This window comes from Adiantum capillus-veneris, chromosome 14, assembly GCF_014529385.1.
Source record: "Adiantum capillus-veneris isolate H3 chromosome 14, ASM1452938v2, whole genome shotgun sequence".
Classification (NCBI taxonomy): Eukaryota; Viridiplantae; Streptophyta; class Polypodiopsida; order Polypodiales; family Pteridaceae; genus Adiantum; species Adiantum capillus-veneris.
Window position 1 is genome coordinate 3419044 of NC_140944.1, and position 279018 is coordinate 3698061.

The 279018-nt window shown below is 43.3% G+C and overlaps 6 protein-coding genes across 7 annotated transcripts; 2 read left to right on the top strand and 4 right to left on the bottom strand.

The window, feature by feature from the left end:
• Positions 1 to 26988: 26988 nt before the first annotated feature.
• LOC147441814 (GDSL esterase/lipase At3g09930-like) lies at positions 26989 to 30883 on the bottom strand. The gene is made up of 8 exons (XM_086529519.1): positions 30498 to 30883; positions 30147 to 30404; positions 29991 to 30042; positions 28788 to 28821; positions 28457 to 28666; positions 28065 to 28369; positions 27657 to 27945; positions 26989 to 27400 (listed from the first exon to the last, which is right to left on the bottom strand). Exons 1-8 carry the CDS (start codon positions 30881 to 30883, stop codon positions 27207 to 27209), a joined length of 1728 nt encoding a protein of 575 aa, XP_086385645.1. The 3' UTR covers positions 26989 to 27206.
• A 19445-nt stretch (positions 30884 to 50328) lies between these two features.
• On the top strand, positions 50329 to 173434 carry OVA2 (tRNA synthetase class I (I, L, M and V) family protein). Its single transcript, XM_086528210.1, has 22 exons — positions 50329 to 50523; positions 50597 to 50807; positions 74040 to 74194; positions 74285 to 74386; positions 74938 to 75007; positions 75174 to 75286; positions 102227 to 102295; positions 102768 to 102875; positions 102971 to 103121; positions 103201 to 103447; positions 103552 to 103838; positions 104145 to 104281; positions 108243 to 108390; positions 108559 to 108690; positions 170948 to 171076; positions 171162 to 171289; positions 171384 to 171548; positions 171654 to 171782; positions 171869 to 171942; positions 172014 to 172263; positions 172479 to 172652; positions 172741 to 173434. The coding sequence occupies exons 1-22, from the start codon at positions 50437 to 50439 to the stop codon at positions 172996 to 172998; spliced, it is 3324 nt and encodes a 1107-aa protein (XP_086384336.1). The 5' UTR covers positions 50329 to 50436; the 3' UTR covers positions 172999 to 173434.
• LOC147441816 (uncharacterized) lies at positions 53631 to 54604 on the bottom strand. Its single transcript, XM_086529520.1, has 2 exons — positions 54383 to 54604; positions 53631 to 54262 (listed from the first exon to the last, which is right to left on the bottom strand). The coding sequence occupies exons 1-2, from the start codon at positions 54419 to 54421 to the stop codon at positions 53795 to 53797; spliced, it is 507 nt and encodes a 168-aa protein (XP_086385646.1). The 5' UTR covers positions 54422 to 54604; the 3' UTR covers positions 53631 to 53794.
• On the bottom strand, positions 54596 to 56791 carry LOC147441817 (uncharacterized). The gene is made up of 2 exons (XM_086529514.1): positions 55861 to 56791; positions 54596 to 55708 (listed from the first exon to the last, which is right to left on the bottom strand). Exons 1-2 carry the CDS (start codon positions 56710 to 56712, stop codon positions 54596 to 54598), a joined length of 1965 nt encoding a protein of 654 aa, XP_086385640.1. The 5' UTR covers positions 56713 to 56791.
• Positions 131190 to 135155, top strand: LOC147441818 (uncharacterized). Of its 2 annotated transcripts, none has more exons than XM_086529521.1 (4): positions 131190 to 132677; positions 132830 to 133903; positions 133994 to 134155; positions 134276 to 135155. In XM_086529521.1, exons 1-4 carry the CDS (start codon positions 131826 to 131828, stop codon positions 134741 to 134743), a joined length of 2556 nt encoding a protein of 851 aa, XP_086385647.1. In that variant the 5' UTR covers positions 131190 to 131825; the 3' UTR covers positions 134744 to 135155. The 2 variants fall into 2 exon arrangements, with proteins under 2 accessions (XP_086385647.1, XP_086385648.1); XM_086529522.1 differs by lacking the exon at positions 131190 to 132677 and having other exon boundaries at positions 132751 to 133437; positions 133537 to 133903; positions 134276 to 135145.
• Positions 173435 to 177994: 4560 nt separating the features above from the next.
• LOC147441819 (uncharacterized) lies at positions 177995 to 235457 on the bottom strand. The gene is made up of 2 exons (XM_086528211.1): positions 234541 to 235457; positions 177995 to 179234 (listed from the first exon to the last, which is right to left on the bottom strand). The coding sequence occupies exons 1-2, from the start codon at positions 235220 to 235222 to the stop codon at positions 178297 to 178299; spliced, it is 1620 nt and encodes a 539-aa protein (XP_086384337.1). The 5' UTR covers positions 235223 to 235457; the 3' UTR covers positions 177995 to 178296.
• Between the last annotated feature and the right edge of the window lie 43561 nt (positions 235458 to 279018).

Below are 279018 nucleotides of genomic sequence, written 5' to 3' on the forward strand. Positions count from 1 at the left end.
GTCCATTTTTGGTGGTCTTGCTTGTACTTCACACAAAATTCAGCCCACGTCATAGGCTTCTTTGTCATGTCGAGCCACGAGGTAAGCGCCTTACTGTGCAGGTAGAGAGGAATCATCTGAATGCTCCATTCATCATGCTCCCCATGGAGATCAAAATACATGGTCCAGTGATGAAACTAGTTATTTACAGTCAGCTCCGTACACTCATTCTCTTCTCCTAAGAAATTGACAAAATTGTGGCAGTAGGACCACCCTATGAGCGCCCAAAAGCAGCAATCTACGTCCGCAATTGTTGGAGATGGCTATGTTTTTCAAAAATGCGCACAGTCGTCGAATGAGTCGTATTTTTGAGAGTGATAAGACGGGTATTAAACTCCTACACGATGCCATCAAGAGAGGAAAAAGTGAATGATCGTCTGAACGTTCACGTTTCCAAAGCAGATATATGCTAGTCGAGAGGATTTGGAAAGTGCCTGTGATCCATGTGTACAGAGCATGCATGAACATAATTTGAATGTTACTTAGTGCGTCATCACTCTCTACATCCGAGCTGGAGGAATCCACAACAAAATTCAATGAAATACTAGAAATTTCACGCAAGAACCAGCCTTTTCTACACTTTTTTGTAGCAAAAAGTTGAACTCTGAGGAGTTCTACGTGTCGGCGTGAGCATCTGGAGGCAAGCAGGTGATGGTGGGAGCACGTGAGCATGAGCAAACGGGAGAGAGGAGCATCGGGAGAAAAGCAGGGAGCTCAGAGAGTGAAGCTCTGTGGATTTTTCACTATCTGTAAGAGGTTTTTTAAAATAACATGCAAGTTTTAGACTTTATTTAAAAAATGTCCCGGCCACTTCAAAAATAAAGGGCAACTCATAACTTAATAAGGAGAAGACCTTGGGGTATGGTCCTGCTCATGCCTGGCATGCAAAAAAGCCATGCTGGCTCCAATCTGCCCTCCAGGTCAGTGTTCTTCCCCCCCCCCCCTCCCCCCCCCCTTCTCTTCGATTCTTTCTTGCGTAGGAGTTCATGCTACAGAGAGGGAGGTAGTTCTCTCTCTCTCTCTCTCTCTCTCTCTCTCTCTCTCTCTCTCTCTCTCTCTCTCTCTCTCTCTCTCTCAATTGTACTTTTAGCACCAAAGTGTTTGATAAGCACGATCTTCTCTGTTTTCCTGGGAAGATCAATGGTCACAACGTTGATTGTACTCTTTGATAATGGAAGCTCACACAATTTTGTGGATGCAAAATTGGTGCAGAAACTGCACTTGCAGACGCGGGTTAGTGACCATGAGTATCGCGTGAAGATGGCTCGTGGTGAGGATACGAATGTATGGGATCATATGGTTCCTGATTTATTGCTCGAGCTAGCTAATTATAAAGAGAACTTGGATTTTCACATTATGCACCGGGACATAGCAAATGTTATTCTAGGAACTCCATGGTTTCATGATAAACAAGACACATTGTATATAGACTATGCACATCACTCTCTTGTTTTTGTTAAATAGGACATGCCTCATGTATCTGATTTGCTTTGTAATAAGATTTCTGTAAATAATGGTTTTGCAATACCCAATTGGTATTGCTTTGGAAATGTACAAAAGTATTTTGATGTTGACTTTATCAATGTGTACCATCTGCTTGGTTTGATTCATTAGTGCTTGGTACTCTTGTCACTGAATTTTGTAAAAATGTCTCATGTTCTTCTGTTGAACTTTGGGTTTCTGATGAACCCATCCTTATCCAAGAAATTATGAATAATTTCAAGGATGTTTTTCTTGACAATATACCTCCTCGCTTGCCGCCTTCAAAAGGAGTAGATCATGCCATTGAGTTGGTGGCTAGTAGTAAGCCTTTTTTAGAGCAACCCTATTGATTTAGTAAAACCCAGGAGGACGAGATTTAATGATAGTTGGAAGATTATCTCGACAAGGGTTTGGTTCGGTCGAGTAAATCCCCGTGGGGAGTGCCAGTGTTACTTTCTCAAAATAAGGATAACACCATGAGCTTTTGCGTGGATTACAAGGGGTTGAATAAAGTCACTGTCAAGAATAAGTATCCGCTCCCGCGTATGGACAATTTGACAGATTGACTCCATGGAGTGTTGTATATTACGAAGATAGATCTGCAATCAAGCTATCATCACATACAAATCAAACTAGAAGATGTTCCTAAAACATGTTTCCATACGTGTGATGGTCACTATGATTTTTTGTTCTTTTTGTCTGAGCATTTGGAAAATATATGCACTGTTCTCAAGGTACTCAGAACTGAGGAGCTTTATGCTAAGGCTTCTAAGTGTGAATTCTTCAAGAAAGAGATTCTATATTTGGGTCATATTATTACTCGCGATGGAATTTGCATCGATCCTAAAAAGTTGGATAAAGTGCAAAATTGGCCCTTTCTGAAGAATGTGCGCAAAGTAAAGTCCTTTTTAGGCTTTACAGGATTCTTTCACAAATTTATCAAAGATTACTCTAATTGCTACTTCGATTACGCAACCTCTAAAAGGAGGGATGAAAGGACCGAAGACTTCAGGTCCTCATCGTAAAGGTAATCCCCCTGTTCTTTGGAATGAGCGTCGCAATGAAAGCTTTTGGACACTAAAGCACTCGGTGACTACCGCACCAGTATTGCACATTGTGGATCCTAGCAAACCATTTGTGGTTGAAACGGATGCTAGTGATTATGTAATTGGTGCGGCATTATATCAAGATGGACACCTTGTTGTGTTTGAAAGTAAGAAATTTTTTGACACTAAAATGCGTTATCCAACCTATAAGAAGGAGATTTATGCCATAGTCCATGCCTTGAGGAAGTGGCTGCACTACTTGTATGGCTCTACGTTTGTTGCATGGACAAATCATTACTCCTTGCGCTATGTCTGTGATCAGGGAGACCTCAGAGGCCGGAAGGCTAGATGGGTTGAACTTATGCAAGAGTTTGACTTTGAGATCCGTTATAGAAAAGGATCCAACAATCGAGTTCCTAACACACTCAGTTGGATTCTTGAGGTTAATGCCTTGTCTATGGTTGAAACCTTGATGAATCCCTATCTTTCTCTCCAAGGGCTATGTTGTTTCGATAACTATTTTGGCAAGATATGGAATGAGGTCAAAGGAAGGCATGACTTATGTACACGCTTGGGTGGTCCAGAGACCCAAGTGAGTCGTGTTGGAGAAACGAGACAACGACAATACTCCATTAGAGGTGGACTATTGTTTAAAAATGGAAATGCCACAATGTTCCTAGCGCTGGGCACCCAGGCATCCAAAGAACTTTGACTTTGGTCAAACGACATTTCTATTGGCCAAGGATGCGCTCTTACATAGAGAGCTATGTGAAGAGATGCACTCAAGGTCAATAAGGCAGAGCACCTTAGGAAAGCTAGCCTGCTACATCCATTGGAAATCCCAGATGCCAAGTGACAGAGTATTTCTATGGATTTCATCGTTGTTTTGTTTGGGTTGTGGTCGATAGACTTACAAAAATGGCAAAATTTATACCAACAAAGTCGACAGTAGAAAGCCATGAGTTGACGGTTTTATTTTTCGATCAGCTTTACAAGTTGTATGGTCGACTAGAGAATATCATCAAAGATCAAGATAACAAGTTCATTGGGCTTTGGCAAGATGTGTTTGCTCACCTTCAGAAGCTGAGTATGTCGTCCTTTGATCATCCTGAGTCCGATGGACAGACTGAGAGGATGCATTAGACATTGGAGGACATGTTGAGAGCTTACGTCTCTCATAGACAATGTGATTGGGAAAAAATCTTCTACGATTAGAGTTTGCCTACAATAGCAACAAGTATTCTACTACTAGATTTAGTCCATTCATGTTGATGTATAGATTTGAGCATAAATCCCCGATTTCTATTGGCTTAGAGAAAGTCAAGGATTGCCAAGCTCATGATTTCTTACATGGCATGCAAGAGTGCTCAAATTGAGTAAGGATAGTATAAGGACGGCTCATGATCGCGTTATTGCTTATGCTAATCAAAAGACATCTCCAAGGACTCTAGAGGTGGGACAATGGGTCTATCTGAAGATACACAAGAATTTCAAGACTATGCAAACTGGAAGGCATTATAAGGTTTCATCTAGATTTTTGTGGTCCATTCTTGATCATAAGAAAATTGGTAAAGTTGCCTATAAACTGGCTCTTCCTTCGGATGTTAATGTACATCCAGTGTTTCATGTCAGCTTCCCTAAAGAAAAACTAGGTGAAGCCGACATTGTTGTGCCTATCGAGGAAAATGTGTGGCAAGATATACAAACTGAGTAATATTCTTGAGAGCCAAAGGTTGTTTTAGGTCATCGTACCCCTTATGACGAGTACTTAATTAAATGGAAGGGTCAGTCTGAAAGGTTCGCTACTTGGGAATCAGTTAGATCTTTATAAGCTTAGTATCCCCACTCCATTGATAAGGACATCAATGGTTCTTAAGGGTGGAAGTATGTTATGTCCCACTCATAGGAAAGGGGATCCGATCTAAGACACCATCGAGATGGGTGTCCAATGTCCGGGCAGACATAGTGTGAACCTAGCAGTGTGGCCGACCATTATTATAAAAGGGAGACCAAAGCGTCATTTGTAGTTATCGACCCCTATTGGCAAAGTGCCAGTGGCTAGCCCATGAGGCTAGGGGTGCGCGAGGTCACCTCAAGGAGGTGAGGCCGGGTAGTATGGGATGATTGGTCTTACAGGTACACGCCTATGTCCTCAGACGATGGTCCCAACACACGGAGGTGCTACCGGATGGTGGCTATGGTCTAATGGTTCGTTCGACGTGTGTATGTAGGCAGTCTGTATAGCTGTGAGATCCTCTCTACATGTTCATTTCACCTTCCTTTGACATAGCACCACCCGTTTCTTTGACTTCTTTTGCTTCTTCATATTCAACAAGCTCTCTCTTTATTGCTTGCCGAAAGTCCCTTCGCAAACTTCTCATCTACCAACTGTCTGATGCTTTTAAAAAAGAATCTATAGTCGCTTCTAAATTGCCTTCTAAAGCTGTGAAACGGCGTAAGAACCGCCCTTTGAACTTTTTTTCCAAGTTTTTTTATAAAAAGAAAATGCTGCCTGTCGTTAATGCCACTCGAGTAGACAGTTCCTGCTGTTGTCGACGCGTTGCTCTGCCAGCTCATCCTCTGCTCTCCCTTCACGTCTACGGCCTCCACACATCAACTTTGTTTCTAGTTGCATGCAAGCCAAGGCTTGTCCTCTATTTGTGCCACCTCAACCCTCAGCTTCCTGCTCCATGCCTTGCAGCTTCTTTTTTCCTGCAGCTACATCCCTCCTCACGAGTGGCGCTTTTTCTTCAGGCACTGAGGACGAGTTGGAAAAGAGCGAAGGGGCCGTGCAAGCTGGTGCTTTGTACGTTGACCAATGCAAGGGGGAAGTTTTCTGCAGGGAAGAAAAACGCCGCTCGTCGGCTCTTGCCCAACTATGTCTGTAGTTCGAAACCTCTTTGATGGCCTCTACAGCCGAAGCTTTTCCCCTCTTTCTCCTTTGCAAAAGCCCTTGCCAGCGTCGACCTTGTCTCTGCCGACCTCTTATGCTGCTCCTCCTTTCTGCGCCCCCTCCCTGCCTTTTATCTTCCTCGGCTTTTGTATCTGGACTTTGCTTTTCCTCTATATTATTGCAGTTCGCAAATGCTAAAAAATTACCCTTCAAAATTAGCTTTTTAAATCCTGGATCTGTTCACGCGCTGAGCATTAGCCTTCAAGGTGCAAGCATAGGTGTAAACAATGTGGAGAAAAGGCCTTCCCTTCAGCGGCAAAATAATCTCCTCATGAACTTTGTGTGCTTTCACAAGAGCACTACATTTGAATTTCATGTCGGCCAAAGCTTCTCCAACTACAATACTCGACACACATATCTACCAAAGCATTGGTGACCAAATTAAGTTTTTCCCTAATGTAAATAACATGATGGACTACTACTAGCTCCTCTCACGATTTATTCATTACTTACCGAGATTCTTCCACCCCCAGCAGCCTTTACTCCCTGCCTTCTTTGGAAGCTTTTCACCTTCTAAAAGTGAAGGCTAGCATGAGGTTCGACCTCATCGCCTACAGAGCATTAACTACTCCGCTAACAACGTAAACCACTTTGGCAACATGAACTCGGTGCTTGACGATGGACTCACTTTTGTGATAAAAAAACAACGCATGCCCTCCCCCCCTTTCACCCCCCGGGGGACGCGCGCAATTTGCTGTGAGCTCCATCGCGTGTGTGCTCTCTCTCAGCAATAATTTGCTGCCAGCTCCATCGCCTGTGTGCGCTCTCTCAGCAATAGACTCGGCCCTCTTTCGCGCATGCAGCCGAACCACCTTGGAAATGGCGAAAGCATTTTTCAAGATTCTCGTTATTTTTCGATTTTGTTTCAGCTAGTACCCCCTACTTGCATCCATCGTACAAAAAAATAATAGTCCTCCATCAAAAGTTAACAAAACCTTACTATTTGTTTGTTGTTCTCCCAGTAGACATGGAGCATTACGACAACGAGGGGACTTAGTGTTGTTGTACCAGTCTAATCTCGGGCAGGTCACTATATATAAAGTGTGTATATCGCGTGCGTTCAAGGACTATTTCTAAAACTCCTTATCAATGAATATTTGACAACTAAAATACACCCTTTTTCTATTCAATCTGTAAATTTATTTCCAGTTCCATTTATGGTACCCTTCTGTATGCGAAAATGTGAGAATGAAAGAAATTTAATAACCCCTTTTGCTACACTCACGTGATAGTCACATAATTATTATGTGACCCCCTCGAGAGTCTAAGTTGGGCCCCAAGAAACCCAATCTCAAAATATATTGGTCAGGTCCTTACGAGGTTGATCGGTTCTTCTCAAGATATAGGGATTTATTATAATTACTATTGCATGGAGTCTACAATGGTGCTAATGTCAAATTGTATTACACCAGGTAATGCAACATCGTCATCAAAGATCAATATCAACTCTCAGGAAGAACCTCTGAAGTTGTTTCAAATTGTCAAATATCACCCATTGAAAATTTTGGAAATATTCCAAAATTCAAAGAAAGGGGGAAGGAATTCCAATGACACTGAGATGACCACCATTGAAGAGTCGAAGACTACCTCTAGCTCCAATTCCTCTGATAGTGACTCAGATGATGAAGCTAAGAGCAAAAAGAAGGGGTCCTAGACGAAGAAGTGAGATATTCAAGCAAATTGCTGATATGGCAAAAACTCAACCTTTAGTGAGTAAACTAAAAACTTGGTGTTCACCTTACATATCTAGAGATCTCCGGTCTGATGAATGTTCTCAACGCACGTATTGTAAAGCTTATGGGCATGTATGGAACAATTGAGGAATAAGGATTCATCACTTCAAAAAAGGGAAGGACTTATCTATGATTGCATTGACAAATCTAGAACCAATGAAGGCAGACAAAGCAAGTGGCTCAAGGGAGAATGAGACCAACATGCGTGCTGGAGGTGGCAGAGGTAGGTACCAAGGGGGTATTGGTCGAGACAGAGGAAGAGCATACTTTGGGAAAAGGTGTAAATTGCTATATTTGCGGTAAATATGGCCATTTTGCAGTTCAATGTCCAAATGCTACCACACCAAAGGAGTCTGAACAAAAAACACTCGAACCAATGCCATTAAGGACAATGACCAGAAGTAGGGGTGTAATGGAAGGTAAAGAAGCAGGAGCACTTTGTTTGGGTGGATAATAGAGCAGCCAACTCAATTTCCTTATTTTATTTTATATAAAGAATAAGGGGTGAGTGGTTAGTGAGTCAGTGGGTGGATGAACATCGGACGTTTAGCTTGGGACAAGGCACATTGCCTTTACCCCAACAATCTCTCACTTAAAGGCGAATGCGCTAATAATTGGGTCCTACTAGCTACCCACTGGTATATACAAAAGAAATATAGTCAAGAGACTGTCTCATCCTATGTCCATTGGCTCACTCAATCAATCTGTATGTAGTTGTATTGGCTCTAGTGATAGACAAACATGTGAATCCACAATAGAGCCTCCATGTCAATCTCTGAAGACATCTCTGTATGGTCTGCATGGCTCCACTAAGCATCAGTCATTGTTCCAACATGGCCCATTGTCTGATCTCATCCAACTGTAATAACTTATCCAACCTATGTTTCATTTGTGATTGAAATCCATCCCATGTTCTATTGCCAATCTAATGCTGGGAATGACAAACTCCATGGGGACTACTGCCTTTGGATCATATACCAACTTAAAGGGTGTCATTCCATTAGTGACATTATAGGTAGCTCGATAGGCCCATAACACCGTCTAGAGCTTTGTATACCATTGGTGTGGTTCTTTCTGAACTATTTTTGTGAGAATGGTCTTGATTGTCTTGTTGCTGCTTTCTACCTGACCATTGCATTTTGGGTAATATGCCATTGATTTCCTTTGCTCCACCGAGAATAGATCCATTAGTATCTCCATAGTATCATTAATAAAATGAGCACCCTAATCTAAAATTATCTCGATAGGACAACCACATCTGCACATGAAGTTCTCATATATTAATATAGCAGTTGATATGGCACTGTTGTTTGGAAGCGCTTTTGCCTCTACCCACTTTCCCACATAATAATAGCCATAATGATATATCTATTGTTTTTGGGATGGACCCATGAAGTCTAGTCCCCATTTCCTAAATACTCCCAGTGGTTGTACTGGAGTCAAGGGTGTCATAACTACTGTTGTAGGCCTCTCCATTCTTTGACAGATATCACAAGTTTTATAGAAGTTCCTCACACCAAGCATCATAGTCTACCATCAATAGCTTGCTTGTAAAATCTTCTTATAAGTGATGTTAGTGGAGAAATGTCCTCCAACATCTGCACAATGAAACTCGGCCAACGACTGCTTAATAAAGAGACTTTCCCAAATATTGACTAGAATTAAGTTATAGAATGCAAGAAAAATCAAGCCATGTGAGGCTGTGAAATGAAACGTGAAATAAAAAGAACTCATTAATATGTGTGTGTGTGTGTGTGTGTGTGTGTGTGTGTGTACAATTTTCTAGAATTATGCAAGGTGAAGCTTCATTTTAATATTCTAAAACAATAGAATGCAAGAAAGTCAAGACATGTCGGGATGTGGAATGAAAGGTGAAATAAAAAGATCAATCTACTATTTTAAAACTAAAATAACATTTAAGGCAAGTCTCAATCATCACTGAAAACATTGAAAGTATGCCTAACCCAACTCTCCTCTAAGGCTTCTTTTAGAAAGCCAAAAATTTCTTTTTGGAGGAAAAGATAGACTCTTGTGGACTGGAACGACAAGTCTTTTTTATTAAATCTCCATGACCAACATTAACATTGTCACTAAAATTGACACAATTTAAAAAACCCTTTGTCTTTGTTTTCTTCTTTGAAAAATATTCACACACCCAATGAGCATGCCTCCTGTTATTTTTTGGACTACATAAGTAGTCCTTAGTAAAGGGTTGGATTTTTTGGGTGCATCTCTGGACCATTGGATAAAGCTTACGGATCAGTGCCACATGGAAAGATAATGATAGTAAACTTTCTTGTATTATTTCTTTTAGGTCCTTGTGAGAGGGTGTTGATATCTGTGTACCGCTTTCTTTAAAGAGGGGCATTGAGTATTGTGTCAAACATTATTTTTTATGCTTTTGGAATATATTGTAGTCTAAATATTTCATTGTCACATTTTTATTTGAAAAAAAATAATATTTTATTGTGATATCACATGTTTTAAAATACTAATGTCGCTTTCTATTTTTCTCTTTCACAAAGAAGTCTCTTATTATGAAATTCTTCTCAATAGCCTTCTATGGGCCATAGTGAATTTTCACCTTGTTTTTGCCAATGGAGGAGACAAATGTACATTGATGTGTCTCATGGGCTGAATTCAACCTTTAGAAGCTAGTAATACTCTCTCTCTCTCTCTCTCTCTCTCTCTCTCTCTCTCTCTCTCTCTCTCTCCAAGCTCCAAGTGTGGTAGATTCTTGTAGATCATTTCATCAGGAGGCCGCTTCTCAAACCATCTCTTTCTCTGAAGGGGTTGGCTCTCAAGGATGAGTAAAACTTTTTCTTTGGTTACTGCCACTCCCTCGTACTCTCCATGTGAATTTGGCTCTAAAGAAGGAAGCAGTTTCTTTTCCCATAGGATAGCTTCATGTTTCATTTAGTGGCAATACTAGCATGTTGGATGAAATTCTTGGTCTGCTCATCAGTTTGGATCATCAATAAGGCTGCACACTCTAAAATTTTGAGCTCATACTCCATATTTTCCTTTTGTACACCATCTAGAATTTTTTCTATCCACTGCTTTAGCTTATCTCGAGCACCTACTTCTGGTATGTCTTCACCTAGGCCTTGAATACCCACCATAGTTGATGTACTGGGTAGCTCTGACAATCGAATCTGTTTAACTCTCTCAAATTCAATGTGTGTGGTTTTGACTAGTGGCATATGTTCAGGTACTTGAGAGGTGCCACCCAAGTCTATAGCTTTTGCATTTAGCTCTCAAGCATGCATATATGACTGTGTTGTCAAATTTGCTTTTGCCTTTTCAAGTTGGTCTTGCAACTCTTTAACCTATTGCTCATGGAGTGCATTTTTTGTGAGCATTCCTATCATCAGTAGTTGTCTTTGCATCTTCTCTTGTTCTAGTTTTGCTTGGAGTGCTTTGACCTCATCTAAATTTGTAGTAGAAGGAAGAAAAGTCGATATCACTAGTGCATTCACTGCTAGATCTGCATCATGGTTAGCAAGTAGAGTGAAAAGAGTATGCTTTATAGCATCATATGAATCACATATTTTTGATTATTTCTTTGTATTCTTTTCCAGATTCTCTTCAAGGGTATCATGCTCCACTTGAAAATGGCTATTTGCATCAATCTCCCTTTCAAGATCTATATAGATATCTTTAGCATCTCTTTTTTCTTTCTCTAGCTCTGTCTGCAACTATTGCTTTTCCTTTTGTAGACCTTCCACTTGTTGCTTGAGTTCTGCCACTTCTTGATTTGCTTTAGTTGTGGTTTCCATGGCCTATTTTGTATGTTTAGCCCCCCTGGTCATGAGTTTATGATAGTTAAATTCAAGATAAAGCATGTGGAGGGTCTCTTGGAGATTAAACTTTAACACAATTCTCATTGCCACCTTTTCATATGTGGGCTGCAATGGAGGGATATCTCTCTCCCATATGTCCTCTTTTTTTGTGAAGGATCAACATACCATTTAGAATGTGGAGGAGATCATGTCAGCAACTTCTTGGTGTTCAAGGTGTTTCTCTTTAGCATGTAGCGATTCTGTATATGGTTGATCAAGCATCACTTTTGTCATGTTCTTTGGTTTGTGGTTCCAAATTGTGTTGCTCTTGTAACTTCCCTTGTGCAGCATTGGTAGTAGCTTGAGAAAGAGGCTATTATGAGGCTTGTTCTCTTTTTTTATGTTAGTAGGTAGTGGAGAAGGTGGTTTGGAAGATGTGGTCTCCATAGGTCCCTCTATGATGGTTGCAGTAGTTGCAATATCTAGAGAAGTTTCTTCATGAGGTGTAGCTAGACACGGAGGGGAATCCAAGATGGAGTCAAGCTCTTTAGTCCTTTGCCTCTTGGATTTTGCAACGCTCTATTCAGTTCTACGCTTTAGCTCCTTTTGGATTCTTTGTCTTTGTGCATCAGTCAGTTTGAGACTGTCTCTCATCGTTTGTCATCTTTCCTCGTTAAGCTTTTGCAATCTAGCATCCAACCCTGAATCATCTGTGTCAGAGGAAGACAAAAAGTTTGATCACATGCGAGACAAACTAGGTGTGGACCTCTCCTTCCTTGCATTTGGCCTCTAGCTTGTGATTGTTATGATCAGAACATTGACATGGCTAGACTCACAACCAAACATGGTACCAATGCTATCAAAAATTGTACTAGAAGAATAAAACATGGTACTAACACTTCCAAGCATGGTACCGATAATACTAAACATAAAAGGAGAATCACCAAGTGTGGTACCCACAAAAGATAGACCCCAAATCACGCAAGTGCATCTTCATTGGATTGGTGTAGACGGAGAGATGGGATATCGTCTCTGGCAACCGAAATCTAAGAAGGTCGTAGGTAGCTCACATGTGATATTCAATGAGGCTAAGATTCATAAAAAGCCAGTGAAAGACATTGAGTATCACATATACGATTTGAGGATGTCTCCTCACGCCAGTTACACTCAATGTTGGGCGTGCTAGTGATGCACCTTCCACTAGTACACACACACACACATGTTACTCCAGAGAGAGTGGAATCCAGCAATCGGGCACTTCGAAGATCTACTTGTACATCTCGTGCACCTGAGTGTTTTGAGCCAGGATTAGACTACTTGCTAGTCACACTGATTGCGGTGAACCCACTTGCTACAAAGAACCCATTCAAATGGATGATAGCGTGAAGTGGGAAGAGGCTATGCAATCTGAGTATAGCTCAATTTCAGCAAATGAAACATGGGAATTGACAAAGTTACCTGTGGGTAAACATGCATTGCCATGCAAATGGGTGTACAAGAAGAAGTATATCACAGATGATCTGGAGCCTTAGTATAAGGCAAGATTGGTTGCAAAATGGTTCAAGCAAACGAAAGGTGTGGATTTCGATGAAATCTTTTCTCCAGTGGTCAAGATGACTACATTGCATCTTATGCTTGGTTTAGTAGCCATCAAGGACTTGGAATTGGTCAAAATGGATGTGAAGACAGCATTTCTTCATGGGTATCTTCAAGAGGATGTTTACATGAAACAACTAAAAGGTTTTGCGATAAAGCCCGAGAAGCCAAGAAGAACTGCTGTGTAGACTCAAGAAAGCTTTGTATCGATTAAAGCAAGGCTCACGACAATGGTACATCAAGTTTGATAAGTACATTCAATCCCAGGGTTACATACGGAGCGAAGAGGATCACTGCTTGTACACAAAGAGGTTGAACGATGGTTCTGTAATCATTCTAATTTTGTACATGGATGACATGCTCATAGCCAGGAAGTCAAAAGATGAGATTGCACTTCTCAAGGATGCCTTAAGCAAGCGGTTTGCTATGAAAGATTTGGGTGATGCACATCATTTTCTTGGTATGCGTATCAAGAGAGATCGCAAACGTGGTATACTTGAACTTTCACAAGAAGAGTATTCTTGCAACATTTTAATATGCAAGGGGGGAAAGCATTGAGTACCCCAATGGATGCATAACAAAAGCTTAGCAAGCATGATTGTCCCAAACCGGATGCTGAAAAGGCAAAGATGGCAAAAGTGTCGTATTCTTTGGCAGTTGGAAGTCTTATGTTCGCCATGGTTAGCACGGCTAGACATTGCATATGCAGTGGGAGTGGTCAGCAGGTTTATGGAAAATCCAGGCAGAAAGTATTGGGAAGCAATGAAGCACATCTTGAGATACATCAAGGGCTCAGCTGGCAAGTGCTTACGCTTTGGGAACATTGATGCATCCATAGTTGGATACACTGATTCACATTGTGCGAGTTGTGTGGACACTAGGCGATCCACATTTGGCTACATTTTCTTGTTTGCTGGAGCTGCAATTTTTAGGAGGTCATGTATTTAGAATTGCACTTTGTCTTCCACCACTGAGGCAAAGTACGTTGCAGCTTCTAGTTCTAGTAAGGAAGATGTGTTGTTATTCGTCTAGTGGGAGATTTTGGTATACACCAGACTCCAGTGTTGCATTGACAGTTAGAATGCAAATAACCCCGTGTTTCACTCCCAAGTCAAAACACATAGAGGTCAGGTATCATGTGGTACAAAATATCTTGGGTAGCAAACGCATTGAGCTAGTCAAAGTTCACACGGATGAAAACCCAGCAAATGCTATAACAAAGAGCCTAGCCTCAGAGCGGTTGGCACATTGCATAGAGATGATGGGTGTAGGGTGAATCTACAGTCATGCTTCACGATTTTGTACATTTGTACATATTAGCCCCTACATTCTTTAGCCACTTGGTCCATGTTGGCCTTCAAGTGGGAGATTGTTGGCTTTTTAGGCCAAGTGGTTGGTGGCCATGGCCAGGCGCCCATTACATCTATTCTTTGGTCATAAAGGAAATAAGGAGTTAAGAGGATTACTCTCTCATGCTCCACCCATAGGATTCTCTGCATCCCTTTCCCCATTCTCTCCTTCTCTCTCTTGCACACTCTGCCTCCGCTCCATCATCTGAGTCGATAGTGACAATTTGTGAGAGACAATGGTCTCACTCTTGTGGATACATGTGTTGTTGGCATTATGGTCACATAGGGCACATTAGACATTGTTGTTTTAGGTGCATGAGGTAGTAATGGAGATGTATGTGTGACACAAAGATGTTTTTGACACAAACTAGAGAGGTGGTTTCATATGCTAGTGATGTCTACCTCTAGTTTTCCACTTGCTTTTATGTCTGATGATAGAGACAACACTTGCTCTTGAATGAATGTGCACGTTTCCACATCACATCATGCCATGAGTGGTTTAACACTTTTTCTAGTGGGAGCCTTGGTCATGTGCATCTAGTTGATGGATCAAGAGATGTATGCTTGTCATTACCCAGTGGTGCATCTTATATACTACAACATGTGTGTTATGTTTCAAAGATTGTGGAGAGCGTGATCTCAGTGAGATGCTTGCGAGATAAATATTGTCATGTATTGCTTCAAGATAAGTCTTTACAGATGCATTCTAGATTGCTTGTGATTGCGAGAGGAGCTAGGTATGGCTTCTCTGCTCCATTGGACATGTGCTTTACTACTGCAAATGGTAGTTTTTTCACACTCGTTGATGCACTTTATGTACCTAGGATCAAGAAGCTCTAGTATTCTCATGAGATACATCATGTAGGAGGTTGTCCAACAAAGGAGGAAACACTGGCATGACAACAAAATTAAGGTTAGGGAGTTCAAGAAAGGTGATTTGGTGTTGTTATATCAATCAAGTTGGGACCCAAGAAACCTAACTTGAGGATAGCATGATCTCCCTACGAGTTTGACTAAATAATCTCTAATGGCATGGTTAGATTGCAAGATTTATCAGGACTAATGTCTCCTAGAGTTTACAATGAGGCTAAGATCAAACTATACTATGCTAGATAAGAAGAAATCGGGGTAGCACCAGAATCAACCAGTCAATTAGACTCTAACAATGAACCACTGAACTTGTTCCACATTAGACCAATGGGGGAAATTTTTTTGATAGTTTAGAAACCGCTGGAAGAGTCACAACACCCTCCAGATGTTCAGATAAGAGAAGCACGAATAGGACTACTTTAGTAGAACAATAATCAGTGCCACATAAATGCAACAACTATTAAGGGAATCTTGTTAGTAATAATGAACAAACTCGACCAATGCATGAACGACACATCATAAACAATGCAAACAAAACCAAGATAGAAAAGATTCATGGGGTGTGTACATATAACAATGAGAGAAGTGCGCACTTTTTCACTATACCCACAAAAACTTGTGTTACTCGTGTTGTGCCCTACAGAGCTTCCGCTGTCCTCCATGACTTCATGGCCGCAGCAGAAAACCTTGGGACCACTTACACCTGCTCCATCCACAATAACTGTTGCTCTATCAAAAACTCCTCAGTGTTCTTACTTTGACTCTCGTACATCTACAAGTGAGTACTCTCTACACACAGGATTGCTCACCTCGATTTTGCATGGGCAAGAAGAAAATGTCTGAGAAGACAAAGGACACCATGAAAGAAATGACTGCAGCATGTTGCTTCTTTCTCGATTATGATATGCATGAACTATTGAGCATGAAAAAAAACCACTCGTGGACACTCATGTGTCATAACAACCAACCCAATCTGAGTCCAAAAAAGCATGTAATGTAGCGACAATGATCCCCCCTTGGGATAAAACAACCCAGGATGTAAAGTGCCACTCACGTAGCAAAAGATCTCATGGGGGTCACTATATGTAAAACCTATATATCACGTGCGTTCAAGGACTATTTATAAAAACCCTTTACTATGAAATTTTCACCAATAAAAGAAACCCTTTCTCTATTCAATTTGCAAGTCTTTTTTCGAGATCATAGTGACACTCCGGAGTGAAAGATCCGCTTGTAATGGAAATGGAGTATAAACATTGAGAAAAGAGGAATTAAGGAAACTGTAGTGAGCATTTTTTTTAGAATACTTTGAGAAAATAGAGTGTGAACTTGATTAGAGGTAGAAACATAACCATTTTACTTAATTAGCTTGGCATGAACAATACTTTGCAAGAGAGATAATTAGAGAACTTGACAATAGTTGAGGATCAAATTTATGTGGAGCCGGTCTCCCCTCCAAAAGACTTTTGTATTATAGTTTCTCCCATAAAGAGAAACTTGGTACATTACAAGCTTTGTGTTCCTTGAGACCTTGATGGTGCAATGAAGATAGAGAGCTTCATGCACCACAATTATGCCCGTAACTTAGCTAAATGAAAGCATTAACTTGTCCTCGGTCTCAGTCCCAAGACCTCAAACACCTTCGAAGGTGGAGAGAGCTAGCAGGGAATGATGGTAGGGAAGAGGAAGAAGAAGTATTCTTACGAGAAAGAAGTAGCGTTCTCTCATACCATTACTCATAGAGCTTAGAATAGCATAGTAGCATAGTAATGGAGATGAAGAAGATGGCTAGCATAGCATTCAAACATGGCTCTTGGTTGGATTTGCATTCCATAGCCAAGAGTTGTTGGAGTAAGCTCTCAACTTCTCAAGCTTGGAGAAGGAGATGGTGTTCTTGCACAACACACTATGAGAATGAGAGTGTGTGTGAGTGAATGAGAGAGGGTATATGGTCAAGCACACCCCCTCCTTGCTTGAGTCAACCCCCTCTTCTAGCTCTAGCTTGGAGACGATTGGACCTTCTCAAGCCTAGACAATCACAAGCTTTCTGTATAACAAGCAACAAGGGTAGCATTAGAACAAGTGTCCTCCTTAACCCTTTGGGAGAGAGGACTTGAATAAAGATTAAACAATTGATTAATTCAACTAAATTCTCATTGGACCTCTCTCAAAGGAATCCAATAGGCTTCAAGCACACTATGGGGGCAATCTAGCTAGGGCCTTGACATGTGTCATATTTGCCTCTTTGATCAAGGGGTGTCCCTTGGGTGAGGGAAAGACCATTCAACCCCACCCCCTACTCTTGGGCCTCGTCCCCCTCCTTTGTAGGCCTTGCTTTGACTTCAAGTACTTCGGGCATCTTGGCCCCCAAGTACCTTAAGCACCTTAGTCATAAAGTATGACAAGCATCTCAAGCACCTTAGTCAGCAAGCATGACAAGAACCTCAAGCACCTTAGTCAGCAAGCATGACAAGCACCTCAAGCTTGGGCCATGTTCCCACCTCAAGCTTAGCTCTAGCTTGCCTAAGGTCCTAGGTCTAAGTACTTTTAACACTAACCTTTAGAGGTATTTAATGAAGCTAGCCCTAAGGTCTTTCAAGCTCTATTAGCTACCATTGCTCTTTGACAAACAATCTCTCCATTGATTTTGGTTTTGTGCTGAGATAGATCCATAAGCACATGTCTATTTCTAACTCTTGTTCCCGTTTTTCTCCCACACTAAATGATCGGTTTAATATGATAAAATCATTTGGTTTAGTTAGGTATTAGACTTTATGACATTACCTCAACCTTCAAATCATAGTCATCCTCGACTATGAGGTAGAGGAGATCAAGCCTTAGTCATTAGTCTATGTTTCTTAGTGGGTAGAGGATCCCTTTTTACCCTAACATCATTCCAAGGTGGATGACTAATCCATTTGGGGCTTGGGAGACTTAGCTGCCGTAAGCATGTCTGCTCTTGAGTTCATTTCATTCTCCCAAAGTAGAGTGACAAATTCTACTTGGTGTTTGAGAGACGTCATCATCACAAACATGATTCTAAGCATGCATACTACTTAAATTTGTGCACAATAAAAAGAGAGCTACTCTTATAAGACAAAAACATTGATCATTTAAAAGAAACATTTACATTTCCTTACTCTAATGTAGCATTGTAAGCATTGGCAAGGTTCATACTATCCTTAAGTTATAATCCTTGCATCCATCTAGCATCTTCAAAAAGATAATTTTTGAACTTAATAAGATACCGTCGAATAATCTTACCATGTCTTAGTACCTTGTCTTCATGTCGAAGAATCGGTTTGGGCTGAAGCACCTCTTCTTGATCTTCGATCTTGGGTGGGTGCGGGTCCTCAATGATTGGTTCTTGTGGTGGATCTCCTTTGTAAGGCTTAAGTTAAGTAGGCTCACATGGAAAGCGTTGTGAATGTGCCAATGGTTGGGCAACTTGAGTTGATAGGCCATCTAATTAATTGGTTTTAGAATTTGAAAAGGACCATAGTATCTTTTTACTAATTTAGCATAATACTTTTGGTGGCCCTAAGGATTTTTACCCGTAGTCTGCTTCAATCGAGCCTAGGAAAATTTGAGTAGGACCCAATCATTTTACTTGAAAGCTAAGGCCCTTCTGTGCTTATTAGGAGTAGCCTTTTGCCTTTGTTGCGAGATAGATATAGCCTCCTTAATCCTTTGGAAAGATTCTTGTAGATCTCGGCTACACTCATCGGCATCGAACATCTTCCCATGTACCTTAAGTAGCAAGGGACTTTTAGGTCTTCCTTCAATGCTTTCAAAACGTGCCTTGTTTGTAGTAGTATGGACAGTGTTATTGTACGCATACCCTACAAGTGGTAGATACTTCTCCCATTGTGAGCGTTGGTCTACTTCTGTAATATAAGTCTTTAGTAGATCGAGAATCGTAAGGTTAGCTATCGCACTTTGGCCATCCCTTTGTGGGTGATTGGCCGAAGAGAAATTCAACCTTGTACCTATTTTTTAAAAGAGACCTTTCTAGAAATTACTGGTCATTCTAAGATCTCTATCTGACACGATGGATGTTGGTAATCCATGGTGTTTGAAAATCTAAGATATGAAGAGGGTTGCCATTTGGTGTGCCTCAATAATCTTTTTGACAGGAATAAGTGTGCTTGCTTGCTAAACCTGTCAACTATTGTCCATATTCCCGTATTCCCATGGATAGACAATCTAAAGATAAAATCCATGGATATACTCTCCCATGGCAAATTAGGGATTGGTAATGGTTGGAGTAACCCAGATTGTTTCCCTTTATCATACTTGGTCTTTTGGCATACCACACATTTGAAAACATACTCTTGTATGCCCACTTTCATGGTGGGCCAAAAAAAAAAAGTCTCTACTCCTTGAAGAGTAGGTTGAATCCTTCTATGCCCTGCACAGGGAGGAGCATAGGATTCATACGTCACTTTTTCACAAAGAGAGTGAGTAACACATAGCCTGTTTCCATGGAGAAGATAACCATCCTACAAGGTGAATGGTTCCTCTTTCTTCCCTAATCCAAGGGCTGACATTATGTCTTTAAAATCAGGGTTAGTGGCGTACTCATCTAGTATGGAAGATAGATCATTGTGAGTTTCTATAGATACCACATTTTTCCTCATTCATCATGATAGTGCATCGGCCACTTGATTATGCTTACCAACAATATGAGCAATATGAAAATTGAATTGTGAAAGAAAATTTGCCCACCTCATTTGTTTGTTATAGAGCTTGGTTTGCGTCATGAAGTACTTGAGACTTTGGTGGTCCATTCGTGACATAAATGGAGTCCCCAATAGATATTGCTTCCAAGTATCGAGGACATGTAGGATAGCTAGTAGCTCCTTTTTGTAGATACCCAATACTCTCTCGTTGGAATTGAGTCTTCGACTCTCATATTCTATGACATGCCCTTCTTGAAGCAAAACTTCTCCAAGGCAATCTCCACAGATATCACATTGGACCTCAAATGGTTTTGAGATATCTGGTAGTGTATGCACCGGTTGAGAAGTAAGATTTTCTTTAAGTTTTTGAAAACCACTTTTCTCTTTAGCATTCCATATGTACTTAACATTTTTCTTAGTCGAGTCATGTAGTGGTCTTGCTATTTGGGAGAATTTAGCTATGAAGCGTCTATAGTATGCACACATACCAATAAAGCTTTGTAGATCATGTAGATCCTTGAATTAGGCCATACTTTTATTACCTCAAGCTTGGTTGGATCCATACGGATACCATCTTGAGAGATAATATGACTTAAGTATTGAATCTCTTGGAGAAAAAAATCACTCTTCTTTTGGTTAATGAAAAGTTTATTCTCCCTTATAGCTTGAAAAACTACTTGGAGATTTTGCATATGCTCCTCCAAAGATTTGGAGTAGACGATAATGTCATCAAAGAATACTCCAGTGAACTTGCGGTAGGGTCTAAAGATTTTTTCCATTAGGCGGTTGAACATGGCTGGAGCATTTGTCAAACCAAAAGGCATGACAAGATATTCATAAAAATAAATTTTTGTACGAAACACGGTCTTCATGATATCTTCCTTCATTATCCTTATTTGATGATAGCCACTTTTAAGGTCTATCGTTCTGAAGTAGGTCAAACCTTGTAGCTTATCAAACAGGTCTTCTACCCACGGTACGGGAAATCTATTTTTGATAGTGATACAATTTAGTGCTCGATAGTCCACACACATGTGGTATGTGCCATATTTTTTTTGCACTTAAAGGACTGGAGAACTAAAGGGAGAGGAGCTAGGCCTCACCATCCCTTTGTCTACCAGCTCATGCACTTGCCTCATAATCTCCTCCCGTTGAGCTTGAGAAACTCTATAAGGAGGTTTATTAGGCGGTGAGATCCCGGGGAGAAGCTCTATCATATGGTCATCATCCCCTCGTTTTGGAAGTAACTCCATAGGGATGTCATCAATGAATACATCTTGGAATCCATTTAGAAAATTAGACAAGTCTAATTCTTCTTGATTCTTACCACTTTGTTTTGTTAAAACATTAGCATCATTTAGAGACTCTTTGACAAAAATCATGTACGAGGAAACCGAGCTTTTCATTGACTTATCAAAAGCAGGTGAATTTACAAGTGGTATAGTACGGCCGGACGCATTAGCATCTATATACAGGCTCTTTTCCCTGTAGGTAAAGTAAATTCTCCTTTCAGGGAACTTCATGTTGGCATCCATGCGGTTGAACCATGGTGCCCCTAGGATAACAGCCTCATGTTGGAGAGGAGAGATAAAAAAGTCTTCTTTGTCGACGTAGCTTTGGACATGAAGCCTCAACTTCCCAATCAAGGGAGTAATGGAGGCTTGGTGTCCCTTGAAAGCCCCATTGGCAGTTACAGTATCTCCTATCTTGAAAGCTTGTATGCCTAGCTTTGTGGCCAACTCCGTTGATATGAAGTTGTGAGTAGAACCAGGATCAAATAGGATGACGGCATCATGCTCCCTCACCTTCCCCCAAGCATATGAAAGGGATGATCCTTTGCAATTGGCATCCTCTTTTGAAGTTTCGACCATGAAAGCTCTAGGAGTCTCATTGCAGGCATTTCTTTTGGGAAAAGAACGGTAGCCATGTCCTTGCTCCCCACACTTAAGCATTTGTGATCTTTACAAAAAGCCTCTAGCTCTTCAGGAGAGTTTTTGTTTTTACCTTTGTAAACTCCTTTCTCATTTGTCTTGTTAATGTTGTTGTTGTTGTTATTGTTGTTGTTGTTGGAATTGCCTTGGGAAGAACTTTGAACATTGTCCTTTCCCTTTGCATCATTTCGATCTTTGTTTTCCATGGGCTTGGCTTTTCTTTTAGTCCCTTGATGGAAATTGATACGAGATGCAACCATAGTGTGGTGGATGACTTCGATGATAGAACCGGGCCGTTGGGAGTTGACATACTCAACCATTTCTTCAGGTAATCCCGCACAAATTTGTTGCTTTTGCTCAACAAAGCCTATCTTTTGAAAGATTGTAGCTTTGAGATGTAAATCCCAAAAATTGTCTACATATTTATGGATAGACTCGTGGGAGAGTAGCTTCAAGCTTCTCCATTCAGTAAGCACTTTGTCCTTGGCATCGCAAGGAATTGCTTCATAATGGAAACTCGTAGAGTTTTCCATGTCCTTGGGGCTTCGCCATTCTCGCGGAGACTAGCCCACCATTGACAAGTAGATTTTTGAAAGTGCATAGCTATATGGCATAGCTTGGAGGACTCTGCGAAGCCCTCGTCTCCAAAGGCCGCATTGAATTGATGGATGAAGGCCAATACTTTGTCCGTAGCACCAAAGGTGCCATCATAGGTGAGAAAAGAGATACTCTTTCCTCCCTCTTTGAACTTCTTAAGCTTGTGGGACCTTTTCCAAGCAGGGTAGGATTTGTGATGTCCTCTCCTCTTGTATTCTCTGGGAGAATAACCGTTGCTTTTATCAGAAGAGGAGGAAGGCGAAGAAGAAGGAGAAGAGGGTGATCTCTTTCTTGCCTTTTTTTTCCCCTTTGTTTCCTCTCTTCCCTTTTGAAGTGACGAGGAGAAGGAGTATAGGATGATTTTTTTCCTCTTGGGAAGGAGATGGTGTTCTTGCACAACACACTATGAGAATGAGAGAGTGTGTGTGAGTGAATGAAAGAGGGTATATGGTCAAGCACACACCATCCTTGCTTGGGTCAACCCCATCTTCTAGCTCTAGCTTGGAGATGATTGGACCTTCTCAAGCTTGTCCAATCACAAGCTTTGTGTATAACAAGCAACAAGGGTAGCATTAGGACAAGTGTCCTCCTTAACCCTTTGGGAGAGAGGACTTGAATAAAGATTAAACAATTGATTAACTCAACTAAATTCTCATTGGACCTCTCTCAAAGGCATCCAATAGGCTTCAAGCACACTATGGGGGCAACCTAGCTAGGGCCTTGACATGTGTCCTATTTGCCTCTTTGAGCAAGGGGTGTCCCTTGGGTGAGGGAAAGACCATTCAACCCCACCCCCTACTCTTGGGGCTCACCCCGCTCCTTTGTAGGCCTTTCTTTGACTTCAAGTACCTCAAGCATCTTGGGCCCCAAGTACCTTAAGCACCTTAGTCATAAAGTATGACAATCACCTCAAACACCTTACTCAACAAGCATGACAAGGACCTCAAGCTTGGGCCGGGTTCCCACCTCAAGCTCAGCCCTAGCTTGCCTAAGGTCCTAGGTCTAAGGACTTTTAACACTAACCTTTGGAGGTCTTTAATGAAGCTAACCCTAAGGCCTTTCAAGCTCCATTAGCTAGCATTGCTCTTTGACATGCCATCTTTCATTTGGACCCATTGATTTTGGTCCCGTGCTGAGATAGATCCATAAGCACATGTCTATATTCTAACTCTTGTTCCCGTTTATTGTCCCACATTCTATGATCAATTTAATATAAGAAAATCATTTGGGTTAGTTAGATATTAGATTTTATGACATCTGCTTGACAGCCTGTCGATGCTTAGATCCTAGGCTATGCATAAATTTTCTAACGAGATTGGAACCTGAATATCTAGCCTCGTATTGCATACATAAATAAGGCATCCAACAACAGTTTGGTAAAAAGTGACATCTGTAGGATCACGAGCATCATGAAGACTCAACTTTAAACATGTTTCCATGGGAGTAACACACTTTATCCTCTTGTCCTTTCTTGACAAAATCGCGAGGGTGCATTACATAAACTTCCTCAAATATGTCACCATTCAAGAAAGTTGTAACAATTTTTTATTGATGTACATCCCGATGAAAATGAGTTGCCAATGCACATAGAAAATGCGCATTAGTCATACGACAAGTGGGAGCAAAAGTCTCTTCATAATCTATGCCTTTTTGTTGTGCATAACCCTTTGCAACAAGTCGAGGCTTATAGCGATAGTCTCACCATCCGGCTTGTGTTTCAACTTGTAAACCCACTTCGTACCAATGGCCTTTTGCCAGGAGGCAAATCACATAAAGTCCATGTGTCATTTTCTATAAGTGCATTATATTTCGATTGCATGGTAGCCATCCAATTTTTTGAATTTTCTGCTTCATCAAAAGACAGAGGTTCCTCTGCATCACATAGGCTAGAAATAATCAAAGCGTAACAATTTGATGCATAAGATGAATGGCGATAACCTAAACGAGTACAACTAGACAAAGGTGCATTCACTTTATTGTCACGCAAAGGATGCACCAGACATTTTGGCATACCTCTAGCCTGCTCATTCTCAGCCCTTTCCACATAAAGTACATCATAGAAATTTGCATCAGCAATAGGTTGATCCGCAACATTTTTTGAAACCCCCATAGGCTATACATTTGCCTCATTTGAATTTACGTTTAAGTTTCCACCACTGAAAAGAGGCAACAAACTATCATAAATGTTTTGTGAGCTTACATTATTGTCTCTAGTAATTGACAACAAAGGCTACACAGAATCTTCCACAAACACAACATCACGTGAAACCAAGATACGCTTCGTTTGCAAAGGGTAGAAACAATAACCTTTGCTCTCAGTATTGTAACCAATAAGAATGCATTTGACAGCCTTATCATCTAATTTTTTGTGTTGCGTTTGTGGCACCAAATCATAAGCAAAACAACCAAAAACATGCATGTGATCGGTAAAAGGCTTTATATCATGCCATGCTTCATATAGAGTCATAGAGTGCAAATCTTTTGTAGGGACCTTGTTAAGTACATAGGTAGCACACATGATGGCCTCAAGCCAAACCAAATGTGGCAAACCTTGACTCTTGACCATACCTCATGCCATCTTCGTAAGCAACCTGTTTTTCCTTTCAGTAACACCAATTTGCTGAGGTGTATACAACACTGTACCTTGGTGTTTTATCCCACGACTAGCCAAAAATGCAATAAACTTATGAGACATATACTTCCCCCCTCGATCTAAGCGGAGGGTGCCCATAGTACATCTAGAGACATTTTCAACCATAGCCAAAATTTCTTGAAGCATATGAATACTTTGGACTTAGCTTTAAGCGGATACGCCCATGCATGCCTAGAGTAATCATCAATAAAAGTCACAAAGTAGAGGTAATTTCCCAAGGACGGAGTTTGCATGGGTCCACAAACATCACTATGCACAAGCTGTAACTTGCATGTAGCCCTAATTGAACCATTTTTGGGAAACTTCGAATGTTGCATCTTACCCAAAATATAGCATTCACAAACATGTTTGACAGGTGCTTCAAGAGGCAGCAAAAAAGAAACCATATCAGATTTTTGCAAACGCAACAAGTTGGCCAAATTCAGATGCCCAAAATGTGCATGCCAAAGTTTTGCATCTGAAACAGCCTTTGAATCTATAATTGCATTTGTAAAATTTTGCCCACACTTGTCATACAAAATGAGCTCATATAGCCCATGACACAAAATGCCTGATGCAACAATTTCATCACCAAAACTGAGATCATATATTGTACATCTATCATCCAGAAGGCTCTAGATAAGAAGAAGTGGGTCCAATGGACTAACAATGTTTGACAAAATCCAGACCTTCTGAAAATTTGGTATTCACCAAAATTAAAGAAAAGGGGGAATGAATGTAGACGGTGGAAAAAACTGCTTAGTGTGAAGATTGGACTGGTAATTTCTAGGTAAAGTTACTATGGTAACTGGTACAATGTGCAGTTGGTCAGAGGTCCATTCGAGAAGCTATAAATAGGGCTCACTACTTCATTTTCGGAATCCCTACACATTCTACACCTAGACATTCCTAATATTCTGACATCCTTAGTATATGAATACCCCTAAGTGATTGTATTGGCTAAAGCTTTGTATCTTATATCTCGGAGCTCTTTACGCTCTTGTATTCTAATTGAGCTTAGAGCATACTTGACTCACTATTATACTAGTACATGCTAATATGAATATACATTCCAGTTTTAGTTCCTAGTTCAAGTATTCATTCTTATTTTCAATCCTACTATTCAGTTTCATTCATTTCCATTTCTAGTCTGATGTTTTATTTCCAATGATTGTCTGATCTGACATCTCATATTGATCCAAACTAACTCTAACTACCAACCTGGAATAGTTGTCTTAGAGTGTTCAACTCATTCCATTGGCTCTTGGAGTGCGTTGATTGTAGGACTATTTTGACCATATGCGTAAGTACTATGCACTACCATTTTTTAATCATTGAGAACGCAGTGAATGAACGTGCTAAAAATCGCATGCTACCGTGGGAATATGTCAATCTGGGGAGGATTGTGTAAACTATCCTATGCATAAAGCTTGCATGTGTTTTGTTGAAACATAAAAATGAAATCACAAAGGATTATTAGTATTGACATTTTGTAAGATTACAAATATTGAGCCTGACAAAACTCTTAGCCGTTCTTGTGGTTTTTGCGAGGTACACCTTTGATACACGATAGTCATCTATCAGTGAAAAAATCATACACGCTTTATGAAATTTCTCTCATCGCTTTGTTTTGATGTGTCTCTTGTCCGCCTTTTTTTTCTCCCCTAGTTAATTAATAATAATTATTGATCTTTTTTCATTTGACAAGTGTTGAATGACACATACAGTTTATACTAGTATTAAAAGCTATTCCTAATCTTAAACATAACAAATTGCATCAATTAATAAAAATTATCGATCTTTTTTTATCTAACAAGTGTTGAAATGGCACATAGAGTTTATACTAACATTAAAAGGTATTCCTAATGGCATCAAAAAAATTAAAACGTATTTCTAATGGCTTCAAAAAAATTAAAAGATATTTTTAATTCAAAGATTCCCTCAACCACAACAAAAATGATGCGTTAGGTTATAGCATGTAGCAATGGACAATGACGAAGCACGTAGATTTGCAACTATATTAGCTAAGAAGGACAGATACAACATTGAGAGAGAGAGAGAGAGAGAGAGAGAGAGAGAGGTGAGACTTCAAAGAGAAAAGAAAAATGTTAAAGGAAAAACGTTAAAGAGCCTATAGCGCGTAACAATGACAATGACGAAGCATGTAGATTTGCAATAGTATTATCTAAGAAGGACGGATACAACATTGCGAGAGAGAGAGAGAGAGAGAGAGAGAGAGAGAGAGAGAGAAGGGGGGAGCAATGTAAAAAGAAATAAAAAACATTAAAAGAAAAAGAAAAGAGAAGAGAAACACCTTTTTATATGGACGCAAAAAGTCTTTTGACTTTCCACCTTCAAGTGTCTTTTCAATTCGTGAACTCACCCTTCACTTATGCATTTAATATGTTTTGAAAGAATTTTTATTTCTCTGAGATTGAGGAGATATGATGTACAATGCAATTGAAAATTTGTAATTGTCGTTGCTGCCAGGTTCAGGAATGGAATGATTTGGGCTCACGCGGAGGAGAAAAGCGCTTTGAAGATGGCTTTCCAGCCTGCATTGGTGGGGTGTGAGCTATCCCAAAAGAGCATCTCATTCGGGGAAGTGCACAAGCTGTACAACTCCCTGCCGCTCACCTTCTCCACATCCCCACAGCTCCGCCCTTCTCCAATGCCATCACAACATGGCCTTAACGAAAGCCTTGCATCTGTAAAATTCCTCACATTTGAGAATTAAACCCACAAGAAGTACATGTTGCAAAGACATCATGAACTGCTGCGAGGGAGGGACCACATGCCTAGCTAGGTGTGGTTGGGGGCACTATAAGAAAAGAGATGGAGAAAAGAGCTTCTTTCCCACATGGAAAAATATCAAAAACTTCTTGTAAATTATGTTAAGACGTGTGAGTGTGACTCTGTGTGTGTGTGTGTGGGGAGAGGGGGGGGAGAGAGAGAGAGAGATACCTGAGATAACCGTCTCAAAAGCTGAATGCAAATCTAGTATGGAAAAACGAGAGCTGGGGTGCCTGGCCTGAAGAGAGAAAATGGAGGATGTCAGAAGAGAGTTGTGGATAGCACCCCACTCATTGAAAACCAGGTTGCATGCGGTGTAGTTGTTGAGGAAGGTGACCCCTGGCAAGCACCCCACCGGTGCAAGGTTCGTCACCGCTATCCTTCTAAATCCCATGTCATGCAGCGCCTGCAATGATACCCCCATCTCCTCCACTACTTTGGGAATGAACTCTACTAGTCCCTGCCACATCAAACACACATACATGCAGATTTAGAACCCTGTCCCAAAAGATGGCCTCTTCTGTGTCATTTGTAAAGTCTCATCATATGTATGTAAGGCAGACGGAATTCTTGCTTCACCTGATAGTCCGGATGTCGCTCATTATAAACTGTGTAATCGTTTCCAGCGATGACAAGAAGTACCAGGGATGCTTTTACCAGCTTCTTGGACACCAACCCTCTTAGCATCAAGTCTCTGAGCTCGTCAATCTGCGCACTTATGTTGGGATAATCCCCACCAAACGTGGGGAAGACACCACTCCCCCCATATGCAAAATTAACCCCCCTCTTATGCCTTGGATGAGCATGATGACGCATCGGGCTACTCTTCATTGTAAGGTTGAACAAGCGGTAAGGAAGCGGCTTCCTCACATCTAGAAAAGAAGCTGCATCCATTGCATATATACATACACAGAGTGAATTCAAACCATGTCCGTGGTGCATGACAGGCAGTTCAATGGGAAAACAAATACCAAACAAATCAGTGAAGACCCTTCCATCAGAGAACCTGCCAGAAGGCTGCTGGGGCCATGTGCTGCCATAGGGATTCCTCCATGGAGTCGCCAATGCTGGGTCCGCCGGGTTATGATTTCCCGTGTCCGCATAGGAGTCCCCAAACACAAACAGTGCTTTCGCACCTCCATGCCGGACTTGATCGGCTCCCACACCCAATTCATCATCATCTGGCTCAGCAGTTGGAAACACCACCCACCCAAAAAAGGCGAGTAAGAAGGAGACGATCGTTGTCCTGCTTCTCTGCCGAACTCTCAAGCACAAACAAAATACAGAAAAGCGCACATTTACCATTCCACAGTGTTAGGAGGACTCCCGGGACACTCTAGATGAACACCTTCACTAAGAGGCTAAGAGGCTAAGGGCCCGCAACTTAGAGCTCACATGTTAGGAGGCTCGCATCCAGTGACTTGAGTCCCCTTGGTGGCTCGTTGATGGGTTCGTTCAAAAAACGATCCGAGATCACGTTTAGCTTGACGCGCGCGAGAGCCTTGATGGCACCGCGCGGAGTTGAAGTTTAGTTGAGTGCGGAAACGTCTTTATGTTCAAGTTGAGCGAACGAGGCTATTCGGTCCTCGAGCGCATATCTGGGAGATCCCTTTGGAACTTTCTCAGGCCACTTTGAGCTATCTTGGAAAATTGCCGAAATGGGCCCCGGACCGCCTCTGGTCGGGGTGGGCTGAATCTGCCAGCAGCCCGTCGGTTGAGAACGAGGAGCGCCACGGGCGTGCGTTCATGAGTGTGCATAGCTGATCTCGAAGAGGAAGCCGAGGTCTCCGCGTGGAGTGCCTAAACGTCCAAATCGAACATACCGTCCGTGCGTAGCGCCAAGCCGACGCTCGTCGAAATGAACTGACTACGAATCTGTCGCAGCCTTCGTCTGCGAACGAGGAGCGCCTCGGACGCGCGTTCGTGAATGTGCATAGATGAGCTTGTAGAGGAAGTCAAGACCTCCGCGTGGAGTACTTGAACGTCCAAAACGGATCACCTGTCCGCATGAGGCACCTTGCCGACGCTCGCCGAAGAGACTCGCTGACTATGAGCCGACGGCCCCGAAACTGGGTCATGGAGTCCCCGTGCATGGAGGACTCCCCCGATTACCTCCACGTGATGAAGTGGAGGGGGACACTCCCGTTACCGGGCGCTCTCAAACCCCCATACCCGTCCGTAGAACCTAGACGGTGTGGTGAGGAGAAAATGTAGGTCAGGACTATGTCCCATCGTCCGTCGTCCCCAACCGGGTCCATCGCGCGTCCCCGCGGCCCGTGCCACGGCTAGCCGAGATCGGGTGGTCACCGTCCCACCGTCACCCCAGGAGCTCCGAATCAACCGGAGCCCAACATACACCCCCCCCCCCCCCCCCCCCCCCCCCTTAGAGAGCTCTCGTCCCGAGAGTAGCATTGTTAGGGCTGGAATTTCCCTGGTTAATGCTTTGGAGGGTGTAGAGCTACGTGCATCTACGAAATCCAAAATGGGCTGCATGAGCGGTCTTACCGACGAGGCAATGTCTATCTCAAACAGCCGTGCTTGCTGAATGCAGAAAAAGCTGTGGGTACCAAGTCCGCTTGGCACTTTTGCTGGGGCTTGAATGATAGATGTATGTACATTGGGGGCATAGATCAAGTGGCTGCGTGATCCATGCCGAGGAACCTGTCTGTTCCGGATGTTTTACCTGTAGCTGCAGTGACGATGCAGCTCTCGTCTTTTTGTGTGAGAATCAAGTCGCGTTGATCCCCACTGCTTCTTGGAAGCTGATTTGTTTGACTTTGTGTTGATTCCTTCCTGGATGGCGACGAAGGTGAGCTTACCTGCTTGATGAAGTAAGGTACGTTGCAGAAGGTACCTTTTAGGCTTATTGAGCACCGGTCCGTCCCTTGACCAAAAAGATGAAGCCTAACTGATAACTTCCTTGGCATACAAACCAAGGTTTTCCTGAGACTGCCGGAGGGTCAATCCCATTGATACCTTGAAGCTTTGGCATAGTTCAGGACTCGTTTGAACCTGAAAGTTCGGATGTGAGTCTTGCAAACTTGAGGGCAAGACTTGAAGTAGGTAACTCGTAGAGAAGAAGATTGGTCGATCCGCTTCTGTTCCTTGTTACTTGCTTGAAGTTTGTCGCTTGATTGAGCCTGAGTGCTCACATATATCTGTGTAGTTCTGGAAGAACTTCGACTTGTTCTTAACAAACCTGCCTTCGTTGGCCGACGAAAACAAACTTGAGAATCACTCATCTTGGGTCTTCGTTTTTTTCCTTGTTTAGATCCGCTGCGATCTGGATAAAGGGTTGACGCTCGATTGAAAGAAAGAGGGTTGATGGTGGGGCTCTTCCTCTTGAACCCGATGTGGTCGCACCACGTTCCTTTTGTGTGTGCCCTTTGAGGCTCCATCCTGAGCCAAATGTTGGGCTTGGTTGCTTGTTTACCTATTGAGGCTCCTGTCTGAGCTGAATGTAGGTGTACTCTTCATGGTACCTCTATGGCTCCTTGTGAGCCTGATGTAGGCGTATTCGCTGTCTTTACCTTGGATGGGCTCCTGTCTAAGCCCGGATGTAGGTGTCTTCGCTTAAGGGTCTATGCCACCGTCGGGGTGGACATAGCCTTGATTGCCTTCTTCTGCTGAAGATGTGCCCACTCTGATTGGGCTGATGTTGGCTTGTGTGTATGAGCAGTGCTATCTCGTAGACCGTCACTGCGGGAGGCATCACTCAACCTCCGGCCTTCTTGAGAGGGGGCGTTCCTCATGTGGCTCTTGCGTTGAGCCGTCTTTGTGGGGGGCTATCCCCGAATCTGTGTGCCCGCCTGAATGCAGGCCTCCAGCTTCGTTGTGGTGCTCAGTCCACCACTTCAGGGTCATCCGGCTTCAAAGGTTCGGTTGTGCTCGGTCCACCCAAGTCGAGTTGGGTCCCCGGCTTTGCTGTTTGGGTTGGTGCTCGGTCTGCCCACTGCGGGTACCCGGCTTCGCTGGTTGGTTGGTGCACGGTCCACCCGAGTCAAAATCGGGTCCCCGGCTTTGCTGATGCTAACTGGCTCTTACATAGCCTGATGGTCTGCAGGCACATGTCCTGGTTGTGAAGATCTTGTCTTTGTGTGTTGTTTGGGCTCTTATGGTAGCCTGATAGTCCGCAGGCACTCGGTCCCGCTTTTGATGATCTGTTTGTTGGTTGCTGCTTGCGTCTGATTGAGTTTGGGATTGTTGCCTTGCTTGGCTCACCCGCTGATGATTGGGGCTAGGATCCGGTCTTCTTGCCTTCACCTGCCGATTGAATTCTCCTCAAGAGGTACTCTCGAACTCACGCTGATTTAGCGCAGCCTTTCCCTGCCGACTTGTCTTTGCCTTTGATGAGGAGGGCCTTCCTTGTCTCCTACCTCGCTGTTGCTGTTGCTGCTGGTTGGAGGGGGCTGTCTAGCCTAACCTCGAGAGAGTCCCACTGGACTACATGCTAGGGCTGACATCTCATTGTCCCCTCACGGTGAAGAAGCCTTGGCTCTACTCCTTTGCTCCATGATGCTGGGTTTGCATGTTCTGAACGAGGGACAGCCTGTCACGCTGCCCGTGACCCTGCCACAGGGGTCTATGTGCATATGCTGCATTCTGAAGTTGAGCCACTGCCACTGTGACTCTGAGCCTGTGCCACGCGGCTTGAAGTGCCAATGCTAAGTCACCTCGCTGCCCTTGTTGACCCCTGAGGCTGTATCTGAATGAGTCGGTCCCTTACCTTGGGCCGCTCTGCTAAGCCTTACCAATACCAGGTTGAAGCTCGATGGATGATAGCCACGATTGACTCCGGGTCCGCTTACCTCTTCACAAGGTGCTTGTCAACTCCTGACGAGCCTGACTGATGAGAAATTGCATATCTTGAGGGCCGATCCAACCGGAGGCCGATTGTAGGTGAATGCTGAGGGGGTACACTTAGCATTGTGTCCCCGCGGCTGCCCAATGACTGGCCGCTGCTTTGTTCTTGATTGCTGCTTGGTTAGCATGGAGGGTCTCTTCACCTAGAGCCCCCGTCGAAGAAAATTTGGAGCCGACGTATCCTGACGACTCGAAGTACCCCTGCTGGGCATGTCTTCCGTGTATTCCTTGAGCCACGGTTGGGCATCTGCCGCCGGGCTTCCCACATTCCATTGGAGTCACTTTACTTTGCAACCCCGGTCACATCCCTGGTGACCCAGTGCGTTTGCATCGCTGGCTCGCACATCTGTGATCTTCTTGGCAGTAGATTTTGCGTACTTTGCTTTGTTGTCCCGCCATTGGAATTCGCGGTTTTAGCTATGATACCAAGTGTTACGGGGACTCCCGGGACACTCAAGATGAACACCTTCACCAAGAGGCCAAGGGCCCGCAACTTAGAGCTCACATGCTAGGAGGCTCGCATCCATTGACTTGAGTCCCCTTGGTGGCTCGTTGATGGGCTCGTCCAGAAAACGACCCGAGATCACGTTTAGCTTGACGCGCGCGGGAGCCTTGGTGGCACCGCGCGGAGTTGAAGTTTAGTTGAGTGCGGAAGCGTCTTTATGTTCAAGTTGAGCGAATGAGGCTATTCGGGCCTCGAGCGCATATCTGGGAGATCCCTTTGGAACTCTCTCAGGCCACTTTGGGCTATCTTGGAAAATTGCCGAAATGGGCCTCGGACCGCCTCGGGTCGGGGTGGGCTGAACCTGCCAGCAGCCCGTCGGTTGAGAACGAGGAGCGCCACGAGCGTGTGTTCATGAGTGTGCATAGCTGATCTCGAAGAGGAAGCCGAGGTCTCCGCGTGGAGCACCTAAACGTCCAAATCGGACATACTGTCCACGCGTAGTGCCAAGCCGACGCTCGCCGAAATGAACCTACTACGAATCTGCCGCAGCCTTCGTCTGCGAACGAGGAGCGCCTCGGATGCGCGTTCGTGAATGTGCATAGATGAGCTTGTAGAGGAAGTCAAGACCTCTGCGTGGAGTACTTGAACGTCCAAAACGGATCACCTGTCCGCCTGAGGCACCTTGCCGACGCTCGTGGAAGAGACCCGCCGACTACGAGCCGACGGCCCCGAAACTGGGTCATGGAGTCCCCGTGCGTGGTGGACTCCCCCGATTACCTCCACGTGATGAAGTGGAGGGGGACACTCCCATTACCGGGCGCTCTCAAACCCCCATACGCGTTCGTAGAACCTAGACGGTGTGGTGAGGAGAAAATGTAGGTCAGGACTATGTCCCATCGTCCGTCGTCCCCAACCGGGTCCATCGTGCCTTCGTCTGCAAATGAGGAGCGCCTCGGGCGCGCGTTCGTGAATGTGCATAGATGAGCTTGTAGAGGAAGTCAAGACCTCCGCGTGGAGTACTTGAACGTCCAAAACGGATCACCTGTCCGCCTGAGGCACCTTGCCGACGCTCGTCGAAGAGACCCGCCGACTACGAGCCGACGGCCCCGAAACTGGGTCATGGAGTCCCCGTGCGTGGCGGACTCCCCCGATTACCTCCACGTGATGAAGTGGAGGGGGACACTCCCGTTACCGGGCGCTCTCAAACCCCCATACGCGTTCGTAGAACCTAGACGGTGTGGTGAGGAGAAAATGTAGGTCATGACTATGTCCCATCGTCCGTCGTCCCCAACCGGGTCCATCGCGCATCCCCGTGGCCCGTGCCACGGCTAGCCGAGATCGGGTGGTCACCGTCCCACCGTCACCTCGGGAGCTCCGAATCAATCGAAGCCCAACACACAATACCTACCTAGCGAAAAGCAAGATTAGCGCCACAAGGACGAGGCGGCTACTCTTGGCCATCCACAAAGAGAGCAAGAAATTGACGGTTCGTTGAGGAGAGATCATAGATGGATTTATCGCGATTCACTGCTGCGACCGAGTGTAGCTTAAGGTCGGTTGTTGAACGCTGGTGTGAAAGCTTGCTTGACTGTGCTGGTGCAGTCATTCATTGACCCGAGCTTTAAAATCCTACTAGGCTAGTGCTAACTCCTCCTAATTACAACAACATCTAAATCTAAACTAACATAATATGGCGGAAGGGGGAGCCCTTTACACTTGTCGAAATTTGCAATATGAAGGCTAAACTCAAGAAGCCTCTATGCATGCAATAAAGAGGGAGGGAGAGAGAAAGAGAGAGAGTGGCCGCCGGCCGCACTAGTAGAATAGAATGTTTACATGTGTTCCCTTGTACTACTAAGGTCCCATTGTTGAGACAAAAGTTGGGAAAGAGACGGGTGTGTTCAATTGATGGTCACTTTTTTGGGGGGGGATGCTTTCACTGTGATTTGTGTAGCAAAATGCATCGAGTGCCAATAGATCACATGGTACCTAGTGGCAAAACAAAAAAAATTGCCCTTTTGTTGAAATGGCAATTGTAGCCTTTGCTTGTCTACCATGTAAAAAGCGGCCTCCATTGTTGAATGGGTGCCTTTTTCAAATGTGATATTGTCTAGGTGAACACACTTACATTGGTGACACACTCAACATAAGCCCATGTGGACGATAAAACGAAAGAAAAAAGAGGCTCCCAAAGGATTGGACAGACCCCTAACCCCATCCAAAAGTTTAGGAGACATCCATGGGTTTTAAACCTAGGCTACATAGCCCCTCGTTACCTACACCCGTTTCTTTTTGTATAACCTTTTTATAAGAATTTAACTTATGTGGAGCGCCCATGTGTAAGTGCCCCTAGGCAAGCTTGGAACATAGTGTTTGAAAACCTTTTACCTTTTTTTTTTTTCAAAACTCGCAATAATAATCATGATATATTAAAGAAAACCAAAAATTTACAAAGTCAAGCCATGCTATAGATCTAACCATGGCATCCCAACCCATATAGACATAAGAGACAAAAGTCATACCGAGAGAGACATTGGTTGAACAGGGTGCCACCTTCAACATAGACAAAGCATCATACCGTCAAAGAAGGGACGGGGCCCATAGTCCCCATCACCCACACAAAACACCGAGGTGCCACCCTAACAATTTGCGTGCAAATCAGTAACACTTGGCTTTTCATCCCCATCCCTCCAAAGATCAAGCTGTTCTTCCAGGTCTTTGGTACCCATTTCCATGTCTTCCCCGTCAGCCACTTACAGTTGGGCACTCCTTAAAACGGTGAGCGAGGTCCTCACTAGCCATTTTGCAGCCCGAACATCTATCGAATCCAATCCCTCTGACAGTGATCTTCACTCCTAACAACAAGGCCCCCCATAACACTTTCCCAAGAAAGATCTTCATTGTCAAAGGCCATTGTATATTTTAAATGCTATTTGTTACCACCATCCACCTAGCCTCTGGTTATTGCTTTCCCCATAGCTTGTTTAGGGAATAGAACCAATCAAACGAGACCTTAAGATAGAGGTTGATGTCTTTGGTCTTTGGTTTTCATAAATGTCTATCCTTGGGCCACCACCAAGCCTTCCATTCGAACACAGACTCACATATTGGCATGCAGTAATTGCCCTGCCCATCCAAAACTCTGTCGGCTAGTAGTCTTTTGCTCCTGCTGAGGTGAAATGGGGTAGCCAGGTGGTCTGCACCTTTCCATCTCATGTTAAGGTTGTCCCAAAAATGGCCCAAGTATCTGAGTCCTTTATTGTTTATCTTTCTGGCTATTTCTCTCCAGAAGGGGTTAAGCTGGATGCTTCCCACTTTGGAGAGCCAAGGGGACCAATGAGTAATGGAGTTTTGGAAGTACCTTGCCATCTTTCCCCGTTCCAATGCCTCCAAAGCTCTAGTACACTTTTCGTATGATCTCGCCTATTGTGCCTCATAGTCTTAAGCTCGACCACCGAGGGGCGAGCAGCTTGGCATGTACCTATAATTTGTTCCACTAACCACCGTTACGAGTAAGTTTTGCCTTGTAAATCAAGTCCTTCGCCATGATGGCCCATGTCTGGACATGTAGAGTGATTGACGTTAAGAACTTGGCACATTGGGCCTCTACATGAAGAGCAAGGGTTATATTAACCCTCATAGACACCCTATCACCTTCGAGGGACGCCTTATTATATATTTGATTGAGTCATGGACCGGGCTTGTCAGTCCAATAAGTGTGTAGGTGATCGCCGATGAGAGGCGCACCACTTATTCCATTTTTACATGATTTTTACTATGATCGGCCACTGTGGGTGCCCATGTGTGAATGGGTCAGACTCTTATAAAAGGTCTATTTTGACCTAAAATCCTCATTCTTTTAGGTGCAAGCTAAGAAGTCTCTTGCTCTACCTCTGTCTTCTCCTCCTTCGTGTGATCACGTGTGTATGTGTGTGTGTATATGCTTGAGAGAGAGAGAGAGAGAGAGAGAGAGAGAGAGAGAGTGATCGAACATTGCGACGGCATCGACGGTGGCGAGGTGGTTGAGCACGGCGGCGACGGTGGCTCCCGGCTCCTTCTTCTTCGCGGCACATGATCCTTTACGACAGAAGCATTGAGCGGTGAGTGAAACACCATTGCCCCTTTGAGCTTGCTAGGACTGTTTAGTTGTGTGTTTGCAGCCATTCGTGGCTCGCACACAGTGTTTTGGCAAGTTCCCTGTAACATTTAGTGCACTAGTAACTTGTGTGTAGTAGAAATTGACAAAATAGTGAGCATTTCATTAAGAAGAAGTTCCTAATGAGCATAGAGAGAGTACTTAATTTCAGAAAGCAACATAGCAATTTACACCTAGCTAATGTGGCATTGACAATACTTGAAAAGAGAGAGAAATAGAACAATTGACAACAGTTGAGGACCGGATTTACATGGAGCCGGTCCCCCCTCCATAAAGCTTTGTATTATAGCTTCTCCCATCAAAGGAGACTTTTTTACAATACAATCTTTGTGTTCCTTGACAAAACTAGTTGGTGCAATGAAGATGGAAGCTTCATGCACCAAATTATGCTTGAAAAACACACCTAGTGTCCCTAGCCTCAGTCCCAAGACCTGACACACCTTCAAAAATGTTGAGAGCTAGCCGGGAATGAGGATAGATTGAGAGGAAGAAGATGTATCTTACGAGAAAGAAGTATTCTCCTCACATAATCACTCTTAGAGCAGAGCTTAGCTTAGTAGTTAGCATGGTAGAGGAGATGAGCATGCCATTGAAGCTTGGCTCTTGGTTGGATTTGCATTCCATAGCCAAGAGTTGTTGGTGTAGGCCTCAACTTCCCAATGCTTGGAGAAGGAGATGGAGTTCTTCTTGCACACATGAGTTGTGTGTGTGTGTGTGTGTGTGTGTGTGTGTGTGTGTGTACGCGCGCGCGCGTGGCAAAGTGTTAGTCTAAAATGCAGCCCTCTCTCTCTCTCTTCTTGGTCGACCCCTCTTACTAATTACTCTTCTTGGCTTCCCATTGGCCCTTGCAAAGCTTAGCCAATCACATATTATAATCATATTTGATAGCCTTGTGACATGTGTCCCCCTTTTCCCTTTTGTGAGAGCTTTAGGTAATTAAAATGTTTTATTAAACTCTCATTGGACCTTTTCGTCTTCTGGCCAATAGGAATCAGGCAAGCCATTGGGTTGCTAGATGCTCATTGGACCCCTTGATAGACTGTCCAATAGTCTTCTAGGGAGCTTAATTTCTATTGGTTCTTTTATCAATTAGACTAATTTTACTCTAGCCTAATTCTCATTGGTCCACCTCTATGGCCATCTAATAGGATTTGAGGGGAAATTGGGGGCAACTGACCTAGGAGCCTACCATGTGTCCATTCTTCCCTTTGGGGAGAGCTTGAGAGAGAGAGAGAGAGAGAGAGAGAGAGAGAGAGAGAGAGAGAGAGAGAGAGAGAAAGAGAGAGAGAGAGAGTGTTTCTCTCTCATCCCCTACGATTAGGACTCACCCCCTCCTTCCTAGGGATGTGGGAAGACTTTTTAATCTTCCCATGACCATCCAATTTTTCCCTACTTTGGCCTTTGAACACTTGGATTAAATTTAGGAACTTTAGGCTCTGGAAATCTTAATGGAGCTGAACCTTAGGTATTTTAAGCCCCATTGAAGCACATTGCTCTTTTGCAGACTGTCCCCCTTTGGATCCCTACAGAGACCGGTCTAGCAGCCTTACCAATATTCTATCTTTTACTCCCCTGGTACTTCCCCATATTAAATGATCATTTTAACATGAGAACATCATTTGGGAGAATTAGTTATTGGTTTTTATGACATTACCTCTCTCTTGAAATCATAGTCGTCCTCAACTATGAGTTAGAGAAGATAAAGCCTAGTCATTAGTCCGTTTGCTAGCGGGTAGAGGATCCCTATTTTACCCTACGACACCATTCCAGATGGATGACTAGTCCATTTGGTGCTTGAGAGCCTTAGCTGCCACAAGCATGTCTGCACATTAATATGTATCAATCTTCCATAGTAGAGCGACAAACTCTACTTGGTATTTGGGAGACGTCGTCTCCACAAACATGATCCTAAGCATGCATACTTATTAACATTTATGCACAATAAAGAAAAAAAGAGTCTTATAAGAGAAAAACTTCGTTCATTTAAACATATTTACATTTGCTTCATGGATGCAAGGCATACAATTAAGGGATAACCTAAACCTTGTCAATGCTTACAATGATTCCCCAGATTAAGCATCGACGGTGGCGAGGTGGTTGAGCACGGCGGCGACGGTGGCTCCCGGCTCCTTCTTCTTCGCGGCACATGATCCTTTACGACAGAAGCATTGAGCGGTGAGTGAAACACCATTGCCCCTTTGAGCTTGCTAGGACTGTTTAGTTGTGTGTTTGCAGCCATTCGTGGCTCGCACACAGTGTTTTGGCAAGTTCCCTGTAACATTTAGTGCACTAGTAACTTGTGTGTAGTAGAAATTGACAAAATAGTGAGCATTTCATTAAGAAGAAGTTCCTAATGAGCATAGAGAGAGTACTTAATTTCAGAAAGCAACATAGCAATTTACACCTAGCTAATGTGGCATTGACAATACTTGAAAAGAGAGAGAAATAGAACAATTGACAACAGTTGAGGACCGGATTTACATGGAGCCGGTCCCCCCTCCATAAAGCTTTGTATTATAGCTTCTCCCATCAAAGGAGACTTTTTTACAATACAATCTTTGTGTTCCTTGACAAAACTAGTTGGTGCAATGAAGATGGAAGCTTCATGCACCAAATTATGCTTGAAAAACACACCTAGTGTCCCTAGCCTCAGTCCCAAGACCTGACACACCTTCAAAAATGTTGAGAGCTAGCCGGGAATGAGGATAGATTGAGAGGAAGAAGATGTATCTTACGAGAAAGAAGTATTCTCCTCACATAATCACTCTTAGAGCAGAGCTTAGCTTAGTAGTTAGCATGGTAGAGGAGATGAGCATGCCATTGAAGCTTGGCTCTTGGTTGGATTTGCATTCCATAGCCAAGAGTTGTTGGTGTAGGCCTCAACTTCCCAATGCTTGGAGAAGGAGATGGAGTTCTTCTTGCACACATGAGTTGTGTGTGTGTGTGTGTGTGTGTGTGTGTGTGTGTGTGTACGCGCGCGCGCGTGGCAAAGTGTTAGTCTAAAATGCAGCCCTCTCTCTCTCTCTCTTCTTGGTCGACCCCTCTTACTAATTACTCTTCTTGGCTTCCCATTGGCCCTTGCAAAGCTTAGCCAATCACATATTATAATCATATTTGATAGCCTTGTGACATGTGTCCCCCTTTTCCCTTTTGTGAGAGCTTTAGGTAATTAAAATGTTTTATTAAACTCTCATTGGACCTTTTCGTCTTCTGGCCAATAGGAATCAGGCAAGCCATTGGGTTGCTAGATGCTCATTGGACCCCTTGATAGACTGTCCAATAGTCTTCTAGGGAGCTTAATTTCTATTGGTTCTTTTATCAATTAGACTAATTTTACTCTAGCCTAATTCTCATTGGTCCACCTCTATGGCCATCTAATAGGATTTGAGGGGAAATTGGGGGCAACTGACCTAGGAGCCTACCATGTGTCCATTCTTCCCTTTGGGGAGAGCTTGAGAGAGAGAGAGAGAGAGAGAGAGAGAGAGAGAGAGAGAGAGAGAGAGAGAGAGAGAAAGAGAGAGAGAGAGAGTGTTTCTCTCTCATCCCCTACGATTAGGACTCACCCCCTCCTTCCTAGGGATGTGGGAAGACTTTTTAATCTTCCCATGACCATCCAATTTTTCCCTACTTTGGCCTTTGAACACTTGGATTAAATTTAGGAACTTTAGGCTCTGGAAATCTTAATGGAGCTGAACCTTAGGTATTTTAAGCCCCATTGAAGCACATTGCTCTTTTGCAGACTGTCCCCCTTTGGATCCCTACAGAGACCGGTCTAGCAGCCTTACCAATATTCTATCTTTTACTCCCCTGGTACTTCCCCATATTAAATGATCATTTTAACATGAGAACATCATTTGGGAGAATTAGTTATTGGTTTTTATGACATTACCTCTCTCTTGAAATCATAGTCGTCCTCAACTATGAGTTAGAGAAGATAAAGCCTAGTCATTAGTCCGTTTGCTAGCGGGTAGAGGATCCCTATTTTACCCTACGACACCATTCCAGATGGATGACTAGTCCATTTGGTGCTTGAGAGCCTTAGCTGCCACAAGCATGTCTGCACATTAATATGTATCAATCTTCCATAGTAGAGCGACAAACTCTACTTGGTATTTGGGAGACGTCGTCTCCACAAACATGATCCTAAGCATGCATACTTATTAACATTTATGCACAATAAAGAAAAAAAGAGTCTTATAAGAGAAAAACTTCGTTCATTTAAACATATTTACATTTGCTTAATCTGGGGAATCATTGTAAGCATTGACAAGGTTTAGGTTATCCCTTAATTGTATGCCTTGCATCCATGAAGCATCTTCAAAAGGATAATTTTTTAACTTGATAAGATATCGCCGGATAGTCTTACCACCTCGTAATACCTTGTCTTCGTGTCAGAGAATGGACTCGAGCTACAACACCTCTTCTTGGTCCTCAATCTCCGGTGGGTCTTCAATCGTTGCTTCTTGATGTGGCTCTCCTTTGTAAGGCTTTAGTAGGCTCACGTGAAAAGCATTGTGTATGAGCCAATGGTTGGGCAACTTGAGTTGATAGGTCATCTCATTGATTGGCCTAAGAATCTGAAAGTAGCTTTTGGCTAACTTACCATAGTACTTTTGATGTCCTGTAGGATTCTTGCACCTAGTGTGCTTTAATCGAGCCTTGGGAAACTTAAGCAAGATCCAATCATTTTGTTTAAAAGCTAGAACTCTTCTATGCTTATCAGCAATACCCTTTTGCCTTTGCTAAGAGATGGATATAGCATCCTTAATCTTTTAAAAAGATCCTTGATCTCGACTATATTCATCTGCAACGAAGATCTTCCCATGTACTTTGAGTAGTAGGGGACTTTTTTATCTTCCCTCCATCACCTCAAAAGGTTCTTTCCCATTGGAAGTATGTACAGTGTTATTGTAAGCATACTCCACTAAAGGTAAGTACTTCTCCCATTGGGACTTTTGATTACTTCTATGACATAAGCTTTTAGTAGATCAAGAATTGTTAGGTTATCTATTTCACTTTGGCCATCCGTTTGTGGGTGATAAGCTGAAGAGAAGTTTAGCCTTGTACCTAAATTCTCAAAGAGACCCTTCCAGAAATTATTGGTCATTCTAGGATCTCTATCTGACACTATGGACATTGGCAAGCCGTGGTACTTGAAGATTTGTGATATAAAGAGGGTTGCCATTTGATGGGCCTTAATAGTCTTTTTGGCAGATATGAAATGTGCTTCTTTGTTAAACCTGTCTACTATCGTCCACATTCTTGTATTCCCATGGATAGACTTGGGCAATCCAAAGATAAAATCCACGGATATGCTCTCCCATGGTGAATTAGGGATTGGCAAAGGTTGAAGCAATCCAGGTTGCCTCCCTTTATCAAACTTCGTCTTCTGGCATACCATACATTTTCATGGCAGGCCAATAGAAATATGTTTCTATCCCTTTTAGGGTAGACTGAATCCCTCTATGCCCCTCATAAGGAGGAGCATGAGATTCATACATTACTTTCTCACGTAGTGAGTTAGTAATGCATAGTCTATTGCCATAGAGAAGATAACCATCTTGTAGGGTAAATGGTTCTTCCTTCTTCCCTAATGCAAGGGCTGAAATCACATCTCTAAAATCGGGATCGATAGCGTACTCATCTATTATAGAAGATAGATCATTGTGAGTTGCTATAGATACCGCATTCACTCTCGGTCGTCTTGAGAGTGCATCGACCACTTGATTATGCTTTGCAACAATGTGAGCAATATGAAAATGAAATTGCAAAAGGAAATTTGCCCACCTCATTTGTTTGTCGGAGAGCTTGGTCTGCGTCATGAAGTACTTAAGTCTTTGTTGATCCGTTCACAGAATGAAATGAGTCCCCTATAAATAGTGCTTCCACGAGTCTAGAGTATGTAGAACTGCTAAGAGTTCCTTCTCATATATATATCCCTAGATCTTGCTCAACAGGGTTGAGCCTTCGACTTTTGTAGGCTATGGCATTTCCTTCTTAAAGCAAAACAGCTCCAAGGCAATCACCATAGGGGTCACATTGGACCTCAAATGGCTTTGAGAGATCTGGCGGTGTAAGCACATGTTGAGTGATAAGATTTTCAAAAGCATTGTTCTCCTTGGTGGACCATATATACATAACATTTTTCTTTGTTAATTCATGTAATGGTCCCGCGATTTGTGAGAACTTTTCTATGAAGCATCTATAGTATGCACACATACTTATAAAGCTTCTTAGTTCATGCAAATTTCTTGGATTAGGCCATCTTTTTATTACCTCTAACTTTGATGGATCCATTTGGATGCCATCTTGAGAGATAATGCGACCTAAATATTGAATCCCTTGTAAGAAAAGTTCACTTTTCTTTCGATTAACATAAAGTTTATTCTCTCGTAAAACTTGATATATTACCTGGAGGTGTTGCATATGTGGAGGAGAGAGATGATAGAGAGGTAAAGAGGATAGTGGTATAGTAGAGGGTAGGGGTGTGAGCGGTTGGTACAATAAAATTGGGGTTGATGGAAGGGGGGAGAGTTAAGGGGAGTAAGAGATATGGAAAGGGAAAGGTAAATGAATAAAGGAAAATGCCCCCCTTCCACCAACGAGGTCACTAGTGCCCACAATAATATATATATATATATATATATATATATAATATTATTTAGTGTTGCAAAGCATGCTGTCATGAGAAGGGCAATGTTGTTTAGGATAAGGGTGGGAGGAGAGGAGGCCAGTACAACGCGTGCTTGACATAGCCAAAGGTCGATATAGGGCTGGTGTTGTGATGAGAGGATGCAAGGTAGATTGACGGCTTTGTTGATGGAGCTAGTGAGCGCGCAGTAGAGTTGCATGAGGGGAGAGTAGAGTATACTTCATTATAGGGTTATTTTTCAATAAAGCCAATATAAGAGTAGGCTAAATAGGAAAAAAACCATTATTTTGGGTCGTAAAAGTCAGAGGAAAACTAGGCCAAAACCATATCTAGGCAAAGAAGACATTAAACTCTAAAACTGTGAGGAAGTGTTGGGAAACAAGAAAAATTAAATCCAAATAAAAAAGATCAAGGAGATAGCTTCTATATACCCTCGCGAACATGTCTAATAAATTTGGTTACATAAGAAAAATAATAATGATGGATTGCGATCCTTGTACCTCAAAGAAAAAAATGTAAATTTTTGTAGATGATCATAAATCCTAATCACTTGCTAACACCAAATTTCCACAATTTGGATGCAAAAAGAGCTTAAAACCTCATCAAAATCAAGATTATTTTTTAAAAGCCTCAAAATTGCGCTAATTAAACCAAAACACAAGCAAATTTTGAGTTTTTGGTGTATGAATCAAGATTTTGGGACACACTTGCCAATGCCCGCTTTTAAAGGCAATACAAATCTAGAAGCGAAATCCTATAGACGATAGATCAAAATCCAAGTACCTTGGATTGAACTTTGGCCAAAAAAAAACTACTGCACATTGCTAGCATAGAAAAGCATTGCTAGGGGATTTTGCTACAAAGAAACAAGGTAAAATTACCAAAAGTAGACATATGAAACTAAAGAACTTAGGTTTGACCCACCAATAGAAACTCAAATTGGAAAAGGTTGCAGAGACAACCTCTAGACATAGCGTGTGACCAGCTACTCAGATATCAAGTTCATATGTTAACATGGATTGTGATCCATGATTGAAAACATCTTGACAAAAGACCTAGAGGGTAGTCACGTGTCTAAGCCTAGAGGGTAGTCAATTCAAGTCTATCTCTTGATAACATTGGATCATATGATCCATCATTTTTAGCAATTTAAAACAAGGTTTATATCACAAATAGCCCTAGTATCCAGGAACCTATTGGTGCTTTCCAATTTGAATTTGAACTAGTTTAAGTGTAAAAGAGATCCATATTGAACAAAAAACTTGTCAAGGGGATATAACTCATCGTTGTGGACCGTTCTATGTGGTCATATTCTTTATAATTAGAATATGATGGATTGCAATCCATCACATCCTTCATGTTGGGGGTATCTGACGACAAGCATGTAGACATACTTGAGTACATCCCATATTTTAAGCTTGGGGAAAAAATACCGCTTGGAGACCAAGGTACGAGTAATAAAATCACCTATTGCTTGGTTCTGAAGCTGTTTTGAGTGATGTCTCAAGTGCAGCTCACCAAAATTGCCCTAACTTTTGATACACAACTCCAAAATGAGTAAGATACTGGTAGGAAAAAATCTTTTGAGCAATAGAATGCACTAAAATTGATTCAAAACTTTTAGGGTGTTTAGAATATGGGTCATAAAACTAGTCATAAGACCTAAGGGCCACTAGGACCTGGCTTTCTAAAGACTTGACAAGGGGCAAAAGTGACTGTTGCACTAAGCAAAAGTAAGCTAGTCAAGGACTATCTTGCAAGTATTGAGTGAGCCTCAACCATGTCAAACCATCCACCACCAAGGTTTCTGACCCAAATTTGAGATATGCTACATATGCAAACAACAAGAAAATCTCACAATACCTTTAGTGAGGGTTTGAGAGAAAACAAAGTAGTCAAAAAGTGGGAAAAGATGGGAATGAAGGCAAAGGTCAATGAGGAAGCAGAGGAGAAACCTCTTCTGGTCAATAAACCTAATGCGAGATTCATCAACACCATCAAAACAATGAGAGTCTTGATGGGTTACGCTTATATGGGTGCATCTAAAGGTTCATTAATGGGGAACAACATAACTTCTATCAGTGTGAAGAGCCCAATTCTAGGGAGCTAACATAATATAAAAACCTCTATGTATTCATGTACGCACATGCTCAAGGAGTGAAAGTTCTAACGTAGACAAGTATGCACAAGAGTACAATACTATCAATTTGATCGAGTTAGAAAGATACAATTGTATGGGTACTCCAATTTCCATGTACTACATAGAGCCAAGTGTGAGTGCACCAGACATATCAAAAACCAATTCACAAAATTTGACAAAGAAAGGATAGTAGAGTGTGTGCTAGAGAGGATTCCACCAAGATTTCCTCCAAATATGGTGCACCAATAAAATGTTGGAGGCTAGCATTGCGTGGTGGATAACCTCCAAAATGGTCCAAGGTCTTTGTGTATTGATATAGTTTCTCCAATCTTCAGGGAGCCCATCACAAAATTGTTGCTTTTGCTCTGAGAAGTTGATGCGCTTGTGTACCATAGCTTTGAGATGTAAATCCAGAAACTTCTCCATATACTTTTGCATGTTCTCTCCATCATCAAGCTTTAGGCTTTGTTGTAGCATTTATAAATGGGATTTAGCCTTACTTGAAGGCTTGATTGTCAAATGGGTAAACTTTATGTTTCCAATGTAAATACTTTCTATTTACATTGGAAATATAAGGGCAGAATGATACTAAGCCCGGTTTGCAACAAGGTAGAGGGTGGTTTGTTTAAAAAAAGCATTATAGTGAAATTTGGGAACGAAGCAAAAGCTAAAGAGAGGGACTACCCTACAGTGGATATACAAGAGGAACAAATTGTGCCGATCAAACCTTTGGGTGAAAAAAGCAAAGAGACAAATAGGGATAGACCTGAGCCGGTTGATAACTCTACCTTACGACACGAATGTCCAGTGAATCTTGCCAGCCTGAGCCAATTGCAGATGACGCTCAGAATGTAAAAATAGATCTCATCAGCCATATTGTATGAGCTACTTTGGACATGTGGCCTAGCCCAATTTAGAAGAGAAGGACTAGAGTCAAGTTTCTAAAGAAAGAAGGACCGACCTAATCTTAGATTTTAGCTTTTCCCTTTCACTTCATAAAAACCATAAACTCACCCCTTAATTTAACTAGCTTGGGTATAAGACCTTTGCACAAACCTTTGGAGGGTTTATGAAGTTGAACTAGGCTAGAGCCTTGCTTTAGGTGAAGTTAGCAAGTGTTTCTGAGTGTGTGTGTGGTGTGTACACTTGCCGAGACAAGTCCAAGAGAAAGGGGGATGCAAATTTTTCAAGTTTAGGAAGTGAGGAAAAGTGGTTGAGCAATCTTGAGTTGCATTTTTGAGTGTTCACTTCTCATTGGACCAAGTTACAAGCATTTCATTTGAAGACTATTAGCAACTTTACATGAGACAAGGAAAGGGCTCGTTTTGGAACTCTCTCTCTCTCTCTCTCTCTCTCTCTCTCTCTCTCTCTCTCTCGTATTTTCCCCATTGCTCTACGCTTTTGCATCATTCACTTTGACATGATATTATAGCTTATGGCTCGATGAACTTCAGAGAGCGCACAAAGAAGAGAAGCTAGGCAGATAGCAAGTGGAGAAGAGCCCATTGGGCAGTGTTTTGAAATGCAAGTGACAGAGGAGGCAACGCTTTTGTATCACCAAAGCATTGGAACAACCTTTTATAACATGGGTGAGCCCGCAAGTGGTGGCAAACACTTGTGTTTTAAGATGCAGCCGACAATGCTAGGTTCATCACCGTTTTGAGACATCAACAAAGAAGGTGTCTATGCAAAGCATTTTGAAAGGCAAGCGACAACTTTGGCTAGTGGAAACCACACCATTCTTGTATCTTGAGACACCCTCTACTCACCTATGCTTTGGAGCACTCAATAAACTATGTTTTGAGACGCCCGCTAGGGTGTTGACGGCTTATTTTGAGATCTTGCAGGTAGCGTTTAAAATGCTAAGGCTATTTCTTGTTGGCTACAAGTTAGTGTTTTGAAAAGCTTGTGCAAGCACAACTTTGTTGAGGGATGATCAAAGTTAAGTATTTTGAGATGGAGTGGTCTTGAGGCTCCTTGGACAAGAATTTGGGGGTAGTAGCAAGGAAGATCAATTTACCTTGGAGGGAATGCTCTTAGTAGTGTCTTGAGATGCTAGATACTGTGAGACTCATGATGAATCTCCTAAAGGATTGCTCTCACGACGCCTTGGCCCCCCGCAAAGCCTCATCATCAAAGATTAACGAAGACCAACACCAATCATCGGCTATGGATAGTGGATGGGCCAGTGCCAAGGTAGCGGCCTATGGATGATTGAAGTCCTCGAGGAAGCCGTCAGTTTTTTTGGCTTGGGAATGTGAAGCCAAAAGCAAATGTACAAGTTTGCTAGAGGACAGAGGCAAAGGAAATCTTGACAACAAGGACGGCACGATGAGTGCTCAATTAACTGCCTTGGTACCCACGAGGTATGAGAGTTATTGTTATAAATGCAAGAAGATGCTTTGTTTGGCTCGAGAATGTGAAGCCAAACAAAGCGAGAACTCACAAGAGGAAAAAGAAAAAGGCAAGCTTGACAAAGATAGCAAGGATACAAATATGACAGAGGAGATCGGCATGGCACATGTGGTAATGGCCGCAATGGCAACGACTCCAAATTTCTAGCTAGCGGCAGTTGCCACAACTAGCTTTAGCTAGGGAGAGGCTTGTGAGCAGTAGAGAGGGGCAAAAGAAGCTCCCTACAAATGATTTGGACCCATGTGTTGGAGATCAAGTTATCGGTGTTTCAACCTGTGGGTCAGATTCAAGGCACATGCATCTGGCAAGCGACCAACGTGACATATAAAAACACTATGGATATGTGCACAAATTCATTGTTGTTTGGACATGATGTATTTCAAAGTTCATTGTCTAGGAATGTTTGAACATGATGTATTCACAATTCACGAGTGGGGATTCTTGGATGTAGTGTGATTTACAATGCAATTTTTTGTGAGGCAATCGATGCTCAAGATGGCATTCTTCTAAGGTAAAAAGATGGAGGTAGCAAATTCAAGGTGTATCAGTAGGGGCCATTGTTGGAGTGTCCATGGTAGCTTCTTCATCGACTTGGTTTCCTACATGTGTCCACTATGAATTGCAGAGAGGGTGTAAAAGTCATAGCATCTCAAGTGAATGGCCTAATGTGATCCCAATATTTATTTTGCCTTTAAGTATTTATTTTACTTACTTGTCAAAGTCTTGGGTAGGGCAATTTACTGGATGGGGGGTACTTAAGGGCCCCCAAGCTAGTATATAAGCAGCACGTAGCCCCCATTGCATAATCACTAATTCATTGCCCAGTTGGTTGGTTCAATAGTACATCTCTCTCTCTCTCTCATGTATTCTCCCCATTGCTCTATGCTTCTGCATTGCCTACTTTGACACTTATTAAAAGTGTTTGTTTTCTTGCTTATCTTCTTGTATTGTTGATCACTTTTGTTACATGAATGTGTAGTAGTATTTACAGGTCATAATGTTTATTGTGCACATCTAGTTATTGGGACTGATGAAGGCATGTGCTAGTGCAATGGTTCTTGATGTGTTGGACGATTGTGGCCCCACATCTAGCTGAAAAAATTGGCAATTGTTTTTTTGAAATTTCCAAGTGGTTAAACATTTGCTTTCTACTTTGATAGCTCCCGCAGTGCCTTTTCCCTCTAGACACCTTTTTGGCACCGCCAAAGGTAGTTGCTATAGCATTGATTCAATTTTTACTACAAAAGTGTGGCCCATTATCTTGGCCCACTAACAGAAATTTCTTTTATGAGAACTCTTGTATCCATTTTCTTCTTCTTCTCTTCTATCCAAGAGCCCACTCGTTTGGTGTTTTTCCCTTGGACTTCTTGTTTTAATTTTCTCAACTCTTTTTTTTTCATTAGATGCGAAGCATCAACTAATAGTTTTTTCATGATTGCTCCCACACACCCACACGTGCATGTGGTAGGGGTTGTGTCGCGGATGCTTGAGAGTCGGTCTTCTCGAGTTTTCTACAAGAAAGCACTAGAAGATTCTAGAAGGTATTGGAAGATTTTAGAAGAATAGTGTGGGAGATTCTAAAAAATTGAGAAAAGTTTTGGAAGATTGTAGAAAATGGGTTACATCATCGCTTATGTCATTGCCTACATCTTGCTTATGTCATTACCAACATCATCACTAGAACTTTCCTCAATCTTCTAGAATCTTCCACACTATTCTTCTAGAATCTTGCAGTACCTTCTAGAATCTTCTAGTGCTTTCTTGTAGGAAACTCAAGAAGACCGACTTTCAAGCGTTCGTGTGACAGGTTGAACCATAGAGGGCACGCTTAAAGCCCCTCGCCTTTCCTGCTAGGCCAACTTTTATGCGCTCAACTCTAACTGATGCTAAGGATGCATTCAGATTGTGCACCTAGCGCGCTCGTTCAATGCCTTTTCCAGGTTCGTGACATTCACCACGAAAGTTCATCAAGCAAACTAAAAGATTTACGTTGTAACAACAACGAAGCGCCAAAGCTCCTCATTGGCTGTTCAACGATGGGGTCTCGTGCTCACAACGTTGCTCACGCATGGGGGCTTGAGATAGCCCATGGCGAGCGTGGGTCCAGAAACTTCAGCACTCTATTTTAGCCATTACTTTGATGACAACACATCTCCAAGCCTAACTAGTAACAAAGCACTCTTCTGCCCTGCCCGGGTTTGAACTTCGTGCTGATCTCAGCAAAATGAAGCTGGCCACTGTGCGCAAAGATTGGCGCCACTCATTATTATCCAGCCCGGAATGAGAGCTTCTTCGGCTATGGACGCCCGCGTCGCCTCGATATGCTGCAGGAGCTTGTCCTGCTGCGCGTCTCACCAGCCAGTTCAGGTGATTCTTGTTGTCCAGTTGGCAATAGCAATTTTACCTTCTTGCACTAATTGGTTTGGTTATCATGGTTTAGCTTCTTTGGTTAAGTTCTGAGGAACATTTCCGCTCGAGAAACTTGAATTCTCTTCTCGTCTGCAAAGGAAGATCGATCCACTCGCCACTATACAGGAAGTCATTCCAGCACCTACTCTTTGCAAGGTACAGCTCTGAATTCCAGCCCAACGCTGCATCATCCAAGCGCCGAGGGCGTGGTCCTGCTATGCTGGCCATGAAGGGGGACAGAGGTAATACTGTCTATCGCCACACAATGCCTGGGAATGTTTTTCGAATAGGTGTATTGTTTAAACTGATTTGTCTAGATTGAATGCTGACTGGATAACAGGCATGTTTATGCTTGTGTATAACACAATATAGAGTGCTTGCATGCATGTGTCTTTGTGTTTGGTTCAAGGAGTAAAGCAAGCACACGCACCCTTGCACGCACACGCGTGCCCGAGGATGCACACACATACACACACACCCACCCACCAAGAACAAGAACTTCAAGAACACATAATAAGGGAACTATATGTTGCTTAGCATTGGAGCACAAATAGTGTGTGGCTAGGAAGAGATGAAATAGCACTAACTAGGCATATGTCCTTGCAAAAGGGAAAATACTGATGACTAAGCTCACCTGTGAAGTGTATAGGGTATGCTATAACCGGGGGGGGGGGGGGGGGGGGTGGGGGTGGGGTGTGGGTGGGGGGGGGGGGGGTGCGCTTATGGCTGGAACTTATTAGGTTTTTCCAATTTCAAAAAATTAAAAATTGTTTCAAAACATATTAAGTGCATAAGTGAAGAGTGAGATTAGGAAATGAAAAAAAAAAATGAAGATGGAAAGTCAAAAGACATATGAAGGTGGAAAGTCAAAAGACTTTTTGTGTCCATATAAAGAGGTGTTTCTCTTTTTCTTTATTTTTTCTTTAGCGTTTTCTTCTCTTTAAAGTGTCCTTGCTCTCTCTCTCTCTCTCTCTCTCTCTCTCTCTCTCTCGTAATGTTGTATCCATCCTTTCCAGCTAATACTGTTACAAATCTACGTGCTTCGTTATTGCCCATTGCTACATGCTATAGATTAGCGCATCGTTTTTGTTGTTGTTGAGGGAATCTTTGAATTAGGAATACCTTTAATTTTTTCAAAGCCATTAGGAATACTTGTGCTTAGGACTGGAACCTAGTAATAAGCGATATGCTCAAGTATATACAATCGGCACAAGTAGGGCACAGAGAATGGTGAATGAACGGAGGTGTCTTATGGCCATAGGAGACCCCATTACATAATCCATGATACTACCACCCCCCCTGGCACCTCCCTTTTGTAAGTATGTAAGCTCTTGATACGGATCATTGGTCTTTTTCATTGGGGAGATGGTGTGATGCGCCCAAAGAGAGTATGCAGGAGCCACAACCAGTGTTGTATCCCTCTGTGTCAGTCGAGTCTGCCCCATCCCACATCTCCTGTAACAATAGTCTGTAAGCAAACAGGGTGCTAAACTAACGGCTCTATATGTGGGTGGTGAAATTCCTTACAAAGAACACCTCTTCCTTTTTTGCAAACTGAAGAATATCTCTTGATAAGATAAAGCATGGTGACTGTGTGTGTATGTTGTCATCCATCTCCATCTCTCCCTCCATAGTTTCCCCATCCTCCTCTCTATCGTGCTCTCCATCTTCCCCTCTCATGTGGATCCCTTAGAGGGTGTAGATGGAGCTGTTGTAGGGCAAGAAGTTTCAAATACTCCTTTAGTTATAAAGCTTCGAGTACAAGTTGAAGGGTAAGTAGATCAAGAGAATTTCTTCATTTCTACCTTGGAGCACGAAAATGTTTGGTTGGGAGCTCCATGGTTCAATAGAGCGACATAGATAATCTTTGAGTCTGGTAAGCGGATCCTCATCCACATATATCTGGCTACCTCATTCATGCTCACCACTCACCTAGTCTTGTAGTTCTCTTTAAGTAAGATAGCATTCCCAATTGATCATTTGAAGGAGCCATGGCGTCATGTGATCCTCCGATATTGCAACTCGCATTGAAAGCCCAATATCCGTGGGAGACCTCTCTCCTAGCTTAGGTGAGACTCAGACTCTGTCAGACATCATAGTGATGTCTCTGTCTTCCATGACCTCCTCTAGTTGGTGTGGGGGAGCAGGAGAGAGAGCCCACTTGCTATCCTATGCAATGAGAGTGAAGGAGAAGAGGAGAGAGGCGCTGAAGAAGCACACGCAGAGAAGAACGTGATAGAGAGAGAGAGCTCGTAGAAATCTGGGAAAAGTCACGCTAGTCCCAATTTGGGCTTGACCTTTGAGTATATGAGTAAGTGACTAGGGGGCCATTCACACTTGGGCCCCCTCACTTATAAGTCTTTTAACTCATAAGTTAATAAGTACAAGGCACTTAGGCCTTTATTCCCTAACAACCTCCCACCTAAAGGCAATGTACCTTGGGAGATCAAAGAATCAACTAACTATGATACATCAGCTGATCATGCACTTACTCATCCAACACCCATCATCTGTCGGCAATATGCAAACCGCTCTGTTGGAAGACTCTTGGTCAAAAGATCTGCAGGATTGTCATCTGTGTGCACCTTGACAAGTGTAATGCTCTTGTCATCAAGCACACTCCTGATAAAATGATACTTCACCTCTATGTGCTTTGTCTTGGCATGAAAAACAGGATTCCTTGCAAGCATAATAGCACTTTGACTATCACAGTGTAGCACAGGAACCGGTGACTTAATGCCAAGCTCTTCTACCAAACGCATGAGCCACAAAGCTTCTTTGCATCATAGTAGTCTCGTACGGTCCCGTACGTTTTGTACGCGTACGATGATGTGCGGTACTAAACGAACTAAAAAAAATTATGATGTACGATGACGTTATGTACGTTCAAATTTAAAAAAACAAATAATTCTCAAGTCTAAGGGCCTAAGGCTTAGGCCTTAATACTTACTATAGAAACTTGACATTTGTATAGATTACAAGTTAGTAGTTACAATACTACATAGTACATAGTACAATGTAAAGAGTCAAGACGCAAAGACTAAACAGAATGAGCATTACATAAACCAAAATGATCATTGAAATTTGATAAGTAGAGACCAAGTGGCAAGGGCTACAAAGTACTCAAAAAGTGGCAAGGGATACAAAAAAGTGGGGGGACCAAGTGGCAAGGGCTACAAAGTACTCAAAAAGTGACACACCATAATAGAGAGACTAAATAGTAAAGTCACTAGTCACTAGTGCTCTCATCATCTTCCTCATCTTCCTCTTCTGAGCCTTGCTCATCAACATCATCCTCTTCCTCACAAGAGTCGAAGGATGACGGCTCATAATCTCCATCACTAATGAGGTTGCCTTCATCATCATACTCTGGCTCTCGAGGCTCTCTATCCTCCATAGTGATGGCCGCCGCACAAGAGCCGCTTCCGGAGCCTCGCCGCACATAGGTCCTAGGAGCCTCCGTGGGTGTTGTTGATGCTTTGCCTCTACCTCTTGTAGCCCTGGCACCTCTGTCTCTTGTAGCCGATGTAACTCCATGGATGACGACCTTCTTGCGTGATCGTGTGCGAGAAACCCGGCGATCAATCTCCTCAAGCTCCAAGTAGAGCTCACGAAAAATCATTTGCTCCTCAGGGTCTTGCTCTTTATTGACACTCTTTAGAGTGTCAATGGTAAGTGTGAGCTCATCCACGTTGACCTATTTGACATTTACAACATTGGACAATGAAAACATAATTAGTATATTCAAACTAATTAAAGACTAGACTCTAGAGTATAGAAAATGGAGTGAGTAGTGATTATAATTTATAATTTATACCTGTCGAGCCATAGGCATCTCATGCATAGAGCGCAACATGCGTAAATTGGAGCGACAATAGATAAGTCGCTCTAATTGCTTCGTTGAGAGCTTGTTTCGGATTTTGGTGTGGATGAGGGAGTATGCAGACCAATTACGCTCACATGCTCCCGATGAGCAATCCTAAAACACATCAAGAGAGGCATAAGCTATAAGAGACAATAGTTGAAGAGATTAAGCATAAAATGTAAAAGGTTGAGGCTTGTCGCTTACTTGGCCAAGAACCCTCAAAGCAAGTCGTTTGAGAGTAGGCAATTGATAGCCAAAGCTCTCCCACCAAAATAAAGGCTTCACCAAGGATTGCTGCTTCCAACACAAGTTGGAAGTAAATGCGGTGCCTCGTTGGTCGCTATAGTTGATTACCTCTTGGAGAAATGCTCCAATGTCCTCTTCTTTTAGCACCTTAAAGAGGTAATTGTTGCGCTCCTCAATAAGCTCTTGATTTGCAAAGAGTTCGGGCTTCTTGTAAGCCGGATGCAAGAGAGCCGCAAAGTAATGGATAGGTCTCTTCATCCAATCCCACCGCTTTGTGATTAGGAGGAGAATGTCGTCTCTCTTGGGAGAGTCCTCGAGGTAATCACTACAAGAAGAGAGAGGAAATGTACTAAGTAGAGAAACAAGCATGTAGAATTTAAATATATAGAGAATGACATATGTAATAATAAATATGTAGTTATACCGTGTTCCATCGGGAGCCCCATCTAGGATTGTAGACTTCTCAATCTCCTTGTAAGCTTCCTCCATGAAGTGCCATAGAAGCCCAATAGTTGCCCCTTCCATGTCGGTCATGCGGAGAGCCTTGTACAAGGGCAAGATCGCAACGACAAGACCCTTAATTTCTTGCCAAAACTCCTCCCGCAAGCAAAGCCGTTGGATGGCTTTTGCATCTTGTTGGGAAGCGGCGGACTCTCCATTCATCCACTCCTTAAACTCATCGGAGACCATGGTCTTTTGTATTTTGTTTTGCACATCATAGAGCCGCTCTAAAAGTAGCCACATGGCGGCAAAGCGAGTGGCCGATGGCTTCTTCAACTCAAGGTCGGAGTAGGTGCGGTAAATGGCAAGCACCCTCACTTTGCCATTGATGAAATTGATGATGGAGAGTGCTTGGTTGAGGATATCTTTCACCCAACCTAGCTCCCCTATGTCTTCAAAGAGAAGGTCAAGGCAATGAGAGGCACATGGAGTCCATACTATGGATGGAAATTCCTTCTCTAGCCTCTTACTCATTGCCTTGCAATTTGAAGCATTGTCGGTAATCACTTGCACGACATGCTCCGCACCAACCTACACAAGAGGCATTTGTGACAAGAAGAGTTAAAACTTAAAAATTAAAACATAGGACTCATTGGCAATTGCTCAAGACATAAAGGCTCGATTTACGGTTTTACCTCAAGAATGGCTTGGCGAATGTGCTTCCAAATGAATGCCCCGGTCACTTTCTTCCCTCTCGAACCCGCATCCACTGCCCGTAAGAAGTACGTGCCAAGAGGACAAGAAACAAGAATGTTGATGATGCCCCTCTTCTTGCGGTCGCTCCATCCGTCGGAGAGGATAGAGCATCCATACTTTGCCCAACCCGCACGTACGGGCTCAAGTGACTTGTCAATCCTTGCCCTCTCTTCATCAAGCTTCTTTGTTCTCATGTCATGGTATGACACACCCGTCCACCCTTCGCATGGACCAACCGCCGCAATTGCTATGATCATCCTCTTCCATCGCTCCAACCGAAGAATGTTGAAGGAGAGATTGCATTCAATCACCGTGCGGGCAATCTCTATTTCCGCGATTCTTTGTCTCTCCTTGAGGAAAGACAAGGGGCCGGAGCATCCACCCACCGATTTCGCAAGAGAAGTTTGCTTTGCCGTCTTCGGAGGCCGGCCACCATCACTTGAAGACCCCTTGGACTTCTTGGACTTCTTGGAGGAGGCACTACCATCACATGAGGCCGCGGTGGCACCGGTAGCCATGGACATAGTTGGAGAGGCCTCTTCCTCCGAATCGGAGCTATCAACATCCGGCGACACGAACTCATCCGAGGTGACTCTACCCTTGCGTGTCTTCAATGGAAGATACTTTCTCTTGCATTCCGTAAGGATATCTTCGGGGATATTAGGACATGGCCCCGCTTGTCCTCCTATCTTTGTCAAGTGGATGATGAGACGGGTGACGGAAGAGGTCATAGCTTTTGGGCAATATTTGCACCACCACTTGCAAGAGTTTTGCTTGCCCCCCACCCGCTCAAAATATCGGCAATGCTTCTCAAAGGCTTCATGAAGAGGAGGCGGCATTATGTAGTATGTAGCTAGTAGCTACTAGTATGATGTACGATGTATCAATAGATGAGAGAGAGAGAGAGAGAGAGAGAGAGAGAGAGAGAGAGAGAGAGAGAGAGACCCAAGGAAGCTTGAAGGAGAGACCCGTCACGGTGTCACCCAAGGGACCTTGAAGGAGAGAGATGGTAGACCCAATGGAGACTCGAGAGCTTGAGAGCTTGAAGCTTCAATGGAAGCACATGGAGATGAGAGGGTAGAGCATTGAGAGGCTTAGGGCTAAAGCTTGTAGCTTGTAGTTGTAGGTTGTGTTGGATAACAAAGGGGAAGGGTTGCTTAAATAGGAGAGGAAGAGCATGTGAGGCTTGACATTTGAGCAATGGGCATTGGCCCTTGGGCAATAAGCATGGCAATGTGCCAATGGCCCATGGGCAATAAGCATGGCATTTGGCTTCAAAACTGCCTGCAAACGGCTCCAAAAGGCCTATAAACTGGACGTTGCAAAACGGTCAAAATGCTGCCAACGGTCATAAACTGCCGAAAAAACAGGCCGGACGGAACGAACGGAACGCACGGGACGGGACGGGTCCGGCCGGACGGAACGAGAGGTTCCGTTCGACGTACGAAAACTACTTTGCTTTGCATGCCTCAGTGGCAGCCACATACTCAGCCTCAGTGGTAGACAAAGCAACACATTTTTGCAGTCTAGAAATCCAAGAAACTGCACCTCCTGTGAATGTAAACACATATCCAGAGGTAGACTTCCTGCAATCTGGATGTCCAGCAAAATCTGCATCTGTAAAGCCATGCACAGATGTCTCACTCTTCCCAAAACAAATGCACAAGTCTTTAGTGCCTTTCAAGTATCTCAAGATACACTTCACTGCTTCCCAATGCTTTTTGCCAGGATTGCTCATGTACCTGCTTACTACTCCCACCGCAAATGCAATGTCCGGACGTGTAGCAACCATAGCATACATCAAACTGCCAACGGCTGATGCATAAGGAATCTTGGCCATTTCAGCCCGCATATCATCTGTGTTTGGGCAGTCATGTGCAGTCAGTTTTACATATGGAGGCAGCGGAGTACCAAGTGCCTTTCCCCCATGCATATGAAAACGATGTAGCACCTTATTAACATAATCTCGTTGAGATAGATACAGACGCCTGTTGGGTCTATCTCGAGAGATACGCATGCCCAAAATATGATTAGCATCACCAAGATCCTTCATGTCAAAGCGATTCTTTAAGCTTTGCTGTAATGCATCCAACTCCGTGACATTCTTACCCGCAATAAGCATGTCATCAACATACAAAATCAGCAATAGATGAGATCCATCACTTGCCGTTTTGATATACAAACAGTGATCAGAATTACTTCTTTTGTATCCTTGAGACCTCATGAATGTATCAAACTTGTGATACCATGCACGGGGAGACTGTTTCAAACCATACAAGCTCTTCAAGAGTCTACATACTTTCTGCTCTTGCCCCTTTGACACAAAACCTTCTGGCTGCATCATATAGATCATCTCAAGCAAATCGCCATGCAAAAACGCTGTTTTGACATCCATTTGCTTTAACTCCATATCTTCAGAAGCAACCAGGCCTAAAACAAGACGTAATGTGGCAAGCTTTACAACAGGAGAAAAAATCTCATCAAAATCAACACCATGCTTTTGCTTGTACCCTTTAGCAACCAAACGTGCCTTGTACTTAGAAGAAGCATCAGATGTGACCTTGGTCTTGTAAACCCATTTACATGGCAGAGCCTTATGCCCTTTAGGCAAATCAACCAAGTCCCATGTATGGTTTTTCTCCAAAGACTGCATTTCCGAAACCATTGCTTTGAACCATTTCTTACTGTCTTCCCGTTGCATAGCCTCTTTATAGCAAGACGGCTCACCACAATCAGTAAGCATGACATAGTCCAAAGACGGTTCATATCTATCGGGGGGCCTTGTCACCCGAGTAGACCTACGCACCCAATGATCCATAACAGGTGGATTTTCAGCCTGTAAACCATCAAAAACAGCAGGCTGTTCAGCCGGTTGCATCGCAACAACGGGCGGTCTAGGAGCATCAACCTGTTCCCCTACCTGTGGTGCATCAATGGCAACTTGTTGGGGCTGATTTTCAGCAGCTAATGGCTGATTTTCAGCACCATTTTCAGCATGTAAAGGCTGCTGAACATTGGGCCTTCTTGGCTGTCCATATGTAACATCTTCACGAAAAACAACCCGGCGCACTTCCTCGACCTTTGTGGGCTGTTTGTGCATGCAATTCTCATTGAAGATGACATCATTGCTGTGTATGATTTTCCGTAATGCGGGATCCCATAATCTATATCCCATTTCACCATCCTCACCATATCCTAGGAAAATGCATTTATGAGACTTTGGTTCTAGTTTGGTGCGCAGTTCACTCCGGATGTGAACATAGGCCTCACAACCAAACACTCTTAAATGTGCATATGAGGGTGGCTTGCCAGACCACACCTCCTCAGGCACCTTTCCACCCAAAGCCTTGCTAGGTGAGCGATTAATCAAGTGAATAGCTGTTTGCACAGCTTCTGCCCAAAAACCATGAGGTAATGCAGCATGTGACAGCATACTCCGAACTTTCTCTTGGATAGTCCGGTTCAATCTCTCTGCAACTCCATTCTGAGAGGGATTAAAAGGAGCCGTGAGCTCTCTTTTAATACCTTTAGTAGCACAAAAGTCAATAAATGCTTTTGATACATACTCCCCCCCATTGTCTGAGCGCAAAGACCTAAGCTTCTTGTCAGTTTGATTCTCAACAAACGCAAGAAACTTCTTGAAAGTATCCAAAACATCGCTTTTAGCACGTATTGGATACACCCACACCTTACGTGTAGCATCATCGATAAACGAGACAAAATATTTCTTTCCACCTAAGGACAACTGTGGCATTTCACATACATCGGAATGCACTAAGTCTAACCTGTCAGACTTCAAAGAAAGAGACCTTTTGTGCGGTGTTTGACTGTGCTTACCATAAATACAGTGCTCACAATGAGAAAAATCAGCATACCTCAAACACGGCAAATAACCACAACGAGACAGAGTTTCCATTCCTCTTTTACTCATGTGTCCCAACCGGCCATGCCACAAAGAAACACTTGGCTGCTCGGTTACGGCGACAACATGGTCACGCACACTAGATACATGCAAAGGATACAAAGTGTCCGATTTACAACCCTTGGCTACAATCCGGGCCCCTTTACAAATTTTCCACTTGCTATCACCAAAAGTGGTGTGATAGCCTGCATCATCTAGCTGCCCTGTACTAATCAAACTCTTCTTGAGTTGTGGCACATGGCGCACTTTGTGCAAAACAAAAGTCATACCATCAGCAAAGGAAAACTGGACACTGCCAATACCTGCAATGTCACATGCATAGTTGTCTCCCAAATAAACAGTGCCCTGCACCTCACCTGAGTACTGTGTAAACCAATCCCTATGAGGTGTTACATGAAAGGAGGCACCTGAATCAAGAATCCAAGTATGCATGTCCACATCAGAACCCATAGCAAGGGTATGTGCATCCACAGAAGAGGCATTGAGTACATCAGTGCTGCTGTCACTGTCACAACTACTAGCAACATTGATTTCCTCAATCAACACAGTGCTCTTCTTGGCATTTCCCTTGTCCTTTGCATCAGTTTCAGCACCCTTGTTCTTCTCTTTCTTCCACTCATAGCATTCCCGTTTATAATGCCCTTTCTTTCCACAATGATGACACACAACATCTTTCCTACGAGATTTGCTGCGTGCCCTGTCCTTACTGTCAGATTTCTCCCTCTGTTGAGACCTGCCTCTCAAGTGCAATGCATTAGAAGACCCACCTGTGGTGTTCTTCCTGTTCATCTCTTCCATCAAGAGAGAACTCTCTACATCTGCATACTTAAGTGACGCACTTGAGTTACTAAGAGCTGTCCGGAATACATCCCAACTCTCGGGCAATGTGCATAGCAGAAAAGTAGCTTTGAACTCCTCATCAATCGTGAATTTCAGCTCTGTCAGTTGGCTGAAAATAGAATTGAATTCATTGAGGTGCACTGACATGTAGGGAATAAAGGCCTAAGTGCCTTGTACTTATTAACTTATAAGTTAAAAGACTTATAAGTGAGGGGGCCCAAGTGTGAATGGCCCCCTAGTCACTTACTCATATACTCAAAGGTCAAGCCCAAATTGGGACTAGCGTGACTTTTCCCAGATTTGCTGCGTGCCCTGTCCTTACTGTCAGATTTCTCCCTCTGTTGAGACCTGCCTCTCAAGTGCAATGCATTAGAAGACCCACCTGTGGTGTTCTTCCTGTTCATCTCTTCCATCAAGAGAGAACTCTCTACATCTGCATACTTAATTGACGCACTTGAGTTACTAAGAGCTGTCCGGAATACATCCCAACTCTCGGGCAATGTGCATAGCAGAAAAGTAGCTTTGAACTCCTCATCAATCGTGAATTTCAGCTCTGTCAGTTGGCTGAAAATAGAATTGAATTCATTGAGAAGCACTGACATGTGCGTGCCCTCCTTCATGCGGAGATCCATAAGCTTCTTAAGCCAATACACTTTACTGGCAGCACTCTGCTGTGCATACAACTCGTCTAAACGCTTCCACATGCTCCATGCTGTCTGCTCATTCTCTACATTGAAGAGTAAATTGTCAGACACCGAAAGCATGATCGTGGAGCGAGCCAACTCGTCCACTTCTTCCCATTCTTCAACCTCCATATCAACCGGTTTCACACCCTGTAACTTAATAGGTTTTGCCTGTTTCTTCTGCAACATCACATTATAACATTGCTTCTTCCATATAGCAAAGTTATGGGCACCTTCAAGCTTGCGAATGTGCAACAAATTGCCACTTTCACTGCTAGAAGCCATTCTGAGTGATTGCAAACACTGAAACCCTGTTTTGCCGACCTAAACACGCCCAAATGTGCGCAATCGGGCAAAAAACAGCTTGCTGTTACAGAAAAACAGCGAGCAAATTTCACGCGAAATCACCCCAAAACGGCGTACATTCACTGCCAAACCCTTACCAAAGGTTTCCACAAGGTGTATACATCATTTGCTTGCTGAAATTCCCTGTTTTGGGGCAAAAATCAGACCTGTAAACACCTGTTTTGCTGAATTTTCAGAACCTCGTTGGTGGAAACACCTGTAAGATTGACCTATGAGACTTGCCCTAATGAAATTGCATCAAATTGACCCCGAAATTGGTCAATTTCAGCAGAAATAGGCTGCTGTTCGCCAGTTTTTGAAACCCTAATTTTGGGGAAACTGTCACCGGAGGTCGATTCTACACGGTGAGAGGATCCCTTCGCGACAGAGTTGATCGAAAACGGTTGAATATCCTTCCCGCAGCGAGCAAGAACAGAATTCTGATCTGTGTTGCGAAAATGGCTCTCTTGGAAACCCTAAAGCTCTGATACCATGTGTGGGGGAGCAGGAGAGAGAGCCCACTTGCTATCCTATGCAATGAGAGTGAAGGAGAAGAGGAGAGAGGCGCTGAAGAAGCACACGCAGAGAAGAGCGTGACTTTTCCCAGATTTCTACGAGCTCTCTCTCTCTATCACGTTCTTCTCTGCGTGTGCTTCTTCAGCGCCTCTCCCCTCTTCTCCTTCACTCTCATTGCATAGGATAGCAAGTGGGCTCTCTCTCCTGCTCCCCCACAGTTGGTGTGGGTGCGTTCATAGGGAACCATCATAGTTCCAATATTAAGCCCTAGCTCGGTGTATTATTCTCCTTTGTCTCGTAGGTCTCAAACCCCTTGTCTATACATGTCACGTGACACATCCCAACCCTATGTGTCTGTGGACAAGCTACACTACAACAGGGTTCAGTAAGTCCGATCAAGTTAGATTAGCAGTGATCTGGCACTTTTGTGAGTCTATTCGTAGACCGTGCATGCCCAATCACTTAGCATAGATGCATATCCTCCGATTGCACACAGCATGATCATCGGAATTCCCATCAGAATCCATTAGCATCAGTTAAGGGAATTTTCCAGTGCATTTAGCCTATTTTCCTATTTATTGGGATTTTCACTTATTATTTTTAAGTGACTTTCCTACAAAAGTAGGTAGGGCAATTTTGCTAAATTTGTATATAAGCAAACTAGAGCTAGCACTTTCTGGCAGAAGAGGCAGCAGGAGCACCTTGCTCAACAGGCAACTTCTCAGCAAGACCAACCCCCGCGACTACTCTGGCATTTTCTCCACAGAAGACCTAGCGTTTTTGCATTAGATCAGCCTTGGCGATTTGTGCACAGCATATCAGCCCCGGCGTCATCACGACACAGCAGATCAGCCCAGTGTTTTTGCATTTGCAGAACCCGGGCGACAAAAGGACCAATTTCAGCCCTTGGCGTTTTTGGATTTCAGCAGCAAATTAAGACCGGCATCATTCACCTAAAGTGTAGCAGATTCAGCCCGTAAAGACCATCAGTTTTCAGCCCTAAGAAACCTCATTTTTCAGCCAAGAAAACGCAGCCAAAACAGTCATTTTCAGCCACCGAAACAGTCCCGAAATTCAGCGATTAGAAGATCTCAGATTTCAGCCATCGTCGTCGTTGTCGTCGTCGTCGTCGTCATCGTCATCGTCATCGTCATCGCCGTCATCGTCGTCGTCGTCGTTACTGTCGTCATCATCGGCATAGACCAAGTTGCATAGTCCATTGCATACGCATTGTGCACCTTTGTGCAATCAAAGAATAGACCACTCTCGCCGACTAGAGTGGGGCCTTCGGAGGAGGGTTTTACAAACCTCTCGGTGTTGTATCTCTTCTCTTTCCTTCTCTCCGTCTCATTCACTTGCACGCACAATATCCACTCACTTTGTTCGTGACCACAACACTCTACAAGACGGAAAGCTCTCTCTTTCCCTAAGGACTAAAAGGAACCTTGAGGAAATAAAGATCACTAATCTTGAGAAATTACAACATTCATTCCGCTGCACCTAACATTGGTATCAAAGCTTTGGAAGTGTTTTGCATTACTCAAGGAAAGAACCACAAGAACCACAAGAATTTTTTTTGCTTGTTGCGATCGCACGAACCCAAGTTTACTTGGGCGTGGCGATTCCTAATCGTGTTTTGTTGAAGAGTGAGAGAAATCCCAAGAAAGAAGGGCTTGTCCAGCCTCCCCTTGTGTCTCCTTTCACTCATTGAGAGCGGACCGTGCACGGCCGGCTAATCGACGTGAGGTGGGAAAAAGCAACCTTGGTGTGAGCGCAAGGCCGCCAAGGGGTGCGCCCGCAGAAAGGAGTAGAACTCGGGTAAAGAGAAGATCCTTCTCCAGCGCGATTTGCAAGCGAAAGAAAACCCCAAGAACCTCAAGAACCCCAAGAACCCAAGAACCAAGACCCGCAAGAACCCAAGTTCCTCGTGAACTTAAGAATCCAAGTTCCTCGTGAACTTAAGAACCCAAGACCCCCAAGAACCCACAAGAACCCACGACTTGAGAATGGTCATCACTCGAAGCGGAATGGATACTTCGCTTGGAGGTGATGAGCATGAGAGAGGCGAAGGAGAATTTTCCACACCAAGAGGTTTTTCCGACCCTCCCCCTTCACCATCTACGACAAAGATTGCACTAACTCCTATGGAGGAGTTGGAACAAGAAAGAGAAGCAGACAGAAAAGCCTACGAAGAAGACACGGCAGCCATCGAGCGTAAGTACCAAGAAAGAATGGAAGCCATAGCACGCGAGAGCAAAGCAAGACAAGCAGATTTTAATCGCGAGATCAAAGCACAAAAAGAAAAGAGCGACCAACACATGAAAGAGTTCTTGCGACTCTTTTCTATTGTGCAGGCGCAGTTCGCACAAGATAAGGAAAAGGAGACTCTCTCAGTTTCTACTTCTCCAAAGCATGAAACATAGGATTTGCATGATTGTGTGAAGCATGATGATGATTTGATTGACAATGACTTGCATGATGTTTTGATTGACAATGATAAGCACAATGATTTGCATGATGAATTGGATGCCAACGATAAGCATGATGATTTGGATGCCAATGATAAGCATGATGATTTGAATGAGAAAGACAAGCATGATGATTTGCACGATGATCAAGATGTGATTTCTCACAAGCATGATGAGTTGCATGAAGATGATGTGATTGTTCACAAGGATGATGTGATAGTTGATGCTTTTTCTAGCGAAGCTAACCTCGTTGTAGATTCGATCAATCACGAAAAAGCGATCTTGGCTTTAGAGTCGAGGTCCAAAGAACTCTCGAGCCTTGGTCCAAAGAACCATCACAGGAAGTATTGTGTGTTCGCATGATTGATACGCGCGCATTGTTCGAGTGTTTCATTCGTGAAGGTTTCCTGTATTTTAGTCAGCATCATTATGTGATCCCTTTTCCTAGGCATGACATATTGTATGTTGAGCACGTTTCTATCATGGGTGAGCACGAATGTATGCGGATTGTTCATGAAAAGTTGAAAAGTTTGTATGTCAAGAAGTCGCATTACATGCCTCTTCCTTGGCATGACACAGTTTCCGAAAGAGCACATGATAGTATGAGCACCAAGCATGGGCATTTCCATTGTGATTTGCCACAGTTGATTGATTTCGATCAAACAGAAAAGATTCGACCTCATTGTTTGCATGTGTTTGATGAATGAGTTGTCACTCCGTCTATATGTTCATCTACATTGCATACACAGTCTTTAGAGAAGACAAGATTTTTTTTCCTTCACTTTACATGGAATGGGTACATGTTGGAGATGGTTTCAAGAATTTTCAGCCATGGAGATTCTTGAAGACGAAAGAAGCAGATCTCTAGACGAAGTTGAAGCACGAAAGGAGATTCAAAAGACTTTGTGTCGCTTTCGGCGCGGCCCAAAGAAGCAAGCGTTGCAGACCTTTATGAAGTTCAAGTACCGCACGACCCACATAGCAGAGTGGGCCAGTGAAGAGTCCCTTCCAGGATTCCGGATTCTATTGGCGATCTCCCTCGACGCCATACAGTTCGGTACCAGTACCTCACTTTGAAAAGGAGGGGATGTCACGTGACACATCCCAACCCTTTGTGTCCGTAGACAAGCTACACCACAGCAGGGTTCAGTCAGTCCGATCAAGTTAGATTAGCAGTGATCTGGCACTTTTGTGAGTCTTCGTAGACCGTGCATGCCCAGTCACTTAGCATAGATACATATCCTCCGGTTGCACACAGCATGATCATCGGAATTCCCATCAGAATCCATTAGCATCAGTTAGGGGAATTTTCCAGTGCATTTAGCCTATTTTCCTATTTATTGGGATTTTCACTTATTATTTTTAAGTGACTTTCCTACAAAAGTCGGTAGGGCAATTTTGCTAAATTTGTATATAAGCAAACTAGAGCTAGCACTATTTGGCAGAAGAGGCAGCAGGAGCACCTTGCTCAACAGGCAACTTCTCAGCAAGACCAACCCCCGCGACTACTCTGACGTTTTCTCCACAGAAGACCTAGCGTTTTTGCATTAGATCAGCCTTGGCGATTTGTGCATAGCAGATCAGCCCCGGAGTCATCACGACACAGCAGATCAGCCTAGCGTTTTTGCATTTGCAGAACCCCGGTGACAGAAGGACCAATTTCAGCCCCTGGCGTTTTTGGATTTCAGCAGCAAATTAAGACCGGCATCATTCACCTAAAGTGTAGCAGATTCAGCCCGTAAAGACCATCAGTTTTCAGCCCTAAGAAACCTCATTTTTCAGCCAAGAAAACGCAGCCAAAACAGTCATTTTCAGCCACCGAAACAGCCCCGAAATTCAGCGATTAGAAGATCTCAGAGTTTAGCCATCGTCGTCGTCGTCATCGTCGTTGTCGTCGTCATTACCGTCGTCATCATCGGCATAGACCAAGTTGCATAGTCCATTGCATACGCATTGTGCACCTTTGTGCAATCAAAGAATAGACCACTCTCGCCGACGAGAGTGGGGCCTTCGGAGGAGGGTTTTACAAACCTCTCGGTGTCGTATGTCTTCTCTTTCCTTCTCTCCGTCTCATTCACTTGCACGCCCAATATCCACTCACTTTGTTCGTGACCATAGCACTCTACAAGACGGAAAGCTCTCTCTTTCCCTAAGGACTAAAAGGAACCTTGAGGAAATAAAGATCACTGATCTTGAGAAAATACAACATTCATTCTGCTGCACCTAACAATACAAGGCCTTTTTGCCCTCTTTCTGAGATTGCATGATGTGTGGCATGCAAGTCTTTCTTGTTCTATTTGGACCTTTATGAGGCTGTCATCCACATATATGTGGCTGCCTAGAGGCCTCTTAACACCACCCTCACCTCGATTGTTGTCTTGTCTTCTTCACTCTCAAATTGAAGCATAAGACTTGTTATATAGTTTTTAGCCATGTGTCATCTTTGGTGATTTGGCATAATTGACCACATGGACACATGTATGTGACGTGTTAGTTTATGACTGAGATGGGATGTTGAGAGGGTTCCCCATTTTTATGGGTCGTGGGATGTAGTTTTAGGTCATGCATGGTAGGAGGAACAACAAGATTTTTTTCAAGCTCAGGCTGATTGTTTCTCGGAAGGCTTACCAGTAGAGTTACCTACTCCACGATCATTGATTTGATTCCAGGCAGTACACTACCGAACCGACCGCCTTATCGAGTTAGCTGAGCCCAAAATGAAGAAATAATGAATTAGGTAAAAGAACTTATTGAGAAGGGTCTCATCCAGCCTAGTACTTCCCAATTCTGTTCGTCTGTGCTACTGAAAGATGGATCTTGGAGAATGTGCATTGACTATAGAGCTCTCACTAAAATCACCATCAAGAACAAATTCCCTGTCCCAAGGATCGATAATATACTCGACAGACGTCAGGGGTCTACTTGCTTTAGTAGAATCGATCTGAAGAGTGGATATCAGCAGATCCGTATTGCTCTTGGAGACGTTTACAAGCCAACTTTCACGATGACTTTTGATTTGTACGAATATTTGGTGATGCTCTTTGGCCTCACGAATATTTGGTGATGCCCCTTGTCCTCACGAATGCTCCGGCTACATTCAACCGCATCATGGATAGGATTTTAACAAAGTAACGATCATTTATGGACATTTTCTTTGACGACATCATTGTCTTCTCCTAGAGTGAGGCAGAGCAAAGACACCATCAGTTACAGGTTTTCCAGGCACTACGGCAACATAAATTACTTATAAAGAAAAAGAGTGAGTTCTTGCTAGAGATACACATTTTGGGACACATCGTCTCAGTGGAAGGTGTAAAGATGAACCCGCCCAAAGTTGAAACCATTTTGAAGAATGTTCATGAAGTTCGAAGCTTTTTTGGGTTTGTGTGGTTTGCAGAGATAGCTTCTCCTTTGCATGTGCTGACTCAAAAAGGGGTTCCTTTTACTCGGGAACTGTCAGAGATTGCAACCTTTCAGACTCTCAAGGAAAAGTTGACAACGGGACCAGTATTGGCTTTGCCAAACTTGAGAGCAGGATGTTTTCACGTCTTGAGTGGGTTGCACAGATTTACAAGAAAGAGCTTTTGGCAGTTATCCATGCTCTTACACAGTGGCGACATTTTCTACTTGGAGCAGACTTTACCGTCTTCATAGACCATCAGAGTTTATGCTACTTCTTGTCTCAGAATCAGCTTTTGGAAAAGCTCATGAGGTGGGCTAACATTTTGTCCTAGTGAAAACGATGTTGTGTGTTACATAGCCTTTGAGGGAAAAGGTTTTGACAGAGTGCCATTGTCCACCTTTTTTGGGCCACCGCCGCATAGATACCACCTTGAAGGGTGTTGAGCGTTACTTTTACTGGCCGAGGCTCAAAAAGGATGTGGACGAGTTTGTTCGCAGTTGCTTAGTATACCAAAAGGTCAAGTTTGAGAGGCATTAGGCACAAGGACTCCTACAGCCTTTACCCATACCCTCCCGTCCCTAGGAAAGCATTGCCATGGATTTTATTTTTGATCTTCCCAAGACTCGGGCACGATGGCATTTGGACGGTCATGGACAGATTCAGTAAGCAGGCTCACTTCATTCTGGTAAGAAAGATAGCTAAGCCAAGAAGACAATTAAGCCCGGTCATTTGGCGACACTGTTTGTCTCACAGATTTTCCGATTACATGGTATGTGTGAATCCATTGTCTTGGACAGAGAACCCTGATTTACTACTTTGCTCTGGAGGGAAATCTGGGAGATTATAGGTACGCTGTTGCTGTTCTCATCCTCATTCCACCCACAGACGAACGGGCAATCTGAGATGGTCAATTCAGTGGTTTTGGATTTGTTGAAGTGTTATATTTCGGATCAGAAGACTCGATGGGAAAAGTATTTGCCCTTGGTGGAGTTTGCCTACAACAACACAGTTCATTCATCAACGTGGAAGGCGGCTTTTGAGGTAATCGAGGGTGCTAAGAAGGTACCACCATTTCTAAGCTCCAAAGATAAGATTTTTGAAGCGGATTAGTGCACTCGAGATTTGAACACTGCTTTTGCCAAGGTTCGCGAGGCTCTTGAGAAGTCTCAAGCACGACATAAGAAGGCAGTAGACAAGCATTGACGCAACTTGCAGCCAAAGGGAGATGATTGGGTGTTACGGTTTGAGAAAGCACGCCTGAGGAAACGAAAGGGAAAGGAGCGGCTTTTTCCAAAGCTAAGTATGCGCCTTCAGACGGAAGTTGCCAGATACTTGGAAGATTCACAATGCGTTTCAACTTTCATGTGAGTTTGTTGAAACCTTTTAAAGGTGAGGTGCAAGTCGACAAGGAGCCTTAGAAGCAACCTGAAGTGGAAGAGAGCGAGGATATTCTCGTTTTAGAACATATGCTGGCTCACAAGGAAAGGAAAGTGAGGGGTAAAGTGATATGGCGGTTCTTAGTCAAATTCAAGAACTATCCGGCATTGGACACAAAGTGGATGGAGGAGGACCTGGCAAATACTCCTCAGATATTGGAACTTTACCTTGAGGCTTTTGGTCTAGCTTCGACTATTCCAAGAGATCCCGGAGATCAGTAGTGTTGAATCTGGTGCTGACAGGATTGCACAAGAGGGGAATCACTTGGCTCCTTTGTCACCGGGTACTCAGATGGAATAAAGTCATTGATTTCCCTTTGGATTCCAGGGATATTAATGGGCTGATAGTATTCTGCTGAATGAATTTATGAAAGAAGTACTTCGAACTGGGAATCCCTGAAATGAATCTACTATACTTGTGCTCTCTCATGTGACTAGTGTTTAAGTGCATGTTTGAAAGACGAAATGGCTGCAACATTTTGGTCTTGTGATTCCAGAGAGATGAGACGGACATGATAGCAATAAGAATCAATCAATCGAGACATCTGTGGAGATCTGGGATAGATCTAGATGTGATTGCTAAATGCGTTGCCAATGATCACGATCCAATATCTCGATGGACGTAGTTTCGTAATGTGATTTGAATGTTCAATGACTGTCGTCTTTGTGCAAGTGCTGGATATGTGTTGTCTAATGCGTTAGTGCTTAGAGTTAGAGTCTACTGAACCGTTTTTTGGCTTATGTTTGATTTTGCAAGCGTAATTAAGGGCCTTGTGGGTATCTTTAAAGCTAGAAAAAGTATCAAACTTTATTGGCTGCCCACCCTCCTTGAAATCCTTCGGCTTCTTGCCCTTGTCCTCGAGAAAATCATATTGGTTGGCTCTGTAAAAGTACTTCCTCATTGTTGAAAACATCCGCTCATCAGGATCTGAACTATTCGAGGAAGAAGAGTCCTCGTTTGAACCGTCAAAATACTTTCGAGATCTTTTGTGGGGTCGGCTCTTCTTCGCCTTCTTCTTACCTTTGCTATGACTGGGTCTTTCTCCTCTTCTTGCTCTTTCTCTCCTCATCATTGGACTCAGAGATAGAAGAACCGTTCGAGCTGTCAGAAGAGGATGAGAATGGATTGGAGACATCTTCGAACCTCACGTTTCTTTGCCTTCTTGGCATTCTCAAAAGTAGATCTCCGACCCAAGTAGCGTGTATAGTCTGCTACTCAACTCTGTTTCCCTGGTTGCTTCTTGGTCTTCATGAGTCTGTTGACTCGCCGTTCTATTGCTTCATCAATTTCATCCTCTTGAGTACACCTTTTGAGCCGGAGTCCTTGGTGTAGTTGTCTTCTTCGAGGACGACTTCAGAGGTGAGCGGATGGCGGTGCGCCATCTGGAGCGCATCTCGTCAAGCGGGTGCTTGACCAAAAATTTCGCATATTGAGGATCCTTGGAGTACTGAAGCATTTGTTGGGCACAAGTGTCAACCTGCTGTTGACGCAACATCTCCATCCTTTTGTACTTAGTAGGTGGAGATGCCCGTACTCTTCCGAATCTTCCAAAGGTGGACGATGTCTTTTGGAATCTTCATTATTCTCTCCCGAACGAGAGTGGTTGACTCAACAGTTTCCTTGTGGCGAGATTCGTCGACGTAATCCATGTGTGCTGTGAATAAAGGGATTGGATCCTTCATAGAAGAAGAACCCACTGAGCTCTAGTACCACTGGAACAGACTTGGACACTCCAAGCCGAGGATCTACCACAATGGAGTGAGTGTCCACACTCGCCGAAGCCATTATTAGTTACACAATAGAGTTTGTGATGGAGAGCACATGGGAGAATGCCTTCCCTTGTTGTCAGGATGGACGAACATCTTTTTCAGATGTCACTTAGTAGCTCCACTGTTGTAAAGTCCAATCAAGAGCTGAGAGGGTGTCTTAGAGTTTATCTGTTAAGTGTAGCGGAAGTGAATGAGACTTCCTTTTACTTCATGCGAGTCGTACAATAGACTAGAAAGAGAGAGAGAGAATGATACTGTGAGGAAAGGTGCTGTGAGAGAGAGAGAGAGAGAGCGAAAGAAAGAAAGAAAGAAAGTTCTATTAACGTCCTTGTCGAGGCCAAAGCTGGCCTATAGGACAAATCAGACACATCTAAGATTACAATCCACTTCGGGTATCACCAAAAGAAATGTGCATGTGCTAACTATCCTCAAAGCTCTCATGATTCATGAGAGTTAGATATTACAAATGGTAGATCACCACGTGCATAATGTGACTAGATGTGTGTGTATCATATACATGTCTTCTACAAGGGGGTGGGGTCTTGAAATCTTTGATGATGGCTTTTCCTCCTTCGTAGACTGCCCATTTTCCTTGTTTCCTTGTGTGTCTTTGACTTTGTCCAATTCCCTGGCTCCATTCTTTAGTTGTAGGGGTATCAATTCGTCTGAGATCCACATCGACACCAGATGGGGTCCCAAATCCCCCTTTAGGCCCCCCCCCCCCTCTATATCACTAGAGGGGTATTTGCTTTAGATTGCACAAAATGCTGATACAATGGTACTAGATGCTGAGATGCTGATGGGATCTTGCGGTGGATGCTTGGTTCTACGAGGCTAAAGGCCGGAATGCAAGAATGCTAGGGATTCCGGCTTTGATCTGCAATGGTGACGAGGCTATGGGCTGATCTGCTATCACCGATGTCAACGATGGACTGAAAACTGAAAAACGCTGGCTGATGTGAGTGCTCAAGTTTCCTTTTACTTGGCGAAAGGGAGAGCCTTCCTTAGAGTGAGAATGTGCAATGACCAAACAAAGAGAGTGGAAAACTGTGAGTGCAAAGTGCATGAGAGTGCTAAAGAGAGAGAGAGAAGAGACGACACCAGATTGGGTCCCAAACCCCCCTCCAAGGGCCCCCCTCTCTATTGCTAGAGAGGTATTTGCTTTAGATTGCACAAGTTTGGTACAATGGTTCTAAATGCAATGGTACTTGTCGACGACGGTGTCGGTGATGACGATGATTACTATGACGACGACGACGACGGTGTCGACATCGAGGTGGATGCTAAAGGCTGATCTGCTGAAAATAGAAAGCGCTGGGCACTCTGATGGGATTTGGGTCGTGCGGCAAAGCTAGTAGGCTGATTTGTCGCCGAAGAGGTCGAGGACGGCTGAAAACTGAAAAATGCTGGCTGCTTTATGGGCTGAAAACTGAAAACGCTGGTGGATCTGGGATCTACCATGACAGGGTGACCGCGGCAAGGTTTTGCTACGGTAATCGGGTGCGGGTTCTGTGAGGCTATCGCTAAAAACTGAAAATGCTGATGGCTGAAATCGCTGCAGTCCAAAACGCTAAGGTTCTTGCTGAGAAAAACGCCAAGGGCTGCTGGTCATGCGAGCACTGCGGCTGCTACTGGGTTCTGCTGCTCCTGGGTCATCTGCCTTCTATTGGCACTCCCTTGGCCTCCTTAAGGCTTATATAGGTGCGAGATGGTGGGTCGAGCAGTATTTGTTAAGCTCCAAGATTTTGGAATATGATAAGTCACTTATTAATAAATGACTTATAAGAGGTGTTTCACATGGAGTTGGGAAATTAGGTTCACGCGGTGGACTGAGTACTCATGCTAATGATCATGGGTTGTGCAATCAAAGGGTATGCAACTACTCTAAATGCCTGGACATGCAGGTTCTGCGAACAGGCTCACAAAAGTGCTAGAACACTTCCGAGGCTACCTAAACCCTAGAAGTAGGTACAGCTTGTCCACATGCACATAGGGTTAGATGTGCACGTGACAGGTGGCCATTCTAGCTATCTTTAGTTCTGAAAAAGGAAATCGTTTTATACATAAAATACTTGAAGCTCTAGAAAAAGGACACAAAGTCTTTTTCCTACCGAGTTGTGACATGTGACCACTCTCCCTATGTGTTAGGCATAAGGGGGACCACGAGCATTGCTTCTCCCCCCTGACTTGAGGTATGTGCAACTGTAGGTACTGGCATAATGAAGTAGCTCACCATCATGCTCATCCTTCTCCATAATAAGCAATCCCTTTGAAGAGAGCAAGGGGGCAATAAAAGGCAAATACGACTCTCGCAATGGAGCGGGAGTCGCTGGAGAGGGTTGAGGTATGAAGGAGGCAAGGCAATTGTTCTTGAATTCATATGCTTAAGGGAAAAAGCGAGACAAGAAAAACAGTTCAGCAAACTGAGTTGACATTCTATACCAGACGTGAGTTTTTTGACAGAAAAGTGGTCCTTACAGCTTTTGGTTTTTGCTAGGCACTTTACTTCTGATAGCAGGCGCACTTTGTAGTTATCTACTTTCAGCTGCACACGAGAAGGTTTCTATTAAGCTAAACAGAAACACCCCCCCCCCCCCCCCCCCCGCCCTCCCGCTCGCCCCTTGTTTTTGGCGTGTCTTTTATCAGAACTTGTTTTGCTAATAGAGGATAGAATATTTGGCAAGCGTTTATTAGCAACAAGTCTGTTTTCACGCTGACCAGACTCTTGCATGATTATTTTATGAGCATGTTCTGATTCTACTTAGTGTTTGATCTTTATTCAGAAAAAGAGAAAGAGGGTGGACAATACAAAGCTACGGTGGACTTGCCACAGACAAGTTTTTCTCTTAGAGCAAATTCTGTGGTTCGAGAACCAGAGATTCAAAGCCTGTGGGAGGCCAACAAGGTTTTGGAGAGAGTCTCAGAAAAGAACGATGGGGTTCGATCTGTTTTTTCTCTCATTATACAATTGAGTTGTATTTGCACTGTGTTCTATTCTTGAATTAATTTTGATCGTAATTACATGTAGAGCACATTCATCCTTCATGATGGACCTCCTTATGCAAATGGGGATCTTCATATTGGGCATGCCTTGAACAAGATCTTGAAAGATTTTATTAACCGATTTCAGGTTTTGTATATGCTTCTTCTCATTACTTGCAGCTATTCTCTGATTTCATCCCTAAGTTATTCCTCTATCTTGATTACCAATGACGTGCGTTGAGTTAGAAATAGTAAGGAAGCATTATCTTTTGTGTTGCAATAGATGCTAACAGCTTGAGTTGCTAATAGCCTAATTGTATCAACTAATCTCAAGTCAGTTCATTTGTTCTCCTTGCCGGTATCAAGTTTGTCTTGAAGAATTTAGATTCAACTCAGGTCAAAGCCATGCTACAACAAGAAAAACCCAATTTAGGACCAAGAAATAGAACCAGGTTAGCATTAAAAGGTTCTTTCTGTATCTTCTAATTTGCTTAGAACGCGAGCTCATTTTTAGTACATAGAAGGGGCAATGTCTTTGCATTTGCCCTTATGAAACAGTTTTATAAGAAAATCAACCTTGAGGCCTGTGTTTTTAGGATTGCAGTTACACCTTTGAGAGAACAGATTTTTTGGAGAGGACAAGGGGCACCGTATGTTGAAAATTTCTAAACAGAAGTTTACCTGTTTTCGCTGTAACAGTTGTTGCAAGGGCGGAAGGTGGTTTTCGTACCTGGTTGGGACTGTCATGGTCTTCCAATTGAACTGAAGGGTTGGTGTTTGTATATTCTTGTTTTCCTAGTCTCTTTAGTGGCCGTCTCAGTTTGGCTTCTTTTTAGCCCCATCCCAGTATCTTCAGAACTGGTCATCGATCAAATGGAAGTGATAAATGTAACTTTTGCATCAGCAAACCTAATTTTTTGCCCCTTTTTTTTCAGTACTGCAGTCAATGGAGCCAGAGGCAAGGAAGGAGCTGACACCTATCAAGTTGAGGAAGAAAGCTGCTCAATTTGCATTGAAAACAGTTGAGCAGCAGTGCAGATCATTTAAGGTAAAAAGCTAAGGTCTCTCATCTAATTGGTAATAATCCTGGCATTGAAAGGTTGAGCAGGTGGCATATTGCTGTTTCTTGAAAGGTTCAAGGGCATGGATAGCACAAGCAACTCCTGCTGCCTATGGAAATAGTCAAACTTCACACTCTGTCCCCTGTTGTTGTTGTCATTTTGACCCATTGATGAGTCAACTGATCATAGCATGTGGCCCGAAGTGAAGCGTTTACATTACCTCCAAAGGTGGTTCCAAAAGGTGGCACCATCCCACTACCATACATTTCTCGAAATTGTGGCCCAAAAGCCTAAAGAGTAGCCTTGCATATTACGCATCATACCCTCCGTGACTCGGCATAGAGGCCCCAAAAGCCCGTTGCCAACCTGCCATCCCCATAAAAGGAGGGACTCTCCCAATATGCCCAAGGTAATTGGGTATGCCTCTGGCTTCCACTGCTGCTGGAAAAGCTCTTGCTGCTGCATCTGCTGCTTGCTACTGCTTTTGCATCTACTTGTCTCCAAAAAGAATCGGCATCCTTGGTACTCCAGGACTTGCTGCCCTTGACCGAAGCCTTGATCTGGGCATTGTTAGGTGCCTTATGCTGCTTCCACTCCTTGATCACTGTCTTCATGGTGTGATCCTGCATGTGCTCTGCGTATTTGGAGTCTGTGGAATAATCAAGAGAGTATCCATGAGATTCCACATCATTGTTTGGATCGATAGAGTCACGATCCTCTTGATGGTGATCGCCTCCAATTTGTTCTTCACCTGCTTCTCCCTATCTCTTCCTTTACATGGACCTCAAACCTCTTCATACTTTTCCTCGTATTGATTGTTTGAAGGGATTGAAGCCATGATCAAGTCCGCTACTGATAATTGGATCTCATTGCCTATAAAAGAACAACCATCTGAGCTCTAATATCACTGAAATAGAAAGCTAGTTGAAATACAAGCGTAATATGCATCCTTCTGAACAGACTTGCATCTTACAACAGAACTGATAACGATTGGAACCACTCCTGCAGAGAGGCGGGCCCTTTGAGAGATACTCACCCTCTAAACAGGCACCCCTAGTGGTATTCTTTGCCCAGAGCGGTCACGTTTCAAAATGTGTATATCATGTGAGTCAACCCGAGAGGATTATTAATCATCCAAAATGTATACTTTTATGTATACATTAGAGGGAGGTGGGTTTTTAAAAAATAGGCTTGTAGTGTAAATATGGTATGTATATTGAGGTATTATGAATAACCTCTTGAATGCACGTGATATAGGGAGCTTTTGCTAAGTGACTGCCCAAGAGCAAAGGAAACAATAGGTGCACTGACCTTGGTTATGTAGCTCCTCGATTGCCAAAGCAATAACAAAGCTAAAAATAGGTAAAACTATAGCCCCACTAGGGGTTTCTCCGAAGAGTATGTGCTAAATGCTGCCCACGCTGCTTGGCATGTCAGCATTATGCCAGTACGCAGTTGCCACCGTACATATAGTCTGTATGGGGTTGGCATGTTAGCATTCGGTTGCGGGTGAGACTTCAATTTTGTGACATAATCTCTTGTATTCATTGTTTCTGCAATACAAAAGCAAATGTTACTTTGCTATTGGTGTGGGGGGTGCATATTTCCCATGGACACTCTTCTCACTCTTGGAATCGTAATATCTGCTGTTGGAGTAAAACTGTGCACCTTGGGCTTAGAAGAAAGAAAACATAGTGTTTGCAAGGTTGCAGTCACGGTATGCCTGCAAGAGGGTAGCTAATGCCTTTGGTGAAGGCTGTTACCACCCCTTGCATAGTGTTTCTTTGCATAGTTGTTATATTCTGTCCGATGAGGGAACTTCAAGTGCCAATAACCCTTTTTGTCCACAGTGTCCCATGGAATCCACAATGACAATGATGGGAACAATGATGTGCTAAAAGATGCACGCTGATGGGAAGAAGATGTGAAAGTGGTAGCGGAAAAGGTGAATCGGATGACGAACAGGGTTGATAGCGGTGAAGATTGCTGTTTCCAAGTGTGGAAAGCTGCAATCACTTGGGCTACTCGATCCAGATCTTGTCCAAATCTGGTATGACAGCCCATGCCCATGTTGTCGTAGATCTCCACCAAGAGTTGAATGGATAGTCTGTGGAAGGCCTAAACACAGGGTTTTGTTTTTTTTGGGGGGGTGTGTGTGTGAGGGGTGTGTGTGCACAAAAATGCAGCCAAAGGTGATCATCACCAAAGAAATGAAATGTTATACTAATGTCTTCAAAAGGCCAAAATGACCTATGAGACCAAAAGTTACACGGTCTAGAAAGCTATGAAAATAGAAAATAGAAAATGAACAGAGAAAATCTACAATCTAGGTCTGTCATACATTGATGAGTAGATGGGAGGGATAACAGAGTAAACATGGTGAATAGGGTAGGGGAGATGTGTCACGTGCACATCTCCTATGTGCATTTGGACAAGCTGTAACTCATCAAGATTGATAGATGTTTAGTATTAGAGTTTGCAAACTACTGAAACTGGTAAAACCTTGCATACAACTTGTCCAAGTTTTCTTGGGTTTAGGACAACCTAGGAAGTGTTCTGGCACCCTTGTGAGCTTGTACATAGGATGTACGGGCAAAATTTTAAAGAAGTTCCAACCAACTTATGGGACCTTGTCCAATGGGGGCCCAAGTCACTAGAAGTAAAGCAAGACCTGTGAGAGTGCGCATGTGTGGAAGCGTGAGAGAGGAGAGATAGAGAGACAGTAGACCACAAACGCAAGATATGGTGAAGAGAGGGCGATCAGCCCCCCATGACTACCACGAGCAGAAGACCCTCAGTACAATCAGTTTGTGATGGAAGTGGGTACCCCCCCTGGCCCTATAAATAGGTGCCCAAGGGGAGGTAGGGCAAATGCCTGGAAAATACCCCCACGACCCAACAAGAAAATGATATATGGAAATATATGTGGACGCCCCTGGACAAAAGTGGGCGGCCGAAACAGGAGCAACCTAGACTACGGGTGGCCAGCCCGGAGACATACTAGCCGTACAAGTATACCCTAGACCTGTGAAGCAGTAGAGCCGTGTAAGTCTTAACACCCCGTCACGTGACACATCCCAACCCTATGTGTCCGTGGACAAGCTACACCACAAGAGGGTTCAATCAGTTCCGTCAAGTATAGATTAGCAGTGATCTGGCACTTTTGTGAGTCTATTCGTAGACCGTGCATGCCCAATCACTTAGCATAGATGCATATCCTCCGGTTGCACACAACATGACCATCAGAGTTCCCATCAGAATCCATTAGCATCAGTTAGGGGATTTTCACTTATTAATTTTAAGTGACTTTCCAACAAAAGTAGGTAGGGCAATTTTGCTAAGTTAATATATAAGCAAACCCAAGTTAGCACCTACTGGCAAAAGAGGCAGCAGGAGCACCTTGCTCAACAGGCAACTTCTCAACAAGGCCAACCCCCGCGACTACTCTGGCGTTTTCTCCACAGAAGACCTAGCGTTTTTGCATCAGATCAGCCTTGGCGATTTGTGCACAGCATATCAGCCCCGGCGTCATCACGACACAGCAGATCAGCCTAGCGTTTTTGCATTTGCAGAACCCGGGTGACAAAAGGACCAATTTCAGCCCCTGGCGTTTTTGGATTTCAGCAGCAAATCAAGACCGGCATTATTCACCTAAAGTGTAGCAGATTCAGCCCGTAAAGACCATCAGTTTTCAGCCCTAAGAAACCTCATTTTTCAGCCAAGAAAACGCAGCCAAAACAGTCATTTTCAGCCACTGAAACAGTCCCGAAATTCAGCGATTAGAAGATCTCAGATTTCAGCCATCGTCGTCGTCGTCATCATCATCGTCATCGTCGTCGTCGTCGTCATCGGCCTAGACCAAGTTGCATAGTCCATTGCATACGCATTGTACACCTTTGTGCAATCAAAGTAGACCACTCTCGCCGACGAGAGTGGGGCCTTCGGAGGAGGGTTTTACAACCTCTCGGGTGTCGTATCTCTTCTCTCTCCTTCTCTCAGTCTCATTCACTTGCACGCACAATCCACTCACTTTGTTCGTGACCACAGTACTCTACAAGACGGAAGGCTCTCTCTTTCCCTAAGGACTAAAAGGAACCTTGAGCAATAAAGATCACTAATCTTGAGAAAAAACAACATTCATTCCCCTGCACCTAACACCCCCTCTCAACACTGGACCGCATGAGGCTGAAGATGTGAGGCAAATGATGAAGGTCGTGGGGGATTTTTTCCAGGCATTGCCCTACCTCCCCTTGGGCACCTATTTATGGGGGCAGGGGGGTACCCACGTCCATACACATCTGGTTATTGTGTATTGGGTCTTCTGCTCATGGTAGTCATGGGGGGATTGATCTTGCGTTTGTGGTCTCTCTCTCTCTCTCTCTCTCTCTCTCTCTCTCTCTCTTCGGCACACGCGCACTCTCACAGCCTTGTGTATCTTCGAAGACTCTGTGAAGTTTCCTACAGCATAAGCTGCATCGAATTGCTGTATGAAGGTCAAAGCCTTCAGTTGATCCTTAGCTCCTTTGAAAGTCTCAATCTTCACTCCCTGCCCACCTTCCTTGTAATCCTTAGGCTGACTCAGAGGAGTCACATTGTCATAAACAGGTGCCCACAAAAGTGGTGCTCCATGATTTTCCATTCCAGCACTCACATCACCTGTTTTACCGGTCATATCTGCATTTTGGGTATATGAATGGAAAAACAAGCCATACCAAATTGTGTTCAAGGCACTCTAAATTGACCATAGGCACCCTAAAAACTTGGTTGGACACCTATGTTCCCATACATAGGGTTACCCATGCCTGTTTGCATTGTCCCAAACACATTCCCTGGCATATAACTTGTGGAAGGTCCAACCATACCTTGAAACACTGAACCACCTCCAAAATAACCAGGGTATGAAGTAGGTAACGGAAGGGTCTAATGCATAGCCTGCTCATTACTCCCTTGACCATTTACAAACGGTTCTTGTCGAGGTAAAGAAAATTGCCTTGGATCAATGGATACCGTTGGTTGCTCAACCACATGGGCTTTCCCTTGAGCATTGGAAATCTCCTTTTCTTGCAACGGCTCAGTCCTGCCTTGTGTAGGAGCCTGAATTCCTATATAGGAGCCTGTAAGAACTCCTGCATCCTTGGTTTCTTAGCCAATTGCTAAAACATTTCCATGCAGCTACGTAGGTGAGCTCTGAACAACCTGTCCTCTTCTTGAAGAGGTGAAGGAACTTTCTTTGTGCCATGTGAGGAAGATCCCTCTTCAGGTACTTGGTCTCTCTTCTTTGCCATAATGACAAGCTCTGTGTTGCTTTCACCCACAACAATCCACGCTGCACTTTTGAAGAAAAAGTGACTATCCTGCCGATGGAACCATGTAACCGGCTTGTACACCGTAGAGGGCGGTACTAATTCAATTACCTGTTAACTTTACATAGAGCACTGATAAGAAAAGAGAACACAGACATAGTTTTTTTCTCATTTGTGAGGAAAGTCAACCGGGCTTCGTTTTTTCTCACTTGGCAGGGATTTTTACATGTGGGCATTTTTTAACCCCAAATGTGAGCTTGGATCATTATGAGTGAGGGCGCGTGTGAGAATCTGAACTTGCTCACCCGATTGTAGCCATGTGCTCCCTCAACTCCTCTCTTCACCCACGAGCCGCTTCGATCTTGCCTCCCGTTGCGATGCCCTAGACTCTAGTCATTTGGAGTCATTTGAGTTTACATTCTTGTTGGTTTTGGAGGCTCCATATTTTGCCATCTCTTGCTTTGCTCTAGTTATCTATTGACCTTTGTCCTGACTCCCGACTCCTTGTTTCGACTAGTTTCTACACTCTGTGGTTTTATGTTGCTCTCTAGTGTTTTAATTGCAAGTTGTTATATATATAGACTATTTTTTAGGGTGCTGTATGGTATTCCACATATGAATCTTCTGGCGGTCTAAATTGGGCTTATTTCGGGCTTCCATACCCGCTCGAATGAGACGCATGGTTGACGTATGGAAAAACTATGAGCACAGATGCGTCCAACGACTAGAATGTCACTGCACACACGAAGACCGACACCATGCAGGCCCCAAAGAACGGTTCCACTTTCGGTATTTTTTTATTCAATTAAGAACAGACGATCCGAACACATAGATCAAAGTCTCAGAAAGCTGTCCAAACCTGGTGAGGGCTGAAATTGTAGGTTTTTGACCCAATTCGGCAACATAACGACGCCAAATCCCTTGTAGGTCAAAAGTACTTGTCTAGGATGGATTCCCTCACAATTTAGAAGCTTTCTGGTGAGCTGTAACAGAATTTCAGCGTGCTGTAATTCTATGTTTTTCCATCGTCAGGTGCCCAAAGCCTTGTATAAGCATCCCAAGGCCTTCCCGAGGCTCCCTTGGCCTTCTCTTGCAATTTAGGTGTGAAACCCTAAACCTGCAGAAAAATACAGCGGTTGTAATTCTCTGTTTTGCATCGTTATTAGCGGAGCGAACACGTCTACACATGTCCCAAGGGTTCCCGCACGCAATGGGCCAGTCCCCCTATGATTTGGACGAGTTTTCATGCGAGAAAACTCTCCAAATTCGCAATCTTTCGCGATGGAAGTGTGCGTACCTGTGGGGGATTAGCAATTAGCTAATCCGGTTACTGTTCAGAAGGTTCTTGCCTTGGCAAACGCGCATAAACCCCCGAGAACTGTACATAGTCAATTGAGAAGCCCAAGTAGTGGGGCATTACCATATGTGCAAAGGGGATAGAGAGATGCACGAAAGAAAATCATCGCGCTACATGAGACAAAGGAGAAGGCAAGCTTTCCATTAAAGTTGTGAAGGTGTACCCACTACTCACACACACATTGTAGGTTACACTGATAAAAATCAACCATTTCTCCTAGTTTTGGACGCCTTCTCTTGGGATGATAGTCTTGGGAATGGGTCTTGACGTGTAGGTTGCTCTCCTTCTGCCATGTGTCCAATTTGCCCCTTTGGTTTAATTCCCTAGTTCCCACCAACTTACAAAGTTGTAAATGACTTGCCGAGTGGCCTAAATTCTCATATGGTGCACACAGGCTTCTATACTCATCAGAATTCAGTGCTAACTGGCCCGACCCTGACCGACCTGACCCCCGATGTGAGAAACCTGTTCGGCCGCAGCTGTTTCACACTGGCCATGCAATGTCCGCTTGCACCTTTTCAAGGGTTCCGGGGAAAACAAGTAAAAATAAGATAAATGAAAATATGTAGTACATATTTGAAGAAGGCAACAAGAAAAATACACCTCCTAGTGACACTGGCTCACAAGGAAAGCAAAGTGAAAGGTAAGCTGACATGAAGAAATTTAGTCAAGTTCAAAAAGCTACCAATGAATCATCAGGTTAAATCTGGTGCAATGCAGGTTGCACAAGAGGGGAGTCACTCTGCTCCTTTGTCACAGGTTACCTCGATGGGAATAAAGTTACTGATTGCTTTTGAGATTTCACGGATATTGACAAGCTGATAGTATTCTCTTCAATGACTTAATGTAAAGATGTACATTTGAAATGGAATTCCTAGAATGAATATGTGACATGTGGTCTCTCATGTGTATTGTTTGAGTACGTACTGGAAAGATGAAATGAGTGTAGAATTGATTTGATTATCTGAGGGGTGATGCGAATGTTATAGTAATGAGATTTAGTAGATCAAGACATTCGTGAAAACATCAGTGTGGTCTAGATATGATTACTAAATAAGTTACAATGATCATGACTCTCATCTAAGATCTCCATGGGGATAGTGATGTGAATGTGATGTGATTGTAGTCTTTGTGCAAGTGCTGGATAAGTGTAGTCTAGTATGATTGTACTCTGAGAGTGTGTCTACTGAGCTAGTTTTTGTCCTATGGCCGTTTTGCAACCGAAATTTAGGGTGATTACAATTCTTTCAAGAGGGGGAGATGTCACAAAATGATGACGGGGCACGCCCAAACTTGTAGATGTTGGTTGAGAGGACACTTGGGGGTTAGGGATTAAAAACCTAACCCTAAACAACTTGCAGATTATGGCCGTGTGGCCCAAAGAGGGTGAGGTTAAAAAACCTAACCCTACCCAATTGACAGAACCCGGCTGAGGAGCCTAAACCCTTTCAATATAAAAGAGGACCCAATAATTGCGCGGAGCGTGACACGAGGCTGCGCTATATGGATTTCCGTGTTTTGCGTTGAGTGTTAACGTGGCACATCGTACAGATTTCCACGTTTTATGGAGCAACCCTTTTTTTTTCCGAGAAAAAGATCCTTCTATTAGTTAATGAAACTGCCCATAGGGCTACAACCACCTCTTTAAGAGAGGGCTACAACAACCATGATGGGGAGACTCCTAATGAAAAAAAAAGCATATGTACAATGAGGCTAAATCAAGAAATGGTAGGAGGGAAAAGTCACACAGGTGGATGGTAGTGCCATCTGAGCACACCCTGGACCATGGGCCCAGGACGCCAGAGTCCAAGGAAAGCCTCTCTACGCTCCCGCATGCGGTCGGAGCTGCCCTGGAGTCTCTCGAGCTCTCTTCTGAGAGTGTGGATTAGCTCTAGCCAAGGATCGCGAACAGTCTCTGCTGGTGGTACAGGGTGAGCCTCAAAGATGCAGAAGCAGCAGACCCGCGAGATGAACCAGAGTGTGAGGCCACTGATGAGCTTCCAGCACTCCTCTCTCTCACTGCACCACTCCTGTGGAGTAAGCTCTGTGGCAGGTTGGAGTGTAGGTCGCCCCCCCTGCATCACTATCATCCTGCTGGTGGAAGATAGCTCAACTTGAAGTGCCGGGCCCGTGAGAGTGGACCAAGCAGCTGCCCCCCAAGTGTACTGCCAAGCCGTGGAAAGAGCAGGCATCAGCCGAAGAACATGAAGCCACACCTGCTGTGCCAAAGGACAGTCCCAAAGACAGTGACACTGACTTCCACAAGATGGTCACAAGCTGCACATACGGCCGAGAGACCACTATGTACAAGCTAGCTCCCAACTGCTGTAGCTCTGTGCGCGACCAACCACTGAAACAAAGTGACTCGCCTCGGTTGTCTGGAGTCCCACAACCTCTCCCAAAAAGCTGCCAAGAACTCAGCTGTCAGACCCTCCTCCTGCCAATGAAGTGCTGCAGCAGCACGGTGAGCCTCTCTCTGTGCTGCCAGTATGTGACGTCCCAGTCGAACAGTGTACTGAAAGAAAGGGACGCCTGGGTGGTCTGCAGAAGAGAAAGGGTCCCTCCAAAGTTACACTCCAAGATCCCACTGTACTCGTGCCAGTGGACAGCTCTCTTAAGCCCACAGTCTCGAGTGTCAAGTCTCAAGAGCTGCTGGGACAGGATCGATGACACAAGTCCTTCCACAGATGCCCACCACTCGAATCCTCTGAAAACAACACTCTGCCACTTTCAAGGCCTCTACTTCAACTTGCTATAAGCATCCCCCACCCTGTAACTTGAAAAACAGGGAGGGTAGTCTCTGAGCAAGCATGAACTGAGTTGAGAACCTCCAGTCGCGTGAAGGCTCCCATCCATCTGGGCGCTGCTGGCTCGAGAGGTGTGAGCCACTCAACTGGTACTGCCTCTGAGATGTCTTGGCACATGCTTTGCACCCCTCTCATGCACTATAGCTGAAAGCCCTGCAGCTCCTCTGACAAGCTTGAAAACTGTAACCAGTCACCTAAAGAGCGTGCTGGACCTGCTGCCATGGGACCCCAGGAAACATGAGGCAGACTACCAACCAAGTGGCCTTTTTGAGTGCTAATCATGGGGTTCCAAACAAGGGGCTGTCTCAGGCGCTCCTCCGTGCAAGTAGGCTGACGCTGCTCCAGGCCTTGCCGCAAATGCTCCCAAGAGCGAAGCAAACTCACAGCGAAGCGGTCCTCCAGTCTCCTGCTCAAGCCAACTCTGCGCATCTCTGTGAAGATCCATCTGGTCGAAGGTCGCCAGGGGCCTCCAGCTTGAGGCACCCTAGCACGAAGCCGCTGTAGCAAGAGCTCCTTCCAGGGCTCCTCACCTGGAAGAAGTCCTCTGACGATGAAGGACTCTGCTCTGCTGTGCTGGGTCTATGATCCCAAGCCCTCCCTGAGAACAAGGAAGAGTGATGACCTGCCAAGCCACTTTGGCCCGGGCTATCTGAGTGTCACGCCCTGACCAAAGGAAGTTCCTGATCAGCCTCTCTACTTGGCTGATACAAGAACTCGAGAAGATCCAGCAAGAAGTGATTTACCACATAGTAGGCAACAACAACTGGTTGGGCACTATAACTCTGCCTTCGAGAGAGTCTTGCGGAGCTCCAATGTAACAACTTCCTCCTGATAGATAGGAGGAGGGGATCAATCTGCTGCTCGGGAGACAAGTTCAAACCAACCTGACAGCCCAAGTACTGAACTGCAGTCCCTGGGGGAATCCACATGAAACCCTCACTTGGCATCCAATCGGGTGTAGGAGCACTACTAACCGAGAAAGCCACTGTCTTTCTCCAGTTGATCAGTGCGCCAGATGCACAACAGAAGGTCTCTAGAGCCTGCTCACACTTGTGAAGGTTGGCCTCTTGGCCATCCAAGTACAAGGCTGAGTCGTCTGCAAACTCAGCGTCCAGTAGCTCATCTCCCCGAACAGGAAGTGCTAAGCCTCGTAAACCAACCTGCTGTGACACCAAAAACCTGCTCATCGCCTCAGTATAGAACAGAAAGAGGAAGAGGGCAAGATGGCAGCCCTGTCTGACCGAATGTGTGAGCATGAAACGATCACCTCTACCTCGTGACAAAAGTACCTGACTGTGTGCTCGTCTGCACAAAGCTGACACCCCTTTGATCCAAGCATATGAGAAGCCCATCCTGCGTAGAGTGCCCTCCAGAAAGTCCCAGTCAACTCTGTCGTAGGCCTTCTCAAAATCAAGAAGAAGAATCACCAGATCCTCACCACGGATTCGCGCTAGGACAGAAGCCTCCCAAAAAGTAAAGATGTTGTCAAGGATACTCTGCTCCTTGACAAAACTTGTCTGAGTCCCATGTATAAGGCTCTCTAGAGGTGGCTGAATCTTCAAACTCAGAGCCTTGGCAAGAATTTTGTAGGTTGAGTTGAGGATGGTGATGGGGCGCCACTGTCGAATCTCATCCAAGGAGCCACCCTCCTTGGGAATGAGGTAGATCAGGCCCTCATTCATGCTGTCAGGCATCTCTCCTGTGTGCAAGATGTACTGAAAAGCACTACAGAGATCTGGGGCAAGCAAGTCCCAATACTCCAAGAAAAAACTTGGAGTCAAGCCATCCTCACCTGGATAGCCACCCCGGGGGAGTGCACTAAGAACCGTGTGCAACTCCTCAAGCTGAAGTGGTAGCTCAAGCCTTTGAGGCATCTCCTCAGTCACAAGACAAGGCATCTGTGCCCACACCTGCTCCTTGCATGCATCTTGACGCTCTGATCGAGGCTCTGCAGACAGTAACTCACGGTAAAAGTCAGTAGCAACTGCATGCATGCCCTCTGGCTCAGAAGCAACTGACCCGTTGGGCCTCCTCAACTGACTGACCTTGGCATGCGTATGACGAGGTCCCACTGCCTCAAAGAAAGCACCAGTCACTCTGTCACCCACCTGCGTCCACTGAGAAGCCTGTCGATGGAAAGCAAACTCATGGCGCCACTCCTCTGTGCTAACAAGCTCCTGGCGCGCCTGCTGTAACTGCTCCTCCAACCAAGGACTGTCTAGATGCTGCTCCTGCATCCTCTGCAAGGAAGCAACGTCCCGTCGGAGACGCTGCTCCTCCTCTCTCGCTACAGCCAAGCGAGCCAAAGACTCCTATAGAAATAATCGACTAAGCTGAGCTAGTCCTGAGGCCACTTTGTCAGTAGGAGAATCCTGCATGTCTAATCTCTCTGTCCAAAGAGCCTCCACTCGCTCTCTGAGTGTAGAAGACCCTCTCAGGGATGCGAAGCATCGTGCTCCCCCTCCTCTGCCTATTTGCCACTGTGAGGATCACTAGTGCATGGTCCGAGAGGAAGTCCCTGCCAGAATGCCAACTGTCCCAACCAAGTCACAGAAGTGGTCACTAGTGTAGAAGCGATCTATCCGCGATAAAGATTCACTCCTCCCACTCTGCGGTCCGAACGAGAGAAGGCCAGGCTGTCTGGGGGCCTCACAAAGCTAGAGTGCTGCCACACATCCGAAACCCTCAGAGTCATACAAAACCTCTCCCAAGCTGCCAGCTCAACTCCATGCACAGTAGCATGGCTACCACCAATCCTGTTAGAGGGGTCCTCCAACATGTTGAAGTCACCCCCTATGCACCACTGCTTTGCCGCGGCAGAGTCAAAAATTTGTGACCAAAACTCTACTTGTGCACTCGCCACATTGGGCGCATAGATGTTCAGGAAGCCCACAAGGCAACCCTGAACCTGCATAGTGATCCACTGAGCCCTACCTGGCACAATAATCCATTTGCCCACAATGGCCTGTTGCAAAGAATCCGCAATAGTCATACATACCCCACCCTGGATGCCTCCAAGTCCAAAAGCAGCTAACCAGAAAGTATCATATCGTCCACGCAAAAGCTGACCACATCGTCTAATGCGGCTCTCACACAGATGATGCTCTTGTAGCATAAGGAGGTCAATCTCTCCTCCCACAAGTCATCGCTGAAGCTGCTGACGCAGTCGGCCCCTCTGACGCTGAAACTGGGGCCCACCTAATCCCTGCACGTTCCATGAGACGATCCTCATGGGGAGCAAGAGAGAACAGATGCCGCCGCAGCAGCTAAATGTGCTATCTTCGAGGCTGGCTTGAATGGAGAGTAATCCGCATCCGAGCGTCCTCTAGATAGGCGTGACTGCAAAGAGTGCTTGGCCCAAGCCCAAGTAGACCGAGCCGTGCGTAAAGCAACCTCCTCTGTCCAGGAGTCCTCATGAATGTGTACATAGCATGGTGGGCACTGCGTATCAACAAAGAAGTGAACCACAATGTGTCTACATCCTGCTGCATCTGGAGGGGTCACAACAAACTTGGCCAATGGCCAAAGATTCTGAAGCATGTTTGTAACTCCTAGGTCTCCCATGTGGTGAGAGAACTCTAGGGCCTGTGTCTGTAGCCACTCCAACACTGAGTGGAGAGTCCACTTAGTCTGGTCCCTGCCGCAATGAGGAAAAGAGAAGCAAACCGTCGAGTCCAAGGCCTCTATCCCCCTCGCTGGAAGGAACAGAACATGAACCCTGAAGCAGGCTGCCTCAAGGTCTGGTGAGGAGTCGCCGAGAAAGCGTGTAAAGTTGTAGGCAAAGAAGTCCCATCGGCGCTGAATGTCGAAGCTCGTCAGACCACGAGGGACTGCTGCAAAAGGAGATGTCTATACCAGAAGAGGGGTCACAAGAAAGGCTGTCCCTCTCTCGCCAAGCGACTCGCGGCAAAGGCGCTGCCAAGAGATCTCCTAGCAGCCGAGGATGGCCCTGCCCCTGGGTCGACTGTGAGACTAGAGCGGGAGGGGGGGGGGGGGGAGAAGAGGGGCGAGGGGCAAAGGTAGAGGGGCGAAAAGGAGAGGCGGCATGGCGGGGGGGGGGGGGGGGGGGCTCGGGGGGAGGGGCGCTGTTGAGGGTGAAGCTGAGGTGGAGGCTGAAGCAGGGACCTTGTCCTGCTCAAGAGGACCGAATCGGTTCCCCGTGGGAACCCACTGCTGCTGGGCAGGCGCCTGAGGACCACTCTGAGTGCCAGGCTATCGCTGTGGCCCTTGCCGTCGTCAACCACGAACCTACTGCCATCCCTTCTATTTGAAGAATGAAGAGGAGCATAGGCGTCACTTGACCATTGTGTTCGAAGAACTACGTAGTCACAGATTACTTGTCGATCCTAAGAAAAGTGAATTCTTCCTGGAAGAGATCCACTTTCTTGGCCACATAGTGTCAAAGGATGGTGTGAGAATGGATCCTGCAAAGGTCGAAGCTATTAGACATGGCCAAACTTGAAGACTGTGCACGATGTCAGAAGCTTCTTGGGATTGTGTTCCTACTATAGAAGGTTTATCAGGAATTTTGCAGAGATAGCATCACCTCTTCACGCTTTGCAAAAGAAAAAGGTCACTTTTAGATGGATCCAAAAAGAGATTTCAGCTTTTAGTCTCTTAAAGGAAAAGTTGACTTCAGATCCAATAATTGTTTTGCCAGATCTCAGGAAGTCATTTGTGATCCAGTATGATGCGTGTGGCAGTAGCAACGGAGCAGTGCTAATGCAAGATGGACGGGTAGTAGCTTATGAAAGCCGAATTTTGCAAAGGCCAGAGAAGATTTTGCAAGTCTATGAGAAAGAGCTCTTGGCCGTGATTTATGCGCTTTCTAGCTGGAAGCACTACCTCCTAGGTGCTGATTTTGTTGTCCAAACAGACCATTGGACCTTTTGATACTTCTTGACACAATCGAAGTTATCTGAAAAGCATATGCGATGGGCAAAGATTCTTTCTATTTTACATTTCCAGATTATGCATGTGGAAGGCAAGAAGAATGTTGTGGCTGATGCGTTATCAAGGAAGCCACAAATTTCAGCTGTGTCAATTCCTTATCATCATGAGTTGGATGACATGAAGGAACAATATGCTACTGATGAAGATTGTGCAAGGATTTTTGAACAGTTGCAAGACGGGCAACATCATGAGCACTACCTTCTCAGAGATGATTTTATGATGATGCATGGCATACTTTGTGTCCCTAGGCCATTGCGACATAAGGTCACGGTAGAAAGTCATGTCCCACCGTATGCAGGGCATCGTGGTATCGATGCGACAGTCAAAGCGGTAGAGACATTCTTCTATTGGCCTACCTTGAGGAGAGATGTGGATGCCTTTGTGCGAGATTTGCCAAAAGGTCAAGTTTGACAGGCAAAAGGCACCAGGGTTGTTACAACCACTGCCGATTCCGGATAAGCCATGGGAAAGCATTGCTATGGATTTTATCTTTCATCTTCCAAGAACCCCAACAGAGAATGATAGTATATGGACCATTATTTGCAGGTTCAGCAAGCAAGCCCATTTTATCCCTGTCAGGAAGAAGATAAAATCTGATCAGATGGCACGCTTGTTCATGTACAATGTGTTTAAGTACCATGGTATGCCACAATCGATTGTCAGTGATTGTGAACCTCGCATGACAAGTTTGTTTTGGAGAGGATTGTTTGAGAACATGGGCACTACGCTCAAGTTCTCGTCTTCGTTTCATCCACCAACTGATGGACAGTCAAAAGAGGCTAATTCTAGTGTCTTGGATCTGCTAAAATGCTATGTGTCAGATAATAAGGGCAAGTGGAAACAGTATTTGCCTATGCTTGAGTATGAGTACAATAATACGGTGCATTCGTCGACTGGCAAGGCACCTTTTGAGATTGTTGAAGGCGGCAAAAAGGTTCCTCCCATTTTGCATACAAAGGACAAGATCTTTGAGGTAGATCGATATGTTGAGAACATAGATGAAATGTACAAGAAAATTAAAGTTGCCTTGGAGAAGACTTAGGCAAAGCAGAAAAAGGCTGCTGATCGTCAGTGTCGTGAATTGCTGTTGTCACCTGGTGATTGGGTTCTGTTAAGGTTTGAAAAGGCAAGGTTAAAGAAGATGAAGGACAAGGAAAGATTATTTCCGAAGCTCAGCATGTGTTACTATGGGCCTTTTCAAGTGCTTGATAAGATCAAGGATGTGGCTTACAGGCTGAAATCGCATGATACGTGGAAGATTCATAATGTGTTTCATGTGAGTCTTCTAAGACCCTTCGTGGGTGCTGTGCCAGAAGATATGCTAGATGAGGATCAGCTAGAAGTTGAGGAACTTGATGAGATCCTAGTACGTGAGCAAGTTTTAGCACATAAGGACAGAAAAGTTAAAGGATAGGTTGCAAGACGCTACTTGGTGAAGTTCAAGAACTATGCACCTATGGATGCAAAGTGGATGGAAGAGCATGAACTGTCAGAGTCACCAAATGTATTGCAGCTTTATCTTGAAGCCTTTGGGTTACAGCCTACTTATGCCCCAACCCAACGTGTGCAAAGGAGGGGTAATGATAGAGCTAGCAAATCAAATGTATATATGAATTTAGTGTAATAGATGGAAATGACAAAAGTATGAAGGTCTCATTAAGTCATTTATATCCATGTGTTACAACCTTTCTTATGGATATATGCAATGATAAAAGAGTGCTAACAACACAAGATCATCAGTGGCGTGTATTTATGGTATGCAATCGAGGACGTTTGCGATTTCAAGAGGGGGGTATGTCACGAGGACGTGGCAACTGTTAACTATGTCACGAGGACGTGGCAACTCCTAACCTTAGTTGTTGGTTTCTTTCCAATGATTTTTGTTTAATTTTTGAGACTCTCTTTTTGAAGTTGCAAATGGTCGGACATTGTATGGCCAATGTGAACGATAGTTTCATCTGTAGACGGGAAGTTGGTCGGCAGTGAAATTCGTATAGTAAAAGGATTCTAGGCTCAGTTCAAGATCATGTAGGTCCCCCCGTCACACTTAGCAAGTTGGTGAATACTAGGAAGTGAACTCAATAAAGGCACAATGCCAAGGTAGGGTCACCAAAGGAAAATACCCGACAGTTGGGCCACATTGCATTTTTGGATGCGGTCCCAATGGGGATAGATGGTAAGATGATCAGTGGGAGTCCAACGGAAGCATCCCCTAAAATTTAGGAAACTACTATTTTCGACCATAAACTCTGTTCGCGTTGTTACCTCCGGAATGACAAGGGGAACATTTTAGAACTCTGCTGCAAAGTCAATTGGGCAACTAGTCGGGAGATTTTTAAGGGAGAAGCCCAAAACGGAAAATTGCCTGTAAATGTGCCAAGTGGCACTTTCTGGTGCAATTTCCTCATGCAGAAGAAGAGGGCGCTCGATTTCTAGCTGGGAGGGCTCATTTGCAAGCTCTTGCCACAGGTTAAGAGCTATTGACTACAAGCTTTCTCTCTCATGTACAGTGTAGTGCAAGAAGTCATGTCGTGCACACCCTACACTGCTCTCTCTTTCCCCTACCTACAGTAATGTGATGCCCCACAAGAGGGCTCTTCATTTGACTCATGTATAGATGTGTGGTCATATGCGTTTTCTCTGAGGCAAGAGCCTCTCTGAGTAGGAACAGGAGTAGCTAACTGCTACTCCAAAAGCAGATACTGGTGAGGGTGATAATCTCGCCGTACAGGTGCGTTTTCAGCGCTGGTTATGTGCTGAATTTGGACTGTTTTTCGGCCATACAGATGCCAGAACCATTGGGAACAGTGTCCCACTGTTAGAGGAGAGTTCAGGGACTGTTTAGGGCTGAAAACAGGGCAAAAACCAGTAAATACAGCGTGCTGAATTTATTGTTTTTGGGCAGAAATCAAAGGGTTTATGCCAGTGGAAGCGAGTTCCAGTAGGGGAATTGATAGCAGGGGAATTGATTTCGGGCAAGTTTTGGGGTTGTTATGTTGTTGAAATTTTGCCAGAACAGGTGGTATCTAGATGGATACAAGTTAAGAATTCCCAAGACTCTTCTTGTAATTTACCCTCTTAAGTATAAAGAAATATAGAAAGGGGCGCCAATTTTGGGGCCTACAGGTTGTTGGCGCCTGCTCGGAGCTTTCTAGCTTCCGAGCCGTGTGTGTGCTTTAAGTGTTCATTCCCGTCGCAGGTTACCTTTCCAAAGTTATCTCTCTGTGTGAAACCGGCCTGTTCAATCCAAAAAGGGCGGTACACTTTACTTCAAACCTTGATTTAGCTTTCACCCATTATTAGTCGTCTATTTTACCTGCGCTATAGTGACACAAGCGAGGGGAATGGGATACAGATGCTAGAATGCACCTGTATGAGAAGACGGACACCAGATTGGCCCCTAACTTAGGCGCCCCTTTCGGTATTTCTTTATTGTTCAAAAGAGGGAATAAACGCTGTGGTTCCCTACAAGCTGCCCCGCACAAACTCGGCTGAATTTCCACTGTTCCAGCCCGATTTCGGCAGCATAACTGTACTAGAACCCTTCACGGTCAGTATTCCCACGCATTAAATGACTTTCCCGACGCATACGGGCACTTTGCAAAACCTGGCGAGAATCTGCAGCACGCTGAATTCTCTGTTTTCAGCCCTGAAAATGCGCCAGATCACCTGTACAGCGGTCCCCTTGCGTCCCCGAACCTCCTGGGGGTATTAGGGTCCGTTTAGGGCCAAAACCCTAAACCTGCAAAAATACACAGCAGGCTGTAATTTGCTGTTTCGGGCTCCGTTTCGCGTGCCGGTCGCATCCGTAGCAAGTCCTCGAGCTCCCGCACCTGTAGGGCTACTTGCCCTTTGAATCGGACGAGATTTCTGGCTTGAAACCTCTCCGAATTCACCTGTACCTGCGGGGGCATTAGCCGCTAGCTAATCCAGTACCTGTGCAAGAGGCTCTTGCCTAGGCAATCGCGCATGAACCCATACAACTGTACATTGGTCAAATGAAGAGCCCACTAGAGAGGCATAACATACTGCCAAAGGGGAGAGAGAGGGCAGTGCGTAGCGTGCAGGGCATCACTCCTGGCACCGCACTGTGCATAAGAGGGAAAGCAAGCACTCCATAGCTCTTAACCTGTGACAAAAAACTGCAAATGAGCCTCTCCCAGCTTAAAATTCAGCGCCAACTCTCTCTTGCATTAGAAACTGCACTAGAATGTGCCACTTGGCACATTTATAAGCATTTTCCCGTTTCGGGGTTGCCGTCTAAAAATATCCCAACCGGTTGCCCAGTTGACTTCACGGCAGAGTAAGAAAATGTTCCCTTTGTCATTCCGGAGGTAATGACGTCAACACATTTTCAGGTCCCAAAATAGCAGTTCCCTAAATTTTAGGAGATGCTGCCATTGTATCTTTCTAGGTCATCCGACCCTCTTTGTACACTGGGGCCACATCCAGAACTGAAATGTAGCCTCTGTAGCAAAGGATTTCACTTTGGCTAGTCAATGACCCCACTTGGCTAACCATAGTCCTTGTCCAACCTTAGTGCTCTCTTGCCCTCAGGCCTGGACTCCCTCTGGACAGTTCCACACTAGCTATGCAATGCAGGGCAGTTAGATTTCCCGAGGGGTGTTTCCAAAAAGTGGTGTTTCCAAAAAGTGAAAGTAAATAGATAATAAGAAAGAAATAACAAAAAGGATAGATAGTAGTCACACGCTGGTGACACTGTGTGTGTCTAAAGTAAAGAATTTCGGGTGAAAGCCAAAGTCTACCGCCCTACGGGCCGGTTTCAGCAGGCTGTACGGATGATCACAAATTACGCTGACATACTGACGTGACAGGCGTACGGATTTTCGTGATTTGCAATGGTTGCTTTAAGTGCTAGCTTTTGGGACTAGATACTTTGGACTTGAAGCTTTTTATGTAAAATGCTTTTGATGGCCTTTAAATATGACCTTTATGCTCACTCTCTGGCATTCTACTTCTAGGAGATGCAGAGCTGTGCTGCCAGTGTTGTACTGAGTTGAAGCAATATAAAGAAACACTGAAAGGGAGGCGCCACAGTTTGGGGCCAATGCTCTCTTGGGGTGGAAACTGTCACTTCGTGTCTCGTATGTAGTGCATATCTTTCAATTTAGTTATTTTAAAGTGACTTAAGTTTGTTCAGTCTGTTCTTTTCCGTTGGCACATGGTGCCAGTTTGTTACAATCAATACGCCATAGATCGAGATTTTGCAGACGTCTTCGATTGGTTGCAGAGTGGGGAGATAGTTGCGGGCTATGCTCTAAAAGGATGGTTATTAAATGCAAAAGACAATGTTGTGTGTTACTCAGGGTTTGAGGAACAAGGTTTTGACAGTGCCATTGTCCACCTTTTGCTGGGCTTATGGCATTGACACCACCTTGAAAGATATGGAGAAAATCTCAAAAAGGATGTGGACGATTTTGTTCGCAATTGTTTGGTGTGTCAAAAGATCAAGTTTGAATGGCACAAGGCCCTTGGTTTTCTACAACTTCTACCCATTCCTAGCCGACCTTGGGAGAGTATAGTGATGGACTTCGTTTTTTATCTTTTCAAGACTCATAGTGGGCAAGATGGCATTTGGACAGTCATCGACCGATTGAGTAAACATGCCCGCTTTATTCAGGTGAAGAAGATAGTTAAAGCTGGGCATTTGGCTAAGCTGTTTGCCTCACAGATTTTAAGATTACATGGTATTCTTGAATCTATAGTTTCAGATAGAGATCCCCGCTTTGCAAGTTTGTTTAAAGGGAAATCTTGGAGAATATAGGCACACAGCTCGAATACTTGTCTTCGTTTCATCCACAAACAAATGGGCAGTCGGAGGTAGCCAATTCAGTGGTCTTAGATTTGCTCAAGTCATATATTTCTGATTGGAAGACTTAGTGGGAGAAGTTTTTTCCTTGGTGGAGTTTGCGTACAATAACACAATTCATATGTCTACGAGAAGACTTAATTTGAGATTATCGAGGGTCGCAGGAAGGTTCCACCCATTTTGAGCACCAAAGATAAGATTTTTGGAGCAGATCTGTACACAAGATCTCAACATTGCTTTTTCTAAGGTATGGGAGGCTTTGAAGTCTCAAGTACGATATAAGAAGGTAGCAGACAAGCATCAACGTTACTTGCAGTTGGAGGAAGATGATGGGGTGCTACTCCGGTTTAAGAAGGCACGTTTACGAAAATGGAAGGGTAAGGAGAGGCTTTTTCCAAAGCTAAGTATGCGATACTATGGATCTTTCTAGATACAAGAAAAGATCAATGATGTATCCTTCAGACTGAAGTTACCAGATACTTGGAAGATTCACAACACATATCATGTGAGTCTATTGAGGTTGGAAGTGCCAGTGGGCAAGGAGCGAGATGAACATCCTGAACTGGAAGAGACGGAGGAGATCCTCATTCCCGAACAGGTCCTCGTTCACAAGGAAAGGAAAGTGAAAGATAAGCTGACGTTGGTAATTGGTCAAGTTCCGGAATTATCCAGCTCTTGATGCCAAGTGGATGGAGGAGGAGGACTTAGCAGATACTCCTCAGATACTGGAGCTTTAGCTTGAAGCTTTTGGTTTAGCACGGACTATGCCAAGAGTTATCGATGAATCAACAGGTTGAATCTGGTGTGGTGCGGACTGCACAAGATGGGAGGTACTCCGCTCCTTTGTCACATGCTACCTTGATAGAATAAAGTCACTGATTTCTTTAAGATTTCAGGGAACTAGCAGATTGACGGTATTCTGCTGAATGACTTTATGTAAAGAAGTACTTTGAATGGGAATTCTTGAAATGAATCTGGTACATGTGCTCTCTCATGTGTGTATTGTTTGAGTACGCGTCTGAAAGATGAAATGATTGCAGCATTTTATCTCAAGTCACATGAGGGGTGATGTGAATGTGATAGTAACGAGATTTAGTAGATCAAGACATCCGTGAAAATATCAACGCGGTCTAGATGTGGTTGTTAAATAAGTTACCATGATCATGATTCTCACCTAAGATGTCGACGGGGATAGTGATGTGATTGTCGTCTTCGTGCAAGTGTTGGATATGTGTGGTCTAGTACGTCAGTACTTGAGAGTCAGTGTCTAGTGAACTAGTTTTTGTTCATTGTCTGTTTTGTAGACGTAATCGAATACAATTCGTTCAGGAGGGGGGTATGTCACAAAGTGATGACGTGGCATGGCCTAAAGAATAGAGCCCGGATAGAAGGGGCCAACTTAGAGAAGCAGAAGAAGTTTTACCAACTTACAGGTAATGGCCGAGAGACTTAGAAGGGGTTAGGATTAAAAACCTAACCCCTCCCAACTTATGGAGCCCGGCTGAGGGGCCTAAAACCTTGTAAATAAAGCAAGATCCAATTTTTGCGTAAAAAGTGACACATGGCAGGTTGTACGGACACCCACAAATCGCGGTGCGGTTTGCGCTGGGCTGATGACATGGCAGCAATGTACGGACCTGCCCATGGGGCACTTGCTTTTGAGCCTAGAGCTTTTTAATCTATCAGCTTCTGGGGGCGCCTAGCTTTTGGGCCTCCTTGGAAGTTTATAAGCAGAGCAAGGGCCTCCTTTCCTCCTCAGTTTTGCGGGGAAGCGTTGAGAGGAGGACCCTCGGACGTTGTACTCTGAGAAGCATAATAATAAAGAATACCGAGAAGGGGTGCTAGTCTTTGGGCCAGTGCGTCTAGGTGTGGAACTCTGCCATGCCATCTCTCTCTCTCTCTCTCTCTCTCTCTCTCTCTCTCTCTCTCTCTCTCTTTTCAGTTCTGTTGAGTTGTTTCCAGTTTCTCTCACGTGTGTCGTTGTGGATCTTCGGCTTGGAGTGTCCAAGTCTATTAGATTCTCTCTCTCTCTCTCTCTCTCTCTCTCTCTCTCTCTCTCTCTCTCTCTCTGACTTTGTATCAAATCCACCACATTGTAACTTTCGTGTCTCATAGGTCACTGTGGCCTTTTGAAGACGTTAATATAACATTTCATCCCCCCCCGCGCCCCCTCCCTCCCCCCCAAAAAAATAGAAAAAACCAAGTCGGCGTCTGCACCATCTGATTGGTTCTAGCCAACTGTCCCATAAATATTCACCTGAGATGATGTACTTGGGAGTCACCTTTGCCAGCCAACCCGGGAGCTGCACTATGGCAAAGGAGGCTACGGGCAAACTCACAAGAGGATATGTGGCTTTGGCCATGCTAAAAAGGAGATGTCATTAGGCACATTTTAAGGAGCCCCGCACCAAGGGGTAGCTCTTCAACACTTTGGTTACCCCAGCTTTAATGTATTCTGTAAGAGTATGGGCCCCTGGACTATCAGCTACCTCATGGACACAGATTGAGAGACTGCATATATGTATTATATCATACTTGTTCTGCAGCAAGCCCTCAGTACCACACGACATTATTGGAGCAGAATTAGCCACTCCACGCATGCTAATCGAGGCGATTTTCCTGACAGTTTGCCTCATTCAAAGGATGTGGGAGATGCCATCAGATAGACTCACATGCAGAGCCTTTGAGGCCCCCAGATAGATTTCAGAAGGTGAGCAGGAGTTTGGGTACTCGGAGGTGAGAGAGTGGTTCGGAGCACTTGGACTAGATATGGATAGGTGACCACCCTTCTAGTATGACCTAGACTCACTTTTCATCTAGCTCACACAATGAGAGGAACATAATACTCATACACGTTCTATGGCAGCTCTACACTAGAGAGACATGGATCGCATGTAGTCAGCCTTTTCCCTCGAAGATGCTGCATTACAGGGAGCTTTCTTGACCATGCTACACGAGGGGTTCATATAGAGACCACAATACGTGGACACATAGCTCACGAGTGGCAATTGGTCAGCTTTGAGTATCATCACACCGGCTAGAGATAGAGACGGGAAGAGCTCCCCATACCCCCCGAGCTAAGAGGTTTTGCCAGCTTTGAACAGAGAGGGTGATTGAGGACGAGGAGCACTTTTCTTGCAGATGTGGAGCATATGAGAGTCAGATATGAGGCCCCTACTCGCTATATCTTCACGCGGGAGACGGACTCTGTATACATAGACGGGATCTACAGACGATTATGCACTGAGGAACCAGGGCGACCAGTGGAGGAGCTTACTACTATACTGACACAAACATTACATGATGCAGCAGCAGAGGCATACCCACACACCCAGCCTGAGCAAAGACGCCGTTCAGGGAACATGCCTCAGAACAGCTGGTATGATGAGGAGTGCCGCCAGACTAGAGCTAGACTTCAAAGGGAGGTACTTTTGGGGGGCATCACTCACAGACAATCACAGATTGACTTCCGACGCCTGGTGCGGCGGAAGAAGAGGGCATTTTTGGCTCGACTAGAGCAAGATCTGTACCAATTATTCTTGAGTCAGGACTCGCGTGAGGCGTAGCGGCTCTTTCATGAGCAGTCCCCCCCCCCCGCCGTTACCTCTACAGAGACCTGGGGTCAGTACGCATCATCTTTGTACACAACCTCTCCGATCCATGCCCACACACATGTGCTTTTTTCACCGCTGAGATGGTGAAGAAAGCCATTGACAGGATGAGGACTGGGAGAGCATCTGATCATGATGGCCTAGTGGCTGAGTGTTTCATACATGCCAAAGATCTACTAGCAGAGCTTCTAGCACTTATGTTTAACCGTGCCATGTGTGAGGGCTTGCCTGATACTTGGAGCCTATCTACGATTGTACCTATCTTCAAGTCAGGAGACCCTATGGAGCCTAGGAATTATCGCACTATCATGATTGGACACACACTGGCACGGTTGTTTGCATCCATTCTTGAGCAGCAATTGAGTAGATGGGCAGAGAGGGAAGGAATACGTGCAGATGGGCAGGCAGGGTTCAGGAGAGGCTTCTCTACTCTTGACCATATCTTGACACTCCGGGCCATCATCGAGGAGGGCAGATCTCATTGGAGACGGATCTATTGTAGCTTTGTGGACTTCCGCAAAGCCTTTGACACAGTACCCAGAGCTAGATTGATGCGTAGACTACAAGAGATGGGAGTACCCACAGAGCTCATTTGGGGGATCATGGCATTGTACAGATCAGTAGTTGGGCACGTACGCACCCCTGAGGGACTATCTACACCGGTTCACTCCACTGTTGGGGTGAAGCAGGGTTGCCCGCTCTCTCCTACTCTATTCGGTATGTATGTAGATGAGGTTTCTGACTACATTGAGAGCGATGGTGACAGAGGTGCACAGTTGGCAGGGACATGGATCCCACTTTTGTTATATGCTGATGATATTGTGTTGATCTCCGAATCTCCGGAGGGGATGCAACGTCACTTGGATGCTTTGCATAGGTTTGCCCATGAAAGTGGTTTGTCTGTCAACCTTGGTAAAACCAAGGTTATGGTGTTTAATACCACCCCACAGTGGATCAGGAGGTCAGCACCTACATTCACATATGGCCAGGAGACTGTGGAGTACACAGATGCTTACACTTACCTTGGAGTGGTTTTTAGCGGACCGACATTCTCACTCAGGAGAGCAGCAAAGACCAGATTGACTAGAGCCCGTGTAGCATTGGGTAGATTGGAGAGGATGTGTTCACAAGTTCAGTTTCAGGAGCCTAGGACGAAGCTCTGGCTCTTTGACACCTTGGTGGCTTCTGCATTGCTCTATGGAGCTGAGATATGGGGACCTTCATTGGATCATCACTGGGGGTCGGGTCACACTGATGGATGGGGGAGCATGGAGAAACCTTTGATCTCTATGATCTCGCGGCTCATTAGAGCCAAGGCATTAGTACCACATGCCATTATCCGAGCAGAGCTAGCGGCCCCCCCATTAGTGGTTGAGGCGCTCACCAGATCAGTCTCCTTCATACACCGCGTGTGGGAACTTCTTAGAGACAGATATGCTCGCATTGCACTCGAGTCCTCTCGACAGTTAGCCATGCAGGGAGATACAGCATGTTGGTATGGGGAGATGACATCATGGTTTCAGGCGCATGGGTTCAGCATAGAAAGGTTGCCACCCTTCCAGTACTCATTGGATGCACCATCTCTCACTCTTACACAGTCCGAGATCACCAGGCTCATCCGTCAAGACTTGACCCAGCTAGACACCAGGAGGACATGGATACAGCCGGTGCAGGAGCTGGGCACGAAGATGGCTTTCTACAGAGAGCATCTTCTCAAGCTTACGGAAGATGGTTTTGTGACGAGACCCAGATACATGGACACCCACTTGTCTCATGGGATAAGATGTGCTATTGGCCAGTTCCGCACATCTTCTCACCAGCTGCGGATTGAGACTGGGAGATACAGCGGACTACCGGCAGAGGCCAGGACTTGCCCCTTGTGTGACATGGAGCCTGAGACAGAGTTGCACTACACATGCCGCTGCCTCGTCTACTACGAGATACGAGGCCGCTTCCATTGCTTGTTCAGAGAGGGTTTTGGACCACTCTCCACAGTCATGGGATATGAGGATCAGAGATGCTTGGGTTTGTTCTTGCTCGAGCTGCGTAGACACAGAGATAGCCTGATGCGTGGAGAGGCTAGCCAGTCTCAGAGACGGATCACAGATTTCTTTAGAGCAAACACTGGACAGCCGCAGGAGCTACTACCACAGCAGAGGTCACTTTCGTCTCACACCAGAGGCACACTGATCGACCGAGCGAGTGAGCTGGGGAAATCCAGGCGCCCACGACTGCAGAGGACTACACAACATCGACGGAGGCTTCATCAGAAGATTCGGAGCACTTTGGCCAGGCATGCACGACGCCCGGTCAGACTACTGACCATGGAGGAGATTGATGAGATCCGCCAGCGCCCGATGCTAGATCTTCTGTGATTTAGCTATCCGGGCAAGCTGCCCCTTTTGCTTAGTTCACATCGACCAGTCTAGGATCCCATAGTATTTTTTGTTTTGTTTTGTTATGTTGTTAGTTAGTTTGTTACTCTGACTTTGTATCAAATCCACCACATTGTAACTTTGTGGTCTCATAGGTCACTGTGGCCTTTTGAAGACGTTAATATAACATTTCATTCCATTTCTCTCTCTCTCTCTCTCTCTCTCTCTCTCTCTCTCTCTCTCTCTCTCTGTTGCGTGCTTTGCCAACGACTATTATAGCCTGCGAGCCTCTCCCTTGTGAGCTTCCCCGATCCTTTTGCTTCACACTTGTCGAAGTATGAAAACCAGGCTCCCTGATAATCTTCATCTCAAATTGCTGCCCTTTTAGGAATTTGTAGCCTGCGAGCCTCTCCATTGTGAGCTTCCCCGATCCTTCTTCTTCACACTTGTCGAAGTAGGGAAACCAGGCTCCCTGATAATCTTCATCTCAAATTGCTGCCCTTTTAGGAATTTGTAGGCATGAGGTACTGAGCGCAGAAAGGATCTTGATTTTTCTTTGTCAGAGCTTTAATGGAGCGTTCATTTGCATGTATATATTTTTTTAAAGCAGAAAATTTTGTGCATGCTAATCATGATGAGGTTCACCATATTAAGACCTGAGTTAGGCTTTAACATATGGGTTTTCGAACAGAGGTATGGTGTGTGGGCTGACTGGAGCAAACCATATTTGACATTGAATCCAGAATATGAAGCTGCTCAGGTTGGTGGTTCATTTTACCCCTTCAGTTCACATTATCTGTTAATTCTAAAAGCAATTTCGGATTTGTGCCATCAAACGTGTTGCAAAAAATGTGTAGGGTGTACCTTCCAGACTGATCTTGTAATTTGGTACTAGCTTTTGTCATTGTGACCCATTAGCGTACTTTGATGATTTGATTTTTTAAAATAGAAAGGATTTACGGTAAGAGAACGGGTGTACACGGAAGCTGTTTTTCATCTCGCTAATCACATTAGAGAAACACTTGGACTTTGGACTTTCTTGTGAGAAAATTTTGTTGTAGAAGCGTAGACCTTGTGGCATGTTATTTTAGCTAGGCTTATGGGCATGTTATTTTAGTGGTAGCAGACTGTCATATTTAACAGACATAAGTTTCCTGAAAATACCTTTGTTTTATGATTCTCTTATGGTTTTGGTTTTCTCTCTCAGGATAAGGACTTGTTTTCTTTTGTAGATTGGGGTGTTTGGGCAGATGGTTCTGAAAGGCCATATATATCGTGGAAAGAAGCCAGTGCATTGGAGTCCATCTTCCCGCACTGCTTTGGCTGAGGCAGAGCTCGAGGTAATATTCTTGGAATTTTAATATTTAATTTTCAAGTCTTTGCAGTCATTGATTTTTCAAACTGCTGACAGTGAAGGTGCTTTATTTCTTGCCAGTATCCAGATGGCCACACCTCTAGAAGTATTTATTCTGCGTTCAAAATCGTTCATGTTGGCGATAATTTCCCGGAAAGTTTGAAGAATTTTGTTCCAGCTTTAGGAGTAGCAATCTGGACCACCACACCTTGGACAATCCCTGCAAATACCGGTAAATAAACAGTGATTTGTTGAAGGCCTGTGTAGACTCCTATGGCTAAAGGTAAAGGCTGTCTTGGTACAATGTACAGCTGTTTCAGTTAACGATAATCTTCAATACGCGGTTGTTCAAGTACATCACCCATCACAAACAAGTCTTGCGGAAGATGGATCAAGCAAGGTAGGGACAAGAACCAAAAAGATTGGGAATGGGTTGCACAATCCAGACCTCCAGTATTTGGTGGTAGCACTTGACCTGGTAGAAGTTCTGGAATCAAAGTGGAATGTAAAGTTGGAAATAAAGGGGACCTTGCCGGGGTCAGCTCTAGAACACTGCAGGCAAGTTATTCACCAAATATTGTTTTTTAAAGAAAAAAAGTCTTCGTGATTATTTTATTGGGAAGGATGTTAAAAGATTGTTTTGTGTGCCATATGCTGGATAGATATGTTCATCCTCTTTTTCAAAGAGAATCTCCAATTGTAATCGGGGGAAAATATATAACGACTGAATCAGGGACAGGCTTGGTTCATACTGCACCAGGTCATGGCCAAGAGGATTTTGTGACCGGACAGAAATATGATCTTCCAATGCTCTCACCCGTGGATGATGAAGGCAATTTCACCGAAGATGCAGGAGACTTTAAAGGCTTGAGTGTATTGAGTGAGGGTAATGTCGCTGTTGTGGAGGCTCTTGACAAGGCTTCACATCTCTTGATGGAAGAACCTTATGGTATAGTTTTCCTTTCCAAAATCATTCAACAGTATTGCACTGGCTTCTATCATAAGGGGGACACATGCAATGCGGTTGGATTGTGAATTGGTTAATTTCATAGAGAGGCTGAGGCCTTTTAGGTCATTTTCCTTACGTTTGAGGCTGTTTGTTGGTTTTCTCTCTTCTAGCTCGGCTCTTGTTTCCTCATTTTCTTGCATATGCGATCCGTCTGTTAAAGGTTATCATGTAGCCTCAGTTCTTTGGTTATCATTTTGCTGCTCAGATTCTCTTTGTCGTTTTGATATCTGTTTTGAACATTTGCAGCGCACAAATACCCTTATGATTGGCGGACCAAAAAGCCTACCATATTCAGGGCAACAGAGCAGTGGTTTGCTTCAGTGGAAGGTTTCAAGGAAGCTGCTCTAAGTGCCATTGCCAATGTGGAGTGGTTTCCTCCCCAGGCAAGTTCTTACTGTTGTTTTCTATAAATATCTTTTTCAAGTCTTGAACTGTATAGATTTAAGTTTGTTTCTTTAAGAGGTGTTTACAATACGGGGTATGGACACTGGTATCAGAACAACCAATCGAGCAGAAATAGTCACAGGCAAAGTTTCATCAGCCAGGGATGAGGCTGAGGTCATTAGATCATACTGATCACTTGTACCTCTTATATGGGTGCCTCTAATTGCGAGCAGAACCTATGCCACAAAATGAACACAGGAGGGTACCATGGTCGAAGGCAGCCATCAGAATGAAGTTGATATATGTGTCATTGTACTTTCCATTATTTTAAAGTGGGATGGGAGCAAATGAGTTGTGATGAAGGCCCTCTTGCAAGGTGTAACCTCTACTTGACTGGCTTTAGGCGCTATGTAGATACTCTGGCATGGTATTGGAGTGCTTACGATAACTTGCTCAGGAGGGAAATATACAGTGCTGTTATGCTTAGCTTTGATGGAGCTATGTGACCTATTTAGTGAGACATCACCTCCTTTTCCCTATGTCACATTTTTTGACCTCGGCTCGCCAACCAGGATAAGGTCATCTAGACCAGATTTGGTCACTTTGGATATTAAGTGGACTTGATACTGTGCTCCTCACTTTGTGGCTATGAGGCTGATTCTTTACAGGGCCCATTTTTTCTACTTGACCACAGGTATATCTCCACTTGTCTGTAGCACTTGGATACACAGAAATCCATGGGGCCAGGTGTGCTGTTGATCACATTTGATGACGACTCACGAGCTCAGAGGATTGAGAAGGGGCGATATGGACCGGAATGGATTTGCACCTAATGGCACATTCACTAAGTGGAGAGAGAGGGGCATAGCCTAAGCAGATGCTGTGTCCACTACGAGATTAGAGAAATAGCCCACTATCTCTTTCACAAGGGCTTGGGTCCGTTTATTAAACCATGTAGGTCCCTGGCCACAGATACTTGGACTTAACTAATGCAGTTTTATAGGCATAAAAAGTCCATATTGCAAGCCAGATCATAAAGTGGCAGATCATACAAGGCTTGCACCATGTCTAACTCTCTTAGGTCATTCTGGAAATCTGCTGAAGGTGTTTAAAAGTTAAATCGCTTGCCTTTTGTTCAAATGTGTGTCATATTTGCGATGTAATGATCTTAGTACCTCTTTCTCTCTCTCTGACTTAGTAACATAGTATGTGGATGAGATTTTTGACTATATTGAGAGAGGTGGTGATAGAGGTGCACAGCTGGCAGGGACATCGATTCCACTATTGTTATATGCTGATGATATTGTTGACTCTCTGCAGGGGATGCAACGTCACTTGGATGCTTTGCATAGGTTTGCCCATGAAAGTGGTTTGTTTGTCAACCTTGGTAAAACCAAGGTTATGGTGTTTAATACCACCCCACAGTGGATCAAGAGGTCAGTACCTGCATTCACATACGGCCAGGAGACAGTGGAGTATACAGATGCTTACACTTACCTGGGGGTGGTCTTTAGTGGACCAGCATTTTCATTGAGGAGAGCGGCAGAGACTAGACTGACCAGAGCCCATGCAGCATTGGGTAGATTGGAGAGGATGTGTTCACAGGTTCAGTTTCAGGAGCCTCGAAGGAAGCTCTGGCTCTTTGACACTTTGGTGGCTTCCGCATTGCTCTATGGATCTGAGATATGGGGACCTTCAATGGATCATCATGGGAGGTCGGGTGGCACTCATGGATGGGGGACATGGAGAAGCCTTCAGTCTCCATGATCTCGCGGCTTATTAGAGCCAAGGCTTCAGTACCGCGTGACATTATCCGAGCAGAGCTAGCTGCCCCCCCACTAGTGGTTGAGGTGCTCACCAGATCAGTCTCCTTCATACACCGCTAGTGGGAACTTCCCAAAGATAGATATGCCCGTCTAGCACTTGAGTCCTCAGACCTCTCGACAGTTAGCCATGCACGGAGATACAACATGCTGGTATGGGAAGATGACATAATGGTTTCAGGCACATGAGTTCAACATAGACAGATTGCCCCCCTTCCAGTACTCATTGGATGCACCCTCTCTGACTCTTACAGAGTCCGAGATCACTCGGCTTATCCGCCAGGACTTGACTCAGCTAGAGACCAGGGAGGACATGGATACATCTAGCACAGGAGTTGGGCACGAAGATGACTTTCTACAGAGAGCATCTTCTCCACCTTAGGGAGGACGGCTTTGTGACGAGACCCAGATACATGGACACCCATTTGTTTCATGGGATACGATGTGCTATTGGCTAGATACGCACATCTTCACACCAGCCAGGTGGAGACTGGGAGATACAACGGAGTACCAGCAGAGGCCAGGACTTGCCCCCTATGTCACATGGCTCCTGAGACAGAGTTGCACTACACATGCCACTGCCCAGTCTACTATGAGATACGAGGCTGCTTCCTCTGCCTGTTCGGAGAGGGCTTTGGACCACTCTCCAGAGTCATGGGATACGAGAACCAGAGATGCCTGGGTTTGTTTTTGCTCGAGTTGCGTAGACATAAAGAGAGCCTGATGAGAGGAGAGGCTAGCCAGTCTTAGAGATGGATTACAGATTTCGTTAGAGCAGATACTGGACAACTGGAGGAGCGACTACCACAACAAAGCCCACATTCTCCTCGCACTAGAGGCATGCTGATCGACCGAATGACTGAGCTGGGGAGATCCAGACGCCCATGACTGTGGAGGATTACAGAGCATCGACGGAGGTTGCATCAGAGGATTCAAATCACTTTGGCCCGACATGCACGACGCCCGGTCAGACTATTGACCATGGAGAAGATTGATGAGATCCGCCAGCGACCGATGTTGGATTTCCTGTGATTTAGCTCTTTCTGAGGATACACCCTCATTGTGTGTTATTTGCCCCCCATTCGCCTCACCCCCCCACTCATATCCTACACAGTCCCAGCTAGCTGCTTAGTTCACATCTAGCAGCTTAGGATTCCATAGTATTTTTATTTTGTTACTGAGACTTTGTATCAGATCCACCACATTGTAACTTTCTGGTCTCATAGGTCACTTTGGCCTTTTGAAGACGTTAATATAACATTTCATTTCATTTTTTTTGTGTGTGTGTGTGTGTGTGTGTACACCTGCTTTGGGATTGTCGCTTTATCAGGACCTTCCTGGACCGCATATCCGCCTGTATACACCTCCGTTTTCCCTCGGCAATTTTCCACAAATTTTTTTGGCTCTTCGGCATTCTCTCGGATTCCCTTCAACATTTTGTAGTCTTCTTCACTTGGGTCAGGTTTTGGTCGCTATGGTCCTTATGGCTCCAACGCAACGTGTGTTCCATCGAAATGATGTGGATCCTTCCCCGTTGTTTCGGATTTCCCTTGGGCAATCCTTACATTTTGCCCTTGATGTTGGGGAGACATCCTCGGATATCCTATAGCTCTACTATTTGTGCTTTAAACGCCTTCCCCTTTTGGAACACCTCTGTGTTCTTCCTTGCATCTGATCTTTCTAATGGAATTTCCTCATGTTGAGGTTTCCCATCTTTAAATTAATCTAAGATTTACAAAAAAAAAGTGTGTGTGTGTGTGTGCGCGCGCGCGCCTGCCCATGCGTGCGTGCAGATACCCATGAGAGAGTTCATGGAATGATCACCATTGTTCACCTCATTAGCCTTCATGTGATTATACCCCTCCCCATATGTATTGAGATGATGTATTATGTGATGATGAGGATGAGGCTGTAGGGTAGGCTTCTATACCTACCCATTCTAGGTACCATCTTTTATTTTTGATTTTATGTTCTCTAGACATTGTTACTATAGAGTCACACATGGATGTTCTCTTTTGGTCTCATATGTCATTTTGGCCTTTTGAAGACGTTAATATAACATTTTAGTTCATTTCATTCCTCTGTGTGTGTGCGTGCGCGTGCATTGACCTTGCTAATTTGGCTATCTACAATGTAGGGTGAAAATCGAATTACAGCTATGGTTTCCGGACGCTCAGATTGGTGTATCTCAAGGCAAAGAACCTGGGGTGTACCCATTCCAGTGTTTTATAATATCAAGAATGGTGAACCTTTAATGAATCCCAAAACAATTAGCCATGTTCAAGGTTAGCATCAATGAGCTCATTACATGCAATTGAGTGGCATAGCTGGAGTTTCTACACTTTTTATGGATTGCATCGATTATAGGAGGGTTGTGCTTATATGCCCATCAGTGATCGGCATATAGCTCAAGACAATTACAGTGTTTGACAAGCTTGTCACCTTTTGTGCAGAAATTATAAGGCAGAAGGGCAGTGATGCCTGGTGGTACATGGGAGTTGAAGATCTCTTGCCTGAAGATTACAAGCAAGAGGCTGAGCATTACGTGAAAGGGAGTGACACGATGGATGTTTGGTTTGATTCTGGTAAGATGTTTTTTAAGGCGTGACAATTCTTGCTTTGTTGTTGTGTTCTACATTTGCCTCTCGTGTACATGAACTCGAGGATGTAAGTACTTGCATCAACCCATGGAGCGGGATTTTTCCCCTGAAAGATAGAACAAAGCAGCCAAGCATGTGTGGGGTGCTCTCCTCTCCTCGTGTACGAATGTCTTGGCGCCACAGATTTGAGATTTCAGCCAAGGCACCGAAGCTCCCAAGTTTATGGATATACTATGGGAAGGAGGCGCCCCTGCTGCCCTGAAGCCTCTGCAGATATTCAGCCATGAACATGATGTTTTTAATTTTTAGCAATTACTGCTTTTGGGGGCATCCAGCTTTTCGCCAGGGGTTTCACAGTCCCTTGCCTTTTGTGAGCTGCTACAGGAGGTTTTTATAAAGCTTTATATTAGTCAGATATGCAGCACTGGACCTTGTGGTTTTCGCCACATCTCCTAAGGTGGATAGAGCTTTGGGCAGATTTGTTTGGACTCGATCACAATCCAGATAGCTACATTTTACCACCTGATTATAGTATCTTTATCCCTAGCTTTATCCTGTGGTTTGTTTTTGGATTTTTTCCCATGATCTCATTGTATATCTCTCAGGTTTTTTCCCATATTTCTTGTATATGGACCTATGGTCGATCTTATGTTATGCAAAGGGTCAAAGCCCCACTTTTTAGAGAGAGAGAGAGAGAGAGAGAGAGAGAGAGAGAGAGAGAGAGAGAGAGAGAGAGATGGATGATGTGAAATGTTATATTAACGTCTTCAAAAGGCCAAAATGATCAATGAGATCAATCTGTTAGAAAATAGTGAATCTGATACCATGTCTGGGTACAAAAGAAATAGAACAAAAATACTACTACTACTAGAATCCATCCTCATCTGCACTCTGGATGTCGAGAGAGTATGGCTCGAATCCTCTGCTATAGTCTCCGTCGATGCTGTGTAGCCCCTCTCCTCAATCGTGGCCGTCTAGATCTACGTAGCTCCAGTGCTCGGTCGATGAGAGTGCCGGTATATATATATATATATATATATATATATATATATAGAGAGAGAGAGAGAGAGAGAGAGAGAGAGAGAGAGAGAGAGAGAGAGAGAGAGAGAGAGAGAGAGAGAGAGAGAGAGAGAGAGAGAGAGAGAGATGTATTATCGTCCACGGAGGTCAGATATGACCTATGGGACCAAAGACAAAACATTACAAACGTGGGGGGATTGTGGGATACATCTCAGTTAAGGACTGAGGGTCCAAAAAAGATAAGACAAGATGAAGATGAACAAAATCTATGTAGAAGGGGGTGAGGAGGGAACCGGTTTGGGAATTCGAAACTCCTGAATAATAGCTTTACCTCCTCGGTAGACTGCCCATTTCCCTGCTGTACGCGCTTCTCGCATCTTTTGTAGTTCTGCCTTCTTTTGCTTGAGTTGAGCGGGTGTAAGATCTTCTGCAAACCACAATTTGGTGTCCTTGAGAAGCTTTGATTGCTCAAGAAATTTGATTCGGTCCACCTTGGTTTTGAAAGTGTAGATTGCATGATTGGTGCGAGGCTCGTGTGCAAGAGAAGTAATTGTTGCTGGATCACACTGTACCATGGGGATTGCGGATTGGATGCGGCCAAATGACTCGTGAAACTTGAGGTTCCCCTCCCCTCTCCAATCGCTTGGGAGCCCACCAATGCGAACATTGAGGGCGATATCCTCCTGTCGTTGTCGTTCATGCAGCGTGGACGTCACACGGTCCTCGACCCTGCGGGAGATTACCTCTTGTACTTGAGTTTTGACCTCCTTTGTGACGGTCGTCTCTACTTCTTCTTTGGCTTTTGTGAATTTGATTTCCATTTGCTTCAACTCCTCCTCCTTGCGATTCTCTATTGTGGCAAGCCGGGCTTCGAAATCTGAGAGCTTTTGTTTCAACTCGTCATTCTCCTTACGAAGGCTTTCGACTTCGAATTGAAGGCGGGTGATGTTGTCTACCTTTGGAGGTGTTGACACGACTCCGGCAAAACTGAGCTTACCTCGGGACGAGGCCCGAGTGGTCATGAATGCTGAGCTGCTTAGGTCGGAAAGGTCGACCTTCCAATGTCGCAAGGCAAAACCCTTCTCGAAAAACAGGGCCGGCCTGTCGGTGTGGCTCGTTAGCTCGCTAAACAGAGGCCGAATCTGTGTCGAGGACGAGCAATGCGGGCTGAGACAACCCTTTGACTAGGTTCCAAATTGATCCAAAACCCAGCGTGTGTACAGAGGCTACAGAGGCTTAGGCTCGGGGTTGAGGTCGATGTACAGAGATTCGATTAAGCAGCAGTTGAAAGCCGAGGCACTCGGGCTAAAGAGGTTTGATTAAACAGTGACCAATCGAAACGAGGCACAGTCGGGCTGGGTAGTTACCAATGAGGCAATAGTCGGGGCTGCTGGGACAGTCGAAAGCGAAGCTCGGGCTGGGCAGTGATGAAACTGGGCACAGTCGACGATGTTAGGACAGTCGAAGCTGGTGCGACACCACAGATTGAAGCAGAGAGCGACAATGTAGCAGATGACGACATTGTAGCAGATGTCGACACTGTAGCAAGACGTGAGCGGGCAGCGAAGTTTGAGCCTTGCTTGGGCGTGGGCAGTGCTGGTGCAGTAACGCCCCCCCACAAGGCCGCCCTCGCCCAGTGGGAGACACATAGAAGAAAGGGTTAGGGTTTTGAGAGAGAGAGAGAGAGAGAGAGAGAGAGAGAGAGAGAGAGAGAGAGAGAGAGAGAGAGAGAGAGAGAGAGAGAGAGAGAGAGAGAGAGAGAGAGAGAGAAATGAAATGAAATGATATATTAACGTCTACAAAAGGCCAAAATGACCTATGAGACCAACTGATTACAATGATGAGTCTAGTACCAAGTCTGGGTACAAACAAAGAAAACTACAAACAAAGAACTGATAGGAGTGCTACCGACTCCTATGGGTGGCTGGTAAGCTGAGCAATGGTATCATGCCATAAAGGTACAAAGTGGGGATAAGTGTCACCATGATACAATATAGCAGTAGCATGAAGCCTATCCTGATCGACACTCTGGGTGTCGTGCTAGAATCCTGTGGATCCTCTGCCGCAATCTCCGCCGGTGCTGCGTGGCTCCCCTCCTCAGTCGCGGTCGTCTCGATCTCCCTAACTCTATAGCTCGATCAATGAGAGTACCGCTGGTGTGTGTATGGGTGGGAACCGAGCTCTGTGGTGGTGGTGTCCCCTCTGCCTCTGTGGTACTCAGACTGAAGAAATCAGAGAGAGAGAGAGAGAGAGAGAGAGAGAGAGAGAGAGAGAGAGAGAGAGAGAGAGAGAGAGAGAGAGAGAGAGAGAGAGAGAGAGAGAGAGAGAGAGAGAGAGAGAAATGAAATGAAATGTTATATTAACGTCTTCAAAAGGCCAAAATAACCTATGAGACCAATCAGTTACAAAATAGTGAATCTAATACCATGTCTGGGTACAAAAGAACTAGAAAAGAACTAGAAGTGGAACAAAATACTACTACTACTACTACAATCTAAAACTACGTGGGTGTAGCAGCTGATACAATAGGTACCCGGTAAACTGGATGTAACAGTGTGTGAAACAAAGATGGAAGAAATGGTGAGGATCCATCCTCATCTGCACTCTGGATGTCGAGAGAGTATGGCTCGAATCTTCTGTTGTAGTCTCCGTCGATGCTGTGTAGCTCCTCTCCTCAGTCGCGGTCGTCTGTATCTCTGTAGCTCCAATGCTCGGTCGATGAGAGTGCCAGTAGTGGTCGAATGAGTGTGGGACGAGCTCTGCAGTGGTGGCTGCTCCTCTGGCTGTCCCATATCTAGTGAAAAGAAATCTGTAATGTGTCTCTGGGACTGCCTCTCTCTAGCTCTCCCCAGTAAAGTGTCTCTATACCTGTGTAACTCAAGTAGATATAGTCCAAGACATCTCTGATCCTCATAACTCATGACCCTAGATAGAGGACCAAAACCCTCTCTGAATAAGCAGTGGAAACGCCCCCGTATCTCATAGAACACTGTGCAATGACATATGTAGTGCAACTCTGTCTCTGGCTCTCTCTGGCATAATCGGCATATCCTGCTGTCTGCTGGTATCCCTCTGAATCTACCAGTCTCAATCTCGAGCTGATGTGAGGATGTGCGTATCTGACCAATGGCACAACGCAAACCATGAGACATATGTGTGTCCATGTAGCTGGGTCGAATCACAAACCCATCTCCTGTGAGGTGGAGAAGATGCTCTCTATAGAAAGCCATCTTCGTGCTCAACTCCTGAGGCAGCTCTATCCATGTCCTCCTGGTGTCGAGCTGGATCAGGTCCTGACGAATGAGTCTAGTGATCTCCACCCGTGTAAGAGACAGCGAGGGTGCCTGAAGAGAATACTGGAAAGGGGGCAACCTGTCCATGGTGAAGCCATGCGTCTGAAACCATGAAGTCATCTGTGCATACCAGCATGAAGTGTCCCCCTGTAGAGCTAACTGTCTGGAAGACTCAAGGGCCAGTCTAGCATATCTGTCTCTAGTAGTATCCCAAAAGAGAGAGAGAGAGAGAGAGAGAGAGAGAGAGAGAGAGAGAGAGAGAGAGAGAGAGAGAGAGAGAGAGAGAGAGAGAGAGAGAGAGAGAGAGAGAGAGAGAGAGAGAGAGAGAGAGAGATGAAATGAAATGAAATGTTAACATCTTCAAAAGGCCAAAATGACGTATGAGACCAATCTGTTACAAAATAGTGAATTTGATACCATGTCTGGGTACAAAAGAAATAGAAGAAAAGTACTACTACTACTAGAATCCATCCTCATATGCACTCTAGATGTCGAGAGAGTATGGCTCGAATCCTCTGCTGTAGTCTCCGTCGATGCTATGTAGCCCCTCCTCAATCGTGGCCGTCTGGATCTCCGTACCTCCAGTGCGCACTGCACGGTTGATGAGAGTGCCGGTAGTGGTCGAATGAGTGTGGGCCGAGCTCTACAATGATGGCTGCTCCTTTGGCTGTCCCATATCTAGTGAAAAGAAATCTGTAATCTGTCTCTGGGACTGTCTCTCTCTAGCTCGCTCCCTCCCTAGTAAAGTGTCTCTATATCTGTGTAGCTCAAGTAGATATAGCTCAAGACATCTCCGATCCTTATAACTCATAACCCTAAAGAAAGGACCGAAACCCTCTCTGAATAAGCAGTGGAAACGTCCTCGATCTCACAGTACACTGTGCAATGACATATGTAATGTTGCTCTGTCTCTGGCTCTAGCTAGCATAAGCGGCATATCCTGCTGTCTGCTGGTATTTCTCTTAATCTACAAGTCTCAATCTCTAGATGATGTGAGTAATTGCGTATCTGACCAATGGCACTCTGTAAACCATGAGACATATGTGTGTCCATGTAGTTGGGTCGAATCACAAACCCATCTCCTGTGAGGTGGAGAAGATGCTCTGTATAGAAAGCCATTTTCGTGCCCAACTCTTGTGGCGGCTCTATCCATGTCCTCCTGGTATCCAGCTGGATCAAGTCCTGACGAACCACTCTAGTAATCTCCACCCGTGTAAGAGACATCGAGGGTGCTTGAAGAGAGTACTGAAAAGGGGGCAGCCTGTCCATGGTGGAGCCATGCGTTTCCAACCATGATGTCATCGGTGCATACCAGCATGAAGTGTCCCCCTGAAGAGCTAACTGCCTGGAAGACTCAAGGGCCGGTCTAGCATATCTGTCTCTAGTAGTATCTCACAAGCTGTTCACAAAGGAGACTGATCTGGTAAGTGCCTCAATCTCCATAGGAGGGGCAGGTAGCTCTATTCGAATGATAGCGTGGGGTACGGAGGCCTTGGCTCTGATTAGTGGAGAGATCATAGATACCAAGGGCCTCTCAATACGTCTTCAACCATTTTGGCCTACAAAAGGTCCCCATATCTGCACCCCACATAGCTGAGGCTACTAAAGTATCAAAGAGCCATAACTTTGTCCGAGGTTCTTGGAACTGAACCTGCGAACACATCCTCTCCAAGCTTCCCAAGGCCGCATAAGCTCTAGTCAGTCTAGTCTCTGCTGCTCTCCCCAAAGAAAGCCTCGGCCCAATGAAGACAACCCCAAGGTAAGTGCATGCATCTGTATACTCTACAATCTCCTGACCATATGGGAAAGTCGGTGTTGATCTCGTGATCCTTTGTGGTGTGGTATTAAACACCATAACCTTGGTTTTACCAAAGTTTACAGACAATCCACTATCCTTTGCAAAACTGTGTAATGCATCCAGCTGTCGCTGCATATCCTATGGTGTGTCAGAGATCAACACAATATCATCAGCATATAACAACAATGGGGTCCACGTGTAACTATGTTAGACTTTGTAAATAATTAATGTATTTACGAGAAAAGAATTATCTAATTAGTTGTGTGCACATCAGAATAGATCTAGCAGTTTTTGGGGCCTCAGGTGCGCCCAAGTTTCGGCAAGAGCACCTCAGGGAGACCCTAGCAGAAAATACCCTCAAGCCGTAGTGATTGGGAAATCGGGTCTTCAATAAAGGGGTAGATAGTAGCCTTAGATTTCAAGCTCAAAAAATTACGCGTGCTAGTGCAAGCACAAGAATGAGATGGGGTCCTTAGAACAACAGTAATCCTAAGGCCTGAATTATTTTACGGCCTTAGGATAAGTCTTTTAAATTATTTTAAATTGTCTACACTGGACCAAATGACCGGACAAGTGCGAACAGGTAATGCCAGAGTAGTGCGATGAGGAGCAGCTAACATTTTCATTTGTTGCATCTATGTGTGCAGTTGTGCACTTAATTGCACATTTCATTAATTAGTATAGGACTTTTAAAGTCAAAAGTTGAATGGTTTTTAAATTATTAAGTAAGTGTGCCACTTGGCACACTTACCCATGCTCTCTCTCTCTCTCTCTCTCTCTCTCTCTCTCTCCATGCTAGCGCCCCCTCTTCTGGTTGGCTATATGAGAGCAGCCCCTCCCCCTCTTGCCAGGTTGGCAGTGCACTACCCTCCCTAAGTTGAACGTCCTCTACGCAGTGAAGCTCTCCATTGAAGATTGAGAGTAGCACCTTGTGGTGTATGTGGAGCCTCTGAGCACCCATCACCTAGAACAAGGCCTCTCATGGTTGTAGGCAGCTGTGGGAGAAGTTTCATCGTGTAAAGTAGTGGAAAACTCTCTTTCTCTCTTGTCTAGCGGCTGCAAATTCTCTGTTTTCAGCCCCTAATCACCTGTCCTCGGCAGTTTGGATGCGGGGGCACGTCCGTCGGCGCGACGGCGCCGGGTGAATTTCAGCAAAGCTTTAATAGAATCTTATTCCTCTCTACCTACTCTACACATACACAAAGTTTGGAGCGTTTCTGTCGCGAAAAGGACCTCCATTTCGGCATTGGAACGTGCTCAGTTAACAATTTCTGGTTATGTGCAGAAAATTACAGCAAGCGTGTGTGCGTGTGTTTTGCATGTTTCTTTCGTGGTTTGGCTGCAGGAATGATTATGTCCAAAGAGGCATAGTTAGCGGAAGATAGACTCTCATTTATGAGAGCTTCCGATGAGTTTTGTGGAAGGTAGACTCTCGCCTACGAGAGCTTTCCAAAATCTCACAGAAGAGGAAAGATCCTCTCAGTAGTCAGAGAGTAGTTTTTTTACTCTCTTAGTCAGAAGAAGAAAAAGGACAAGAAAGAAAAGAGGACTGGCTTTTTGCCCTGTTCGTGTGCTTGTAAAGATTCTCCCTTAGTAATAAAGATATTCTCTTTATGGGGGGGAACCAGGCCATCTTCTAGTCTCCAATGATGTGTCAAGCTTTCTCTCTTCTCTCCAAAGTCTCTTGAGTATATATAAATTGCATTTAACAGTCAGTTTTCGCTTCCGTATTTTTGTGACACCACGTCTCTGCCAGCTGGGCATCTCTATCACCCTCTCTGTCAATGGAATCAGACACCTCATCAACATACATACCAAATAGAGTAGGAGACAAGGGGCAACCCTGTTTCACCCCATTGGTGGAGTGAACTAAATTTGATATTCCCTCCAGGGTGCGTACATGTCCCATCACTGATCTGTATAGACAATGGGCACCCCCATCTCCTGGATTCTGCGCATCAATCGAGCTCTCGGTACCATGTCAAATGCTTTGCGGAAATCCACAAAGCTACAATAAATCCGTCTCTCGTATGACTGCCCTCCTCAATGATGGCTCTGAGTGTCAGAATATGATCAAGAGTGGAGAAACCCCTCGTGAAACCGGCTTGGCCCTTTGCCCGTACACCCTCACCCTCTCCCCAATTACTCAGTTGCTGCCCAAGAATGGATGCATACAACCGTGCCAATGTGTGCCCAACCATAATAGTGCGGTAATTCCTGGGCTCTTTAGGATCACCTGCCTTGAAGATAGGCACAATAGTAGACAACCTCCAAGTCTCAGGTAATCTCTCACACATGGCACGATTGAACAACACTGCAAGAACCTCTACCAGCATATCTCTAGCACGTATAAAGTGCTCTGCTACTAGACCATCATGATCATATGCCCTGATGGTCCTCATCCTGTCAATCGCTCTCTTTACCATCTCAGTGGTAAAGGTGCTGGTAGGTGGGCATGGCTCTGTAGGATCTGGAAGGGGATCCTGTCCAAGAACCGTATATAACGATGTCGCATATTGGCCCTACACATCAGGAGAAGTAATCATCGGGGGAGGGGAGTGCTCCTGAAAGAGTCGCCATGCCTCTTCCGAGTCTCTACTGAAGAACAACTGGTACAAGTCTCGCTCCATATGGGTCAAGTAAGGTCGTTTCTTCCGTCGCACAAGGCGCCGGGAAGCAATGTGAGATTGTCTGTAAGTGATGACTCCAAAAGAAGACCTCTTCGGAGCTGGGCTCTCATCTCTCTGCAGTCCTCATCATACCAACTATTCTCGGGCATGCTCCCAAAATGTCGTCTCCGACCCGACTGAATGTGTGGGTATGCCTCTGATACTGTACCATGCAGTGTCTCAGTCAGTAAAGTGGTGCACTCCTCCACTGAGAGGTGAGGACCAGCTATGTATAGACAGCTATAGGTCTCCTCTGTATACACCGAGTCAGTCTCGGGTGTAAATGTATAGCGGGTATTTGCCCTGCCTCCTGATGTTTGGGCTGTACAATACTGAAATGAAATAGACAATGTCAAAAGAGCATGATTCACTGCTACGCCCACTGATCCGGCTCCCACTATGAAATCCTGAATACAAGGAATAAAGCTCGGTTGTGCTATAACATAGTCCATTGTACTGGCCCCGTGTCTGTGTGGAAAGCATGTGAAACCGGCTGCTCCAAGAAATCGTTGTAAACCATTAAGTATGGCTAACCCATCTGTGGTCGTCATCTCCATGAGGTATCTCCCATACTTTGTCTGCTCTCTGTCATGTAAGCATCTGTCAAGCTCCAAATCACCCACATCTAGCTCTCTAAGCATCTCATCTGAAGTGTCGTAGAAGATTGTCGTAGAGTTGCCCGTTCAGGCATTGAAGTCCCCTAGGAGGATGATATCACCATCCCTAGAAAACTCCCATATATTATCATCTAGTATAGAGAAAGGCGACTGTCCTCTGGTGCAGCATATACTGACGTACCCGGGGGGGGGGGTTAACATATGGAAATATATAGAAATTGGCCTATGTGAGCTCTCAGACTCACCCACATGTATCTAGCACGATCATGTCTCCGTACAATATGTATGGTTGTAACTCCTCCCTAAATAGCACTTCTACTCCTCTTGAACCTCGACTCCCATGCTCAAATCTCGTGATTGTCTTGCGGGTTGTCTCCCATCTATATCCCACCACATGTTGTCACCAGCGTGTGACTACTATCTATCCTTTTTGTTGATTTCTTTCTTATTATCTATTTACTTTCACTTTTTGGAAACACCCCTCGGGAAATCTAACTGCCCTGCATTGCATAGCTAGTGTGGAACTGTCCAGAGGGAGTCCAGGCCTGAGGGCAAGAGAGCACTAAGGTTGGACAAGGACTATGGTTAGCCAAGTGGGGTCATTGACTAGCCAAAGTGGAATCCTTTGCTACAGAGGCTACATTTCAGTTTTGGATGTGGCCACAGTGTACAAAGAGGGTCGGATGACCTAGAAAGACATAATGGCAGCATCTCCTAAAATTTAGGGAACTGCTATTTTGGGACCTGAAAATGTCTTCGCGTCATTACGTGCAGTTTGACATGGGGATCATTTTGTTACTCTGTGGCCAAGTCAACAGAGGCTGCAGGTGAGATATTTTTAGACCCGAGGGTCTAAAGCGGGAAAATGCACAAATGAGTGACACTTGGCACTCTGAGGCCAGTTTACTACTTATAGAGAAGGCAAAAACGTGATTTATAGCGGGGAGGCTCATTTTGCAAGTCTCTGTCACAGGTTAAGAGCTATGGAGTGCTTGCTTTCCCTCTTATGCACAGTGCGGTGCCAGGAGTGATGCCCTGCACGCTACGCACTGCCCTCTCTCTCCCCTTTGGCAGTATGTTATGCCCCTCTAGTGGGCTCTTCATTTGACCAATGTACAGTTGTGTGGGTTCATGCGCGATTGCCGAGGCAAGAGCCTCTTGCACAGGTACTGGATTAGCTAGCGGCTAATCCCCCCGCAGGTACAGGTGAATTCGGAGAGGTTTCACGCCAGAAATCTCGTCCGATTCAAAGGGCAAGTAGCCCTACAGGTGCGGGAGCTCGAGGACTTGCTAGGGATGCGACCGGCACGCGGAACGGAGCCCGAAACAGTGAATTACAGCCTGCTGTGTATTTTTGCAGGTTTAGGGTTTTGGCCCTAAACGGACCCTAATACCCCCAGGAGGTTCGGGGACGCAAGGGGACCGCTGTACAGGCGATCTGGCGCATTTTCAGGGCTGAAAACAGAGAATTCAGCGTGCTGCAGATTCTCGCCAGGTTTTGCAAAGTGCCCGTATGCGTCGGGAAAGTCGGTCAATGCGTGGGAATACTGACCGTGAAGGGTTCTAGTACAGTTATGCTGCCGAAATCGGGCTGGAACAGTGGAAATTCAGCCGAGTTTGTGCGGGGCAGCTTGTAGGGAACCACAGCGTTTATTCCCTCTTTTGAACAATAAAGAAATACCGAAAGGGGCGCCTAAGTTAGGGGCCAATCTGGTGTCCGTCTACTCATACAGGTGCAATCTAGCAGCCTGTATCCCTCTCCCCTTTGTTGTGTCTTGAAGGTACAGGTAAAATAGACGACTAATAATGGGTGAAAGCTAAATCAAGGTTTAAAGTAAAGTCTACCGCCCTTTTTGGATTGAACAGGCCGGTTTCATGGTATTTTTGCAGGTTTAGGGTTTTGGCCCTAAACGGACCCTAATACCCCCAGGAGGTTCGGGGACGCAAGGGGACCGCTGTACAGGCGATCTGGCGCATTTTCAGGGCTGAAAACAGAGAATTCAGCGTGCTGCAGATTCTCGCCAGGTTTTGCAAAGTGCCCGTATGCGTCGGGAAAGTCGGTCAATGCGTGGGAATACTGACCGTGAAGGGTTCTAGTACAGTTATGCTGCCGAAATCGGGCTGGAACAGTGGAAATTCAGCCGAGTTTGTGCGGGGCAGCTTGTAGGGAACCACAGCGTTTATTCCCTCTTTTGAACAATAAAGAAATACCGAAAGGGGCGCCTAAGTTAGGGGCCAATCTGGTGTCCGTCTACTCATACAGGTGCAATCTAGCAGCCTGTATCCCTCTCCCCTTTGTTGTGTCTTGAAGGTACAGGTAAAATAGACGACTAATAATGGGTGAAAGCTAAATAGATAATAAGAAAGAAATCAACAAAAAGGATAGATAGTAGTCACACGCTGGTGACACATGTGGCATAAGGTGTCCAGGGGCATGAAGAGTCTATGGGAAGAAAACAATGTCCTGTCTTTGAAAGTGTCCTCAAAGGCACCAACGTCGAACCTCATAGATCCATTACAATTCCAAGTAGCCATCTTTAGTGTGGTCCCATAGGTCTAACACCGTCATGTAGAGTGCCGCTCTACAATCACCACCGGACCATCTCTATAAAAGGCTGTCTTTCCCTTCTCCCTTGTCGCCGTAATCTCTGGCATTACCTCTCTCATATGCGCAAGCTGTGAGAGAGTGAGATCATCACCGAGGAAAATACCTGTCTTCTTGCTCTTTTTCAGGAATTTCTTCCTCTCTTCCAACAAGGGGAAGCGTAGTATGAGAGCTCTCTCTTTTAAAGATTCTCCCAGACCATCACTCTTCTTACTCACTCTCCATGACTTTGTTGTGAAGGCTTGTCCACCCCCATCATGCATGTGCGGATTGTGACCTCTTTTTCCACATTGTTTATGTCCTTGAGGCTGGTTACCCTCACATGTAGAGCCCGCATCCTCCTCCTTTGTTCCTCTTTGAGGGTCATGTTAATAAGAATAGGTGTACAAGGAGCTTCCTTACCTTTCCCTTTCTTGGCGACCTCAATCCATTTTTCTGTCTCCTCTACTTTCTTTTGTGTTGCGGAGATGACCGCGGCCCATGACCTTCTCCTCATCTTCCTTGATAACCCGTATTTCTTCTCTCATGGTATTCAAGTCTTCCATCATGGATGGCTGAATTTCGCCTTCTTCGAGCCGCCCACTTTTTGTTGCAAGAAGTTCACCTTGGAGAGTTCGGATTGTGGCTTCTTGTGAAGCCGCTTGCTCTTCGATGCGAGAAATCCTTTTGCATAGGTTTTTCTCCTCTTTTCATTCCTCCATCTTTTGAAGAAAGGTCGCCTCCATCTCTTTCTTCCACTCCTTCACTTCAACCTCAAGTGTTGATATCCGCTTGTTGGTGATTGAGAACTTCATGTTGAGAGGGAGGTGGGCTATAGCCACTAGGGAGGCCATGTGGAAGGGGGTCAATGGGTAGCCCAATGGAGGGCCATGTAATGGGCAGCCCAAAGTACCTAAACCATGGCGTGAAAGCCAGGCAGGTGGCTTGAAGGGGAGAGCTGGCAGAAGTGCGAAGAAAGGGAAGGGGGGGGGGGGGGGGGTGCAAGGCTGGCAGCAGCGCAGAGAGAGAGAGAGAGAGAGAGAGAGAGAGAGAGAGAGAGAGAGAGAGAGAGAGAGAGAGAGATGAAATGAAATGTTATATTAAACGTCTTTAAAAGGCCAAAATGACCTATGTGACCAAATTGATACAATCCTTGTGGATCTAATCCAATGTCTGGGTACAAAATTAAAATGAAGTAAAGAGACTAAAACTAAAAGACTCAAGTCGTCACCTTGAAAATCATCATCATCATCATCCATGCCCGAGGATGCCTGGCATCGGGCGTTGTCCGAGAAAGTATTGCATCGGGCGCTGAGGAGCTTCGTCAATGTCCGCCTCTGTAAATAATCATACTAGGCGTCTCCCATGTCGTGCTAGAATAGTTTAATAGTCCTTATTCCCTGGTGGAGCCTCCGTCGATGTCGTGGTCGCCCCCGTAGACGTGGCGTCTAGCTATCCCGAGCTCAGTGGCTCTATCCACTAATATACCTCTGGTAGAAGTGGGCTTTGAAGTCTGCTGCGAAGCATGCTCATCCGGTTGCTGAGTCCTTGCTCTAGAGAAGTGGGTGATCTCCCTCTGTGAATGTCTCCCACTACTTGGTCTCCTTTAAGAGACTTTCCTTGTGTTTATGCAGCTCTAGCAAAAGACTAAACTAAAAGGCTAAAATCGTCAGACTGAAGTCATCATCATCATCATCAATGCCAGAGGATGTCCGGTATTGAGCATTGTCCGAGAAAGTATTGCATCAATCGCTGAAGAGCTTTGTCAATGTCCGCCTCTGTAAATGTCGTACTAGGCGTCTCTCATATCGTGCTAGAATAATCTTGATCCTATGATGGAGCCTCCGTTGATGTCGTGGTCACCCTGGTAGACGTGAGCGTCTAGCTCTCCCGAGCTCAGTGGCTTTGTCCACCAATATACCTCTGGTATAAGTGGACTCTGAAGTCTGCTGTGAGCATAATCATCTGGCTGCCGAGTCTGTGCTCTAAAGAAGTCAGCGATCTCCCTCTGTGAATGTCTCCCACTACCTGGTCTCCTCAAGAGACTCTCCCTGTGTCTCCGTAGCTCTAGCAAAAACAACCCAAGGCATCTCTAATCCTGATATCTCATGACTCTAGCCAACGGTCCAAAGCCCTCTTTGAATAGACAGTGGAAGTGGCCTCGTATCTGGTAGTATACCGGACAATGACAAATGTGATGCAACTTTGTCGCTGGCTCTATATGACATAACTGGCATATCCTGGCTTCTGCTGGTATTCTCCTAAATCTGCCAGGCTCAATCTCTAGCTGATGCGATGATGTGCGCATCTAATCAATATCACAACATATCCCATAGGATAAATGAGTGTCCATATAGGCCGGTCTGATCACATATCCATCCTCTGTTAGCTGGAGGAGATGCTCTCTATAGAAAGCCATCTTCGTGCCCAACTCTTGTACTGGATGTATCCATGTGCTTCTAGTATCTAGTTGAATCAAATCCTGACGTAGAAGTCGAATGGTCTCCATCCGTGTGAAAGAAAGGGAAGGTGCATCCAAGGAGTACTGGAATGGAGGCAGTCTATCCATGCTGAAGCCATCAAACCATGATGTCATCTGCCCATACCAACATGCTCTGTCCCCTTGTAGTGCTAGCTGTCGGAATGACTCAAGTGCTAGCTGAGCATATGTGTCTCTGGGAAGGTCCCATAAATTATGCATGAAGGAGACTGATTTAGTAAGGGCCTCAACTATGAGAGGAGGGGCAGCTAGCTCAGCCCGAATATTCTAACGTGGCATTGAGGCCTTAGCCCGAATCATCCGAGAGATCATAGAGACTCGAGGCCTCTCGTTATATCTCCATCCATTAGTGCTACCAGATCTGCCCTGGTGGTCCACTGAGGGTCCCCAAATCTGAACCCCATAGAGCATAGCTGAACCTGCGAACACGTCTTCTCCAAACCTCCCAAGGCCGCATAAGCTCTCGTTAATCTAGTCTCTACTGCTCTCCTCAATGAAATGCCGGTCCATTGAAGACTACCCCAAGATAGGTGTATGCATCTGTATACTCCATGGTCTCCTGGCCATATGTAAAAGTAGGTGCTGACCTCCTGACCCACTGTGGTGTGGTGTTGAACATCATAACCTTGGTTTTCCCCAGGTTAACAGTCAATCCACTATCGTGGGCAAATGTGTACAAAGCATCTAATGACGTTGCATCCCCTCCGGGGAGTCGGAAACCAGCACAATATCATCAGCATATAACAATAGTGGGATCCATGTCCCTGCCAACTGTGCTCCTCTATCACCATCCCTCTCGATGTAGTCAGCAACCTCATCCACATACATGCCAAATAGTGTAGGAGATAATGGGCAGCCTTGTTTCACCCCAACAGTGGAGTGAACCAAATCAGAATTCCCCTTTGGAGTGCGTACATGCCCCACTACTGACTTGTATAGAGCCATGATCCTCCAAATCAACTCTTTTGGAACCCCCATCTCTTGCAGTCTGCGCATCAATCTAGCTTTGGGAACTATATGGAAGGCTTTGCGGAAGTCCACAAAGAAACAATAGAGTCATCTTCCATGTGATCTCCCCTCCTCAATAATGGCTCTGAGTGTCAGGATATGATCAAGAGTAGAGAAACCTCTCCTGAAACCCGCTTGTCCTGCTTCCATTACACCCTCTCTCTCTGCCCATCTACTCAACTGCTGCTCAAGGATGGATGCGTACAACTATGCCAATGTGTGTCCGATCATGATAGTGCGGTAGTTCCGAGGCTCCATAGGGTCCCCTGACTTGAAGATAGGTACAATCATGGACAAACTCCAAGTATCAGGTAGGCCCTCGCACATGGCACGGTTGAACATCACTGCTAGAAGCTCTACAAGCAAATCTTTGGCATGCATAAAATGCTTTGCTACCAGGCCATCGTGATCATATGCTCTCCTAGTTTTCATCCTGTCAATGGCTTTCTTTACCATCTCGGGAGTAAAGAAAGCACATGTGTGTGGGCATGGCTCTGGTGGATCTGGAAGAGATGGCTGCCCCGGGACGGTGTAGAGAGATGATGCATATTGACCCCATACCTCCATAGAAGTGATGACCGGTGGGGGAGAGTGCTCATGGAAGAGTCGCCATGCCTCGCTTGAATCCTGGCTCAAAAGCAACTGATATAAATCCTGTTCTAGCCGAGCTAGAAACGCCTTAAAAAGGCAAGAGTGAGCTATGAGACCAGAAAGTTACAATGTGGTGGATCTGATACAAAGTCTGAGTAACAAAATAAAAATAAAAAACTATACTATGGAATCCGAAGCTGCTAGATGTGAACTAAGCAGCTAGCTGGGATTGTGTAGGATCTGATTGGGGGGTGAACTGAAAGGGGGGCTAATACAACACAATGTGGGTGCATCCTCCGAAAGAGCTAAATCACAGGAGATCCAACATCGGTCACTGGTGGATCTCATCAATCTCCTCCATGGTCAGTAGTTTGACCGGGTGTCATGCATGTTGGGGCCAAAGTGATCCGAATCCTCTGACGCAGCCTCCGTCAATGCTCTATAGTCCTCTACAGTCGTGGGCGTCTGGATCTTCCTAGCTTGGTCGCTCGGTCGATCAGCGTGCCTGTGATGCGAGGAGAATGTGGGCTTTGCTGTGGTAGCTCCTCCGACTGTCCAATCTCTGCTCTAAAGAAGTCTGTGATCCATCTCTGACACGGGCTATCCTCTCCTCTCATCAGGCTCTCTGTGTGTCTGCGCAGCTCGAGCAAAAACAAACCGAGGCATCTATGGTACTCGTATCCCATGACTCTGGAGTGTGGTCCAAAGCCCTCTCTAAATAGACAGTGGAAGCGGCCTTGTATCTCGTAATAGACTGGGCAGTGGCATGTGTAGTGCAACTCTGTCTCAGGCTCCGTGTGACACAGGGGGCAAGTCCTGGCCTCTGTTGGTACTCCGTTGTATCTCCCAGTCTGGACCCGAAGCTCGTGTGAAGATGTGCTTATCTAGCCAATAGCACATCGTATCCCATGAGACAAATGGATGTCCATGTATCTGGGTCTTCTGCGTAAGTTGGAGAAGATGCTCTCTGTAGAAAGCTATCTTTGTGCCCGGCTCCTGTGCTGGATGTATCCATGTCCTCTTGGTGTCTAGTTGAGTCAGGTCCTGGTGGATAAGCCAGGTGATCTTGGACTGTGTAAGAGTCAGAGAGAGTGCATCCAATGAGTACTGGAAGGGGGGCAATCTGTCTATGTTGAACTCATGTGCGTGAAACCTTGATGTCATCTTCTCATACAAGCATGTTGTATCTCCGTGCGTGGCTAATTGTCGAGAGGACTCAAGTGCTAGGCGGGCATATTTGTCTTTCGGAAGCTCCCACAGATGGTGTATGATGGAGACTGAGTTGGTGAGCACCTGAACCACTAGTGGGGGGGCAGCTAGCTCTGCTTTGATAATGTCACGCGGTATTGAAGCCTTGGCTGTAATAAGGCGTGAGATCATGGAAATTAGAGGCTTCTCCATGGCCCCCCATCCATGAGTGCGACCCGACCTCCCATGATGATCCATTGAAGTTCCCCATATCTCAGATCCATAGAGCAATGCGGAAGCCACCAAAGTGTCAAAGAGGCAGAGCTTTGTCGGAGGCTCCTGAAACTGAACTTGTGAACACATCCTCTCCAATCTACCCAATGTTGCATGGGCTCTGTTCAGTCTAGTCTCTGCCGCTCTCCTCAATGAAAAAGCTGGTCCACTAAAGACCACCCCAAGGTAAGTGTAAGCATCTGTATACTCCACTGTCTCCTGGCCGTATGTGAATGCGGGTGGTGACCTCCTCATCCACTGTGGGGTGGTATTGAACACCATAACCTTGGTTTTGCCAAGGTTGACAAACAAACTATTTTCATGGGCAAACCTATGCAAAGCATCCAAGTGACGTTGCATCCCCTTCAGAGAGTCGGAGATAACACAATACCATCAACGTATAACAATAGTGGAATCCATGTCCGTGCCAGCTGTGCACCTCTATCACTATCTCTCTCAATATAGTCAGAAACCTCATCCACATATATACCAAATAGAGTAGGAGAGAGCGGGCAGCCCTGCTTCACCCCAATAGTCGAGTGAACCAGTGTAGATAGACCCTCTGAGGTGCGTACATGCCCCACTATTGACCTTTATAATGCCATGATCCCCCAAATGAGCGCTGTGGGTACTCCCATCTCCTATAGTCTGCGCATCAGTCTAGCTTTGGGTACTGTGTCAAAAGTTTTGCGGAAGTCCACAAAGCTACAATAGATCCGGCTCCCATGTGATATGCCCTCCTCAATAATGGATTTGAATGTCATGATGTGGTCAAGAGTAGAAAAACCTCACCTGAACCCTGCCTGCCTGGCTGCACGTATGCCCTCCCTCTCTGCCCACCTACTCAATTGCTGCTTAAGAATGGATGCGTACAACCGTGCCAATGTGTGTCCAATCGTGATGGTGCGATAATTCCCAAGCTCCATAGGGTCTCCTAACTTGAAGATAGGTACAATAGTTGATAAGCTCCAAGTATCAGGCAAACTTTGATCTAGTCTCATCAAATTTTTCAGGCATGGTGACCTTCGGCTCTTTATGTTATTGAGAATCGTTTGATCTTGCAGCTTGTGCTTGATGTGTGCTCGTCTCTTGAAGCTCTTGAATTTGATGTTGAAGATCTTGCAACACTGGTCCCAAGATTAGGGGTTGCCCTGCTTGAAGTTGAGCGTTACTTTCGCAAAGTTCTTGTAACTGAGCTTGGATGTTCTGCAATGCGTTGATGCCACCTTCCATCGTCGGCTCCATGATGGCTTGAGAAGATCAAGAGATGGTAGTCTTGCCAAACTGTTATCAGCGCTTATAGAGCTAGAAGAGAGCAAGAGGAGGCGCTCACAATGTACAAGAACTTGGGACTTGATGATAATCTTAATCTTGATTACAAGACTTAATACTTTATTAAGAGAGCTTGATACGAGACTTGGATTACATGACTCGAGTACAAGACAAGGATTGATTGCAAGGACAAGACTTGAACATAAGACAAGAACTAGAAGAGGGATTTCCTCATAAGAGCCTCACAATTGGTGCTAGCAAGACTGAAGGGCTTGTAGCCCAAGACCCCTATTTATACTAGTGCTTGAGAAGGTTACTTGAGGAGGTTAGAACTTTCTAGGTTCTTCTTGAGGAGGTTAGAATCTTCTAGAACCTTCTTGATCCTTCTAGTTCTTCTAGAACCTTCTAGATCCTTCTTCAGCTGTCTAGGCCTTTCGAGATTCTTCTTCAAACTTCTAGAACCTTCTAGTGATGATACAAGTGATGACATAAGCGATGATGCAGACGATGACATAGGCAACGATGTAGGCGATGATGCACGCGATGACACAGGCGATGATGTAGGCAATGATGCAAGTGATGACACAGGCGATGACATCAGCGATGATGCAGGCGATGATCTCAACGATGATGCAGGCGATGACATCAATGATGATGCAGGTGATGTCAAAATCGATTGATTCTCAAGCATCCATGACAACCAGCTCTTTTGGGGCATGCTCCCAGAGCGCCGTCTCTGCTCAGACTGGGTATGTGGGTACGCTTGTGCAATGTTTGTGTTAGTATAGTGGCAAGCTCCTCCATAGGTTGCCCTCGCTCCTCAGTGCACAGGCGTCTGTAGATCCCATCTATGTATATAGAGCATAGTTACCTGAAACGTGGAACGGGAACGGCGATGGGATCCCCCGTGGAACGGGGGAACGATTAGGGGTCCGGAACGGGATGCATAAAAACACCCAAATAATGCAATTTTAAGCTCTGTGTGATTGAATAATAGTAGTGTCAGAGTCCTTTGACTCTAATACTCACAAAAAACTTGATTTGAAGACCATTCAACCTTACTATGGCCAATGTGTGTCGTATAGACTTGAGAGCTTGAGGGGGGAGGGACGCGGGGGGAGAGAGAGAGAGAGAGAGAGAGAGAGAGAGAGAGAGAGAGAGAGAGAGAGAGAGAGAGAGAGAGAGAGAGAGAGAGAGAGAGAGAGAGAGCTTAAAAGTTGAGAGAGAGGGAGACTCGACTCTCGAGAGATCTTGAGAAAGAAAGAAAAGAAAGAAAGATTTTTAACGTCTATGTCAGGCCGAAATCGGCCTATGAGACAAATCAAATGTACATGGTGTGTATGTCATCCGTCTATCGGAAAGACAAATGAAACAAAACTGAACTGAATGTAGGTAGGTAGGGGAGTATCTGAGGAGGGATGGAGCTCTATCTCTAGGGGTATATGCATGTCTATATGCTCAAGGTAGTACAATCATGAGAATGAGAATGCATCAAGCTATCTAGCTCCATCCTGTACAAATGGGGGGATGTAAGATGTGGTACATGGGCGGGGTTGGTGCCAAGGCTACCCGGATGAAAGCTGTCGGGTCGGCCCTCATCTGAGCTACTCGCTCCTCAGTGGCACGGCGCTCCCGGGCTCGGATCTCCTCGATCTGTCGGTGGTGGGAGCTCGCGCCCCTGTAGCCTGTGACTTGTGAGAGAGAGGGGGAGAGGGAGAGAGCCTTGTGGACTCGAGTCTAGAGTCTAGACTAACGAGGCTAGAGCTTGAGAGTCAAGACTTGAGACTCGAGAGGGTAGAGCTTGAGCTTTGACCCTTGAAAGCTTGTGTGCATTGTGAAGGTAAGGGGTGGGTGGGGGGAAGGGCATTTAAGAAGGGGGAGCCTCACCAGACAAAGCTCAAAAATCTAAAATCTGCCATTCCCAGCCGTTCTGGGCTGGCCGTTTGGTACCAATCCCCCTCCGGAACGTCTGGCCGTTCCGGGCCATGAAAACCCTCCGGAACGCCGTTCCGGCGTTCCCAGCCCACCGGGGGGCGTTCCCTGGTAACTCTGATACAAAGTCCTCCCTCGTGAAGGTGTAGCGAGTAGGAGTTGCTATTCGTGGCCTGTGAACTACACTAAACTGGAAAGAGATGGTAATCGACACAAGGGCATGATCTATTGCCACACCAACAAGTCTGGGTCCAACCGTGAGATTCTGGATACTAGAGATGAAGCTCGGCTGTGCCATAACATAAACCTTTGTGCTGGCTCCGTGTCTGTGTGGAAAGCATGTAAAACCTCCCGCAGCAGGAAATCTCTGTAGGCCATTCAAGATGGCCAATCCATGTGGAGTGCTCATGTCTATCAAGCGTCGTCCATACCCAGTATACTCCACATCCTGTGATAGTCTAGATAGGCCCGTCTCTGCCACATTTAGCTCTCTCAGCATCTTTGTAACAAACTTGGACACTCCAAGTCAAGATTCTACCGCGACACAGCAGAGATTCACTTCAAAATAGTTCACAGGACACAATTGATTCGACATGGCCCAGCGGAGTTCCGTGCCTAGAGATATTGGCCCCAAAGACTGGCGCCCATTTCGATTACTTTTGGTATTAAATCTGTGCTCAAAGTACAAGGGAGTGGGAGGGTTCTCACTCTCAGACTCTGTGTCCAGATGCTCTGCAGAGTGGGAGCCTTGCCTACGCTTATAAAGGTTTACAAGGGATACTAAAAGCAGAGCCCCAAAAGCTTCCAAGTTTTTAAAAGCGTTAAAGCAATTTTTATCAAAATGTCTCTCTTTCTCTTATGCTTTGTGTAGAACTTGCGTAGCCAAAAGCTACCAAAAATCAGCGTAAGATTTTCGTACAGCCAGTCAGTGCTTTTTGCGTCGTGAAATGCGCCGCAAATTGCGGGGGTCCGTATGCTGCTACCACGTGGCAGAGCCAACGCGTTTTTCAAGCTTGTCTGCAAGCTTGGGTGTGTCTGGTCTGCAACCCATTTGTGTGTCTAGGGTTATGCCACGTCACTGGTTTGTGACATACCCCCCTCTCTAAAGCATTGTAATCGCCCTCGATTACGCCTGCAAAACAAACAGAAGCCACAAACTGTCTTAGCAGACACTAACTGCTAGTACCGACGCACTAGGAACACACATCTAGCACATGTACCAATCGACAGTCACATCACAGGACATCACTTGACATCACAGGACACCACTTGACAAATCACATTCAAAATTCATCCGGATCTGAGACCATGATTAATCGGTAATATATTTAACAATCGCATCTAGATCCACTCGGGACCTCATAGATGCCCGATTAACTAATCCTTTTTGCAATGACGTCTATCAAGATCTTTCAGACCGAAATACTGCAGTCATTTCATCTATCAGTTCTTGCACTTAGACAAGTCAAGAACAAATTAGTATCATATTATCGGGAATTCCAATTCATAAAGTCATACAGCAGAATACTTTTAGCTCACAGTATCCCTAAAACTCAAAAGAGACATCAATGACTTTAGTATCAAAAATCGGGGCAATCTGTTGACAAAGGAGTGGAACGACTCCCCTCTTGTGCATATCCACTGCACCAACTTCCGCCCAGCTGAGTTCGGGGTTCAATTTGGAATAGACTATGCTAAACCAAATGCTTCAAGGTAAAGGTTCACAATCTGAGGAGTATCTGCCAGGTCCTTCTCAAAGTAGTTTTCGTACGTCGAACGGAACCTCTCGTTCCGTCCGGCCGGACCCGTCCCGTCCCGTGCGTTCCGTTCGTTCCGTCCGGCCTGTTTTTTCGGCAGTTTATGACCGTTGGCAGCATTTTGACCGTTTTGCAACGTCCAGTTTATAGGCCTTTTGGAGCCGTTTGCAGGCAGTTTTGAAGCCAAATGCCATGCTTATTGCCCATGGGCCATTGGCACATTGCCATGCTTATTGCCCAAGGGCCAATGCCCATTGCTCAAATGTCAAGCCTCACATGCTCTTCCTCTCCTATTTAAGCAACCCTTCCCCTTTGTTATCCAACACAACCTACAACTACAAGCTACAAGCTTTAGCCCTAAGCCTCTCAATGCTCTACCCTCTCATCTCCATGTGCTTCCATTGAAGCTTCAAGCTCTCAAGCTCTCGAGTCTCCATTGGGTCTACCATCTCTCTCCTTCAAGGTCCCTTGGGTGACACCGTGACGGGTCTCTCCTTCAAGCTTCCTTGGGTCTCTCTCTCTCTCTCTCTCTCTCTCTCTCTCTCTCTCTCTCTCTCTCTCTCTCATCTATTGATACATCGTACATCATACTAGTAGCTACTAGCTACATACTACATAATGCCGCCTCCTCTTCATGAAGCCTTTGAGAAGCATTGCCGATATTTTGAGCGGGTGGGGGGCAAGCAAAACTCTTGCAAGTGGTGGTGCAAATATTGCCCAAAAGCTATGACCTCTTCCGTCACCCGTCTCATCATCCACTTGACAAAGATAGGAGGACAAGCGGGGCCATGTCCTAATATCCCCGAAGATATCCTTGCGGAATGCAAGAGAAAGTATCTTCCATTGAAGACACGCAAGGGTAGAGTCACCTCGGATGAGTTCGTGTCGCCGGATGTTGATAGCTCCGATTCGGAGGAAGAGGCCTCTCCAACTATGTCCATGGCTACCGGTGCCACCGCGGCCTCATGTGATGGTAGTGCCTCCTCCAAGAAGTCCAAGAAGTCCAAGGGGTCTTCAAGTGATGGTGGCCGGCCTCCGAAGACGGCAAAGCAAACTTCTCTTGCGAAATCGGTGGGTGGATGCTCCGGCCCCTTGTCTTTCCTCAAGGAGAGACAAAGAATCGCGGAAATAGAGATTGCCCGCACGGTGATTGAATGCAATCTCTCCTTCAACATTCTTCGGTTGGAGCGATGGAAGAGGATGATCATAGCAATTGCGGCGGTTGGTCCATGCGAAGGGTGGACGGGTGTGTCATACCATGACATGAGAACAAAGAAGCTTGATGAAGAGAGGGCAAGGATTGACAAGTCACTTGAGCCCGTACGTGCGGGTTGGGCAAAGTATGGATGCTCTATCCTCTCCGACGGATGGAGCGACCGCAAGAAGAGGGGCATCATCAACATTCTTGTTTCTTGTCCTCTTGGCACGTACTTCTTACGGGCAGTGGATGCGGGTTCGAGAGGGAAGAAAGTGACCGGGGCATTCATTTGGAAGCACATTCGCCAAGCCATTCTTGAGGTAAAACCGTAAATCGAGCCTTTATGTCTTGAGCAATTGCCAATGAGTCCTATGTTTTAATTTTTAAGTTTTAACTCTTCTTGTCACAAATGCCTCTTGTGTAGGTTGGTGCGGAGCATGTCGTGCAAGTGATTACCGACAATGCTTCAAATTGCAAGGCAATGAGTAAGAGGCTAGAGAAGGAATTTCCATCCATAGTATGGACTCCATGTGCCTCTCATTGCCTTGACCTTCTCTTTGAAGACATAGGGGAGCTAGGTTGGGTGAAAGATATCCTCAACCAAGCACTCTCCATCATCAATTTCATCAATGGCAAAGTGAGGGTGCTTGCCATTTACCGCACCTACTCCGACCTTGAGTTGAAGAAGCCATCGGCCACTCGCTTTGCCGCCATGTGGCTACTTTTAGAGCGGCTCTATGATGTGCAAAACAAAATACAAAAGACCATGGTCTCCGATGAGTTTAAGGAGTGGATGAATGGAGAGTCCGCCGCTTCCCAACAAGATGCAAAAGCCATCCAACGGCTTTGCTTGCGGGAGGAGTTTTGGCAAGAAATTAAGGGTCTTGTCGTTGCGATCTTGCCCTTGTACAAGGCTCTCCGCATGACCGACATGGAAGGGGCAACTATTGGGCTTCTATGGCACTTCATGGAGGAAGCTTACAAGGAGATTGAGAAGTCTACAATCCTAGATGGGGCTCCCGATGGAACACGGTATAACTACATATTTATTATTACATATGTCATTCTCTATATATTTAAATTCTACATGCTTGTTTCTCTACTTAGTACATTTCCTCTCTCTTCTTGTAGTGATTACCTCGAGGACTCTCCCAAGAGAGACGACATTCTCCTCCTAATCACAAAGCGGTGGGATTGGATGAAGAGACCTATCCATTACTTTGCGGCTCTCTTGCATCCGGCTTACAAGAAGCCCGAACTCTTTGCAAATCAAGAGCTTATTGAGGAGCGCAACAATTACCTCTTTAAGGTGCTAAAAGAAGAGGACATTGGAGCATTTCTCCAAGAGGTAATCAACTATAGCGACCAACGAGGCACCGCATTTACTTCCAACTTGTGTTGGAAGCGGCAATCCTTGGTGAAGCCTTTATTTTGGTGGGAGAGCTTTGGCTATCAATTGCCTACTCTCAAACGACTTGCTTTGAGGGTTCTTGGCCAAGTAAGCGACAAGCCTCAACCTTTTACATTTTATGCTTAATCTCTTCAACTATTGTCTCTTATAGCTTATGCCTCTCTTGATGTGTTTTAGGATTGCTCATCGGGAGCATGTGAGCGTAATTGGTCTGCATACTCCCTCATCCACACCAAAATCCGAAACAAGCTCTCAACGAAGCAATTAGAGCGACTTATCTATTGTCGCTCCAATTTACGCATGTTGCGCTCTATGCATGAGATGCCTATGGCTCGACAGGTATAAATTATAAATTATAATCACTACTCACTCCATTTTCTATACTCTAGAGTCTAGTCTTTAATTAGTTTGAATATACTAATTATGTTTTCATTGTCCAATGTTGTAAATGTCAAATAGGTCAACGTGGATGAGCTCACACTTACCATTGACACTCTAAAGAGTGTCAATAAAGAGCAAGACCCTGAGGAGCAAATGATTTTTCGTGAGCTCTACTTGGAGCTTGAGGAGATTGATCGCCGGGTTTCTCGCACACGATCACGCAAGAAGGTCGTCATCCATGGAGTTACATCGGCTACAAGAGACAGAGGTGCCAGGGCTACAAGAGGTAGAGGCAAAGCATCAACAACACCCACGGAGGCTCCTAGGACCTATGTGCGGCGAGGCTCCGGAAGCGGCTCTTGTGCGGCGGCCATCACTATGGAGGATAGAGAGCCTCGAGAGCCAGAGTATGATGATGAAGGCAACCTCATTAGTGATGGAGATTATGAGCCGTCATCCTTCGACTCTTGTGAGGAAGAGGATGATGTTGATGAGCAAGGCTCAGAAGAGGAAGATGAGGAAGATGATGAGAGCACTAGTGACTAGTGACTTTACTATTTAGTCTCTCTATTATGGTGTGTCACTTTTTGAGTACTTTGTAGCCCTTGCCACTTGGTCCCCCCACTGTTTTGTATCCCTTGCCACTTTTTGAGTACTTTGTAGCCCTTGCCACTTGGTCTCTACTTATCAAATTTCAATGATCATTTTGGTTTATGTAATGCTCATTCTGTTTAGTCTTTGCGTCTTGACTCTTTACATTGTACTATGTACTATGTAGTATTGTAACTACTAACTTGTAATCTATACAAATGTCAAGTTTCTATAAGTAAGTATTAAGGCCTAAGCCTTAGGCCCTTAGACTTGAGAATTATTTGTTTTTTTAAATTTGAACGTACATAACGTCATCGTACATCATAATTTTTTTTAGTTCGTTTAGTACCGCACATCATCGTACGCGTACAAAACGTACGGGACCGTACGAGACTACTATGGTCCTTCTGCTCCATCTACTTTGCATCCAATGCGGGATAATTCTTGAATTTGACCAAGAACCGCCTTATCATTTTACCTTTTACCTTCCTATCTTTATGTGCCAAATATCTGTTCTGGAACGAGTATCTTCTCGTTTTCCTCCACTTCGGGTTGCGATCTGCTACCTTTTTGTGTATTTCTTGAGATTTCTGCAAAGCCTCCTGAACCTTGCCAAAAGCCGTGTCCAAGTCCCGTGTGTACTGGTCGGTTTCAAAAATCTTATCTTTCGTGCTTAGGAAGGGTGGAACCTTCGTAGCACCTTTAGTAATCTCAAATGGCGCCTTCCTCGTCGAAGAGTCAATTGTGTTATTGTAGGCAAATTCCACCAAAGTAAATACTTTTCCCATTGAGTCTTCTGATCCGAAATGTAAGACTTCAATAGATCTAGTACCATTAAATTAGCAATCTTTGAATGCCCGTCAGTCTGCTGGGTGGAACGATGACGAGAACTGCAACCGCGTGTCAATGTTCTCCCAAATAGCCTTTCAAAACAAACTCGTGAATCTGGGGTCTCTGTCGGAGACAATCGTCTCAGGCATACCATGTAATCTGAAGATTTGGGCCACAAACAATCTCGCTAAGTGATCGGGCTTGATTGTTTTCTTCACTGGAATGAAATGAGCTTGCTTGCTAAATCTGTCAACAACAGTCCAGATACCATCGTATCCACTCTGTGTTCTCGAGAGATCAAAAAATGAAATCCATTGTAATACTTTTCCAGGGGCGGATGGGTATGGGTAAAGGCTGTAACAATCCCTGTGCTTTATGCCTGTCAAACTTGACCTTCTGGCATACCAAGCAACTGCGTACAAAATCGTCCACGTCCTTCTTGAGTCTCGGCCAAAAGAAGTATCTCTCCACACCTTTCAAGGTGGTAGCAATGCCGCAGTGACCCCTAAAAGGTGGACAGTGGCATTCGATTAGAACCTTTTCCCTTAATGGCTGTGTAACGCACAACATGGTTTTCTTCATCAAGTAGCCATCCCGAATGGAACTACCTCCCCATTCCGTATCCGAGTGAAAATAATCGCAAAATCTGTATTTGTGGCATATTGATCGACCATACCTTGGGAGCTCCTATGATGTATCGCGGAAATAGCCAAAACCAACGGCTTTCGGGACAAAGCATCCGCCACCAAGTTTTTCTGTCCTTGCATGGACAATCTGGAAGTGAAACTATGACAAGATGTTTTCCCACTGCATCTGCTTTTCCGATAGCTGCTTCTGTGACAAGAAGTAGTGTAAACTCTGGTGATCTGTGAAGACCGTAAAATCGGCTCCGAGTAGGTAAAGTCGCTACTGAGTAAGAGCATGGATAATGGCCAAAAGCTCTTTCTCATATATCTGTGCGGTCAATTCCGGCCTTGAGAACAATCGGCTCTCGTAGGCAATGACATGACCTACTTGCATTAAGACCGCACCCAGACTACGAATTACAATATACTTCGAATGACTTCTGCAAATCTGGCAAAGTCAAAACTGGTCCTGTAGTCAATTTCTCTTTTAATGTCTGAAAGGCAGTCACCTCTGTGGGTTCCCACGAGAAAGGAATTCCTTTCTGTGTCAAAATATGCAAAGGGGAAGCAACCTGTGCAAACTTTCTAATGAACCGCCGAGTAAGAACATAAGCCCAAGAAGCTTCTAACTTCATGGACATTCTTCAAATCGGGCCAATCACAGATAGTCTCTATCTTGGCCGGGTCCATCTGCAATGTGCACTCCTGTTGCTGAGACGATGTGTCCCAAAAAGTGTATCTCGGGTAGGAAAAATTCACTTTTCTTTGCATTAATTTGTGATCTTGTAATGCCTGAAAGACTTGTAGCAGATGTTCTCTATGTTGTGCCTCATCCTTGGAGAAGACAATAATGTCATCAAGAAAGTGCCCACAAAAGATCTGTACTCTTTGAAAATCCTGTCCATCATTCGGTTAAAGGTTGCTGGAGCATTGGTAAGCCCAAAAGGCATCAACAAAAACTCGAACAAACCGATGGTCGTCTGAAAAGCTGTCTTGTAGACATCTCCCGGCGTGATTCAGATATGATGATATCCGCTCTTCAAATCGATCTTGTTGAAACAAGAGGATCCCTGTAGTCGGTCTAGAATATCATCGATCCTAGGAAAATTGAAAAATTGTTCTTGATGGTGATTTTGTGGAGAGCTCTATAGTCAATGCACATTCTCCAAGATCCTTCTTTCTTCAAAACCAACAACACCGGAGAGTAGTAAGGTGAAGGACTCGACTGGATAAGACCCTTTTCCAAGAGGTCTTTCACTTGGTTCATAATCTCTTCATTCTGGGCTCGGCTCACACGGTAAGGTGGCGCGTTCGGTGGTGTGCTTCCAGGTATCAAATCAATGGTTTGATCCTCAGGACGAGCTCGTGGCAACTCGCCTGGCAGGCCCTCTGAAAAGCAATTGTCACGAGTGTGGAGAAAAGCTTGGCGTTCTTTTTCCTATATCAGACATATTTGTCCTATGATCATCATTCAACTCTTTCAAAAAGATCGAGTAAACAAACAGACTGGATTTCATCAATCTTGAAACGGCCGAAGCCGATACAATAGGGACAGACTCGCCCATAAGTTTTACATCAAGTACAATGGTTCGGCCCTTTTCTGTAGTCAAAGTCGCTTTTCTCGCCCGATAGTTGACCACAACGTTGTTCTTGTGGTACCATGGAATTCCCATGAGGACATCACAACCTTCCAAGGGCATTATGTAGGAGTCCTCGTGCCCCAAATACCCTTGACAATGCAACCGAAGTTTTCCAATGACAGGTGTAATGGCTACGTCCCTGCCGGCTAGAACTGCCTCTACTAGTGGTCCCATCCGATCGCATGTAATCCAGGTGAAATGAAGTTGGCCTTAGCTCCTCCATCAAAGAAAATTAGGGCTTCTTGATCTTTCACTTTGCCCCAAGCTCGGCAAAGTTCTGTACTCTCATCAATCGTGCTAGGGTCAGTACCCATGCAATCTGGAACGAGTTTTGCTTTCATCTTGCCTTTCCGTCCACGTTCCTCAACTGCTTTTGAGTTCTCTGGCCTTTCTTCATCTTGTTCTTTCTGTGCATTTTTAGGGCACTTCGCGGAGATGTGTCCTTGTTCCTCGCATCCAAGACACTTCCCCTCTTTGATGTAGTTGGCTCTCTCCGGAGGAGTGAGCCGGGGTCGTGCATCCTTATCTTTCTGATCTTGGGGGCTCTTCTTCTTTCTACTTTCAGTTTTAGAAGTCTGCTCGGTTTTCTGCGTCATGATCTCATCTGTGGGGTAAGTCAAATTGCCTGAGTGTATGGCAAAGCCCCGTTTCGCATGACTCATCAGCTCTTGAATAGAATCTGACTTTTGCTCTAAGCAGTGATCTCGGATCTCTGTAGGAAGTCCCAAGGTAAACCGCTCAATCTGTTCTTTAAAGGACATCTTCTTAAATGAAGAAGCGGTAGAAAAGAGCTCCAAAATCTCTCGCAATATGCGTCCAAAGTATCTTTCTTGATGGTTCCAAGCAATTCGTATGTCGCGTTCGTACTCCTGAGTCAACCAAGAAGAAATACAAAGCCTTCTAAATTTCAGCCATTTAACTCGCGCTTTCTTGTTCAATAGAAGAGTGGACCACCATGTTCGAGCATTTCCCTTGAAGTAAGAGGTAGCCCTCCGAATCTTGGAGTGCTCTGAGTAATTTCCTCCAGAGAAAGCTATATCAAACTGCTATATGAAGGCCAAAGCGCTCGAAGCATCTCAGAATCCAGAAAAAGTGTCAAATCTAACTGATTGTCCACCTTCTTCAAATTCTCGAACTTTCTTGCTTTTATCCGCCAGAAAGTCATACTGGTTGGCTCTATAAAAATTCTTCTTCTTTGCATAAAATCTATGATCATCGGAGTCCGAACTATCTCAAGACGAGTCCTCTGTAGGACTGTCAAAAACTGGGCGAAACTTAGGCTTCTTTGCCTTTTTCTTGCCCTTTTCGAATCTTTGCTTTTTGCTTCGCTTTTTCCCTTTCCTGTCTTCTTCGCTCGAGTTAGAAGATCTAGAAGAACTGTCAGAGGAAGAAGAAGAAGAAGAAGAAGAACTGGACATTCCTTCAAATCTGACACGCTTCTTTTGTTTACTTGCCGAGGCAAAAGCAGATTGATGACCCAAATAACCCGGAAAGCTAGTTCTTTTCTTTTGCTTTTTGTCGTGCTTTTTGGCTTTGTTAGATGCGTCAAAAAGCTGGGTAATCCGTGTATCAACCACCTCTTCTAATTCTTGCTCTGTAAACATCCTTGGAGTAGGAGGTTTCTTGAGTGCCGGTTTGAGGGGTGGTTCTGTGGTTTGCCGTCACTAAGAGTGCACTTCGTCAAAGGATGTCTGCGTCAAAAATTTTGCAAATTTGGGATCCTGCACAATGTTGATCATCATCTTTGCCGCATCGTCAACCAAATTGTCGACGCTTCATCTCTTCAATCTCCGCCTGAGTAGGCCGAGGCGGGCATACTCCTCGTGAGAATCTTCTTCATGATCTCTTCCCGCATCACCAGATGCAGAGGGAGTCGACTGATCCCTCTTTGACTCCATAAGTGTCGCGAGAAAAGGATCGGATTTCCCGATAGAAGAGAAATCGTCCGTGGTCTGATACCACTATAACAAACTTGGAAACTCCAAGTCAAGATTCTACCGCGACACATTAGAGATTCACTTCAAAACAGTTCACAGTAACAATTGATTCGACACGGCCCGGCGGAGTTCCGTGCCTAAAGATATTGGTCCCAAAGACTGGTGCCCCTTCGGTATTTCTTTTTGTATTAAATCTGTGCTCAAAAGTACAAGGGAGTGGGACGGTTCTCACTCTCAGACTCTGCGTCTAGATGCTCTGCAGAGTGGGAGCCCGGCCCACACTTATAAAGGTTTATAAGGGATGCTAAAAGCAGAGCCCCAAAAGCTTCCAAGTTTTTAAAAGCATTATAGCAATTTTTATCAAAAGCTCTCTCTCTCTCTCTCTCTCTCTCTCTCTCTCTCTCTCTCTCTCTCACGCTTTGCGTAGAACTTCGCAAATTGCGTGGGTCTGTACGCTGCTGCCACGTGGCAAAGCCAACGCGTTTTTCGGGCCCGTCTGCTAGTCTGGGTGTGTCTGGTCTTCAACCCATTTGTGTGTCTAGGGTTATGCCACGTCACTGGTTTGTGACAATCTCCTCTGAAGTATCATAAAATATTGTGTGGTGATGGGTAGTCCTACCATTGAAGTCCCCTAGGATGATAATGTCACCATCTCTAGAAAACTCCCATATGTCATCATCCAAAATAGAGAAGGGGGACTGTCCTTTGGTTGGTGCATATGCTTGGCAACCTCGATCCATTTTTCGGCCTCATCCGCTTTCTGTTGAGTCTTTGTAATAACGTTCACCCAAGAGGTCGTCATTTCTTTGTGTTGCTCTTCCCCCTCTTTGATGGCCCGCACTTGCTCTTTAATCGTGCTTAGTTCTTCTATAAATGAGGGTTGCACTTCTCCCTCTTCAAGTGCATTTCGGGATCGCACCTCGGCAAGCTCCTTCTTGAGTAGCGCAATCTCTTCATCTTGGGTCTTCACACGGTCTTCCAGTGTGGCTATCTTGCCTTCTTGGACCAACACACGTTCTTCAAGCATCTTTATTGTGCCCAAGAGGTTGTGGTTGCTCTTTTTGATGGTCTCGGTCATCTCTTCTTTGCTAAGATGCCCAAGAGGTTGTGGTTGATCTTTTCGATGGTCTCGGTCATCTCTTCTTATCACTTTTGAATGGCATCCTCTAAGGGGTCACTTTTTCACTCTGTTTCTTCATGTTTTATAGCTGCCGAAAGCGAGAGGGAGGGAGGGAGGGGTGACACCCACTTACATTCTCTGCAATTCCGAAATTACTGAAAAATCTGAGAATTTCTGCATTGCTGAGGTTACTGAAAATCTGAAGATTCTGCACTTTTGAATTTCTGAAAGTCTTGAAATCTGAAAATTTGAAAATTTCAGCATTTTCTGCGTCTCTGAATTTCAGAAAGTTTGAAAACAGGTTTGAAATCTGAACATGCAAGGGGGGCGGCTGGGTTAGAGAGACAGAGAAATGAAATGAAATGAAATGTTATATTAACGTCTTCAAAAGGCCAAAGTGACCTATGAGACCAGAAAGTTACAATGTGGTGGATCTGATACAAAGTCAGAGTAAGAAGATGACAAAATGACAGAATGACAAAATAAAATACTATGGACTCCTAAACTGCTAGGTGTGAACTAAGCAGCTAGCTGGGATAGCTAGATCACAAGAGATCCAGCATCTGTCGCTGGCGGATCTCATCAATCTCCTCCATGGTCAGTAGTCTGACCGGGCATCGTGCATGTCGGGCCAAAGTGATCCGAATCCTCTGATGCAGCCTCCGTTGATGTTGTGTAGTCCTTCGCAGTCGTTGGCGTCTGGATCTCCCTAGCTCATTCGCTCGGTCGATCAGTGTGCCTTTGATGTGAGGCGATGAGCTCTGTTGTAGTAGTAACTCCTCCGGGTGTCCAGTGGCAGCTCTGAAGAAGTCTGTGATTTGTCTCTGAGACTGGCTAGCCTCTCCTCTCATCAGGCTCTCTCTGTGTCTGCGCAACTCGAGCAAAAACAAACCCAGGCAGCTCTGATCCTCGTACCGCATGACTCTGGAGAGTGGTCCAAAGCCCTCTCTGAACAAGCAATGGAAGCGGCCTCGTATCCCGTAGTAGACGGGGCAGTGGCATGTGTAGTGCAGCTCTGTCTCAGGCTCGATGTCACAAAGGGGGCATGTCTTGGCCTCTGCTGGTACCCCGTCGTATCCCCCAGTCTGGATCCGCAGCTGGTGTGAACATGTGCGTATCTGGCCAATAGCACATCGTATCCCATGAGACAAGTGGGTGTCCATGTATCTGGGCCTCGTCACAAAACCATCCTCCGTAAACTGGAGAAGATGCTCTCTTTAGAAAGCCATCTTCGTGCCCAACTCCTGTGTTGGCTGTATCCATGTCCTCCTGGTGTCTAGCTGAGTCAAGTCCTGGCGGAAGAGCTTGGTGCTCTCGGACTGTGTAAGAGTCAGAGAGGGTGCATCCAGTGAGTACTGGAAGGGAGGCAATCTGTCTATGCTGAGCCCATGCGCATGAAACCATGATGTCATCTCCCCATACCAGCATGCTGTATGTCCCTGCATGGCTAACTGTCGAGAGGACTCAAGTGCAAGGCGGGCATATCTGTCTCTGGGAAGTTCCCCAAAGTTGCCACGTGGAATTGTAATGGATCTATGCGACTTGATGATGGCGCCTTTGAGGATAGTTTCAGGGGAAGAGACATCGTCTTCTACTCTGAGACGCATCAGGCCCCTGGGTAGTCTATGCCTCACATTAGTGGATATAGATGGGAGACTGCCTATAGATAGGAGTCACGATCAGAGCACAGAGGACGAGGATCAGGAGGAGTGGCAGTGTTATTCAGGGAGGAGTTGCAACCATTGATACATATCGCCCGCAGAGACGAGCAAGCTAGGTACATGTGGGTGAGACTGAGAGCAGAGACAGACAGATATCTTTACATTGCTATTTGCTACTTTCCCCCGAGCACATCAGTGTATGCACCACCTAGAGGACAGTCCCCTTTCTCTATTTTGGATGATGACATATGGGAGTTCTCTAGAGATGGTGACATCATCATTCTAGGGGATTTCAATGCTAGGACTCCCCATCATCAGACAGTATTTTATGATACTTCAGAGGAGATGCTGAGAGAGATGGATGCTGCAGAGACAGGCCTATCCAGACTATCACAAGATGGAGAACACACCGAGTATGGATGACACTTGATAGACATGGGGATTGCACATGGATTGGCCATCTTGAATGGCCTACAGAGATTTCCTGCTTCGGGGGGTTTTACATGCTTTCCACATAGACATGGAGCCAGCAGAGTGGATTATGTCATGGCACAGTCGAGCCTCATCTCTAGTATCCAGGATCTCACGGTTGGACCCAGACCTGTTGGTGTGGCAGTGGATCATGCTTTTGTGTCGATGACCATCTCTTTTCAGTTTAGTGTAGCACACAGGCTACGGACAGCAGCCCCTACCCGCTACACCTTCACGTGGGAGACGGACTTTGTGTACATAGATGGGATCTACAGACGCCTATGCACAGAGGAGCCAGGGCGACCTCTGGAGGAGCTTACTACTATATTGACACAGACACTACATGATGCAGCAGCAGAGGCATACTCACATACCCAGCCTGAGCAGAGACGCCGGTCGGGGAGCATGTCCCAGAACATTTGGTATGATGAGGAATGCCGGGACACTAGAGCTAGACTTCAGAGGGAGGTGCTTTTGGGGGACATCACTCACAGACAGTCACAGATTGACTTCCGACGCCTAGTGAGGTGGAAGAAGAGGGCATTTTTGGCTCGCCTAGAGCAGGATCTATATAAGCTATTCTCGAGTCAGGACTCAGGTGAGGATGGCGGCTCTTTCAGGAGCACTCTCCCCCCCCTCGCCATCACTTCTACAGAGGAGTGGGGACAATACGCATCATCTCTGTACACAATTCCTGAGCAGCCCCCCCTTCCCGACCCTCCCGATCCATGCCCACACACCTGTGCTTTTTTCACCACGGAGATGGTGAGGGAGGCCATTGACAGGATGAGGACTGGGAGAGCATACGATCATGATGGTTTAGTGGCTGAGCATTTCACGCATGTTAGAGATCTACTAGCAGAGCTTCTAGCAGTGATGTTTAACCGTGCCATGTGTGAGGGCTTGCCTGATACTTGGAGTCTATCTACTATTGTACCTATCTTCAAGTCGGGAGACCCTATGGAGCCTGGGAATTATCGCACTATCATGATTGGTCACACATTGGCACGGTTGTACGCATCTATTCTTGAGCAGCAGCTGAGTAGATGGGCACAGAGAGAGAGAGAGAGAGAGAGAGAGAGAGAGAGAGAGAGAGAGAGAGAGAGAGAGAGAGAGAGAGAGAGAGAGAGAGAGAGAGAGAGAGAGAGAGAGAGAGAGAGAGAGAATAAAAAAAAATGTTATATTAACGTCTTTAAAAGGCCAAAGTGACCTATGAGAGAGAAATGAAATGAAATGAAATGTAATATTAACGTCTTCAAAAGGCCAAAATGACCTATGAGACCAAAAGATTACATGTGCCTCTCCCTTTTCCTCCCCTCCTTCTCGTCCTTACTCCCCCCCCTCCACCATATGGTCCATCCCCTCCCTCAGCCGCTCATACTTACGTCCCACGCAGTTTTCTCAGCTCTTGCCCTCTTTCATGGGGCACTCATCGAGCTGAAATGTGCGGTGACTCAGTAGGACCATTGCGAGTGCAGCTCTACCTTATGCACCACAAGCCAGGTTGTGTTCCCTCTTTAATAGGCAGTCGCTCTCAGCCTACCCATTCCTTTTTCCTTCCATTCCATGCAGCTCAAGAATGGTCCGAGGATCAGTTCTGCATTTTGTGCATGCACAAACTATGGCTCAGCTTAATTTATGGTTGTCTACTTCTGCTCCAGATGTATTGTCTCCACACTTCCCTTCCTGTATTGGTGCAATGGAATGGAGTGATGTTTATGCTTGCTATTCATTGCCTATGATCATTCATGTATCCTCAGATGTGGTGCTTCCTATGTCTATGCGCATTTGGGGTGTCAAAGCTGCAGCATTTGTCATGCAATGTAAACAAGCTGAGGTTCGCAGTTGGTGCAATGAGACGCCATATTTTAGAGAAGGGTTGCGGGTTGCTTTCCTCCCGCCAGAAACTCATCCCTTGGATGGCCCAGCTGCCTCCAAGAAGATGCGCAGTTAGTCAGATGCTTTACCAATTCTTCCATGCAAACTATGGATTTACATGTAGTTTCTTGGAATACTAATGGTTTACAGACTTCTCGGGTAAGAGGTTCACGTAAGCTTTTACTTCGCAGAGATTTACATGCTCATGTAGTAGGAACTGTGGATATATTACTAGTACAGGAGCATAAGATTGCCTCTCCCTTTGGTAATCTCATGCCCTCGGGGGCTCACACTTTTTGGGAGCCTGCTCTAGGCATTCATGGACAGAGTTGCGGTGTATGCATTTCAGTGGGGCCACGATACTTAGCATTAGTTCAGCCGCATGGCACCCTTGTCGCTGGCAGAGCCTTCTATGTTTCTATCCGGATTCAGGACTCTACCATTGGTTTTATGTCAGTATATGCACCCACTACTCCTCGGGAGAGAGCTACTTTTTGGTCCTCTTTGGTTGCTGCTCTACCTTCTGTGGACTCTTGGGTTGTTGGAGGCGACTTCAACAACGTAGAGAGCGACTCTGATTGGCGATCGCTCACTCCTCCAGTTCTATCATCCATTTCTCCAGATGAGCAGCGAGCTTGGGATCGATTTCTTCTAGCTATTCAAGGTGTTGACGCTTGGCACATACCTTCTTTTGGTCACCACCCTGCTACACTTCATTACTCGTGGGGGTTTCAGAGACAGCAGGGACGACTATTAGAGCGACTTGATCGTTTTTACATTGGCCCTTGGGCAGCAGCTCTTGGTGGATTTACTACTATTTGGCGAGGGACAAGCCTCTCAGATCATTTTCCCATCTCATTGTTTCTCTCTTTCACTAGATCCACTGCACAGAGACGAGGCTGCCGCATCCCTGACAGTGTTCTCACCACCGAAGTGTTACAGCAGCAGATTCGTGACTTGTGGTCCACAGGTGATTCTTATTGTGGTCCCCCTGGAGAGTTGCTTGCACATTGCATTACTCAGTCTAGTATTTACTGCCGTGATCAGACTGCTAGTATTCATCGTCAGTTGAGAGTACGCGAGTCTGACCTCCACATTCCTCTTGGTTCCACTCAGCGCTTGCTTGAGGAGTGGCCTCAGGATGCTTTCCTCGCTGCTAGACAGACAGAGCTCACATAGGAAATTTGTCGCATACAGGAGGCTAGGTCTGAGTTCACTCATCATGCTTCAGTATCTCATTGGATAGCCAAAGCTGATCGAATGAATAAGGACTTCTTCACTGCGCATAAAGAGCGCCCTGCTGCCACCACCCTCAGGAGTTTGTGCGATGCACAAGGAACACTTCATATGCATCCTGATGTTATTCTTGATATGTCTGCAGATTATTTTGAGGCATTGTTCACTGTTGATGTATGCACTACTGAGGTTTTACTTGCTCGTGAGCAGATCTGGCATCACACCCAACGTCGTTGTACAGACACTATGGCAGAGATCTTGTTGGCCCCATTCACACTTGCAGAGCTTCATGCTGCTATCGAGAGTCTAGATCCATCTTCCTGTCTAGGCGAGGATGGCCTCACTAGAGCTTTCTTTTTGACCTATTGGGATGTATTGCGTACGCCACTGCTTCGTGGTTGTCAGGATATCTTTGCATCAGGCTATATGCATCCAGATCTTTGTTCAGGTCTCATATCTCTTATTCCGAAAGGGGGTGACACCACTCAGCTTCGCTAGTGGAGACCTATTACCCTACTCCCTTCGGTCTATAATATCGTTACTGATTAGCCATCGCTTGCGACCGTTCTTACCAGATATTATTCACACTTCTCAGACAGGCTTTGTCATGGACAGATGCATACTGGATAATATCTTCACTTTTTATGAGGCAGTAGAGTGGGCCAGAACATATTCTGAACCTCTCGCTTTTTTGATCCTTGACTTCGAGAATCGTGTTGAGTGGGAGTTTCTAGAAGGATCATTAGCCAGGATGGGTTTCCCTTCGAGATGGATCTCAGGCATATCCGCTCTCTTCAGGACTGCCAGCAGTGCTATTACTATTGGTGGTCGTGTCAGTCGCTGTTTTCAGCTCTCTCGATCTGTCCGTCAGGGATGCCCTTTAGCAGCATATCTGTATCTGTTTGTGGGAGAGACTATGTCCGACTTTCTTCGCGCTCAGACTCATGCATTTCGTGGCTTGACCATGCCAGTACCTTCAGCTCCGGACCTTATCGATCAGGAGTTTGCTGATGACACTATGCTGATGTTGTGCTATTTGCTAGGAGCTCTTGATGCCATGCGGGGAGCCCTGGAGGTTTTTTGCATTGCCAGTGGTGCACGCATTAACTGGCATAAATCCTATGGGTTATTGGTTGGCAGTGATGACGTACCTACTTGGGGGGTAACTGATGGTTTCACATGGCTACAGCCAGGTCAGACATGCAGATATCTGGGCTTCCAGGTTGGATTTGACGTTTCCTCACAGCAGCAGTTTGCACCTGTACTACAGTCTATTCGCAGGAAGCTTTGTCATTGGTCTTCACGTCATCTGTCGTTGGCTGGCCGTGCATTGGTCGCCAACCAGGTCATTCTGGCTACAGTATGGTATATGGCCTCCTGTTGGATGCTACATTCTGGAGTGATAGCTCAGCTCTGCAGACTCGTGCGGAACTTTTTATGGAGTGGCACAGATGGGAGTACTGATACTCGTGCCCGAGTTTGCTGGTCCACGATTATTCGCCCTCGACCAGAGGGTGGCCTTGGCATTATTGATCCAGAATTACAGAGCCGCGCCCTTCTTACCAAGCTTATTGTTCGGGGTCTTTTTCCCGGCCAAGAACCTCGGAAGATGCTTCTTCAGGTCGCTCTTTCCATAGCGACTCTACGCCGCGGCACTAGAGATGGCCATACTTGGCATACAGGGTATCGTTTTCTCTTTACGGATGCCCCTTTATTCACCAGCACTCTCTCACCCTTCATCCGATCACTCCTTCAGATTTGGGTCTCCACGCGAAGGGCTATCATACGCTCACCTCCCTCATGTCGTGAGGAGATTGAGCGCCAACCTCTCATTTGGAATGATGCAGTTCTTGATTCTTCGGTTAATCCACCCCGTCAGCTTGGAGAGAGGACTCACATTGATTGGGCTGCTTGGGACACTGGTCCTGCTGCCTCTATGCGGTTGTTTCATGAGACACGTATGCTGGATGCAGATTTTGTGGCAGAACATTATGACATTGGTCGCGGGGTGACAGACAGAGTGCTTGAGATTGACTCTGCCGTTCCTTCACAGTGGGATGCAGTCATGTGAGGCACGGTTCAGATGCCTCCCCATAGTGGCTGGGAAGGTCTCTTTGCTCAGAGCACTCTCTTATTAGTTCGTTTAGACACCATGCTGTTCATAGTTGATACAGACTGCTCTCAGGGGATTCATGTTAGATTGACATATGCTATCACCTCTCCGCACCTTCTCTACCCCGGCACTCGATGGGAGGCCATACGAGTAGTAGGCTCCCGTGGGAAGCGTCGTTGTGTTGACCCCCGTTTCGCTTCCGCTGATGCCGCCCTTTGGAGGCTTTGGGTGTGGGAGGGTCGTGCACTATCTCAGCTTTATTGGGACCCAGGAGAGTGGCATTGGCCTCACTCTAACCCCACCGGTGCACCTGTATCATTCTTTGAGTACACTGTCAGAATTGGAAGATTAGCATTGATGAGACAGCACCTAGAGCAGCCCACTCGTATGCGTTTCTGGTTACATTCAGGCCTCTCCCACGCCTATCTACAACAGTTTTGGTCAGCCATATGGGATTTACATGTGGCTCGTCGTATTTCTTTTTTCATGTGGATGATTGCACATGCAGGACTTCCATTTGGGACTTGGCTAGCTACTATGGGTCATGATCCGTTATGTACTCGCTGTCCTCTGCGACTACCCGAGTCCCCTGCACACTGTCTTTGGTCATGTTCCTCTTCCCATATCGTGTGGCTAGGAGTTTGCTTTTTACTTAGCAGAGCCGGTGTTCAGCATGGATTTCTCACTTGGGGATCTGTCTCATGGTTGATGCCGATGCCCGGGCCGCATCTTTTCTACGAGGGCTCAGACACAGATCCAGCTCTTATGCTTGCCTCGACTGGTTATCGGCGAGGGACTTTGGCTATGTTACCACAGATCGCTTGGCAGGGGGATCCTCAAACCCGTGATGAAGTTTTTTCAGTCATCAGTAGCATTACACTATGGAATATTTGGAGAGCTCGTTGTCGTCACATTCTCAGTGCAGCACCACAGCTCCTTGAGGATACCCTCACGGCCATTTGGCTGGACATCATTCACACCCTCATTTGGCAGTGGGATTCTTCCTCAGGTACCTCTAAAGCAGCCGAGGCTCGTCGATTTGCCTTTCTACGGCGTTGGGCCAGATCACCACTCTTCCTCAAACTTACAGGTGGCCAGATTACATGGCATTATGCCCCCCCTCAGTGGTTTCTCCTTCACTCATCACACAGACCACCATGAGATTGTTCTAGTCGAGTTGTCACCATAGTGGCTCTCACCCTTCCATTCAGATTGTACACCCCACGTGATAGGCTATTTTGGCATCCGTTGGGGATTATATTGTACTCGGTAATATATAGCCCTGATTTTTCCAAAAAAAAAAGAAGATATATATATATATATATAATATATATATATATATATATATATATATATATATATAGAGAGAGAGAGAGAGAGAGAGAGAGAGAGAGAGAGAGAGAGAGAGAGAGAAATGAAATGTTATATATATAGAGAGAGAGAGAGATGTTATCTCTATTAGAGGCTGAAGTTGGCCCATGAGACAAATCAAATATACATGTATGCCAAAGTCTATTAGACGCCGAAGTCAGTTTAGTTTGGATCTCTTGCATCTATATGCAATGGTGTCTTGGAGCTGTGTATTTTAGAGCTCGGGGGTCTCTCCAAGCTCTGACCGTCTCAGGCTGTTGTAGGGTGACCCTCTCTGAGTGACGAGTGGTGGTAGGCTTGTGGTCCTCTACAAGAAGTCTGTAAGCTGTGATTGTCTACCATCCTCTGGTGTAGCTACAGGTGCTAGCTATGTCTCTATGTCTATGTCTCTCCACTGCTGGTGCCAGCAGTGTCTCTATAGCTACGTCTGTGTCTAAAGATCAGCGGCAAACTGGTGCTGATCTCTACACTTCGTGATCTGTCACAGGGTGGGTTCTCTTGTGAAAAGAGCCTCCATATCTGTCTCTGATACTCTCATATACTCTACATCTGCAAACAAAGTGCTCCTCGTCCTCCATCACCCTCTCTGTGCAAAGCTAGCAGAACCTCTCAACTTGGGGAATACGAGCAGCTTTGCTTGTCGCTATCTCTAGCTAGTGTGATGATATGTGGATCTAACCAATCGCCACTTCTGCGCTATGTGGCATGTATGTGTCCATGTAGCCTAGTCTCTAGATGAACCCGTCAACTAGCATGGTCAAGTAGTGCTCCGTGGAATACAACATCTCTGGGGGAAGAGATTGTCTAGGTTTGATCCACGTCTCTCTGATGTAGAGCTTAGAACCTCACTTATGTGAATACTGTGTTCCTCTCGCTACGTCGAGGTGGATGAAGGTGAGTCCGGATCATAAAGGAACGGTGGTAATCTTTCCATGTGGACTCCATGTGCTCCAAACCACTCTCTCACTTGGGAGTACCAAGACTCCTGTTCAAAATCTGTCTAGAGGCCTCGAAGGCCTTGCATGTGAGTCTATGTGATGGCATTCCTTCCCCTTCCTTAGAGAGAGAGAGAGAGAGAGAGAGAGAGAGAGAGAGAGAGAGAGAGAGAGAGAGAGAGAGAGAGAGAGAAACGAAATGTTATATTAACATCTTCAAAAGGCCAAAGTGACCTATGAGACCAAAAAGTAACAATGTGGTGGATCTGATACAAAGTCAGAGTAACAAGATGACAAAGTGACAGAATGATAAAATAAAATACTATGGAATCCTAAACTGCCAGGTGTGAGCTAAGCAGCTAGCTAGGATAGCTAGATCACAAGAGATCCAGCATCGGTCGTTGGCGGATCTCATCAATCTCCTCCATGGTAAGTAGTCTGACCGGGCATCGTACATGTCGGGCCAAAGTGATCCGAATCCTCTAATGCAGCCTCCGTCGATGCTGTGTAGTCCTCCGTTGTCGTGGGCGTCTGGATCTCCCCAGCTCAGTTGCTTGGTCGATCAGTGTGCCTCTGGTGTGAGGCGACGAGCTCTGCTGTGGTAGTAGCAGCTCTAAAGAAGTGTGTGATCTGTCTCTGAGACTGGCTAGCCTCTCCTCTCATCAGGCTCTCTTTGTGTTTGCGCAGCTCGAGCAAAAACAAACCCAGGCATCTCTGATCCTCGTACCGCATGACTCTGGAGAGTGGTCCAAAGCCCTCTCTGAACAAGCAATGGAAGCGGCCTCGTATCTCGTAGTAGACGGGGCAGTGGCATGTGTAGTGCAACTCTGTCTCAGGCTCGATGTCACACAGGGGGCATGTCCTGGCCTCTGCTGGTACTCTGTTGTATCTCCCAGTCTTGATCCGCAGCTGGTGTGAAGATGTGCATATCTGGCCAATAGCACATCGTATCCCGCGAGACAAGTGGGTGTCCATGTATCTGGGCCTCGTCACAAAACCATCCTCCATTCGCATCACTCCTCTGAGAGAGGAAAACTGTTGGAGTACTTAACTCTTCTCTAATAATGCTATGTGATAGTGAGAGCTTGTTGTGGAACAAGCGTGATTTCATACATATCTGTGGTTTCTCAATTGCGGAACAAGCGTGATTTCATACACATGTGTGGTTTCTCCATCTATGTACATGAGGTGGTTGATAGTCCAAGGGCCCATAGTGTTGCAACATACATCACAGTTGGGGTGATCAAAGTGTCGAAGAGCCACTCCTTGGTGTGGGGTTATTGAAAGTGTGCCTGATGATCTCCTGCCTAGCATCGTCAAAGCCGCATATCGTCTAATGAAGCTCTCTTTAGGAGCCTTTGCCATGGTGAAGCGCCTGGGTTGGCTGGCAAAGGTGACTTTCTAGTATACTTAAGACTCTGTTGCCTCTACTTGTCTATCTGCAACCATAAAGACAACGTAAAAGATCAGCCCTTTCTATTTACAAAAGTCGTCAAGAGCCTGGAGGTGCATTCTAAGCCTTCCTGTGACTCACAAATCAAAACAATGTCGTCAGCATAAAGCATGATATGTACTGGGGTACCTTCAATGTTTGCACCCTCACCACCAGCTTTTAGTATATAATGTGCGGACCTTACCAATCGCCGCTTCTGAGCTATGTTGCAGGTAAGTGTCCATGTAGCCTGGTCTCTAGATGAACCCCTCAACTAGCATGGTCAAGAAGTGCTCACTGGAATACATCTCAGGGGGACGAGACTGTCTAGGTGTGATCCACGTCTCTCTGATGTAGAGCTGCCATAGATCCTCACTTGTGTGAGTACCGCGTCCTCTCACTACGTCGAGCTGGATGAAGGGCGAGTTCGGATCACAAAGGAAGGGTGGTAATCTTTCCATGTGGACTCCATGTGCTCCAACCCACTCTCTCACCTGGGAGTACCAAGACTCTTGTTCAAAATCTGTCTGGAGGCCTCGAAGGCTTTTCATGTGAGTCTATGTGATGGCATCTCTGAGAGAGGAAAACTGTAGTCTGTATGGAACATTATAAATAGCCTCGCTAGCATGGGTGGAGTACTTAACTCTTCCTTAATAATGTTGTGTGATAGTGAGGGCTTGTTGGGGAACAAACGTGATATCATACATATCTGTTGTTTCTCAATCTATGTCCATGAGGTGATTGATAGTCCAAGGGCCCATACTGTTGCAACATACATCACAGTTGGGTGGATCAAAGTGTCGAAGAGACACTCCTTGGTGTGGGGTTCTTGAAAGTGTGCATGATGATCTCCTCTCTAGCATCGTCAAAGCTCCATATCGTCTAATGAAGCTATCTTTAGTAGCCTTTGCCAGAGTCCCTCCCCTCTTCGTATATGAGTTGAGCCCTACCTCAAGTATTGCTCCATAGAGTTTGGCCAAATTGTGGCCAATCATGATGGTCCTGTGGGCCCAGGGTATTGCCAGGCTTGTCGATAGGCACAATAGTGTGTCTAGTCCTCCACTTTTGGCAGCCCTCCTCCATAGCCCTGTTGAAGACGTGTGTAATCAATGGGACTATCTTATCGGTTGTGTAAATGAGGTGCTCATTCTGTTGTCCCGTGTGGTTGGTTGATCTGCGGTGTTGTAGTCGCTGTATGGCTCATTTTACCATATCTGCGGTGAAGAAATTGGTAGGTCTTGGTTCGAATGGCTCTGGAATCGGAGGTTGCTCATGAACCTCGTACAACCTCTCTGCATTATCATGCCCTACCTGTGAGCCTGTCACAAGACGGGCACCACGTGCCAATAGAAAAGAACAGACTGAACAAACTTTTAGCACTTCAATAACAACAGAACTGAGAGAGAGAGAGAGAGAGAGAGAGAGAGAGAGAGAGAGAGACGATACGCGACACGGAGTGGCGGAATTCCACCCCAGAGAGTATTGGCCCCAAACCTTGGCGCCCCTTTCGGTATTTCTTTATATTGCATCAACACAGTACAAGCCGGTACTCGAGACTCTGCACCTTCGTACTGAAGCATGCCAGAGAATGAGCCCTAACCTCATATTTAAAGGCCCTTGGCCTAAAAAGCAGTTTACAGTAAAAAGCCTTCAAACTTAAAAGCTTCTGGTCCAAAAGCAAAGCCAAAAAGCTGCCAGCATAAATCACGGAAATCCGTATAGCTTGCCACGTCATCAGCCAACGCAAAACGCGGAAATCTGTATAGCCTGCCACGTCATCATGCCAGCGTAATTTTCGGAAATCTGCCACGCTGACCTTAGGGTTAGGGTTTTTGCAGTTTTTAGGGTTAGGGTTTCCAGAATTAGGGTTTCAGCAGTTAAGGTTTCTGACAGAAATTAGGGTTTCCATTCTGTAAACTTTGACACATCAACAGTTTGTTACATCTCCCCTTCTTGAAAGAGAGTAATCATCCGCGATTACAGCATATCTGCAAAACAACTCAAGTTAGCTCAAAATTTTCCGAGGCTCATTCCGAGGGACAATCAATTTGCTCTTTTTATTAAGGAGTTAGCTTCTCCTTTTGGCTGTTTTGATCAAGGAGTTAGCTTCTCCTTTCTGCGCTTTTGATCAAGGAGTTAGCTTCTCCTTTCGTCCAGATCGGAACTCTTGATATTCCGGCGTAGTAAAATAAGCCATCACACCCAGACCGTACTGATCTTCCACGGGTGTCTTGATGCACTAAAATTACATACCCAGGCAATCTCATCCAATTAGGAATATTCAGTAATTGACACATCACAATGCAACACAAATGCTCACATATGCATGTTACAAGACACAACAAACAGTGCCGCTGAGCACTCCCTGGAGACAAACTGTCTGCGGTATGAAGCTACTCAATGACTACCTCGTCACTCCGCCCGCAAACAACCTAAAAGGTCCAGGCCATGAGCTCAGAGAACTGTACAACCAAACGCTCCCCAGACCGCAGTCTGCATCGCTCGGAGGTTCAAGCATACAACCAAACGCTCCCCAGGCATCGGCCTGCGTCGTTCGGAGGTTTTCTAGCATACAACGAAACGCTCCCCAGGCATCGGCCTGCGTTGTTCCGAGGTTCAAACAATATCAAGACAATATTTCTCACTTCTCCACTCGGGAGTAAAAATCACCAATCAATGAAACTAGTATTGAAACCAGAGTCAAACATTTCAAATCGGCACCAAGACAGGTTTAAAACAGATAGCATCCATTTCAAACAAAGTTCAAACAGTACTTTCTCAAACAATGTTCAAAAGTTTCTAAGTAGAAAACAACTGGAGAGGTCACAAGACGGGCACCACGTGCCAATAGAAAAGAACAGACTGAACAAACTTTTAGCACTTCAATAACAACAGAACTGAGAGAGAGAGAGACGACACGCGACACGGAGTGGCGGAATTCCACCCTAGAGAGTATTGGCCCCAAACCTTGGCGCCCCTTTCGGTATTTCTTTATATTGCATCAACACAGTACAAGCCGGTACTCGAGACTCTGCACCTTTGTACTGAAGCATGCCAGAGAATGAGCCCTAACCTCATATTTAAAGGCCCTTGGCCTAAAAAGCAGTTTACAATAAAAAGCCTTCAAACTTAAAAGCTTCTGGTCCAAAAGCAAAGCCAAAAAGCTACCAGCGTAAATCACAGAAATCCGTATAGCCTGCCATGTCATCAGCCAGCACAAAACGCGGAAATCCGTACAGCTTGCCACGTCAACATGCTAGCGCAATTTTCAAAAATCTGCCACGCTGCCCTAGGGTTAGGGTTTCCAGAATTAAGGTTTGCAGGTTTTAGGGTTAGGATTTCCAGAATTAGGGTTTCAGTAGTTAGGGTTTTTGACAGAAATTAGGGTTTCCATTCTGTAGGCTTTGACACGTCAGCAGTTTGTTACAGAGCCCTCAATGGGTGTGGTCGATTGGGGCGCTCTAAGAGTCCTCTATTGTGTCGCACTATGAATACTCCATGAATAGGTGGTAAAACTCAAGCTCCTCTACCTCCTCAAAATCTCGTGGCTTGTCTCCTATGAGTCTTCATCTATGGTCTAGCCTTTTGCTCTGTAGTCTCCAAGAGCTTTGTGTGCTTGTAGGGTGCGGTTCCCTCTACGTGTGGGCCCTCAATGGGTGTGGTTGGGTGGGGCGCTCTAAGAGTCCTCTATGTTGTCGCACTATGAATACTCCATGAATAGGTGGTAAAACTCAAGCTCCTCTACCTCCTCAAAATCTGGCGGCTCGTCTCGTGTGAGTCTTTATCTACGGTCTAGCCTTTTGCTCTGTAGTCTTCCGAAGAGATCTCTGTGCTTGTAGGGTGCGGTTCCCTCTACACTCATCATCATAGGATTGGTTGTGTGATTTAGTACCCCGCACACGGGGGGGGGGGGGGGGGGGGGGGGGGGGGGGGGGGGGGTTAGGTATATTGAGGGAAGTATGTCCGGTGTGAGTAGTGTGTGGAAAGAGGATCTCAGGGCTGATGTGTGTAAGACATATGAGATCTGGGAGCTGAGTGTGGACAATGGTGCGGATTGGTCGAGGAAGCTGCACATTGAAGGCCGATTTGTGATTCATCTGAGAAAGTTCTGCCAAGACTAGTTGCAGCAACTGCATCACACACGGTTGTGGGGGAGTACACACATTTCAACGGGGCAGCTTGACACTGCTCTATGGTGCTAGCAGATCACGTGAGGCAACAAAAGCAACAGCAGGGCAAAAGCCTCACACGAGGTGCTTGAGGATGGACCAACTAGCCGACTTCGGAGATGACGATATCGATGAAACCCCGCCTAAATTGAAAGCAACATTTAGATGGAGGATTCGAGAGAGCACACTATCACCAGGTTCTGTGAGAGCAGAGAAACTTTCTAGAGTCAAAGATGCCTCAATGTTTGAGAAGGTATAGGTGATGATTAAGGCGGAGCTGAGCCTTTTGAGGCGTGACATTGAAAAAGAGATGTATGCAAATGTGGAGACTTACAAAAAAGCTATGTATGCAGATATGAGGAAAACATTGGACAAAGAGATGCTTAGTAAGGGTGACGAGATGTACACATCATTGAAGGCCGAATGCAGACGATTGTGAGGGCAGAATTGAATGTAATGGAATGTATGATGCAAAAAAGATTAGAGGATGCACTTGCTGCGTTTGAATCTTGGAAATAAAAAATGGAAGAACTCATGAATGAAAAGGATGCATTGATCGAAGCAATTAAGGGAGACCTCGTAGCTTGCAAAAATACCTTCGCAAAGGAGGGAGAAAACCAACCTTCAATGATAAAGGAGCTCGAAAGCATTAAGGAGCATGTGAAAACTCTACGAGAAGAGGAAGAGCAGAAGGCACGAACAATCTCTCATGGGCGGAGCACCTATTCAAAACAAAAGAGAAGGTTGATATAGCTGAAAAGTGGATCGAGGACGCAAAGAAAGGAAAAGATAAGATGCTTGAAGCCACATCAACATCCACTATCATCAATATGACAATTGAGGAGGAGTAAAAGAGAGACTAGAGCCCTTCATGTGCGTGTTACAGGTCTCTCAGACACTGGAAATGCAGAAGAAGGACAAGAGCTCCTGAACCGCATAGTATTTCTGAAACCACACACAGGTGCTTCGAGAGTTGGCAAGAAGGGAACTGATGAGAAAGGAAGGCCCATGGAAATAGCACGCATTAATTCCTGAAGAAGAGAACAACACTCGAGCAAACTTGGGTATTTTTGGGTGATGACCTCACTCTTAACACAAGTAGCACACATGCGAGAGATCAAGGCGGCGAGGGAGAAGGGAAAATTTGCTTTCTAAAGGGCAGGGAGAGTAGTGGTGTTGGAAAAACGCATCGCATGACCGTGTGACCAACCTTAAAATGGCAGCATGGAATTGTAATGGATCAATGAACCTGGATGTAGGCGCATTTAAGGATAGCTTTAAGGGAAGAGACATTATTTATACTCGGAAACGCATCAGACTCCTGGCGGCAAATTACCTAGAGTGATGGGATACTGTTGGGAGACTACTTGTAGGCAGGATGTGAGATCAACGCATAGAGGACGGGGGTCAGGAGGTGTGGCTATTCTATTTATGGAAAAGCTTCAACCCCTCATTTGTATTGTTCGAAGAGATGAGCTGTTTGATATATGCGGGTCAGAGTGAGAGCGGAGACAGGGAGGCCACTCTACATTGCAATATGCTATTTTGCCCCCATCACATCTCATTATGTATCGCCCAGGGGGCATTCACCCTACATGTTATTGGATGAGGACAGATGGGAGTTCTCTAGGGATAGAGATGTCATTTTTCTGGGAGACTTTAATGCCAGGACGGGCCAGTCTCAGACAACTTTCTACGATACATCAAAGGATATGTTGAGAGAATTGGATGTCAGTGATATGGGATTGGCCAGGTGTTCGCAGGATGAAGAGCACACTAGATATGGGGGATATTTGACAAATCTGGGGACTTCACGTGGACTGGCCATCTTGAATGGCCTCCAGAGATTCCAGCGTCGAGTGGGTTCACTTGTTTTCCTCATATACATGGGGCTAGCACAAAGGATTATGTTTTGGCTCAATACCCTCTATTCAGGATTTGTAAGTCCGGCCAAGGCACTATTGGGGTAGCTGTAGATCATGCCCTCCTCACGTTTATCGTCTCGTTCCAGTTCAGCACAGCTCGGTTGGCACAGACATCTACGTATACCCGTTACACTCTTACTTCGGAGATCGATTCAGTCTACATAGATGGTATCTACAAATGCCTATGCATAGAGAATTCGGGGAGACCTCTAGGGGAGCTCACTTATATATTGACAGAGACCCTGTAAGATGCAGCAGCAGAGGCAAACCCACACACTGAGCTTGGGCAGCGACGACGTTCTAGGAGCACACCCCAGAATAGCTGGTATGATGAGGAGTGCAGAGAGACTAGATCCTGACTTTAGAGGGAGGTACTTCTAGGAGTCATTACTCACAAGCAGTCACCGATTGCTTCTCAGTGTTTGGTACGACGAAAGAAGAGGGCGTTTCTAGCTTGACTAGAGCAGGATTTATATCAGTTGTTTTTGAGCCAGGATTTAGGCGAGGCATGGAGACTCTTCCATGAGCACTCTCCCCCATGGATCATCACTTCTACGGAGGTATGGGGTTAGTATGCATCATCCCTCTACACAGTCTCGGGGCAGCCACCTCTTCTGGATCCGCCAGAGCCATGTCCGCACACATGTGCTTTCTTTACTGCCAAGATGGTAAAGAAAGCCATTGACATGATCAAGACCTGGAGAGCAGAACATCACGATGGCCTGATAGCAGAGCATTTATACATGCCAGAGATCTGCTTGTAGAGCTTCTAGCAATGATGTTTAATCGTGCCATGTGCGAGGCCGTACTTGATACTTCGCGTTTGTCCACTATCGTACCTATCTTCAAGTCAAGAGACCCTATGGAGCCTGGGAACTACCGCACTATCATGATTGGATACACATTGGCACGGTTGTATGCATCCATCTCTGAGCAACAATGGAGTAGATGGGCAGAGAGAGAGGGTGTACGGGCAGCAGGACAGACAGGTTTCATGAAAGGTTTCTCTACTCTTGATCATATCTAACACTCAAGAGCCATTATTGAGGAGGGGAGGTCACATTGGAGACGGCTCTATTGTTGCTTTGTGGATTTTCGCAAAGCCTTCGATACAATGCCCAAAGCTAGATTGATGTGCAGACTGTAGGAGATGGGGGTACCCAAAGAGTTGATTTATGGGATCATGGCTCTATACAAGTCAGTAGTGGGGCATGTACGCACTCCAAAGGGGAGAGGGGATGCAGCGTCATTTAGATCCTTTGTAGCACATTTGCCCACGATAGTGGATTGTCTCTTAACCTGGGGTGTAACAAACTGCTGACGTGTTGACCTACTGAAGAACGGGGCTACCGGCCGAGGGGCCTAAACCCTAGAAGAAGCAGAAGCAACAAAAGAAGCAGCAACAGATTTCCGGAAATTTCGCTGACTGCTGACGTGGCAGAATTGTACGGATTTCCGCTTTTTACGCTGGCAGTGCTGACGTGGTAGAATTGTACGGATTTTCGCTATTTACGCTGGTAGCGCTGATGTGACAGGACTGTACGGATTTTCACTATTTACGTTGGCAGTTTTTTTTGGCATTGCTTTTGGATCAGAAGCTTTTGAGTTTTGAAGGCTTTTCACTGTAACTGCTTTTCAGGCCAAGGGCCTTTAAATATGAGGTTAGGGCTCATTCTAGGCATGCTTTCTGGAGAAGGTGGAGAGTCTGGAGTACTGGCTTGTACAGTGTTGATGCAATATAAAGAAATACTGAAAGGGCCGCCAAGGTTTGGGGCCAATACTCTCTAGGGTGGAATTCCGCCACTCCGTGTCGTGTGTCGTCTCTCTCTCTCTCTCTCTCTCTCTCTCTCAGTTCAGTTGTTATTGGAGTGCTAAAAGTTTGTTCAGTTTGTTCTTTTCTATTGGCACATGGTGCCCGTTTTGTGACAGTGGTATCAGAGCATCAGGCGTGTGCTTTTCTGAAAGCATACCGGTTCCACCAAAGAGTAGACAGAGCAAGATCGCACTTGCAAAGTTCATTGGAAATTTTAGCCTCGTGCTTCGACCCTACCGGTCCCACCAAAGAGTAGGCAAAGCAAGATCGCTCTTGCAAAGTTCATTGGAAATTTTACCCTCGTGCTCCGACCCCGGACTTATTAGCCACTCCCACCCTTACTTCATCGCGCATCGGGCGCGCTCCCGTCTTTATCGCTCATGTCTTACAGGGCATAAGCCATAAAGATCACTTGCAAGAGAAGGATCTAGATTTGTTTCAAGTCACTGTTTTTCTCAGAAGCAGTGCCATGCAGATGTTGATGTCTATAGCTACCAAGCCACACACTTCCAAGGACTTGGCAAGCTTTCAAGAAAAATTTTGTCCGAAGTTGTATGGTTTCTGACATCTTCCTTCCGAGTCAACTTCTGGTAGAGTGGGGTATCCTAAAATGCTTGCCATGGAAACCCTAGCAGATTATAACTTGAAATTTCTCGACATCTCTCAGTCGATGTCTCTTCAGAGAAGACGACCTTGGAGATCCAGTGCGATTGCTATCTTGGGACTACCATCGCCGCCAACGAAAACACTGTTTGTCCAAGAGCTGATGGACCATGCTGTGCTCGGCTATGACCTTATGGAATGAACCTAACCCTAATTTTTGGTGTTGGTTTCAGGATGGAAAGTCAGGCGACTTTTTGAGCTCAATCGATGTCGAGATTGCTTTTTAAGTTTGAAATCTGTTTGAGAACTTGTTTGGTGATTGTTTGAAATTTGTTTGAAATAGATGGTATCTGTTTTGAACCTGTTTTGGTGCCGATTTGAAATGTTTGACTTTGGTTTTAATACTGGTTTCATTGATTGGTGATTTTACTCCCGGGTAGAGAAGTGAGAAATACTGTTTTGGTATTGTTTGAACCTCGGAACGACGAGGCCGATGCTTGGGGAGCATTTCGTTGTATGTTTGAAAACCTCGGAAGGACGCATGCTGATGCTTGGGGAGCGTTTTGTTGCATGCTTGAACCTCCAAGCGACACTGACTGCGGTTTGGGGAGCGTTTGGTTGTACAGTCCTCTGAGCTCATGGCCCGGGCCTTTTTAGGTTATTTGCGGGGGGAGTGGCGAGGTAGTCGTTGAGTAGCTTTATACCGCAAACCATTTGTCTCGGGGGAGTGCTCAGCGGCGTTGTTTGTTGTGTCTTGTAACATGCATATGTAAGCATTTGTGTTGCATTGTGATGTGCCAATTACTGAATATTACTAATTGGATGAGATTGCGTGGGTATGTAATTTTGGTGCATCAAGACACCCGTGGAAGATCAATATGGTATGGGTGTGATGGCTAATTTTACTACGCAAGAATATCAAGAGTTCCGATCTGGATGAAAGGAGAAGCTAACTCCTTGATCAGAAGAGCTGAAAGGAGAAGCTACCTCCTTCATGAAAAGAGCCAAAAGGAGAAGCTAACTCCTTAACAAAAGAGCAAACTGAATGTCCCTCGTAATGACCTTCGGGATTTTTTTTTTGAGCTAACTTGAGTTGTTTTGCAGATATGCTGTAATCGCGGACGATGGTCTTTTTCAAGAAGGGGAGATGTAAGAAACTGCTTACGTGTCGACCTACTGAAGAATGGAGCTACCGGCCGAGGGGCCTAAACCCTAGAAGAAGCAGAAGCAATAGAAGAAGCAGCAACATATTTTCAGAAATTCTGCTGACTACTGACGTGGCAGAACTGTACGGATTTCCACTTTTCACGTTGGCGGTGCTCATGTGGCAGAACTGTACGGATTTACGCTATTCACACTAGTAGCGTTGACGTAGTAGGATTGTACGGATTTCCACTATTTACGTTGGCAGCTTTTTGGCATTGCTTTTGGATCAGAAGCTTTTGAGTTTTGAAGGCTTTTCACTGTAGCTGCTTTTCAGGCTAAGGGCCTTTAAATATGAGGTTAGGGCTCCTTCTCTGGCATGCTTCCTGGAGAAGGTGCAAAGTCTGGAGTACCGGCTTGTACAGTGTTGATGCAATATAAAGAAATACCGAAAGGGGTGCCAAGGTTTGGGGCCAATACTCTCTGGGGTGGAATTCTGCCACTGCGTGTCGCGTGTCGTCTCTCTCTCTCTCTCTCTCTCTCTCTCTCTCTCTCTCTCTCTCTCTCTCTCTCTCTCTCTCAGTTCAGTTGTTATTGAAGTGCTAAAAGTTTGTTCAGTCTGTTCTTTTCTATTGGCACGTGGTGCCGGTCTTGTGACATGGGGAAAACCAAGGTTATGGTGTTTAACACCAGCCCATAGTGGGTCACGAGATCAACACCCACTTTTACATACATATGGCCAAGAGATGGAGTATATATATTCATACACCTATCTTGGGGTAGTCTTCAGTGGACCGGTTTTTCATTGAAGAGAGCGGCAGAAACTAGATTGACGAGAGCTTATGTAGCCTTGGGGGGGTTGGAGAAGATGTGTTTGCAGGTTCAGTTTCAGGAACCTCGAACAAAGTTGTGGCTTTTTGACACTCTAGTGGCTTCAGCTATGCTTTATGGGGTTCAGATTTGGGGACCCTCAGTGGACCACCATGGCAGATCTGGTAGCACTGATGGATGGTGATGTATGGAGAGGCGTCTAGTCTCTATGATCTCTCGGATGATTCGAGCCAAGGCCTCAGTGCCACACGAGATTATTTAACCGAGCTAGTTGGCCCCCCTCTCGTAGTTGAGGCCCTTACTAGACCAGTTTCCTTCATGCATAATTGATGGGACCTCCCCAGAGACAGATATGATCGGCTAGCCCTTGAGTCATCCCGACAGCTAGCCCTACAGGGAGACACAACATGCTAGTATGGGCAGATGACATCATGGTTTTAGTCACATGGTTTCAACATGGATAGACTGCCTCCCCTTGGATGCACCCTCCCTTTCTCTCACACGGACAGAGATCACTAGTCTTATACGTTAGGATTTGATTCAACTAGATACCAGAAGCACATGGATATAGCCAATACAAGAGTTGGGCACAAAGATGACTTTCTATAAAGAGCATATTCTCCAACTAATAGAGGATGGATATGTGATCAGACTGGTCCATATGGACACTCATTTATCCTATGGGATACGATGTGCTATTGGTCATATGCGCACATCATCGCATCAGCTAGAGATTGAGCTAGAGATTGAGATTGGCAGATTTAGGAGAGTACCAACGAAGACCAAGATATGCCAGTTGTGTCATATAGAGCCAGACACAGAGTTACATCAGATTTGTCATTGTCCGGTATTTTATGAGATATGAGGCCGCTTTCACTGTCTATTCAGAGAGGGCTTTGGACTGTTGGCTAGAGTCATGAGATATCAGGATCAGAGATGCCTCGGGTTGTTTTTGCTAGAGTTGCGGAGACACAGGGAGAGTCTCTTAAGGAGACCAGGCAGTGGGAGACATTCACAGAGGGAGAACACTGACTTCTCAGAGCATGGACTTGGCAGCTAGATGAATATGGTTCACAGTAGACTTCAGAGTCCACTTATACCAGAGGTATATTAGCGGACAAAGCCACTGAGCTTGGGACAGCTAGACGCCCACGTCTACGAGGGCGACCACGACATCAACGGAGGCTCCATCAAAGGATCAAGACTTTAGTGGACCGAGGTTCACATGAAAGTGCTGCAGACACTAGATTGACTCGTGCCTATGCAGCCCTAGGCGGTTTAGAGAGGATTTGTTCGCAGGTTCAGTTCCAGGAACCTTGAACAAAGCTCTGGCTCTTCGACACTTTGGTCGCTTCAGTTATGCACTACGGGGTTCAGGTTTGGGGACCATCTGTTGGCAGTGCTGGATGGAGTAATATGGAGAGGCCCTTGGTATCTATGATTTCTAGGCTGATAAGAGCCAAGACCTCAGTCCCACATGACATCATACGAGCGGCACTGGCTGCCCTACCTATGGAGATTGAGGCACTTACTAGATCAATATCATTTGTACACAGCTTGTGGGACACCACTAGGGACATATATGCTAGGCTTGCTCTTGAGTCATCTAGACAGCTGGCAGTACAAGGAGATACATCATGTTGGTATGCACAGATGAGCTCATGGTTTCAAAGGCATGGTCTTAGCATGGACAGGTTACCCCCTTTCCAATATTCTCTTGATGCACCATCTTTGGCTCGCTCTTACACGGATGGAGATTACTAGACTCATTTGGTAGGATCTTATCCAACTTGATACTAGGAGGATATGGATAGAGCCATCACCAGAGTTGGGTACGAAGAGGGCTTTCTATAGAGAGCATCTTCCCCAACTCACGACAGATGGCTTTGTCACGCGGCCCAGCTACATGGACACACATCTATCTCATGGGTTACGATGTGCCATAGGCCAGATACGCACATCTTCACACCAGCTTGCAATTGAGACATGTAGATTCAGAGGCATACCAGCAGACAGGAGGATATGTCAGTTATGCCATGCAGAGCGAGAGCCAGAGCCAGAGTTTCACTTTCATATGTCACTGCACAGTCTACTATGAGATTTGGGGACGCGTTCACTGTTTATTCAGAGATGGTTTTGACTCGTTAGATAGAGTCATGAGATATCAGGATCAGAGATGTCTCGGATTATTTCTACTTGAGATACAGAGACATAGAGACTCTCTATTGAGAGGACATAGACAGAGACAGTCCTAGAGACGCATTTCAGATTTCTTCAGTCCGAGTACCACAGAGGGGCCACCACCACCACAGAGCTCAGTTCCCACCCATACACACACCAGTGGTACTCTCATTGATCGAGCTTTAGAGTTGGGGAGATCAAGACGACCATGACTGAGGAGGGGAGCCACGTAGCACCGACGGAGATTGCGGCAGAGGATCCACAGGATTCTAGCGCGACACCCAGAGTGTTGATCAGGATAGGCTTCATGTTACTGCTATATTGTATCATGGTGACATTTATCCCCACTTTGTACCTTTGTGGCATTATACCATTGCTCAGCTTACCAGCCACCCATAAGACTCGGTAGCACTCCTTTCTCAGTTTCTAGTTTGTAGTTTTCTTTGTTTGTACCCAGACTTGGTAATAGACTCACCATTGTAATGAGTTTGGTCTCATAGGTCATTTTGGCCTTTTGTAGACGTTAATATATCATTTCCTTTCATTTCATTTCATTCTCTGTGTGTGTGTGTGTGTGTGTGTGTGTGTGTGTTGTGTGTGTGTGTGTGTGTAGCGTGCTCACCTGCTGCTGCTGCCCCACACCAGTAACGTGCTCTCTCTCTCTCTCTCTCTCTCTCTCTCTCTCTCTCTCTCAGCCCAGCGCTCCCCCTCCCCCCCTCAAACAGGTACAAAGTTACGCGTCAATCTTTCGCGCAGTGACTCCACGCGTTCAAGTCAACAGTCATCGATTAGAAGCAAAACCTTAGGACAGAAAATCAGCCAAAGATAAGCCTTTTATCAAGCATGGGGGCTACTTAAACACAGAGGTTGCTTAAGCAAGGAGGGGGGTTGCTTGCTTTTCTCTCTCTCTCTCTCTCTCTCTCTCTCTCTCTCTCTCTCTCTCTCTCACAGAACTCAAAGATTTACAGATTTTGAACGCAATTCAGAGCTCAGATATTGAGCTTCAGAGCTGCAAATTTTTTCAGACTTGCAGATTTACAAAATACAGAACAACATTGACAGGAATTATGAAAAAGTCAGAAAATCAGGAAATCAGAAAATGTATGATTGATATGAGGAAAACATATGTATGCATTATGCGGGACATGGATGTATGCGTAATGTGGATATAGTGGGTTGGCCTCTCTTGCAGAAGTGCAGATTGTGTTTTTGATGGAGGTCATGAGCGCTTCGCCAGTGTGTAAGCCCCATACGAAGGCAACCTTTGTGCTTACAAACAAGCGGATAACACAAATGGCAAGGGAGATGAAAGAATGGAAAGAAAATACGGAGGGATGGTGGAAAGAGAAGGCCAACCTTCTTCAAATGTTTCTCAACGAAGGCGCGCAATGGAAGAAAGAGAAAGAGGACTTGCACGCAGAGCTACAAGCACTCAAGGCGGATTGCAAAGCACTTAAAGAAGAGGTCTCAGTCCTCAAGCGAGAGCTTGCTGATAGAGCAAGCAGTGGACTAGAGGAAGGGGAATTCCAGCCCTCGGTGATAGAGGAATCAAGGTCATTAAGGAGCAGGTACGGATGATCAAAGAGGAGGAGAAACAGAATGTGGTAAAGACGTCTTCGTGGATGGATGTGATCACGAAGACACAGAAGAAAGCGGATGAGGCCGAAAAATGGATAGAAGTCACTAAGAAAGGGAAAGGGAAAGAAACCACATCTGTCCCCACTTCTACAATCATCAACATGACTCTAGAAGAAGAGCAGCGAAGGAAAATTAGAGCTTTGCATATAAGAGTAACCGGTCTAAAAGATCGAGATGATGTGAAAGGGGAAATTGAAGAACTTCTTCGCATGATGGGTAGTGAGGCTACTCATACAAAGGCATGGAGGGTAGGGAAGAAGGCACAAGGAAATGGGGAGACTTCAAAAGAGAGCTTTAATCATCCGTTTCCCATCCATGGAGGCAAAGGACTTCTTGAAGAGGTGTCCTACACTAAAGAAAACGGGCATATTCCTTGGAGATGACCTCACTCTCACAGAGCTTGCGCATATGAGAGAGGTAATGCCAGAGATTCAAGCGGCAAGGGAGAAGGGAAAGACGGCCTTCTACAGAGATGGTGGGGTGGTGATTGTAGAGCGGCGCTCCACATGACGGTGCGAGACCTATGGGACCACACTCAAAGTTGCTACCTGGAATTGTAATGGATCTATGCGCCTTGATGTGGGTGCTTTTGAGGATAGTTTTAGGGGAAGAGACATTGTCTTCTACTCTGAGACACATCAGGCCCTTGGGCAATCTATGCCTCACATTAGTGGATATAGGGAGACAACCTATAGATAGGAGACACGATTAGAGCACTGAGGGCGGGGCTCGGGAGGAGTGGCAGTGTTATTCAGGGAGGAGTTGCAGCCATTGATACATATAGCCCGCAGGGATGAGCAAGCTAGGTACATGTGGGTGAGATTGAGAGCAGAGACAGACATATATCTTTACATTGCTATTTGCTACTTTCCCCCGAGTACGTCAGTTTATGCACCATCCAGAGGACAGTCCCCCTTTTCTATTTTGGATGATGACATATGGGAGTTCTCTAGAGATGGTGACATCATCATTCTAGGGGATTTCAATGCTAGGACTGCCCATCATTAGACAATATTTTATGATACTTCACAAGAGATGTTGAGAGAGCTGGATGTTGCAGAGACGGGCCTATCTAGACTATCACAGGATGGGGAACACACTGAGTATGGACGACACTTGATAGACATGGGGACTGCACATGGATTTGTAGGCCATCTTGAATGGCCTACATAGCTTTCCCGCTGCGGGGGTTTTTACATGCTTTCCACACAGACATGGAGCCAGCAAAGTGGATTATGTCATGGCACAGCCGAGCCTCATCTCTAGTATCCAGGATCTCACGGTTGGACCCAGACCTGTTGGTGTGGCAATGGATCATGCTATTGTGTCGTTGACCATCTCTTTTCAGTTTAGTATAGCACAGAGGCCACGGGTAGGAGCCCCTACTCGCTACACCTTCACGCGGTAGACGGACTCTGTATACATAGATGGGATCTACAGACGTCTGTGCACAGAGGAGCCAGGGCGACCTCTGGAGGAGCTTACTACTATACTGACACAGACACTACATGATGCAACAGTAGAGGCATACCCACATACCCAGCCTGAGCAGAGACGTCGTTCGGAGAGCATGCCCCAGAACAGTTGGTATGATGAGGAATGTTGGTATACTAGAGCTAGACTTCAGAGGGAGGTGCTTTTGGGGGATATCACTTAAAGCCAATCACAGATTGACTTCCTACGCCTAGTGCGGCGGAAGAAGAGGGCATTTTTGGCTCGCCTAGAGCAGGATCTATACCAGCTATTCTTGAGTCAAGACTCACGTGAGGCATGGCGGCTCTTTCATGAGCCAGCCCCCCCCCCCCCCCCCCCCCCCCCCCCCCCCCCCCCCCCCCCCCCCCCCCCCGGCCCCCCCTACCATCACTTCTATAGAGGCCTGGGGCCAGTACGCATCATCTCTATACACAATTCCTAAGCAGCCCCCCCTTCCCGACCCCCTCGATCCATACCCACACACATGTGCTTTTTTCACCGCTGAGATGGTGAGGAAGGCCATTGACAGGATGAGGACTGGGAGAGCATATGATCATGATGGCTTAGTGGCTGAGCATTTCACGCATGCTAGAGATCTACTAGCAGATCTTCTAGGAGTTATGTTAACCGTGCCATGTGTGAGGGCTTGCCTGATACTTGGAGCCTATCTACTATTGTACCTATCTTCAAGTCGGGAGACCCTATGGAGCCTGGGAATTATCGCACTATCATGATTGGACACACATTGGCACGGTTGTACGCATCTATTCTTGAGCAGCAGCTGAGTAGATGGGCAGAGAGGGAGGCGATACGCACAGCCGGACAGGCAGGGTTCAGGAGGGGTCTTTCTACTCTTGACCATATCTTGACACTCAGAGCCATCATTGAGGAGGGCAGATCAAATGGGAGACGGATCTATTGTAGCTTTGTGGATTTCCGCAAAGCATTTGACACAGTACCCATAGCTAGATTGATGCGCAGATTACAATAGATGGGAGCACCCACATAGCTCATTTAAGGGGTCATGGCATTATACAGGTCAGTAGTGGGGCATGTACGCACCTCAGAGGGTCTATCCACACCGGTCCACTCAACTATTGGGGTGAAGCATGGTTGCCCGCTCTCTCCTACTCTATTTGGTATGTATGTGGATGAGGTCTCTGACTACATTGAGAGAGATGGTGATAGAGGTGCACAGCTGGCAGGGACATGGATTCCACTATTGTTATATGCTGATGATATTGTGTTGATCTCCGACTCTCCGGAGGGGATGCAATGTCACTTGGATGCTTTGGATAGGTTTGCCCAGGAAAGTGGTTTGTCCGTTTGGTAAAACCAAGGTCATGGTATTTAATACTACTCCACAGTGGATCAGGAGGTCAGCGCTTGCATTCACATACGGTCAGGAGACAGTGGAGTATACAAATGCTTACACTTACCTTGGAGTGGTTTTGAGTGGGCCAGCATTTTCATTGAGGAGGGCAGCAGAGACTAAATTCACCAAAGCCCATGCAACATTGGGTAGATTGGAAAGGATGTGTTCACAGGTTCAGTTTTAGGAGCCTCGGACGAAGCTCTGGCTCTTTGACACTTTGGTGGCTTTTGCATTGCTTTATGGAGCTGAGATTTGGGGACCTTCATTGGATCATCACGGGAGGACAGGCCGCATTGATGGATGGGTGGACATGGAGAAGCCTCTGGTCTCTATGATCTCGCGGCTCATTAGAGCCAAGGCTTCAGTACCATGTGCTATTGTTCGAGCAGAGCTAGCTGCCCCCCACTAGTGGTTGAGGCGCTCACCAGATCTGTCTCCTACATACACCGCAAGTGGGAACTTCCCAGAGACAGATATGTCCGCCTTGCACTTGAGTCCTCTCGACAACTAGCCACGCAGGGAGATAGAGCATGCTGGTATGGGGAGATGACATCATGGTTTTAGGCGCATCATCTCTGACTCTTACACCATCCGAGATCACCAGGCTCATCCGCCAAGACCTGACTCAACTAGACACCAGGAGGACATGGATACAGCCAGCACAGGAGCTGGGCACGAAGATGGCTTTCTACATAGAGCATCTTCTCTAGCTTACGGAGGATGGTTTGGTGACGAGGCCCAGATACATGGACACCCACTTGTCTCATGGGATACGATGTGCTATTGGCCAGATACGCACATGTTCACACCAGCTGCGGATCGAGACTGGGAGATACGCCGCTTCCATTGCTCGTTCAAAGAGGGATTTGGACCACTCTCTAGAGTCATGCGGTATGAGGATCAGAGATGCTTGGGTTTGTTTTTGCTCGAGCTGCGCAGACACAGAGAGAGCTTGATGAGAGGAGAGGCTAGCGAGTCTCATAGAAGATCACAGACTTCTTTAGAGCTGCCACTGGACACCCGGAGGAGCTACTACCACAGCAGAGCTCGTCGCCTCACACCAGAGACACACTGATCGACCGAGCGACCGAGCTGGGAAGATCCAGATGCCCACGACTGCGGAGGACTACACAGCATCGACGGAGGCTGCAACAGAGGATTTGGATCACTTTGGCCCGACATGCACGATGCCCGGTCAGACTACTGACCATGGAGGAGATTCATGAGATCCGCCAGCGACCGATGCTGGATCTCTTGTGATCTAGCTATCCCAGCTAGCTGCTTAGTTCACACCTAGCAGTTTAGGATTCCATAGTATTTTATTTTTGTCATTTTGTCATTTTGTCATCTTGTTACTCTTGACTTTGTATCGGATCCACGACATTGTAACTTTTTGGTCTCATAGGTCACTTTGGCCTTTTGAAGACGTTAATATAACATTTCATTTCTCTCTCTCTCTCTCTCTCTCTCTCTCTCTCTCTCTCTCTCTCTCTCTCTCTCTCTCTCTCTCAATGTGAACCCTTGAAATTAAATCTGTTCATTTTTGCCCACATAGCGGAAATAGTATGAACTTGGGTTCCATTCTCCTCTTAAGTTCGAGTTCTAATTCTGTGTGGAAACCACATCATCTTACAAGCATCGTATAGTTGTGAATTGTATAATTATTATGTTGCATGGTGAAAAGTATGGCTTTTGTGCTTACTAGATGTGAACTTACGTGAAGGGGTTACATGAAAAAAAATGGAAACTTTGTACAGGTTCTTCTTGGGCAGCTGTACTGGGGACACGAAAACATCTGAAATCGCCAGCAGATGTGTACTTAGAAGGTAGTGATCAGCACAGGGGTTGGTTCCAAAGCTCCTTACTCACGAGTGTTGCTGTGCAAGGTAGAATTTTTTATAGGGCTGTGATTTTTCTGATGGGTGGATTGAGCTGTTCTGATGTGGCCGTTTCATTTCTGGAGTTCTGCAGGCAGTGCACCTTATAAGAAGGTTTTGACTCATGGGTTTGTCCTAGATGAGAAAGGCCTAAAAATGAGTAAATCCAATAACAATGGAATTGATCCTAAAGTTGTGATTGAAGGTGGCAAAAACCAAAAGGTTGTTTTCTTTCACAAAAATGATGAGTGACATTATGTAAGCTTTTTGTGTGCAATAAAATGTTCCTAAGCTATTTTACCAGTGTTTCCTTTAGGAAGCTCCAGGATATGGAGCAGATGTGCTGCGTTTGTGGGTTGCAAGTGTGGACTATACTGGAGATGTTTTGATTGGAGAGCACATACTCCGGCAGATGTCTGATATTTATAGAAAATTGAGGGGCACCTTGCGCTTTTTGCTCTCAAATCTTCACGACTTCAAGGTGTAATAGACTTCTCAGCAGCATGAGTTTAGCTGTCTTATACCCAGGAGAGTGTGTTGTTTTCTGTGAGCAGAACTTGATGGTCTTGTTTCTCTGCTGTTTCAGCCCGAGTCGGACACAGTCAATTATGAACGTCTGCCCATGATTGACAAATATGCACTGTTCCAGCTGGCAAATGTTCTAGATGACATAAGAGAAAGCTATGAATGTTACCACTTTTACAAGTTTTACCAAGTAATATTTGATAGTTCCTCCTCATTCTCCCAAATTTGCTTACACAACCAAATGATTTCAGGATCATTTATGATTTGTTTTATCAGTTGATACAAAGGTTTGCTGTGGTGGACTTATCAAATTTTTACTTTGATACTGCCAAAGATCGGCTTTATGTGGGGTGAGATTTTGTTTTTGTTAATTATTCTCTTGGACTTTTCCTTCACATGAAGGAATACTGGAATCATGCAGAGGTACAAAAAGCTTTACGAGGCGAAGTTGTCAAACTGTTTTGGTGGCACATCTCCTGTGTGTAGTGCGTGCCATTGCACCAGTGCTACCACATATGGCAGAGGATGTGTGGCAACATTTGCCTTTCACTCACTTCTTGAAGGATGGTTCAAGGTGTCACCATGTTTTTGAAGCTGGTTGGCCTCAGACTGATGCTCATTGGAAGTCATTGTCAAAGGATGACGTTGAGTATTGGCGAACACTCTTGCAGGTTCATCTATGCCTTGACGCTATGACATTAATTCCAATATATAGTTCAAGTTGGTCAATAGCAACACATAAATATGTTTACATTCATGCCATGCTTGCACATGCAGAAGTAGAATGCACATGACTTTGTAGGTTGGGCATCCGCTTTTTCTTCTTTTACACTTTATATCAGAGTAGTAGTGTGAGAAAAAAATGTGCATCTGTTTATGATTCCAGATACGTACAGAAGCAAATAAAATTCTAGAGGCAGCAAGAGGTGGAAAGCTCATTGGAGCAAGTCTGGATGCCAAGGTCTTCTTGTCAACTACAAATGAAGCTCTTCTGGCAAGGCTAGCTCAACATACGACTGAGGATCCAGATAGATTATGCAGAATCTTCATCACATCACAGGTCTGTCGATTGCTCCTAGAGTCTTCAAGGTTCATCTTTTCACAGTTTCTCAGTTGTTTAAGGTTACGTTATAAATTTCTACATGTAGGCGGAAGTGCTTGCTTCTGTTAACGAAGCGACGTCCCTCGATGTGAAATATACTGGGACTTCTACCCTCGAAGGCCTTGGTGATCTCTGGATTGGAGTAAGCAAAGCAGATGGGAGCAAGTGTGAGAGGTGCTGGAACTATTCTGTAAAAGTTGGCTCATTTGAGAACCACCCCACGTTATGTGAACGCTGTCAAGGCGTTATTCGGCATGGAGCAGGGCTAGGGGCGAAGTGTGAAACCGCTGTAGTAGCTGTATAGGCGCTTGCAGTGGCATACCATTGGGCGAGCTGTATGTCTCAATGTGGGGGTAGGGGCATCCGGATCACATTGGGAAGGAAATATGGAGCGGGCAACAAATCAGCAAGGATGCTGGCTTCTCTCGAGCGGGCTAGCGGGTTCATTTCTGATATCTGTGGCTACCATGCTTTGGGCCTCTTCCTCCCTATCCATCATTGTTATTACTGGTGGCTAGAATCCAGGCCTCCTGTCATTGATAGTCAGATGATAGTAATCATAGGCCTCCTTTGCTCTGCAGTGGTGGTGGACAACAATTTTTCATGAGGATGTACCATACCAGTTGATTCATTTCTTGTAAAGGGGACAAGTAATATTTTTTATGTACCAGCACACCTCACAAAAGCAGAGTGTGCTACAACTTTTTTCTTTTGCAGAAACCTTTTTGCCTTACTGATCATCATAGTTTTTGACGGGCAAAGATTTTGTACCAATCAGTGTAAAATTTTTGATAGGCAAACTAGAAGTAGGAATGGCGAATGTTTTATGCGCAATGGCATTGCCCTTGAAAAGAACTGGAGAATATTTTTTCCAATGAGAGCGACTACTTCAAGTGAACCAAATTCGAATACCTTTACTACATGACATGAAACCCAGTGTTTTAAGGAAATAACTTTATCCCATACACACACAAAGGCCCTTAAGCCAATTCTTACGTGGAAATTTTGCAAATTTAACTATAATTTCGGCCATATTACTCTATTTTCTTGCAAAATCCAAACGAAATTACCCTCCTCTCAACTGATTGTCTTGAATTTTGAACTGGCTCAAGGATATGTTGAGACACACTTTGGCCACGCCATGAAAGTACCAAATGGAAACTTGAACAAAATTGTAATAAGTAAACCTGTTATCAATTGTGATCGCAAGACATTTAATCTCCTTGTTTTTGAAAGATTGTGTCTCTCATGTCACTCCAAATTTCAATGGACATGCAGGAAAAATCGTTCAATATCATTTTTCTTTTTTGTTCCTTTTTTGTATAACAAATTGTAGCTAGTTGCATCCGCATTGAATGGTCTTGGTTGGAAGGGTTACATTTGTAGCAATTAATTGTGTGACCTTAGGTGTTGTACCCATCAATCAAATATTTAATGAGCAAGTAAATCAAGCTTAACCATGAGTGTGGAAAGTATCTACACACATCACTATATTGGGGGTCGAGAGATGTACGATGTTTGCATTGTAAGCTGGACCATTCTTACAATTAGTTCTACTCTAATGGAACTCAATGCTCATCCTTTCTCAAATGGAACTCAATGCTTAGCCTTTCTTACTTATACCATGATCCAAGTGTTGAAATGCTTCATAGGCCAACACTCTACAACAAGCAATGATGTAGCTATTCCTCATATATACCAAGGAGGGAATGTGCTATTTGCTCCATTGCTACATTTAACACAACTTGGATCACAAGCGCTCAGAAACGCTACGAGGATTGGATATTCAAGCACGAATAAGTTTGATTAGCAGCTTCAAGCACGTGTTAACAATGGTTTATTCAAAATGCTCAATTATCATGCATAAAGCATAGCATGTGGGAGTAAAAGATACAATAGAGTAGCTTCATGGAGTGGATGTGGAAGTTATGCAGATCTTTGGTGTTTTCAAAGCTTACAAGTTTGATGTGATTAACTCTTCAACTTTGAAACCTTCAAGTGAGTTAAAAGTGGTTATTTAACATAATGGGTTAAAAAAATAAGGCTTTGCATTTGATGGACCAAAGTTGCTTAATTATTGTACCATTTAATTTTAAGTTTTGTAAGCATCACATAATTGCACAAAACATCACCAAGATTTCCAATCAACTCGGAAGACTTTCTATGCTAGCAAATTGGGTTTTACATATTTAAAATTACATGGGGCTTTAATAAATGGAGTGGAATATTACAACAATATAGTGATTTGTGAACAAAATAACGTACAATTGGTGGTCAGCAAGCCTTCGTTGTCTCCTTTAGCCCTTTCCTTTCTTCTTCGTACTCCTTAACAACTCTTCACACCTTAGACATTTTTTTGGTCATGTGCACTTGAGAGCACACAATTGTGATGTCCATGTTATTAGCTTGTCATTGTTGGGCCTGTGGCATGCGTTTTACCATGTCCCTTAGAACACAAGGAAACTCTCATAGACCAATTTGGCTAAGGACCATGGATTGCGATCCATGTAGCTCCACATTTTACAACTTTTCGCATATGGGCTCGTTCTCGTGGTGATGTTGAGTCTTTTGGTGAGCTACCAAGTGTTTTGGTTAGCTTCAATAATTCACTTCATCCTTGCAAATAAAATTTCACATTCTTCCAATGATTATTCAACTATGTGATCGTTCTTGAAGTACATCCTTGAAGGCCTTAGGTTGCAATGTGCTTGTAGGTTTGTGGAGAGACTTCTAGTTGGATATAGTTAGAGACAATGAGTGAATTATGTAACCTTTTTTGTGTAATGCTCTTGAAGTACATCCTTGAAGGCCATGGTATCACCTTATCCCATGTGCTATGCCCTGGTGTTATCTAAATGTTGATTGTAGCATTTAATGTTTTTCTATGCGATTGGTCTTGAAGTACATCTATGAAGGCCATAGGTTGCAATGTGCATGCATTATGTGTAAAGGGACTTCCAGTTGGATAGACTCAAACATGGAGATGGAGACGAACTTGATGGAGAAAGAGAAAAAGTCTTTTTCTATGGGAGCACCCCCCTCCTTTGGTCAAGCATGCAAAGGGGGGCGGGGGGGATGCAGATTTCCATAGCTTCACCACTTTCAAACGTCTCTAATTTTATCACTGCTAACTATAGAGGTGAAATCAATATCAGACCTTGAGCCCTAGTGCAGTTGTATCAAAGTGAGTACTTGCCACTTCTCTCACAAAACAGAGCACGTGTGCATTAAATCAAGGAAGAGAAGCTGGCAAAGGGAGAGAGCGATTTCAAATCTAGGGAAAGAGGAACCTAAAAGGAAACACTCACATAACAAACTAGAGTCACTGTGTAACAACTCACATAAGTACGTCACTAAGAATATAAAGGCACCGATTATTGATAAAGTAGCACAAAAATATCATGTATCATGAAGCTGACCATGTTCCTCTAGAGCTCGAAGTTGCCCATGTTCCTCCAGAGATTCATTGCCTATAATAGTGGATTTTTAATCCAAGCAGCGAGAATATGGTGTAAGCACTACTCCTAGATGCAACTTGGTTTTCGGGCAGATTCCTTTGCAACTTGGTTTCTCTACATCTTGCTTTGTGTGGATGGATTTGTTGTAACTTGGTTTGTTCGCCCACAGATCCCTTCACCCTCGTGTGACTTTTTCTTCCCGCCTACATTTCCACACTCTCGGTGCTTCCATGGAGCCTCCCATTGCTGATCTTTGGTACTACAACCTGTGCACTTCTTCCCCTCCACTGACCACATAATAGATAAAGCGTAAGCTGGAGATGTAGAAGTAAAAGTAGGAGAGATTTTGATGGAGAGTGATCAGAGTGAAGGACATTGTGACTTGAACTAAGTAGATTAAGCTATCACGGTTTGTGAAATTTGAACCACAGGGTGTACTTGACACAAATTAGAAGGATATCTGCAATGGCTAGCTTGTGAGGGCCACGATACTAAACTAGCCACAAGGTTGCTCTTGATTACATGGCCAACACCGTTTCCTTAGAGGAAGCCTAGAGATTAAGGAGAAGCTGACAACCGGCTAGAGTCGTGAGCAATTTAAATCAAGGTTGGATATGATGAGGAGAGGTTTTGATTAATGAGGCTATTATGATGGGGGTACTGATGTGCAACATATATGGTTATTGAGGAGCCATCAACAAGAGGAGCAAAAGGGAACTAGGATTGTAGATGAAAAATGCAAAGGTTAATGTTTGGGAAGAGGATTTGTGTGTGAGATGCCTATGGGAAGGAGATGCCAATATCTTTTCACATGGCTATAGTCTCATGCAATGCAAGTCTTTGTGAGGCATGAGGAGCACGAGGTGAATGGCTTGTTTACTACTGAGGAGAGAGTTGTAAGCCAAGCACCTTTTTGTTGTTGTTGATTGTAACATGAGGCTAGTATGGTGTATGTGGAGCTTGCCTTTTGCCACATGTGATATTGATAGGTGCCTAGTGGTTCAAGAGCTAGAGAAACTCTATTTCCTTTCATTTGTCAATTCTTTTTGGGAGTGCAAGGCATTTTGACAAAGTTTTGGAGTTATTAAGATGTTGTTGTCATATTAATTTGTAGTTTTTTCTGCTTTTCTAGGCGCTTGTTGTAATATGGAGCTTGGAAGATTGGCCTTTGAGTGTACAATGGAATTAGATAAGTGTGATGGTGTGCCATATTTCAATGAGTACTATTTATGTAGCTACTAACGCATGAGAATTAGAAATGGTACTCGAAAGTAGCCTTTTTGTAGCTACTGGGTTGATGCAAAAGTAAAAATGAAATGTTGTTGAGGATACCAAGTATTAGTAAAGAAAACAATTATATGATAGCTACAAGGGTGAACTTAGCTAGTTGTCCCTACAAGGATATTGCTCCGATTCAAAATTGCTTTGTCATCATTTAAATAAATTTGCCATTGCTTGTGCACTCATCAATACACTACCAGGGACAAATATACACATCACAAAGAACATGCGGGTATGCAAGGATTGGCATGCTGCTACATCATTAATATCAAATATAAAGAAACCTAAAATTGTGGTGAAATTGATTCTATCATAATTTAGCATCATTACCATGATTTTATAGTCTCAAGTGTTTTACCAAATGTTGCGTCTAATAATATATTTGTCCACATTGGAAAGTGGTAAAGTAGTTTCTAAACTATCGTGAAAAGTTGGAGCTAATATTAGGTCCTCTTGACAATAAAAAATGGAAGGTGCACATAGAGATAACACACAGTGACAAGCACGCATGGACTCAAGTGGTCATGTTTCTGCATGGATACAAACAAATTACCCCCTTGATAGAGTGAAGACCATGTGACTTTCACTTTATTCTTACATAAAATACAAAGAGTTGGAAAGTGGGTTGATCTTAAAGATTGAGTCTTGCTTAAACTTGCCCTAGAGTTCTACGTAGAACATTGTTCTAACACCACATTGATATTCCCTAGGGTCAACTTAAGCTCAAGTTAAACCATAAGTAGGATTAAAAGTAATATCCGCTCACACAACATGAAGTAAGTCCACAATGTACTTCATAATTGGTCGGCCCCTGTGGATGTGCATAGAAATAGAAAAAGGCACAACTTTATGACAATAATCTGTTAAAGCCTTCCTCCCGAAGAGGACCTCTTGAAAGCGTTGGGAATCACATGACTAGGTTCTGCAGTTCTACCATAATTAGCTGCACTAGTGCTAGCATTAACAGTTGTTCTAGTGTCGTAATACCCATGTGTGATTACACCCAGATCCTCATACGTACATTGTTGATTATTGAGGCTCTTAGATCTGAGCGCACTATTCAATTGCATGACTTGAGCTGCCGATGGTCGTCCAGCTGGATGTTCAACGCTTTTATGGTCATGTGAAAAAGAAGAAGAAGAAGAAGAAGCAGCAGCAAAAGAAGAAGAAGAAGAACAACAACAAGGCGCAAAACTGGTCAAGGAAGAATTAGAAGATGCAACAGCGCTTAAACCAGCAGGCGCTCTTGTCTTACTAGTGCTCCAGGTAGACAACTTACGTATCATCTGCTCATTAGTGGGCGACTGTCGCTTGAAGATGGGAAAAAAAGACCCCACGCCATAGCTACTAGACCTCTGCATCAATATAGTGCTACTGCGACCGGTGTGCTTAGATAGACGTATAGGGCTGGGAGAGGACAACAAAGTGGAGTGTGGAAGCAGTAGCTGTACGTCTGGTGCATCGTCCTGCAAAACGTTAGTATGAAAAGTAGGTACTGCAGGAGGAGTAGAATTAGAGTTGAGGCCGAGGAGGAGTCCTCGTGATCTGCCCGTGGAGAAGCAACGGCCCAACGGAAAATTTGAACGTGCGCCGCCTGCATATTCATGGGTCATTTGTGCTCTTTGGCCGCCTTGTAGCAAAAGATGTTCCAGTTGCGCCTTCGACATGGGCGGTGTCATAACTGCATTGAGATTTCCCTTCCTAATTACCCGCTCGTGGGCTAATGCCTCAAGTTTTGGCGGTGACGATGGCAACCTTGTGATATTATGCTGTTGGTTCTGGTCCTCAGCATCATGACCACCTGCAATAGGCGCCATTAATCACGTCATTCTCAGTGCCCTTTATATAAATCGACGCTCAAAAAACAGTTGATGAAATCCTTCACTAAAAAACCACTCACCAAAAACATTGTGATAAAAAGCAAGATGCAACCAATTGAAGCTCATTTAGCAATCAATTTAACGGTGATTAGGTCTCATTAGGTCACCCCAATCTAGGAAAAATGAAAAGCCTTTCAAAATATCTTAGTGCATAAGTGAAATAAGTGAAGGGTGAGTTTAAAGAATGAAAAGACACGCGAAGGTGAAAAGTCAAAAAACTCTTTGTGTTCATATAAAAAGGTGGTCTACTTCATGTTAGTACATTTGTGTTTCTTTTTTTTAAAAATTTTTCTTTTGACATTTTTTTCTCTTATAAATTTCCGTGTGCTATAAATTTACGTTTTGTAAGTAGTGAATACATACACACACACACACACACACACACACACACACACACACACATATATATATATATATATATATATATATATATATATAAAAGCCATTAGGAGTATGTTACATTTTGGGTTAATTATAAGCTCTCATCAAACCATGAAAATAGGATTAGTAGTTTAGCACTAGCATCAAAATCCTCGTCTCACTAGCCATTAGAAGGTTGGTTTATGTAATTATGTTCTTAGGTTTTAGTTTCTCAAGCTTCTATTCATCTTAGTTTATTGGATAGTGATTAGTTACACGATCAAGTTACCCATTAGTGAGTGCACTTAGATCTCACTACGAGAGATCAATTCATTAACGATGCTAGGTTATTGATGTCGTTGGCGGGCGTCGGTATATCCATTGCTAAAACTTGAGGGAGTCTCAAATTAAAAAAAAAACAAAATTTAAAATATCGACATCTATACCGAGGCGCATATACTGACGTTTATATCAATACCCATTCCAACATTTGCAACAGAACCCGCATGTTCATTTTTGTGTTTTTGCCTCATTTTTTAATTTTTCCTTCCTCCTCCTCTGCGCTTCTCCTCCATACTTGCAGATCTACTACATTGGGCTTCACCTAACTTTGGATTTCCACTCACACACCCTCCTGCAAAGAAAAGGTATGTTTTTTTTGTTTTTGGGCTCTTTATGCTCAAATTGGTCAAATGTGAGTGCTCTTTCTTTCTTTTTCCTACAGACACACACACACACACACACACACACACACACACACACATGCATATAAACACACAAATAAATTCATACACATATACATACACACATAATCACCACACACACACACATGCATATAAACACACAAATAAATTCATACACATATACATACACACATAATCACTCATACATGCATATAAACACACAAATAAATTCATACACATATGTTTGCACATAAATATATACACTACGTACATACACACATATCTTTAAATAAAATATCATAGTTAAAATTAAATCTTATATTAAATTTGTCATTTTTAATTTTGACATAAATGTTACCATTAACAAACTGATTGAAATTTGTTTTAACATAAATATTTAGTATTTTTTTATTTGTTTTTGTTTAAGTTCATTTATACTTAATTATTTCGTATCTATGCAATTTTATTTTAAGTTTACGCAGTACTTTTAAGTTATGTTAGCTGTTCGTCAAACTATTATGTTAGCGACTTATGGTTACCAAACGCAAAGTGATAATAAATGTTAATATTAGGATGCTTTAGGTTAGAGATCGATATAGTGGGGTAGGAATTAGACAAGACCAGGGGCAAATGCAGCTCTAGCTTGTGTACAAATGCTGCTCATGTGGCATTGGGCAAGAAAAGGGGGCTTGCACACATGAAACCTTTCAAAATGAAGGGTGGTCTAGTTTATTTATTCTAATATGGACTTTCTCAAGGTGAGTTCTCACTATCAAGATTGGTTATGGTCATGCAAAGGTCATGACGGGAACATGCATCACGTTAATGCCTTTTAATTTTTATGGTTAGTCACTTGGTAATGAGATGGTCTCTCTCCCCTTTTCTTTGCAGCTCCTCTTTTTCTTACAATATTTAGTGGTTGAATTAAGAAAATTTGAAGGTCAAGATGAAGGGTGGTCTAGTTTATTTATTCTAATATGGACTTTCTCAAGGTGAGTTCTCACTATCAAGATTGGTTATGGTCATGCAAAGGTCATGACGGGAACATGCATCACGTTAATGCCTTTTAATTTTTATGGTTAGTCACTTGGTAATGAGATGGTCTCTCTCCCCTTTTCTTTGCAGCTCCTCTTTTTCTTACAATATTTAGTGGTTGAATTAAGCAAATTTGAAGGTCAAGAAGATTTTACACATTAGGAAGAGAATGGGGTCTAGAAGGGCCTCTTTATTTGGCACCTTAAGGGAGTCAAGCCTCTAGTATTAAGAAAACAATCAAGGGACATCACTTGAATTCAAATAGGTAAAACGGCTAGATTATTTGAATTCAGATTTCTCCCCAAAATGAAATTTAAAATCTAGCGAGCAAAAGTGTATCATGTAACATATCTACAGAAAGAGCTCAGCATGTAGATTATAGATCTATAATCTCCGCTCAAATTGGAGATCATATGTAGGAGTTATGGACGACTGCAAATCATAAAGTTGTCCATCCCTTTTTTTGGGGAAAAGTGTATCCTTTGACCATTCTTACACCTCTTTTACACACCCACCATTCTTGCACACATGGCGTTCATCTATTTGTCAAAATGTTAATCACCTCCATAATCTCATGGCAAATAAAGAGGCCCTCCTAGAACCCATCCTCCTTCTAATGATATGGAAAAAACGATATTCATGGCCTAGAAAGGATAGTTTCTGGGACACATTGTTATAGAAATGGTATTGAAATGGACAATGACAAAGTAAAGTGTGTTCAGCAAGCCAAAGTGCCAACAACAGTATCTAAATTGAGCTCCTTTATGGGATACATCAACTTTTATAGGAGGTTTATTCACATGTTTGTAGCTAAAGCATTACCTCTATATGAATTGACCAAGAAAGGAAATAAGTTCATCTCGACTAAGAATGTGAGCGAAGTTTCCAGTGCTTAAAGGATGCAATCAATAGGAAGCCATTCCTTCACCAACTGAACTGAGATGTGATTTTCCATGTGCATGTTGATGCTTTTGGAACGGCGATGGAAGCTATACTGGATCGCCCTTATGGGAAGATAGAATACCTAGTCTACTTTGCGAGTCGCAGGTTTAGCCTAGCTGAGCAAGGCTATTCTACCACTAAAAAAGGATCGTTGGGAATGGTGCAATGCTTCAAAGTTTAGGCATTATCTGCTGGGAAAGTGTTTTCATTTCTATGTGGACCATGAGGCACTCCTCTTTCTAATTAACAAAGTGATCATTCAGGGAGGACTAATTAGACGAATGATGTTTCTGATGGAGTTTGAATTCAAAATCTTCCACAAATTAGACAAAACACATTGTGGTGCTGACTTTCTTTCCAGAAGTGCAGAAGGTTATTTTGAAGCATCACCAAGAGATGAGCCAATAGATGCTGAACTTTTCCACAATACAACTGATGATGGACAGGATCCAGAATGGAAAGTTGTCTATGAATTCCTTTAGAAGGGGCGGTTTCCAAAGGTTTGGTCTCAAACTAAGAAAAAGGCATTGATCATAAAAAGTCTGAAGTTTACCATCATTGGTGGAACCCTGCACAGATTAGGCATTGATGATGTACTTCAAAGGTGTGTGCCAATGAAAGAAAGGATGCAAGTCATTACTGAAGCTCACAATGGAGATGCAGGTGGACATTTCTCTACTGATATTACATATAAGAAGATCCTCCAAGCAGGTCTTTGGTGGCAGACTATGATAGCCAATGCCAGAGCATTCTGTAAAACTTGTGACATTTGCTAGAGGATGGGAAGGCCAACATTAGTGGACATGACACCACTAACTCTGGTGCATCCATTAGGAATATTCATGCAATGGGGTTTGGAGTTTATGGGGCCATTTAAAAAGGTTACTTTAAGAAAGAACAGGTACATCATCATGGACACATATCATGTCACCAAGTGGGTTGAAGCCAAAGCCTTACCAAATAACACTGCCAGATCAACAACCATATTCTTGTATGAGAATATCATATTCAAATATGGATGTTCAATTGAAATTGTCTCAAATCACAATACACACTATATAAATAAAACCATTTAGATACTCACTATGATCTTTTCAGTTAAGCATTGGAAGTCTACATCCTATTATCCCAAGTACAATGGTCAAACAAAAAGTAGTCATCAAGACCATTTTGACTAAAATAGTTCAAAACGAACCACATTAGTGGGATGCCAAACTCCAGACAATACTATGGGCTTATAGGGCTGCCTCCAAGGTTACCACTGGTATGAAACCCTTCAGAATGGTGTATGGAATAGAGGCACTATTTCTAATGGAGTTTTCTATACCAAGTCTCAGATTGGCAATAGAACATGGAATGAATTTCAACCAGAATTTGAAATAAAGGTTGGATGAGTTGTTACAACTGGATGACATAAGACAAAGGGCCATGTTGGAACAGGAGGTGGTCCAGCAAAGGAGGAAGCATTGGCAGGATAGCAAAATCAGGGTCAGAGAATTCAAGAAGAGTGATCTAGGGCTGCTATACCAAAGAATCCCAACTTGAAAATAGCATGGTCTAGACCTTATGAGATTTATTGGTATTCTCTAATGGAATAGTTAGATTAAGGGGATTTTCTATGTTACTGTTTCTTAAACTTTACAATGGGGCGAAGATCAAGCTATATTATGCCAAATTAGAGGCAATCCTAGTAACCCAAGAACCAGAAAATCCATTCTAAATAAGCAAGTGAACCTCTGGATTTATTCTACATCACGCCAATTCAAGAAATGTGCCAAATACTAACTAAACCAGTCAAGAACTTTAGAATAGTTGTGAATCAGATGCAACCATAAGCAATAAAGGCTGACAACCTTAACACTGCACCACTAGTCGAGGGTCAAGAACCATAATGAGCCTAGAGAACAGGAGAGCAATCTCAAGAACCTCTTCCACATGGTACAAATCACTAAAAAATTAATGCAACAAGAGAACCAAGTGGTCATGAATTTAATAGAATTTGTACTAGACTCCCCAACCATGATCTATGTCATGCCTACTAAAGAATCTGAGCCGCCAAGGTTCTTTCCAACTATATATCCAACATACCCAGAACCAATAGAACCAACCAAGCTACATCACGATCATCGACTAGCTCAAAGAATGGTATGACGGAGTCACTACTGAGTGGACCACCTAGAAACAAGTTCTAGAAAAATCTCTAAGAAAGATCTAGTTCTTGATTTGATTCAAGCACTCCAGAACTTCCAACTAATGATGGGCCAATGGAATCTTCACATTGTAGATTCATTACGATTACCAATCAGCTTTTGAAACTCATAGTTGAAGCATTCAGGATATGTGAGAAGGAGTTGGCAACAAGGAATCCTTTGAGCCTCAGTTTAGACAGATGGCCAAAATACTCTTTGAAGCTCAAGTCAAGTGTAACCAACCGTTGTCTCAAGGATGGATCCATACTGCATCCTACTATCATAAATTGGCCAGACCTTGCCTAACCAGAGGCAAAAGAACTCTATACAACCTTGACATGAAGACATGGAATGCACTAACTCTGTATGAGGTTGAAATGAAGACATGGAATGCACTAACTCTGTATGAGGTTGAAATGAAGATAGTCAGGTAGGATCAGTTGGAACAAGAAGCTTTGTACCAACTCGTTTAGAAAAAGAATGATGGCCCAAAAGTTCAGGAGCCATTTAACATCTTGTACAAACCTGCAAAGAAGAAGCCACCAGATAAGTAGAAGTGAGTCCGATGGACCAACATTGGTTGATTGCTCACTGTTTTCTGGGAAATTTTGGTCTACACCAAAATTCAAGAAAGGGGAGAAGGAATGTAAATAATGGGCATAGCTGCTAGACTAGGGCACCTAGGTTGGTAATTACCAAAACAAGTTACTAGGATAACTAGCACAAGGAATAGTCAGTTAGAGAGACAATGAAAAGCTATAAATAGGGCTCACTACTTCATTTTTGGGGAGGATATTCTTGATGCCCTCGTCCTTGAATTCCTAATAGCTTAGAGCTCTTCATACCTTTGTAATTCTTGTTAAGACAAGACCGTACTTGCCTCACTGGTTGTACTTGTAAACTTTGACAATCTAAATACATATTCTCAATCTCAGTTCACAGTTCCAGTGTACAATCCCAATGTCTATTTCCACTTTCCAATTTTAGGTTTTAGTGTTGCCTCCAGTTTTAGTATTCCATTTCATTCTAGTGTTCTTTCATATGATGTCTCATGCTGATATGAACTAACTCTAACAACCAGCTTGGAATAGCTTTCTGAGAGTGTACAGCTCATTCCAAGATCCATCCCTCATGACTAATTGACATGCACCTCCCCAATGGGGATCAATGGTCCCTGTCAAAAGGCACATGTGGCACTCATCTACTCCATCAGATCATGGATCTGCACTACTGTGATCACAATGTGATCTTTCTATTAATCATGATGTGATTCTCATGTGAGCTACACATGGGGTGTAATCTGGATGTGATCCCTGTGTAACCCTTAAAAATGTTAAAACCCGCCATGTACTTCATATTTTCTATTCATCCTATGTTCATCAAGTCGTAAGAAATTGCTTATTGGTAAGGTGATTGTAACACTTAATGCACTAGTAACTTGTGTGTAGCGGAAATTAATAACATAGTGAGCATTTCATTAAGAACAAGTTCCTAATGAGCATAGAGAGAGTACTTAATTCGAGAAAGCAACATAGCAATTTACACCAAGCTACTTTGGCATAGACAATACTTGAAAAGAGAGAGAAATAGAACAATTGACAATAGATGAGGACCGGATTTACATGGAGTCGGTCCTCCCCCCATAAAGGCTTTGTATTATAGCTTCTCCCATCAAAGGAGACTTTTGTACAGTACAATTCTTTTGTTCCTTGACAAAACTCGTTGGTGCAATGAAGATGGAATCTTCATACACCAAATTATACTTGAAAAACACACCTAGTGTCCCTAGCCTCGGTCCCAAGAACTCACACACCTTCAAAAATGGTGAGAGCCTAGCAGGGAATGAGGATAGATTAAGAGAAAGAATATGTATCTTATGAGAAAGAAGTATTCTCCTCACATAATCACTCTTAGAGCATATATTAGCTTAGTAATTAGCATGGCAGAGGAGATGAGCATGCCATTGAAGCTTGGCTCTTGGTTGGATTTGCATTCCATAGCCAAGAGTTGTTGGTGTAGGCCTCTCCTTCTCAATGCTTGGAGAAGGAGATGGATTTCTTCTTGCACACATGAGCTCTCTGTGTGTGTGTGTGTAGCAAAGTGTTAGACTAAAATGCAGCCCTCTCTCTCTTCTTGGTCGACCCTTCTTGCGAATTACTCTTGTTGGCCCCCCATTGGCCCCTGCAAAGCTTAGCCAGTCACAAATTAGAAGCATAGTTGATAGCCTTGTAACATTTGTCCCCCTTTCCCCTTTTGTCAAAGCTTTAGGTAATTAAAATAATTTATTAAACTCTCATTGGATCTTTTTGTCTTCTGGCCAATAGGAATCAGGCAAGCCATTGGGCTGCTTGATGCTCATTGGACCCCTTGGTAGACTGTCCAATAGTCTTCTAGGGAGCTTAATTTCCATTGGTTATTTTATCAAGCATTTTAAAATGAATTAGACTAATTTTACTCTAGCCTAATTCTCATTGGTCTACCATTATGGCCATCCAATAAGATTTGAGGGGGAATTGGGGGCAACTAGCCTAGGAGCTTGCCATGTGTCCATTCTTCTTTGGGGAGAGCTTGTGTGTGTGTGTGTGTGTGTGTGTGTGTGTGTGTGTGTGTGTGTGTGTGTGTGTGTGTGTTTCTCTCTCATCCCCTACCATTAGGGATCGCCCCCTCCTTCTTAGGGATGTGGGGAGACTTTTTAGTCTTCCCTTAACCATCCAATTTTCCCCTACTTTGGCCATCGGACAATTGTATTAATTTTAGAACGTTTAGCCTATGGAAGTCTTAATGGAGCCGAACCTTAGGTCTTTTAATCCTCATTGAAGCACATTTGCTCTTTTGCAAAATGTCCCCCCTTTTGGATCCCTATTTTCCCTCCTTTGATCCCTCCAGAGACCGGTCTGGTAGCCTTACCAATATTCTAGCTTTTACTCCCCTGGTACTTCCCCATATTAAATGATCGGTTTAACATGAGAAAATCATTTGGGAGAATTAGATATTAGTTTTTATGACATTACCTCTCTCTTGAAATCATAGTCGTCCTCGACTATGAGGAGGTAGAGAAGATAAAGCCTAGTCATTAGTCCGTGCTAGCGGGTAGAGGATCCCACAAACATGATCCTAAGCATGCATACTTATTAACATTTGTGCACAATAAAGAAAAAGAGAGTCTTATAAGACAAAAACTTTGTTCATTTACACATATTTACTTTTGCTTACTTGAGGGAATCATTGTAAGCATTGACAACGTTTAGGTTATCCTTTAATTGTGTGCCTTCCATCCATCTACCATCGGCAAAAGGATAATTTTTAAACTTAATAAGATAGCTTCGGATAGTCTTACTGCATCATAATACCTTGTCTTTGTGTCTGAGAATGGACTCGGGCTGCAGCACTCCTTCTTGGTCCTCAATCTCCGGTGGGTCTTCAATGGTTGCTTCTTGAGGTGGCTCTCCTTTGTAAGGCTTTAGTAGGGTCACATGGAAAGCATTGTGTATGAGCCAATGGTTGGGAAACTTGAGTTGATAGGTCATCTCATTGATTGGTCTAAGAATATGAAAGGGACCATAGTACCTTTTTGTTAACTTAGCATAGTACTTTTGATGTCCCGCATAATTCTTGCTTGTCGTGTGCCTTAATCGAGCCTTGGGAAACTTAAGCAAGACCCAGTCATCTTGTTTAAAGGCTAGAGCTCTTTTGTGCTTATCAGCAACAACCTTTTTCCTTTGCTGAGAGATGGATATATCATCCTTAATCTTTTGAAAAGATTCTTGCGGGGCCTCGGCTATATTCATTTGCAACAAAGATCTTCCCATGTACCTTGAGTAGCAGGCACTTTTTATTCTTCCCTCCATCACCTCAAAAGTTGCTTTTCCCTTGGAAGTATGTATTGTGTTATTGTGAGCATACTCCACTAAAGGTAAGTACTTCTCCCATTGGGACTTTTGATCTACTTCTGTAACATAAGATTTTAGTAGATCAAGAATTGTTAGGTTAGATATTTCACTTTGGCCATCCGTTTGGGGATGATAGACCGGAGAGAAGTTTAGCCTTGTACCTAAATTATCAAAGAGACCCTTCTAGAAATTACCGGTCATTATAGGATCTCTATCTGACACTATGGACATTGGCAAGCCGTGGTACTTGAAGATTTGTGATATAAAGAGGGTTGCCATTTGATGGGCCTTAATAGTCTTTTTGAAGAAAGGTATGAAATGTGCTTGTTTTCTAAACATGTCTACTGTCGTCCATATTCCTGTATTCCCATGGGAAACTTGAGTTGATAGGTCATCTCATTGATTGGTCTAAGAATATGAAAGGGACCATAGTACCTTTTTGTTAACTTAGCATAGTACTTTTGATGTCCCGCATAATTCTTGCTCGTCGTGTGCCTTAATCGAGCCTTGGGAAACTTAAGCAAGACCCAGTCATCTTGTTTAAAGGCTAGAGCTCTTTTGTGCTTATCAGCAGCAACCTTTTTCCTTTGCTGAGAGATGGATATATCATCCTTAATCTTTTGAAAAGATTCTTGCGGGGCCTCGGCTATATTCATTTGCAACAAAGATCTTCCCATGTACCTTGAGTAGCAGGCACTTTTTATTCTTCCCTCCATCACCTCAAAAGTTGCTTTTCCCTTGGAAGTATGTATTGTGTTATTGTGAGCATACTCCACTAAAGGTAAGTACTTCTCCCATTGGGACTTTTGATCTACTTCTGTAACATAAGATTTTAGTAGATCAAGAATTGTTAGGTTAGATATTTCACTTTGGCCATCCGTTTGGGGATGATAGACCGGAGAGAAGTTTAGCCTTGTACCTAAATTATCAAAGAGACCCTTCTAGAAATTACCGGTCATTATAGGATCTCTATCTGACACTATGGACATTTGTGATATAAAGAGGGTTGCCATTTGATGGGCCTTAATAGTCTTTTTGAAGAAAGGTATGAAATGTGCTTGTTTTCTAAACATGTCTACTGTCGTCCATATTCCTGTATTCCCATGGATAAACTTGGGCAATTCAAAGGTAAAATCCATGGATATGCTCTCCCATAATGAATTAGGAATCGGCAAAGGTTGAAGCAACCCAAATTGCTTCCCTCTATCAAACTTCGTCTTTTGGCATATCACATATTTTGAAACATACTCTTGTATGTTTGCTTTCATGGCAGGCCAATAGAAGTATGTTTCTATCCGTTTTAGGGTAGATTGAATCCCTCTATGTCCCGCATAAGGAGGAGCATGAGATTCATACATTACTTTCTCAGAGTTAGTGACACATAGTCTATTTCCATAGAGAAGATAACCATTTTGTAGGGTAAATGGTCCTTTCTTCTTCCCTAGTGCAAGGGCTGAAATCATGTCTCTAAAATTGGGTCGATAGCATACTCATCTATCCTAAAAGATTGTGAGTTGCTATGGATACCGCATTCACTATCGGTTGTCTTGAGAGTGCATCGGCCAAATGATTATGCTTGCCAGTAACGTGAGAAATATGAAAATGAAATTGCAAAAGGAAATTTGCCCACCTAATTTGTTTGTCGGCGGAGAGCTTGGCCTGCGTCATGAAGTACTTAAGGCTTTGGTGATCCATTTGCAAAATGAAAGGAGTCCCCAATAAATAGTGCTTCCATGAGTCTAGAGCATGTAGAATTGCTAAGAGTTCCTTCTCATATATCCCTAGAGCTTGCTCAACAGGGTCAAGCTTTCGACTTTCATAGGCTATGGAGTGCCCTTGTTGAAGTAAAATAGGTCCAAGGCAATCACCACAGGCATCACATTGGACCTCAAATGGCTTTAAGAGATCTGGTAGTGTAAGCACAGGTTGAGAGATAAGCTTTTCTTTATGCTTTTTGAAAGAATTGTTCTCCTTGGTATCAAAGCTATTGGTTTCTATTTTCTTGCTCAAGAAGAGAGGTCCTCAAGCTTGCTACAAATGGTTGGTGTTATTAATTGCAAAAGAGTAAGTAGAATATGGTTTTTTCATCCTTGAAGCACGCTTGGTTTATGCAGTTAATGGCCGGGGATACCGTCGAGAGCTATGGTCTTAATAATGGAGTCCCATGGGGCTTGCATGTGGCTTAGCCATTATTGAGCTATTAGAAGCTTGTTGACAAGAACCAATGTTGTCTTGGTCTGTTGAACCCTCTCTTCTATTCCTTGCAATTAATAATATTCGAGCCACAGGTATAGATTCTTGAGTGCTTATCTTTGAAGGTAAAGAGGAGTAGCAACTAAGGCTTGAAGTGCCAAAGTACAAGTAAAAATTTACAAGTAAAATTTGCTAGTATGGCTCACAAGGGAAAAGAGATTGAAATGAATGTTGATAGCTTTGATTTTGCTAGTGAAAGAGCAACTAATGATGCCCCTATGCTTGTAAACTATATAGTTTCTAGTCTTCAACAAGCCTTGGGAAATCCATCCCTCCAAGGTGAAGTGCTACAACAATTGCGCACCCATGGTATTCTCCAAACTCCCCACCAAGAAGAGAGAGTACCTAGGAAGGCTCTTGGTGAGACTTCCAAAAGAGGACTCTCTCCGATTAACGAAGAAGAGGAGGATCCGTATGAAGGGCTCAACAACTTACTACTCGATGAGGCATCTCCCTACCAAAGGAGAAACCAAGTTTCGATGGTAGAGCCCACACCAAAGAATGAGAAAGAAGTGAGTCTCTTGCCACGTCGGCGGAGATGGCTCCCACGAAGACGGCGGGCAAAATGCTCTCCAACACCCCCTTAACGAAAAAGACCATTGCATACTACTCTTCACCATAATTCAAAGAGGGAAGAGAGAAAACAAATACGAGAAAGAGGTCACCCTCTGTTGACCTGCAAATCAACCGCATCCGAAATCCCATTTTTCTTGTACTATTCACATGATGAGCTTAAATGTAATTAATTCTTCAGGCTCCAGATAATTTTTGGAACATATGTCATTGTATTTGCTACTCAACAACACCCCTGATAGGAAGTAGAATTCATTTTGATGAGATGACACCTCCAAGGCTGAGGTATAAAAGCCAATCTTTTGTAAACCTAAGGGGATCTTTTAAAATCATTTTTGGGGCTTATCTGAACGTACGGTGACTACGTACTGTGTGTGAGAGTGAGAGAGGTCTTCTTCCCTTCCCCTTGCATGCTATGACTACTACATTGTGAAAGTGACTATGCCATCGTGTTAGCAATGACAAGAGCTACGCTTCGATGCCAAGCTTGAGCGGTTTCAGTCTCTTTGCGAAGAGATCTTTCGTGAGCTTTCGAGTGCGTTTTCTCTCTATCCGTGTGTCCGTTTTGTGATTGCTTTATGTCATTGCGTTCACGGCAAGTAGAACTACACTTTAGGACTAAACATTTCCAGATTTGACGACCTGTAAATTTCGACCTGTCTTTATACGCGATTTCTGCACCATATGTTTATGGGTTGTGGATTAGGTTAGAAACTTTAGGGAAGTGTCCTCTAGGTGTGTAGAGTAGGATCCTTGAGTTTCGTGACGAATCGACAATGTTTGACCATGTTTCGGTGAACGAAAGTGTTGTAGGAAAGATTGCAGTTCAGTATGATTAGAGTGCTTTAGAATGATTTCCTTTGGTAGTGATTGTCTAGAGAAGGTCGAATAGTTGAGTGACAATCAACTATTTGTTTCCATGCGCCTGCGGATCAACTCCGTCCTAGGTTGACAACTTGTTGTTGGCTTGGTTCTCATTGTATTAGTGGCTGCGAGCAGTGTTTCTGCACGACAACATTGGCGCTGCTGCCGGGGACGAGAGCCCTAAGTAGGTGACTTTTGACTAATCCTACGAGGTAAAAGCCCATTTGGTTCGCCAAATTTCCTTGTATCTTAGATAGGAACTAAGGATCAAAGAGAGGTTTGAGGGAGTGTGTGTCTTGCCTGGGTCTTTCGTGATTGACAGTTAGTTAGTTTAGAATAGTTGTATTGCAGAGAACAGGGCTTACTAGTCTGTGTGTGGCAGTGAAGTGTTTTTCTACTCATAAATGCAAAACCCACATGATGTGTAGGAGTAGCTTTAGGTAAGGGATCTGATTTTGATCTAGAGCTATTCAAAGATTACTTATTTGCTGAAGTATTTGTTTGCATTCACGATCTCTGAAAAGTTGATTTTGAGGCTAAAAATGCAATAAACACGTTCTTGCTGACAGGTTTTCATGACTGTTTGCTACTGTGCATATAAGAGGGCATTTGCAAGAGTTCTGTAAAGAAAACTTGAAATTCTGTGAACAGAGACTTTATACGCGTATAATGTCTCAAGGGGCATCTGGAGACCAAATTTGACAAATCTGACTGAACCAGGGTGTTCAAAAAGAGGGTAGGGTTTTGACCAACCCTTAGTACCCAAAAGCCAAAAGACAAAGTGTCAAAAACGAGAAAAAGAGAAAAACTTGTGGTTCTAAGCATATTTTGCATAAAAATTGGTAAAAGTGCTTGAAACCCAGTGATTAGAGACTTTGAGTCTATGGAGCAAATGAATATTCCCTAGTGTTCTAAGGCAGAAAAGAAGTACCTAGCCAAAATTTTATTGCTTTTGAAATTCATATAGGCTAGAAAGTGCAAAAAAGGCAAACCTGGACTAGATAACAACTTGAATTGTTCATAACTGACACCAAAAGGGGTGAAAACAGAAACCGAGAGTATCTAGGAGTTCCTTAGGGTGTAGGGAACATCCAAAACAAAATTGGGTCAAATCTGTGTCAGAAGTCTTTATACGCGTATAAAGACTCATCTCCTAGGATAGACACCAGATTTAGGAATTGACATCATAGGGTTGTTCAATATTGTAAGGTCAACTAAGGGACCAAGTTTGGTGTAATTCTGCCACAATAGTCTTTATACGTGTATAAAGACTTGAGGCTAGATCTGGGCTCAAAAAGAGAAACCAACTGTTCCAAAGACATTCTGTCAACCTTGAAATCCCAAATATTTTGTCAAAACAAGATTTGGACTTAAACAACGAGTCCAATTGCCAGAATAGGTGTGAAAAGTTGGGACTTACCCACCGAGTGCATAAACTTTGCATACAGTCATTGATTGAGGATTGATTGACTAGTTCTAGCAGCTGTGGATGGCTAATGTGAATGCTCATATTTTGATGAAGTTTCAGAGGCTAAATATTTTATGAGAAAGCAGGAACTAGGGATTGCAACTATACAAGGGAGCAGGTCAAGGAAAAGACACGAACAACAGAACTTCTCAGATAAGAGGTTTGGTTTAAAAAAGGTTGTTTAAGAGGTAAGTTTGATGAATTTGAGATCAGGAAGACACATTCCAAGAGACCAAAAAGTAGCAAGAGACTAAGCTAGTGTAGTTTCCACCGAGGAGAGTGTAACACAGGCACGACTAGACCCATTAGTCCCAATCATTGAGGAAGGAAGTGATATTGACACTTCGTTAGACAAATCTTTCTACATGATGGCTAGTCAACAACCAGGAGGCTTCTCCTGTGAAGGACAAATGCTAGGAGGGAAAACATCCCAAAATCCTTTGAACCAGGCCAAGTTCACTATAATCTTCTTAGAAGGAACTAACTCTCGTGGAGCCCTAGTTTATTCTGATTATCGAGGACGCAAATGTATTTGTATAGAAGAACGACCTTCCCAGAGACTGGAGATAATCCAAGTCTATGATGATGGAGATAGATTTCGAGATGAAAGAGGGAACCACTATCTAATAGTTAGGAACCCTGAGGATTACAACAGGTATGGAGATAATGTAGCAAAAGGTAAAATGATCTCAAAAACTCAAGAGCCGCCACCTAAAATTGATCGACCTGGAGCTCTTTTTATGTATGACAAAAAAACAACGAGAGTCCCTACCTCTAATGAGAATGTGGGAATTTACAAGCATGAGAGCGAGGGAGTAGTCTCTTATTTCCATTGCAAAGAACCCTACCTAAACAAATTAAGCGATGACAAGGTTCTTTACTTGTTCTCTTATGAAATTGCTATAGGGAAGGATATCATTTTTGTTGATCGGTATGGACGAGAGTACAAACGGATTCTGCCAGAGGAGGTCAATAGGGCAACAGTTCCAGAAACATCAACATATGTCGCGAAAGAACTGCCAAGGTCAACCTATACCCCTAGCAAGTCTACAAATCCATTTTCAGAAGATTACGATGCAACATCACATTCTAATCGGCAGCAAGCTGCCAACTATCAGAACCAGTAGGCAATTCAACCATCGTTGTAGGCATGGCTTAGACAGAGTGCAACAATGGAGCAAGACCAAAACCGAGAGGGTTATCAAGCCCCACGAGGGCTAAGGGATTTGCAAGAACCACCACTCTATTCAAAGTATCAAGGAGAGAGTAAGCCAAAGACTCAAGGATCAATAGAGCCTGGAGGACCACCCATAGAACAAGTTCGAAGAGATGAACCATCTCTGGCGAGAACTGTTAGAAATTATGGCTTAGGAGCACCACTGGGAGAGGAACCAGCCTACTACCGAAGACCTGAGGAGGTATATCGATTAGGACGTGGAGATCCAATGATGAGGTTTGTAGACCATCCGAGAATTAGACCTTCTCAAGTGCAAAAATGGGTAAACAAGAAATACACAGGGAACAGAGACCCAAGAGATCATGTAGTAGCCTTTGTGCGTGTAATTAGAGCTGAAGAGGTGTTAGAATTCCCTACCCAATTTGGAGGGTTTGGACTAACCCTAGAGGATGACGCTGCCACCTAGTGACTCTGTAGAGCGTAGAGACTTTGAGTCTATGGAGGAAGTGTTTGACGAGTTTATCGAGGAATTCTCACGAAGGGGGATAGCTCATAATACCGTCTCACAAATCCATAAATTCAAACAGAAAGATGGGGAATCTATCCGAAAGGCATCCCTAAGACTAAAAAGATATGTTAAGTTATGTCCTGTGGAAGAACTGCCAACTCAGTCCAGACTCATGCTGATATTCATCCAAGGACTAAGGAATGTGGATCTCCAGAAAGACTTACATATGAAGAGAAGCACAACGTTGAATGAGTTGACCAAGGAGGCTCTTTACCTTGTGGACAATTGTGCGGTCTACAAAGAAGGGGAGTTCAAGGACCTTGACGATGATTCATCTTCACAACAAAGTGGAAGCAAGTCTTCTAAAACAGTAACAAAAGGAAAAGTAGCGGTAAGCCAAGAGCAGCTTGTAGATGAAGTGCTAAAAAAGATTAACTTGTACGCCAAACCCCAGGCTAAACAGCCCAAGTGGTGTGCAATTGAACAAAAATGGACAAACCATGGGACCGAGGAATGTTATATAACAAGGGATATGTGAGAGAGAGACCTTACGCTCCCCAAGCTCCGGTAGCTTCTCCTCAAGTTCCACCGATGCCTAGGTATCAAGCAGGCAACCTACCAGGACCTGTAGGTGTAGAAAGACCACAACCAGTGTTGGGGCAACAACCACCCCTACCAGGATTACGACCAGTTGGTATAAGATATACACCAACCGTAACCGAATCAGAGGATAAGGCTTTGGTGCCTATGCATGCATATTATGAAGATCCCAATGGATATGCGGAAAACCCTGTCTATTATCCACCGGAAGAACCCTAGACTCCAGAACCATGGAGCATGATAGGAAGTACATGACCACCAACAGGTGCACAGGCAGCATGCGAAGGAAGATATAGCTCGGATGAACGAACATTATTGTTCATAGCCAACAGAGGCATGGGCGGACAGAGACATGCATACCAACAAAGAGGAGCTCAAGGAGCACCTCAACAACCCAAGGGACCTTGCTACAAGTGTGGTGGAGACCATTGGCTGAGAGACTTTCCTCATGATGAAATCATTAGAATCAACGCATATTGCACTGAGTGTGGAGTTACTCATTTGATTCCCGATTGCCCTAAAAACCTGAGCAAAGGAGCAAAAACTACCTTGAACATGTTAGAAACATTACCTTCCAGTGGAGGATCGGAAAATGAAACAATCATACCTATTCAGGCAGTGACACGAGCCCAAGCTCACAGAATGACAAACGAACCCATAGTTGAAGAATCAAAAACCGATGCCCAAAGTTTAAGAACGAAAAATCATAGAAGCACATGGAAAGCTAGAAAGGCGCATATGAAAGCTAGGAAAGAACGAGAGCAAACAGCTCTATCCGAGGAGTTAAAACATACAGATGATAGATTAGAGCGGTTAGAGGATATATAGCCACGGCAACCATAGCACCCAAGGAAATAGCAGAGCCCAAAAGTGTAGGACCAGGAGGATCTATACTGGCTGACAAGGTAAATGAGCAGTTGGATGCGCTTCTAGAGGCTTATGAAGCTAGACTCAAAAAGAACCAAACCCAGGAGCAAAGGTGGATGACCTATCCATATGCGGAAATAGAGAAACAAAGGTTGGAAATGTGTAAAAAGATGATCGAAATAGCTCAATCATTGATGGAAGACCCGCTGGGTAAACCTGCAAATTGGCATGAGGCACCAGCTCCAACCCCTATCCAACCAACTTTAGAGGAACATGAAGAAACAAAGGAAAGACTCACTAATGCCTATGAGTCCAGAGGAGAGCCTATCATAGTGCCCAACACAACAGATAAGGCAAGTGACGGGTTTCAGCCTAAAACATTGACAGAAATGGGTAAGGACTGTAATGGTCTAGACAATCTGTGGAAGCAAATCTGTGAGGCCAACGAGGCTAACAGGGTGAGTAACCACACAAATAGCACGAGAAAAGAAAAGAATGTAATCTTACCTCCTATTGAAGAATTTGAGGAAAGGTCACAAATGAACTTTGAGATACATTCACAAGGGGGAGACCAAGGATCAATTAGTTCGAGGCACAGCCAACCAGACTCGTTGAAAACTTTACCCTATTACCTAGGAGAGAATGAAGCCAAGTCGGAAGTGAGAGCAATCCCATCTCAAATACTTTCTTCTAACAAAGTGATGGATTCGCAAGGATTGATTGAGTTATTGTCCACACCAGTGGCATGCACAATCACATTAGCAGAACTCCTCAGGTTACGACCAAACATATGGACCACATTGGGTAAATGCCTAGAAAAATTTGGAGTAAGAGACTCCACCTTGAGGCTTCAGGAAGGGATCAGAGAGTTGGACAGGCCTCAACTAAACACTAGGCTTGTACCATAAACAAGGTTGGAGAGTATTGCGAGGGAGAAGATGGAAACACCACGCTACCAGTAGAATTCCAAGGAGTAGTTTCCAAAGCTATTCTTGACAGTGGAGCGGGAGTTGCTATCGCCACCAAAGAAATCTGGAACAAATGGGAAAAACTAGCTTTAAGAGCTACCAAAATGAAACTGCAATTGGCAGATGGGTTCATGGAGAAGCCTCTAGGACTCTTAGAAAAAGTGATTGTCACTTCGTGCCGAATCGAGTATGAGCATACATTTGCAATAGTCGATTTTGACAAAAAGAATAATTATGAGATCATCTTGGGAAGACCATTCATGCGACAATTGAAGATGGTCCAAGATTGGGGTTATGACCACATATACCTCAGACAAGGCGAGACAACAACTAAAATACACCTAAAAGACCATAGTTACAAAGATGTGAACCAAACACCGGTGGAAGAGTTTGATTCAGCTACAGTAGCAGGATCGAAACTCCCAGCATGGTTAGGGCAACAAAAAGAGCTATGGATGTGCGGAGCTTCACATTGGGGAAGCTTAAGAAGAGAGGAATGCGTCTTAGAAAGAGCGATAGAGGACAAGGAGTATATTTTGGAACCTTTTCCTGAAGATGGTTTGGAACCTCTAGAATGGGAACACATACTAGCAACATTGGATGTTTGTACCATTACAGATAGTCCAACAACAAAATTTTGCGATAAGGATGGCTATGATGTGCTACCCTACTACATGGTAAGTGTTATACCAGGAGAAGATGAGACGATAGAACCACCAGAACAACAAGAGTTTTATAACTCCTATGAACATCTGGAAGTAAATGATGATGCAGATAATGAGTGTTCAGATACCTCAAGCGAGCGTGGAAGGGAAATCGAGAATATCAAGTTTTATGATTTTTCTAATCAGCACCCTAGATGCCAGGAACGCTATAGAAGGAAATGAGCAGGGAATAAAGCGAGAGAGAATCTGATGCTTGGGATAAAAGGTAAAACTCACTGTTTGATGCTTGTAAAAGCAGAAGATTGTGTAAAAGATCAAATATCAGGAAGATTCTCAAAAGATCGAAGGGCAAGAACGCAAGAGAAAAATAAAACAGGAACGAAAAGCTAAAACAAAAACAAAATCACAAAAATCACAAAAAGAAACAACAAAAGACCAAGAGTGGACCAAACTAGAGCGTAAACAGAAATACCAAGAACTGAAACGGTTTTTATGTGAGATATGGACTACTGAAGAAGATAGTGATGGTAAAGGGGAGTCACAAAAGGGAAACATGAATGTACCATCACACTATCAAAAATTTACCATCCAGGACATAAAAATCATCATGACACCACCAGTCAGGGAAAGAACCAACCAAGAATCTTACGATGGGCCAGAAAATGCAAAAAGGATAGACCTTGCGGAACCAGATGAAAAACCTCAGCCGGTCTATATAGAAAATGATTTAGAGCCCGAAGAAGAAGAACGGTTAACACAACTTCTCAAGAAGTGTAAAGATGTGTTTGCTTGGTCCTATAAAGACCTCAAAGGAGTTGATCCATCGATATGCCAACATACAATTCCTTTGAAATCGGATGCAAAACCTAGCAAACAACGTCCTTATACATATAATGACACATTTGCTAAACAAATCAAAGAGGAGATTGTTAAGCTGATGGAAGCTGAATTTATCAATGAAATCGAACATACAAATTGGGTGTCACCCATTGTGGTAGTTCCCAAAAAGAATGGAAAATTGAGAGTGTGTAAACCTCAAAAAGGTAAATGCAGCCACCATAAGGGATAATTATCCCTTGCCAATCACAGAACATGTACTTGAGCGGGTGGCCAGAAAACGGGCTTATTCCTTTCTGGACAGGTTTTCAGGATATAACCAACTGGCAATTGCAAGGGAGGATCAACACAAAACAACGTTCGCCACAGAAAGGGGAATTTATGCATATCGAGTTATGCCGTTTGGCTTAACTAATGCCCCAACTACCTTCCAAAGGTTAATGACGCACGCGTTCAAAGAATACCTGAGAATATTCTTAGAAATATACATGGATGATCTTTGTGTACACTCTCTTCTACGAGAGGAACATATTGACCATTTGCAAAAGGTATTTGAAAAATGCAGGACATATCGAATCTGTCTAAACCCAGAAAAGTGTATCTTTATGGTTAAGCAAGGCCGCATCTTAGGACACATTGTCTCAAGAAATGGCATAACCACTGTCCTAGACAAAGTCAAAGTCATAGTAGACCTACCCAGGCCTACTAATGCTAAACAAGTGCAATCCTTCATGGGACACTGCGGATATTATCAAAGATTCATATACATGTATGCGGTTATCGCACAACCTCTGTATCGTTTGCTAGTCAATTTTGATTGGACCGAGGAGTGTGAAACTTCATTCCAGAAGTTGAAGGAAAACCTTATATCAGCACCTGTACTAAAAGCACCGGATTGGGAAAAGATATTCCATGTTAACATTGATGCTTCTGCATATGCAATTGGGAGTATTCTGGCTCAACCTGGAGACGGAACAATGGATTTTCCAGTTTGTTATGCAAGCCAACAGTTAAACAGTGCGGAAAAGAACTACGAACGGGAAGGGTTAGGAATGATTTATGCTATAAAGAAATTTCGGCATTATTTGCTCGCAAACAAATTTGTGTTCTTCACAGATTATCAAGCTCTTCTGTATCTGGTAAATAAACCATGTAATACAGGGAGAATTGTACGTTGGTTTATTATATTGCTAGAGTTTGACTTCACAGTGGTGGTCAAAAAGGGTAAAACCCATCTACGAGCAGATCATCTTTCAAGGATACATAACGGGGAAGCTCTTGAAGGAGTAGATGATGACATACCAAATGCTTATCTTTCCAACATTGAAATGATACCCAAATGGTCACAGGAAATTGTTAGCATTCTTTCCTTTGGAAGTGGGTTTGATAATACAAAATACAAATCCAAACAACAAATAATTCGACAAACAAAAAACTTTCAGTTGATAGCAGGACGGCTGTATCATCTAGGATCGGACCACATCCTACGATTATGTATAAGTCCGGAAGATTCGAGTGCTACCTTGAAGAAGCACATGTCCAGGATTGTGCATTTCATTGTTCAACAGTGAAAACACACTAGAGACTGAAACAGTTAGGGGTTTATTGGCCAACTATGTATGCGGACTCACATTCTTATGTTACCAATTATACTATATGTAGTGCCAAACGACCAGTGGACCACGCAACATTGTTTCAGGTAAACATTGCACCTGCATGGAGTCAAGATATCATTGATTTCTTAACCACCAGGACGTTTCTTGAGAACATCACAAGAGCACGGAAAAGGGCTATAGAGCTGGAAGCTTGTGACTTTCAGTTAATTGAAAATCAGCTCTATAAACGAGGAAAAGACGATCAACTTAGAATCTGTGCAAGTGAAAGTGAATACCTGCTGATTCTAGAACATGCACATAGCGGAATAAGTGGAGGCCATTTTTCGGGCGATAAGACGGCAAAAATTGTCTTAACCGCAGGGATATGGTGGCCGACATTGCACATGGATGCGGAGGAATTTGTCAAGCGTTGTGACGCATGTCAGCGCACTAAAGTGCCAATAAAAAGAGATGAGATGCCATTACGGCCAATGATGGGAGCACGGGCATTTGCAAAATGGGGAATTGACTTTGTGGGACCTATTTCACCTCCTGCATATCGCACCTATACCCAATATATCATTGTGGCTACGGACTATCTCACAAAATGGGCGGAAGCCAAGGCAACGCAAAAAGCAGATGCATGCACAACTGCACAATTTTTGTATGAGAATGTTTTTGTACGATACGGGTTGCCAATAGAAATTGTCAGTGATCCTGGGACACATTTTCTTAATGAAGTCATTGAATATTTGCTAGAGGAATTCATGGTCATACATAGGAAATCTGCTCCATACCATCCACAGGCCAATGGACAAGCTGAGGCCACAAATAAAACACTATGCACGGTTCTCACTAATATAGTATGAGAGTCAAGAACAGATTGGGATTAGCATCTACACTCAACACTATGGGCATACAGGGTAGCTTACAAAACATCAATAGAAACAACACCGTACAACATGGTGTTTGGTCTAAATGCTATACTACCCATAGAGTTTTTAATTCCAACTCTACGAGTAGCGAAACGCTTAGAATGGACAGGGCATGAGCCCTCTTCAAGAATAGATGATCTTGAAAAGCTAGATGAACTCCGCTTGAGAGCTGTAGCTTCAATCTATGCTAAAAAGAGAAGACAAAAATAATTTTTTGACAAACATGTGCGTACTAAAGAGTTCAAAACAGGTGATTATGTACTTGTTTATACTTTGAAGCAACATGCCAAGAAAATTAAAAAGCGAGGGATGGGACCATTTGTGATTAGCACTATCTATCACAAAGTGGAGCTTTCAAGCTTGCTACATTAGCAAGTGAAGAAATGCCGAACTGGATTAGTGGATGTCGACTGAAGAAATATCATCTACCACTCACACAGGAGATGCTCCAACAAATCCATCAAGGAAAACAAAGAATGATAGAAAAACAGAGAGTACGAGAGGAAGCTCAAGCAGAAGCAAAGGAACGCATTGCAAAACGAAGACTTCTGCAACAACAACAACAAAGTGGAGCACCATTGCGAATCAATGCCATTTGACTGACGAAGTTGGATGAAGACACAATGGAGCCAATAATTGCAGTCAAAGTGGACAGCAATCAGGTTGAATCAACGGCATTGCTTGATTCTGGAGCCCAAGCAAATTTAATCTCTTACGGATTATACCAACAGCTCAAATCCACAGATCAACTTCATCCTACTCCTCAAGTGCTGGAAAGTACTACATCACACCCATTGAAAACATTGGGATGGACTATATTGCATGTACAAGTACATAAATATAATTACCCACACAAATTCTATGTGGTGGAGGATGAAATCACACAACACCCAATGATGTTGGGACAACCTTGGCAAAAAGAGTACAATGTGCAGATAGATTGGAATGCAAATGTAGTCAAAATTCAGCATGCACAAGAACAACAGGTGATAGCCTTTGCTCAACAATACTGGAATAATCAGCTACAAGCAATGCAATCATTGCAAAAATAACACAAAACAAGAATTCCACCAAAGAATAACATGATACCCAAGGCCAACAAACAGGTAAAAGCAAACCATGCAGACTACATACATACGAAGTCACCAACCGCAGTGCAAAGATCTAGGTTACCAAAACAAGGGAAACAAGTATGGATGCGGAAGGATAGAAATGACAGGGCAGACCAACAACAATGCAACGAAAGAAATCAACTGAAGCAGATAGTTCAACCACGAACCAAGGGCATAAAACAGATATGGATCCCAAAGAAAATGCTCAGCAATAACTCAAATATCACTCTCATTTGGATATCGAAACAAAAGCAAGAGGAACTCCCTTCAGTACAAGCAACAACGGAAAGTAGACAGCTGCATTTCAAGAAGGAAAACCGACTTATGTGGATGCCAATCCGTAACAAACCAGTGGCAAAGAAGGAAGTACCAAAACATCTACAAAAACTGGCAAAAACAAGCTACCAATGGAAAGCAAAGGGAAGACGGTCCACGGCCATTCCGGCCAAGACAATCCTAACCATAAAATAGACTACGGCTATCTCAACAGAAGCGGCAATTCGATTGCCTTTTGCAAAAAAGACAATTAAACAGAGAGCAGTAGAGTTACAGCTGTTACTTGCAAAGAAAACAGGAAACCTCGACGTCGAATGCCAATAAGCATCTTGCTTATTACCTCATCTAGCACTGCATTAATTTTTCCATGCATTGACTGAGTATGCATCAGGTAGGGCTACATTACACGGCCACGCATTAGCACATACTTTTTCACCCATGCACTGCACATACCCCGAGGCGATACCTTGTTGTCTAGGAGGACTCCGATTAGTAAGGGGGGAGGCATTCTCAATGCGGACCCAATGAATGTGAAAAGAGCAAAAAAGGGCATGTTTTTCGACTATTTTGAAGGGTTTTGGTTTGATTGCGAAATCTTCTGGACTAACCCAAGTACATATGCCCTTATACAGCATGTATCTATAGGTATATGGGGCCAAACTCCAAATCAAGCCCCTAGGTGTGTGTATATAAGTAGAAATAGCCATTTTTCGGGCAAAGTATTGGTAAAACGGAGAAATCCGGCCATAAAAATTGCATGTGAGTGTACATAGTGTTTTGCGGTGTTGTTTTTGAGTTATTGTGATTTTTGAGAATTTATGGGGTTCATTTTGCTATTTTTCTTTTAATTTGACTAATTATCGATAGAAAAACTTCAAAAATACAAAAAGCAGGTAAAATATGGTCGTAATGAAAAACAAAAAATATGGGGATGATCAGCAACTATAGGCCAACCTATGGTACGATGGAGGTGCAATTATGAGGATGTAGCCGGAAGCGTGTTTTGGCCTGATTTTGACCGAAACGTCAAATTTCTCGGAAACTGGGCAAACGGAGTCCAAATCAGGAACTTTTCGAGTCTAAATCGCATTTCGCTAGAAGATGGGAGCACATGTCAAATTTCATCAAGAGTGGTCCGGGGACCCCCAATATAAGAAATTTTTACTCCATTTAAAGCTCTTTTCTACTATTCACAGTTGACAGAGACCTCCAGCCACCTAGAGCGCTCTGACCTACGATGGCTTTGTATGACGTGCACGGGATACAAGACAGCGCCAGATATGAGAGGTGAGCTCACTACCATACACTCTTGGTGTTCATTGTTTACTTTGTCGCGAAAAACTCTCAGAAACAGCAGTAGGGCAATGCGGGAAGAGAGAGAAAAGTAGCCATAACTCGACAACCACTAACCTGGTAGCTACAAGACTTGTTAGGGGGTTAACCCTAGAGTAGAAGAACATGTCTATGACCCCAAATGCCAGATTAGGTTAGCTGGAAAAACCCTAATTTCTCAGGCCTCCTATAACCCGATCCAGAAAAAAGTTGTCAGAATGGAGTGAAATTTCACAAGGAGATACCTTTTAGCATAGCCTGAGGGCCTGTGAAGTTACTCCAAATTCCGATCACAAAAAAATGGCCTTAATACAAGAAACGGCTTCGAGCTTGCAAAGTGTCATTTGGTTCATACGGGCAAATGAAGCGACCGATTGCCCCGAAACTTCACGAGCAGCATCGGCATACCACCAACCATCTGTTCTTAAGGCCAAAAGTGCAAAAAAGTGGCTATCTATCATCGCCAATCAAAAAGACGCTTTAAAAGCGACAAATCGCCAAAAGGGGTGTTGGAGAACCCAAATGCGCCAACAACCACACGAAAAGGTTCTTACTCACTTCCCCAAGCTAGGAAATTGATATTCAGCAGGAATAATGGTGGGAAGATGGCTCAAGGACCAAGCAACAACTTCGAGGACTGAAAAGGCAAAGGGAAGTTTCTATGCTCAAGTAATGACTTTTAAAGTTGAAATCAAGTATTTAGGGCTTAGGGCACAATCACCATGCAAGTCAGGATTCAAAAAATCACATTTTTGCAACAGTAGTCTTTATACGCGTATAAAGATTCACTGCCAATTTCACAAGGAGTTCATCACAAACTGATTCATATTGCCATAGTACATACTCTAAGCATAGGACCTACCAAGTTTGACTGGGTTTGGAGCTAGTTGGAGCATCTAATGCCAAAAAAAACGCAAGGTTTAGGACTAAACTCAAACTATAACCAAAACACTAACAAACTTGCTCCAAATCCAACCAAACTTGATCCAGGCACTATACAATGCATCAACAACAAAATACATTAAAAATAGTAAAAAAATCCAGATGTAGTCTTTATACACATATAATGACTTCATCTTCTTCTGGAGGTCAAACTCATCAATTTTTGTTTTCATCTTATCCAATATCATGAATACATGCCAAATATCCAATTTGGACCAATTTGAACAAGTTTATGACTAGTGGGATAAAAAAGAGTGAAAAAAGAATGCCAAAACCACAGATTGAACCCCAGCCTCAGTGACAAACCTCAAAAGTCAAATTTGGAATGATCAAAGGGCTAACCATGCCATGGGGACCTCACAGATCAAGTTCAGCTTCATTTTGACCATCTAGACTTTATACGCGTATAAAGACTACAGAGGCAAAATTGAAGGAGTTGTTAACATTTTTCACATTTCAGGGTTGTAACACAACTGTTATAGCTCAAAACCCAAGTTCTACCACATTCAATAGCCTCATGACCACTCAAACCCCAATCACAAGGGTCAACACACTAGATCTCAAATTCATGGTTTAAAGCAGCTGATGTCTAACCCAAATCAGGTTTTGGTGCAAAGGGAGTGTAAGCGTAGCCAAAGTCTATCCATGGTATCAAATTAGATGAAATTTGCCAACTTAGACTTTATACGCGTATAATGTCTCTCATGCCAAATTTGACATCCAATCTCAAGCTTCACTTATCCCAAGCCTTTGCTCCTATCTCAGAGGAATTCCCACCAAGTTTCATCCTCAGAAATCCTCTTAATGATTGTCATTCAACATAAAGCCCACAAAAAGCCTGAAATCAGAAAAAGGGTCAAAACTTGTTCAAATGACATCCAAATTGGAATCCAGGCCTATACATGTGACCTACTAGCCAAGGGCTATGCACACATTCAAAATCACCACCATTTGTTCACATAGACTTTATACGGGTATAAAGTCTCATTGCACTATTCTGAGCATGATTTGCACTTTTTACAACATGCATAGCACCCCTAGGCCCTAAATAGCTTGTGTTTCAATTTTGAAGTTATATAGATGCAAGAAGCTGATATTATGCCAGATTTTAACAGGCTCACTAACTTTGACATTCTGAGTACACCAGGATCAATGGAGTCAATCCGATCACCGGCAAAAAAGAAAAGGATGTCCCTGAAGGACATCATTGCAAAGGCCGAGCCATACACCATACCTCGAGAATCACTAAAGCCTGCAAAAGCATGGATAGATGACGGAACACTTGAGGATGAAGGGATCTCAATATACCAAGGCACTTTCAGAGATCCTCAAGGGAACACAGTTGATATCCCTATGAACCCAAGAGAAATCATTGATTATGCAAACAAAGAAGCTCTGCTAACTTAGTTGGAAAGGGCAGACTTGCACAATTTTTTCACTACGGAGCCAACATGTGTGGATTTACAAAGAGTTTATGAGCTCACAAGCACAATTCAGAAGGATGGCAAGGCTGTGATCACCGACTTGGACAACCAAAAAGTCGAGGTGATGATTACACCACAGGTGATAGCAAATGCCCTAAGTATGAGCAATGAACGGAATTCTGTCAGGAAAAGAAGAGAAACTTTAGAAGTTTATCACCAAAAGAAGAAGCCAAATCAGACCTGGGAAGACATGGTGGACCCAAGAACAGCCAGAATCTGCAAGTTGTACAATCAGTATATCCATTTATGCAACAAAAGACCTCAGAAATATACGGGACCACCACATGCCGTTGCCACGACAGTGACATGGGCCATCCGAAGCAATGTGCCTAAAGCGGTAAACTATGCACAGTATTTGCATGAACAAATAGTACAAATGGGGACAGAGAAGCCAAGATACATTGGCGGGGAAGAGGTCTTAACCAAGATAGAATACGAAGCCATTGGAGCCAGAGGAAAATGGCCTGCACCCCCATCACAGAATGAGTGGCTGAGAGAGGAGGAGGATGTAGAGGAAGAGCCACCTGTAGCACCACCCATTCAGATTGCGACCAGATTCTGAAAGAGATTAGAAACAGTACATGAAGAGGAAGCGGAACAACCTCCGCAAAAGAAAGGCAAAGCAATTATGACCAAGGAGCCAAAGCCCAAGGAGACCACTAGCCAAAAAGCGGCAAGGATAGAACGGCTAATTGACCAATTTAGAGCCGAAAGAGCCTTGAAGGGAGATTTTGAAGAATACTGGGTGCCAGATCCAGCAAGAGTCGGGGGCAGCTCATCCCGACCACTCGAAGATCAATTTGATCATTATATTAAAGCATATGAAGAGTCGGAAAGAGTGATAGAGTAACAATCACTAGAGCCTTTCACTTCAGATGAAGTGGAGGACATAAAGAAGAGATTGAAGGAAATACCTGCTGAAGAAAAAGATGCCCAAGAAGAAAAGAAGGAAAGTGGGAAATCACCCTCTCCAAGGCCACTCTCTCCTTTACCCAACCCTCAACCTTCAATCACCCCTCCAAAGAGCTCACCAAAAGAGAAGGGAGAGGTGCAGACACCACCAAAGGATAAGGAGGAAGAAGATAGATGCACTTTTCAAGACCTACTCAATGTGGGCTGTTAAGAAGAAGAAGCGACCGAGGTAGTGTACGGAGTGCCACACCCACCATGGAAGGAAAAGACTGAAGAAAAGCCGCCAGCACAAGCTGCAGAAAGAGCACAGGGGGATAGAAAAGCACGAGAAGAATCTCAAGAGCAACAAGAGCAACCTGAAGTGGGAATGGAACAGATTCCCCAACACTACATTTGGAAACCCTTGGAGCGCCCGTATAGGCCTCCTCCATCAGGGGTTATGCTGAGCATGGGGTACCAAGTTCCATTTTTCGGGCCAATTGTGTTGAGATTATATGTAAAGCTACTCAATATATGGCTTCTCTATATATGGCACCCAGGTCCCCTCTATATATACATCATCTCATGTGTGTATTCCACACACTTTGGGGTTCTATTTCTGTGCTCTCTCTTTCTCTCTCAACATGGTATCAGAGCAATACGTTTTTGTTTTCAATTTTTCTCCTTCTCAAAACCAATTTTGCAGAAACTACGTAGGAGAGGGACTGGAATCCATGTGGTCTACAACTTTGCAGAAGGAAGTTTCTTCAAATTCTGCACCAATTTTGAGTTATCGTTCGCGGACTGCGTACATACCTGAAAAGCAACTTTCGTTTTTTGTTTTTGATTTCTCTACTAATTGAAAATGATTTTGCAAAAACTACTTGCTTCAGCGACCGGAATCGATGTGGTCTACAACTTTGAAGAAGGAAGTTTTTTCAAATTCTGCATCGATTTTGAGTTATCGTTCGCGGACTGCGTACATACATGAAAAGCAACTTTCGCTTTTTGTTTTTGTTTTCTCTGCTAATTGAAAATGATTTTGCAGAAACTACCCACTAGAGAGACTGGAAACGATGTGGTCTACAACTTTGCAGAAGGAAGTTTTTTCAAATTCTGCACCAATTTTGAGTTATCGTTCGCGGACTGTGTACATACCCGAAAAGCAACTTCCGCTTTTTGTTTTTGAGTTTTCTCTTGATTGAAAACGATTTTGCAAAAACTATGCGCGAGGGACTGGAATCCATGTGGTCTACAACTTTGCAGAAGGAAGTTTTTTCAAATTCTGCATCGATTTTGAGTTATCATTCGCGGACTGCGTACATGTTCGAAAAGCAAGTTTCGTTTTATGTTTTTGATTTTTCTGCTAATTGAAAATGATTTTACAGAAACTACCCGTGCAAGGGACTGGAATAGATGTGGTCTACAACTTTGCAGAAGATTTTTTTTTTTCTTTTCAAATTCTTTACCGATTTTGAGTTATCGTTCGCAGACTGCGTACATGCCTTAAAAGCAACTTCGCTTTTTGTTTTTGATTTTTCTCCTGATTGAAAACGATTTTGCAGAAACTAGCCGCTGCAGGCATCGGAATCGATGAGAAACTATTTGCTTAAGCCATCGTAATTGATGTGGTCTATAACTTTGCAGAAGAAAGTTTCTCTAAATTCTGCACCGATTTTGGGTTATCGTCTTGGACTGTGAATATGTTTGAAAAGCAAAATTTTACTTTTTGCTTTTGATTTTTCTCATAATTGAAAACTTCTCAATTATATTTTTTCTTTATCAATCATATATTTGTTACTGACGTAACTTTGCTACAGAAGCCAGTTACATATCGTTCCGATTCAGTCGAGCCGATCGTCCAAATTCTATCGAGCTACTGTTGGTACATGATCTTTTGTTATATGATATACTCGTTCATTGATTCTCGTATAATTATTCTTTTAGAGATATAGTTTACGTGGTTTTATTGATAATTTCTCGTTAATACCATAGTGATTTTGATGGTACCATGATGATGTTTTGTTAGGACTTTGGTCATGGTGATTTTCGTTGATACCATGATGATATTTCATTGATACCATGGTTATTCTCGGTGATGCCATGATGATGTTTCATTGATACCATGGTTATTCTCGGTGATTCCATGATGATATTTCGTTAATTCTATGGTGATTTTTGTTGATACCATGATGATGTTTCGTTGATACCATGGTTATTCTCGGTGATACCATGATGTTGTTTTGTTGATACCATGGTTATTCTCGGTGATACCATGATGTTGTTTCGTTGATACCATGGTTATTCTCGGTGATGCCATGATGTTGTTTCGTTGATACAATGATTATTCTCGATGATATCATGATGCTTTTCGTTGATACCATGATGATTTACTCATTTTTATTGATACAATGATGATGTTTTCTTAATACTTTGATGATATTCATTGATCACTACGTTGATAAATGTTGTTTTATGTAGTATATACACATATCATTTGCATCATGTAATCACGCATCTTGTACTTTTACGTTCATACGTTATGTACCATATGATGTCGTGCGTATATATTTCGTCAAAAGAGTGGCGTCGCGAACCATCTCTTATGACATAGTGAACGTAATTATTTCACTAACGATGCTAATAATTTTCATGACTATGTTTTTTTTTGAGTCTATATCTATGTAGGATTGATCAAAGCATTGATTTCATGAAGAAAAACTTAGCGACAATAAAAGATTTATGAAGACATGTTTGGTGATGCCATATTGATGACAACATGAAGATATGTTTGGTGATGCGATAGTGATGACAAGCTACACAACAGATTCTTGGAGACACTTCTGATTACGAGCTAATCGATAGCCTTTACACCTCTTCATTGAACCTTTGGATTCATTATTGTATTTGATAGGATAGGAGTAATGTAACTCCTCATAAAACATTCATTGTAAAAGGAGTGATGTAGCTCCTCATAAAATATTCATTGTAAAAGGAGTGATGTAGCTCCTCATGAACATTTGTATAATCAATGATTTTAATAATATAATGGTGGGTGTATATAGAGCTGTGGGTTTTTCCCTTGATTCCCCAATGGTTTTTTCATCCACAATTAGGGACCCTTATTTGAGCGGGGGTGTTGAGCTTATATGTGAAGCTACTCAATATATACATCATCTCATGTGTGTATTCCACACACTTTGGGGTTCTATTTATGTGCTCTCTCTTTCTCTCTCAACAAATTGATCGGCCTACTAGACAGAACATACTGCAAGATAATGAGAAAGATGTAAGAGACGCGCACCAACTTTTGGACAGAATCAGGACGCGGTCTCTTACACTAGCTGAGGAAAACAGTATGCTCAGAACACGAGAAGCGAACATGCAAGATGAATATGATCATCTCTTTAAAGACCTTCAAGATGCAAAACTAAGAGCAGATGATGCAGAGCATGAACTTGAAGATGTATTTAGAATTTTGAAAGAAGCTGAAGCGGAACGAGATGGACTAACACTCCAGATGGAAGAGGCCTCCAATGAGGTCCGAAGTGTCACACTTGAAAAAGAAAAGGTGGAAGATGAGTTAAAAGCCACCAGAGATGAGATCATGGAGCTGAAAGCCAGATTGGAACTTCAAGACATAACAAACCAAAGGCTACGGGCAACTCCAAGGGCAGCGAGAGGCCGATCGGAAGACAACAGTAGAGAAGTGCAGGCCCTTGAAGAGAAAATCAAAGGACTACAGCATTCTCTTAAGTCTGAGCAACGACAAAGGACTCTTTTAGCTGAAGATTTTGTAAGAGAAGCTAAAAGCCAACAACAAGCAGTTAAGCCAACAACTCGTGGAGCTTCAAGAATTGCTGGTCGATAATGCAGCTACAGCTACTCAAAGGGAATTAGATCTACAAAGACAGCTGCAAGAGCTCCAAGCAGGACCAAGCACGGGGGAGACAGAGGTGAGTGCACAGATAGAGCACATGCAAATACCAGAAGGGGTTGAAGACCCTAAGCATATTGAGGAAGAGATGCAGCAGAAAGAGGAAAAGGAACAGGCTCTAATGGCTGAAGAGGAGGCCCGATTGCAGCATCTGATAGAACAAACTACAGCGGAAGATCACAAAGCCGCCATAGAATGGGAAAAAAGAATTATCCACTCATTGGGTGCTCAAGGGATTGCCACATCAATCTTAAGAGAAGAGTGGATGCAGCCAACACTTCCATATCCTCTTTTAAAATACGAAGTCAAAGCAACCAAAAAGAGAATTCAAGCCGAAGGAACAATAGCCATATACGAAGGAGATCTACAAAGCAATGCAGATGTGAAAAGAATTGTAGATTCTCAACCCAAATGGAGAAAAGCCTGGCTCATCAAATATCCGGCATATTTGAAGAATTTGGTGGAAGCACCTAAGGCTATAAGGGATGATTGTGCCTACTGCCCAATGCCACATGTCAGATCATGGGCCAATCATCTTAGATTATTGAGAACACATGCAACATGGCTAAATTACCCATCATTGCCACCACCTAGTGCAGGAGAGAGAATAAGTGCAGCCTATATGGTGAAAACCCTAAAGGGCGCCATTAGGATATTCACTGGCTCTCTTGACCTAGCGTGCATCATGCTAAGAAAAATATGCAAAACCTTACTGACCTGTCTTGAAGTGTTCGCGCCCTCCAAAGCTACTGACTCAAGTCTACTATCAACGGGCGACACATTCGCCAAGATGGTCTATGACCTCTCAAAGCAGCCTACACCTAAAGTGTTGCATGTACTCTATCAGAGAGTTATGTTTTTGCCGAGCTATCATATGCAAGCATTCGAAGAGGCGTTTTATACAGGATTTTTCACTTATGACAGCAAGATCTTCGGTCCTACTATCACTCTAGGGAATGTAAGATATGAATCCTATCTCAAATTGATAAAGCCACCAAGCTTCCATTAGCAGCGGGCATAAGAAGATGGCCCAGGCGGCAAGTCAAGCAGACAAAGATCATGTCAGGGCAAGTAGAACTACACTTTAGGACTAAACATTTCCAGATTTGACGACCTGTAAATTTCGACCTGTCTTTATACGCGATTTCTGCACCATATGTTTATGGGTTGTGGATTAGGTTAGAAACTTCAGGGAAGTGTCCTCTAGGTGTGTAGAGTAGGATCCTTGAGTTTCGTGACGAATCGACAATGTTTGACCATGTTTCGGTGAACGAAAGTGTTGTAGGAAAGATTGCAGTTCAGTATGATTAGAGTGCTTTAGAATGATTTCCTTTGGTAGTGATTGTCTAGAGAAGGTCGAATAGTTGAGTGACAATCAACTATTTGTTTCCATGCGCCTGCGGATCAACTCCGTCCTAGGTTGACAACTTGTTGTTGGCTTGGTTCTCATTGTATTAGCGTCTGCGAGCAGTGTTTCTGCACGACAACACCCTCTTCTCCATCTTCTTCATCCTCTTCCTCTTTTGAAGAAAGTGATGGTTCAGACAAGGAGGAACAAGGGAAGAAAAAGGTAAAAAAGAGGTCATCCTCTTCTCCATCCTCCTCATACTCTTCCTCTTCTGAAGAAAGTGATGGTGCAGCTCTCAAACCACCCAAAAGAAGAGGTCATAGGAAATCCTATGCCACCTAGAAAAGGTCGTCCAAGCTCAAAAAGTTCAAAGAGGGAGGAAAGAACATCTCTTTCTTTAGCTACGATGGCACCTTTGGTGCTACGGACAAATTCTTGGTCTTTATCCAACAATTCAATGCGGCGTTTGGAGATGAGGGCTTCACGGAGCCCTCTAAGCTACGTCATGTAGCTATGCATTTTCAAAAGTCATCAGGCAATGGTGGTCTAGCCTATGAGAAAATGGTGAAGCTCCACAAACATGGAAAGCTTTAAGAGCTTCCATCATGAAGCAGTTCTTGGCTACCAATGGCCAAGACAAGGTACTCACCGAATGGCGAAGCTTGAAGCTCTCTCCCTATGAATCTATCCACAAATATGTAGACAAGTTTTGGGATTTACATCTCAAAGACACTGTCTACAAAAAAATGGATTTTGGAGAGAAAAAAAAAACAATTTTGTGCGGGTTTCTCTGAGGATATGGAAAAGTATGTTTATTTCCATGTTCGTGGAGCTTCATCGTTTGCTCATAGGCTAGACCACCATTGCCTAGCAGACTTTTGAAAATGCATAGCTACATGACATAGCTTAGAGGACTCCGTGAAGCCCTCATCTCCAAACGCCACATTGAATTGTTGGATAAAGGCCAAGACTTTGTCCATAGTACCAAAGGTGCCATTGTCGATAAGGAAAGAGATGTTCTTTCTCTCCTCTTTGAACTTTTTGAGCTTGGACGACCTTTTCCATGTGGCATAGGATTTCCTATGCCCTCTTCTTTTGGGTGGTTCAAGAGCTGCACCATCACTTTCTTCAGAAGAGGAGGAGTATGAGGAGGATGGAGAAGAGGGTGACCTCTTTCTCGCATTTTTCTTCCCTTGTTCCTCCTTGTCTGCACCATCACTTTCTTCAGAAGAAGAAGAGGATGAAGAAGATGGAGAAGAGGGTGACCTCTTTCTTACCTTTTTCTTCTCTTGTTTTCTCTCTTCCCTCTTTGAATTATGGTGAAGAGGAGTATGTGATGGTCTTCTCCGTTTAGGGGGTGTTGAAGAGCGTTTTGCCCACCGTCTTCGTGGAGCCATCTCCACCAAGGTGGCAAGAGACTCACTTCTTTCTCGTTCTTTTGGTGGGGGCTCTATCGTTGAAACTTGGGTTCTCCTTTGGGAGGGAGTTGCTTCATTGAGTAGTAATTTTTGAGCCCTTCATACGAATCCTCCTCTTCTTCCCTTATCGGAGAGAGTCCTCTTTTGGAAGTCTCACCAGGAGCCTTCCTAGGTACTCTCTCTTCTTGGTGGGGAGTTTGGAGAATACGAGGGTGCGCAATTGCTGTAGCACTTCACCTTGGAGGGATGGATTTCTCAGGGCTTGTTGAAGCTTAGAAACAAGATAGTTTACAAGCATAGGGGCATCATTATTTGCTCTTTCATTAGAAAAATCAAAGCTATCAACATTCATTTTAATATCTTTTCCCTTGTTAGCCATACTAGCAAATTTTAGGTGTAAATTTTTACTTGTACTTTGGCACTTCAAGCCCTAGTTTCTACTCCTCTTTACCTTCAAAGATAAGAACTCAAGCATGTATACCCGTGGCTTGCATATTATTAATTGCAAGGAATAGAAGAGAGGGTTCAACAGAGCCAAGACGGTTCTTGTCAAGCTTCTAATAGTTCAATAATGGTTAAGGCATAGGCAAGCCTCGTAGGACTCCATTATTGAGACCATAGCTCTCGACGGTATCCCCGGCCGTTAATTGCATAAAAGAGGCATGCTTCAAGGATGAAAAAACCGTATTCTACTTACTCTTTTGCAATTAATAACACCAACCGTTGGTCCATTTGTAGCAAGCTTGAGGACCTCTCTTCTTGAGCAAGAAAAGAGAAACCAATAGCTCTGATACCGATGTAGCATTTAATGCACTAGTAAATTGTGTGTAGCGGAAATTGATAACATAGTGAGCATTTCATTAAGAACAAGTTCCTAATGAGCATAGAGAGAGTACTTAATTTGAGAAAGAAACATAGCAATTTATACCTAGGTAGTTTGGTATAGACAATACTTGTAAAGAGAGAGAAATAGAACAATTGACAACAGTTGAGGACCGGATTTACATGGAGCCAGTCCCCCCTCCATACAGGCTTTGTATTATAGCTTCCCCATCAAAGGAGACTTTTGTACAATACAATTCTTGTGTTCCTTAACAAAACTCATTGGTGCAATGAAGATGGAACCTTCACACATCAAATTATGCTTTAAAAACACACCTAGTGTCCCTGGCCTCAGTCCCAAGACCTCACACACCTTCAAAAATGGTGAGAGCTAGCAGGGAATGAGGATAGATTGAGAGGAAGAAGATGTATCTTATGAGAAAGAAGTATTCTCCTCACATAATCACTCTTAGAGCATAACTTAGCTTAGTGATTAGCATGGTAGAGGAGATGAGCATGCCATTGAAGCTTGGCTCTTGGTTGGATTTGCATTCTATAGCCAAGAGTTGTTGGTGTAGGCCTCTACTTCTCAATGCTTGGAGAAGGAGATGGAGTTCTTCTTGCGTACATGAGTTGTGTGTGTGTGTGTGTGTGTGTGTGTGTGTGTGTGTGTAACAAAGTGTTAGACTAAAATGCAGCCTTCTTGGTCGACCCTTCTTACCAATTACTCTTGTTGGCCACCCATTGGCCCTGCAAAACTTAGCCAATCACAAATTAGAAGCATAGTTGATAGCCTTTTGACATGTGTCTCCCTTTACCCTTTTGTGAGAGCTTTAGGTAATCAAAATAATTTATTAAATTCTTATTGGACCTTTTTGTCTTCTGGCCAATAGGAATCAGGAAAGCCATTGGGCTGCTTGATGCTCATTGGACCCCTTGGTAGACTGTCCAATAGTCTTCTGGGGATCTAAATTTCAATTGGTTCTTTCATCAAGCATTTTAAAATTAATTAGACTAATTTTACTCTAGCCTAATTCTCATTGGTCCACCTCTATGGCCATCCAATAGGATTTGAGAGGGAATTGGGGGCAACTGGCCTAGGAGCTTGCCATGTGTCCATTCTTCCCTTTGGGGAGAGCTTGTGTGTCTGTTTCTCTCTCATCTCCTACCATTAGGGCTCCCCCCATCCTTCCTAGGGATGTGGGAAGACTTTTTAGTCTTCCCATAACCATCCAATTTTCTCCTACTTTGGCCATTGGACAATTGAATTAATTTTAGGAATTTTAGCCTATGGAAGTCTTAATGGAGTTGAACCTTAGGTATTTTAAGCCCCATTGAAGAACATTGCTCTTTTTCAGACTGTCCCCCCTTTGGATCCCTATTTTCCCTCCTTTGGATCCCTGCAGAGACCGGTATGGCAACCTTATCAATATTCTAGATTTTACTCCCCTGGTACTTCCCCATATTAAATGATCAGTTTAACATGAGAAAATCATTTGGGAGAATTAGATATTACATTTTATGACAGTGATCACCTAGTAGGCTCCACCTAGATGTCGTTTCTTCCTTTCTAAGGGAACATTGTTTCCCTTGTTATTCTCAAACCATTCCCCTTGCCCATATGACGGTCTTGCATGTAACTTATTTCCACATTGTTGATCTCTCCTAGAAATTGGGTGTCAATTAGTCTCATGGACATGCAGCTCTTTATCCATATCTTGCTACCATTTTACATCCTTAACACAATCCTCAAAACAAGTGGATTCTACCTCCTCTGTAATCTTCCCCATATATGCACAATGGCGATCCACATAACCGTCATAAGTCAATCTCTACACATGATTTATTACTCTCTTAGATCTACATATTCCAAGATCACTTCCAGGTGCCTAATTCCTTACTTGCATCCTTCTTGCACTTGGAGTCTTCATAGAGGGTATGCCAAACTCCTTATCTAGACTCTACTCAGAACCATTGTTGTCACTAGCATCATGACGTACACTCAAATTTGGCAACTTAGGGGCATCATCAACTTTTTCCTTTCCTTTTCTTGATACATTTGATGAGTTAGTAGGAATCACTCTTTCATGCAACCTACCACTCCATAGTTTCTCACCATAACTTGCACTAAGTGACCCTTGTGGCCAACTCAAAACTTGTGATTGTGCACCTCTATTTTCTACAACCACATTCGCTCTTACATCCTTTGTAGATTTGGGGCAAAAGTGATATACAATGTAGGATGTAGAGAAGAGAGTGTTGTGATATAAAGAGAGGGGGGTTATGACAGGCACTCAACAAAACAAGTGAGATGACTCCTTGTTTTTCTTTACATAAGAATAAGGGTTAGTAGGTCAGTATCCATAGTCAATGGGTGGACCCGGATCCTAGGCATCCAGTCCAAGACAAAAGTATAGATGCCTTTACCCCAACAACTTCAACTCCTAAATCATCCTTCAAATCAGCATACCAACTTTCCATCTCATCAATGTGCGCAATGTGTGCCTATGTAGAGCAACAAAAGGAGAAGAGAAGAGGTGACAAGGTGTGGGTGAAACAACCTCTCAATAGAAGTACTAGTGAGATTGCTCCTTATTGATTCTATATGTACAAACAATAAGGATGAAGCGTAGGCGGCCAGATCCAATGTCTGGCCCAAGGCAAGGCACGCCGCTTTTACCCCAAAAACCTCCCACTTAGAGGTGAGTGTGCCAATAGTGTGTACTACTAGCTAAACTATTAGTATGTACAAGAAAATAGGTAAAACGTTCCTCAGTCTATGCCCACTGTTTTTCTCACTCAACTTGCATGCAATCGTATCAGCTCTAGTGATAGATGAGCATACGTATCCACATAAGAGCCTGCATGCAGATCTCACAGACAACTTCATATGGTCTGCATAGGTCCACAATGCAACATGCTAGCGAGATTCATTGTATGACTCACAATCCCTATTGCAAATGCTCTCACTATAGCTGCTAGGCCAGGTCTTGACACTAGTAGGTCGTACAAGAGATATTGAACGCTGATGAAATCTATTCCTTAGCGCTATTGTCATACACTTCATCGTCAGGACCACTCATCACGTATGGGATATGTCATCCTTGATATTGGGATGGCTACATCCATCTTGTCCATAGACGGAACTATGTGTCCTAGCATTAACTCATCAACCTCTAGCATGAGCATATCAAAGAACTCCATGTCTGTCATCTCTGCATGTGTCTCTAGGAAGTAGAACTACTCTACCTCAATCCGCACAGACTCTGATGACACCTGTTGTGTCTCAATAGAGTAGTGTTGCTTTATCTCTGCCTCTGTAGAGTCTACTTACATGTCATGCATAGCTAAAATCTTTGTCTCTTGAGAATACTGGAATTCACTAGAAAATGAGACATGTTTTGTCTCTCACTCATCACATGCCAACAACAAATTTGGGAGTATGTTGTCTCGTACCTCAAATACATGCATATGATATACTAAGCCACTTTGCGCTCCTGTGGTAATCACTAGTGATCTACAATGCATCTACAAACAATTTCTCTTCTTGTGAGTGTGTGTGTGTATGTGTGCATAATTTCCAAGCTTCTTGAGTTGTCTCCACCTCTACACACAATCTCCCAATGCCCTCTTCTTCTATCTCTAGCAAACACTACCTCCAAAGCCATATGTGTAAGTGTCTGTGTGTGTGTGTGTGTGCGCGCGTTTTGAGCCAAGATCTACACACACACACTACCTTCCGAAGAGCTGCAAGCTGCTCTCCACTCTCTTGTGCTGCGTTTTTTACACTACAGAGAGCTCTCTATTGTTATGTTAGTTTAATTTTTCAGAAAGCCCATATGTATTGCCTTTAAAATCCCATGCGCTATTGAAGCCCACTATTGAGTGTTTCTTCTTGCTTGCTTAATGTCCCCTTGCTAATCTTCTGAAACGTTGCCCTTTCCTAGCTACTCCCACTACAAAAGAAATATCAGAACGTGTAGCAATCATAACATACAGCAAACTCCCAACAACAGATGACTAAAGCATTGTAGCCACTTTAATATTTTCCTCTTCAAACTTAGGGCAATTGTTTTATGAAAGTTTCACATATGGAGGCAATGGAGTACTCAATGCCTTCCCCTTCTCCATATTGAAATGCTTGAGCACTTTAGCAATGTACTCAAATTGAGACAGAAAGACCAATTTCTTGGATATGTCTCGTCTAATGCGCATGCCAAGGATATGGCTTGCTTCACCTATGTCTTCTTTTTCAAAGTTTGCATGTAATTCTGACTTCAAGACTGAAATCTTATCTCTACATTTCTCGGCAATCAATATATCATCCACATAAAGGACCAAAATCAGTAAACTACAATCTTTAGCTTGCTTAGTGTAGAGGCAATGGTACATTTTGCTACGTTTGTAGCCTTGAGAGAGCATGAACGAGTAGAATATATGATACCACTCCCTTGATGAGTGTTTTAGACCATAAAGCATCTTTTTGAACTAGCACACGAAGTCTTCATTGTCCTCAACATCAGCACATGTTAAACCATCAAGAGGTGTGGAGCTACTTATGGTTTTGTGAAAAGTATCCCAACTTTCTAGCAATGTAACTAGCAAAAACATTGCTTTGACCAAATCATCGAAATTGACTCCCTACATAGAAACCTGACTAAAAATTGTATTGAACTCATTGGGATGGTTGCACATGGGTGTGTCCTCATCCATCTTCAAAATCAGCTTTTTCAGCCAATAAACATGTGACGCTACACTTTGCTTCTCATACAGGCCTGTTACATAACTTTTTCCATAGCTCATAGCTAGTCTTTTCTATGTTTACATTGAAGTACACATTCTTTGTCAAAGTCAGTATGATGGTGGACCTGGCAAGCTCATCCAACTCTTGTCAATCATACTCATCCATATGCTTAGGCTTTATCCCCTTTATCTTTATCGGCCAGATCTTCTTTTTCATACTAAGACATTGTAAATTTGTTCCTTCCAAAATGGAAAAATAGTGTCATCTAACTTCTCAATGTTGAACAAAAAGTGATGAAGCCATCGCTCGACAAGGAACAAAAGTGGTAGATCCATTGAACTAAACAAGATGATAGAAAACCTAAAAAAATTCGATAGTCTCCTATACAAACATGACTTCTAAAACCAAAAACAAATGTGTACAATGACTAAAACACTGACCAAAGCATCTAAACTGGCAAGATAAAATCTCAAAAAATGTCACTATCAATGTCACCAGCTCTAAAGGACTGTCTCTACCAATTGAATGCTGGAAAACGCATATGCATAAAGATGACATCAATGGCAGGTCAGAAGATTCACACCAATACTGCACTAACTGCATAAACATATTGTAATGTACCCAACATTTTTCAATAATAGTATTTCATTTACTTTGCAAATATTAAAGGTTCGTATTTTGTTAAGTCTTGAAGCTTTCAAACGGAATGATCGGATCAAAAATCAAACTCTAGAACTACTAATTATGACCCTTATTCATTTGAAAACAATGGGTTGATGGGAAACTTAAGCCTCAAGTCTGTTTCTAAAGATAAGAGTTGACTTTGAAGAAGGAGGGAGTATTTTTAGGAAAAGAGGAGTATTTTTAGGAAAGAAAGAGGAAGGAGTTAAGTTTAGAGTTCTTGTCTTGGAAGCCAAGCTTCTTTTAAAATTGGAGAACTGAAATTGCGCATCCGGAATCCATGTCCACAAAAAAAAAAACCACTAACGTGCGCGAACTTATCTCTCCTTACTTCCCTCTATTCTTAGCTGGCCTTGAGAGCCTATATAAAGGCCCTCTCCCTTCACTTTGAGGACACAGACACACACTCTCAGAAGAGGAAGCTCTCTTGCGTTGATGTCGGAGTTACCTTCTCTCCCTCAAGCTCTTACCTTCAAGCCATCTCCATCTCCAAGTCTTTCTCTACCATCGTCGTATTGCCCTTCGGATTCTTGAGTTCTCTTTCTCTCTTTCCCTTTTCCCTACCTCGTTACAATGGCCCCGAAGCGAGTGACCCAAAGCTCGAAGGATGCTCATGTCGCTCCACCTCCAAGGAAGGTGCAGAATAAGGCATCAACTACTCCAAACATTGCTCAAGCGGAGGTAGTGGTTGCGAAAGAAGTCAAAGCCATCCAACCTTAAACACGGGAGGTAATCGAACATGTCGCTAATCCGGTAAGACAAATTTATAATTCTACATTGCTATTCATGTTGACCTGGGAAGCTAAGCATAGGGATTCCCTTAAACTGTCCAAGAAATGTGATTCTATCACAAGAAACAAGCATAAGTTTTCTTAGATTAATGAAAGGATTGTTTGATAAATTGTCACTGTTTGTTAGATTGTTATTGCTTGATAAATTGTTATTGATTGATAAATTGTTATTATTTGATAAGTTGTTACTGGTTGATATGAAGAGTTGGTAGATCATGTTTCAAGAATCATCTAAAGAGAAGAATTGTTGAGAGAATATCTTTTGTTACTCACGGGTAGCGAGATGATTCCGCGGTTAGCGGAGATTAAGCTGAGGTTATTGGATCTCTTTTGTGCCTTGCGGGTAGTGGGATGCCTTGCGGTTAGCGGGATGCCTCGTGGTTAGCGAGATGGGAAGGTTGCGTAATTTCCGGTTAGCGAATAAATCCTTTGCAAAGGCTCTATTGGTTAGACAGAGGAAGTCCGCGGGTAGGGGCAACTCGTGAGAATTTGAAAATTTATCTTTGTTGAATTATAGGGTTGTCTTCATTAGGCCTTGTCTGAATTGTTTTGGTATTGTTTGAAGGGCTGTATAAAAGAACCTGTGTTTGGAATTAATTAAGGAACATTGTTTGTATATGTAAAACAATGTGGTAGTAATTAGAAAACAAGCTAAAAAGTGTGAGCGTGGGGTGGAAAGTGGGGGTTGGCTCAGGTTGCCAGTTAAGGATGGGTGGTCTCGATTAGTCGAGAAACTTTCCACTCCCTAGCCTTTTATTAAGAGAAGTGAAATTAGAGACTCATTGTGCCAAGAGTCGAGATGTCCCAAATCTACATGCCCACAAGATTACTAGTTAGTTTAGATTAAGTCTCATATCATATTTATGGTTTATGGATGGCATTCGTGCCTCTTAAACGTGGGAAAAAAAGAGTTGTTTATGGATTCTAAATATGTCAATGGGATTTCATCTTTATGTTAGAAAACAACTTTCATTAGAATCGTAAATTTATCGCCATGGCTTGTGGCTTATGACCCTTATAACCACACAAATGATGGATAGAGGACTTCCTCTCTTCTGTTGCTTCTATCTCTACTTTGCGGAAATGGAGTAGGGTGTTGTCAACCGAAAAGGAGAATAAAGGAAGGCCATCTATCAAGTCGCCCCAATCTTCGCGGGGTTGGGGACCTCACACATACATCTTATGTCGATGCTGAAATAATAGGGATTTTGGGGGCTTGCTCCAAAACTTGTATCACACCGAAAGGATCTCCCCCCAGCTCAATAAAACCTTACCATGAACCTCAAAAATAGGCTTTGCATAGTTTCGTCAAATACATAAACCACATAGAAACCCTTTTTGGTAACCATTGTGGCGGTTCATCTGATTTAACAGACCCTCAAGATCTTACATCCAATATGCATGTATGACAAAGATTGCCAAAAGAGTATGCAATGAAATTATGTTCATAGAAGAACCAACAAAAGTAGACCACCCTACTATCTAAAGTAGATAACCATGCAGAATTTGCAAAAATTTCTTTTTGCAAATTTGTAGAGCATACGAAAATGGTTAAGAAAATTTAGAAATCAACCTGAAACGCTAACTCTTACCAAGAGAAATCTGATCAGCAAAATCTACAGCTTGTCCTACATAATATGCAGGCAGTCCGAGTGACGTCCCAAAACTAGTGAGGATTCTGAAAAAACTTTCTTCTGCAACGCTAAAGAGCAAAAAGCATTGGTCAACATGATAGGGAATCGACTTGAATGGAAACCGTTTGACATACCAAAATAGATCTGCAAAAATGTACTAAATTTTTTGTTGCTTCCATGCTTGCTCGCTCCAATGGTGCTCTCCAATCCTCAAAGCTCTGATACTAGTTGAAGTGCACAAGCAAAAGCGTGTGTGTGTGTGTGTGTGTGTGCAACAATGGAGTAGAGAGAAGAGGAGAGGAGACACAGGTTGTAGTGGACTCCAAACACACTAATGTTTAGGGTTAAGAGTCCTTATTGTTTAATGTAGAATGAACGGTCAGTGTTAGTTCCCGGTTAGTGTCTGGCCGCCTAACACTTAGGTGCGGCACATTGGGCTTTATCACCCCAACATCTTGCACACTCATAGAAACCCAATACATGATCTCGTCTTTTAATTGCATAGCAGTTGCACCTTGTTCTGGTAGCACTCGTGCTTTCTCATGCTCTCCATCAATGTACCCCAATAACCTTTACCCATAAGAAAATTAATAATTTGAAACTTCCAAGCATGGGAGTTTTTCTTGTCTTGCTTGTCACTGACAATCTAGTTATGTCCATCATTACTTGATGACATATTTACAGAATTTCACTACTTTGCAGTATCTCTAAGCAATCTACTACAAATAGAATCACTACATGTTACCACTATAGGTGTATATACTCGTGTTTTACAATGTTGAACAGTATCTCTAAACACCACAATGTAGGCCTGCAAAAATACGAGCCTCAACATTTCTGCATGTGAATACGTCCCAAGACACAAACGGAAGTCAAAACGTTCTTGGATAAAAAATCAAGCTACATAGACTTAGTTCTTAGAACTAAACAAGAAGATTTCCCCAAAGTTGATCTCATTAATAATGAGGAAGCAGGCTTTTTGAAGTGAAATTCTACAGTAATTTCAATTTTTTAGATGAATGTCTTCAAAATTGTGGCTATATATTGAGCAAAGATGAGTTGCAAGAATTAAATATGGTACAGAAAATATTCCACAAGTGGTGAAAGTGAGTGTTCACTTGGAAGAAGCACTTAAATAGGAATTGAAGGAATTGATTTTGTTTTTACATGGAACTATTCAAACATGAAAGAAATTAATCCACAGGTTTATCATCAACATCGATCGGATCAATCTCAAGAAAGATGTTAAAACACAAAGAAGAAGAGAGCTTCAGCTCTTACAAGCGCACACATATGCAAAGATAGAGGCAAAACCTTCTTCTTCTTCTTCTTATGCACTAAATCATACAATACATAAAAGAGAGAATCCAATATAAGGGGAAAACAAGTACAATAATTTAGTGTAAACCACTAGGGACTCTACAAAACCTTCTTCTTCTTCTTATGCACTAACTCAATATAAGAAGTCTACAATACATAAAAGAGAGAATCCACTATAAGGAGAAAAGTAGTACAACAATATAGTGTAAACCATTAATGAGTGACCTAGCTAGATAAGTGTGCCATCACTCTATTAGGTAGACCAAATCGGTGTAGTCTAGATGTAGTATCACTAGCAAAGATATACATATCCACCAAGGCACACCAATGATGATGACGGTCAATGACAGTCATCCACGAGTAGCACATGTTGATCTTGGCATCTCAATAGAAGATACAATTCTGGTAATACAACACAAGTTTTGGATGAATCTAAATTATGCTAAACAAGTGAAGGATGAATTAGACACATTGCTGGCAGTAGGATTTATAAATCCAATAGATTGGAGGATTGGTTGTATCACATTGTTGTGGTACCCAAGAAATCAGGGAAGCTAAGAGTATGCGTGGACTATAGGAATCTCTCGGGGGGTTCACCTTACAAAATCCTCTATATCATGTGCGATCAAAGCCTACCCCTTTAATAAACATTTTGTGGAATGGAATAAAACTACCCTGCTTTCTTCATGAATTTGTAACGTTTTCTGAAAATTGAATAGAAATCCCCTCTTGTAATTGTAACTATGTAAGTGATATGAACTACAATATACCCTCCTATCAAGCGCGCATGATATACCTACATACGTACAAGGTGCACCCCCAAGGAGGAAGTTGAATGCAACTCCATATCAGATCCTTTTCCACCTTCTTTGTGGATACTCTTTTCAATGATGTAGCAAGACATGAGATAAACGGTTCCTTGGATTGATTTCCAAGATACAATAAAATCAACACGGTAGTGAAAGACATGAGAAAAATAGCATTCAGCATGGATGGGGTGCTTTTGTGTATACAGTCATGAGCTTTGATCTCAAGGATGAACCTCCATTTTATTCAGAAATAGCTTTCGAGCCATATTTAACTAAGTTCGTGAGGATTTTCATGGATCATTTCTATGTATTTGATATAAAAAAATGATCCCATGCAACATTTGAGAAAATGATTTTAGAGGTATAGAGGGTTTGAGATGTCCTTGAACCCATTTATATGTGCTATTGCAATTAAATAGGGAAAGCTTTTATTATTTCTTTGAAGAGTTTTTCGATGGATGCAAATAAGATTGCAATTTATAAGGTATGCTCTAGCTCCTTGGAATTTGAAGGAACAAATGAGGTTTGTTGGCCAAATTAAATGGCATACTAGATTTTATAATTTCTTGCAAATATCTGGGCACATTTGTCACATTTAACAAAAAAGAATATTGACAAGATTCTTTGGAGAAATGTACAACAAGATTCTTTTGATGCTCTAAAGAAGATGTTGATTGTAGCTCCTATTTTACGACCAAATGGATTAAAAATCGCCATTTCATGTTTCTATGGATGTATCAAATATAGTTGTAGGAGTTGCTTTAATGTACGAAAAGACAAAGGGTTGATTCAAGTTAGATTTGTTGGGGTGGTAAAGCCCAATGTGCCACGCCTGAGTGTTGGGCGGCCAGAGATACCAAGAACTAAAAACTGACCATTCATTCTACACAATGGAATAAGGGGGCTAACCTGTAGAGAGTGAGTTTTATCCCCTGCAAACAAAAGGTCTCCTCTCTTCTCCATTGTTGCACACACTCACACACGCTCTCTCTACAACACTCCATCTGTCGCGAAGCCAAAGCTCTGATACCAGTTGAAGTGCGCAAGGGAGAGCGTGTGTGAGTGTGCAATCTGAGTACATTGCTAAAGTGCTCAAGTGTTTCAATATGGAGATGGGGAAGACATTGAGTACTTCATCGCCTCCATATGTGAAACTTTCGAAAAATGATTGCCCTAAGTCTGAAGAGGAAAAGGTTGAAATGGCACAAGTGCCTTATTCATCTGGGAGTTTGATGTAAACTATGATTGCTAAACGTCCTGATATTTCTTTTGCAGTGGGAGTTGTTAGCAGATATATGTCAAATCCAGGCAAGAAACATTGGGAGGCGGTGAAAGGGGTTATGCGATATTTGAATGGTACAAAAGACATGTGCATTTGCTTTGGAAGAAAGGAAGCATGTGTAATGGGTTACACGGATGCAGATTATGCAGGAGACTTGGACAAGAGAAGGTCCACTTCAGGCTATGTTTTTCAATTCATTGGAGGTGCAGTTTCATGGCGATCTCGTTTGCAAGATTGTGTTACCTTGCCTACTACAGAGGCTGAATATGTTGCAGCTTCAGAATCTTGCAAGGAAGTTATATGGCTTGGTCGGCTAGTGGGAGACTTGGGAATCAATGTTGAGATGCATGTGTTACATTGTGATAGCCAAAGTGCTATACAATTGGCAAAGCATCCACTGTTTCATGCAAAGACAAAGCATGTGGATATGAAGTATCACTTCGTTTGTGAGGTGCTTGAGGACAAGCGATTGCATCTTGCCAAGATTTACACTACTAAAAACCCTACTGATCTTCTAACAAAGGGCTTACCTTCAGAGCGGTTTGCACATTGTTGGGCACTCATGGGCATTAGGTAAATGATGGTCATTGTCTACCTATATTATATGTAAATATACATTGTCACCCCAGCTTAAAGGCACATTGTCCTTTAAGTGGGAGGTTGTTGGGGTGGTAAAGCCCAATGTGCCACACTTGAGTGTTGGGCGGCCGGAGACTACCGAGAACTAACACTGACCATTCATTCTACATAATAGAATAAGGGGGCTCATATGTAGAGAGTGAGTTTTAGCCCATGCAAACACACGGTCTCTCTCTCCTCTCTTCTCCATTGCTGCACACACTCACACACGCTCTCCCTCGTGCACTTCAACTGGTATCAGATCTTTGGTTTCGCGATAGATGGAGTGTTGCAGAGAAGTGAGATTTCGGCTACGGTGAGCTCGCTTTCCGTGGAAGCTTGTGATCGGTGAACAACCACCAAATCGGTTATGTGCCTAACTTCAATTTCTCAGACTTTTCAGTTTGTGAGCATTGTCTTTATGGTAAACAAACACAGTCACCACACAAAAGGGGAAGCACTCGAAAAAGTGAGCCATTAGAGTTAATGCATAGTGATGTGTGTGGACCTATGCCTAACGTATACATGGGAGGTTCATTGTACTTTGTTACATTCATTGATGACTTCTCAAGGAAAGTGTGGGTATATCCTCTCAGGAAAAAGGATGAAGTTCTTTCAAAATTTCAAAATTTTGTGGCATTAGTGGAGAATCTGTCTAGCAAGAAAGTCAAGTGCTTAAGGTCATACAATGGTGGCGAGTATGTCACTAAAGCCTTTCAAAAATTTTGTGATTCCAAAGGCATCAAAAGAGAGTTGACTGCTCCATATAACCCTCCACAAAATGGTGTTGCTGAGAGTTTGAACTGTACCATAAAAGAGAAGTTATGTAGCATGTTGTCTAATGCAGAGTTGCCTAATGGATTTTGGGTGGAAGCGTTAGCAACGGCTGTCCATCTTATTAATAGATCTCCTAACAAGGCTTTGGATGAGAAGGTACCTAAAGAGCTTTGGTTTGGGAAGCCACCTAAGAACAAGCATCTTAGAGTCTTTGGCTGTGAAGCGTATTTCCATGTTCCAAAGGAATTTTGAAGCAAGTTGGCTCCTAAGTCAAAGAAATGCATATTTCTTGGTTATGGCAATCCTGGCGAGATGGGATTTCGGTTATGGGATCCTAAAGCTAAAAAGATAATTCGCAGTAATGACGTATACTTCAATGAAGAAAAGATGCATAAGAAGCCTGTGCATACAGTGGAGGTCAGCAGACTTATCTTCCAAGAAGATGGAATTGTCCACAATAGGGCTGAAGTGCCTAATGTCAGACAACAAGTACATAATCCTCCTGCAGTGCAAGATGTTGCTGAGGAACAATTGGCTCAAGCAGTTATTAGAAGGTCTACAAGAGTTTCAAGGCCTCCTGATACATTCACTCCCTCATTGGACTACATTATGTTGAAAAGATTGCGGAGAGCCTTCCTGCTATAAGGAAGCCATGTCAATGGATGAGAAGGCAAAGTGGGAGAAAGCTTTGCAATCAGGAATGGACTCGTTGCATAAGAATCAAGCTTGGAAGTTGGTTCGGTTGCCTAAAGGTAAAAAGGCATTACCATGCAAATGGGTGTACAAGCAAAAAGTTACACCTCATGATAATAAACCCAAGGACACGGCACGACTTGTTGCTAAAGGATTTAAGCAGCAGAGCAGGGTATTGACTTTGATGAGATCTTTTCTCCGGTTGTCAAGATAACTACTCTGCGGTGTGTACTTGCATTGGTTGCTAAAGACGACATGGAACTTGACCAGATGGATGTCAAAACGGCATTCTTGCATGGTGATTTTCAAGAAGAAGCTTATATGCAGTAGATAGAAGGTTTTGTTGAGAAGGGCAATGAAGACTTGGTGTGTCAGTTAGAAAAGACTCTTTACGGTCTAAAATAGTCATCAAGGGAGTGATATCGTAAATTCTACTCGTTCATGCTCTCTCCAGGCTACAAATGTAGCGATATGGACCATTGCCTCTATACTAAGTGAGCTAAAGATGGTAGTTTGCTGATTTTGGTGCTTTATGTGGACGATATGTTAACTGCCGGGAAATGCAGGGATGAAATTTCAGCCTTGAAGTCAGAGTTACATGCAAACTTTGAAATGAAAGACATGGGTGAAGCAAGCCATATCCTTGGCATGCGCATTAAGCAAGACAGATGCAAGAAATTGGTCTATTTGTCTCAATCTGAGTACATTGCTAAAGTGCTCAAGCGTTTCAATATGGAGACGCGGAAGGCATTGAGTACTCCATTGCGTCCATATGTGAAACTTTCCAAAAATGATTGCCCTAAGTCTGAATAGGAAAAGGCTGAAATGGCACAAGCGCCTTATTCATCTGCAGTTGGGAGTTTGATGTATGCTATGATTGCTACACATCCTGATATTTCTTTTGCAGTGGGAGTTGTTAGCAGATATATGTCAAATCCAGGCAAGAAACATTGGGAGGCAGTGAAAGGGGTTATGCGATATTTGAATGGTACAAAAGACATGTGCATTTGCTTTGGAAGAAAGGAAGCATGTGTAATGGGTTACACGGATGCAGATTATGCAGGAGACTTGGACAAGAGAAGGTCCACTTCAGGCTATGTTTTTCAATTCATTGGAGGTGCAGTTTCATGGCGATCTCGTTTGCAAGATTGTGTTACCTTGCCTACTACAGAGGCTGAATATGTTGCAGCTTCAGAAGCTTGCAAGAAAGCTATATGGCTTGGTCGGCTAGTGGGAGACTTGGGAATCAATGTTGAGATGCCTGTGCTACATTGTGATAGCCAAAGTGCTATACAATTGGCAAAGCATCCACTGTTTCATGCAAAGACAAATCATGTGGATGTGAAGTATCACTTCGTTTGTGAGGTGCTTGAGGACAAGCGATTGCAGATTGCCAAGATTCGCACCACTAAAAACCATGTTGATCTTGTAACAAAGGGCTTACCTTCAGAGCGGTTTGCACATTGTCATGCACTCATGGGCATTGGATAGATGATGGTCATTGTCTACCTGTATTATATGTATATATACATTGTCACCCCAGCTTAAAGGCACATTGTTTTTTAAGTGGGAGGTTGTTGGGGTGGTAAAGCCCAATGTGCCGCGCCTGAGAGTTGGGTGGTCGGGAGACTACCGAGAATTAACACTGACCATTCATTCTACATAATAGAATAAGGGGGCTCACATGTAGAGAGTGATTTTTAGTCCCTGCAAACACAAGGTCTCCTCCTCGTCTCCTCTCTTCTCCATCGCTGCACACACTCACACACGCTCTCCCTCGCGCACTTCAACTAGTATCAGAGCTTTGGCTTCGTGACAGATGGAGTGTTGCAGAGAAGTGAGCTTTCGACTATGGTGAGCTCGCTTTCGTTGGAAGCATGAGATCGGTGAACAACCACCAGATTTGTGCTTATGGAAGCTTGAGAGACATTCCCAAGCTTGAGAGAAGGGTGTATTGCAAGTGTGTATGCTTTTTTGTAGCCATACTTGCAGGAAGAATGAAGATTTTCATTTTCGTAGGTCATTTTTCGGGCTCCAAAATAGTGTTTCTTACATAAATTTTACATACGGAATGCAATTTATGCAAGGTTAGGGTGTAACCTGGGGTTTTGGCACGCTTCAGATGCAATGGTGATGTGCATTTGGACTGATTTTGACCTCTAAATTTTCTGCTGCAGCAGCTGTTTATTGTGTATCGAGGATTCCACACATGGTTTGCTCTCGGATGTGAGAGTGGTAATGTTTTTTTTTGCGAGTTTATTTGTTTATGCGCATGGTTTGCAATCCTGTTTTGATGCATTTGGCACTCTGTGGTTGCTTTGCCATAGTGTTTTGACATCGCATTGTGAGAGTGTTTGCTCACCAGATTATGTCATTTGACATACATGTGGTAATCTCTTCAGGAGGGAGATTGTTGATGATACTTTCATCGATTACCACATAGTGCTCTTGGATTAGAGCAGGTTTTTGGCATCATTTGAGCGGTTTTGCTCATTTTGTTTCGTCACATTGATTGCCATATTTGTTGATACTTCTCTTAGACAACTTATGCCAGCTTATGTTGTATTTTGCTAGTACTTGGTGTATGAGTTAGCCAGGCTTTGGCTATTGTCAATTGATCGATTTGTGCTTTGTCTTGTCACAGGTTATCTCGCCATGGATTTGGCATGTACATCATTGTCAGGGTTTGTGCTTTTCCATACAAAGTTTGATGGTTCAAACTTTGAGCATTGGAAAGCACATATGCATGATGCATTGACTCAATTGGGCCAAGTATTTCCACTACAGGGCATGGATGGTAGGCCAGAGTCTATGACTGACGATGAGTGGGAGGACTTGGATGAGCTTGCACGTTCGACGATCATGTTAGACCTTGGTGAGTCTGTCTATCGCATTGGTTTGGATGCATGTACAGCTAGAGAGTTATGGCAAAGATTGTGCAATGCTTTTGGCACAAATCAGTCTAGAGAGATGCCTAAAGTCAAAGGACGATCTCGCAGACATAGAGATGTTGTGTGTTTGCATTGTGGTCATACATGGCATGTAGGTAGGCGATGTTTTCGACGGATGAGACAACGCAAGAGACAACACAAGAGAGATGCTATCACTTTGGATGATGTGGGAGCAATGTAGCGTATGTGGCTATCACTTTGGATGATGTGGGAGCAGATGTAGCGTATGTGGCTACGCATGACGGAGATGTTGACTTTGCTTCCATGTTTACTCTTGACTTTCTTATGTCGGTTTTTGACGACACATTACCTTCGCATTGGATACTAGATGTGAGTGCTAGATTTCATGTCACGTCGAGCCGTGAGTGGTTTAGCACATATGCTAGTGGTATGCTTGGATATGTGTGTCTAGCTGATGGTTCAGTGCATGACATAGTTGGTGCAGGAGATGTCAGACTTTTGTTGCCGAGTGGTGCATCATACGTGTTGCGAGATGTACGCTATGTGCCAGGTTTCACGCACAGCTTGATCTCTGTGAGTTAGTTTACGAGACAGTGGATGCCAAGTAGTGCTGGATGAGCACAGTTTCAGATTGCATCGTTTAAAGCTAGTCATAGTGAGAGGTGCTAATGTTGGCACGATTCACATGTAGAGAGTGAGTTTTAGCCCCTCCGAACACAAGGTCTCCTCTCTCCTCTCTTCTCCATTGTTACACACACTCACACATGCTCTCCCTCGCGTATTTCAAGATCAAGCACCATAAGCCCACAACTTGATGTTCTCATAGAAAACAATTTGATCTACATTAATTAGCACCATAAGCCCATGTTTCACCTATTTCAATTATCTATATATTACTTTAAGTCAACTATGGTGTAGATCTTACGGTTGTGAATGCTAAAAGATAAGATTTTGAAGTCTTTGTGTCATCCAAGTATTATTCCTAGCCTTTGAATCTTAGTTGGACATATGAGCACATATTATTGAGACTCTACATTAGCAAATGTTCGGGGCATGTTAAATGTCACACTAACTATCTAAATTTGTAAATTGGGTACACTTGATCTAGCACCCACGCAATCAAGGTCTGTTGGAGGAAATTCCATTTATACTAGCGAATGATTATTAAATTTGGGATTGACTATTATCTTTAGTCTAATCAGATATAGTTGTACTTCAAGTGGACTTTTGACACTATATAGTGGAACTTTGTGTTGACAATTCTAGCAAAACTTGAATTTGATGCTAACATAAGTAGATGCATAAGTGGATGCATCTGCTTGCTTGGAAAACGTACTCAATCAAGGATCATACTTATTGGGAGGCTGTTGAAAGGAATAAGCATATGTTTATATGTGAGGTAGGGTTTTCCATTGAGTCCCTTGCTATTTGTTGTAGCTACTCACCCACTTTTTGGTTTATTATGGGAGGAGGCATATTGGGTCCATTATGGATTGAAACAATGATAGCAAACAAATAGCAAGGCTTGGCATTGTTGATGATACGCTTGTTTTCTTATAAGCAAACAATATGAATGTGAAAACATTTATGTTTTTTCTCTTTGAGTGCTTCTTTGAATCTAAACCTAGAAATTTCAATTGAGAAATCCCTTTGCCACTTACTTTGACTCTCTTGTTGGCGTTGGAAACAGACGAGACATTTTTGGACACCTTGGACCCATGCAGGGATTAATTTTGGGATGAGGTGTGGACTAAAATGTTACATTGTGACTAGTGGCCCCTACATATCAATTTGAGAATATAGGAAGCATTCATTTACATTCTATAATATATTATCTTCCTTTAATAACTTAGGATCTAAGCAGTTCCTTACAATTAATTCACTTCTCTTGAGACTCTTCTAGGGTTCCAAATAGCAAGAAGTGATACAAGTGTTGTCCACGATTTGACTGTATGTAGTTCTATGTTATAAATACAGAAATAGAGAACGCTTTTTCCAGCAAAACAAACAAAACAAGGTGAAGGCTCAGTTTGTTCAAAAGAAAATGTTGATTCTTTGAAGGTGTAGGGAAAGGACCTCTTGTGTCCTTTCTCGGCCGTCAATGGTCCAGGGCGAGGGGGGCCAAATATGAACTAATTTTAGGCTTGCCTTTTGGAAAAGTGTCGGCTTCAGCTAACCAGACGTGCGAGTGAAGCGGGAAGCAGAGTTCGAGGGCAAGGCATGCACGAAAGGGTGGGCGAGGGCTGAGCCGAACTCTCTGAGTCAAATGGCAGAGGGTGAAGCAACTCTTATTAAGTTGTGTGTCATGTTGCAGTTATATTCCCTCTGCTAAGATGTCAATTTTCTGTTGAATTCCCTCTGCTGATGTGTCATGCAGAGCTTCATATTCTTGTTGCTGATGTATCGAGCAATGGTGAAATTCCCTTTGCTGAGCTGTCTATTTATTATTTGATGTTGGTGAGTTGACAAATCTGTAAGTAACAGTGTGTCCTCTGACATTCTGCCTGCTGACTTGTCATACGTCCAATGATTGGTTGTGACATTCCTTGATTTAATGTATCCTAGATGTATGGCTGAGATCTGCAGCCCCCCTCCCCTGGACCTTGACGGAAGGGACAATTTACAAACTAAAAAAAATTACAGAAAGATTAAAAAGTTGAAAAGGAAGAAACTAAACAAAAGAGTTCAAAACTTTGTACTCTTTTCTCCATGCCCCGAAAAGAAGAAAAAGAAGAAGTTTCAACAGCACAAGAACAATTTCAAGAGACCTCAAAGATGTGCCTTGAACGCAAGGCCTCTTGTTCAAGAGAGAAGTAGGATAACATATCTACTACAGTTCTCTCCCTCTTTTATTCAAGGTCTTGAGTTCAAAACTCATCGGATAGATCCTTGAGGTCAAGTTACGATTTTTCCTACTTCGTTAAAACCTCTCTTCTCGTTCGTGCGCGCGCGCGCGCGTGTGTGTGTGTGTGAGAGAGAGAGAGAGAGAGCATGCCTGGATAAATGGGAATCAATCGATAAGGAGCTGGAGAAGCAGCAAGAGAAGGAGAGGTAAGGTGGCCGCTGCCAGCTGCAGGTGAGGTTGGGCCAGAGATGTCGAGGCGGGGCCCATGGCCGGCAGCGAGGTCGAAGAGGTCGAGATGGGAGTGGATGGGGGTGCGACAGAGGGGGCAGCTGGCATGGGAGCGCAGCCACACATCAATACAGGGCAGGTGAAAAGCGTGGAGGCAGCTGGGAAGCAGACGAAGGTGCTCCGCCTCTTCAAACTCGCTCAGGCACACGGCGCACTCCAGGCCGCCGCCGCCGCCGCTCATGTTTGACTTGGTCGACCGCGCTCTTCTCAAAAACTCCACCACGGGGATGGCCTCTATTTCCGTCTGCTCCAGCCCCTGCTCATGCTCCTGCTGCCCTGCCACCGCCGCTTGTAGAGCATCCTCGTTCAGCCGGGCGTTCCTACGCAGCCCCGTCCAGCCCATCCGCCGCCCCGTCCCCCCTCTGCAAAACTTGGCCACCATCGTATAGTAGCTCACCAGCAGAAACGCTGTGCCTAGTATCCCCACTATCGCTATCACAGCCGGCGAAAAGGAGCTGCCCCCCTTGCCGTCTGCTGCACTTGTAACACTACCACTTGAGTTCACGTTGGCCATATTGTAGATTCCATTTCCTGAGCTTTCCATTGCCTGCCCAGATGATCTGATTCCTAATTATGGCTACATCCCCTTCTCTTTGATCTGTTTTTTGGAGCTGCAGCTTTAATCTGCCGGTGCACGCATTAAGGCCTAAGGGCGAAGCCAAGCCTCTCCGCCTTCGCTCTCGGGCGGTGCAAAGAAGGCAACCCCCGAGTCGCGAATCATTGGTCTTCTTTCAAGACGCGGATTGCGTATTGCCAATTTGCCTGTTCGTGATCAATGTTGGAATTCGTTGTTGAATGGTCTATCCTATCAATTGTGGATACAAAATGTCAATTTCTCACCAAACGCACGTTAGAGAACCCTACCCACCTACGACATACTGGTCTGCTATCCCACGCCTCCCTCCCTTCTTATCATGCAGCTATACGATCTATGTTGCCTCTATATATTCCATGCAACTATAACATGCTTACGTCATACGTTTTCAAAGTGCACTCACACTCAAATTTGCAAAGCCAACGACTATGGCAAAAAACATTTTCCTAGGCATACATGTTTCCTTTCTATTAGTTGATGTGTGAATGGATATTAGTTGATGTGTGAATGGATAAAAGCTTTAAGCCTTTATCTCTCTTCTCTTTCATTACACCATCTCTTTAGCTAGCTAAAAAGAAACACTCTAAAGGAGAAGACCAAAATCGCTTACATTGCCATGCATTAACAAAGAAAAACAAAAAGAGAAAATATTGTGTATGCGACAATAACGACAACAAAAATCACAATATTGGTCCAACATCAATATGCGTGAAAATATATCTGTAGCCATTACAACATTCATATATGCGCAAATTATTGCTAGACGGATACTCAAAAATAAAGATGCTCATTTGAGCCATTCAAATAAGATGGCCTTGATGAGCATCTTTGTTTTTCACCTGCATAAAATTAATCAAATGTCAGTTGCAGTTTGTAAAGTTTACAACAAAAAGAAGATAATTATAAACTTTGAAGTTAACAATATACTATAAATAATATTTCACTCCTTACCTGCATAATTTGAAGCACAAAAGAACAAAATTGAAATTTATAAATAAAGCCAAAAATTACATCTTCTTCCTCATTTTCCTCTTCCTCGTCGAGAGAACATAAGTGTGATCTCTCTAACTCTAGAACATTAATCAAAATCAAATTAGATAAATCAATAACTCAAAATTATTATAACAATATTTAGTAACTATACTTATCGTTTGTAGAGATCCAATTGCAGAGTTGAAATGCTCACGAGAGTTATAGTTGTTTTCTAACAACCATTGTCAAATATCAAACTCTATGTGTCTCTCTCAATACTTGACCATGTCTCTAGTAGGACGAATCAGAGTGATATTTTCCTAAGTTAAATATAGACAAAAAGTTTGCATTAGTTAAAATATCTCCTATATAGAAAGTTTGCATAATTAAAAATTGCTTACATATTTGTCTTTCCAAGCTATTTTGCCATTATGGAAGCTATGTCAAAGAAGCGTTGCATTATCGCTTTCCAAACCCCCTCAGTGAGCATTTCTCCATGCAATTATGGAAGTTATGTCGAAGAAGCGTTGCATGATCGCTTTCCAAACCCCCTCAATGAGCATTTCTCCATGCAATGGTTGGAGGGATATATAAAGAATTTTCTAATAAAAAAGCAATTAACCGTACAACATGCCATAACCAATTAGGTCGCAAATCTAGAGTGGAGCTTTTGTGGCGGCAACATGTGCAGAGTGAGAGTGGGTCATGCAAGAAAAGAGTGATGAAGTGGCAAATAGGCTCATCCCATAGACAACAATGCAAAGCTCGGGCCTCTCCACCATTATCCAAAACAGGCATCCCAACAAGAGCACCCGCCGCTCCATATATCATGGTGCTCTCTACCCTGAGAGGATCGCCTACGTGTGCTGATGGTAGATGTTTGTCAATCACCCGTGGATTGCCGAGGAGGATCAGATGAAGCAAGAGTAGAATGCAATGGTGTGGGTCCCTGCAATGGAAGGAGGGTGGATCGATAAGAAGATGTGATAGAAGGGGATGTTGTCAATGCGACACTCTGAACATAGGGAGTCTCTCTCTATCTCCCCCACAATGTGTTCTACTGTGAAATACCATAAGCCGTTAGCCGTTGTGGATTGCAGCAATTAAATAAACCCTGCATCGAAGGTAGATACTCGTCTCTCGCAAAGAGAGTGGTTGTTGTAGCTTTGTATCCATGAACTAACTGAGAAGTTTGCATAGATCGAGCAGCTCCACGATAATCGTAAGAGGGTCATGCCTGCAAAAAACACAAAAAGATAGCTACACTCAAGCTCGTCAGAGTTGGATCCACTCAAGGTCACATCCCCCTTGGTGTAGACTCGAGGGAGGGGGGGAGGCTCACTATATTTAAAACCTATACATCACATGCGTTCAAGGAAATTTTTTTTTAATTTACTTGTAAAATTTTCACCAATAAAAGAAACCCTTTTTTTATTCAAATTGTATTTTCTTTTCAAGTTTATTTTTTGAACACCCTTTTGTATGTGAAAATGTGAGAAAATATAAAATAAAATAATCCATATTGTTGAACCCATGTGACAAGCATTTTTTTATTATAGTGACCCCCTAAGGTGTAGATAAATAGAGAGAGGGTAGATATATAAAGAAGTACCTATATATATATATATATATATATATATATATATATATAGAGAGAGAGAGAGAGAGAGAGAGAGAGAGAGATGGCGAGGAAGCTAGATGAAGAGATTAGGGGAAATAGATAGGGAGAGGAAATATCTATTTCCCCTAATCTCTTCATCTAGCTTCCTCTCCATCTCTCTCTCTCTCTCTCTCTGTGTGTATATATATATATATATATATATATATATATATATATATATATATATATATATATATATATATATATATATATATATATATATATATATATATATATATATATATATATACACAGAGAGAGAGAGAGAGAGAGAGAGAGAGAGAGAGAGAGAGAGATGGAGAGGGTGTAGAGAGACAAGGTAGAGATATAGAGATCATGTAAAGACTAGGTGTAGAGAGAGAGGTAAAGAAACATATTGGGTTTAGATAGAAAGGGAGAGGGTAGGTAGATGATAGAGAGGGTGTAGAGCGAGAGGGTAGAGATTAGGTAGACTCTAGAGATAGATAAACTAGAGATTAGGAAGAGATCGATAGATAAGGTAGAGATTAAGAAGAGATTAGGCTAGATATAGGGAAGATAGAGATTAGGTTAGAGAGGGTAAAGATTAGGTGTAGAGAGGGTGTAATAGGAGCAAATGTAATAGTAGAGAGGGAGAGGGTAGATTATTACATGTGGAGAGGGTAGACTTTAGGTTAGATAGAAAGGGAGAGGATAGATTATTACAAGTAGAGAGGATAGATGTAGAGAGGATAGAAATAGATAGGGTAACTTTTAGGATAGATAGAAAGGTTAGAAAGATGTAGAGAGGGTAGAGTTTAGGCTAGATAGATATAGAGAGCATAGAGATTAGATATGGTAGTATTTAGGTTAGATATATAGATATATGTAGAGAGGATAGAGTTTAGGCTAGATAGATAGGGTAGAGAGGGTAGAGATTAGGTATAGAGAGATTAGAGAGAGATTAACTCTATGTGGTCAAAGGGTCAACACTTTTGTATACGCCTAGCATTGACAAGCGCCGAACCACCATGGATTGTGGCGTCATTGGAAACTTTGACATAGATAGTGATGAAGCCAGGTATTATATGACTATTGAAAGGATATTGAAGGTCAATTTTAGAACCTTTCATAACTACGTCTTTGAGTGCAAGTGGTTTGTGAATGTGTTTAGACAGCCTGCGAATGGAATCTACATGGTGGAATCCAGTGTGCATCACATGGGGAGGCATGACAATTTAGTTGTTTTAGGCAATTGTGAGCAGGTGAGTGATGAAATTTTATTCTATGAGTATTTTTTGTCATGTCCTCTCTCTCTCTCTCTCTCTCTCTCTCTCTCTCTCTCTCTCTCACACACACACACACACACACACACACACACACACACACACACACACATTTTATCAAACATGTCAGTTTATATTATTTTTCTTAATTCAGTAAAGAGCGACACTTTTTAATGTAACTTTAATCATATGTATGTAATTAATTTATTGATCAAATGTCTACTATTTTCTCTATCCAATTTTTATAAAAATGTTATGCTCTATTGACCTTCTTTTTGTAAAATAAAAAAAAAGTAGCCAAAATTTGGGCCTTTTCAATTCCAAATCATTGCGCGATAATGGTAGAGGTAATAATCACGGATAAAGATGTGGCGATAATGCCAATAATAACGCAGTAATAGATGCATAAATGTTTAAATTACAAAAAAAAAACCCTCTTGCCTCCATCTCTCATCTTTGGCCACTCCATTTTGGACTCTCACACTAAAATATGCAATAGATGGCCACTGCAAACTCTTCATCCTCTTTAGTGGTAGGTCTTCTTCTTGTTATCGGAAGAAAATTAGATTTTGAGAAAACAATTTGATTGGTTGAATGTTGTATAAAGATCTCATCAAAAAACACAAGTGTGTAAAAGCAATAATGGAAGTGTTATCATGGACAAGGAAAGATCAAAAATCTTGTAGAGTCATAATAGCTTTCTTGAAGTGGTTGGTGTAATAAAGAGACTCTATCAGGTGGATTTTGATAAAATATATTTCTCTCCTAATGACTTCAAAAAATAGTTATTCACTATTTATATAGTGCAAGGCCACTCTAAAGAGAAGAAAAAGCTAAAGGAAAAATAAGCAAAAGAAAAACACATACCTATCAATAAAGAGAAGAAAAAGCTAAAGGGAAAATAAGCAAAAGAAAAACACATACCTATCAATAAAGAGAAGAAAAAGCTAAAGGAAAAATAAGCAAAAGAAAAACACATACCTATCAATGTGCACTCAACCATCTCTTTATATAGACACAAAAAGTCTTTTGACTTTCCATTTTCATGGGTCTTTTCATTTCCTAAACTCTCCCTTCATTTATACACTTAATTTGACTTTCCATTTTCATGGGTCTTTTCATTTCCTAAACTCTCCCTTCATTTATACACTTAAGATGTTTTGAAAGGCCTTTTCTTTTTAGATTGGGGAGGCCTAATAGGTCGATTTGGTAAAACAAAAAAATGGAGAAACCTTTAAGTAGAAAGGTTGAGAAAGTAAAATGTTGTATTATGTGACACCTAGCCACAATGATGCTAGGCGTTATAGCCCTACAATGGCAACAACAACATTGCACTCTATATCGCTCGTAGCTATTTTTTCTCTAAAGAGTTTAGTGTGTGTGAAGCCAAAGCACTACCATCGAGTGCAATAGATTCTTGATAGATCAAAGCTAGGTAGGAAGTAAATTTCAAGGTGTATCTTGTGTCTTTTCTTATGCATGTGGTAGTGCCCTTGAAGTGCATTTGATCAATGGTCAGCTCAAACTAGTGCAACATCATACATAGTCGTGGGTGCTAGCTCCACACTTGAGCACTCAATCAATCAAGCACCACATGCACAATGTCATCAAGTGCTACAATTGACCTACAGTAAGTGGCACACTTTGAACAACTCATGTAGAATCAACTTAGAATATTAATATATTCTCATTGCAAGTGCTAGTATATGGATGTCTACCACCATTGTTTCCTTGCCTTGTCTAATTCTAACAATTAAGAGTCTCATGAGAGTGTGAGCAACATGAATATAGCAGTTTGGATAGGTGGTATCAATGCCACCATTCATAAATTGGCAGGGGGCTCAACATGTATAAAGAAAAACGTGTATAGCTAGATGTAGCTCAATATGTAGTGCAATAAAGAAGTAGTAGTCGTGGTCATAGATACCATCCTTGCAATGTAGCAAGTAGAGGGCCATTGATTTTTTCCATATGAGGCCATATGACACCTATGTTGTTGATTGCTCCAACATTGGCATTGCCCTTATCACTAGAGTAGAAACTTGTGAATGCAAGGTAGCCATGGTTTTTGTAGAAAGGCATCGTGGGGTGAGGATGAGAAAGTAGAGTGAGAGAATGGGGTAAGACAAGTTGGAATGGGAGGAGAATGGGGCACTTCAAATGGCTATAGTGAGAGAGCATGGGGATGGGTTTAAAAGAGATATCGGTCTTCTACATATCTAAGTTGTGCAAAAGATGATGAGAAAATGCAAGGAAGATTTAGAAGAAGAAGAAGAAGGAGAGTTTGTATGGGTTTCATGGTTTTTAGAGGCAAAACTAGAAACACTTTTTTCTCTCTCTTTTGCCCAACCTTCTCTTGAATACTAGTGTGGGTAAGTTAGAGAGAGAGAGAGAGAGAGAGAGAGAGAGAGAGAGAGAGAGAGAGAGAGAGAGATTAGGCTATACTTAACAATAGACTTAAATTTAGGAGGTAAATCTTGGTAACAAGTACACCCTACAACATCGTGAGCAGCATCATAATGTTGAGCTCTATCCATAGCTACTCTCAAAATCATAAACGGATACTTAAATCACAAGTTATGGTTAAAAATAGCATGTGAAGGGCCATGCCCAAAACACCAAAATATGGTCAATAGAGATTTCACATGGAAACATGATGCCACTCTTTGATTCAAAAACAAGATTTGTGTGAGGGAGATACAAGCAGACAAAGCACGTAGGTAGGCTGAAGTTTATATCATGCTTAGCACTCAACTCATAATCTCATGAAAATTTGTGTTCATTTTAAAAACATAGGTCTTTATACTTTCCCAATGGTCCAAATCTAGTAAACTAAGTGCCAAAATCTCTCATAGACAACCGTGAAAATAATAATTATAGTCATGGAGTCCTACTTTCAATTTCGTGTGATCCTGCTTTTGATGCTATGTGTCAACTTAACATAATTAACATTCCCCCCTTCCTATGCCTTGTCATCCCATGACATGGAAATATATAATCTAGCCTAATGGCTTCGTGTCTTTGGGTAATGAGCTTCAAAGCTCTTTTGAGTTGATATGGTTCTAGAACTACTATCCTTCCTTTTTTTGATGTGTTCTTGTTGGTCATGCTACTTGAAATTACCAAGTGTCAAATTCAAACTTTAGAGTTAGACTCTTTTCACGACAAAAGAAGTTTGGAAATTTAGAGAAAAAATCCAAACTTAAAATTTAACTTGGAGACAAAAACATGTCTACATGCATAGGGAAATGCACAAAAGATGGAAATAGTGAAAAAAGACTCAATTGTTGAGTATCACAATACTAAACTATTGCAATTGTTGAGTATCACAATACTAAACCATGCATAGGGAAATACAAAAAATTACAGAAATAGTGAAAAAAGACACAATTGTTGAGTATCACGATACTAAACTATTACTCATATCATAATATTTTTCCCACTTAAGTCGGATGTTCTTGCAATCTTAATGATGTACCTGAATTCTTAGGTAATTTGGAGCACTAAAAGTTGATGTAAAGCCCCAAAAAAGAATGGTAGACTCTGAAAGTGGCCACTTCCCTTGTATGATTGGTGAAGGTTTATATATCTAAGTGAGTTTTGGTGAGGGGGAATTAGGAAACATATTCCAATATATGGGTCTTAAGAGTTACCCCCTCGTGAATAATGGTTCAATACCATGATACTTAAAAATTGTTCATGACATGGCATTTTGGCATTGGCTTTTGGATATACATGTGATTACAAGTTTACTTGGCAATTCTTGATAAACTGGATGAGAAGTTAGACAAAAATTGGCTTTGAAACTTTGAAAATGGCCTTTCCTTGGCTTTTAGGGTGCTTTTATGATCTAAACTTGGTAAAAACTAGTGTGAGGACCTCGTACGACCCACTAATGATTGATGAATTCACACCAATTTTGAAGATTAGACTAGTATCATGATACTTAACAATCTTTCCCAATTTCACTAATACTTTTTCCACACATCCCAATGGTCTAAAGAACACATATATGCAGTCATACTAAGAAAATTTGAAAGGTGAAAGTTGCCCCTTCGTATGTAGTCACTAAAATGTTGGTAATTGGCTTTTGTGTGATGATCCCATGTCCATTTTGACAAAAAATGGTGCCATTGATTTTGTTTCAACGTGTTGAATCCTTTAGTAACCAAAATGTCTAAATTTGACACAAAAATTCATTATCACAATATTAAACAAGTCGGTCAAAATTGATTTTTTTGGTTTGGACTTGTTCTTTAAGGTACTTGGAACCTATTGGTACTCCTTATAGATCTCTTGGAGGGAGTTTGCATAGTTTGGAGGTCTCTGAAATGCACCTCTTGGATTCAGAGTTGACCTATTGATCCAAATTGTACCACGATAATTTTATGGCTTTGCAATGGCTTGGGATAGTTGTTGAGTGAAGGATTTTTGACTTTGCACCTCGTTTGCATCTTCATATGCTTCCCATTCTCCATGATGGAGTGTTTTTATAAGTAATACCTTAAAACTATATGTGATTCTTTTGTCATTGAGCTCATATAGCAAGCCTCATTATTGTTATACTATAGAGAAGGAATATGTCTCAAGGGGTCCACCTTTCAAAAATGCCTAAAGCACATGCATTCTTTGCTAGCTCATATAGTAAACCTCATTATTACTATACTATAGAGAAGGAATATGTATCGGGGGGGTCCACCTACCTATAGCACATGCGGTCAAGAGGTGTTTATAAAACCTCTCTACACATACACTTCACCATGAATTAAAATACCCCTTTCCTTTCATAAACCCAATTTTTCTTTTTTAAACTTTCATTTGTTCACCCCTTTTTTACCGGTCATTATCTCTTTGAAATGTAAAAAATCCCTTTCGCTGAACTCATGTGCTCCACTTATTATTTTAAGGTGGATACCCCAAGAATATGTATAAGAGGACCGTGGAGAGTGTTTTTATACTAGGAATTAAAACATGGATGACCAAAGGGAAAAAATCTAGTTGAAAAAATGTACCTTTATTATACGCTCTTATTTGAGTTGACCATTTCATATTTTTTTACCTATTCATGCAAGCTGATTGCTTGGGAGGAATAAAAAGAATATTTTCTAGTGTAGTTGCTAATTATAGGACACTTTATATACACATGAGAGAATTTTCAAGGAAAGCACTCAGTGCAAAAAATGGAGTTGATAGGTGCTTCAAGGAACAAATGTAGCACATGTGACATCAAAAGAGATCTCAATAGCTTTCATTTTTCCAAGAAGGGTTTCCAAAGTAGAAGTTTATCCACTCATATCACATAGTGCTTATTGTCTATATCCACCAAACTTATAATACATACAATCTGATGCTTATGCTCACTAATACCAGCATGAGCGACATAGCCTAAATATACTTAACACTTTCAACTTGAGAAATACCTATAATAGCTAAGAACATCTTAAACACAAGAATACTACTTGACATTTTGGGACTATTTTCTTGCCCATTTATTAGCTTGGCTGCTCAATTTTATGACTATACCTAAGAATGGTTGTTGCATCTTGGCAACTTTATATGAGATTCTTGAGGTTGTATTAAAGAATTCTCAAATAAAAGGAAAGCTCGTACCTTCAAAATAAGGAAGATGAGAGACCAATTTAGAATTTTTTTCTTCTTTTGCCATACCTTTTTGGTTATCTATTGTAATGGAAATGGCATATTAACTTTGAGAGTAGCGAAAGTGCTTTTGTAAAATTACTTTGTGAGCATAGAGGGTGAACTTAATTGATGGTAGCAACATAAACATAGCATTCAGTTAACTTGGCATGAACAATACTTTTGCAAGCGAGAGAGTTTAAAGAACATGACATTAGTTGAGGACCGGATTTATGTGGAGCCAGTCCCCCCTCCAATAGGCATTTTTATTATAGTTTCTCCCATCAAGGGAGACTTGGTACAATACAATCTTTGTGTTCCTTGTGACCTAGGTGATGCAATGAAGATGGAAAGCTTCATGAATCACGAGCATAACATAAGCTTTGTGGAAAGCATTAATTATCCCAAGCCTCAGTCCCAAGACCTCAAACACCTTTGAAGGTGGAGAGAGCTAATAGGGGATGAGGATAGGGAAGAGGAAGAAGAAAGATTTCATAGGAGAAATAATTAGTTCTTCACTTATCATCACTCTTCTTGCTACCATACATATTAGCAAGTAATGAATATGGAGAAGATGGCAAGATTAAGCATTGAAGCATAGCTCTTGGTTGGATTCGCACTCCATAGCCAAGAGTGTTGGTGAAGGCTCTCAACTTCTCTAGTAGCTTGGAGAAGGAGGGGGAGCTCTTGCACTTTGCACTTCACAAAATGAGAGTGTGTGTGAGTGTGTGTGGGAGAGTATATGCCTTAAGCAACCCACTAGCTTGCTTTGGTTCGACCCCCCCTTGTAGATCATGCTTGAAGCTCATTGAACCCCTCCAGGCCTAGTCAATCACAAGCAAGAGGCATATCAAGCAAGCATACTAGTCTTGGGACAAGTGTCCCCCTTTCCCCTTTCAGAGAGAGGACTTGATAAATGCAAAAACAATTAGTTAAATTAACTAATTTATGATTGAACCCCTTGGGAGGCCAACCAATAGTCTTTAGGCACACCATGAGGGCAACATGAGGAGGAGCTTGACAAGTGTCCCTTTTGATTTCTTTATACCAAGCTTGCCTTGTGTGAGGGTGTGTATATTCTCTCTCTACCCCCCCCCCCCCCTCTTGTAGGGCTCGCCCCCTCCTTGTAGGGATAGTTGTTGACTTTTGCACACCTTACCCCCAAGATCCTTAGTCAGCAAGCATGACAAAGCACCTCAAGCTTGGGTAGTGTTCCCACAAGTACCTCAAGCTCCCTAGTTGGAAATCACGACAAGCACCTCAAGCACCTTAGCCATCAAGCACGACAAGCACCTCAAGCTTAGGCCGGGTTTCCACCTAAATCTCAACCCTATCTTACCTAAGGTCAAAGGACTTTTTAACACTAACCTTTGGAGGTCTTTAATGAATTTAACCCTAAGGTCTTTAAGCTCCATTAGCTAGCCTTGCTCTTTGACATACCATCTCTCATTTGGATCCCTTTACCATTGGCCCCGTGTTGAGATAGATCTGAAAGCACATCTCTATATTCTAACCCTTGTTCCCGTTTATTCTCCCATATTAAATGATCAGTTTAATATAAGAAAAGCATTTGGGTTTGTTAGGTATTAGATTTTATGACATTACCTCTCTCTTGAAATCATAGTCGTCCTCGACTATGAGGTAGAAGAGATAAAGCCTTAGTCATTAGTCAATCTTGCTTAGCGAGTAGAGGATCCCTTTTTACCCTACGACATCTTTCCAAGATGGATGACTAATCCATTTGGTCCTTGGGAGACATAGCTGCCGCAAGCATGTCTACTCCTTAGTCCATTTCATTCTCCCAAAGTAGAGTGACAAATTCTACTTGGTGTTTGAGAGACGTAGTCACAAACATGATTCTAAGCATGCATACTATTTAAATTTGTGCACAATGAAAAGAGAATTAGTCTTATAAGACAAAAACATTGATCATTTGAAATAAATTTGTACATTTTCTTACTCTAATGTAGCATTGTAAGCATTGACAAGGTTCATACTATCCTTAAGCTATATTCCTTGCATCAATCTAGCATCTTCAAAAATATAATTTTTGAACTTAATAAGATACCATCGGATAATCTTACCATGTTGTAGTACCTTGTCTTCATGCCAAAGGATAGCTTCGGGTTGTAGCACCTCTTCTTGATCTTCAATTTTGGGAGGGTCTTCAATAATTGGTTCACTTGGTGGCTCTCCTTTGTAGGGCTTAAGTAGGCTCACGTGAAAAGCATTGTGTATGAGCCAATGGTTGGGCAACTTGAGATGATAAGCCATCTCATTGATGGGCTTCAAGATTTGTAAAGGACCATAGTATCTTTTTTCTAGCTTAGCATAATACTTTTGATGGCCCATAGGATATTTGCCCGTCGATTGCCTCAATCAAGCCTTAGTAAACTTAAGTAAGACCCAATCATTTTCTTTGAACGTTAAGGCCCTTCTGTGCTTGTCAGTAGCAGCTTTTTGCCTTTGTTGAGAGATGGATATAGCCTCAATCTTTTGAAAATATTCTCATAGGTCATGGCTATACTCATCGCAGTGAAGATCTTCCCATGCAAGGGACTTTTAGGTCTTCCCTCAATTATTTCAAAAGGTGCTTTCCCGGTAGAAGTATGTACAGTATTATTGTAGGCATACTCTACAAGAGGTAAGTACTTTTCCCATTGTGAGCATTGATCTACTTCTGTAACATAAGTTTTTAGTAGATCGAGTATTGTAAGATTGGCTATCTCACTTTGTCCATGTGTTTGTGGGTGATAGGCCGAGGAGAAATTCAATCTTGTTCCTAGATTTTCAAAGAGACCTTTCCAAAAATTAATGGTCATTTTAGGATCTCTATCTGACACGATGGATGTTGAAAATCCATGGTGTTTGAAAATCTGTGATATGAAGAGAGTTGCCATTTGGTGTGCCTTAATAGTCTTTTTGACAAGAATAAAGTGTGCTTGCTTGCTAAACCTGTCAACTATTGTCCATATTCCAATATTCCCATGGATAGACTTGGGTAATCCAAAGATAAAATCCATGGATATACTCTCCCATGGTGAATTTTGGATAGACAATGGCTAGAGTAATCTAGGTTGCTTCCCTCTATCATACTTGGTCTTTTGGCATACCACACATTTTGAAACATACTCTTGTATGTCCCCTTTCATGGTAGGCCAATAGAAATATATTTCTACTCCTCATAGAGTAGTTTGAATGCCTCTATTTCCCACATAGGGAGGAGCATGGGATTCATACATGACTTTCTCACGAAGGGTGTGGGTAAACATAGCCTATTGCCATGGAGAAGATAACCATCCTGAAAGGTGACTCTTTCTTTCCCAAAGCAAGGACTGACACGATGTCTCTATAGTTAACGTCAGTAGCATACTCATCTATCATAGAAGATAGATCATTGTGAGTATCTATAGACACCGCATTAACTTTTGGTCATTCGTGAAAGTGCATCCGCCACTTGATTGTGCTTACCCCCAATGTGAGCAATATGAAAATTAAATTGCGAAAGAAAATTTTCCTACCTCATTTGTTTGTCGGAAAGCTTGGTTTGCATCATGAAGTACTTGAGACTATGATGGTATGTTTGTAAAATGAAGGGAGTCCCCAATAAATGGTGCTTCCATGTGTCTACGGCATGTAGAACAGCAAAAAGCTCTTTCTCATAAATGCCCAAGACTCGTTCATGTGTATTGAGCCTTTGGCTCTCATATGCTATGGCATGCCCGTCTTGAAGCAAGACTGCTCCAAGGAAATCACCACAAGCGTCACATTGGACCTCAAATGGCTTTGAGAGATCCGGAAGCATGAGGACTCGTTGGGAGCTAAGCTTCTCTTTGAGGTTGTCAAAAGCATTTTGCTCCTTAGAAATCCATAAATACTTTAACATGTTTCTTTGTTAAGTCATGTAATGGCCTTGCTATTTTAGAGAATTTTGCTATGAAGCGTCTATAGTATGCACACATACCAACAAAGCTTCTTAGATCATGTAGATTCCTTGGATTAGGCCGTGCTTTTATTACCTCTAACTTTGATGGATCCATCCGATTACCATCTTGAGAGATAATATGACCTAAGTATTGAATCTCTTGGAGGAAAAATTCGCTTTTCTTTTGGTTGAGAAAAAGCTTGTTCTCCCTCAATGCTTAAAAAATCACTTGGAGATGTTGCTTATGTTCCTCCAAAGACTTGGAGTAGATGATGATATCATCAAAGAACACTCCAGTGAATTTTTGGAAGGGTCTAAAATTTTTCTCCATTAGACGATTGAACTTGGCTAGTGCATTAATCAAACCAGAAGGCATGACTAGATATTCATAAAGACCAAACGTTGTACAAAACGCGGTCTTTAGGATATCTTCATCTACTATCCTTATTTGATGATAGCCACTTTTAAGGTCAATCCTACTGAAGTAGGTAGAGCCTTGTAGCTTATCAAATAGATCTTCTACCGAGGCATGGGAAATAACCGAGGCATGGGAAATCTGTTTTTGATAGTGATATGGTTTAGTGCTCGATAGTCACACACATACGGTATGTATCATCTTTCTTTTGCACTAAAAGGACTGGAGAACAACAGGGAGAGGAGCTAGGCCTCACCATCCCTTTGTCTACCAATTATTGTACTTGCCTCATGATCTCCTCTTGTTGATCTTAGGAAACTTGATATGGAGGCTTGTTAGGCGGTGAGCTTCCTGGTAGAAGCTCAATTCGATGGTCATCATCCCCTCGTTTTGGAGGCAAGTCCATAGGGATATCATCAATGAACACATCTTGGAATCCTTTTAGAAAATTAGACAATTCTACCTCTTCTTGATTCCTACCATTTACATTTGATAAAACATTAGGACCTTTTAGAGACTCTTTGACAAAAATCATGTACGCGGAAACTGAGCTCTTCATTGATTTATCAAGAGAAAGAGGATTTACAAGTGGTATGATATGACCAGACTCACTAGCATCTATATACATGTCTTTTCCCATGTAGAGGTGAAGTAGATTCTCCTTTCAAGGAACTTCATATTGGCAGCCATACGGTTGAACCATGGTGCCCCTAGGATAGCATCCTCATGTTGGAGAGGAGAGATGAAAAAGTCCTCTTTGTCGACATAGCTTTGGACATGAAGCCTCAACTTCCCAATCAAGGGAGTAATGGAGGCTCGCTGTCCCTTGAAAGCAGTGTCGACCATTACAGCATCTCCCATCTCAAAAGCTTGAATGTCCAACTTGGTGTCCAACTCCGTTGATATGAAATTGTGAGTAGATCCAAGGTTAAACAAGATGAAGGCATCATGCTCCCTTACCTTTCCCCAAGTGTAGGAGAGAGGTGCACCTTTGCAGAATGAGCATTCTCTTTTGGAGCTTCGATGGTGGAAGCCCTAGGAGTCTCATTGTGAGCATTTTTCTTGGGGCAAGAATGATAGCCATGTCCTTGCTCCCCACACTTAAAACATTAATGGCCCTTGAAAAAAGCTTCAAGCTCTTCAGGAGAGAGCTTGTTTTTATCTTTGTAAGCTCACTTACCCTTGGACCGATTGTTGTTGCTGTGGTTGTTGGAATTGCCTTGGGAAGAATTTTGGGCATTGGTTTTCCCCTTGGCATCCCTTTTGTCTTTATTTTCCATGGGCTTGACATTCCTTCTAGCCCCTTGTTGTAAGTTGATGCGCGAAGCAACCATGGTGTGGTGGATTACTTTGGTGATAGAACCAATCCATTGAGAGTTGACATACTTGGACATCTCTTCAGGTAATCCCGCACAAAACTATTGATTTTGCTTGACAAAGTCTATCTTTTGGAAGACAGTAGCCTTGAGATGTAAATCCCAAAACTTGTCTACATACTTGTGGATAGACTCATGAGAGAAGCTTTAAACTACGCCATTCAGTAAGCACTTTGTCATTTGCATCTCTTGCAAGGAATTGCTTCATGATGGAAACTCGTAGAGTTTTCCATGTCTTTGGGGCTTCGCCATTGCCATGAAGGCTAGCCCACCATTGACGAGCTGATTTCTGGAAGTTCATAGGTACATGGCATAGCTTGGAGGACTCCGTGAAGCCCTCATCTCCAAAGGCCGCATCAAATTGTTGGATGAAGACCAACACTTTGTCAATAGCACCAAAGGTGCCATCATAGGTGATAAACGAGATACTATTTCCTCCCTCTTTGAACTTCTTGAGCTTTTGTGACCTTCACCATGCAAGGTATGATTTACAATGTCCTCCCCCAGTTGTATTCTCTAGGAGAACAGCCATAGCTTTCATCGGAAGAGGAAGAAGGTGAAGAAGAAAGAGAAGAGGGTGACCTCTTTCTTGCCCTTTTCTTCCTTTGTTTCCTTTCTTCCCTTTTCAAGTGACGAAGAGAAGGATTGTGTGTTGATCTTTTACTCTTGGGAGGAGTTGGCAATCGTCTAGACCGCCATCTTCGTGGAGCCACATCTTCAGAAGAACTTAAAGTTTCATTACTTTCTTGCTCTTTGGATTCCTCCTCTCGTATGGGAGAGTGTCTTCTTTTGGGGGTCTCTTCAAGAGGCCTCCTAAGCTCTCTCTCCTCTTGGAGAGGAAGGGAAATCCCATAAGCGCGAAGTTTTTGAGTAACTTCGGCTTGCAAAGCAAGGCTGCCCATAGCTTGCTGCAACCTAGTAACAAGATAATTGACAAACATGGGAGCATCATCATTAGCACCTTCATGTGCAAAATCAGAGTTATCAATGTTCATTCTACTCTCTTGTTTATTGTCAGCCATGTTAACAAAAAAATTGTACTTACTTAGAGTATGCTTTGGCAATTCAAAACCTTAGTTGCCACTCCTCTTAGCCTTTGAAAATTGGCACTTAAGTATCTACACCCATGGTTCATAGTGGTTAATTATAGAGAGTAGTGGAGTGGGTCTAATATTGCATACTTGCCAAGGGCTAGCTCCTTTTAGACTTCTTATGGCTCAATAAGGTAAATCAGTAGGCAAGTCTAAAAAGAACCCATTATTAAGTCCAAAGCTCCTGACGTGTGCACCATATCCCACATAGTGAACTCAACAAAACTGATAAGAGATCCCAGTCCCACTTACCCTACTATAATTAACAAAATCAACCATTTATAGGCTACTTAAGGACCTCCCTTCTTAAGCAAGAAAAGATAAACCAAATGCTCTGATACCAATGTAATGGAAATGGCCTATTAACTTTGAGAGTAGCAGAAATTAGAGAAAATGATTTTGTGAAATTACTTTGTGAGCATAGAGGGTGAACTTAGTTGATGGTATCAACATAAATATAGCATTTAGTTAAATTGGCATGAACAATACTTTTGCAAGAGAGAGAGTTTAGAGAATGGGACAACAATTGAGGACCAGATTTATGCAAAGTCGGTCCCCCCTCCAATAGGCATTTTTATTATAGTTCTCCCGTCAAGGGAGACTTGGTACAATACAATATTTGTGTTCCTTGTGACCGAGGTGATGCAATGAAAATGGAAAGCTTCGTGCATCATGAGCATAACATAAACTTTGTGGAAAGCATTAACTATCCCAAGCCTCATTCCCAAGACCTCAAACACCTTGGAAGGTGGAGAGAGCTAGCAGGGAATGAGGGTAGGGAAGAGGAAAAAGAAGCATTTCATAGGAGAAAGAATTAGTTCCTCACTTATCATCACTCTTCTTTATAGCATACATAATAGCATAGTAATGAAGATGGAGAATATGTCAAGCTTAATCATTGAAGCATAGCTCTTGGTTGGATTTGTGCTCCATAGCCAAGAGTGTTGGTGAAGGCTCTCAATTCTCTACTAGCTTGGAAAAGGAGGTGGAGCTCTTGCACTTTGTATTTCACAACATGAGTGTGTGTGAATGTGTGTGGGAGAGTATACCCCTTAAGAAACCCCCTAGCTTGCTTTGGTCGACCCCCCCTTGTAGATCATGCTTGAAGCTCATTGGACCCCTCCAGGCCTAGCCAATCACAAGCAAGAGGGATATCAAGAAAGCATGCTAGTCTTAGGACAAGTGTCCCTCTTTCCCCTTTGAGAGAGAGGACTTGATAAATGCAAAAACAATTAATTAAATTAACTAATTTATCATTGGACCCCTTGGGAAGCCAACCAATAGTCTTTAGGCACACCATGAGGGCAACATGAGGAGGAGCTTGACAAGTGTCCCTTTTCCTTTCTTTGTACCAAGCTTGCCTCATGTGAGGGTGTGTGTGTTCTCTCTCTACCCCCCCCCCCCCCCCTCTTGTAGGGCTTGTCCCCTCCTTGTAGGGATAGTTGTTGACTTTTTCACACCTTACCCCCAAGCACCTTAGTCAGCAAGCATGACAAAGCATGTCAAGCCTGGGTAGTGTTCCCAAAAGCACCTCTGGCTCCCTAGTCTACAAGCACGACAAGCACCTTAAGCATCTTGGTTATCAAGCATGACAAGCACCTCAAGCACCTTAGTCAACAGGCACCTCAAGCACCTTAGTCAACAGGCACCTCAAGCACCTAACTCAGCAAGCATCTCAAGAACCTTAGTCATCAAGCACGACAAGCACCTCAAGCTTGGGCCATGTTCCCACCTCAAGATCAGCCCTAGCTTACCTAAGGTCAAAGGACTTTTTAAAACTAGTCTTTGGAGGTCTTTAATGAAGATAACCCTAAGGTCATTAAGCTCCATTAGCTAGCCTTGCTCTTTGATAAACCATCCCTCATTTGGTCTCCTTTACCATTGGCCCCGTGTTGAGATAGATCTGAAAGCACATGTCTATATTATAACCCTTGTTCCCGTTTATTCTCCCACATTAAATGATTAGTTTAATATGAGAAAAGAATTTGGGTTGGTTAGATGTTAGATTTTATGACATCTATGATTTCTCCTTCTCATGTTTGTTGGCATGGTGCTTGGTTGACTTTGACGATGTCTCATTTTCTTTGACTCTCCAAATGTACTTATGCATCAACAATGAACTTGACTTTGGAGTTGTCTGTGTCGATCAAGGAGATTGATGGTGGTTAATCTTGGGTTAGCAAATATGTGTATTGCCCTCATACAATCCTTGTGTTGTCCCAATGAAGTAACTTCATTGGGACCATCCTTTGTTGTCTTTGGATAACATTACGCCCATTTGTTCCGCTTCCACCTAGAAGATCCACTTTCATCTTTTTTGCTACCATTAGAGACTTTGAGATCCAAATCAACTTAACCTTCTATTGATGGTGATGTGCATAACATTTCTCTTCTTGGATTTTTCATTTTCTCCTTTTAGTTATTTCTTTGATTGAAGTTAGTTGCACAGCTTATGAGCCACTAATGTAAATTTTTCTATTCTTTCCATTATCTTGGAAATACACAACCTAAAATTTATGTAATTTGTTAATTCTCAAGTTTTAATTTGTAGTTATGAGCCAAGCTAGGTGTTTTCAAGTTGTATGAGCTAGACTCTAGTGACATGTGGACTATGAGATAACTTATTTTGGACTATAGACCTTTGCTTGAGATGTAATGATCTTTTTTTTGTAAAACTCTTTTAAGTTTTATATATTAAAGAACATGTCATTGTCCTCGAGGATTGTGTGCTCTCCCACTTTCTTATGATGCTAATATCTCTCTTCAATCTTGTGAATTGTTTGTTTGGAATTTTATCTACCTTCCTACATCCATAGATGAAAGCTCTACGCAAAAAAGTAAGTTTTTTGTTGTGATGGTTCTATGATTTTTTGTTGCTAATCATCTTTATAATTAGCTCATAATTCATCATTTAGACTTAGAAAGTGCATTCTAGTAATAGGAGAGGTATTAGGGTATCAAAGATAAGCTCCAAAGTGCAATCCGGACCAAAATTAATTAAAGCCAAATTAGGTTGCTAATAATAATTGAAATTTTTGAAAGTGGTTCAATAGTGGATTTGAGGGCTAGCCATGTCTGCTTAAACCATACCTACTCCTATAAGTTTGATAAAGATTGGATCTAGAAATCTTAGTAAATTTTCATGATTTGCTTATTGATGTGACAACTAGAGTGACGTAAACTAGGAGGAGCTCAGTACTTGGATAACAATGTCCATTACTTCCTCTAGATCTCCCTATCAGCTTTTAAAGATCGCATAGTTGAGGATGTCATGTTCAAATATGCAAAGGTGACTTGGGAGTAATTATACTTTTCCCATGACCTTGTAGGATTAGATTAGGTTTCTTTTTTTGAGTGATTGATGACTTAGACTATGTCAAAGTCTAAAAATTGACACCCAAGTTTTGAAAAAAGAGAAAAAAAAAGGGCATTTCTTGACACTTTTCACTACACATGTTGTGTTTTGATTATGAGTAGGTTAAGTAATCACCAAGGTGGATTTCCAACCTATCTCACACTATAAAGAATCACCAGTGAGGTTGTTTCTATGATTTTTAGAGTTTCAAGTTCTAGAATTCTAAGGTAAGTCAAAAGCCCACCAAACAATGATCTTATGGGAGCTATAAGATCATTGTGGTAAGTTGAAACTTGCATTGGGGAAAATTTCCAAAATTTTGTAAAAATATAGGTTATTTTATTTCCTATGTGATATTTGCATGCAAGTTTGGTTTTTCTAGCCAAAATTATTTGAAATGTATTGTATAAGAGCTCTCCAGCATCAAACTTGAAAAAAGGTGCAATTTTTAACCAAAAGATAAGAATTGTTCTTATTTTTTGAAGGGTGAAATTGGGCCTTGCGTCAAGGTTTGAGCTTGCCAAGGTGAAGTATAAGAAGTTCTATAAAGGCTCAAGAAGTTTTGATTTCATCTGATTTGACAATTGATACCAGATTTTCTTTCATCTCAAATCAAATGGTAAGTGATGATAAGTATTTTAAATAGATATAAACCATAAACCATAAAACTTGTTAACAAACCATAAAACACTTTGTATTAGCTATGAAAACCATCAAAAGTTGAAAATCTTGCAAATCTAGGCATCTTGATAATAATTGTGCTTATTATTGAGGTCATAAAAATTGCAAAATTTTCATAAAGTTAAAATGTTGTACCATTTTGCAATGGCTATATGTTTCCAATTTGTTGTTGTTTGGAGCTATTGAGTGTTAATTATGCCAAAATTTATTTGAAGTCCAATCAATAGTGGCTAGAGACTTGAAAATTCATGCAAACCTTGTGAAACTTGGTAAGAGACCTATTCATAAGGTGTACAACCAAAGTGGGTCAAGAAACTTGGAAAAAATATTTATTCCATATCAAAAGATAATAATCGCGCTTATTATTAGCAGATCCAAAACACAAGATTTTAAATTTTTTGAAAGGACCTTGATCTATGATAGCAATAGAGTACATGTGCCAATGTTTTAAGTAATTTGAAATAGTTTTGAATGAGATTGATACTTTTTTAGTATTAGAGTCTACAAACTACTAAAAACTGGTAAAAATTTGTAAAACTTCTTCAAATTTGTTTTTAAAATTGATACAAAGATCCTTCCCTATTCAATCGACAAAAAAAAAAATCACAATCATTTTTTCAACACCTTTTTGTATGTGAAAGTGTGAGAAAATATATAAAAAACTAATCCCTACTATTGAACCCACTTGATATGCAATTTTTTATTTTAGTGATCTCCCCAAGAATGGAATCCACTATGCATGGAGAAGTAGAGCCAATAAAGGGATACACAAGTCTGCTTAGATGTGGGACTACCAAGCAAGAGAACATGTATTGAGCATAATCGGAGAGTTAGACTAGTATACTTTCAATATGGGAACAAAAATACAGTGGATCTAGGGATCCATACACAATTTGAAGGATTTAGAATGACCCTAGAGGGCAACACTTTGACTTGGTTTCAAACCATACCCTTTAGAACAATTACAAATCTAATCACTTTGGCTAAGAGATTTGTTGTGCTAATTTGAAAATGGGAACAATCAACGATTGTAAGCAGCAAGCTAACTCGGATATCATGTTTCGGAGCTTTTATTGTAAAAACACTTATTATTTTGATGAATCGAGAATATTGTAACTCCTACTTTCTAGATAAACATTGTAATTGATGAGCCGGGGCTACAAGCTTCCAGATTGTATCAACCTGTCTTTAGTTAGAGCTCCCAGATTATTAGTTTTGACCACAAAAACCTTGGCTAATGTATAAAAGCCAATTTTTGTAAGTTTTTGGATAATAGAAACACGGCGTGAGCTAACGGCGTGAGCTTCTCTCCTTCTCGCGCTTCCTACTCCCTTCCCGGTTGTCACATTGTAGTGTCATATGTTGCGTTGCAACCGCAAGTAAGAGCTCTATGCATTGATGTAAGCATTTTATGGTAATCTGTAGCTTTTGGCATCGCCGACCCGCGACCTAATTTAATCATAAGTAGGAATTTAAGCTTCAAAATTATAAACTAAGTATAGGCGGGGTATTGGGGCATCATTGCTAAGCATTTAGATGCATTTTGGGTCGAAAACGATTAGGTCAAAAACTCACTGCTGCTGTTAATAATTGTGATTTTTGCCCTTGACCTAAAGTGAGATTTGAGACCATAATCATGTGTGCTTAGGTCTTATAAACATGTCCTAGAAGTTTTGTAACATTGGATGTCATTTGATGCTATAATGGATGTGATTTGTTTGCCGATGAGCGACTAGCTTTTGGTGATTTCTGTCATTTGAGTGTAACTTGAGTTAGGTGCAAGTTGTTTGTTGTTTTCCGAGAGATTAAAAACTTCTTGTAGCCTCTATGCACTTGTCGAGTCAGCTTCGTCCCATGGATTGACAATTATATTCGTGGTTCTCACTATGTCTGCAATAAGATAGGAGTGAGGATAGACATCCACAGCGATGCCAACATATACACCTTTGGTGCCAAAGTATATAAACATGTTGCAAGCATGCAGATCATTGTGTAGGAATTCATGGCTCTGCAAAAACTTTAGTGTCTATAAGAGTGCATTGCACTCCTCCACATCCAAATAAAAGTACTAAACACGACCCCTCAAAAACCCATGCACACCGGAAAATTTAAGTTCCCTATGCTATTTGCGGTATTTACTTTTTTTAATATAAGATTTTTTTTTTCATTCTGGTGTCAATCTCCACTTGAATTTATTGGGTGATTTTATGGGCATTGTAGTAAAAGTACAAGTTGTTGGTAATGTTGGGCACCAGCAGTGTAGTGAAGAAGACCTCGGGCATTTTGATCGAGAGACACCTTGGGTAGTTTAGTTCCATGTCTCTGACCTCACGGAGGACCATAGGTCTACCTTGATCATGATATTAAGATATGCTTATTGTCACTCATGACAAGAATGAGGGACTAAACCTATCTAATCTCAACACCCTGTACTTTGGGATTGTAAAGCAGGATAGCTTTGTGAATCACTGTGAGCACCACTTTGCAAAATGGTTTGTTCTTGGGGCTAGCCAAACCATTGAAGTGTATGTCTAGAATTCAACAGAGGTTAGAATAGTGCTTGCCTTAGTCCCATAGGTGCTTGAGTGGGTGGATTCCAACAGAGGCATACAATAAAAGCTCATGGGATGTCAAGCCTTCCAAACATATGCTCTTTTTAAACTTGAGCACTTTGTGGAAAGAGTTTTCACGATTCACAAGGGTAACACCCTCCTCCTAGGTGACAAATATTACAGGTGCTTCTTAAATGACAAAGAATCTTACGTTATCTTGCCTTCCCTAGAGGACCAGAGAGAAGATCAATGGGAGAATTTCCTGCATCATAAAGTTTTGCCATTTTTCTACAAATTGAAGATATCAAAAAATCAATCGTAGATAGTCACTACATGTGCAATGGATGTAAGGAGAAAGCAAGAGTAGTCTAAGTTTGCTGAAATGGTGAGGAAAAACATGTCAAGTGGGGGCAAAGTCCTACCTCCAGCACCATGTTACAAGAGGACTAGATACTTGTGACTATGTATGCAGATATAAGAACATTCATGATGGGTTTGATAGTGTAACTCATGATGGGGGGAAAGATTCAACTATAGGCTCAAGAACATAAGTTTTTGTTAGGAAAAGATGCAGCAAAGGGGTACCCAACTATACCTCACGAATACAACGTGTTCTAAAAAGGCACTCTATTGTAGATTTTCTCATACACAATATCACTCAAGGTATAGACATTAGGCTCATGTTTCTCAAGATACAAGGGAAACTTAAGGTAGTTTTATCATCTACTAACACGTATTGATTGGAGCACCCCTTGACTTTATCATAAAAGTGCCCCTCAACATAGTAGGAATTCTTCTTGATCCGATTGTTCCATGCATCCTTCTAAGTTGCAATGGGTAGCCTCTTCTCCGTGCAACACCTCAGTATATAAAAATGAGAGTCTTCTTCCTCAAGTGTTGTCATAATAACTAATATATAATTCTCCTAAATGATTTTCTCATGTTAAACTGATCATTTAATATGGGGAAGTACCAGGGGAGAAAAAGCTAGATTATTAGTAAAGCTAGCAGACTGGTTACAGTAGGGGGTCCACAGTAGGGATCCAAAGGGGTACCATCTACACAAGAGCAATGTGCAATGTGCAATGAATGGGCTCCAAAGACCTTAGGGTTCAGCCCATTAAGACTTCCAAAAGGTTAAGTTCCAAAATTTCAAAGTGTAAAGTCCATGGTCAATTGTAAATGGAATTGGATGCTTTGTGTGTGTGCAAAAGGCCAATAAGCTAGAGGACAAAAGCAAAAACGTTTTGGGAAGATGACAAAGCTTCATAAGGACTAGACACACACACACACACACACACACACACACACACACACACACTATACACCTAAGCTTACCCTTTCCACAAAGTAAAGAGGACACATGTCAGGCATGCAAAGAAACCCCCAATTCTTGCCTGAATCCTATTGGATGGACACAGAGGTGGACCAATGAGAAGTTAGCTAGTGTAAACAAAAAATTTATTTTTATAAATGCTCAAAAAATAACCAATAAGAAATAGTCTCCCTAAAAGACTATTGGAAAGTCAAAAGGTCCAATGATAATAAAGCAGTTCCTAAAATTGCTTAATTCCTATTGGCCAAAGGACTAAAAGGTCCAATAGCAAAGCAGATAATTAAATTAATTATTTGGCATTTACAAAATGGAAAAAAGGATGGACACTTGTCACAAGGCTCTTGACTGGGCCTCTCAAAGGCTATTGGCCAAATTATTTACGGGCCAATAGAAAGCCAGCAAGAGTAAAACTCATACTCAAATACTATTGGCTAGGCTTTTCAAGGGCCAATAGGAATGCAGCATGAGTAATTGGCAAGAGGGGTCAACCAAGAGGAGAGAGGGGGCTGTTTTGGAAGGGCATCATTCCACACACACTCACACAACTCATGTGTAGAGCAAGAAAATCATCTCCTTCTCCAAGCTTTAATGGAAAGCTCATCTTCTTCTCCAAGTTTGAGAATGGAGGCCTACACCAACAACTCTTGGATATGGAATGCAAATCCAACCAAGAGCTAAGCTTCAATGCCATGCTTCTCTCCTCTATTATTTAATTACTAAGCTAAGCAAAGCTACAAGAGTAATTAAGTGAGGAAATACTTCTTTCTCGTAAGAATACTCCTTCTTCCTCTAGATCTACTCTCATACCCCGCTAGCTCTCACCATCTTCGAAGGTGTGTGAGGTCTTGGGTCTGAGACCAACGAGTAACTGATGTTATGTGTTATCACATGTAAGTTTGGTGCATGAAACTTCCATCTTCATAGCACCCATGAGTTTTTACCAAGGAACACAAAGAATTGTATTGTGCAAAGTCTCTCTTAATGGGAGAAGTTATAATACAAATGCCTAATGGAGGGGGGACCGGTCCATGTAAATCCGGTCGTCAATAGTTGTCAATTGTTCTATTTCTCTCTCTCTCTCTCTTTCAAGTATTGTTATGCCAAACTAATTAGGTGTTATGCTAATGTTGTTATCTCCAACCAAGCACTCTTGTATGATCATTAGGAATTTGCTCTTAATGAAATGCTCACTATGTTAAGTTATTTTCCGCTATTTACAAGCTTTATAGACCAGTAATTGTTACAAGTGTTGACTACAAAGTTATCTCTAATACACAAGGCATCACTCAAATCATCATGATGGCCAGCATGCATTGGTGCTTGTTTCTTGAAACAGCATCTTCATCCATGTTAGCCTTTGTTGTTCAAGTACCTCCATGCTTCTATGTGAGACTTTTTTTCACATCCTCTCCATTGATCATGCACACAAGCATGACAAAAGCAAGACAAGTTTTTGCATCTCAATGCATTTGTATATGTAGAAGAGAAACAATTCATGCAATATAAAGAACATGATCCACTTACTAGCATGCAATCCCATTATATCTCTTGGCACATCACCAACCTTGATTTCCCAAAAGACGTTATCAAATTTATTCATTGATGACCAACAACCTTTCCTATTGTTCATTATGGTGAGGTAATTTACAAAAAAAATTGTATTATGCAGGAGGTGTCCATCCACCTTCAACTGCTCATGGGTCAATGCCCTCTTTATGACTACTCTAGCGTGTCATGTTCACCTTTTCCATGACCTAAATAGTTGTGCATCATCTCAAGCCTAGTAAGATGAGAAAACCATGCAACAAAGTAGAAAGGCCGCCGTGCTTTGAATTGTACTGTTGCACCATCTGACCATACCCAATGTCACTTAAAATAAAAAACCTAGTCCTTCAACCATCATTCATGCGAAAGAAAGTAATGTTACACAAACAATGTGTCATGTACATTGTCATCAGATATATAAAAATTGTGAATCTTTTGGATGTCACCCATTCTCAAATGCGCATAGCAGATGTGGACCAAAATTCTCACCTGGCTAGAATACCAATGCATGGATTGGATCTCATTTTAAATTCTAAAACTAAAACTTTCGGCAAAGTTACCACATGGACAATGCCATCACTTGGAAAATTATGTAGACACTCCCAAAATTGCTCGGCTTGTCATTTGTAGATGTAGTTATGTTTGATAAACTTGGTTAGGTTATCTTTCATGAATGAAATGAAAGTGGAGCACCCAATCTACTAAAACAAGATCTTTCCTTTTGTGGCATTGACCATATTCATCAAGTTTGTGCATCTCCACACCAACAAAAACCTTTGCAACCACCATGAAGTTGTTGTCGCTGTGTACCTCAAGAGGAAAAAAACTGAGTAGTTTAGCACCACATTGATTGCATTCTCCCATCAAGCACTTGTGTAAATGAAACATGGATTCTTTTGGTTTGGGACACAATAAGGACTCCCATAGTGTTGTGAGGCTCTCAAAATGTGGAATTTGCAATCACAAATAAATTGCCACTTATGGAAGGGTCACAAACCTTGCATCTACATTGACAAGAACCTCCATGTAATCCATACCTTCCTTGTTGCATTTGATTGAAAGCCTCTCTGATATACACAGCTTGCACATGATACTTACAACATAGAGTCCTTCAATTTTCAAACAAAGAAAGGCTTCATACTCTCAAAGCTTTTAAGAGAGGTGTGCATAGTAGGATGCATGTCCTGAAACCATCTGTACAATTCTACTTGCACAAGAATGGAGGTAATGATGAGATTATGTGAGCTGACACTATTGTATTTCAAAGATAGCATGTCATTAAATATCTAATATTTAACCAACCCAAATGATTTTCTCATATTAAATTGATCATTTAATATGGGATAATAAACGAGAACAAGGGTTAGAATATAGACATGTGCTTACAGATCTATCTCAACACGGGGCCAATGGTAAAGGGGCCCAAATGAGAGATGGTATGTCAAAGAGCAAGGTTAACTAATGAAGCTTAAAAGACCTTAGGGTTAGCTTCATTAAAGACCTCCAATGGTTAGTGTTAAAAGTCCTTTTGACCTTAGGCAAGCTAGGGCTATGCTTGAGGTGGGAGTCTTAAGCAAGCTAGGGTTGTGCTTGAGGTGGTAACCCGGCCTAAACTTAGGCAAGCTAGGGTTGTGCTTGAGGTGGGAACTCCACCTAAGGTGCTTGTCATGTCTGATGACTAAGGTACTTGAGGTACTTGTCACATTTATGAGGAAGTTGCTTGAGAAGCTTTCTATGCATAGGGGGTAAGATGCTTGAGTCAAAAAGAGAACCTACTCACTTAATGAGGAAGTTGCTTGAGAAACTTCCTATGCATAAATCTCAAAGCTAGGGGAATTCTAAAAGAGCACATGGGACACATGTCAGACTCTCACTAAGCTTAACCACATGGTGTGCTTGAATGCTATTGGGCTAAAGAGGGGTCCAATGCTATTGGGCTAAAGAGGGGTCCAATGCTATTGGTTGGGCTAAAGAGGGGTCCAATGAGCTTCTACTTCCATCAAAAAAATATCTAGGTATTTTCAAGCTCTCTCTCTCTCTAAGGGGTAAGGAGGACACTTGTCAAAAGACTACCCATGTACTTGACTGCATGCTACATGTGATTGGCCAGGGGGAGAGGGGTCCAATGAGCCTGCAGCATGTGGAAAAGTCTCCACTCACCCAAAGCAAGGAGGGGGGGTGCTAGGGGGATATACACCATCACACACACACATTTGAGACCATTCTCACTTGGTGAAAGTTAAGGAACACCACCTCCTTCTCCAAGCTTGTGAGAGTGAAAGCCTACACCAACACTCTTGGCTATGGAATGAAAATCCAACCAAGAGTCATGCTTCAATGCTTAAGCTTGCCATCTTCTCCATCTCCATTACTATGCTATTATGTATGCTAGCAAGAAGAGTAATGATAAGTGAGTAACTAATTCTTTCTCCTATGGAAGTTTCTTCCTCCTCTTCCCTATCCTCATTCCCTACTAGCTCTTTCCACCTTCGAAGGTGTTTGAGGCCTTGGGACTGAGGCTTGGGATGGTTAATGCTTTCTTTAAGTTTATGCTATGCTTGTGATGCATGAAGCTTTCCATCTTCATTGCATCACGTAGGTCACAAGGAACACAAAGATTGTATTGTACCAAGTCTCTCTTGATGGGAGAAACTATAATACAAATGCCTATTGGAGGGGGGGACCGGCTCCATATGAATCCGGTCCTCAACTATTCTCATGTTCTCTAAACTCTCTCTCTCTTGCAAAATTATTGTTCATGCCAAGTTAACTAAGTACCATGTTTATGTTGCTACCATCAAATAAGTTCACCCGCTATGCTCACAAAGAATCTCTCAAAAGTGCTTCACCTAATTTCCTAATTCCGCTACTCTCAAAGTTCATAGGCAATTTCCATTACATTGGTATCAGAGCATTTGGTTTCTCTTTTCTTGCTTAAGAAGAGATGTCCCTAATTAGCCTATTAATGGTTGATTTTGTTAATTATATTAGGGTAAGTGGAACTGGGATCTATTATCGATTTTGTTGAGCCCACTATGTGGGATATGGTGCACACCTTGGGAGCTTTGGACTTAATAATGGAGTCTTTTTAGACTTGCCTACGGCTTTACCTTTATTGATCCATAAGAAGTCCGAAAGGAGCTATCTCTCAACAACTTCACTATGTTAGACTCACTCCACTGCTCTCTATAATTGACCAATTTGAGCCGTGGGTGTAGATACTTAAGTGCCTATTTTCAAAGGCTAAGAGGAGTAGCAACTAAGGTTTTGAATTTCCAAAGCATACACTAAGTAAACACATAAGTTTAATTAGCATGGCTAACAATAATCAAGAGAGGAGAATGAACATTGATAACTTTGATTTTGCACATGAAGGTGCCAATGATGATGCTCCCATGTTTGTTAATTATCTTGTCACTAGGTTGCAACAAGCTATGGGCAACCCCACTTTGCAAGCCAAAGTTACTCAACAACTTCGTGCTTATGGGATTTCCTTTCCTCTCCAAGAGGAGAGAGAACTTACGAGGCCTCTTGAAAAGACCCCCAAAATAAGACTCTCTCCCATACAAGAGGAGGAATCCAAAGATCAAGAAAGCAATGAATCCCTAAATTCCTCCAAAGATGTGGCTCCACAAAGAAGGAGGACTAAACGATCACCAGCTCCTCCCAAGAGGAAACGGTTAACCCATAGTCCTTCTCCTGGTCACTCCAAAAGGGAAGAGAGGAAACCAAGGAAGAAAAGGCCAAGAAAGAGGTCACCCTCTTCTCCTTCTTCTTCACCTTCCTCCTCTACCGATGAAAGCTATGGCTATTCTCCTAAAGAATACAAGAGGAGAGGACATCGCAAATCTTACCCTGCATGACGAAGGTCACAAAAGCTCAAGAAGTTCAAAGAGGGAGACTCTTTTCTCACCTATGATGGCACCTTTGGTGCTACCAACAAAGTATTGACCTTCATCCAACAATTTGATGCGGCCTTTGGAGACGAGGGCTTCCCGGAGCCCTCCAAGCTACACCATGTAGCTATGCACTTCCAAAAATCGGCTCGTCAATGGTGGGCTATCCTTCGAGGCAATGGTGAAGCCCCAAAGACATGGAAAACTCTACGAGTTTCCATCATGAATCAATTCCTTACAAGTGATGCAAAGGACAAAGTGCTCACCGAATGGCGGAGTTTAAGGCTTCTCTCACATGAGTCTATCCACAAATATGTGGACAAGTTTTGGGATTTACATCTCAAGGCTACTATTTTTCAAAAGATAGACTTTGCTGAGCAAAAACAAAAATTTTGTGTGGGATTACTTGAAGAGATGGCCAAGTATGTCAACTCTCAACGGCCTGATTCTATCCACGAAGTAATCCACCATACCATGGTTGCTTCACGCATCAATTTCCAACAAGGGGTTAGACGGAATGTCAAACCAATGGAAAATAAAGACAAAAGTGATGCAAAGGGAAAAATTAGTGCCCAAAATTTTTCCCACGGCCATTCCAACAACAACAACAACAATCGGTCCAAGGAGAAAGGAGTTTACAAAGGTAAAAATAAACTCTCTCCTGAAGAGCTTGAAACTTTTCGCAAGGATCACAAATGTTTTAAGTGTGGGGAGCAAGGACATGGCTATCGTTCTTGCCCCAAAAGAAATGCTGGCAATAATGAGACTCCTAGAGCTTCCACTATCGAAGCTCCGAAAGAGGATACCCATTGCTTTCATCTTGTTTGACCCTGGTTCTGCTCTCAACTTCATATCAATGGAGTTGGCCACCAAATTGGGCATTCAAGCTTTTGAGATGGGAGATGTTGTAACTGCCGATGCGGCAATTCAAGGGACAACAAGCCTCCATTACTCCCTTGATTGGGAATCTGAGGCTTAATGTCCAAATCTATGTCAACAAAGAATACTTCTTCATCTCTCCGCTCCAACATGAGGATGTTATCCTAGGGATACCATGGTTCAGCGGCATGGCTTCCAACATGAAGTTCCCTGAAAGGAGAATTTACTTCACCTATAGGGGAAAGAATATGTATATAGATGCTAATGAGTCTGGTCGTACTATACCACTTGTAAATCCTCTCACCCTTGATAAATCAATGAAAAGCTCAGTTTCTGTGTACGTGATTTTTTTCAAAGAATCCCTAAAAGGTCCTAATGTTTCATCAAAGGTGACTGGTAGAAATCAAGAAGAGTTAGACTTGTCTAACTTTCTGAAAGGATTCCAATATGTTTTCATTGATGATATCCCTATGGACTTACCTCCAAAACGAGGGGATGCTGACCATCGAATTGAGCTCTTATCAGGAAGCTCACGGCCTAACAAACCTTCTTATCGAGTTTCACAAGCTCAACAAGAGGAGATCATGAGGCAAGTACAAGAATTGGTAGACAAAGGAATGGTGAGGCCTAGCTCCTCTCCCTTTTGCTCTCTAGTCCTTTTAGTGCAAAAGAAAGATGGTACATAACGCATGTGTGTGGACTATCACACACTAAACCATATCACTATCAAAAACAGATTTCCTGTACCCCGAGTAGAAGATCTATTTGATCAGCTACAAGGCTCTATCTACTTCAGTAGGATTGACCTTAAAAGTGGCTACCATCAAATAAGGATAGTGAATGAAGATATCCTAAAGACCGCGTTTTGTACAACGTTTGGCCTTTATGAATATCTAGTCATGCCTTTTGGCTTGACTAATGCGCCAACTACATTCAATCAATCAATGGAGAAAATTTTTAGACCCTACCGCAATTCACTGGAGTGTTCTTTGATGATATCATCATCTACTCCAATTCCTTGGAGGAACACAAGCAACATCTCCAAGTGATTTTTTAAGCATTAAGGGAGAATAAGCTTTTTCTCAATCAAAAGAAAAGGGAATTTTTCCTTCAAGAGATTCAATACTTAGGTCATATTATCTCTCAAGATGTTATCCGCATGGATCCATCAAAGTTGGAGGTAATAAAAGCATGGCCTAATCCAAGGAATCTACATGAGCTAAGAAGCTTTATTGGTATGTGTGCATACTATAGACGCTTCATAGCAAAATTCTCTCAAATAGCAGGACCATTACATGACTTAACAAAGAAAAACATTAAGTATTCATGGACTGCTAAAGAGCAAAGTGCTTTTGACAAGCTCAAAGAGAATCTTATCTCCCAATGAGTCCTTATGATTCTGGATCTCTCAAAGCCATTTGAGGTCCAATGTGATGCTTGTGGTGATTGCCTTGCAGCAGTCTTGCTTCAAGAAGGGCATGCCATAGCATATGAGAGTCGAAGGCTCAACACGGATGAACGGGTCTTAGGCATTTATGAGAAAGAGCTGTTAGTTGTTCTACATGTCCTAGACACATGGAAGCACTATCTATTGGGGACTCCATTCATCTTACAAACAGACCATCAAAGTCTCAAGTACTTCATGATGCAAACAAATATTTCCGACAAACAAATGAGGTGGAAAAATTTTCTTTCACAATTTAATTTCCACATTGCTCACATTCCTGGTAAGCACAATCAAGTGGCTGATGCAACTCACAATGATCTATCTTCTATGATAGATGACTATGCTATTGACCCTGACTTTAAAGACATAATGTCAGCCCTTGCGTTGGGGAAGAAAGAAGAACCATTCACCTTACAGGATGGTTATCTTCTCCATGGAAATAGGCTATGTGTTACCCACTCCCTTTGTGAGAAAGTCATGTATGAATCCCATGCTCCTCCCTATGCGGGGCATAGAGGCATTCAACCTACTCTTTGAGGAGTAGAGACATACTTTTATTGGCCTACCATGAAATTGGACACACAATTTCAAAATGTGTAGTATGCCAAAAGACCAAGTATGATAGAGGGAAGCAACCTGGATTACTCCAGCCATTGCCAATTTCTAATTCACCATGGGAGAGTATATCCATGGATTTTATCTTTGGATTACCAAAATCTATCCATGGGAATATGGGAATATGGGAATATGGCCAATAGTCGACAGATTTAGCAAGCAAGCACACTTTATCCCTATCAAGAAGACTATTAAGGCTGACCAAATGGAAACTCTCTTCATATCATAGATTTTCAAACACCATGGATTGCCAACATCCATCATGTCAGATAGAGATCCTAGAATGAGCAGTAATTTTTGGAAAGGTCTCTTTGAAAATCTAGGTACAAGATTGAATTTCTCTTCGGCCTATCACCCACAAACGGATGGCCAAAGTGAGATAGCCAATCTTACGATTCTTGATCTACTAAAGACCTATGTTACAAAAGTAGATCAATGCTCACAATGGAAAAAGTACTTACCTCTTGTAGAGTATGCGTATAATAATACTATCCATACTTCTAGGGGAAAACCACCTTTTGAAATCATAGAAGGAAGACCTAAAAGTCCCTTGCTACTTAAATTACATGGGAAGATCTTCGTTGGCCGTGACCTGCAAACATCTTTTCAAAAGATTAAGGAGGCTATATCCATCTCCCAACTAAGGCAAAAAGCGGTTGCTGACAAGCACAGAAGGGCCTTAACGTTCAAAGAAAATGATTGGGTCTTACTTAAGTTTCCTAAGGCTCGATTGAGGCAAACGACGGGCAAAAATCCTACAGGCCATCAAAAGTATTATGCTAAACTAGCAAAAAGATACTATGGTCCTTTTCAAATTTTGAAGCCAATCAATGAGGTAGCTTATCAACTCAAGTTACCTAACCATTGGCTCATACACAATGCTTTTCATGTGAGCCTACTCAAGCCCTACAAAGGAGAGCCTCCAAATGAACCAATTATTGAAGACACTCCCGAAATCGAAGATCAAAAAGAGGTACTACAACCCGAAGCTATCCTTCGGCATGAAAACAAGGTATTGCGACATGGTAAGATTATCCGACGGTATCTTCTTTAAGTTCAAAAATTATCCTTTTGAAGGTGCTAGATGGATGCAAGGAATCCAGCTTAAGGATAGTATGAACCTTGTCAACGCTTACAATGCTACATTAGAGTAACCAAATGTACATGTTTCTTTTAAATGATTGATGATTTTGTCTTATAAGACTAATTCTCTCTTTATTGTGCACAAATTTAAGTAGTATGCATACTAAAAATCATGTTTGGGATGACGACGTCTCTCAAACACCATGTAGAATTTGTCACTCTACTTGGGAGGATGAAATGGACTAAAGAGCAGACATGCTTGCGGCAGCTATGTCTCCCAAGCACCAAATGGATTAGTCATCCATCTTGGAATGATGTCGTAGGGTAAAAAGGGATCCTCTACCCGCTAAGATAAATTGACTAATGACTATGACTTTATCTCTTTTACCTCATAGTCGAGGACGACTATGATTTCAAGAGAGAGGTAATGTCATTAAATATCTAATATCTAACCAACCCAAATGATTTTCTCATATAAAAATGATCATTTAATATGGGATAATAAACGAGAACAAGGGTTAGAATATAGACATGTGCTTATGGATCTATCTCAACACAGGGCCAATGGTAAAGGGGCCCGAATGAGAGATGGTCTGTCAAAGAGCAAGTTTAACTAATGAAGCTTAAAAGACCTTAGGGTTAGCTTCATTAAAGACCTCCAATGGTTAGTGTTAAAAGTCCTTTTGACCTTAGGCAAGCTAGGGCTGTGCTTGAGGTGGGAGCCTTAAGCAAGCTAGGGTTGTGCTTGAGATGGGAACCCGACCTAAACTTAGGCAAGCTAGGGCTGTGCTTGAGGTGGGAACTCCACCTAAGGTGCTTGTCATGCTTGATGACTAAGGTACTTGAGGTACTTGTCACATTTAATGAGAAATTTGCTTGAGAAGCTTCCTATGCATGGGGGGTAAGATGCTTGAGTCAAAAAGAGAACCTACTCACTTAATGAGGAAGTTGCTTGAGAAACTTCCTATGCATAAAAATCTCAAAGTTAGGGAAATTCTAAAAGAGCACATGAGACACATGTCAGACTCTCACTAAGCTTTTTTAACCACATGGTGTGCTTGAATGCTATTGGTTGGGCTAAAGAGGGGTCCAATGAGCTTCTACTTCCATCTAACAAATATCTAGATATTTTCAATCTCTCTCTCTCTAAGGGGTAAGGAGGACACTTGTCAAAAGACTACCCATGTACTTGACTGCATGCTACATGTGATTGGCCAGGGGGAGAGGGGTCCAATGAGCTTGCAGCATGTCCAAAAGTCTCCACTCGCCCAAAGCAAGGAGGGGGGGTGCTAGGGGGATATACACCATCACACACACGCATTTGAAACCATTCTCACTCGGTGAAAGTTGAGGAACACCACCTCCTTCTCCAAGCTTCCGAGAGTGAAAGCCTACACCAACACTCTTGGCTATGGAGTGCAAATCCAACCAAGAGTCATGTTTCAATGCTTAAGCTTGCCATCTTCTCCATCTCCATTACTATGCTATTATGTATGCTAGCAAGAAGAGTAATGATAAGTGAGTAACTACTTCTTTCTCCTATGGAATGTTTCTTCTTCCTCTTCCCTATCCTCATTCCCCGCTAGCTTTCTCCACCTTCAAAGGTGTTTGAGGCCTTGGGACTGAGGCTTGGGATAGTTAATGTTTTCTTTAATTTTATGCTATGCTTGTGATGTGTTAAGGCGGTTACGCCGCTAGCGGAAGCTAAATAGCGAGAACTCAACCAACAACAGAATTTGTCAGACGAGGACGGAGCTTGACCCGCAGGCGCATGGAAACAACTAGGTGGGTGTCAAATCACCTACTCGACCTTCTAATGACAATCACTACTAAGGAAATCAAATCTAAGTTCTAAAATACGCAAGTGACTGAAATCCGTACTACGAATGAATGCTATACGAAACAAGATCTAGAATCATTGAATCGATCTCAAACTCAAGGAGAAGTCTATACACTAGGTAAGAACAACACCCTAAAGACTTGAACTGCAAACTCAACCTATAACCACTCCGTGCGGTAAACGCGTATGAAGACAGGCCAAAATATACAGGTGACCGAAACTTGACCTCGATGGTACTAATGTGTAGCTCTACTCGTTGTGGTTCTATAGATATGATGCACTCTCAATTCCGACACACGAGTTGGAAGAAAACTCACACCGAAGCTCGTAGGAACTTACCACACATAGAAGCCGATAGCGCGCACTCTTGGTATCTGTGCGTAGCTCTCGCCGTTGCTAACACAATGGCGGTGTCGCTTCTCCAATGGCGGCTCCGTAGCTTGCGTAGCAAGTAGATAAGACTCTCTCTCTCTCTCTCTCTCTCTCTCTCTCTTTCTCTCTCTCTCTCTCTCTCTCTCTCTCTCTCTCTCTCTCTCTCTCTCTCTCTCTCTCTCTCTCTCTCTCTCTCTCTCTCAGACACAGTCACGGCGCTCAAAAAACTCACTTTGATTAATAATCTCCCCTTAGGTTACAAAAACTTTGGCTTATATACCTCAGCCTTGGAGGTGAGAACATCTCTAACTAATTACATCAGCAAGTGAAATTACTTCGGGATTACAAGCTCGAAACTCAATTGAGTCCCGTTACTTAATGAATGGCTCAAATCAAAATTAATGTCGGAAAGACATTTATTACAATCAATGGTTACAAAATGATGAGTGTGAGCAAAAATGTGGGTGTGATCCTCGGCTGGCTCAACACTCCCCCCCCCCCGCGTTCATGTCGTCCCTGACATGACTTTTATGCTTGGTCAATAAAGTCCTGTCGTCTTGAGCATCTGCAAATGTGATTTGTATCGTAGGTTGCCGATGGTCAAGGTTGGGCCGAATATTTTGCTTTCGTGGGTGAAAAAGCCGGTGTAGAAAGCTTCTTCGAATGTTTGCATGTGGAAGCTAGGCAAAAACATAATCCTTTGGTATAGGAGGTGTAACACTTTTGGAGAAGGCTGCAATGAAAGATCGTACATCATATCAGACACCGTGTCGGCCGTCGATAGTAGACTCGAGGTCGTGGCTTTATCTGGCATGAACACTTCAATGCAAGCTAAGAGAGTCATGCAGATTTTCTTGAGCATCTGACATGAAAGGTCAGGAGAGCCAGTAAAGAGCTTGATGGTGCCCGTTAGGGTTTTCACCATGTAGGCTTTACCTATTCTCTCTCCTGCCTTTGGTCCTGGCATCCTGGGATAATTAAGCCAATTTGGCTTCTTTTCTGCAATCCTGCCATGCTCTTTCCAGTTTCTGACTCTTGGCACCGGGCAGAAGGTTGCATCCTCCCGGATCTCCTTTGGTGCCTCCACCAAGTAGATGAGGTAGGCTGGGTATTTGTTTAGCCGACCTTTCCTCCATCTAGGTTGTGAATCTACTATCTTCTTTGATTGTTCCTCCTTTGTGATGTCGCCTTCGTAAAGAGCGACATACTGCTCCCCTTCTAGTCTCTTTTTCGTCTTTAGCACTTCAAATTTCATCAAAGGGAAAGGCAGGCTGGGTTGCATCCACTGTTCATAGAGCACTTTTGTGTCTAGTCCCTGAAGTCTAATGGAGATTAGGAGTCTCCTCTCCCATTCCATTTCCGCCTTGGCACTCTCCTCTGCTGACTTTTCTATTTGGTCATGGAGCCTTTGTTCTTCTTCTTCAGAGATTCTTGAGGTCGAGGACACCTCTTGAGCTGGGGCTGGATCTTCAATTGTGGTTGCCTCTCCAGTTTCTGGTAGCTCTATGGCTGCTCCACCTGATTCTTCTTGTGGTGTCTCTGTCTCTCTTCTTTGTTTCTCTTGTAGATCTTGGAGCTGTTTGCGGAGGGCCTCATTCTCTGTCCGTAGTGTTTGATTTTCTAATGTGAGCCTCTCCTCTACGGCCAATGATCCCTCCGCAATGTGCAACCTTTGCACTTGCTCTAATCTTAGCTCTCTTTGTAAGCTTCGGACCTGATCTTCCAAAACTGGTACGATAGCTCCCTCTTGTTCGGTCCCCGCTCTGCTAGCTCTAGGGGTAGACCTGAGTCTAGTGATTGTTCTTTCTTAGAGCTCGACTCTTTCCCTTAGCTCAATGAGCTCATCCTTAGCCGCCTCCAACTCATCCTCTATCCGCTCCCTTGCTTCCTGTGCACTTGTTACTTCTCTTGAAGCCTCGGCTAGTTGGAGTATTAAGCCGTCTCTCTCGTTTTCCACGTCATGGAGTGATGCTTTATGACTTTCAGATTCAGTCATAGCATTCTCTAAATTTCTCTGCAACTCCACTTCCCTTTGTTTGGCTGTCTCAATCTCTACTTCCTTTGCCTTGGACCTTTCTTTTATCTTGCTGAGCAGTTCATGCACCATGTGCATGTCTTTTTCATCATCATCTGTCAACTCTAAAGCTCTTTCTGCCACCACCTCCACTGGCTTTGGCTCTTCTAGTATTTTCGGTTCGTCCAGTTTCTCTTCACTTTCTTTTTTACTCTTTGTCTTTTTCTCCGTCCCTCTCCGTTCATCTTGTTTTTGTAGGGTGATCCCATAAACTTCCTCAAGGGCATCTTCTTCGGTGTATCCTATCTCTACTAGATCCTCATAATCATTTCTCTTTTGCCGAACTGGATCTATCTTCTTTTCTTTGGTCTCCGCTTCTGGCTTTTCCAAAACATCTGTGTCCACCTCTACTGTGGTCTCTTCCACAATTTTTTCCGTCTTCTTCGGGGTTGGTACATCAGTCATAGAGGGATGTTTGTCCTCAGCTTCCTTGGCTTTCCCTATGTCGGCTTGCCCATATTTCTCAGCTTTTAATTGCTGTACCTCCTCTTCAGTGTATGGCTCGACAGGTTGCTGCTCCAAAATAGCCTCTGACTCCTCATAAGCTTTAATATATTGATCGTATTGATCAATATGTGGCCTGGCCGAGCTAGTTCCGACTTTAGTGGGGTCTGGCACCCACTTTTGTTCAAAGTCACCCTTTAGAGCTCTTTCCGCTCTAAACTGCTCCACTAATCTTTCCATTCTTGCCGCTTTCTAACTTTTGGTTTGCTTGGGAGCAACCTTCTTCTTTACTTTCTTCTTAAGTGGCTCGTCCACATCCTCTTCAGGTTCTGAAACTACTTCTAGTTTCCGGCGTGCTCTTGTGGATGCCCTCTTGGATACTTCGGGTTGTTCTTCCTCCTCGTCGGCTTCTCTAAGCCACTCATTCTGGGAGGGAGCCTTTGGCCACTGATCTCTAGCTCCAATAGCTTCATAAGCTATTCTTGTCAGAATTTTCGCTCCTCCTATGTATTTTGGCTTCTCGTTGTGCATGGCAATTACTTGCTCGTGGATGTGTTGAGCGTAATTCACCTCTTTTGGCATATTGCTTTTTAATGCCCATGTGATGGTGGTTGCAATGGCATGGGGTGGTGTGATATACTTTTGCGGTCTTTTACTGCAAACATGAAGAAATTGGTTGTACAGTCGGCAAAGGGTTGCCGCTCTTGGGTTCTTCATATCTCCATAGGTCGCATTCTGTTTCTTGGGCCCATAGACCTCTATGGCCTCCCTTCTTTCCCTGACCGAGCTCCCTTTGTTGTGCAGCTCCAATGCGTCTACAATTAGCTGTGGAGTGATCTGTACTTCTACCTTCTCTCCATCCATGGCTGTCAATGTGGCTTTTCCATCCTTCTGAATGGATGTTGCCAACTCGTACACTCTTCTTGTATCCACACCTGATGGTCTCGAGGTGAAGAAACTGTGCAAGTCTGCCCTTTCCAGGTACCTGTTGATGTCTTCTGACCTACTATAATCTACCAATTCCTGTGGGATCATCGGTACATCCACCGCTTGCCCTTGAGGATCTCTGAAAGTCCCCTGGTAGATCTTTATTCCCTCTTTCTCCAATACTGCTTCCTCCACCTAAGTTTTGGTTGGCTTGAGGATTTCTGCTGGAATGTCAAATGGTTCCGTTTCTGCAATAGCATCTTTGATTGTCAGTCTTTTTCTCTTCGTTGCCGATGACTTGGTGGAATCATTAGGAAATTTCGGAGGTCATTTGGAGGGCCTTCTAAGAAAATGTATTTTTTGCACTCTCTCTCTAGAAAAAATGACAAATAAAAGAGCTGGGTCTTTCATAGTAAAACTTCAAAAAGTGTACTTTACCTTAAGTAGATTCCTTACCCCTCTGAACATTCGTTCGTAGTGATTGAGGGATAATACTCTTTTTAGTTGTATTGAATGAACAACGTCAATACGGAGGGAATGAGGCTAACATGGAGGGACAAATCCGCAGCCGCTATTCACTTTCCATTAAACCTGCACATTTGGCTAATGGCGCACTCCTCAAATGGCACAAATGTTACCCACAAACGAGCCAAATATCACCTTCACATTGATTTGGACAATGAGTACCAACCATTGATTAAGCGCAGTAAAACAAACACACATATACCTCCCACCTCCATAGACACGCTCAGAGCTCAAGGAGCTAAACACATAGATATCTGGACGAGAGGCTCTCTCTACCCTAAGAATCCAATAACTAATGCGTCTCCACCGTTTGTCAATCCTACAAGCTTATTGACCTTTGCTGGTGATGGAGAAAACGGCCTTCTGGGTTATTGTAAATCACTTACAAGAGAAGCTGGAACTTACAAGAGCATTTTCCAATCTCAACAATGTGAGATTGTTCGCCTTTCACATTTACATTCTACAGATCAGGTTACCATTTTGCAACATAAAACAGAGGTACAAGAACTGAAAGAAAAGGTGCGAAGTTGTCAAATGAAGGACACCATCTTGGGTGGTCGTATCCGAAAGAAGAAATTGCGCAATCTTGAAACATTGCAGGTTGCATCAGGAGGTCTCAAGAAAAGAATCCGAGCATTAAGGTGATGCTTCTTGGTTGGCTACATTGTCTTAGTTAAGTAATCTCTTTGTTTTTTCTTGTTATGCATTGTTTTCATGTGCCTAAATAGTGTTAGTGAAGCAAATTTTCTGTTATTTACTTATGCACTGTCTTCATGTAGAGACTCAATCTATCCTGACAAGGAAAACATTGACCCCAAAGCCAATATAGGAAAGAGATTGAAGCCACTTATAAGTAGAAGCCTGGCAGCAGATATAGTACATGACAAGAAGTTTAAAGTTCTACAAAGAAATGTAGTGGACCGCTTTATTTCAGAGAACTCAGTGCCTGCAAAAGAGATACAAGGCACACTTGATTCACTTGGTGTAAGCAAAAGAGGATATTCGGCTATCCAAAAGTCTGTCTCATCCATCTTTGTTAGGAAGGGTATAAAATCCAAACTTCTACCATCAGCCTCAAGTGTTTGGAAAGAGAGGCTTCAGCTTAACGAGGCACAGGGAGACTATCTTGGACAGCCCTTTCATATTAAAGCAACTTACAGTGGCCATGGAGCCAACACTGTGGCATATGATGAGTTCAACAATATTTTTATGGACCTGCGGATACTACAGAAGAGAATGGTGGAGTTTTACAACATCACATTTGAAGATTCACGTGGACTATTACATTTTGTGTTAAAACTGGATGAGTGTGAGCTTGTTAAAGAGAAAAAGCTAGAGCGTGTTACTATTACTTTAATGAATAGAGCCCTCTCAAAGTGTCCCAGTGATGATCCTTTATATTTTAGTGTTCAATCAGAATCTAACATATGGTGGCTTGGTGCGTTTGAGGTAAGCGATATTCTCAAGTAAGCTCAAATATTCAGATCTACTTAAGTCTCATTTATTTTGTGTTGCAGGTAAAGAAAGAAGATCATGAGATTCTATATTGGGTGTTCCATCGAACTAATATTCCGGAGCTGATTGATCGACAGACTAACCAGGGAGAGGTACTACGTCTAGATGGAAGGGGAGACTTTCAAGTTCAGTGGCATCTTGCAGGTGACCTTAAAACATTAAAGTGCATGTATAATTGTGGAATGGGTGCAATGGCAAAGTCACCGTGTTTGTTCTGCATGGAGCCTGCAAAGGTCATGAACCCAAAGTGGTGGAGAAAAGCTCCAACACGTCACATTGAGGATCCTGCTTTTCGACCAGTTTTGAAAATACCACTTGTGAATGTTCACATTTGTACAATGCATGCCCTTTGTAGAATTGTAGAGAAATTGGTCTACTTATACATCGGGTTTGCTTGGAAGATTAAGAACTCTGCAGAACGACAAGTAGCCTTGCAGTGCTTAGAAATGGTACTGTCGGATATGGGGCTTCATGGTGGCAATGTGAAAATCCAGCGGGATGAAAAGAGATCAACTGCTGAGAAGGATGTCCCATGCAAACCATCCATCGGTGGGGTGAAGGCACGGAGGTTTTTATCTAAGCCCCAAGGTACAAGAGATCCAAAGCTAACAAAACATGGAAAAATATATAACACATCTTATGTTAGCAAGGTAGAGTATCAGAGCTGGAAAAAGCTACATATTGCAGTCAAAGACCACGAACCAACTACTCGTAACGCGAAGGCTGAGGTTTGGCGATCAATAGACATCCTATTTTTGATGTGCGACAAAGATGACTGGTCACAAGGTGATATGAACAAGTTCAAGGAAAATCTCAACCTTCTGAAAAAATCATTCAAGACAGCATGGACAGACACCCAGATTACTCACTACATGGTATTATCATGTTTTTTCTTTCTCTCTTATGTGCAAATATGTGAGTGTAAAACATTCTAACTAATCTGTTTTCATATCCAGCACATCATCTTCAATCATTTGCCATATTTTATACAGAAGTATGGGAACCCGGCAATATGGAATACCCAAGGATGGAAAAGTCTCATTACATGGCGAGAAATGCTTATTTCAGGCACACACGACATGGTGGCTCTCGAATCAAGGCTAACAGTTTGAGAGAACTATTTGAATGGTTCTATCGTAGAATCATTCATCGAATGCAGGCAAAAGAAGTCTTGGCAAATTCAGCAACAGCACAAGCAATCAGACATTTACAACAACAAAAAGCTAAAAGATCAATGGCATACAACAACTCCGGAGCTCGTGAAAGTCAACGAAGGTGGAGAGAGACAATGGTGTATGTGAATCACAAGTGGAGAAAGATACTCTGAGTGGATGGCATTGTAAAAAATTTATGTAATACATGATCTTATACAATTGCTACTTGAAGTGTATCAAAATTTTGCAGGTTCAATTTTGTTTTTTGGCACGTCACCCTTGTAACGAATCATGAGATGTTTGCCATACTCTAAAAGTTCATCTGGGTTTTGTCTTCCAAGAGCTAGTGCCATTGCTGTGTACGTGTAGTAATACGCTGCCCGACCACCTGTATAGCCTGGGCAGTAACCAAAACAATCTCTAGCAAACACTTTGTCAACAAGAATGACTTTATCTGCACTTTTGGGCAGCACCGGTCCACCCAAGAAGCGTGATAGTGTCTTGAATGTGTAAGTTGCTATTGAACCCTCTTGTGACATGGAATTGTGAAAAACTACTATCGGTGACTCGCAGAGCTTTGAAAGGTACTATGCTAGGGCCGCATCCCTTCCTCGATACTCTCTTGTCCGGCGCCGAAGGAAGTCATCCTTGTCAGCAATCCAAGACTGCACATACAATGTCAGAAATGACACAAACAGAGAGAGAGAGAGAGAGAGAGAGAGAGAGAGAGAGAGAGAGAGAGAGAGAGAGAGAGAGAGAGAGAGAGATACCATGAAGCTCTCATCCTGCAGAAAAAGGTTTTCTTGCCACAGGTCTACAGATGTAGTTGACCCCTGACCTGAATGGTTAAACCAATCCTCCACTTCTTTGTTACTTTTCGATGGTCTTAGGCTTTGTCTTATTGCTTGGAAGGTGGCTTCATCAGGTAGTGTCTCCTTGTATTTTTCAGCTTTCTCAAAGCATCTTCGAAGGCATTCCATTGGATTGCTGGATGTTTCCATTGCCTCATCATCACTACTATCCTCTGAAACAAATCCACTCCTCTCCTCTTGGACTCTGGAAATAATAGCCAGGGAGAAATCCTCCCTTAAATAAAACACACTTTGCACATCATGTAAGAAGATATAGGTCCTGTCTCCAATCCTGAACTCAGGCACAGCTGGCAACATCATCTGAGCATGCTTC

Coding starts and splice junctions, on each gene's coding strand:
- LOC147441819 (XM_086528211.1), bottom strand. CDS start 235,222: ATGGAAAGCTCAGGAAATGGAATCTACAATATGGCCAACGTGAACTCA. Junction 179,235..234,540: donor ATTGATTCCCATTTATCCAG/GCATGCTCTCTC, acceptor CGCCTATTGCAG/GTGGTCATGATGCTGAGGAC.
- LOC147441814 (XM_086529519.1), bottom strand. CDS start 30,883: ATGGAGCCTCAAAGGGCACACACAAAAGGAACGTGGTGCGACCACATC. Junction 28,822..29,990: donor AGATAGACATTGCCTCGTCG/GTAAGACCGCTC, acceptor GTGTTCATCTAG/AGTGTCCCGGGAGTCCTCCT. Junction 28,370..28,456: donor GGTCTTCACTGATTTGTTTG/GTATTTGTTTTC, acceptor CAATGGATGCAG/CTTCTTTTCTAGATGTGAGG.
- LOC147441818 (XM_086529521.1), top strand. CDS start 131,826: ATGCCGCCTCCTCTTCATGAAGCCTTTGAGAAGCATTGCCGATATTTT. Junction 132,678..132,829: donor CGGGTTCGAGAGGGAAGAAA/GTGACCGGGGCA, acceptor CCTCTTGTGTAG/GTTGGTGCGGAGCATGTCGT. Junction 133,904..133,993: donor CTTTGAGGGTTCTTGGCCAA/GTAAGCGACAAG, acceptor GATGTGTTTTAG/GATTGCTCATCGGGAGCATG.
- OVA2 (XM_086528210.1), top strand. CDS start 50,437: ATGAGAGCTTCTTCGGCTATGGACGCCCGCGTCGCCTCGATATGCTGC. Junction 50,808..74,039: donor GGCCATGAAGGGGGACAGAG/GTAATACTGTCT, acceptor ATCTTTATTCAG/AAAAAGAGAAAGAGGGTGGA. Junction 172,264..172,478: donor ATTGGCGAACACTCTTGCAG/GTTCATCTATGC, acceptor TTATGATTCCAG/ATACGTACAGAAGCAAATAA.
- LOC147441817 (XM_086529514.1), bottom strand. CDS start 56,712: ATGCCGCCTCCTCTTCATGAAGCCTTTGAGAAGCATTGCCGATATTTT. Junction 55,709..55,860: donor CGGGTTCGAGAGGGAAGAAA/GTGACCGGGGCA, acceptor CCTCTTGTGTAG/GTTGGTGCGGAGCATGTCGT.
- LOC147441816 (XM_086529520.1), bottom strand. CDS start 54,421: ATGTTGCGCTCTATGCATGAGATGCCTATGGCTCGACAG. Junction 54,263..54,382: donor AGATGCCTATGGCTCGACAG/GTATAAATTATA, acceptor AATGTCAAATAG/GTCAACGTGGATGAGCTCAC.